This window comes from Sus scrofa, chromosome 15 (genome assembly GCF_000003025.6).
Source record: "Sus scrofa isolate TJ Tabasco breed Duroc chromosome 15, Sscrofa11.1, whole genome shotgun sequence".
NCBI lineage: Eukaryota > Metazoa > Chordata > Mammalia > Artiodactyla > Suidae > Sus > Sus scrofa.
The window spans coordinates 57,010,833-57,241,610 of record NC_010457.5 but is presented as its reverse complement, the minus strand read 5'-3'; the positions used below and the strand labels follow the sequence as shown (position 1 = coordinate 57,241,610).

General features: G+C 42.8%; 2 protein-coding genes across 2 annotated transcripts; both read right to left on the bottom strand.

Annotated features, from left to right (window-relative positions):
• On the bottom strand, positions 19,473-126,535 carry LOC102162293. Its single transcript, XM_021075743.1, has 2 exons — positions 125,645-126,535; positions 19,473-21,975 (listed from the first exon to the last, which is right to left on the bottom strand). Exons 1-2 carry the CDS (start codon positions 125,681-125,683, stop codon positions 19,492-19,494), a joined length of 2,523 nt encoding a protein of 840 aa, XP_020931402.1. The 5' UTR covers positions 125,684-126,535; the 3' UTR covers positions 19,473-19,491.
• On the bottom strand, positions 194,184-206,169 carry AMER3 (APC membrane recruitment protein 3). Its single transcript, XM_005672379.3, is given in 3 exon segments — positions 194,184-199,079; positions 199,081-201,395; positions 206,076-206,169. Coding segments are annotated over 2 exon segments (2,958 nt in total). The 5' UTR covers positions 201,378-201,395; positions 206,076-206,169; the 3' UTR covers positions 194,184-198,418.

Here is a 230,778-nt window from a genome sequence, read left to right as displayed (position 1 = left end):
TCAATACCAAAAAAAAAAAAAAACTCCAACAAAAAAATGGGCAGATCTAAACAGACAATTCTCCAAAGAAGACATACAGATGGCAAAAAAAAAAAAAACACATGAAAAGATGTTCAGCATCACTAATTATTAGAGAAATGCACATCAAAACTACTATGAGGTGCCATCTTACACCAGCCCAAATGGCCATCACCAAAAATTCTACAAACAAATGCTGGAGAGGGTGTGGAGAAAAGGGAACCCTCTTACACTATTGGTGGGAATGTAAACTGGTGCAACCACTATGGAAAATAGTATGGAGATAACTCAAAAAAAGAAAAATGAATTACCACATGATCCAGCAATCCCACTCCTGGGCATCTATCCAGAGAAAACCATGACTCGAAAAGATACACATACCCCAATGTTCATTGCAGCACTCTTTACAATAAGCAAGGCAAGGAAGCGACCTAAATGTCCACTGTCATAGGAGTAAAGAAGATGTGGTACATATACACAATAAAATGTCACTCAGCCATAAAAAGGAATGAAATAATGGCATTTGCAGCAACATGGGTGAACCTAGAAATTATCATGCTAAGTGATGTTAGTCAGATAGTGAGACATAAACATCACATGCTATCACTTATATGTGGAATCTAAAAAAAGGATACAATGAACTTTTTTGCCAAATGGAAACTGACTCACGGACTTTGAAAAACTTATGGTTACCAAAGGAGACAGGTTGTGGGGGGGGATGAACTGGGGGTTTGGGATGGCAATGTTATAAAATTTGGTTGTGATGATGGTTGTACAACTATAAATATAATAAAATTCATTGAATTACAAAAAGTTATATACAAGCTGAATAGCCTTGAGAATATGGATAAATTCCTAGAATCATACAACCTACCATGACTGAATCATGAAGAAATAGAAAATGTGAACAGACCAAATTACATCAACTCCCAACTCAAGAAAGCCCAGAACCAGATTGTCTCAATGGTGAATCCTACCAAACATTTAAAGAATTAATGTCAATTATTCTCAAACTCCAAAAAGTTGAAGAAGAGGGAACATTTCCAAATTTATTTTGTAGGGCCATCATTATCATGATACCAAAGCCAGGTAATGGCACTATAAGAAAACTACAAATCAATATGCCTGACAAATATAGATGCAAACTTTCTCAAAAATATTAGCAAACTGAATTCAACAACACATTATAAAGATCACTGAGATCAAGTAAGATTTACCCCAGAGATGCAAGGATGATTCAACATACACAAGTTAAATGCAACATACCAAATTAATAGGATGAAAGACAGAAGTCATATGATCATTTCAACAGCTGCAGAAAACATTTGGCAAAATATAACATTCTTTCATGATAAAAATTCTCAACAGGCTGGGTATAATAGGAACATACCTCAACATAATAAAGGCCATATATATCAAGTCCATAGCTAACATTATTCTCAATGGTGTAAAATTTCCTCTAAGATGAAAAACAAGACAAGGATACCCATTCTCACCATTCTTTTTGCTTGTTTTTTAGGGCTGCACATGTGGCATAAGGAAATTCCCAGACAATTTTTTTCAATTTATTTTTTTATTTTAAATGATTTTTTTCCATTATAGATGGTTTACAGTGTTCTATCAATTTTCTACTATATCAAGTCACAGTCTTGACCTAAGCTGCAGCTGTAGCAATACCAGACCCCCAACCCACTGTGCTGGGCTAGGAATCGAACCTGCATCCCAGCACTCCCAAGATGCTGCTAATCCTGTTGCGGCACAGTGGGAGCTCCTGTATATCTGTTTTTGTGCCAGTATCATACTGTCTTTATTATCATTATTATTTTTAATAGTTATTTCCACAATACAATTTTTTTCTACTGTACAGCATGGTGATCCAATTACACACACATGTACACCTTCTATTTTCGCACATTATCATGCTCCATCATGAGTGACCAGACATAGTTCCCAGTGCTACACAGCAGGATCTCATTGCTAATCCATTCCAAAGGCAAGAGTTTGTATCTCTTAACCCCAAGCTCCCCAACCACCCCATTCCCTCCCCCTTCCCCTTGGCAACCACAAGTCTATTCTCCAAGTCCATGATTTTCTTTTCTGTGGAAAGGTTCCTTTGTGCCATATATTAAAGTCCAGATATAAGTGATATCATATGGTATTTGTCTTTCTTTTTCTGGCTTATTTCACTCAGTATGAGAGTCTCTAGTTCCATCCATGTTGCTGCAAATGGCATTATTTTGTTCTTTAAAAAAAAAAAAAAGAAATACTACCCAGACAATTTTGAATTGAAAACTGTAACTGCTGGCCTATTCCACAGCCACAGTGAGGCAGGATCCAAGCCATGTCTTCGATCTACACTACAGCTGATGGCCACATCAGATCCTTAACCCACTGAGCAAGGCTAGGGATCAAACCTGCATCATCATGGATGCTAGTCAGGTTTGTTACTGCTGAGCCACAATGGGAACTCCACGTTCTCACCATTCTTATTCAACATAGTACTGAAAATCCTAGCTAGAGCAATTAAACAAAACAAAGAGATAAAAGTCATTCAAATTAGAAAGGAACATGTAACACTGTTGTGATTTGCAGATGATATGACTTTTTATATAGATATGACTTTTTATAAAGATTCAAGCAAAAACCTGTTGGAATCAATGGTCATGTCATTAAGCTGCAGGATATAAAATCAATATATAGACATCAGTTGCATTTCTATACGCTAATAATGAAACATTTAAAAAAGAACTTGAAACTACCCCATTCACAATATTGTCAAAAACAATAAAATATTTAGAAATAAACTTAACCAAGGAAGTGAAAGATCTGTAAAATGAAAACTATAAGGCAATGACAAAAGAAATCAAAGAAGATACAAAAAATGGAAAGATATCTCCTATAATGGATCAGAAGAATTAATTTTGTTACAATGTCCATACTACCTGCAGTCATCTACCTATATATTCAATGCAATCCCTTTCAAAATTCCAATCGTATATTGCATATAAACAGTAAAAAAATCTGCGTGGAACCACAAGAACATACCAGATAGCCAAAGCCACCCTGAGAAAGATGAACAATGCTGGAGAAATCACACTTCCTGATTTCAAACTATACTACAAAGCTATAACAAAAAAAAAAAAAAAAACCAAGGAGGGTTACTGGTATCAAAATAGACACAGAGACCAATACAACATAATAGAGAAGCCAGAAATAACCCCCACCATCCATATATGGTCAGCTAATATTCAAAAAGGCAGCCAAGAACATTCAATGGGTAAAGGATAGGCACTTCAACAAATGGCTTTGGATAATTACACAACATACAGAAAAATGAAATTATGAGTAGTATATTGCACTACTCATAAAATTAACTTGAAGTGGATTAACACATAAATGTAAGACTGAATATAGTAAGACTCCTAGAAAACAGAGAACAAGCTCCTTGACATTGGTCTTGGCAATGATTTTTGGTTATGACATTGAAAGCACAAGCAACCAAAGCAAAAATCAGCAAGTAGGACTATGTCAAATTAAAAAGCTTTTGCACAGAAAAAAAAATCAACTAAATGAAATTGCTATTCTTTTTTTTTTTTTTTTGGTCTTTTTGCCATTTCTTGGGCCACACCCACAGCACATGGAGATTCCCAGGCTAGGGGTCAAATTGGAGGTGCAGCTGTTGGCCTACACCATAACCACAGCAATGTGGGATCCAAGCTGTATCTGTGACCAACACCACAGCTCACAGCAACACTGGATCCTTAATCCACTGAGCAAAACCAGGGATTGAACCTGTGTCCTCGTGGATACCAGTTGGATTTGTTTCCACTGTGCCACAATGAGAACTCCTTTTTAAGATTTTTATTTTTGGAAAATATTTCTTAAAGTTTTTTTTTTCATACATACAAAGAACTCCACATCTATACCTCCCACGTACCTTTTTTAAGGAAGTTACAGGTATATATTTTTGAGCACAGTAAAGGAGTAAAGGCAGACATAGCATTGAAGAAACAGGAAATCAGAGAAGACATTTATGCAGAATTTCTGGGGAATAAGTCGTCTGAATTACAGCAGCAGGTCAGAGGGGTCCAGGAGGAAGGCCTCTAGGAGAAAGGAGAGACTTGATAGAATAATGACATCTTTGAATATTTGGAAGATGATCTGAGAGAGACTTAAATTTAAGGATAGATTTATAGAAAATCACACATGCGAAAATGCAACCATTATTAATTCCAAAACAAAGCAAAAGAAATTTCACTATAGTACACTACATGCCCATAATAACATAAACACTTGTTTCTGATTTAGCTATATTCTGGGAGACATGATATTAGGAGGATGGAAATGGAGAGGGGACAGACTTCAAGATGCTGACTCTTCATGACCACAACTGGAGGTTAACAGATAACATTTTAAATAATAGATCAAAATAGCAGTTTAAATTATTATTAAAATCTAGGAGGAGTTCCCATCGTGGCTCAGTGGTTGATGAATCCGACTAGGAACCATGAGGTTGCAGATTCGATCCCTGACCTTGCTCAGTGGATTGAGCATCCGGCGTTGCCGTGAGCTGTGGTGTAGGTTGCAGATGCGGCTCGGAAAAAAAAAAATCTAGGAGTTTCCTGGTGGCCTGGCAGTTAAAGAATCTAGCATTGTTACTGCTGTGGATTGGATCACTGCTGTGGCACAGGTTTGATCCCTGGCCTGGGAACTTGCCCCAGAAACAAACAAAAATAAATAAATTAATAACTATTAAAACTTCTTGATTGTTTCTGGGTGGGGGAGGGACAGGCCAGGTAGCTGCTGTTTTCAGAAGTCTTCTAATTCCTCACTACTCTGAGTCAGGGCTTGTGGGGGATCAGCAGTGTCACGTCACATGGGAGCTGGTTAAAAATGTAACCTTAGGTCCTATGTATACATCCAGTTAGAACCTGAATCCCAAAAGAGCCCAGGTGACCTATATATACTTTGAAGTTTGAGAAGCATCATCTTAGTACCTTTTTATTTCATAAGTGTGTGCATGCATAATTCTGATGATTTTTTAAAAGTAAAGGGTTAAAAAAACTCACCCTAAAAAACAGGGAGAATAAAGCATTCCCTGAAGCTTATCTACAAGGATGTTCAATATGGCTTTATCTGTGTGTTAAAAAGTTGTAAACAAAATAACAAATGCCAGAGAGGGTATAAGGAAAAGGGAACAAACCCTCCACACTGTTGGTGGGAATGTAAGTTGGTGCAGCCACTACAGAATACAGTATGGAGGTCCCTCAAAAAACTGAAAATAGAGTTGCCATATGATCCAGCAACCCTACTCCTGGGCGATATTTGGACAAAAATATGATTTGAAAAGACACATGCACCTCTATGTTCATAGCAACACTATTTACAGTAGTTAAGAAATGGAAACAATCTAAATGCCCATTGGTAGATGAATGGATAAAGAAAATGCAATGTGTATGTGTGTGTGTGTATATAAAACATGTTATAATATATATTATATATATATTTATACATACCATGGAGTATGAAAGCCACAAAAGAATGAAATAATGCCATTTAAAACAACATGGATGGACTCCAAGATTATCATACTAAATGAAATGTCAGAAAGAGAAAGACAAATACCAAATTATATCACTTATATGTGGAATCTAAAACATGGCACAAATGAACCTATCTACAGAACAGAAACAGACTCACAAATGGAGAACAGACTTGTGGTTGCCAAGGAGGATGGAGGAGGGAGTGGATGGACAGGGAGTTTGGGAGAGAATGAGATCAACAGGGAGTTTATATATAGAATGGATAACCAACAACATCCTATTGTATAGCACAGGACACTACATTCAATAACCTGGTAAATCATAACAGAAAAGAATATAAAAAGAATGTATCTTAAAAAGAATGTATATAACTTAACTTTGCTGTAGAATGGAAGTTAACGCAGCACTGTTAAGTCAACTATACTTCAATTAAAAAGTTGTCAACAACCTAACTATTCAAAATAGTAGAAAACTAGTTAAGAACTCTGATGCATGCATACAAATGAATATCGTGTGGCCATTAAACTAATGATATAAATGTTTTTCTCTAATTAAACTTTTAATTTTGATATAATTGGAGATTCCCATGTAGATGTTAGGAAATACTAGAGAGATCCTGTGTATTTTGTACTCAGATTCTCACAATGGTAACATCTTATAAAACTATAGTACAATATCATAACTAGGGTAAAGCATTGATACAATCCACAGATCTTTGATTTCCCTGTTTTCCTCACAGTTATTGGTATGCATACTTGTGTGTCTGTGTGTATGTGTGTGTGTATTTAGTTCTTTGTGGTTTTATCATGCATGCAGGTGTAAAAATCCACCACCACAGTCAAGATACAGAAACGGTGTCATCACTCCAGGATCCTTGGGTTGCCCTTTTATAACCTCATGCATCTCCTTCCCCTCTAACATCTGGCAATGGCTAATACAGTCTTTTTTTTTTTTTTTTTTTTTTTTAGTCATCCCATGGCATATGGAGTTCCTGGGTCAGGGATCAGAACCCAGCTGCAATTGTAAGCTATACTGCAGCTGTGGCAATGCGGGATCCTTTAACCCACTGTGCCAGGCTGGGGATCAAACCCTCATCCTGGCAGGCATGCAGCTGATCTGGTTGCACCACATCAGGAACTCTGCTAATATATTTTTTATCTCTATGTTTTTTATCTTAAGAATGTCATATGGATGCATTGCTATAGTATATAACGTTTGGAATTAGCTTCCCCACCCCCCACTCATTATAATTCTCTGGAGATCCATTGAAATTGTTGTATGTATCAATAGTTCACTATTAGTGGAATAAGAAACACTGCTATACTATATTACTTTTCCATGGGATGGATGTACTACATTTTGTTAACTATCCAACCCAGGAAACTGGGTTACTTCCAGTTTGGGACTATTATGAAGAAAGCTGTTATGAATACCTATGTATAGCTTTATGTGTAAACTAAGTTTCATTTCCCCGAGATAAATATACAACTGTACAATTGCTGGGTCATATTGTTTCATAAGAATCTGCCAGACCTTTTCCAAGTAGCTGTACCATTTTACTTTCCCAACAGAAATGTGCAAGATACCCAGTTTCTTCACTTCCTTACCAATATTTGGGGTTCTCATATATTTTTATTTTAATCCTTCTGATTGTTTTTAATTTCTTTTTCTACGATGGTGAATGATGTCAAACGTCTTTTCCTGTGCACAACTGCCTTCTGCATATTCTCTCTGGTGAAATGTCTTTTGCTTATTTTCTAATTGGATTATTTGCATTTTTACTGTTGACCCTTGAGAGTTCATTTACACTCTAGAACTACTTCTTTGTTGGCTATGTGCTTGGCAAACAATTTCTCCCAATGTGTAGTGTACTTTTTCATCCTCCTACCAGAATCTTCACAGAGCAAAGGTTGAGTCTGGTGAGGTCTGATTCATCATTCTTTCCCATTTCGGCTGTATTTTTGGTGTTGGGACTAAGAACTCTTTACCACCCCCTAGATCCCAAAAATTTTCTCCTTTTTTCATCTAAACATTTTATAGTGTTGTATTTTACATTCGAATGTGACTGATTAATTTTGAACTGTTTTTGAATGAAGTATGAAGTTTAGGTTGAGTTTTTTCTCCCATGGATGTCCAAATGCCTTAGCACTCTTTGTTGAAAAGACTATTGTTCCTCCACTGAACTGCTACCGCACCTAAACACCAGTTGAGTGTATCTGTGTGGGTCTGTTTCCCGGTTCTCTACTCTTTTCCCAGTGATCTATGTGTCTGTCCCTCCGCCCAATACTACAGTGTCTAGATTACTTATACAATAACATTTACTAGTACTAGGTGGATGGATTCCTCTTGCTTTTTTCTTCTTTTTTTCAAAGTTGTTTTAGCTATTCTAGGGCCTGTGCCTCTCCATATGAATTTTAGAATACACATAGACTTTTTTTTTTTTTTTTTTGTCTTTTTGTCTTTTTGCCATTTCTTGGGCCGCTCCCATGGCATATGGAGGTTCCCAGGCTAGGGGTCCAATTGGAGCTGTAGCCGCCGGCCTACGCCAGAGCCACAGCAACTCGGGATCAGAGCCGCATCTGCGACCTACACGACAGCTCACGGCAATGCCAGATCGTTAACCCACTGAGCAAGGGCAGGGACCGAACCCGCAACCTCATGGTTCCTAGTCGGATTCGTTAACAACTGCGCCACAATGGGAACTCCAAATACACACAGACTTTTAAAGGTTAGAAAATGTTCACAATGTTCTCTCCTAGTCCTCACTTAAATCTCTAAGTAGAAAGAACATCTTGGATCCTTGCATCCAAGTTAGAGAAGGGTACTGGTGGAGGTCAAGAAAACTACCCAGGGGGAGTTCTCATTGTGACTCAGTGGGTTATGAACCTGACTAGTATCCATGAGGACTCGGGTTTGATCCCTGACCTTGCCCAGTGGGTTAAGGATGTAGTGTTGCTATGAGTTGTCCTGTAGGTCACAGATGTGGCTGGGATCTGGCATTGCTGTGGCTGTGGCATAAGCAGGCAGCAGTGGCTCTGATTAGACCCCTAGCCTGGGAACTTCCACATCGCAGGTGCAACTGTAAAAAGAAAAAAAGAAAAAAAAAAAAAAAACTACCTAGCCTTCATTCCTAGAGTTGCTGCTCTACCCTAGCAAAGACCTAAGAGACTCCCAGTGCAACCCTTAGAGATAACTGAGTCCTGGTGTGGTTTTATTCCAAGGTTCAGAGTTAGTAAGCAACAGAGTGGGGAATAAGACATGCACAGGTGTTCTCAAAGTCTAGGGTTCCCTATTCTTCTCCACCCTCCTACAGTCATTTCTCTTCTTGCTCCCTCTTGACCTTGGTCCCCATCTAAGCCCCCTTAGCCAGGGATGCAAACCCATTTAAGTACAGTTAAGATTTTAAGTAAGGTGCTGGAATTTGCCTCCTTCTGGAACCATACGTTCTTTGCCCCTATAGCTGAAATTAAAAAGGCAAGAATCTCTTGACATCAACAGCATCTTTTATACCAAGGGTTTCCTCCTTCTGTTCTCCATCTTACAAACACACCCAGACTTGCCATGGTCTCCCAGGTGGAAGGCGACAACATGGCTAAATGATGGGGCTGCTGTCTGCAGGTGAGGTAATTCTTCCACGTCACTGAGAAGTGGCACTGGATCTGCCAGGGCCACATGAAAGCTTTAATGTTAGACTCCAAATTTCTAAGCCAAGACAGCCCCATCCCATTAACCTTTTCAATATTTCAATTACATTTCAATTTTCACAGTCTTTTTTTCTTCTTTTTGGCTGCATCTACAGCATAAGGAAGTTCCCAGGCCAGGGGTCGAATCCAAGCAACAGCTGCAACCTACACCATAGCTGCAGCAACACCAGATCCTTAATCCACTGAGCTGGGCCACAGATCAAACCCGTGCTGCCTCAGAGACAATGCCAGATCCTTGATTTGCTGTGCCACAGCAGGAACTCCCTCATAGTCTTTTTAATATCTGAAATAATCTTATTTGCTCAATTTTTACTTATTCTCACACACCTGTCCTTCCCTTGAGGACAGAAATCTTTATAGATTCTTCAATACTGAATCCACAGCACCTAGAATGTTGTCTGGTCCACAGCTGGTATTCAATAAGTATTTATCAAATTGAAGAAGAACAAGGTGAAAGGATGTGGTCAACTGGACAGCAGCAGTATACAGCTACAGTGATAAAGACTCTGAACTGGCCCAAGTATGGAAAGACAGGCCAATGGAACACCAAGACCAGTTTTAGGCATCTCATCTCAGAGATGTAAATGTGAAAAAACAAGTCCATGAAAGCTTTAAAAAAGGTAATTTCAGGGATTCCAGTCATGACCAGGTGGTAGAGAATAGATGGATGCACCTGAAAACACTGAAGTTAAGAACTTCTGTTCATCAGAAGATAAAACCAAAGAAGGAAAAAGACATGCCATAGAGTGGGACATGATAGTGGTGGCACATTTAACCAACAATTGGGATTGTATCCAGTATACATACAATCACTAAGAAAGAGGCAACCTCATTGACAAATGGACAAGAGACTAGGTCAGACACATCCTCAAAGAGAACAGCCAGATTGTCAAAAAGCACTTAAAGGATGCTTAGCCTCTTTATACATTGGGGAAATGCAAATTAGGGCCACAATGAGATACCTCTACCCACCTACTAGAATGGCTGAAATTGTTTGGCAATATCAAGCAGATGTTAATGAGAGTATGGGGCAAAGGAAACTCTTAAGGAGTGTAAATTGGTACAATCACGATGGAATGGTATTTGACAGTATCTAGTAAAGCTGAAGATATGCACCCCCACTGACCCAGCTATTTCATTCCTAGGAGGAGCATGCAACAAAAATGCATGTGCAGGTGTAGTAGGCACCTAGGCACAAACTATCCTAGCAACAACTAACTGATAACATTGTGACATGCTGATTCAAAGTCATTGTACATAACCTTTAAAATGAAGGAACTTTAGATGCACAGAACAAGATAAGCCTTAATGTAATTAGAGCAAATAGATGCATAAGGTTTAAAGAAATACATAAAGTTGTATTAACGTAAAGTTAAAAATAGGCAAAAATAAGCTACATTGTTTGGAGGTACAAAGTTAAGCAGTAAAATTATAATTAAGGCAAGGAAGTGAATACCATAGACACTGGCACAGTGGCTAGGCCTGGTTAGAAGGAAGGATGCTCAGAGCAGGAAGGGACCAGGCAGGGGTAGTAGTATGGTGTTTCTTGATTTGGGGGGAGGTTACTCAGTGTTTGTTTCTCAGCAATATATTATCTACCCAATTTACTCACAATGCTTTTCTGTATGACTGTATTTCTCAACTTAAAAGAGCTTTAGGAGCTCTCATTGTGGCACAGTGTGTTAAGAATCTGATTACAGCAGCTCTGGTAGCTGCAGAGGCATGGGTTTGATCCCTGATGCAATGGGTTAAAGGATCCATGTTGACACAGCTGGGGCATAAATCACAGCTTCAGCTCAGATTCAGTCCCTGGCCTATGAGCTTCATATGCCTTGGGTGTGGCCATTAAAAAAAAAAAAAGAGAGAGAGCTTTAAAGGGACAAATTGCAGGATGTGAAATAATAAAAAATTAAAACCTCTACAGATGGCATAATCATAACCATGTTAAACATATAAAATTTGTTTAGAGAATAGAATCTGGAAGAAAATTTAGCAAAATGTTAAGAACGGTTGTTTTGGAATAAAAGAACTCTTGCCCCTTACTGGGCCAACACTGGATTCCTTGCAAATTGCTCCTGCAATCACAGCCTCCTCTCCCAGGAGCAGCCACTAGATGGAGTCTTGCCTCTTGCTCTAAATTGAGTTTCAGTTCTTTACTGTCCAAGGCTTCTGATAGAGAGCAAACTATTCAGAACTTTTCTCCCTTTCCCACGTTCATGTACCTGCTGCTCTCTTGCCTTGGTACAGGTTCTGATGTGCAAGCATATGAGGATTTCCTTCTCCTCTGTAAGATTTGAAACAGAAAGGGGGACTGAACGAACATTTATCCAGCACCTGCTTCATGCCTGGCACTTTCCTGGGCCCTTGTAATCCCCTCACTGCTCCTTAAACACAGAAGGCTGTCCAGGTGTTAGCTGAGGCCCCACACCTGCTCCTCCCACAGGCAACAGCTCCCGTGGTAAACGGGATTGCTTCCCTAATTTCCTTTTCTGCTCTTTCATTGTTAGTGTATAGAAATGCCGTTGATTTCTGTGTATTGATTTTGTATCCTGCAACTTTGCCAAATTCGTGGATAAGCTCTAACAGTTTTCTGGCAGAGTCTTTAAGATTCTCTAGGTATAGTATCATGTCATTTGCAAACAGTGATAGTTTTACTTCTTCCTTTCCAATTTGGAGTCCTTTTATTTCTTTTACTTCTCTGATTGCTGTGGCTAGGACGTCCAGAACTATGTTGAAGAGTAGTGGTGAGAGCGGACATCCTTGTCTTGTTCCTGATCTCAGCGGGAATTCTTTCAGCTTTTCACCATTGAGAATGATGTTCGCTGTGGGTTTGTTGTATGTGGCCTTTATCATGTTGAGGTAGGTTCCCTCTATGCCCACTTTCTGAAGGGTTTTTATCAGAAATGGGTGTTGGATTTTGTCAAAGGCTTTTCCCACGTCTATTGAGAGGATCATATGGTTTTTATTCTTCAGTTTGTTAATGTGGTGTATCACACTGATGGATTGCGGATATTGAAGAACCCTTGCATCCCTGGGATAAATCCCACTTGATCATGATGTATACTCCTTTTAATGTATTGTTGGATGTGGTTTGCTAGTATTTGTTGAGGATATTTGCATCGATGTTCATGAGTGAAATTGGCCTGTAGTTTTCTTTTTGTGTGGTATCTTTGTTCGGTTTTGGTATCAGGGTGATGGTGGCCTCATGGAATGAGTTTGGGAGTATCCCTTCCTCTGCAATTTTTTGAAATGTTTCAGAAGGAGAGGTGTTAGCTTTTCTCTAAATGTTTGATAGAATTTGCCTGTGAAGCCATCTGGTCCTGGACTTTTGTTTGTTGGAAGTTTTTTAATCACAGTTTCAATTTCAGTTCTTGTGATGGGTCCATTCATCTTTTCTATTTCATCCTGGTTTAGTCTTGGAATAGTGTACCTTTCTAAGAATTTGTCCATTTCTTCTAGGTTTTCCATTTTATTGGCCTATAGTTGCATATAGCAGTCTCTTATGATCCTTTGTATTTCTGTGATGTCCACTGTTACTTCTCCTTTTTCATTTCTAATTTTATTGATTTGAGTCCTCTCTCTTTTTTGCTTGATAAGTCTCGCTAGGGGTTTATCAATTTTGTTGATCTTTTCAAAGAACCAGCTTTTCGTTTCATTGATCTTTTCTATGGTTTCCTTTGTTTCTATTTCATTGATTTCTGCACTGATCTTTATGATTTCTTTCCTTCTACTAACTTTAGGTCTTGTCTGTTCTTTTCTCTCAAGCTGCTTTAGATGTAAAGTTAGCTTGTTTATTTGAGTTTTTTCTGGTTTCCTGAGGTGGGCTTGTATTGCTATAAACTTTCCTCTTAGAACGGCTTTTTCTGCATCCCATAGGTTTTGGAGTGTCGTATCTTCGCTGTCCTTTGCTGCTAGGTATTTTTTAATTTCCTCTTTGATTTCTTCAGTGATCCATTGGTTGTTTAGTAGCATGTTGTTGGTCTCCATGTGTTTGTGTTTTTTGAAGTTTTTTTCTTGTTGTTGATTTCTAGTCCTATAGCATTGTGGTTGGAAAAGATGCTTGATATGATTTCAATTTTCTTAAAGTTACTGAGGTTGGATTTGTAGCCCAGGGTATGGTCAATCTTAGAGAATGTTCCATGTGCACTTGAGAAAAATGTGTATTCTGTTGCTTTTGGATGGAATGTCCTATACCTATCTATTACGTCCATCTGGTTTAATGCATCCTTCAGGGCCTGTGTTTCCTTATTGATTTTCTGTCTGGTTGATCTGTCCATTGCTGTTAGTGGGGTGTTAATGTCCCCCACTATGATTGTGTTATTATTGATTTATCCTTTTAAGGTTGTTAGCAGTTGCCTTATATATTGTGGTGAACCTGTGTTGGGTGCATAGATATTTAAAATTGTTATATCTTCTTCTTGGATTGATCCTTTGATCATTTTGTAATGTCCTTCTTTGTCCCTTAAAATATTCTTCATTTTAAAGTCTATTTTGTCTGGTATGAATATTGCTACTCCAGCTTTCTTTTGATCCCCTTTTGCATGAAATATTTTCTTCCATCCTCGCACTTTCAATTTGTATGTGCCCCTAGAAGTGAAGTGGGTCACTTGAAGACAGCATATGTATAGGTCTTGTTTTTGTATCCATTCAGCCAGTCTATGTCTTTTGGTTGGGGCGTTTAGTCCATTCACATTTAAGGTAATTATTGATATGTACATTCTTATTGCCATTGTATTAATTACTTTGGATTTGTTTTTGCTGCTCTTTTTTCTTTCCATCTTCTCTGGTTCTTTTCTGCCTATAGAAGTTCCTTTAGTATTTGTTGTAAGGCTGGTTTAGTGTTGCTGAATTCTCTCAGCTTTTGCTTATCTGAGAAGGTTTTGATTTCTCCTTCAAATCTGAATGAGAGCCTTGCTGGGTAGAGTAATCTTGGTTGGAGGTTTTTTCCTTTCATCACGTTTAAGTATATCATGCCACTCCCTTCTGGCCTGCAGAGTTTCTGCTGAAAAATCTGCCAATAGCCTTATCGGGGTTCCTTTGTATGTTATTTGTTTATTTCCCCTAGCTGCTTTCAAGATTTTCTCTTTGTCTTTAATTTTGGTTTGATTAATATGTGTCTCGGGGTGTTCCTCCTTGGGTTTATTTTATATGGTACTCATTGTGCTTCCTGGATTTGAGTGAGTGATTCCTTCCCCATGTGAGGGAAGTTTTCAGCTATTATGTCTTTGAATTTTTTTTTTGGTCCCCTTCTCTCTCTCTTCTCCTTCTGGCAGCCCTATAATACGGATGTTGGTGCATTTAACATTGTCCCACAGTTCTCTGAGACTCTCTCCATTTGTCTTCAATCTTTTTTCTCTTTTCTGTTCTATATCCGTAATTTCCACTAATCTGTCCTCCACCTTGCTTATTCGTTGTTCTGCCTCCTGTATTCTGCTGTTAGCTGCTTCTAGTGAATGTTTTATTTCATTTATTATATTTTGCATCTCTTCTTGTTTAAGTTTTATATCTTGTATCTCTTTGCTCAGTGTTTCCTGTAAGTTATCCATCTTTGCCTCCAGTTTATTTCCAATGTCTTGCATCATCTTCAGCATCCACAGTCTAAAGTCTTTTTCCTGGATGCTGAGAATCTCCTCATCACTTAGCTGATTTTCTGGAGTTTTCCCTTTCTCCCTCATCTGAGTTATAGTTCTCTATCTTTTCATTTTTATAGGTTTTTGGTGTGGTGACCTTTTTACAGATAATAGAGTTGTAGCCTCTCTTACTTCTGACGTCTGCCCCCCTTGTGGCTGAAGTTGGTATGGGGGGCTTGCTGTAGGCTTCCTGATGGGAGGGGCTAATGCCTGCCCACTGGTAGGTGGGGCTGATTCTAATCCCTCTGGTGGGTGGGGCTTAGTGTCTGGATGGGATTAGAGAGAGCTCTGTGCCTGAGGGGTCTTTAGGTAGCCTATTTCCTGAGGGGCAGGGCTGTGATCCCACATGGGTTGTTGTTTGCCCTGGGGCTTCTCAGCAGCTGACTGATGGGTGGGGCCAGATTTTCCCAAAATGGCCACCTCCAGAGAAAGGCAATCTGCTGAATATTCCCGAGAACTTTGCTTTCAATGTCCTTCCCTCACAACAAGCCACGTTCACCCGTTTTCCCAGGATGTCCTCCAAGAACTGCAGTCAGGCTTGACCCAGATTCCCATGGAGACTTTGCTCTGCCCTGGGACCCAGTGCACGTGAACATCTGTGTGTGCCTTTTAAGAATGGGTTCTCTGTTTCCCCCAGTCCTGTGGAGCTCCTGCACACAAGCCCCACTGGCCTTCAATGCCAGATGCTCCAGGGGCTCTTTCTCCCAGTGCCAGATCCCCACATGTGAGAGTTTGATGTGGGGCGCAGAACTCTCACTCCTGTAGGTGAGTCTCTGTGAACCAGTTAGCCTCCAGTCTATGGAGCTTCCCACCCAAGAGGTATTCATTGTTTATATAATGAAATCACCTCTCCTACCTCTTGATGTGTCCTCCTCTTTTTCTTCTGGAGTAGGATACCTTTTTTAAGTTTTTTGGTCCATTTGGGTGAAGTGTGCTCAGTCTTTAGTTGTGAATTTTGTTGTTTTTAGGAGCGAAGTTGAGCTCCAGTCCTTCTACTCTGCCATCTTAATCCCTGCCTCCATGTGAATTGCTAATAACCTTTTCTGAATACTTGATTTTACTCTGAGTTACTGACAATAATAATGTTCTGGAATTCCTGTTGTGGTTCACTTAGGTTAAGAACTGGACACAGTGTTCATGAGGATTCAGGTTTGATACTTGGCCTCACTCAGTGGGTTAAGGATCCAGCATTGCTGGAAGGTACCGTGTAGATCACAGATGCCACTCAGATATGGTGTTGCTGGTGTAGGCCGGCACCTGCAGCTCTGATTCAACTCCTAGCTGGGTAACTTCCATAAGCCACAGGTGCAGCCCTATAAAGAAAAAAAATGGTATTTATTTATTTATTCTTTTTACAGCTGCACCTGTGGCATATGGACATTCCCAGGCCAGGGGCTGAACTGGAGCTGCAGCTGCCAGCCTACACCACAGCCATGGCAATACTGGATCTGGGCTGTATCTGGCACCTGTGCTGCAGCTCACAGCAATGCCAGATCCTTGACCCACTGATCAAGGTCAGGGATCAAATCCACATCCTCACAGAGATAACGTTGGGTCCTTAACCTGCTGAGCCACAATAGGAACTCTATGTCTCTTATTAAGTCAAGTTCTCTATGTATTTCAGGTAGTCAAAAATTAAAAGGAGCAATAAGTATCTAAGTTGGAGAAATGTCAGGCAGTGGGCACGGCTATATGTCAATGGCCACAATCATTTCAGAAAGTAATTTGAAATCTATTCAAAGTAAAACCGCATGTACCCTTTGACTGTACAATCCTTTTACATCCTGAAGAAATCAAAGCATCATTACCTCTAGACATCTGATCAAGGATGCCCTTGTAGCATTACTTACCATGGCCCCAAACCAGAAGTTACCTCAATATTAACCAACAGAAGAATAGTTAACTAAATACAGTATAGCTATACTATGAAATAGCATGTGACTTTCAACTAGAGAACGATGTATATAAACCCCCTGGAAGACTGTGTTTGCTATATTACCAAACAAAGTTACACAGCAATATGTGTAGATGATTCTACTGTGTAACCCTCTCTTCCCAAAACTTCCCTTTATAATCCCATGTCTGTGTGAAGATAATGCAGATGATATACAACAGACTGCTGACATGATTTCCTTCTGTGGAGTGGGACTGGAAGCTTTTGAAGGGAAACTGTTACCTTTTCTCTTCTACATCTGTGTTGACTTTTTTTTCCTTTACTACTAAAAATTCTAAAAAATAAGTAACACAAAGGGAAAAAATCCTCAAAAATTAATGTTTCACCCCTACGTGTGGTCCCTGTGCTTAGCTGGCTGTTGTTTGTGGAAGGAGCAGGTGGGGGGAGGTGGGGATGGGGGTCTTCAGCAAACACCTGGGCAGCCTGCACGCACTTGGCAAGTAATTTTAAATGGCCTGGGAAAGGGCCAGGCAAGAAGCAGGTGCTGGAGAAATGTTCGTTCCTATTCCTCCTTCTCTTTGAGTCTTACAGAAGGAGAGAGGAGGACTCGTGTTCTTACACTGAGCACAGGGGAAATGCTATGCTCTGAAAGTGAAACCCAGGGAGCACCTGGGTGGCTGCACCTGCTGCAGAGAGGGCCGGCCCAATGGTTAAAGGGTGGGGCTTGCCAGGACCCCAGAGGCTACTCGCGCAGAGTGGCAGGTGGGAGGGCTACTCTTGGCCCTGCTAACACTGAACTTGAGGTCCTTCCACACCAGCACTGTGCCAGGCATGCAGGAGACACACCTGTCTAAAGAAGCAAAGGGGCGAGGGCACATGGATGCAGGAATGAATGGGGAAAAGGCAGGTTTGCTTTCACAATTGCAATACTATTCTTTCTGGGATTTCCAAAAAGCTCCCTCCTTCTGAGGGCAACTGGACTTGTAAGAAATCCCAAGCTTATATACCTTTTCTGGTGCCTGACCCAGCACTGTGACCTACCCCCCAAAAAGATGATTTTGTTTTACTAGGAATTTCAGAAGCACCAATCATCACACTCATACTAAAACAAGTTTCAGCTGGATCAGATTTAGATGGAAAAAATAAACCCATAAGCATACTAGAAAACAACATGGGGAAATTTTTTTAAATTTTACAGCCTGCATCAACTTCCTGATACAAAATGGGCAAAGACTATGAACAGGAGTTGATACAAATAGGAATTCAGAGGGCTTGAATTCTACAGGAAAAAGAGAGACCAAACAAATTTACAATGAAATGCCAATTACCACTTGTTGGTTTGGCAAATTCCAAGAAACTGGTCACGCTGTGTTGATTCCAGCGGGGCCCTCAGGAGTGTAACTGGGAGGTAAACTGGCCTTCCTACCCTTCCTCTCCTCTCACTCAGGACAACGTCCTGAATGGTCCTTTCCTTTTCTTGCCTTAAATGGTAAATAAACAGGTTGGTATGAGTCATAGATAACTCACCTCATTCCCAAGCAGGTCCCTGAGCGAGGGTGAGGGTGCTGTGCTCAGGCCACAGGGATGCTGGCCTCTTTTCCCCCTCTCTTCCTTCTGCTCATCCTGGTCTAGCGCCTGCAGAGAAAGCAGGAGGCTTGTCCGGGCCTTGGAGGTCTTGGGGCTTCCAGGGGCCTCAGAGCTGCTATCCATATGGCTGTAGCTTCCCAGAGAAACCACTGAGATGGCCCTGCCCCTGCCAGGGTAGTGGAAATCCACCTGCTGGGCACCAGGCCGGGGACTCTGGGGTTTGGGGCTCAGGGGCTTACAGGGCACTCCTTGGCTTCCATAGACCAGGCAATAAGCAGAGCTGAAGGGAAGCGTGTGGCTGATCCCAACCTGATGCTTCCCAGAGCTGGTGGGTGACAAACGCCAAGACTTTTCTGGAAAGACACCTGAAGGCAGGTATTTATCACTTTCCTGGGGGCTCGTACATTAGATGGTTGGTTCACTTTTCCTCCTGCTATCTGGAGAGGCCAAATTGCTGGATGACAAAGGCGTGGGGGGATGTGGGGGTGTCCAGTGATCTCTAAAAACGTAGCTCTCTTTGTCCTCCATCTGCTCCTCAAGTTGACCATTGGTCCCTGGTGTGGAATGTCTGGGGGGATTCAAGAGTTCTGGCCCTGGAACCAGACTCACTAAGGAAGATCTTTTGGGGCCTTCCGTATCCCTGCTTTTCAGAAACGGGCGCCAGGAACTCTGGCGCAGCCTGCTCTTTTCCTTCTGGTCCTTGAAGGAAGCTGGAGAACATTCACTAGTGTTCCCTTTTTCTAAAACTCTCGACTCAAAAAAATTAGTAAAGGTCTTATGAGCTGAGGCCAACCTTGCCCGGAGCCTTTTCTCTGGGGTTCTGAGTCTCTTGGCGCCGCAGCTTTCTGAAGACTGTCTTCCGCCACCGAGGTCCCCACGCATCTCCTCACTGCCCTCTTCCATTGGCCCTGCGGCCCCTCGGCCTAGGCCCTCCCGGGTCTCGCGAGAGGCGCTCACGTGCGCTCGGCGTGACATCTCTTCCTGGCCTAATGTGCTCTGCACGCTGGCTTTGGGGGGACGACCATCAGCACACAGCTCCTCGAGGCCGGGAGAACCCCCGGGGTGGACCCCTTCAGGGCTCTTGGAGCCGCAGGGCTTGCTTTTCCGTAAGGGGGTCACCTTGGGAAATGCCAGGAGCTTACTGGGCTCCCGTGAAGCCTGGCCGAACCGGCGGGACTGTCCGGAGAGCCGGAGCGCTCGGGTGTGGGCGGGGGCTTGGGAGCCTGGCCATATCTCGGCGCTGCCTTCTTCTGTTCGCACCCCTCGCCTGACCTCAGGGCTCGGTGTCTCTTTGCTCCTTGCCAAGTGAAGGCCCCTAGCCTCAGGCGCTGTAGCAGCTTCCTCCCTGGGCTCTCGGATTCTGGAGCTCTGGCTCTCCCCAGGGGGTTCTCTTTTGTAGGCGCCCCTGTGCTCAGCACGCCCCCAGCGCGCTCCTGGGAACAGGGCTCTTTCCGGCCCGGGGGCCTGTTTTCTGAAGCAGCTTGGGGGATCAGTACTATCCCAGACTGTACGGCTTGGGCCACCTGCTGAAGATCCCCGGGGTCACCCTGTGGTCTGCGGCCTGCCAGCAGTTCACACTCATTGCCACTAGTTTTCGGTTTCCCAGCCCCGGGAAACGGGGGGGTGGCTCCAGCACTTCGGGGAGACCCTGGTGTTTCCTCCAGAAACTCACAGAACTGGGTTTCTGGAAGAGGACTCACTTTCCTCCTGGTGGCCTGCAGCCCTTTCTTCTCAACCGCTATAATGAGCGCACCCTCGGAAGATGCTTTGGGCTCTAACTGGAGGCCCTCTGCAAAGGGTAGGGCACCACCCTCGAGCCCCTGGTCACACTCCCCATCCCCACAGCTGCAGTGAGACATGGTGGTTGCTGCGATTCCTGAAAAATCCTGAAAGGCATTTTTCCTGAAGTTGGGGTCTGGAACCATCACGCCTTCTGCTGCCTTGGAAGTCTGTGTTGCATTTGATTTCAGAGTGGTCTCTGGAGTGTCTGACCCATTGCTCACTCCAGCGCAAACCCTCCAGTCTCTGTTCCACACCGGTGACCTGCTACTGCTGGGGTGATGTGGGAACTGGGCCCTAGCAGGTGACTTTCTCTTCTCACTGAGGACATACTTTGATGTGTAATTACTGGTTTGGTTTCCTGCCTCAACAGAAATGTCCTGAAGCTGCTTCTGTTTATCACTCACATTGTCAGCATTTGGTGCCAGGCCAGCGCCTTGGGGTTCCTCTGGTCTGCTTTCTGGGCTGTGTCCTGACTTGCACTCTGCCAGCACCGGTACCTCCTCTGCGTGGAGGCTCACCAGCTCCTCAGTGAGGCATGAAGAGACTGGGCAGGACCCAGAATCCAGTCCTAACTGGTTTTCCAGCCAGAGAGGTTTAGAGGGTGTGTCCTCAGAGGCCCTTTTCCAGCTAAGAGCACTGGGTTTGTATTGATCCTCCAAAGGAGGAGTCTTCCTTTGGGAAGTAGGGAGCAAACCAGAAAGTTGGGTGGAAATGGGGTGAAGAGGGTTGTGTGTTCTGAGAGCTCCTTCTGCTTCTGTCCCTTCCTTCGCATGGGTTCCAACCTTTGCCAAGTTTGGCCCCAGAGGATCTTCAGGGTATCTTAATGGAAACTCTGCTATGGAATGGGCCCTCTGCAATGTCCTCCTGTGCCAACTGCGGAGCCTTGGGCATGCTGTGCCTTTGTTATCAATATTTTCTGGGGTGCTATGGCAAAGCTTGGCCTGTAGGGGGCAAGATGTCCCTAAAGGAAGCTGGCAGGGGCCATCAAAACCCAGCTGGGAGCAGAGCAAGCCTGTGTTCACTGCAGGACCTGGAGGCCTCCCCTTCCCTGTCCTGGCTTGCAGAGGAGCTGTGCTGTCCAGTGGGCCTCTGAGAGGCAGCTGGGGTCCCCTGTCCCTGTTGTGGATATGCGGCCAGCTCCAGCCCTGTTCACAGCACCGGAGAAGGAAGGGCCAGACCACCGGGACGCCCAGATAACTCTCAGATCTGGATTTCTGAAGAGAAAAAACAGGGGACCTCCTGAGGTCTTGTATGGTCCCCACCTTCGCTGGCAGGAGGCCGTAGCTGCTGGTGGCCCCCTGCAAGGAGCCCTTTGCAGGATGAGCAGCCCTGGCCCAAAGTGACTCTTGCTCTGGGCTGGCCACGTCCTCCCAGAGGTGCAAGGCCCTCACTTCTCCAGCAACTGCGGCAAAGACTTCGAACCCACTTTCGTAAAACTCCTCCTTTAAGTCAGGGCACAGATCTAGTTCTTCCTTTGGGTCAAGCCCAGGGATACCTGTGGAAGGCTGCTTCTGAGGGCATCCAGTTGCTAGAATGTCAGGGCATCCTCGGAATGCTCCTCTGCCCTTGGAGGTCCCACCTGGAGGGAGGCAGATTCCCCTGAGGAGGTCACCAGGCAGGGACTCTATGTCAGAAGCACTTTCAAAGGAGTCCGTTTTTGTGTCTGATTGACTTTCACTCTGGTGGGACACTGTCTCAAAATCATCGTAGTCTGTTGCCTGGCTCCATCCCGGTTCCTCTGGTTTGGTGGGAGAAGATGAGCGCTGATTGTCTTCAGTCTCACCTTCACTTGACAGGTGTGCACTTGGCTCTGGAGTCTGGAAGGGCAAGAAGAGGGGAGTCAGAGAAGAGGCTGAGGACACCTGCTCACCTGTACCACACCTGCACACATATGCACCGCACCTGCTTTTGTCAGAAGGAGGGAGGTTCAGAAATGTCTCATTAGTTCCCCAAGTTCCCTTAGGGAAAAAGAGCTAAATATGAGGAGCTACCTTTTATTAACACTGAAAAGAAGTGATGGAGCCAAACCCAAACAGTAAGGAGAAAATGAGGCAGCCCATTAAAAATCAGTATCGGTGGAATGAACAGACGCAGTTTAAGTAGGTATAAAATGTTGTGTGAGTCACTGTGAGAAGCATATCTCTGCCTAATAGTTTCACCAAGAAAGAACAAATGAATACATGTTTGCTTTGTGTTCTTTTTGTTCAGTTGGATTAAAGTCAAGTCTCTTATGCTTAGAAGTGTTTCTAAGTTAGGTTTGCTGCAGCTTAAAAAACAAAACAAAAACAAAAACACACACAGAAAAAACAAAACCCAACTGGAAAACCACACACACAAGAATTACTGAAATTTCAAACATATTTTGAGATTACAAATCCCCAAGATACCTTTGCTAACAGGAAGAAGAGTAGAGAACTGTGCAAGTATGTTCAGTTTCCTTCTTTCATTACACATTTCTCAACTTTTTGTAATATAATTTATATGCATCCATTTAAAGTGTACAGATCTGTGCATTTTGACAAATGTGTACACCCATGTAACTACCACCATGATACAAATCCTGAGTATTTCCTTTTCTCGAGTCCCTGCCCCTCCCCAGCTGCTCCTCATCTGCTCCCTCCATCCCACCTGTGACCCATTTCTGCCACATAGTTTACCTTTTCTAGTTTTGAGGTAGGAGGTAAGTGGGCCCCTAGGTGAGAACAGCTGGGACTTTTTAGGCCAAATAAATTGGGCCTTGCTTTTCTTCGACATGTCAAGGAAAAAGCTAATTGCAGGAGGTGACCTCTGCTGGAGTAGAAAGATAAGATGACCACTTCAATACTCCTGGGGTCAAGGAGACCTCCCCAATTACACATGTGCAGTAAAACTGCTAGGGGTCAAAAAGGGAGGAGATTGCCAGTCCATAATAAGTCCTGATACCATCCCAGCACCCTTTGCTCCGGAATCCATCTTTGCCAAAAGATGCGCATGAATATCGGGAAGGATCCTGTGTCCAGCCAGGTGTGAGAAATAAAACAAGATAATTGGCTAAAGGTAAACAAAGACTCAGAAGGACTGTCTTATATAAGCAATTTAAATCACCCCTCTGGCACACTCCTTACTCAGGGGTATCCCCACACTGTACCTTTGAGTGTGTGTATTACTGCCTTGCTGCTGTCTTAAACTGCTTCTCTGTGTGCTCTCCTATATGTACTGTGACTCTATCAATAAACTTTATACCTGCTTTCACAGTCACTGCCTGTTTGAAACATTCTTACTTTCAACAGGGGGCAGAACTGGTCTAGTGGTTAGGATTCTGGTTTTCACCCAGGCCGCCCATGTTCAATTCCTGAGCAGAGAATTAAGATCTTGCTTCAAGCCATTACTCTGCCTCTCCAAGATCTGTTTCAGATGACCAGAATATGCAGTACATACTCTTTGGAGCCTGGCTTCCTTCTCTCAGCGCTATACTTTAGAGATTCACCTGCTTATCCTGCTTGTAGCATATATTATACATACAACACCCTGAACGTTGTGATGATGCTGCATCCAACATTCAGTTATCAAGCTCTCCAAGGATTTCCCAAGCCAGGAGTAGGACACACATTTGGCCCCTCTTCTAGCTAAGCCTCCTTCACATAAATTTTGTACAGACGCCATTCATTCAACCAGCCCTTCCCAAGCATGTTTTCCAAGAACTTGTCATTAGAGGTTTCTCAAAATAATAGTGTTTTTAATCTTGAGAGGAGGGAAGCAAACACCAAAGCGTGTGATGTGTGAGGATTCTGAGGTACAAGATAGATTTAAAAAAATCAGGAATAATATTGATACCATAGTTTAAAATATCTTGCAAAGCAAAAAGAAGTTGGGAATATGAAAGGAAACACAAAAAATGAAACCATTTGGAAAGGAGGACTGTCTGGTGGCTACGGGATATCCAAGAGGAGAGGGGAATTACAGAAGCCAGGGTTTCCCCTGAGTCCACTGCTCTGGTGGCCCAACTCCCAGCGGTAGGCACCCCACTATAGAACAGGACAATAGGGCAGGTGCCAGGACAATAGTTTCTGGCCTGCTGACTTGGCATGGCATGGCAAGCTGAGCAGGTCTGGGTGTGGATATGCCTTGGCAAGCACAGAGGACTGTGTGATGGCAAGTCTGTGCTGTCAGGGACAGAGAAGGAATGCGATGCAGGGAGGGTCAGCTACAGGCTCCTGCTCACTAATGCCTGCCTTTGAGATCACCGCTGTCCCCTCAACCTGCTGACCTGTCATAAAACTGGGAATTGACCTCCTGTTGGTAGAGCATTTCAGCAGTCCTGTCAACATTGTCAGAGCTAGATATTATCTCACACAGACTCACATGGCATCAATATTCACATGCTTCAGGCCCAAAGAACCCCAAATTCCCAAATTCCAAATGACCAGTGATCTGAACACAGAGTACTCCAAGATGCCAGGTCTCATTCCTATCCCCACACCCTGCATCATAACTTAGGACACTGCCAGTAAATGGACTGTACTTCCTGGCTGTTTTTTTTTTTTTTTTGTCTATTTTTTTTATTTTAGGATTTTAATTTTTTCCATTATAGTTGATTTACGGTGTTCTGTCAATTTCTACTGTACAGCAAAGTGACCCAGTCATTCATATATATATTCTTTTTCTCACATTATCTGACGTCATGTTCCATCATGAGTGACTGGATATAGTTTCCTGTCCTATACAGCAGGATCTCATTGCTTATCCACTCCAAATGCAATAGTTTGTATCTCTTAAGCCCAGTCTCCCAGTCCATCCCATTCCCTCTCCCTCCCTCTTGGCAACTACAAGTGTGTTTTCCAAGTCCATGAATTTTTTTCTGTGGAAAGTTTCATTTGCGCCCATATATTAGATTCCAGATATAAGTGATATCATATGGTATTTGTCTTTCTTTCTGACTTACTTCACTTTTAGTATGAGAGTCTCTAGTTCCATCCATGTTGCTGCAAATGGCATTATTTTGTTCTTTTATATGGCTGAGTAGGATTCCATCGTGTATATATACCACATCTACTTCATTCATTCATCTGTAGATGGACATTTAGGTTGTTTCCATTTCTTGGCTATTGTGAATAGTGCTGCAATGAACATATGGGTGCGTGTATCTTTTTCAAGGAAAGTTTTGTCCAGTTATATGCCCAAGAGTGGGATTGCTGGGTCATATACTAGTTTTATATTTAGTTTTCTGAAGACCTCCATACTCTTTTCCCTAGTGGTTGTCTGGCTGGGTTTTAAGGAGGGTCAAGCCTTGCTTTGACCTCCAGGTATTCTTATAACTGAGCAAAACCCTGTGGGGCCTTCCCAGAGCAGCCCTTCTCCCATATCCTCTGCTTTAGCTCCTCTCTGAAGTATCACATGTATCTTGTTGGAGGTTAATAGGAACTTCTTGACCTGACTTCTGTGGACAGCTACAAGAAGAAAAGATTTCTGCCCCAAGAAGTTTTCAACAATCAACCAGCCTTTCCCTCACCGTTTTTTTTTTTTTTTTTTCCTCTTTTTCTTTTTTTCTTTTTTTTCTTTTTAGGGCCACACCTACGACATATGCAGGTTCCCAGACTATGGGTCCAATTGGAGCTGTAGCTGTTGGCCTACACCACAGCTCAGCAATGCTGGATCCTTAACCCACTGAGTGAGGCCAGGTGAGACCTGTGTCCTTCCTCATGGTTACTAGTCAGATTCATTTCTGCTGAGCCATGACACGAATTCCTCCCTCAGCTTCTTTTAAAAATGCTTTGCAATTTTGGTTCGGGGAATTTGGGATATTTTGGAGGCACAAGGCACATGTCTCCTTGCATAGCCCTGCAGAAAACCTTTCTTTGCTCCAAACTCTGATGTTTCGGTTTGTTTGGCCTCACAGTGCATTGTGCACGTGGACTTGCACTAACATTCTGGCAAGAGGTCTCACTCTGTCTCAATGAACATAAAAAGCCTCTTTTTTGGGGTGGGGGTACACTCTAAACGCTTCCAGATTACAAAATTTGTATAGTCTATACAAGAGCACTGGAATACCAGCTTTAATATTCCTACAAGTATATAAATGCTGAAATATGGAGAGAACATTTTTAAAAAAAAGCTTTGGATTTAGTTGAATATTAGATTCTAAATCTCATGAAGAAGGTTTTCTTTAGAAGATTTTTGTTTTTGTTTTTTTTCCACTAAGTCGATTCAGGAGTAAATCTCAAATACATAATTTCTCAGTACAAATCCATGTAGTTTCAGGGTTATCCCAAAGGCATGGCCTGGAGTTCAACTCTAGAGGCAAAAGTATTCTTTTTGCTGAACCTCAGAGTTTTTTTCCAGGGCTTAGCAGTGGATCAAATTTGATTTTTTTTTTTTTTTTAAAGCAGAAATTCTCCCTTTTCTTTTGTCATAGGCCCGGCACTTCCTAATTGTCTTCCTTCTGCAACTTTATGAGGCCTCAAACACCAGGGCAAAGTGGACTTTTTCCTGTAAGAGACAGAGAGCTGCATGCAGTGGGTGTTTGCCCAGATGAGGGAACTGGTGACAGTACCCTAGGGAGATGAGAATGGTGTTGACCTCACCCCCATCCCTCCTGACTTTCACTTCTTCCCTCACCTGCTGCCCCTGGCAACAAACCTGCCTCCATTAGAATTCCTTCCACCACCACCCCACCTCTGCCCCACTCCGTGCCCCATTTTCTTCCCTTTTAAAACTCTTCAAGGTACAGTTGACATTTTTATCTCCACACTTCCTTATTTCCTAGTCTCTATCTCTCTCTCTTTTTTTAAGGGTTAGTGCCACACCTGGGCCATATGGACGTTCCCAGGTTAGGGGTGGAATTGGAGCTGCAGCTGCTGCTCTACATCAGTCATGGCAACCTGGAATCCCAGCTGTCTCTGTGACCTATGCTGCAGCTTTCAGCAACGCTGGATCCTTAACCCACTGAGCAAGGCCAGATATTGTACCCACATTCTCACAGATACTGTTGGGTTCTTAACCTGCTGAGCCACAACAGGAACTCCCTCCCATTCAGTCTTTAAAAAATATTAGTATTTGATGATAAGACATCCCTTCTAAACACTAGTTCAGTGGCAAGCCATTTGTTTCAATAGGTGGTTTTTGCATTATCTGGCAATTCTATTTTTTTCTAATTTGCATTATGATCTGCTCTCTGACCCATCATTTATTTAGAAGTCTGTTTTGGTTATCTTTTTGTTATCTTTTTGCTTCTGATTTTTATTTAATTATATTGTAACCAGAGTGTGTGGTCTGTGTGATATTGATTCTTTGCAATTCGTTGAAACTGGCTTTATAGCACAATACAAGCACCTACCTGTTGGAAATGTGGCTACTCTAGTTAAATTCATTTCACATGTAATCTGCCTTAACCAATCAGAGTTCTTTTGATTGTTGCTACAAAAGACGTGCATATCCTCCAAGTGGCAAAAAGCCTAAACAATAAGATGTTTGCCTGGTTGTTCTGCAGAAACTTGAAGTCAGCTGCATCTAGTTCATGCTGACCTGGTTATGACTGGATGGGACCCCCGACTCTTCAACTGGACCTGTGCGAGTATCCTGCTCAGTGAACTTTTGAACTTGCAGAGGCAGGCAACTTAGTTAACACACAGAACAGCAAGGGTTACACCTTGTTCCAGTCACCTTTTTCCGTGCTTTATTCTTTACTACTAAATACCCCAGGCCCCTGGCTTTCCCCAGGGATTTGAGATTTATTCTCCCATCTTCATGCCTGGCTGGCTTGGGAATGAATGAATAAACGCTCTCCTGCTGCAAACCTGGTGTCTCAGCAGTTCTGACTTGCTGTGAGATGGTTCGGTAACAGTGTGTCATAAATGTTCGGTGGGTGTTTGAAAAGATAGCCTATTCTCTAATGGTTCATTCAGGATTTAATAAGTGCTCATTGAGCTTGTTAAGAATTAAATCCTTGCCAAGTCCTCAGTAATTTGACTAGTGTTTCATCAATTAAGAGATGTGGAAATTACCCAATGTAGGGTTGCATTTGTCAATTTCCTCTTTTAATTTTGTCCTTTTTCCTCTTACCTATTTCAGTGTTATGTTCCTAGGGGCATAAACAAATTTTGCCTCTTTTTTTATTACTTACTATTTTTTATGCAGTAACTCTCTTTATTCCTTATAAAGGTTTTTACTTTAAATACTGTCTTCCTTAATATTAATAAACCCACACCAACTTTCTTTGGGTTAGTATTTGCCTAGTATGTGTTTTTCCATTCCTTAGTTTTAGTCTTTCTATGTTCCTTAGGTGTGTTTTTCATACCTTACATATAGCTTGGGTTGGTAACACAGCAGGGTCCTGTGGGGCTCCTGGACACACAAGCCTTTCTGTGTCCTCCATCTCTTGTTTTTAGGGAATAAGCCTCAGCTTCCATGACCTTCCTTAAGTTCCAAAGGGCAGCTGCTAACCAGGGAAGGAAGGGGATGCAGAGACCAGGGAGGAGAAGTCAAGAGTGCAGCCTTGGGGCAGGGTCCTGGTTCCTCCTCAAGGAATATACATAACAATATCTTTGAGCCTTTCTGCAGAACTAAAACCCCCAACAAATGGAAGAACTACTTGATGAAGCTTTCTTCATTCCTGGGAAGGAGGAGGACCACCAGAACCAGTCTTGGAGCCACTATACACCAGCTTTGAGAAACAACACAAACTTGCCTCTACCCTGATTCTTATCTATGGTCCTATTTCCCACTCCCCAAACTATAAAATCACCTAATCTCTCCCAAGGGGAGCACAGTCTTTAAGGCATTAGCCTGCTGTGGCCCCCTTTGCCTGGCAAAGCAATAAAGCTATCTTTTTCTCCTTCACCAAAAACTCGGTTTCTGTGTTGCTATTCAGCAACAGTGGACAGAGGCCGAGTTTCGGCAGCAGGTTTTCAAGGTCCAATATTTCAATCACTTAACCAGAGAGTTTAACCAGTGGGCATTTATTTGGGTTTTAAGAACTCAAATTTTGGCACTTTCCATCAGCCTCTACATGGAGTGAAACATGAGCCACTGCAGCTGCTGACCAGAAGCACTCTGAAAGGAGCTCAGGATGGAGACCAGGAGTGAGGCACTCTTTGCTCCCGGAAAACTGGTAGAACTGGTGTTCAGATAGTTAGATATTTTAAAAGACTTTATGAACCCAATTCTTGCAGCTCCTCATATCTAGAAAAACAATAAAACCCTACAATAATGATTGATGTCTCTGACTGGTAGTAACCTTCACAAGATCAGCAACAAACTTCCATGAAATGTTCACATGGCTGCATGCACCTTCACCTTTTTGACTTATAATTCCCCTTTTCCTCTTTGGGGCAGCATTTCAGAACTGTCTGAAATACTGGCTCCTGGGCTGTAGTTAGTAGACAAAACAAAAGATGTCATGGTCATCTGTGAGTGCAGTCACTCCCAAGGGTGGGCAAGTGAGCCCTGAGGAATCTCAGGAAAGAAACAAAGACTGACCCCTGCTGAGGTGCTTTTCAAAGGTGTGACTCCAGTAAGCCCAGACTTTTACATCTTCCCATAGAAACTGGTTTTCTGTAAATCTTCTCTAAATGTGGTTATCTATAATCCTTTGTTTCTACTACCTTCACTTTGTCATGAAACTGAAACATATATCCTAGCTTTCCCCCTTTGCCTCCTCAGAGTAGTTTCTTGGGGCTACCTGAGATGCTGTCTCTTGGGCCTAAGTCCTAATTTCACCTCAAATAAAACTTAGCTCTCAACTTTCATGTTGTAATTTTTTAATTACAAAACTTCCTCCCACCCCCTCCCCGCTCCAGGAATTTCCTTTTTTTAAAAATGTGAGCCCAACAATGGTTTAAGAGTGTATGTTTAAAGGAATGTTACACTTTATTTCTATGTGTTTTTGCTGCAGGAAGCATGTTGGGAAATAACCTAGTCTGCAATATGGTAGAATCAGAAATTCCCTTCTCTCTGCTCACCAAGGTCTGGCTGTCTCTCTACTCACCCAATGAAATCAGTCTGGCAGAGGCCCTCCAGTGACCTCTGCATCACCAAATCCAAAACTCTGGTCTGTCTGCCTCCCTTCTTTTCTCACCTCTTCCTTCCCCGCCTTTCACTATTTTTCCTAAACCTTTACTGGGGTATAATTGACATAAATTGCACGTATTTCAAGTGTCCAATTAAATTAATTTATGAAACTATGACCACGATCTAGATAATGAGCTTTTCTCTTGCTTCTAGAAGTTCCTTCTTGCTTCTCTGTAATCCTTCACTTTCATCCTGCCTCCATCCCCAGGCAATATTTAGCTGCTTTCTGCTACTATAGAATAATTGGCATTTTCTAGAATTCCATATAAATGGAATCATACAGTATGTATTTTCTGTCTGCCTTTTTTTCACTCAGCACAATTATTCTGAGATTCATCTATGCTGCATGTGTCGTCTTATTGCTGAGTAGTGTTCTGTTGTATAGATACACCAGTAGGTGTTTATCCACTCGCCTGCTGAGGCACTTTTGAGTTGTTCCTAGTTTTCAGCTTTTCAAATAAAGCTGTACGAGTCTGTACAGATGTGTGCTTTCACTTCTCTTGAGTCAGTCCTGAGGACTGGAATGACTGGGCCACATGATAGGGGTATATGTCTAACTTCTTAAGAAGCTGCATACTGTTCTCCACTCCCTTTTACACCACCCCCAGCAGTGAATGAGAGTCCAGCTCCACATCCTCACCCACATCTGTGATGGTCACTTTTGTTCATTTAAGCCATCCTAGTGGGTGTGAAGCAGTATTTCGCAGTGGTCTTAATCTGCATTTTCCTAATGACATATGATGTTGAGCATCTTTTCATACAGCTTCTCCAATCTGTACATCTTCTGTGAAGTGTTAGTTCAGATTTTTTGCCCATTAAAAGAAATTGGATTGTGTTCCTATGGAACTGCAAGACTGTATATCCAGATATAAGCCTTTCATTGGATATACGTCTTGCAGACAGTTTCTTTCAGTCTGCAGCTTGCCTTTTTATTAACAATATATTTTTTTAAGCAAAACATTTTAATTTTTTTTCTTTTTCTTTTTTGGCCATACCTGCAGCACTGTGGAAGTTCCTGGGCTAGGGATCAAATCAGGACCACAGCAATGACCGAAGCCACAGCAGTGACAATACTTGATCCTTAAACTACTGAGCCACCAGGAAACTCCCAAAAGGTTTTAATTTTGATGAAGGCTACCAATTTATTGATTGCTTTTTCCAGATCATGGTTTTTGTGTGTGTGTGTGTGTGTGTCAAATTTTAAAACCTTTGCAAGTTGAGGAGTTCCCATTGTGGCGCAGCAGAAACGAATCTGACTAGGAATCACGAGGTTGTGGTTCGATCTCTGGCCTTACTCAGTGGGTTAAGGATCCGACGTTACCGTGGGCTGTGGTGTAGGTCACAGATGTAGCCCAGATCTGGCTTTGCTGTGGCTGTGGTGTAGGCCGGCAGCTGTAGCTCCAAATAGACCCCTAGCCTGTGAACCTTCACGGGCCGCAGATGTGGCCCTAAAAAGCAAAAACAACAACAACAAAAAACAAAACTTTGCAAGTTGAATTTTAAAAACTTTGCAACCAAAAGTCACTAACTTTTTTTTGAATTGTTTCTTCTAGACTGTGTTAGACATAATAATGCCTCTCTTTACCAAAAGATGCCCATGTCCTAATTCCTGGAGCCTGTGACTATTACCTGCTAAGACAAGAGGGACTTGGCAGGTGTGATTATGTTAAAAATCTTGAGGAGATTTTCCTGGATTATCTGGGTAGGCCCAGTGTAATCATAAGAGTCCTTATAAGAGAAAAACCAAGGCAGGAGAGTCAGAGAAGATATGATCCTGGAAGCAGAAATCAGAGTGATTGAAGGAGGGGCCACAAACCAAGGAATGTGTGCAGTCTCCAGGAGCTCGAAGAAGCAAGTACACAGATTCTCCCCTTAGAAATTAGATCTTAAATGCTATCACAACAAGAAAGAATGAAAATCTGTCTCCTAGAGCCTCCATAAGGGAGCACAGCCCTGCTGACAACTTGATTTTAGCCCATGTGAGAGTTTCCAGCAACATAGCACAGAGCATGAGGACTGTGTGACACCTTCCAGACTGTCATGTGGATAAGACACATTGCAGAGAAAGGCCCTGGGCTTCTCCATGGGCAGAAGGTGGGGCACAGGCCTGTTTTCCTCACTTGCCTTAGTCTACACATCTGTCAAGGGCTTCACAACACCAAGTGTGCTTATCTTTCTAGATTTTTGGGAAGATGAAAATTCTAAACATACTCCTACACTCTATAATATCAACTGCCTCAGGTTAAACATAGAGACTAGCCACCCTATTCTGTCATTTGCTGCACACCGGTCTGGTCACAAACACCCGGGACAGAAATGATGTCATACATCTTTACCTCCCATAGTATCTAGCAGAGGACCTGGTACAGAGTGACCACAAAGAGAATATTGGAGGAATGTAGAACAATGCGAGCTTACCACTGCAACCATGATTATTACAGCTCTGTGTCTGTGATCATATAAGCATTTTATATCCATAGGACATTTTCTCAAATATAATATTCAAAGGTAGTACATGCACATTTTCAACTGATTGTGTTCACTAGAACTGTGATGCAAGTTTTTATGGTTCTGGCATTTCCAATTTGTGAGAATATTTTAAGACAGAGATGACATGTTTTATGTTTTCTTTTTGTTTGTTGGTTGGTTTTTGGTTTTTTGGCTGCGCCTGTGGCGTGTGAAAGTTCCTGGGCCAGGGACTGAACCCGTGCCATAATAGTGTCCCAAGCCACAGTAGTGACAATGACAGATCTTTAACTTACTGTGCCACAAGGGAACTCTCATGAGTTTGGTGGGATTCTTTTGGTCTTTTTAGGGCCACACCCACATATGGAGTCATACGGAGGTTCCTAGGCAAGGGGTCAAATCGGAGCTGTGGCTGCTGGCCTACACCACAGCCACAGCAACATGGGATCTGAAGTAGGCCACCAGGGAACTCCTACAATGCTCTCTTATCACTTAGCACATTGTGTTGCAAGCAGCCCTCATCACTGCCCCCAAACACACACATACACATATCAAACAGGACATGTGCATATGTAACTAAAAATTGAGAGGAGGGTTAGGAAGGGAGAAAGCCTGGGAGCAATGAGAGATTAGAGAAGAGCTCTCCAGGAGGTGATTAAGCAGAGGCATGAAGGCTGAGCAGGGCCAGCCCTAGGAAAGGTGGGGGAGGAGAGCATTCCAGATTGAGGACAGGCCTGTGTGAAGACCCTGTGGTCCAGAGACCTTGGCTCAAGGGAACCCAAAGAGTGGGTCCTTGGGACCTTATGGTGAGGGGAAGAGGAGGCAAAGGCCAGTACTGTGAGACTGGAAGGTGGGGTGAGGAGCTGGGTTTTATTCTGAGTTCAAAGAGGAAACCAAAACAGAATTTGAAACAGGGAGTAATGTGATGGGAGGTAGCTTTAAAGTCACCATGGCCGCTGTGAGGCCAGTCAGAAAACTACCATGGTTGTTCACTTTTCTTCTCTATTGCATTTTGGTATCTAACCGCCAGGCACCTACCAAAGCCACTATATTATCCGGCTTCCTGCTTTCAGGTGGGTCCCCAAGCCCTTGTCCCATTGAGTGCCCCAAGCTGTGAATTAGATCAGCTGAGAAATTAGCCTAGCATCCCTCCCCCGTGGGAAGTGGGCCTTTAACTACAGTTTTAAGAGGTAAAAAATGATTGACTATCCTTGTGATGGGAATTTGAAGTTGTGCCAAATTCCCAGCACAAATAAGGTCCTCTTTCTGCACCTCAGTATCCTCATTTGTAAATGAAGCCATGTGAGGAGATTAGCATTTTAAAAACTCCATTCCTTTTTTTTTTTTTTTTTAGGGCCGCAACCATGGCATACGGAGATTCCCAGGCTAGGGGTCCAATTGGAGCTACAGCTGCCAACCTACACCACAGCCACAGCAACACAGGATCTGAGCTGTATCTCCAAGCTGCACCACAGCTCACAGCAACGCCAGATCCTTAACCCCCTGAGTGAGGCCAGGGATCGAACCCACAATCTCATGGCTCCTAGGCCATACCCAGGCTAAGGGTCTAATTGGAGCTGCAGCCAATGGCCTGTGCTACAGCCATGGCAACACTAGATCCGAGGCAGGTCTTCGACCTGTACCACAGCTCAGGGCAACACTGTATCCTTAACCCACTGAGCAAGGCCAGGGATCAAACCCTCAACCTAATGGTTCCTAGTTACATTTGTTTCTGCTAGGCCACGATGGGAACTCCTAAAAACTCCATTCTGATTGCAGTGTCTGCCCTGATAGGAAAGTGAGCTCCACTCTTATAATGAAAATACCAAATTAGCTTCACATTCATAACTTTTTTGGAGCTAGCAGAGCGCTGAGGTTGCAGAGAAAATTACCCAAAATATGAGGATAGATAGGCATCTGCAGGGAGAGAGGAAACCCAAATTTCCAGGCCAGTATCAAATGATCAAATAGGCCTAATTGGAGTCTTAGAAGGAGAAGAGAGCTAGAATGGGGCAGAATAAATATCTGAAGCAGTAAGTCCAATAATTTTCCCATATTAGTGACAGGTATCAAACCACAGATCCATACAGCTCAAAAAACATAAATACAGAAGAACAAAAGCTCACACTTAGGCCTACCATATTCAAACTTCTGGAAACAAAAGACGAAGAGAAAATCTTGAAAGCAGCTAGAATAAAAAGAAACAATGCCCAGAGAAAACCAACAGTAAGAATTAGAGCAGAAATCTTATCAGAAACCAGTCAAGCCAGGAGACAATGGAGTGAGGTCTTTAAGAAGCTGAAAGAAACATATATAGCAAATATAAAGAGTTATATTCTTTTATTTTTATTTTTATTTTTATTTTTATTTTTTTGTCTTTTTTAGGGCTGCACCCTAGGCATATGGAAATTCCCAGGCTAGGGTTCGAATCAGAGCTACAGCTGCCTGTCTACGCCATAGCCACAGCAATGGAGGATCCAAACCGTGTCTGCGACCTACACTATAGCTCACTGGCAATGCCAGATCCTTAACCCGTTGAGCAAGGTCAGAGATGGAACCCATGCCCTCACGGATACTAGTTGGGTCAGTTACTGCTGAGCCACGACAGGAACTCCCAAGTCCACCTTTAAATTTAAGATTTAAATAAGGTCTAGAATTTGTTCCTGAGTTTTCTTTTTAACTCCCAAATATTCTGGACTAGGAATCAGAGAGAACAGTAACTTGGAACCATCAACAGGCAGAAAGATAGGAAGGAAAGAACGGAGGGAGGTGGGAAGCAGGAAGGAAGAATGAAGGAAGAGAAAGAAGAAAAGCTTGCTCTCTGTTTCATCTGTGTGCCGAACTTTAACTCACAGCAGTGACTGAGTGATGACATGGAGGAGCTTATGCCACTGAGAAGATTTAGATTGCATATGGCTTCTAATAGAAAGAGGCATGCCGTGTCACAGAAGGCCACATGGGGAAGCATCAGTGTTGGTCAGGAGGCAGAAGGAGCAAGTGGGAAAGCCTAGGCTAGAACTTTTATTGGGTTTTCTGAGAGAAAGACAAGACAGGACAAGGTAAATGGCTTAGGATTGGCAACTCTGAATAATTACAGCAGGCTCTGGGGTAGGTGCTGGCCCTGAGGTGATTGAGGGCAGGGGGAATATTGGCTCAGTGTATGAGAGTCTGATAAGGAAGTGGTTCAGAGCATGGGCTCCAGATCTTAGAGAAGGCATAAACAACTTGGTCATTAGTTTGGTCCTATAATTAATGGATTTCAAATAGAAAAATCCAGAATCTAAGAAAACAGAGACCACTCTCTTTCCAAAGTTCCAGGAAGGGAAAGTCCGGTAGGGTTTTAGCAAGAAGATCTATCCTCAGTGGCAGGAGTGGCCTGACCTGTCTGCAGTAGTAGCCATAACAGATCCTGGATAGTCCAAGCCATGACCTCCCACCCCTCAACTATTAGCAAGAGCAGGCTAATCTGCCAACAGCAGAACCCAGTCAAGCCAAACCACTCCCTGCAACACATCTGCCAGGAGCAGGTGCACCCTCTGACTGCACAGGTGGTGTCAACAGTCTTGGTGTCTTCTGGTCCTCTACCCAGCCATAGAAAGCAACACAGCACTGATGTTTCCCAATCCTCTACCCAAAGGCAGAGAACCTCCCAGACCCCATGGCTTTGGCCCTTCCCAGTGGCAGAAAGTGGCCCAGATAGGCACTTCTCTCCACCAATGGCAATGGCAGAGACAGTGTGGGGAGCTCAACAGCAGTGGGTAGTCGGAGAACAGCTAGGGGAAGTGCTCTTAGTTCCAGGGTTGGGATTCACGCACCCACCTAACAATACCAGGAAGACCAGGAAAGCCATTTCTGGACCCTCAGACAGCATCAACAGGGATCAAAGGAGAGCTCGAGCAAAATAATAAAGCAAATCAGAATTGCAAAATCTCAGAAAACTAAATTGTCATTGGAATTGCAGCCAATAAAATAGGCCAGACCTACATACTAAACCTAAATAGGGCAAACTCTTGCTAAAAGAGAATATTTAAATAGGATTAAGACTCTCCTAACAAAATATCCAGAATGCCTACAATACAATAGAAAATCATTTGTCACACTAACTTATATGAGAAATCACAAATAGAGTGGGAAAAAACATTAAGTTGATGCAAATACTGAGAAGAATCAGAACAATTTGACAAAGATTTTGAAGCATCCACCATAAAGCTGCTTTTACAAATAATTATAAATACACTTGAAACACATTAAAAACTATAAAACCTCAAAAAAAGTTTTTAAAAAGGAACAAAATGGAAATCAGAGGATTGAAAAGTATCCTAACTGAAATAAAACTGAATAGATGGGTTAAACAGCAGAATGAAAAGAACAGGGATAGAATCAGGAAACTTGAGGACAAGTCAATAGAATTCTGAACAACAGAAAAAATAAAAAAAATTATCATAGCCTCAGGGACATTTGTGTCATTAAAGTCTTGGAAGGAGAGGAGAAAGAGGAAGAAGAGAAAGAATTTTTAAACAAATAATGGCTGAAGAGTTCTCAAATTTGACAAGAGATAAACTATAGATTAAAGAAGCTGAATGAATCATAGGAAAAATCCAAAGAAACCCAAGGCAAAATACATCATAATTAAGCCTCAGAAAACTGAAACCAAGGGAAAAAAATCTTAAAACAACCAGAGAGAAATGAAGCATTACATACAAAGGAACACATATTTGAATGACGGCCTTTTCTCATCTGAAGCCATGGAGACCAGAAGAAAGTGATGCATTTTTCAAATGCTGTTAAAAGATCATTCAACTGCAGTGTGGAGTAAAGGGAATCCTCCTATGCTGTTGGAGGGAATGTAAGTTGGTGCAGTCAGTAAGGAACACAGTATGGAGGTTCCTCTAAAAACTAAAAATAGAATTACCATACGATCCAGCAATCCCACTCCTGGGCATCTATCCAGAGAAAACTATGACTCAAAAGACACTTGTACCCCAATATTCATTGCAGCACTCTTTACAATAAGCAAGACAAGGAAGCGACCTAAATGTCCATCTACAGAGGAATAGATAAAGAAGATGTGGTACATATACACAATAGAATATTACTCAACCATAACAAGAAATGAAATAATGGCATTTGCAGCAACATGGATGAGCCTAGAAATTATCATGCTAAGTGATGTTAGTCAGTGAGTCACAGACATCATATGCTATCACTTATATGTGGAATCTAAAAAAAGGATATAATGAACTTTGCAGAAAGGAAACTGAATCATAGAGTTTGAAAAACTCATGGTTACCAAAGGAGATAGATTGTGGGGGGAGGGATGAACTGGGGGTTTGGCATGGAAATGTTTGAGATATTATATTTTAAGAGACAGGTGTATAAATGGAAATAGAGTTTCAATACTCCATTAGAAATGGAGTTTCTAGTCTATACAGTATGCAGTTATTAGTTAACTTGTTTATATTGTAATACTTAGGTTAGAAGTAAAAAGATGGAAAAAGACATATCTGCTAATATTAACTTAAAAAAAGCAGGGTGGTTATATTACTATCAGGGAAATTAAACTTCAGAGGAAAAAAAATCTACCAGAGGCAAAGAATGAAGTTCAATAATGATAAAATAATAAATCCAACAAGAAGATCTTAACAATCTTAGATGTGCATGCAAGAAAGAATAGAGCTTCAAGCTACATGAAAGAAAAACAAAGCTCAAAAAAGAAATAGAGGAGTTCCCTTCATGGCTCAGTGGAAATGAATCTGACTAGCATCCATGAGGATGCAGGTTTAATCTCTGGCCTCACTCAGTGGGTTAAGGATCTGGCCTTGCTGTGAGCTGTGGTGTAGCTCACAGACATGGCTCAGATCTGGCATTGCTGTGGCTGTGGCATAGGCCAGCAGCTACAGCCCTGATTTGACCCCTAGCCTGAGAACCTCCATATGCCACAAGTGGGGCCCTAAAAAGCAAAGAAAAAAAAAGAAAAAAAATGAAATAGAAAAATTCATAGTTATAGTTGGAGATGACAAAACTCACTATCAGCAACTGATAAAACTACTAGGTAGAAAATTAACAAAGATGTACAATAACTGAGCAACACAAGCAGTCAACTAGATCAAATTGACATTTATAGAACCCTCTTCCCAATGCAGTAGAATACACAATCTTTTTAAATACAGAACATTCACCAGGACAGGAACTTCACCTGAGTTACAAAACATAACTCCACAAATTTGAAACAACTGATATCATAGAGTATGTTCTCTACCCATATTAGAATCAATTGGAAACCAATAACAAAAAATAAGAAAGTGCACTATCAGTTGGAAATTAAACAACACATTTCCATGGGTTGAAGAGGAAGTCCAAGGTAAATTTAAAAAATACCCAGTATCAGGACTTGCTTCAGCAGGATATTTACTGAAATTGGAACAATACAGAGAAAACTAGCATGGCCTATGGTTATGCACAAGGATGACATGCAAATTTGTGAAGCATTCTATATTTTTAAACAGACAAATAAAAGAGATAAAAGATATATAAATTGGAAGAAAAGAGGTAAAATTGTCAATATATGCATGACATGTATTTCTATACAGAAATAGAAACCCTAAGAAAACCCTAAGAACTCCACACAAAAACTACTCAAATTGATAAACGAATTCAGCAAAGTAGCAGAATACAAGACTAACATTCAGAAATCTGTTGCATTTATGTACACTGACAATGAAATATTAGAAAAGGAATATAAAAAATACATTTTAAAATTTCATCCCCAAATTAAATACCTAGGAGTAAATCTGACTATGGAGGTAAAAGACTTATATGCTAAGAACTATAAAACACTAATCGAGGAAATTAAAGAAGATTCAAAGAAATGAAAAGATATCATGTACTCCTGGATCTGAAGAATTAATATTATTAAAATGGCCATACTACCCAAAGCAATCGACAGATTTAATGTGATCCCTATCAAATTAGCCATGACATTTTTTCACAGAACTAGAACAAACAATCCAAAAATTTATATGGAACCATAAAAGACTGAGAATTGCCAAAGCAATCCCGAGGGCAAAAAAACAAGCAGGAGGCAAAATTCTCCCAGAATTCAGACCATATTACAAAGTTACCATAATCAAGACAGTGTGGTACTGGTACAAAAACAAACATACAGACAAATGGAACAGAATAGATCGCCCCAAAATAAACCCAGACACCTAAAGTCAATTAGTCTTTGCAAAATGAGGCAAGAATATAAAATGGGAAAAAGACAGTCTGTTCAGCAAGTGGTGCTAGCAAAACTGGACAGCTGCATGTAAATCAATGAAATGAGATCACACCCTCATGCCATGCACAAAAATAAACTCAAAATGGCTTAAAGACTTAAACATAAGCAAGATACCACAAAACTCCTAGAATAGAACATAGGCAAAACATTATCTGACATCAACTGTAAAAATGTTCTCTTAGGTCAGTCTCCCAAGGCAATAGAAATAAGAACAAAAATAATGGGACCTAATCAAATTTACAAGCTTCTGTACAGCAAAGGAAATAATAAAAAGAAAAACCAAAAAGATGATCTATGGAAAATAGTTTCAAGCAATGCAACCAAAAAGGTCTTAATTTCCAAAATATACAAACAACTTATACAACTCAACAACAAAAAACCAACAACCCAATGGAAAAATGGGCAAAAGACCTGAATAGACATTTCTCCAAAGAAGACATACAGATGGCCTGCATACACATGAAAAAAATGCTCAAATCACTAATTATTAGAGAAATGCAAATCAAAACTACAATGAGGTACCACTTCATACCAATCAGAATGGCCATCATTAATAAGTCTACAAACAACAAATGCTGGAGAAAAGGGAATCCTACACTATTGATGGGAATGTAAATTGGTACAACCATTATGGAAACAGTATAAATGTTCCTTGGAAAACTAAATATATTTACTTCACTTACTCTGGTTGCATCCATGCTGCTGCAAATTGCATTATTTCATTCTTTGTTATTACTGAGTAGTATTCCATTGTGTATGTGTAGCATGATCTAACAATACCACTCCTGAACATATATCCAGATAAAACTATAATTCAAAAAGATCCATACAGCCATAAGTTCATAGCAGTACTATTCACAATAGCATTCACAAGACATGGAAACAACCTAAATGTCCATCAACAGATGGTTGGATAAGATGTGGTATATATACAGAATGGAATACTACTCAGACATAACAAAGAATGGAATAATGCCATTTGCAGCAATATGGATGCAACTAGAGATTCTCATACTAAGTGAATTAAGTCAAAAAGAGAAAGACAAATGCCATATGATATCACTCATATGTGGAATCTAAAATATGGCACAAGTGAACCTATCTACAGAACAGAAACAAACTTATGGACATAGAGAATGGACTTGTGGTTGCCAAAGGGAAGTGGGGAGGAAGTGGGTTGAACTGGGAGTTTGGGGTTAGTAGATGCAAACTATTACATTTAGAATGTATGGGCAATGAGGTCCTAATATACAGCACAGGGAACTGAGTCCAGTCTCAGGATATAGTATGATGGGGAATGATATGAAAAAGAGTGTGTGTGTATATATATATAACAGGATCACTTTGCTGTATAACAGAAATTGGCAGAACATTGTAAATCAGCTATATTTTAAAAAGATACATGCACCCCTATGTTCATTGCAGCACTGTTCACAATATCCAAGACATGGAAGCAACTTAAATGTTCATCGTCAGATGAATGGATTAAGAAGATCTGGTACACATACACAATGGAATACTACTCGGTAATAACAAAGAATGAAATAATGCCATTTGCAGCAGCATGGATGCAACTAGAGTAAGTGAAGTAAATCAGAAAAAGAAGCGCAAATACCATATGAGATCACTTGTATGTTGAATATAAAATATGTAGATAAATGAACCTATTTACAAAACAGAAATAGACTCACAGACATGGAGAACAGACTTGTTGCCAAGGGGGAGGGGGAAGGGAGTGGGATGGACTGGTAGGTTAGGGTTAGTAGATATAAACTGTTACATTTAGAATGATAAGCAATGAGGTCCTTCTGTATAGCACAGGGAATTATATCTAATCTCTTGAGATAAACCATGATGGAAAATAACATAAGAAAAGCAATGTATATATATGTGTGTATTTGTATATATATATGCGTGTGTGTGTATACACACTGGGTCACTTTGCTGTATAGAAGAAATTGGGACGACATTGTAAATCAGCTATACTTTAATAGAAGCTGTAAGAAATACACAGAACTGAATGAAAATACAGCATATGAAAAGCTAAGGCAGTGCTGAGAGGGAAATTTGTAGCACTAGATTCTTACATTAGGAAGAGGAAAATTCTTAAATCTATAAGATCCCACCTTAAGAAAGTAGGAAAAATAAAAGCAAAATAAATCCAAAACAAGCAAAAGGAAATTCTTTTTCTTTTTTGTCTTTTTTGCCATTTCTTGGGCCACTCCCACAGCATATGGAGGTTCCCAGGCTAGGGGTCGAATCGGAGCTGTAGCTGCTGGCCTACACCAGAGCCACAGCAACGCAGGATCCGAGCCTCATCTGCAACCTACACCACAGCTCATGGCAATGCCGGATCCTTAACCCACTGAGCAAGGCCAGGGATTGAACCTGCAACCTCATGGTTCCTAGTCGGATTCGTTAACCAGTGAGCCACGATGGGAACTCCAGGAAATAATTTTTTAAAATGGAATTCAATAAAATTAAAAATAGGACAAAATGGAGAAATTCAACAAAAAAAGTTTAAAAAAAATCAATTGTTAATCTTCTAGCAAGAACAACAAAAATAAGAGAGAAGACCTACACAAAAAACCAAATTCCAGAATTAAACAAGAGCTATCATGGCACATCCTGCAATTATTAAAGGGATAATAAGAAACTATTCAAATGTAAGGCTCATAAATTCAATAACATGACAAATGGACCATATGTGTTTTTTCCTCAAAAAACCCACAAACTACCAAAACTCAACCAAGAACAGATTAAACTGAATAATCCCATAATCATTAAGGCAACTAAATTTTTATTACACGCCTTCTGGTAAAGGTCTTCATGCCCAGATAGTTTCACTGCAGAATTATACTTAGCATTTCAAGAAGAATTAGCACCAATTTTATTCAGTGTCTTGCAGAAAAAGGAATAGAAAGGAACTTCCCAACTTACTTTATGAGACCATATTAATACTAACCTAGACAAAGAAAGTACAAAAATGAGCTCCCATAGTGGCTCAATGGTAACAAACCCGAATAGGATTCATGAATACGTGGGTTTGATCCCTGATCTTGCTCAGTGGATTAAGGATCCGGTGTTGCCATGAGCTGTGGTGTAGGTCACAAATGTGGTCAGGATCCCCTGTTGCTGTGGCTGTGGTGTGGGGATGGCAACAACAGCTCCGATTCAACCCCTAGCCTAGGAACTTCCATATGCCATGGGTGTGGCCCTAAAAAGACAATAAATAAATAAATAAATAAATAAAGTAAAATAAAATACCAAAAGAAAAACTATAGACTACTATGGACTAGTATCTCTCCTGAACTTAGATGCAGAAATCCTCAACAAAATATTAGCAACTAGAGTTCAGCATTATATAAAAAGAGTCATCCATCCTGATCAGGAAGGATTTATTCCAGGTATCCAAGGCTGTGTCAACATTTGAAAAGAAATCAATATATACCAACATATCAACAGGCTAAGAAAAAAAAAATATATATAGAACCGCATTAATGGATGGAGAAAAATAATGTGATAAAATCCAACATCCATTCATGATAAAAAAACTCTGAGCAGTTAGGAAGAGCAGAGAACTACTTCAACTTGATAAAGAGCATTATGATGACTAATTTTATGTGTCACCCTGACTGAGTTAAAAAATTCTTGGATATCTGGTAAAACATTCTTTCTTGGTTTGTCTGTGAGGGTATGTCTGGAAGAGATTAGCATTCGATTCAACAGACTGAATAAAGAGGATCCACCCTCACAATGTGAGCAGGCACCATCAAATCTGCTGAGGCTTGAATAGCAGTAAAAAAGGGATGGACAACCAGTTCCCTCTTTTGAGCTGAGCTGTCCATCTTCTTCTGCCCTGGACGACTGAGCTCCTAGTTCTCAGGCCTTTGGACTCTGGAGTTTATACCATTGGCTCCCCTTATTCTCAGGCCTTTGGCCTCGGACTGAATTACACCATTGAAAGGCTTTCCCGAAACTCCAATTTGCAGACAACAGACTGTGAGAGTTCTCAGTCTCCATAATGCTGTGAGCCAATTCCTATAGTATATCTCCCCTTATATAGATCTCTATACATCCTATTGGTTCTATTTCTCTGGAGAACCCTAATACAATCATCTATGAAAAACTTATGGATAATGTCATATTTAATAGTGAAAGACTGAATGTGTTACCTCTAAGATTGGGTGCAAGGCAAAAACATCCACTCTTACAACTCCTATTCAACAGTACCAGAAGTTCTAGCCAATTTTACCTCCCCTCAACATACACACATACAAACAGGGAGAAGAAATAAAGGAATACAGATTGGAGAGGAAGAAATAAAACTGTCCTTTTTGTGAATGGCTTGATCATCTCCTAGAAAATCTACAGAACATTCCTATAAGAAAAAAGTTCAGCAAAGTGGCAGCATACAATATCACCCTCCAAATCAATTACATTTCTATACATCAACAGTGAACTGGTACAAATTGAAATTAGAAACAGTGTTATTTGCAATTACTCCAAAGAAAATGAACTACTTAAGTATAAACTTAACAAAATATATACAGTATACATATGCTAAAAACTATGAAATCCTAATGAAAGGCATCAGAGAAGACCTGACTAAATGAAGAGGCATAATATGTTCACGGATTAGAAGACTAAATAAAACAAAAATGTAATTTCTCCCCAAATTGATTTATTGGTTTAATATCGGTCCTATCAAAATCATAGCAAAACTTTTTTAGACATAGAAAAAATTAGTCTAAAATGTATACGGAAATGCACAGGACCTAGAATCGCCTTTTAAAAAGTCCTAAGAAAGAATGAGGTGGAAGGAGTAAGCCTATACTTAAGGCTCACTACAGTGCTACAGTAATCAAGAGCATGTGGTATGCAGTAAAATACTCATAGATCAATGGGACAAAAGAGGTAAACCAGAAATAGACTCACACAAATATGCCTGACTGTTTTTTGTTTTTGTTTTTTTGACAAATGAAAGCTGATTTTTATTTTATCATCAGCAGCCATTCTTTAAACATGAGTATGTAATACTCTGTGTACATGTCACAGTTTTTTTTAACATTAGTTAATAAAGGTTAAACACACAACATACATCCTTACAAAAAAAGTCAAAATGAAAACAAAACTTTATTTTTATTTTTAATTTTTTTTTTTTGCTTTTTAGTGCTGCACCTAAGGTGCAGTAAGTAAGTTCCCAGACTAGGAGTCAAATCAGATCTGCAGCTGCTTGCCCACGCCACAGCCATGGCAATGTGGGATCTGAGCTGCATCTGCAACCTATACCACAACTCACAGCAATGCTGGATCCATAACCCACTGAGCAAGGCCAGGGATTGAACACAAGTTGACATGGATACTAGTTTGGTTTATTACCCCAAGCCACAATGGGAACTCCGAAAACTTAAAACTTTAAACAAAACCCTTACTAATTAAAAAAAAAGTTTGTGTTGGGTACCATTTGTACAACACAGTTAAATTTTTTTTTTTTTTTTTTTTTTTTTGTCATTTCTTGGGCCGCTCCCACGGCATATGGAGGTTCCCAGGCTAGGGGTCGAATCGGAGCTGTAGCCACCGGCCTATGCCAGAGCCATAGCAACGTGGGATCCAAGCCACGTCTGCAACACCACAGCTCACCGCAACGCCAGATCGTTAACCCACTGAGCAAAGGCAGGGACCGAACCCGCAACCTCATGGTTCCTAGTCGGATTCGTTAACCACTGCGCCACAACGGGAACTCCAACACAGTTAATTTAAACATTTTCATTTTGGCTACACATGAAAAAAGGAGCCATAGAGAATAAAGTCATTGAGGATTTTTATATAGCAGAATAGGCAGTTTTGCCATGTAGAGAGAAGCAATATTAAATATTAGTTTTCATAAAAATCCACATTTTAAGAATATCTAGTTCAAGTCACAGAATATTTCTCGGTCGAGACCCCAATGCGAGGCATAATTAGTTGCCTCAGATGGCATGTTTGAAAGGATGAGATGCTTTCAGAGTATAACTTTACTAATTTTGGCACAAAAAGAAGTCTTAAGAACATGATTAAAAAAGAGGGGAGAGGGAGTTCCCTGTCGTGGTTCAGTGGTAACAAGCCTGACTAGTATCCATGAAGACTCGGGTTGGATCCCTGGCCTTGCTCAGTGGGTTAACGATCTGGCATTGCTGTGAGCTGTGGTGTAGGTCAAAGATTCATCTCAGATCCTGCATTGCTGTGGCTGTGGTGTAGGCCAGTAGCTGAAGCTCCAATTTGACTCTTAGCCTGGGAACTTCCATATGCCGAAGGTGTGGCCCTAAAAAAGACAAAAATAAATAAATAAATAAATAAATAAATAAAAGGTAAGAGAAACAGAGGAAAGAACTACAAAGCAAGCATAAATGAGCTAGTAATTGCAGTCACTAAAAACTGTGCATTGTCAGTCACTGCAGAATAGTTGTCTGTCCACAGCAGGTGCTTCTCCCAGAACTGTGATTGTAGCATGGATTTAATCCACTTGGAGGTAGTCTCATCGTTCGAATGTTTGGTTATGTACCTGTGAGCATTCTACACTATTGGAAGGCTGGTCCTTAAGAATTTGGATACAACATTTCATATAAATTTTTGAAGTTTTGGCAAACAATCCCCACGAAGGATGCGGTCATAGAGTATTATGACACCCATCATTACCCTCCAGCAGAATGACACTGTCTCTTCATTTGTAAATCTGCTTCTGTATTCCAGTGTTTCAAGCACGACTCTGCACACACTATGCCCAACTTTTTTTTTTAATTGGGCAAATATAAAAAAAGCCATTTAAGGGAAGAATAACAGTTTTTTTTTGTCATTATTTTAGGACTGCACCCGCAGCATATGGAGGTTCCCAGGCCAAGGGTTGAATGGGAGCTGCAGCTGCTGGTCTGCACCACAGCCACATCAATGCCAAATCTGAGCTGCATCTGTGACCTGCACCATAGCTCATGGCAACGCTGGATCATTAACCCACTGAGTGAGACCAGGGATTGAACCTTCGTCCTCATGTATGCCAGTCAGATCTGTTTCCGCCAAGCCATGTTGGGAACTCATTTTTTTTTTTCAATAAATGATCCTGGAATTTGACTCCATAGGCCAAAGCGCCACAAAACAACAACAACAAAAAAGGACCTAAACTTCACACCCCAGAGAAAAATGAACTAAAAACGAATCACGTACTAAATGTAAAATGTAAAGACTTTAGAAAAATACTCTTAGGAAAAAGTAGGAGAAAATCTTTGGGCTCTAATAATACTAAGCAAATAGTTCTTAGCAAATAGTTATAAGCCTTATCCATAAAAAAGGAAAACAGATGAATTGGATTTCTCAACAATGAAAACTTTTTGCTCTGCGGGAGACTGCTAAATGAATGAAAGACAAACTACAGATGGAGAGAAGATATTTGCAAATCACAGTATAACAAAAGACTAGTATTTAGAACATGTAGAACACTCAAAACTCAATAGCACAAAAACAATTCAGTTAGAAAATGAGATGCATTGACATGTAATTGAAGATGCTATCAGATGGGAAATAAGCTTGAAACGAACCTATCAGAACAGCTAAAATAAAAAGCTGTGACATCACATGCTGGTGAGAGGGCAGAGAAACTGGGTCACTTCTACATTGTTGGTGGGAATGTAAAATGGTACAGCCACTGGGGAAGATGGGTTGGCATCTATGTTTATAACACTACACAAGCAACCAACAAATGACCTAGCAATTATGGTTACTTAAAAACCTAAACAGGAGTTCCCATTGTGGCTCAGTGGGTTAAGAACCCAACTAGTATCCATGAGGATGTGGATTCAATCTTTGACCTCATTCTTTGGGTTAAGAACCCAGTGTTGCTGTAAGCTGCAGCGTAGGTCACAGATGTGGCTCAGATTTGGTGTTGCTGTGGCTATGGTGTAGGCCAGCAGCTGGAGCTCCAATTCAGCCCCTAGCCTAGAAACTTCCTTATGCCACAGGTACAGCCCTAAAAAGAAAAAAAATAAATTAATTAAAAAACAAAATGCTACATACTAATATTAATAGCAGAATTGAAAAAAATTAAATTTAATTTAAAAAATAGAATTATTTGTAATAACCCCAAAATGGAAGTAACCTAAATGTCCTTCAGAGGGTGAACCATTAAATAAATTGTGGTACATCCACAATGTGGAATACTGCTCAGCAGTAAAAAGAATGGACTATTAATGTATGCAGTAAGTTGGGTAAATCTCCAAAGAATTTCTCTGAATGAAAAAGCCAATCCAGAAATGTGATATGGTACAGGAAGCTATTAGTAAAATATTCTTGCAGTGATAAAATCATACAAATAAAAGAACAGAGCAGTGGTTGCTAATGGTTAAGGACCAGAAGAGAGGATGCTGGAGAGATGTACGTGTGGTTATATGGCAGCATGTAAAAATCTTTTGGTGATGGAAATACTCTGTGTTTTCCCTGTGGTAGTGGGTACACTGATCTACATATGATAAAACAGCAGAGAACAAAATACACACAAAAGAAATAAGTATAGGTAACTTTGGGGACATTTGCTCCAGATCAGTAGAATGGATTGATGTCAATATCCTGGATGTAATATTTTACTGTAGGTTTGTAAGATATTATTATTGACAGAAATTGGGTAAAATTTCTGTGGGATCTTTTTATTATTTCTTACAACTGCTTATGAATCTACAGTTATCTCAAAATAAGTAGTTAAAATTTTAAGTTACATAAATTTACGCTTATATTAGTATGACACAAATGAACCTATCTATAGAGTAGAAACAGACTCACGGGTATGTATATATATGACTGGGTCATTTTGCTGTATTGCAAAAAATTGGCAGGCCATTGTAAATATACTATATTTTAATAAAAATATGTAATAAAAAAGATACATTTACCCCAACATTCGTAATAGTCCTATTTACAACAGTGAGGAAATAGAAGTAATCTAAATGTCCACTGACAGTGAATGGGTAAAGATGACGTGGTAGATATGCTCAATGGAATATTACTCAGGCAGAAAAAGAATGAAAAATGCCATTTGCAGCAAAGCATGGGTGGACCTAGAGATTGTCATACTAAATAGGCCAGACAGAACAGAATCAGACTCACAGACATAGAGAACAGTGGTTTCCAAGAGGGAGGGGGAGGGAGTGGGATGGACTGGGAGTTTGGGGTTGGTAGATGCAAACTTTGGAGTGGATAAGCAATGAGACCCTGCTGTGTAGCACAGGAAACTATCCAGTCTCTTGTGATGGAACATGAAGGAGGATAATGTGAGAAAAAGAATATATATATAAAATTGGGTCACTTTGTTGTATAGCAGAAATTGAAAAAACATTTTAAATTAACTATAATTCATATAAAAATAAAAAAATAAAGTATGAAAAAAAGCAAAGGTAATGAATATTCAAAACTCAAATAAATAGAGAAAGAAAATGTTGAGAAATGCACAGCCCCACTGTGAACTAAAAGTGTGCAAGCAGAGATGGCCCTCTCTACTAGCTTACACCAGTAGTTTTTCAGACCCTGAGCCCAGGCTGTGGGGCTATGATGACACTACAAGTTGTCTTTGTCTCTTACAAAGTCTCTTTGGCAATGTGTGAAAAGAATGATTAACATTTTTTGGACATCTGGAATTTGATTCAAATTCCTGGTCCATCATTTCTGGCTGAAGGATCCTGAGAAATGGTGTACCCTTTTCGCCCTACTTTCCTCATCTCTAGTTACAGAGATGGTTACTCACAGGCCTGATGTGTAGATTTAACAAGCTCGTGTGTAAGAATCTAGTACAGTTTCTGAGAACCAGAAGGCACTCAGTTACATGTTACAGTCCTTTCACAAAAGGAAAAAAAAATCCTATAGAGTACCACACCCAGATGGTCTTAAAGAAACATTCTACCAAACATTCAAGGAACAGATATATTCTAGTCTCACCAAAGAATTGAAAAAATCAGCATCTTCCTCGGCTCCTTAATGAAGATGGTACTCATTTAACCTCTGAAAACACATTTTCAAATTAGAAAAAAGACAAAGATGGGTGCTATGATGCTTTCAATATTGTACTAAAGATCCTATCCTGAACAAAAGACAGAAAGAAGCAATAAAATATATAAGAGTTACAAAAGAAGAAATGAAATTATCATCATTTATATATAATTTCTGGGATAAATTCCAAAGGTATCTTTAGGTAATTTATAAGCATTAATACAATCCATATTATCTACTATATTTCTATAATCTATCAAAGAATGGTTAGAAATTATAATTTAAAAAGACAATTTTTTTTGGTCTTTTTGTATTTTTAGGGCCACACCCGAGGCACATGGAGGTTCTCAGGTTAGGGGTCCAATCGGAGCCATAGCCGCTGGCCTATGCCAGAGCCACAGCAATGTGGAATCCAAGCCAGGTCTTTGACCTACACCATGGCTCACGGCAATGTTGGATCCTTAACCCATTGAGCAAGGCCAGATATCGAACCCACATCCTCATGGATGCTAGTCAGGTTCATTAACCACTGAGCCACAATGGGAACTCCTAAGAAGACATTATTTAATAAAAGCAACAAAAAACATACCTCAGTACCTAAGAATATATGTAAAAGTATATGCAAGACCTTCATGGAGAAAAAAATTTAAACTTTAAATGTGAAATTTCAATTTCAACTTAAAACTTTATTGAAAGATGTTAAAGAATTTCTGGTTCTGTTCAAGATAGAGCAGACCCCTTTCTCCCACATCCTTCCCTTTAAACCAAAAAACTGTAGACACAATGCAACAAATAAATACAAGAAGTCTCTGAGAAGTGGGAAGGGTGGCTATTTAGGAGACTCTGGACTCAAGGAAGGATGTGAATCTATTGGTTTCCTTACTTCCTCCCACATATCAGAGAACCTCCAGCTCTGAATCAACAACAGACTCTAAGAAAAACCTGTTTCTTCCAGTCAAAGGTCCAGGGAAAGGGCAGCCTCCTATCAGGACACCTTTATGGCAGTACCTGTCCTGCTCCTGCCAAAGAGCAGCCAGAACTACTTTCTCCCAAATGAGGGCTTCAGTAGGGCTGATTGTCCAGGAAGCAGAGATACCCTCACCTGGGGAGACACTCCCTGGTGGGCACTATCAGTGTTCCCCCTGGGAAGGAGACTTCCTGCTCAGTGGAAGCAGGTGGAACTCTGATTGCTTTGCTAGTAGAGTGCCAGCACGATATGGTAAGGACCTGAAACTTGACCCCGACCAGCAGCAATCAGACCCCACCAGCATGCTTCACCACCACCTTCCTCCACCAGCCCACAGCCAAGCCTCTACCCCACCCCAGCATCAGTGAGGTGGAATGGGTGGTGAAAGGCAGACTCAGGGGCCAGCCCCTCCCTGCCTCCCCATCCCATCTCTCCCCTGGTTTCATCACTGCCCAACTGGAAGCCAAGTTCCACCCCTCCCTGAAGCAACAAAGTGGTATGAGTCAGCCCTCTGCTTCCTCTTCATTTCCAGGCAAGGAGGCAATGCCAGCCAGTGCTCCATTTTCAATGGTGTGCTGTTGTCAAGGCCCAGTGGGAAGTTGAACATACACACCCATCCTGCCCTAGCAGAACACCTCACCTGAGGACTTGCCTGCTAAAAAAAGAAGATTAAGTAGGATCCATTTAGGTATTAAAATATAATACCTAAAATGTCTTGGATACAACTGAATATTACTGGTCATACCAAGAACCAGAAAATCTCAACAAGAATGAGAAAAGACAACAAACAGATACTGACAACAAGATGAATCAGATGTTAATTATTTGACGAGTTTTTTTTTTTTTTTTTCTTTTTAGGGCTCCACCCATGGCATATGAAGATTCCCAGGCTAGGGGTCTAATTGGAAATACAGCTGCTGGCCTACATCATAGCCACAGCAATACCAGATCCAAGCCACATCTGTGACCTACACCATAGATCACAACAACGCCAGAACAAGGCCAGGGATTGAACCGGCAACCTCATGGTTCCTAGTCGGATTCGTTTACACTGTGCCATGACAGGAACTCCTTGACAAGGATTTTAAAGCAGCCATCATAAAAATGCTTCCATAAGCAATTTTGAATTTTCTTAAAACTAATGAAAAGTAGAAAACCTCAGCCATAGAAAAAAATAGATAAAAAAGAACCAAGTAAAATTTATAGAACTGTAAAATACAATAACAAACAAAAACTCTTCCAGATGGGCTTAGTGTAGAGTGGATATCACACAGGATAGAATCAATAAACTTGAGGATGGATCAACACAATTTTCCCAATCAGAGCAATAGAAAGAAAACAGAGGTAGTTAAGAGTATTAACAGTCTCAGGGACTATGGTATCATACTAAAAGGGTATCACTAGAGTCTCACATGGGAAGGAGAGAGAGCATGGGACTGAAAAATTACTCAAAGAAATAATGGCTGATAATTTCTCAAACTTGGCAAAAGGCATAAACATACAGAGTCAGGAAGCTGAGCAAACTTCAAGTAGGATAAACAGAAAGAATTCTATACCAAGTCACTGCATAACTTTAGAAACTTACAGACACTAAAGACAAAGAAAAAAAGTCCTGAAGGCAGCTAGAGAGAAATGACACTTTTTACAGCAACCACACAAACTGAATGACAGTGAATTTCTCATCTAAATCTATGGAGGAAGAATTCCCATTGTGGTGCAGTGTGAACAAATCCGACTAGTATCCATGAGGATGTGGGTTTGATCCCTGGCCTCCCTCAGTGGGTCAGGGATCCAGCATTGCTGTTGCCATGAGCTGTGGTGTAGGTTGCAGACGAGACTTGGACCCCGCATTGCTGTTGCTGTGGCATAGCCAGGCAGCTCTGATTTGACCCCTAGCCTGGGAACTTCCATATGCTGTGGGTGTAGCCCTAAAAAGAAAATATATATATATGTATAATTAAAAAAATAAAATTATGGAGGAGAGAAGTAGGTATTTTTTCAAGTGCTGAAAGAAAAATACCTGTCAACTAAGAATTCTATATCCAGTGAAAATATCTTTCAAGAATGAATAGGGAAGTTCCCATTTCAGTGTAGCAGAAATGAATTAGTAATCATGAGGTTGAGGGTTCAATCCCTGGCTTCACTCAGTGGGTTAAGGATCCAGGGTTGCTGTGAGCTGTGGCGTAGATCGAAGTTGTGGCTCAGATCTGATGTTGCTGTGGCTGTGTGGCTTAGGCCAGCAGCTGTAGCTCTGATTCAACCTCTAGCCTGGGAACCTCCATATGCCATGGGTGTGGCCCTAAAAAAAAGAAAAAAAAAAAAAAGAATGAAGAGGAAATAGGGACACTAGAGAAGACTCATATAAATGGAGAGATATGATATGCTTATGAGTTTTAACACTTTGGCCATGCCCAGAGGGCCTAGAGCACTGATTCATGCTTTTCAATGTGATGAATTAAAAATGCTGTGAGCCAACTAACCATCCTGTGAATGGCAGGATTCCAGAATATCACCCTTCAGCAATGTCTGATCCTTATATTGGAAGACTATTCTTGTTTGGGGTATCTATAAAATTCACTGTGTCTTTATGAAGGCTTTAAAAAAAGTCAGTCTTTTCTACAGAGCCCAGACCAGTTTATATACATACAAGGAGACTCACATGTTCTCTTTATCCTTTGAACATATATAAAAATTATACCACTATAATTTTTACCACAATTTAGGCTATATACCACTATATAGCCTAAATTATACATCATTGTAGGGTATTATTTTTGGTTATATTGTTAATGACCTTTAATGGTTAATTCATTTATTGTACATACCCTGTAACCATAAATTCTTTGCTAAGAGGGTCTATTTCTAGTTCATTGTTTTAATCCTGAATACACTGTGACTGGCAAATAGAAGGCACTAAAAAACAAATCTTCATGAGTGAACAGATTATTATTCTTTTCCAAATTTTAAGTTATATATATAGTATTACTTAAAAACATCTATGCCTAGGAAATGCTTGTTTGGTTGATTAAAAAAAGCACCTACGAGATACTCAGTGGCCTAAGGATAGTGAATTTGATTTCATTCCACATTTCAATTCTAATTCACTACTAATGGCTGCCGGAAATACAAGGTTCAGAAGGATTTTGGAATTCCCATTTTGGCTCAGTGGTACGAACTCCACTAGGATTCATGAAGACACGGGTCTGATTCCTGGCCTTGCTCAGTGGGTTAAGGATCTTGCATTGCCGTGAGCTGTGGTATAGGTTGCAAACACCGCTTGGATCCCAAGTTACTGCGGCTGTGGTGTAGGCCAGCAGCTGTAGCTCCAATTTGACCCCTAGCCTGGGAACTCCCACATGCCACTGGTGTGGCTCTAAAAAGACCAAAAAAAAAAAAAGAAAAAAAAAAAAAAGAAGGATTCTAGACCCTCCAGGAAAAATCAGTGCCATGTTCATTCAGAAAGCATGAGGGGAATCATCTCTCCTTTACTCCAGCCTTTAATTAAAATACGCACCTAGGGGAAAAATACACTGCTTACGTGGATTACACTGAAAATTCCTTGAAATATGTTTTTACTGTACCAAAAATAGTGGGAAGAACAGGAATGTTGGGGTCCACAGGCTTAGGTGCTCATGGCTGCTTTGCAATTTTCCTGTTTTCCTCGATCTCGCCCCTGATCTCCATACACTACTTAGACCTTCTCTCTGCCCAGTTCTCCTGCTCCACCACCTTTCCTCATCAATTCCAGATGATGACTTTACTACTTCCTTTGCAGAGACTACGAATTTGTCATTCAGGAATACTACTTTCAAACTCCCATCTCTGATACTTCACATTTTCCTGAAGTTTCATTCACCCCCACTTCTTCTTCCTGGTACAGTTTCATCCCATTCCCTGCTTCTGTCTATGGTCCAGATCACACTGCCTCCTGCTTACCTAGGCCTTCTAACTCCAACAATTATCCTGTCTTTTCTGTATGTTCACCATTCTACTGGCTCTTTCTCAATAGCACTTAAACTTAATCTTTGTTTTCTCATTTAACATAAAACCTTCCTTGGAGTTCCCACTGTGGTGCAGTGGATTAAGAATCCAACTGCAGTGGCTCTGGTCACTGAAGAGGTGTGGGTTTAATCCTCAGCTGGAGTAGTGGCTTAAAGGAACTGGCATTGCCACAGCTGAGCCCAGATTCAATCCCTGGCCTGGGAACTTCCATGTGTTACAGGTGCAGCCATAAAAAATAAAATAAAACAAAGTAAAAAAAGTAAAGTAAAATAAAATAAACCCTCTTTCCAGCTTTCTTGACCTTGATGCCCCCAACTACCACCCTTACCTCACTTTAGTCTTTATATATATATAAAGACTAAAGTGAGGTATATATATATATTTTTTTACGGCCACACCCATGGCATATGGAAGTTCCCCGGCTAGGGGCTGAATTGGAGCTGCAGCTGGCGTCCTATGCCACAGCTACAGCAACGCCAGATCTAAGCCACCTCTGTGACCCACACCATAGCTCTTGGTAACGCCTGATCCCTAACCCACTGAGAAAGGCCAGGGATTGAACACACATCCTCACAGATACTAGTCAGATTCGTAACCTGCTGAGCCACAATGGGAACTCCAACATCTCCACTTTTCAAGCCATTAGCATCTCACTTGAGTGGCCAGAACAGCCTCCTCATTAGTCTGCCACCTCCTCCCTAGATAAAACCTCTCCATTCCCATAGCGCCATCAGACAATCTCTTTCTAAAATGAAGATCTCAGCATCCTGACGCTCTGCTGAGAATCTCGGGGGCTCTCTCATCGGTATTTCCGCTGCCCCTCATCTATCTGGCTCCCTGAAGTGAATTCTACAGGGCAACAGTAATGAACCCCTGCACCACAGACACATATGCTATTCTCTCTGCCTGGGGCCTTCCCCTCTCCCTGTTAAATCTCACTCATCAGAGTTCCCGCTGTGGTGCAGCAGGTTAAGAAACTGACTGCAGTGGCTCAGATAGCAGTATGGGTTGATCTGCAGCCAGGTGCAGTGGGTTAAAGGATACGGCATTGCCACACCTGCGAAGTAGGTTGCAGCTGCAGCTTGGATTCAACCCCTGGCCTGAGAACTTCCCTATGCCTCAATATAGCCATAAAAAAAAAAAAAAATTCCACCCATCATTCCAGGCTCAACTTAGATAGCTGATAGATTCCAGGGACTTGTCCCACCTTCATTTAGAGGGAACTTCCGAGTCTTGCACCACACTGGGTGCTACTTTTCTTGCAGCCTTCACTAGACTGCATTATAACTGCCTGTTGTCAATTCTGATTCCCTCATTAGAGGTGAAGCAGTGTGGCAGACAGTTCTGGCTCCCGGGATTATGCTTGTGAATACGCTCTGTTACGGGACACAAAGGATTCTACAGACATAATTAAGATTACTAATCAGTTGCCATTAAGATAAAGAGATGATCCGGGAAGGTCCAACGCAATCACATGCTTAAAAGGAGAAGAGGGAGGCAGTGACTTTGTGGCTGAAGTCACAGACATTTCAAAAGTGACAAAGCACTGGCAGTTCCCTTTCTGGCTCTAAGCAGGAGGGAGCTACATGCAAGAAATGAAGCTGTGTAGAGAATCTTATGAATTCAGACTGTGTGTAGGAGGTATATGTGCATGTTGAGAGTGGTGGGGGATTCCCTTGGAGTCCCCTCCCCCTGAACCCAGGGCACACTGCAGCCTAGCAGTCAAACACAGAGCCCATCAGTCCTGTTGTCTGTACACCACCCCCCACCCTCCAGGAGTGGACCACAGAACCCTCCCCTAGTTTCCACTCTGGTTTAGTCTAGAGAAAGGAACAGAGTCAGCCTGTGGCTTCTCATCTGCCTGTCATTCTTCTGTCTCTCGCATCTGCTACCTTCCTCTCAGGATGTGTCCTGGCCTTGAAAGGTTTGTTCCCTCAGTGTTCTTACCCACCGGGCCTAAGAATCCAGCCTCCTCCCCTTCAAGTATCAACTCAACAGTCTCATCAGTGCTGCCACCTCGTGAAGCTCTCCCAGACCAAATCCATAATCATGCTTCCTTCCTTCATTTTCCAATTTATTCATTCACCATCTTTTTTGTTTTTTTCCTTTTGGCTACACCCATGGCATGTGGAAGTTCCTGGGTCAGGGAGCGAACCTGTGCCATGGCAGTGACACCAGATCCTTAACCTGTTAGGTCACAAGGGAACTCCCCATTCACCATCTTGATTTGAGTCTCTACTTCGTGCCTGGCTCTGAGCTTGGCACTCGGTATGTGTAGACAAAGGGTGTACAAGCACCTTCTCTGGGGCTCCCTGACCTGAGAAGGTATCTAACATCTTTCACCCTGGACCATACCTGTGGAAGGCCCCTCCCCGGCCTCTGGGAAGGGCTGAAATCATGTAAGTGCACAGCATAGCACCCTGTTGCCCAGGGCCTGGCTACATCTAGGTGTTACCTTCAACTCAGGACAGTACAGATCTATCCATGTTCCTGGCCCAGCTAGGGCTCTCCCCTGTGGACATCACAATAACATTTTTATGTCCATGGCACAGGGAAAAGTGTGGGTGGAATGAAACAGCTATCCTATGAAAAAAAGAAAATGTATTTTTTCCTATTTGGATATTTAAATATTTAACATTTAAATATTTAATTTTAGCATGCACATGCAAAATCCTCTATTCTGTCTGGACACATATTTCTTCTGGCACATTGACCATACAGTTAATAGAGTGGTTCATTTAATTGCTTAAACCTAAAAAAACCAAACACAGCTAAAACAAGTCTGGCGTACCTGACGGTTTGCAATCTGTGCATTCACAATCTCACCTGATTTTCACAATTACTCTGTGTAATTATTACCACCCCCGTATTTTGAATCAGTAGCGGCAGTGTTTCAGAAAAATGAAAAGATTTTGTTGTCAGAAAGAGCCATCACTTAGCTAAGGCAAGGTCAGTGTTCTTCCTGCTGCTCTATATGGACTGTCTCCTTCTGAACCTGCACACCCACATGGGAAAGCAAGCTCTTGGGTGTCAAGGGGTTCTATGCTCCCAGATTGTAGCCAGCTAGCCTAAGCTGCTGCAAATCACTTATATAAACACTGCTTGTCCTTTGTTTCACAGGAGGCAAAGGGCACCCATTTCCTGAGTGTGCTAGTGGTTAAAAAAACACCACCATGTTCAATGACAGACAGGAAGTTCACTGCCACAGAAATGTCTGTCTCCTGGTGGCATTTATGGGGTTCACTGTGGGTGCCTGGTGCTTGCATCCCTCCTTTTACTGAAATCCCATAGACCCTTGAACAACATGAGTTTTAACTGCACAGGTCTACTTAAACATGATTCTTCTCTGCTAAATACATACTATGATTGGTTGAATCCATGGATGTGGTACCTAGGATGGAAGGATGAGATTTTCAACTGCCTGGAGTGTCAGTGCCCCAACCCCTGTAGGGTCGACTATGTATTCCTCTTTCTTTCTCTAGCCTGGTGATAAGGACCAACAGACTAACAATAATTTAGTACCTTCTACATGCCAGGCATCTTACCCACCCCTTGGAAGATGGCTGTCACTATTCATTCCCATGCAGACTTAAATTCTACTGAATCAGTAGAGAGGCCCTGGCGTGACCAGTGTAGACCCAGAAGTTAGCTGAGGACTTTGTTGAATAAGGACACTGGTAGATGCAGACAATTTTCATGAGGGCCACGCCTAAGTCCCCTCTAACCCCCTGGCCTGGGTTCTGTTTCCAAATGTGCCTTCATTGGATAAGTGATACTTGCTTCTAAAATATCATTAGTATGGACTTTCTGTCATGGCTCAGTGGTAACGGACTAGGATCCATGGGGACACGGGTTAGATCCCTGGTCTTAATCACTGGGTTAAGGATCTGGTGTTGCCATGAGCTGTGGTATAGGTCACTGATGTGGCTCAGATCTGCCATTGCTGTGGCTGTGGTGTAGGCTGGCAGCTACAGCTCTGATTCAACCCCTAGCCTGGGAACTTCCATATGCCTGGGGTATGGCCCTAAAAAAAAAAATATATATATATATATATAAAATATAATATAATTAGTAATGGTTAATTTAATGTTTCACCTTGACAGGGCTAAGGGATGCCCAGAGAGCTTGTGAAACATTATTTCTAGATGCGTCTGCAAGGTTGTCTCTGGAAAAGACTAGCATTTGAGCAGGTAAACCAAGGAAAGAAGACTGGCACCACCTGTGTAGACAGACAGCATCCAATGTGCTAAGGGCCTGGATGCAACCAAAAAGGGAAGGAAGGGCAGACTCACTCTCTGCTCGAGCTGAGACCTCCGCCTTCTCCTGCCTTTGGGTACTGGCATTCCTGGTTCTCAGGTTTTGCACTCAGACTGGGATTTACACTGTCAGCCCCTGATTCTTAGGCCTGGTTCTCCAACTTGCAGGTGGCAGATGGTGGGCCTTGTCAGCCTCCATAACCACATGAGCCTATTCTTACAATAAATCTCCACATATCCTATTGGTTCTGTTTCTCTGGAGAATCGTGGCTAATAAAATTAATATGGTAAAAAATGTGAAAATGGCCAGTCCAGTAGAGGTAGCTTAACCGAGGGGAAAAGCTAAATCCAAGCTCTGATGCGTATTTGCTATGGGTCAGTTAATCATCCTCTCAGGGCCTCCTATTTATCATCTGCAAAATGAGATGGTCATTCTCATCTCATCCTGTTAGGAGGACTAAGTTAGGTACCAGGAAGATAGTGTGTGCTCACTGAACAGTAATTTTCTTCCCATGTAACACATGTAGCCCACACACTGTGGGCACTGCACAGTTAAATACTGTAATGGTTGTGAACCATCATTGCCAGGAGAAGAGTTTCCGCTTGGACCCCAACAAACAGGAAGCTCTTCCCATCAACTCCACATAAAGATTCTCCCATTCACCAGCATGGATGGCTCTGTGCAACACAAGTGATCATAGGACAAAGCCGTTACATGTATCCCAGTAAAAGATAACAAAAGGTCACTTACTAACATTGATATGAGGTATCACATTTGTTATAGTGCCTTAGGTTAAAAAAATTGAAAAGATTATATAAAAACCAAACTCAGAGTTCCCTTTGTGGCACAGTTGTTAACAAATCTGACTAGGAACCATGAAGTTGCATGTTCGATCCCTGGCCTTGCTCAGTGGGTTAAGGATCCGGCGTTGCTGTGGCTCCAATTAGACCCCTAGCCTGGGAACCTCCATATGCCACAGGAGCAGCCCTAGAACAGGCAAAAAGACAAAAAAAAAAAAAAAAAAAAAAGACAAAAAAAAACCCAAACCCTAAAATTCAATCTAAAAAGATCAGTAGTCTTTTTAATAAATGGTACTAGAAATATAACGATATGCCAAAATGCAAAATAGACATATAACTCTACCTTATATCATATACAAAATTAACTCAAAATAGATCATACACCTAAGCATTAGAGCTAAACCAAAAATTCTTAGAAATAAATGTAAGAAAATCTTTCTCATCTTGAATTAAGCCAATAAGATGCAAAATACTTGAAAGACACACAAAAAGGTGAAAACTGGACTTCATCCACACTTAATTTTGCTGTTTAAAAGTCACTGTTAAGGAGGAGTTCCCTTTGTGGCACAGTGGTTAATGAATCTGACTAGGAACCATGAGGTAGCAGGTTCGATCCCTGGCCTTAGTTCAGTGGGTTAAGGATCCGATGTTGCCGTGAGCTGTGGTGAAGGTCGAAAATGTGGCTCGGATGTGGCATTGCTGTGGCTCTGGTGTAGGCCAGTGGCTACAGCTCCGATTAGACCCCTAGCCTGGGAACCTCTATATGCCACGGGAGCGGCCCTAGAAATGGCAAAAAGACAAAAAAAAAAAAAAAAAAAGTCACTGTTAAGGAAATGGAAAGGTAAGCCAGAGACTGGAAGACAATACTTGAAAAGTATACATCTGAGAAGGAATTGTATCCAGACCATACAAGGACCTCTTACAGCTCTGTAATAAGGCAAACAACCCAATAAAAACATGGGCAAAAAGTCTGGGCAGGCATTCACAGATGGAAGATGAGCACATGAAATGATGCAGCATCATCAGTCATCAGGGAAATGTAAATTAAAGCTACAGTGAGATACCACTTTACACCCACAGGCATGGCTAAAATCCAAAAAATTAGTAATCAAGTGAGGGGCAGGTATGGAGCTCTTCACATGCTGCTGGTGGGAATGTAAAATGGCACAGCCTTTGGAGGAGAGTTTGTCAGTTTCTTTCTTTCTTTTTTCTTTTTATCCCTTTTTTTTTTTGGCTGTGTCCACAGAACAAGGAAATTCCCTAGCCAGGGATCAAACCCAAGCCATAGCAGCAACCTGAGCCACAGCAGTGACAATGCCAAGTCCCCAACTGCGAGGCCATCAGGGAACCCCTGGCAGTTTCTTATAAAGGTAAACAACACTTACTGTACTAGCAATTTTACTCTCAGGTTTTTCAAAAAAAAAAAAAAAAAAAAAAAAAAAAAGAAGAAGAAGAAAAAAGGAAACATGTCCACACAAAGATTTGTGAGCAAATGGTCATAACAGAAGTATTCATAGCAGCCAAACTGGCAACAGCTCAGATGTCCATGGGCTGTGCGTGCAAACAATAGTGACACCCCGTGGAACACGAACTCAGCCAGGACCAGGGAACAGGCTTCCTATACTTGATGCATGGCAGAACCTCAGAAGCTGCCTATTAAGTGGATGAAGTCAGACACCAGAGACTCCACATGCCACCATTTCATTTATGGGAAACTCTAGAATAAAGGGACACCTGGAGCAACAGGAGGAGAGATGGGGATTCACCAGGAAGGGCAGAGGGGAGCTTTGTTGGGGAGTAGAACAGTTCTATATGTTGATTATTATAATGACAGTTATGCAAGGGAACACATCTGTCACAACTCACAGAACTGTACACTTACAAGTGGTGAATTCTGTCTGTATACTATACCCCAATAAAGCTAATTTAAAAATAACCATGTTATCATCTCTAGGAAACTCTCCAGGAAAAGAACCACAGAAGAAGCAGCTGGAGGGGAAAGGGTAACTTGAACAACTGCATGCATGGGAGCTGAGTTTCCTCTGCCCATAGGCCTGTGAACTGGCCAACCTGGTGCCCGGAGGGAGGCCACACCGTAAGCCACAGGACCAGGCGCAGAGGACGTGTCAAAACCCAGACCAGGTAAATTGTTAGAGATTCTTACCACCTCTTCCCCTAGACTAGAAAGGCAATAGATACTTCATCATGTGAACAAAGAGCTAATAATGCAGAGGATATGAAATGGCAAGAAAATCCTCTCTCCCTTTCGCCCTTCCCCCACCCCCCTCCCATGGGTGGCCTCAAGTGGGCGGGCCACGCCCCTCATCTACGTCTCCCTGACCCTTCCCAGTTGTCCCAGTGGAAAAAGACACACTCTTTAGTGAGAGAGGACTGAAAGTGACTCCTGGATCGAGTTTAAAGCCCCAGGCTTCAGAGCTCATTCAACAGGCTTTTTTATCTTCATAAAACCTCAAACCCAGTGTTCTCCAGGGACCATATCTAGAGTGAAGGGGGCCTTCCTACTGTGGTTGTAGAAGTCAAGTGACAGTTCTGGGTGAGCAATTGGTGAGACCAAGAGCCCGAATAAGCATGTGGGTAAAGATCATTACTAGAATTGCTGTGTTTCTCTTCAAGTTGAGTTTAGCTCAATAAATAGCTTTTACAGAAAATAACCGTATACATTGCCAATTGACACATATGTCCACGGTCTGTAACACAGCCCCAGGTTTAAATTCAGAAACTATATCCACTGATCAGAGGTGCCCTTAGAAGGTCTATGCAAGCCCTGCCATGGCCCAAGGGGACTGGGGTTGACACATCTCCCTCCGACCAAGCAGGGCAAGCCTGGCCCCAGAGTCCTGAGAATAGAAACAGGACCATGGAAATTCCCTAAATTTACTCTCCCATTCAGATCTCATCAGAAAGGACCCTCCCAGACATGCAAGGAGCCTCTTCTCTTAGGAGTGCTTGTGGCTCTTCTCACCTGTGAGGTCCAGCAGTCCAGGAGAGCGAGTCAAGCAAAGCGTGGCCTCCTCCGGCGGAGCGCCTTCTCCAGAGAACAGAGGAACATGCCCGGACTGGGGAGGGAGGGCGGCCTGAGAAGACTAGAAAGAGCCTCTGGGTGTTTGCAGCAGCAGCACGTGCTTCCCTAGGCCTGTTCTGGTTGGGCTGAATCACCAGGTGGGGCCACAACCCCTGTAGCACAGTCTTCCCTCCACCCCCCAGTTCCACCCTCCTTTCCTCTGTGTGGGACTGAGGCGAGGCTGTCTCCCCACCCATCCCAGGCTGCAGGCTGCATTGGCTGATGGGCAGACTGAGCCTTGCAGCTCAAGTCAACCTCCAGTTCCTAAGGCCATGCTTGTTCCCCATGCTGCTCCAGCCCTAGGAGCAGCCAGAAGGAAGTCTGAAAGGGTCGAGGTTGGCACAACAAGCATTATTAGAAAACAGTGCTGAAGAGTTTGTCATCGGTGAATTTACTCACTCTCCAGAATTCAATGATTTATTCAAACATTCGTTTGTTGGGCCCTCGCTCTGTGCCAGCTTCTCTGCTGGGGAAGAAAGATATAAAGATAAAAGGCTCTATTCTGATGCCCAGGGAGGTCAGCTGAGATGAAGCAAATAAGTAGAAAATGACAAGGCCATGTGATGAGTATGAGGAGAGATGAATATATAAGTTTAAGTGAGACCTCACAGGTAAGCCCAGGGAAGGTGGGAAGGACTTTTTTTTTTTTTTTTTTTTTTGTCTTTTTGCCATTTTCTTGGGCCACTCCCACAGCATATGGAGGTTCCCAGGCTAGGGGTTGAATCAGAACTGTAGCCGCCGGCCTATGCCAGAGCCACAGCAACACGGGATCCAAGCAGCGTCTGCAACCCACACCACAGCTCATGGCAACGCCAGATCCTTAACCCACTGAGCAAGGCCAGGGATTGAACCCTCAACCTCATGGTTCCTAGTCAGATTCGCTAACCACTGAGCCATGACGGGAACTCTAAGGGAAGGGCTTTCTTGAGGAAGATGCTTAGAAGTCCACTGGGTAGAAATAGGAAGGCACAACAGAGGGGATATTTGGTATTAAAGATGTACTTGCAAGAAAAAACATTGTGAAGTTCCAAGTAATTTAGCACAGTTGGAATGTTTCCTGGGAATGATTACAAAGATATGATAATAAGGCTCACCAGTTTGGCAGGAACCAGGCTGCAAAGAATCATGCATGTTTTGCTCAGGGCTCTGGCCTTCACCTGCAAGCCACTACCTTTAAATAGCAAAGTAAACTGATGTATTTGTGAGTGAGAAGATCCACTCTGGTAGCAGTGTAGGGAATGGGCATGCAAGGTGAGGATGAGAGGAGGGTCAGTGGTGCCTGTGCATGGACCTCAGAGGCCAGGCCCTGACTGCAGAGGACTTCCTGAAGGAGGTGGACTTGAGTGGGCTGTGGATGCAGGCAGGCTCTGCACAGGCCATAAATGGAAGAGGAGGCTAGAAGTCCAGGAGATCAGAACCTGTGCACAGATGTGCATGGTGGGGTCGGTGTCTGTGTGTCGCTCATGGAAGTTGATGGAGAGCTAACCTGGGCTGGAATGGGATTCATCCTGGCTCTGGTCCTCAGCCTACCACAGTGAACTTGCCTGCCATTGGGAAAAATTTCGAGGTAGCAAGCCTCAATTCTTTCCTGAAAGGAATGGTGTAGAAGTCGTAGTCAATAAACATTATTTTGTATTTGGAGAGCAGACTTGGTGAAACCTAGAAAAATGATTCGCTCAAAAATATGTAACTAACAGTAGAGGGCAAAGCTGGTATTAAAGGATAGCTCTTCATTAATCTGTGGCTCTTTCTATTATATCTCAATTCCATTGACCCCTGTGACCTAATGACCCACTCCTCCCACACCTGTCTGGGGTGAGATACCAAGGCAGTGTCCAGTGCATTCTTGCTGGATGACTGAAGGCTAACTGGTTGTGCTGTCTCCTGTCATAGTACATTGGAGCCACTGACCAGGCCACCCATACCACCCTTCTCTCAGAAATGCTTTCCCAGTAATGGGGTTGGCCAGGCCTCCCCTGTAATAGTTACCATCACATCCTGGTGAGACAGTTCATAGGCCCCCTCCTTCCCCTGCCATCCCACCAGCATGGCCCTAGGTTGTCATTGAAATCAGCAGGTGTACATGAAGCCCACCAGAAACAGAGCAAAATCCAGGTGATGACACAGCAAGAAGGTGGTCATCGGCAAGCTGGGAAGACAGTTCTCACCAGAAACCAACCCTGATGGCACCCTGATCTTTGCCTTCTGGCTTCCAGAACTGTAAGAAAATAAACTTCTGTTATTTGACCCACCCAGTCTTGGATATTTTGTTGTAAGGCAGTCCTCAACAACTAATACAGGCTACAATGGTAGAGATGAGTTGTTGTGAAATAGATCATATGGTAGCAAAGTCTAAAGTATTTATTATCTGTCCCATCATAGAACCCCTGTCAACTCCTGATCTAGATGTTTATACAGATACTGATAAATACTAAACAGGGAAATACCACTTACATGAGTTTGTTTTACTTGTATTGCTATTTTAGTCATTTCCTTTTTTTTTTTTTTTTTTTTTTTTGTCTTTTTGCCTTTTCTTGACTGCTCCCATGGCATATGGAGGTTCCCAGGCTAGGGGTTGAATTGGAGCTGTAGCCACTGGCCTATACCAGAGCCACAGCAATGTGGGATCCGAGCCTTGTCTGAAACCTACACCACAGCTCAATGCCAGATCGTTAACGCACTAAGCAAGGCCAGGGATTGAACTCACAACCTCATGGTTCCTAGTCAGTTTTGTTAACCACTGTGCCACGATGAGAACTCCTATTTTAGTCATTTCTTAATTCATTCCTACAAGTATATCTGCATCCCAGCTATGTACCCAGAACACTGAATCATGCAATCACCAAATGTTTACTGAATGTTATTCTAGGCACTAATCACAGGGATGTATGTGACACAGTCCTTGTTCACAGTGAGTCATGGAGACATAAGTCTTATATCCATGAAACTTTATTACATTATCAATGGGCTTGCCTCTTTTTTATATGTTGAGGGAGGCTCTGTCAGAGGCAGTCTTTCTATAGATCCTCAGCAGGTATCAAATCCCAAACTTCTCTTTGGCTCAGAGGAATTTCCCTGGGTGTCAGCTTCTAGCTGAAAGTAGATGGTAGAAAAGGAACTAAGAGATTTTGAGACAAGCATCTTGGTGTTCTTATCTCTGTGATAGATATAATGATATCTCATAGGATGGTCCTGAAGAATAAAAGAGACAAAAAAGCAAAGTGGCAGAAATAAAAACAACAATGTTTACTATGTTTAAAGAAACATAAGGCAAGTTTAAGTAGATACAGGGAACAGGAAACTAGAAATTAACTCTTAGAAATTAAAACTCTTTGAAATTAAAACTATAGTAAAGAATTAAAAGCAACAGATGGCTTTAACAGAAAATTAGATACAGCTAAAGATAAAATTAGTGAATCAGAGAATAGGTCAAAGGAAATTTAGAGAAATGTAGCACAGAGGGACAAAATGATGGAAATTATGAAAGAGAGGTTAAGAGACATGAAGTATAATGTGAGAAGTTATAACATAACTTTCATCCAGAGTTCCAAAAGGAGGAATCAACAGTAACAATAATAGTAGGGCACTTTAACACCCCACTTACATTAATGGACAGATCATCTAGAGAGAATATCAATAAGGAAACACAGGCCTCAAATAACACATTAGATGAAGTGGCCTTAATTGACATTTATAGAGCATTCCACCCCAAAGCAGAAAAATACATACACATTCTTTTAAAGTGTACATGAAACATTCTCCAGGATAGATTATATGCTAGGCCACAAAACAAGCCTCAGTAAATTTAAGAAAATTAAAATAATTTCAAGCAACTTTTTTGACCACAGTGATATGTGACTAGAAATCAACTACAAGAAAAATACTACAAAAAACACGAACACATAAAAGTTAAGCAATATGCTACTAAACAACCAATGGATCACTAAAGAAATCAAAGAAAAAATTTAAAAATACTTAGAGAAAAATGAAAATCAAAACATGATGATCTAAAACCTGTGAGGTGCAGCAAAAGCAGTTCTAAGAGTTAAGTTTAGAGCAATACAAGCTTACCTCAGGAAAGAAACAAACAAAAATCTCAAATAAGCTACCTAACTTTATACCTAAAGCAACTAGAGAAAGAAGAACAAACAAAACTCAAAGTTAGTAGAAGAAATCAGAAAGATCAGAGCAGAAATTAGAGACTAAAAAAAAGTAGAAAAGATCAAAGAAACTAAAAGTCGATTCTTTGAAATCTAAGCTTTTAGTTAGACATAGCAAGTAAAAAAAGGGACAGGATCCAAATCAATAAAATCAGAAATGGAAAAAACAGTAACTGTTGACATTGCGGAAATACAGAGGATTATAAAAGACTACTACAAGCAACTATATGCCAATAAAATGGCCAACCTAGAAAAAACGGACAAATTCTTAGAAAGGGATAATTTCCTAAGAAGAGAGAAAATATGAAGAGACCAATTAACAGTACAGAAATTGAATCAGTAATTTAAAACTCCCAGCAAGTAGAAGTCTATGATCAGATGGCTTCATAGGTGAATTCTACCCAACATTTAGAAAAGAGTTAATGCCTATCTTTCTGAAACTATTACCAAAAAATTGCAGAGGAAGGAACATTTCCAAACTCATTCTATGAGGCCATCATCACCCTGATATCAAAGTCAGAAAAAAAATCAAAAAAAAGAAAATTATATGATGATTATAGATGCAAAAAACCCTCAACAAAGTACAAGCAAAGCAAATCCATTAAAAATCCAAATACATTGAAAAGACCATACACCATGATCAAGTGGGATTTATCCCAGGGATGCAAGGATTTTTCAATATCCACAAATCAATCATTAACAAATTGAAGAATAAAAACTATATGATTATTTCAATAGATTTACAAAAAGCTTTTGATAAAATTCAGTATCTACTTATGATAAAAAAAAACTCTCCAGAAAATGGGCATAGAGGAAACATACCTCAACATAAGAAAGGCCATATATGACAAATCCACAGCTAACGTCATAACCAAAGGAGAAAAGGTGAAAACATTTCCACTAAGATTAGAAGCAAGACAAGGATGCCCATTCTTGCCACTTCTTCAACATAGTTTTGGAAGTCCTAGACACAGCACTCAGATTAAAACAAACAAACAAACAAAAGGAATCCAAATTGGAAAAGAAGTGAAACTGTCACTTTTGGCAGAAAAAAAATGACACTATACATAGAATACCCTAAAGGTGTTATCAGAAAACTACTAGAGCTCATTAATGCATTTGGTAAACTTTTAGAATATAAAATTAATTCACAGAAATATCTTGTATTAATATACACTAACCACAAAAAAAGTTAGAAAGAGAAGTTAAGGAATCAGTCCTATTTACCATTGCATCAAAAATAATAAAATACCTACAGATAAATCTACTTGAGGCAAAAGACTAGTACTCTAAAAACTATAAGACACTGATGAAAGAAGTCAAAGATAACACAAACAGATGGAAAGAAATACTGTATTATTGGATTGGAAAAATTGGTACTGTTAAAATAATCATACCACTTAAGGCAACCTAAAGATTCAATGCAATGTCTATCCAACTACCACTGGCATTTTTCACAGAACTGGAACAAAAATAATTTAAATATGTATGGAAACATAAAAGACCCTGAGTAGTCAAAACAATCATGATAAAGAAGAATAGAGCCAGAGGAATCAAGCTCCCTGACTTCAGACTATACTACAAAGCTACAGTAATCAAAGCAGTATGGTACTGGCACAAAAAAAGAGCCACATAGATCAATGGAACAGGATAGAAGGCACAGAAATAAACACACATACTTATGCTTAATTAATATACCACGAAGGAGGCAAGAATATACAAGGGAGAAAAGACAGTCTCTTCAAAAACAGTGCTGGGAAAACTGGACAGCTACATGTAGAAGAATGAAATTAGAACATTCTCTAACACCATACACAAAACTAAACTCAGCATGGAGTTCCCGTCATGGTGCAGTGGAAACAAATCCGACTAGAAACCATGAGGTTGTGGGCTTGATCCCTGGCCTCACTCAGTGGGTTAAGGATCTGGCGTTGCTATAAACTGTGGTGTAGGTTGCAGATGCGTCTCGGATCTGGTGTTGCTGTGGCTGTGGCATAGGCCGGCAGTTGTAGCTCTGATTGGACCCCTAGCCTCGTAACTTCCATTGCCATGGGTGCAGTACCCCCTGCAAAAAAAAAAAAAAAAAAAAAAAAAAGAAAAGAAAAGAAAAAATAAACTCAGTGTGGATTACTTAAATGTAAGATTGGATATGGTAAAATTCCTAGAAGAAATCATAGGCAGAATACTCTTTGACAAAATTTGCAGCAATATTTTTTTTGGATCCATCTCCTAGAGTAATGGAAACAAAAAAAGAAATAAACAAATGGGACCTAATTAAACTTAAAAATCTTTTGCACAGAAAAGGAAACTATAAACAAAATGAAAATGCAACCTATGGAATGGGAGGAAATACCTATACACAATGTAACTAAAAAAGGATTAATTTCCAAAATATCTCATGCACTCAGTAATAACAACAACAACAAAAATGAACAACTCAATCAAAAAATGTGAAGAATACCTAAGTAGATATTTCTCCAATGAAGACACACAGATGACCACTAGGCACATGAAAAGATGCTCAAGATGACAATTACAGAAATGCAAATCAATACTACAGTGAGGTATCATTTTACACTTGTCGGAATAGCTATCATCAAAAAGTCTACCAATAATAAATGCTGGAGAGGGTGTGGAGAAAAGGGAACCCTCCTACACTCTTGACGGGAATATAAATTTGTGCTGCCATTATGGAGAACAGTATAAAGTTTCCTTAATAAACTAAAAATAGAGTTACCATATAATCCAGAAATCCTACTCCTGGGCATACATCCAGAGAAAACTCTAATTCAAAAGGATACATGCACTCCAATGTTCATAACAGTACTATTTATAATAGCCAAGATTCGGAGGCACCTGAATGTCCACTGAATGATGAATGAATAAAGAAGATGAATGAATAAAGAAGAGGTGATATATATGTAAAATAGATTATTTACTCAGCCATTAAAAAATGAAATAATGCCATTTGTAGCAACATGGATGGACCTAGAGATTATCATACTAAGTGAAGTAAGTTAGACAGAGATAGACAAATATCATATTTCACTTATATGTGGAAACTAAAAATGACACAAATGAACTTATTTATGAAACAGACCCACAGACATAAGAAATAAATCTATGGTTACCAAATGGGAAAAAGCAGAGGGGTGATAAATTAGGAATTCAGGATTAACATATTCATACTACTATTTATGAAATAACAAAGTCCTACTGCATAGCAGGAAGTATATTCAATATCTTTTTTTTTTTTTTTTAGGGCTGTTGCCATGGCACATGGAAGTTCTCAGGCTAGGGGTCAAATTGGAGCTATAGCTGCAGGCCTATACCACAGCCACAGGCAGTGCTAGATCCAAGCTGTGTCTGCGACCTACACCATAGCTCATGGCAATGCCAGATCCTTAACCCACTGAGCAAGGCCAGGGCTCAAACCTGCATCTTTATGGAACCTTGTTGGGTTCATTAATTGCTGAGCTGTGATGGGAACTCCTCATTATCTTGTAAATCTGTAATGCAAAAGAATCTGAAAAAGAATATATATGTATAACAGAATCACTTTGCTACCTGAAACACTGTAGATCAACTATACCTTAATTTAAAAAGAAAAAAATAATTACAGTTTAAGAAAAAAACACTGAGAAGATTCACTCCTAGTAGACTCCTATTAAGGAAAGTCTAAAGAATGAATTTCAGGCAGGGAGTAATTCTAGTTGAAAGAAAGAAGAGCCAAGAAGGTAGTAAATAAATGGGTAAATAAAAATGCAAATGCATTGTATAAAATAACAAGAACAGTATCTAATAGTGTCAAAAATGAAAACACAGAAATAAAATACAGGAAAATAAAGAATATATATGTGTGTGTGTGTGTGTCTGGGTCTCTTTGCTGTACTGTAGAAAACTGATAGAACACTGTAAACCAGGTATAAAGGAAAAAATAAAAATCATTTTAAAAAAAGAAATAAAATACAGGAAAATAATATCAAAGAAGTCAGTAAAGGTAAAATATTCAAGATCATTGTATTACCCCTGAGGAAGAAAAAGAAATTGATTCACTTTAATTTCATTAAGTTAAATATGCATATTATAATTCTTGGACAAATGCTAAAAGATTGAAGATAATGTATATCTTCTAAAGAGAGTAGAGAAAAATATATAATAATTACAAAATTCACAAGACTTTAAATGTGTACATTCTCTGATCCAATGCACTTAAGCTGGAATTCAATAACAAAGGCTTATCTCCATACATTTAGAAAGTAAGTAACAATTTACAATAACTCCTGGATTGGAGAAAGAATATCAAGAGAAATTAGATAACATTTTGAACTGGATGAATTAGAAAATACCACAGACAAAAACTCATGTGATGCAGCCAAAGCATTACTTAGGGGGACAATTTGTAGCCTTAAATCCTACAAAAGAAAGTTTGAACACTAATAAAGTATCTTTTTTCAGAAGTTAGAAGATGGATAAAAAGATAAGGCAAACTTAAGTGTGGGAAAGACTATAACAAAGCTAAGAGCAACAATTAATAAAATAGAAAACTAGTATATAACAGTAAGGGCAAGCAAAGAAATAAGCTGTACAAACCTATTTCTCTTCTTTCCAGCCTCACAGCTCAATAGTATTTCCCAGCTCTGCCTGAATGGTTGTGGCCTTGTGACTAGTTCTGGTTAGTGGAATGTGAACAAAAGTGACACACACCCTTCTCAGCCCCTGCCCAGTAACTCTCCATGGATGGTCCTACATCCTCTTTCCCAGCGTGACAGAGGCAAGCAAAGCAACCCTGGAAAGCATGTCACGAAGATGGCAGAGCCAAGTATGGAAAAGGCCTGGGTTCCTGAATTATCACTTAGAGAAGAACCACTGCCAGTTAGAAACGTCTATTTAGAGCAATAAACTGTAATATTATATTTTTTGACTTCTTGTTGTTGCAGAAACCAGGAATACCTTAGGTAATACATTCACAAACCACTCTAAAGACTTGTCAAGGAAAAGCAAAGGCACGCATAACAAATATGGGGAATGAAAAAGAAGGTGTCATCACACATGTTTCAGACATTAATGATATTAACAAGAAGCTTTATGAACAAAAGCAGATTAATTTTAACAGATGAAATGGACAAATTCTCAGAAAAATATAATTTAACAAGACAACACTCAATATTGTGAAGATATCAATTGATATCTTGATAAAATGAAAAACCCAATCACAATAGATGAGGGAGCAGCTTACAGAGGCTTCTGGAGTACTGGCAAGGCCCTAGCTCTTGGCCCATGGTGATCACATGGGTGTCTTCTTCATAATTACATTTTTAAAACTTTCACATCTTACACAGTTTGGGATATCTCAAATTACACAATAAAAAAAGAAAATGGGAGTTCCTGTTATGGCTCGGCAGGTTACAAACCCAACTAGGATCCATGAGGATGTGGGTTCGGACCCTGGCCTTACTCAGTGGCTTAAAGATCTGATGTTGCTGTGAGCTGTGGTGTAGGTCATAGACACAGCTTGGATCCAGCGTTGCTGTGGCTGTGGTGTAGGCTGGCAGCTGCAGCTCTGATTCAGCCCCTAGCCTGCAAACTTCTATATGCTGCAGGTGCAGCCCTAAAAAGAAAAGAAAAGTGTGTGTGTGTGTGTGTGTGTGTGTGTGTGTGTGTGTGTAGTAGGACCATACCAAGTTCAAAAAATTAAAGTTCCTCTGTCCTTTTTTCAACTTTCTATCACTGTAGGTGATGTAATTCTAAACTTCCCATGAACCTCGGATAAGCCTGCCCCTCACAGTAGACCAGGTGCAGAGGTAAACACCACAGTACATTCCCAGAGGTTCAGTCTAAAAATACCCCAAGCTCAGAGCTGCTCCAGTGAAGAGGCTGAGCCTGTGATGAGGTGCATAACAAGGGCAGAGCGGACATAGTTAAGCTGATTTCTCTCCTAGAGTGCTGTGAGGTCATTGATTTTGTCCTCATGTTACTGGTGAGGAAACTGAGGGGACCTGGGAGAGGCAAAGACTTTTCCTGTTTAGGACAGATCCTGGGGACAGTCCTCAGCCTGCAGTCAGATGCTGTTCTATGGGAGGCAGCAGGGCTTGGGTTCAAGGGCGTCACAGCCACTTCCTGCTGGTCCTGGAAAAAGAGTAACACAAGTCCTAGTCCATCGACAATATTTCTCAAATTCCTCTGCCACCTGGGGCACTTTAAGACACTCTGTTATCTCTATAAATACATTCCTTTTTCCAACTGACAGGTCAGAACAGATACTGGTACCTGCTTTTCAGTCCTCAAAGAATAAAAAATCATGCCAGACACCACATAGTAGGTGCACCATCAATGATCTCATCTAATGCTTTTAATCATAATCACAGCTTCTGACATAGTATAATCATGCCCCTTTTACAAAAGAATAGACTGAGGCATAGTGAATCTGAGTAACTCATGTGATATTCTGTATCTAGTAAGTGGCAAAATTAGTAATCTGATAACTGCAATCTGGTTCCAGAATCTGTACTCTTTAACCATTAAACTAAATTAAATTGAGTTTCTGAATGCTCTTCTGTCTAATCATATGCCACTACTTCTACCTCTAAATGCTCAGCTCATTTCCTGTCTCCTTCAAGTCCTTCTAAACCAGGTGGTAAAACCATTACATCTTTTTTAGAACTCCCACACAGAATTTCCTTTTTGCCACCACAATGTAACATAACATTGTTTTGTATCAATAAGAGGAGAAATAATGAGGATGATGATGGTGATGATAACAGTTAACACCTGTTGTGCACTTAATATGAGCTCTCCATTATTCTATGAACTTTTCAGGAATCAACTCATTTAATTCTCACAAGTACCCAGAAACATACGTTATTATTTCATATTTATATATGAGGAGAACAAGGCTCAGAAGGCTAAGCAATTTACCTGAAGCCACCTAGCTTCTGAGAGAAGCAAGTCTGCCTACAGATCTGATTTCCTCTTAGAAAACCATCCTGCCTGCTGCCATCAAACACATCATGGAGAGAGCCCCAAACACCTGCAGTCATTTGACACAGCTTTTGCCTGCCCTGCTCCCTGCCTGCATGGGCACATGTGGGCCCTGCCACCAGCTCTGTAACCAGGTCAGGGCCAGAAGGGTCTGAATTTGCCTCTGGTATCCTCAGGTCTGAACAACCAAGTCAACATCCATGCAGAAAATTTAGAAAAATGTTGTAAATAAGAGAATACAGTATTTTCAGTGAAGAGAGAAGGAAAAGAGGCACTTGAGAAATCCATATATCCCTTTCTTTTTTTTTTTTTTTTTTTTTTTTTTTTTTTGGCCATGCCCACGGCATGTGGAAGTTCCCAGGTCAGGGATTGAACTCTCACCATAGCAGCTACTGGAGCCATAGCAGTGACAACGCCACATCCTTAACCCGCTGCCCCACCAGGAAACTCCCCATACTCCCTTGAGTTAATGTTATTTCCCCCCCCAAAAAAAATGTGCTTGATGGTACAATGATTGCCTAACACACTACTCCAGCCTTCCAGAGAAATGGAAAGCTCTAGCGTCCTGAAGACATAAGGTTGTCTTCATCATTCAGGGAGCTCCCTGCTACCATGAATGTGCTCAGTGTCAGCAGGAAAGGAGAAGGCCACTTAGAAAACACAGGGAGCTCCCCCAGTCCCATAAGCTTCCTCCTTAAGCCCTGTCTGAGGAGATGACATGATTTGTACTTTATCACAGTTCAACAATTACTTAACTGGCTGCCTTTTATGTGCCAGGCACTGATAACACAAAGATGAATGAGATTTCTAGAATTTCAATCAATCAACTCTGAAATCTCATGCACATCTTATAGGGAAGACAGATATGCAACAGGTAATTCTATTATTTTTATTTTTTGCTTTTTAGGGCTGCACCTGCGGCATATGGAAGTTCCCAGGCTAGGGTTTGAATCAGAGCTGCAGTTGCCGGCCTATGCCATAGCCACAGCAGCATGGGATCTGAGCCACATCTGCAACCTACACCACAGCTCACTCAACACCAGATCCTTAACCCACTTAACGAGGCTAGGGATTAAACCCGAATCCTCATGGACACTATGTTGAGTTCTTAACCTGCTGAGTCACAGTGAAAACTCCCCTAGTCCTCTTTCATATTTCTAATTCAAGGTATTGCCTTTTACTGTGAGTTAGCTCCTTCAGTCGTGTTGACATTTGTTGCTGTAAAGGACCCCTAAAATCTGGGAAGGCAGGAATAGTTTTTCAGGCAGGTTAATGTGGGTGCAGATCCCAGTTCCACAACGTTTCACCATTAGTTGAGAACCTTGGAAAATTACTTCCAAGGTTTCTGAGGCAATGGAGGGTTGTGCTGAAGAGCACAAGCTGTGGGATCAGGCCAACTTAGATTCAAATTCCAGATGTGCCATCAGCTGTGACCTTGAGCAAGTTAGTTATGTCTCAGTTTTCTCATTTGCCGAAAGGTTGCACAGGGAATTCTGAGGAATAAATGAGCTAATTCGATTGAGCTAGTATTTAAAGCCCAAGAAGTTCTGCACACAGTGTGTGCTCAATAACTTACCTGACAGGCTGTGAGGATTAGATGAATTGCTGTATTCAAGTAACAGACTCTGGGGAAATGCTATTTATTCAGCATTGCTATTCAGCATTGCTCAACATACCTCCATGCCTTTGTCTGAGCTGGACCTCCTACCTGAAAACTCCTACTTGGCCTCATCCGGGCATCTTCTAATGACTAGTTTAAAAGCTGCTTTCTCTTTTATGTGTTTCCAAGATTCCCAAAAGGTTGCCACGCACCTATTTGTACTCCCAGAGCAACGTTTATGTTTCCACTCATACGTTATAGTTATTACAGCCTGTGACCTGCCTCAGCATGAGCACCATGTTTTATTTCTTTTTATATCATTAGCCCCATGTAGATTTCCTGGCATATACTAAATTCTATTCAATCCAACTGACATACAAAGGAATGAAAATACTATTGAGAGAGGAAACCCACCATGGGCCCTGAGTATCCCTGCACATACTTACTGGTTAAGCCATAATATTCATTTCCTAGGGTTGTGTTTGCAGTGAGAAGCTATAAGCAATGAAGTAATGTCTCCTTCCAGGACAAAGAGCAGGCTTGCTATGAAGGAAATGATCGTCCAAGCTCCATGTCCCTCAGCTATGACACAAATCTGCTGCTTGCCTACCAGCCACTTGGGCCCTCTGTGTTGACCGCATAGCACTTGGGTGGGGGGAGGTGAGCAAGAAGAGCTGGCGCAGACATGATGCTGTTGCTGCTCGCTTAGCCATGAATAATAAAGCCCTTTGTCTCTGACTCAAGAATCTCATGTCTTCTTCCAGCATCCGTGAAAGACTAACAGACTAATTTATTATCTCAGAGGTCAGCAAACTATGGCCCTGTGCCAAATCTAGCACATGATCTATTTCTGTTCAGCCTGAACACAAAAATTTTTTAAATATTTTTAAAGTTTTTTTTTCTTTTAAAGGATTGTGAATATGTGACGGAGACTTTATATTGCCCCAAGTCCTAAAATATTTATGATCTCACTCTTAAAAGAAAATATTTGCTACCCCCTATATCATGTTATAAGTAGGGTAAACTTAAATCTGGATTTTTTGCCAGTTCTAATTCTTTGATTAATTTTTTTAGAACAAGAATGTCATATTTTTCTCCTCAGGTCCTCAAAGCAACAAGCACAAAGCTGACACTCAGACAAGACTCAACCAAAACCAACATGCCCTTTTACAAAGACTTAGTGCCTGGCATTCTTTCAGGACCTGGGGATATGGAGGTAAGAAAAAGAATCGAAATATCTAACCCCACAGAACTGATATTCTAATGAGATGGATGGGCAATAAACAAATGAATAGCTCTTAGGTACTGGTAAGTGCTATGGAGAAAATAAAAAAGAGAAAAGGATATGAGGTATTCCAAAGTTTAGTGGAGTGGGATGGGGAGAGCTGGCTACTACTTTACACCAGGTATTCAGGGAAGGCCCCTCTAAGAAGGTGGCATGATTAAGTAGGTACAACTTCTTTCTGGGATCTATAATCATATATAAACCAAACACCTTGGGGAAATGAAATTAAAAGCACATTCCACATCTACTTTCCAGCTCATGGATTTCTGAACTAAGTACCTATTTAAGCTGGGCCCCATCCAATCTTCCCTGGAAGCCTGAGGTCAATAATTTTGTGCAAGTTTGAGCCTACACATTTTTTTGCAATATAACCTCACCAGAAAGTGCATCCTTATAATCCTACTTAAGTAGTAAAAGCCCCTAAATTAGGAATCACTGTACTTAGACTCTAATTTCTTTTTTCCACCAAATACATACTAATTCCCTGTCCCAACAAACATAAGTGATACATTCACCCATATCTAGAAATGACTGATAAAATGCATACATACATAAGAACCATTGAACTTTTACTTTGGTAGAAAGAATGCTGACCCTGAAAGAACACAGGCTTTGGAATTGTTCAAAGTTGGGTCCAAGTCCTTCCTTCACCCCTTGTTGCTAGGCAATAGACCTCCAGAAAGTTACATTAACTCTCTTAGACTTAGTTTCCACATCTATAAAGGGGGACTAATAATACCCATCTCTTAAAAAAGATAACAGAAGCAAGGCAGTAAGCACACAGACCACCATGCAGTAAATGCCCAATAAGGGTTGGTATCTTAATTGTCAGGTAGTACATGAATCCTTCATCTACTCAATAGGTATTCACTTATTGCTCCTATTTCTTGCCAGGCAGTGTCAACTGAAGGGCATCCTCCAACCAGTAAGACTGTCTGTGCCCTCAAGGAGACTGCAGAGTGGTAAGAGCACAAAGTAAATAGGTGGTGATGATACACCAGTGGAATAAGAGTACATCAGGAAAGGCTTCCTAATATTAAAAGCTGAGCTAAGTCTTAAGGTAAAGTTCTTAGCCAAAGAAAAAATAGACATTTCAGACAGAGGTAATACATTATGAAAAAGGGCGGAAGAAAATGTAGTTTGAAGCTAAAAAATGGAAGTTACAGGGAAAGGGGACAGTGCTAAGAGAGAACTAGCAGATCCAAATGGCTTTGATTATCATGCTAAGGCATCTGGATCCTAATATCTGGATTACAGCATCTAGATTACAACAAGGAAAGAAGCTCCAGCTTCCATGTGGGGATTTCAATTAGAGTGGGGAAAAATTGGAGACAAGAAAATGAGTTAGAAGGCTGCCCAGAAGTAGATTTTGGAGTTGGGAGGTTGAGATTGACCTACTTGTGGAATATTTTAGTAAAAGTACCCAGGAAGCCAAGAGATAGAAGGGTGAAATCTGGGTTAGAGACTGATTTGGGATCCATTAATATGTAGATAAAGCTATGTGAATGAGATAATCTGGGCTTTGTGTCCAGAGTAAGAATAGAAGAGGATTTATGGAGGAACCCAAAGAGATAAGATGAAGAGGGAAAGCAGAATCCAAGAAGGAAATAGTATAAACGGGGCATTAGCAACAATGAGAATCAGAGAATTTTTGATTTTCTAGTCACATTCCAGAGGAGTGACATCAGCAAAGTAGCAGACTAGAAAGTTCTTGAGCTTTTGTTCTCCCACACAAAAAAAAAGTATTAAAGAAAACCCAACAAAAACCAGAAGTTGTCTGAGCCAACTTTGAAGGAGCTCTGGAAAATAATCAAGAGTTTGCAACAATCAGAAATTTCCTAATCAAGAAAAATCCATCTTTGAAACTGTAGGAAAGTTTTGTGGTGTTTTTACTCACTCTTGCCCCATTCCCAATGTAGTGTAGTGGTGCTCTTGGTCTTGAGAAGCTGAAGCCCAGTTCCTTCACTTTAACTGGAGGGAGCAGAATAGATCTTACTTGCAGATTATAGTCTGTTCTAACCTGTCTAGGGGATACCTGAAGGATTGACTTTTTCATCTCTGTCTTGCATAACTCAGAATGCAAGTGGAAAAAGTGGCAGGCAAAGCTATTAAATACTGTAAGTGGAATACAAACTCAACGATGTCTGATACACTTGACCATCTGAGGCCTGGAGGAGAAAATGGGGAGGGGGCCTTGGGAAATGAGGAAGTTCAAAAGCAACTGCACATACTGGGGAGTTTAGAAAGCCATACATGCCTGGGCAAGATACATGCACAGAAATGGCCTTAGAAGACTTTAAACTTTTACCTGGTGTTAATCCATAGGCTTAGAACAAGTCTAGCTTATTAATGAAGGAATGCACAAGCACAGCGCTGCTCTGTAAAGACTATAACAGGTGGTTCTTTCTTTTTTTGTTTTTGTTTTTGTTTTAGATGGTTTTGTTTGTCTAATCAGCTCTTGGTATTCAAGGAAATCTCTGTCAAAACATTAAATGAACATGAGCTAAAAGAACAGAGACTTCAGTGAGCACACACATGCAGACATGGCTTTCAAAGTAGTTTGGAAAAGACTCAAAACAATGGGACTAAAACTTTCACCACCACCATCACCAATAATAATAGAAAACTATGTGTTAAGGCAGAAATCTGATTTACAGAATTACTACTTAATAATAACCAAATGCTCAATTTTGATAAAATCAGAGGCTTATATAGAAACTAGAAAACACAGTTCATTCAAAGGAACAAAATGAATCAAAATAAATTATCCCCAAGGAAGCCCAGACATCAATATTACTAGAAAAGACTTTAAGACAATAGTTTTAAATATATCTAAGAGATAAGGGAAAACATAGAACAAGAACTAAAGGAAATCAGGAAAACAACATATGAACAAAATGAGAACATCAATAAAGAACAGAAATTGCAAAACGCAACTAAACAAAATTCTGAAGCTGAAATGTACAATAATTGAAATGAAGATTCACTAGAGGAGTTCAACATCAGAGTTCATCAGGCAGAAGAGTGAGTCAGTGAACATAAAGATAGGACATTTGAAATCATTGATTTTTAAGGGCACCGAGAAATAAAATGAAGTAAAGTGAACAAAGCCTAACGAATTTGTGGGACACCATCAAGTGGGTTGAAACACATATTTTGGGAGTCCCAGAAAAAGAATGCAGTGAGAAGGGGGTAGAAAAATCATTTGAAGAAATAATGGCTGAAAACTTCTCAAAATTGATGAAATATTTGAATATATATATATCTGAAAAGCTCAGTGAACCCCAAGTATTATTTGACTCAAAGAGAGTTTATATACTTAAAGAGATCCACAGCAAGATGCATTATAATCAAACTATTGAAAGACAAAGACAAAGAGGACTACTGAAAGCATTAAGGGAGAAGTGATTTATCATGTAAAAGAGATTGCCTGTAAGATTATCAGCCATTTTTAGTCAGAGATTTTGGACAAGAAGCAGTGATATGATATATTTAAATTTCTAAAAGGAATATACTGTAAACCAGTAATTCTGTGTATGGCAAAACTGTCCTTAAAAAATGAGTGAGAAATTGGAGTTCCTGTCGTGGCTCAGTGGTTAACAAATCTGACTAGGAACCATGAGGTTGTGGGTTCGATCCCTGGCCTCACTCAGTGGGTTAAGGATCCAACATTGCCATGAGCTGTGGTGTAGATTGCAGACGTGGCTTGGATCTGGCATTGCTCTGGCTCTGGCACAGGCTGGTGTTTACAGCTCCGATTAGACCCCTAGCCTGGGAACCTCCACATGCTGTGGGAGCAGCCCTAGAAAAGTCAAAAAGACAAAAAAAAAAAAAGAGTGAGAAGTTAAGGCATTTCCATATAAATAAAAGATGAGGGATTCAATACTTCTAGATCTACAGAAAGGGAGTTCTTTTTTTTAATTTAAAATATTTTTAAATCTTTAAAAATTATTGTTGATTTAAAATATTGTCTAATTTCTGTTGAACAGCAAAGTTACTTAGTTACATACACATATACATTCTTTTTGTATTAAAGTATAGTTGATTTACAATGCTGTGCCAATTTGTGCTGTACAGCAAAGTGACTCAGTCATATATATATTTTTTCTTTTTTATATTCTTTTCCATCATGGTCTATCTGAGGAGATTGGATACAGTTCCCTGTATTACACAGCAGGATATTATTGTCTATCCATTAAAAATGTAACAGTTTGCATCTACTACACCCAAATTCCCAGTACATCCCTCTCCCTCCTCTTTGACAACCACAAATCTGTCCTTTATGTCTTAGTCTATTTCTGTTTTGTAGACAGATTCATTTGTGCCATATTTTAATATTTCACATATAAGTGGTATCATATGCTATTTGTCTTTTTCTTTCTGACTTTCTTCACTTACTATGATAATCTCTAGTTGCATTCATGTTGCTGTGAATGACATTATTTCATTCTTTTTTATAGCTGAGTAATATTCCATTGTATATTTGTACCACATCTTCGTAATCCATTCATCTTTCATTGGACATTTAGGTTGTTTCTAAATCTTGGCTACTGTGAATAATGCTGCAATGAACATAGGGGTGCATTTATCCCTTTGAATTGTTGTTTTGTCCAGGTATATGCTCAGGAGTGGGATTGCTGGATCATATGGTAATTATATTTTTAGTTTTCTGCAGAAACTCTATACTGTTTTCCATAGTGGTTTCACTAACTTATATTCCCATCAACAGTGTAGGAGGGTTCCTTCCAGCATTCACTATTTGTAGGATTTTAATGATGGCCATTCTGACCAGTGTGAGGAAGGTACTTCATTGCAGTTTTGATTTGCACTTCTCTAATAACTGATAATATTGAACATCTTTTCATATGCTTATTGGCCATCTGTAGGTCTTCTTTGGAGAAATGTCTGCTTAGATTTTCTGTCCATTTTTCAATTGTGTTGTTTGTTTTTTTGTTGTTGTTGAGTTGAGTGAGTTGCTTGTATATTTTGGAGATTAAGCCATTATTGGTCCTATCATTTGCAAATCTTATCTCTCATTCTATAGGCAGTCTGTGTGTGTGTGTGTGTGTGTGTGTGTGTGTTTGTTTATGGTTTTCTTTGATATGCAAAAGCTTGTAAGTTTGGTTAAGTCCCACTTGTTTATTTTTTGTTTTTATTTCTATTGCTTTGCGAGACCTAGAAAAACACTGGTACGTTTATTTTAGAGAATGTTTCCCCTATGCTGTTTTCTAGGAGTTTAATGGTGACTTGTCTTACATTTAAGTCTTTAAGCCACTTTGATTTTATTTCTGTGCACATTGTGAGGATATGTTCTAACTTTGTTGATTTATTTATTTTTATTTTGCTTTTTAGGGCCATACATGCAGCATATAGAAGTTCCCAGGCTAGGGGTTGAATTTGAGCTGCACCTGCTGGCCTAAGCCACTGCCATAGCAGTCCAGGATCCAAGTGGCATCTGTGACCTACACCACAGCTCATGACAATGCCAGATCCTTAACCCACTGAATTGAACCTGCATCTTCATGGACACTAGTGGGGTTCATAACTTACTGAGCCATAGTCAGAACTCCATAACTTCATTTACTTAAATGCAATTGTCCAACTTTCCCAGCTCCAGTTGCTGAAGAGATTCTTTTTCTCATGTTATATTCTTGTTTCCTTTGTCAAAGATTAATTGACCATAACTGTGTGGGTTTATTTCTGGATTATTTTGTTCCATTAATCCATATGTCTGTTTTGGTACCAATACCACATTGTTTTGATTGCTATAGCTTTGTATTATTATCTGAATTCCGGGAGAGTTATGCCTCCTGCTTTGTTTTTTTCCCTTCAGGATTTCTTTGGCAATTCTGGGTCTTTTATTGTTCCATATAATTTTGAGGATTATTTGTTCTAGTTCTGTGAAAAATATCATGGGTAATATGACAGGGATCACATTAAATCTGTAGATTGCTTTGGGTAGTATGGCCATTTTAACAATATTAATTCTTCCAATCCAAAAGCATGGGATATCTTCCACTTCTTTGCATCCTCTTTAATTTTATTATTAATGTTTTATAGTTCTCAGCATGTTAGTCTTTCATTTCCTTGGTCAGACTTATTCCTAGGTTTTTTTGGATGCGATTTTAAAAGGTTTTGTTTTTTATATTCCCTTCCTGATATTTCATTGTTAGTATACAAAAATGCAACTGATTTCTGAAAGTTAATTGTTGTATCCTGTTACTTTGCTGAATTCACTTATCAGATCAAGCCATTTTTGTGTGGAGTTCTTAGGGTTTTCTACATGTAGTATCATGTCATCTGCATATAGTAGCAGTTTACCTCTTCCAGAAAGGGAGCGATTTAGGTTAAAGTGAGAGAACTAAACACTAACTCCAAGTCGTACATAGCCAAATACATAGCAAATGTACCACAGGCATATGTAACAGCAGTATTATTGTAATCCTGGTTTGTAACTTGAATTTTAATTTTCTATAGGATTTAAAAGAAAAAGCATATAAATAATTATAAATCTGTTATTGGGCACACAATGTGTAAATATGTAATTTTTAAAATCAGAATATAAAGAGATCAGATTAAGCACTAGTGGAGTCAATACAAGTTAGCAATAACTTGGATATTATCTGTAGTCTCCATTTTACTATACAGAAAATCCATAGACTAGCCATAAACGGAAAGCAGAAGGGAATAAAAATATGTCACTATTCAAGACACTAATTCAAATATGTCACAACATCAGATACTTAATCTGCTATGCCACAGTGGGAACTCCCATAAGTTTGTTTTCTATGCCTGTAAGTATGTTTTTGTATTGTAAATATGTTCATCTGTACTGTTTTTTAAATTCCACATATAAATGATACCATATTCTTTTCTCTGACTGGCTTTCTTCACTTAGTATGATAATCACTGGTCCATCCATGTTGCTGCAAATGGTAATATTTTATTCTTTTTTTTTACTGACCAATATTCCATTGTATATACCACATCTTTATCTATTCATCTGTTGGTGGACACTTAGGTTGCTTTCATGTACTGGCTGTTGTAAACAGTGCTGCTATGTCTATTGGGGTGCATGTATCTTTTTGAATTAGAGTTTTCATCTTTTCCAGATATATGTCCAGGAGTGGTATTGCTGGATCATATAGTAACTTTATTTTTAGTTTTTAAAGGAGTCACCATACTGTTTTCTATAGTGGCTACCACAATTTACACCTCTACCAACAGTGTAGGAAGGTTCCCTTTTCTTCATGCCCTCTCAAGCATTTACTGTTTGTAGACTTTTTGATGATGGCCATTCTGGTGGGTGTGAGGTGATACCTTATTGCAGTTTTGATTTGCATCTCTGTAATAATTAGTGATGTCGAGAATTTTTTTTTCTTGTGCCTGTTGGTCAATAGTGTGTCTTCTTTGGAGAAATGTGTATTTAGGTCTTCTGCCCATTTTTTGATTAATACCAATCTTTTTCAAACATTCAAAAATACTGACGAGGAGGGAATAGTTCCCAACTCATTCTATGAAGGCTTTATTACCTTGACACCCAAACCAGACAAGAAAAATCAGATAAATACCCCTTATGAATGGTGATGCAAAAACCTTCAATAAAATACTAGCCAACTGAATTCAGCAGAATATTAAAAAGGCTATGTATCATGACCAAATAAGATTATTCTCAGAATGTAATAATGATTCAACAAGTGAAAATGGATTTAGTAACTAGAATTAAAGAGGAAAAAAACACATGATCATCTCAACAAATGCAGAAAATGTATTTGACAAAATTCAGTATTGTTTCTTAATAAAACATACTCTCAATAACCTGAAATAGAAGGAAACTTCCTCAATATGACACAGGCCATATATGAAAAATCTATAGGTAACATCATACTCAGTGGTCAAAGACTGAAAGCTTCCCCTACCCCCACTGCCCAATTAAGAACAAAACAAAGATTCCCACTTTCTACACTTCTACACTTCGATTCAACATAGTCATAGAAGTACTCGCAAGAGCAAACAGTTAAGAAGAATTAAATAAAAGGCATCCAAAATGAAGGAGAAATAAAATTATCTTTGTTATTGGATAACATGAGCTTATATTCAAACACACAAAAATAGATGCCACATAACACACCCATCCACACACCCACACACACACACACACACAGAGAGAGAGAGAGGGAAAATTGTCAAAGTTAATAAATGAATTGGCAAGTCATAAAAAAAAGCCAGTTTTGTAGGATACAAAATCAACATACTAAATTCAGTTACATTTCTATATAATAACAATGAAAAATCCAAAAGGAAATTGAAGCATTTATATTTATAACAGCAAGAAAAAGAATAAAATAGTTAAGAATAAACTTAACCAAGAGTGTGAAAGACCTATATACTGAAAACTAGATAATATTGCTGAAAGAGATTAAAGAAGACAGCAATAAATGAAAATACATTTCATATTCATAGATTTGAAAACTCAATACTGTTTAAGATGACAATGCTACCTAAAATTATCTACAGATTCAATGCAATCTCTATCAAGATCCCATCGCATGTGTTTATAAGAAAAAAAAAAAGCCCATCTTAAAATTCATATGGGACATCAAGAAACTTCAAGTAGCCAAAACAATCTTGGAAAAGAAAAAAGGTGGTGGTCTCACATTTCCTGATTTCAAAACTTATAACAAATCTATGGTAATCAAAACAGTCTGGTACAGGCATAGATATAGACATATAGACCAAAGGGATGGAACAGAGAGCCCAGAATAAACTCTCACATTTTATGATCAAATGATTTTTGACAGGATTGCCAATAAAGGACAGTATATTCAATAAATGATTTGGGGAAACAGAATATTCACATGCAAAAGAATGAAGCTGGACCCTCACTTACACCACATACAAAAATTAATTCAAAATAGGTCAAATGTAGGAGGTAAAAAGATACAAAAATTTTAAAAGAATTCATAGGAGGGAATCTGCATGATATTGGATTTGGCAATGGTTTCTTGTATATGACACCAACAGCACAGGTAACAAATCAAAATTAAACACATTTTGCATCACAGAACATTATTGACAGAGTGAAAAAGCACCTATAGGAACTGGAGAAAATATTTGCAAATCATGTAGCTCACAAAGGATTAATTTCCAGAACGCATGAAGAACTTGTACAATTCAACAACAAAATCTGCAAACCAACTTAAAAATGGGCAAAAAACTTGAACAGACATTCTCTAAAAAGTTATACATATGGCCAAAAAGCACCTTGAAAAAGGTTCAATCCCACCAGCCATTAGGGAAAGGCAAATAAAAACCACAATGATGTACTACTTCACATCCAATAGAATGGCTATTTTTAAAAATGGAAAATAATGACTGGTGGTAAGTATGTAGCAAAATTTGAACATTTGTGCATTGCTAGTGGAAATATAAAATAATGCAGCTGCTATGGACAACAATACGACTGTTACTAAGAAAATTAAACATAGAATTACCATATCAGCCAGCAATTTCACTTCTGGGTATATGCGTGAAAGAACTGAAAGTAGGGATTCAAACAGATATTTGTACACCAATATTCACAGCAGCATTATTCACAACATCCAAGAAGAAGAAACTCAAGTTTCCATCAATGGATAAGCAAAATCTGGTATACTCAGCCTTAAAAAGGAAGAAAATCCTGGAATTCCTGTTGTGGCTTAGAGGGTTAAGAACCCAACTAGTATCCATGAGGATGCAGGTTTGATCCCTGCCCTCACTCAGTGGGTTAAGGATCCAGCATTGCCTCAAGCTGCAGAATAGGTCACAGAAGTGGCTCTGCTCTGGTATTGCTGTAGCTATGGTGTAGGCTGGCACCTGCAGTTCCCATTCAACCCCTAGCCCGGGAACTTCCATACGCCTTGGGTGTGGTCTTAAAAAGACAAGAAAGAAAGAGAGAAAGAGAGAAAGAAAGAAAGAAAGAAACAAAGAGACAAAGAAAGAAAGAAAGGGAAAGAAAGAAAAAGAAAAAGGAAAGAAATTCTGATATGTTACAACATGGATGAACTTAAAGCTATTAATCTCTGTGAAATAAGCCAGTCAGAATAGGGCATATACTGTATGATTCCACTTTTATAGGATACAAAGAATAGCCAATTTCATAGAGACAGAAATAGAATTGTTGTTGTCAAAGGCTTGGAGGAGAGGGAAACGGGGAGTTATTATTTAATCAATACTGTTTCAGACTGGGAAGATGAAAAATGTTTGGAGATAGATAATAGTGAGTTGGACAACAATGTGAGTGCATGTAATGCTGCTGAATTGTATGCTGTTAATGGTTCAAATGGGAAGTTTTCTGATATGTATATTTTATCAACTGAAAAAAAGAAAGACTAGTAAAGACATGGGGACAGTATACCATACTAACATTAATCAAAAGAAAAATAAACTAGCTATCTTAATTTCAGACAAATTTGACTAAAGAGCTAAGAAAATGTATCAGAGATATAGAGGACTTACACAATGATAAAGAGGTAAATTCTCCAAGAAGACATAATAATCATTAAAGTTTATGCACCTAAAAACAATCAAAATAAATGAGGCAAAAACTGATAGAAGGACAAGAAGAAGGATAAATTCATTTTTATATAGAGAGAACAAACATAAAATAAAAATAAAATGGAAGACTTAGCCCTACCATATAAATATTTAAATTAAATGTAAATGGTTTAAACATAGCAATGAAAACAGAGAGGTTGGCAAAATGGATTAAAACATGACCCAGATACATGCTGTCTACAAGACATTCTCTCCAAACGTAACTATATAGGTGAGACTGAAAATGGACAAATGAGAAAAGATAAATCATGCAAGTATTGGTAAAAAATAAATTAAAAGAGCTATATTATAATTGGATAAATTAGGCTTGAGTAAGAAAATGAACAGAGACAGAAAGGAACATCAGATAATGATTACAGAGCCAGTTCCCCAAGATGATATAGCAATCCTAAATACATATGCACAAATAATAAATGAAGCCAAAACTGATTGAACTAAAAGGAGTAGATAGATCTGCAATATAGTTGAAGAGTTCAAAACCCCTCTGTGAACAACTGATAGGACAAATAGATGGAAAATCAATAAGGAGAGGGAAGAGCCCAACACCACCGCCAACAGGATTTAATATAAATTTACACTCCACTCAATAGCTGCAGTTCTTTTTAAGAATCCACAAATTATTTTATCTACAAAACAGAAATGGACTCACAGATATAGAGAACAGACTTGTGGCTGCCAAGTGGGAGCAGGGAAGGAGTGGGATTGATGGGGACTTTGGGTTAGTAGATGCAAACTATTACATCTAGAATGGATAAACAATGATGTCCTACTGTATAGCACAGGAGGTATATCCAGTTTTTTTAGTATGGAACAATATTAAGGACTACTAGGACAACATCAAGTGTACTAACATTTGCATTCTGGGGGCGTCATAAGGAGAGAAAGGAGTAGAAAATATATTTGATGAAATTATGGATGAAAAACTTCCCAAGGCTGAAGAAGGAAACAGATATCCAGGTGCAAGAAGCACAGAGAGTACCAAATAAGATGAATGCAAAGAGACTGACACCAAGACATAACTAAAATGGCAAAATTTGAAAGAGAGAATTCTAGAAGCAGCAAGAGAAAAGTGAGAGTCACATTCAAGGAACCCCATAAGGTTATCAATTGATTTCTTTTCTTTTCTTTTCTTTTCTTTTCTTTTCTTCTTTCTTTTCTTCTCTTCTCTTCTCTTCTCTTCTCTTTTCTTTCTTCCTTCCTTCCTTCCTTCCTTCCTTCCTTCCTTTCTTTCTTTCTTTCTCTTTTTTTTCTTTTCTTTCTTTTCTTTTTTTTTTTTTTGCTTTTTAGAGCTGCACCTGTGGCATATGGAGGTTCCCAGGGTAGGGGTTTAATCAGAGCTACAGCTGCCAGCCTATGCCACAGTCACAGCAACTTGGGATCTGAGCCATGTCTGTGACCTACACCACAGCCAAGGCAATACCAGATCCTTAACCCACTGAGCAAGGCCAGGGATCAAACCCAAAACCTCATGGCTCCTAGTCAGATTTGTTTCTGCTGTGCTACAGTGGGAACTCCTATCAACTGATTTCTCTTCAGAAACTTTGCAGGCCCTGAGGGAGCAGCACGATATATTTAAAGTGCCAAAAGTTAAAAACTTATAATGTAGGATTTTCTACCCAACAAGGATATGATTCAGAATTGAAGGAGAAATAAAGAGCTTCTCAGACAAGCAAAATCTAGAAGAGTTAATCAATATTAGATTGATATCACAAGACATGTTTAAGGGTCTTCTTTAAGTGAAAAAGAAAAGGCTACAACAATAAAGAATAAATTATAGGAGGGAGAAAATCCCATTCATAAAGGCAAATATGTGGTAAAGGTTGGTACCAAAACCAGACAAAGACACTACCAAAAAAAAATTATAGGCTAATATCTCTGATGACTATACATGCAAAAGTCCTCAATAAAATATTAGCAAACAGAATTCACCATTCCAAAAAAAGGATCATACCCCATGATCAAGTGAGATTTATTCCAGGAATGCAAGGAAGTTTCAATATTTGAAAAGCAATCAATGTGATATACCACATTAACAAAACAAAGGATAAAAATCACATGATCACTCAATAGAGGCAGAAAAAGCATTTGGAAAAATTCAACATCCATTCATGATAAAAACTCTCATCAAAGTTGGTATAGAGGGAACATATCTTAACATAATCATGGCCATTTATGACAAAATCACAGCTAAATCATATTCAACAGTGAAAAGCTGAAAGTTTTCCCTCTAAAATCAAGGATAAGACAAGGATGCCAACTCTTGCCACTTCACATTTAACATAGCATTGGAAGTCCTAACCACAACAATAAGCCAAGAAAAAAAATACATTTATTTTTTTCCAAAGTGAGCCATTTGGAAGAAGAAGTAAATTAGAAGGGAAGCCATTTAGAAGGGAAGAAATAAAACTGTCACTATTGACAGATTACATATTATATATAAAAAACCTTAAAGTCATCATCAAAAAACTATTAGAACTAATAAATGAATTCAGTAAAGTCACAGGATGCAATATTAATATACAGAAATATGTTACCTTACACTAAAAATAAACTATCATAAAGCTAGAAAACAGTCCCATTTACAATTGCATCAAAAAGAATAAAATACCTAGGAATAAACTTAACCATGGAGGTGAAAGACCTATACTCTGAAAACCAGAAGACACTGATGAAAGAAAGTGAAGACGATACAATAAATGGAAAGATATGTGATGTTCACGAACTGGAATAATTAATATTGTTAAAATGGCCATACTACCCAAAGCAATCTAAAAATTTAATGGAATCCTTATCACAATACCCACGATATTTTTGACAGAACTAGAATAAATAACTCTAAAATTTACATGGAACCACAAAAGATCCTGATGAGTCAATGCAATTTTGAGGAAAAAAGAACAAGACTGGAGGTATCACACTCCCTGATTTCAGAGTATACTAATAAGATATGGTAATCAAAATAGTATGGTACTGGCAGAAAAATAGAAACATTGATCAATGGAATAGAGTACTGAGCCCCAAAATAAACCCAAACACCTATGGTTAATTAATCTACAACAATGGAGGCAAAAATATTCACTGAGGAAGACAGTCTCTTCAATTAGTGGTGCTGGGAAAACTGGACAGCTGCATGTGAAAGAATGAAATGAGAACACTTTCTCACACTTCCTACCAAAATAAACTCAAAATGGATTAAAGACCTAAATGTAAAACTGGAAACCATAAAACTCCTAGAAGAAAACATAGGCAGAACACTCTGTGATATAAATGGCAGCAGTATTTTTTTTGGATCTATCTCCTCAAGCAAAGGAAAAAAAAAAAGCTCAAAAATAAACAAATGGAACCTAATTGAACTTAAAAACTTTTGCACGCCAAAGAAAACCATCAACAAAACAAACAGAAAACCTACTAAATGGGAGAAGATATTTGCAAATGATACGACAGACAAGGGGTTAATACATAAAATATAAAAACAACTCATACAATTCAACATCAAAAAACCAAACAACTTGATTAAAAAATGGGCAGAAGATTTGAATAGACATTTGTCCAAAGAAGACATACAGATGGGCAATAGACACATGAAAAGATGCTCCACATCTCTAATCACCAGGGAAATGCAAATCAAAGCCACAATGACATATCACTTCACACCTGTTAGAATAGCTATTATCAAAAAGACCACAAATAACAAATGTTGATGAGGATCTGGAGAAAAGGGCACCCTAGTATACTGCTTGTGGTAATGTAAATTGGTGCAGCCACTATGGAAAACAGCAAGTAGCTTCCTCAAAAAACTAAAAATAGAACTACCATATGATCCAGTAATTTCCATTCCTAAAAAAGGAAAACACAAATAAAACATATATGCACTCCAATGTTTATAGCAGCATTATTTATAGTAGCCAAGATATGGAAGCCATATAAGTGTCCATCAACAGATAAATGGATAAAGAAGATGGTGGTATGTTCATACAATGGAATGTTACTTGGCCCTAAAAAAGAATGAAATTTGCCATTTGTGACAACATGAATGGACCTGAAGCGTATTATGCTTAGTGAAGTATATCAGACAGAGAAAGACAAATAATGTGTCATCACCTATACATGAAATCTAAAAAATAAAACAAATGAAAGAATATAACAAACAGGAATAGACTCATAGATACACAGAACAAATTAGGGGTTACCAGTGGGGAGAGGAATGGGGGGAGGAACAGGTTAGATATGGGGGGTTAAGAGGGACAAACTACTATGTATAAAATAAATAAGCTACAAGTATATATTGCACAGCACAAGGAATATAGCCATTATTGTACGGTAACTTTAAACGGAGTATAATCTATAAAAATATGGTATCATCGTAAACTAATATAACATTGCAAATACTTCAAAAAAAAAAAAAAAAAAAAGGAGTTAACTTTTCTACCCAGGATACTGAATGCATATAGTGAAAACCCTGAGGAAGACATCACCCAGTCTGTGGTTCAGAACTAGGCCCACAGGAGGATAGTAGGGACCATGAGAACCAGAGTTGCTATAGCAGATGAGATGAGTGCATTCAACCCCTTGGAAGCAGAAAGCAGAATTACTGAGGGAATCGGGGAAAGAGCCAAAAGCAGTGAAATTGAATTCTGGAAAGCTCTCTAAAGTTCTTTCTTACTCTTGGACAATAAAGATGCTATTCCACAAACACCTGAATTCCGTAAGAAGAGCTAAAGAACAGAAAGGGAATGTAAGTTCCTCTAACACTCATTTCTGAAAACCCACCACTAAATACAAAATGCTATATACAATGTCTAGAATTTGATTAGGAAATTGAGTAAGAATGTTAATGAATACATTAAACTTCACTGGACACTATTCATACATAAATAGAGATATTCAACATTTATAAAACACCTACTATGTGAGAGGAATGGTCCAAGATATTCACTCTAGTATTTCCTCAATATGCTCACCAGGCTTAAGATATAGTAAATTTGATATCACGCATCAGTAGAAGAGAAAGATAATTTTGGACTGAATTGTATATTTTTTGAACCATAGTATGGGATATTCAAACAATAAAACATTTAGTGAGAGAAGCCAATTCAGATAATGAGTATTCTAGCTAGCCTTAGGTAAGGTGTCATTTTAAATAATAAATAGAATGTGAATGAGGAAACAAAAAGATGCGATTTGTAGCTGAAGCCACAGCAAGATGGAAATTTACAGCAGAAAAAGAAAGTCTTGATCTATAATCTAAGTTCCATCTCAAAAGCCTAGTTAAAGAAGAGCCAAAAAAAAAAAAATCAAAACAAAAAGAAGAAAGTAAGCAATAAAGCTCAGAAATCAGTGAAGTGGAAAAGAAAAACAATGGAGAAAAATCAATGGGAAAAAAGACCTAGGTCCTTAAAAAGATCAATAAAATTGACATGGCTCTAGTAAGTCTGACAGAGAGAAGACACAAATGATCAATGTCAGGAATGAAGCAGGAGATATCACTACAGATCCTGCAGACATCAAAAGGGTAATAGAAGAGTACTACAAATAATTTTATACACACAAATTTGACAACTTAGATGAAAAGGACTCTTCCATCAAAACGCAAAGAACCACATAACCCAGCAATTGAACTTCTGGGCACTTATCGAAGAGAAATCAAAATTTATGTTTACACAAAAACCTGTACTTGAATATTCATAGCAACTTTATTCAAATAGCTCAAATTCAGAACAGCTCAGTGTTCATAATATATCAAAACTGGAAATGGCCCAGACATCCTTCAGCAAGTGAACAGTTAGACCCTCGGAACATCCATACTGTGGAATTGCAGCCATAAAAAAGAACATGCTGTTGATGTACACACAACTTGGATGAGTCTCCAGAGAATTAGGCTGAGTGAAAAAAATTCCAAACCCAAAGTGTTACATACTTTATGAATCCATTTAAATGACAAAATTATAGAAATGGAGAACAGATTAGTGGTTGGTAGTGGTTAAAAATGAGGGGACGTGGAAGTGGCTATAAAAAAGCAACATAAGGGAGTTCACTTAATGGCACAGTGGAAACGAATCCGACTAGGAACCATGAGGTTGTGGGTTCGATCCCTGGCCTTGCTCAGTGGGTTAAGGATCCCGTGCTGCCGTGAGCTCGGATCTGGCATTGCTGTGGCTGTGGCGTAGGCTGGCAGCAACAGCTCCGATTAGACCCCTAGCCTGGGAACTTCCATATGCCTCGGGTGCGGCCCTAAAAGGACAAAAGACAAAAAAAAATAAAATAAAAAAGCAACATAAGAGACTTTGGTGGTGACGGCAATGTCATATATTTTGACGGTACCAAAGGCAGTATTCTGGTTGTGATCTTGTGTTCTAGTTTTGCAAGATGCTACCACTGGGGAAACTGGAGGAAAGATACATGGTAGTTCTCTGTATTATTCCTTATAACTGAATGTGAAGCTATAATTATTTCAAAACAGTTTTACTATTAAAAAAAAAATCCTGTTCTTTCTCACTAGCTAATCTGAATCCTCAGAGTTCCCTTTAAGTAAGTTGGAGCAAATTTTGTCTCTCTTTGCCTGCTAGGTAAGAAAAGGCACAGCCAGGAAGAAGCAAACTGTGCCGAGGACCACATCAGAGTGTGACTTGGAGTTCCCTTGTCATGCAGTGTGTTATGGATCTGGCATTGTCACTGCAGCAGCTTGGGTTGCTGCTGTGGCCTGGGTTAAAAAAAAGAGAGAGAGAGAAGCTTGACTTGGGGATAGAGGGTACATGTCAGTTTTAGCGCCTACCTCTGAGCTTGAGGGCACTCAGCACAACTCTTCCCACCTACCCATTCACCACAAAGGGAGAATACTAAAAGACAAACGTTTGTATTCCACCTCGAGGTGTGCTTCCTGAAGTTGGAGAGAGCAGAATGGAACAGACCTGGTATGCCTGAATGGGCCTGAGCTGCTGGCTTTACAGATGGGGAGATTGCCCCACTCTGGGCTGGGAACTTGCTGGGGTCAGGCAGTTAGCTATCGGCTAATGTATAAAAGGACAACATCCAGAACTGATGTGTGCTGCCAGAGATGCAAGGAAGTCTAAAATAGAGGCAAACAAGGAGTTCCCCATTGTGGCGCAGCGGAAACAAATCCAACTAGGAACGATGAGGTTGCGGATTCCATCCCTGGCCTCGATCAGTGGGTTAAGGATCTGGCCTTGCCCTGACCTGTGGTGTAGGTCTCAGACGTAGCTCAGATCCTACGTTGCTGTGGCTGTGGTGTAGGCCGGCAGCTGTAGCTCCAGTTTGACCCTTAGCCTGGGAACTTCCATATGCCATGGGTGCAGGCCTAAAAAGCATAAATAAATAAATAAATAAATAAATAAATAAATAAATAAGGCAAACAAAAAGTTCTCTCTTATTCATGTGGAGAGCCAATTTCAAAATAACCTCCTCTTGCTTTCATCTTTTTTTTTTTCTTTTTAGGGCCACACCCGGGGTTGAATTGGAGCTGCAGCCGCCGGCCTACAACACAGCCAAAGCAACGCTGGATCTTTAACCCACTGAGCAAGGCGAGGGATTGAACCCGTCCTCATGGATACTAGTTGGATTCCTTCTGCTGAGCCACAAGGGAACTCCCTTGCTTTCATCTCTTAAGGAAAGCCCCAGCGGCAATCTGTTACCACCAGGGGGCACCAAGGAGTCTAAGAGACCTGTCATTTCATTAGAGCTGCTTGGATCAAACCAGGTGGTCCAGACAACAAGGAAGTTTCTTCTGGAAATTCAAGGCAGCAGAACCTGCAGATTCAACCCCTAAGAAGTGATCTTATGCCCCCACTTCCATCCCCTCACACCCATTCTCCAGTGTTTCTCTATATGGTTTCTTTTTTCTTTTCTGCTTTTTAGGGCCATATCCACAACATATGGAAGTTCCCAGACTAGGGTTTTAATTGGAGCTGCAGCTGCTGGCCTAAGCCACAGTCACAACTGTGTGGGATCCGAGCCACATCTGTAACCTATACCACAGCTCACCGCAACGCTGGATCCTTAACCCACTGATGGAGGTCAGGGATGGAACTTGTGTCCTTATGGATATTAGTCAGGTTCGTTACCACTGAGCCACAACAGGAACTCCCATATGGTTTCTGATATCCACCATTTAGGATGCATTTCTTTGATCAAAAAAGGCAGCTGGTATCTAAAAAGAGAACTATATCTGGAATCAGATATATGTGTTAGTTCTGCCATCAGACACTAAGTAAAAACTGACCGGTGTTGATCTCCAAGTCTTATTTTCTCCTTTCATAAGATGGCAGTGATGATGATAATATTTATTGAACCCTTACCATACCCCAGTCTCAGGACAGCCTCATGAGGTAGATATATCCCCATTTTAGAGATAATAAAAGTGGACAAACAGAAAATCATGAAGCTTGGTCACAGTCACACCAGCTAGGGCTTGGTGAGTTGGGATTCAAACTCAGGCAGTTTGGCAGGAAGCCTGTGAGCATACCTTCCCCTGAAGTTGAAGAAAGGCAGCCAAGGAAAAATTAGTGTCCACAGCGAGCCCTGTCTCAGGTAGCCTGAGTTCTGTAACCTCTAGGGCCTTGAAAAGTGTGCTCCACAAGCCAGCACTGCACAGGTGCACCAGTGCCTGCGATGAATGTGCAGGCCACTGCAGGCCTGGTGCCCCTAGCTGCTGGGACCCCATCTTCCCCCTCCTCCCACATACATACACAGCTGCCCTGCAGCCCTGCAAGACACTGGTGCTCGAGGTTCACACGTGTGGCTTTGAGGTCCTGACCCATTCTTTCTCCTCTCCTCCTTTGTATTGTCCCGCAACCCCCTAATCCCAAAACAACAGGGAAATTCTTCCTCCCACGAGGAGCTGGCAGGAGGACTGCCTCCTTTCTGAGTGACTCCATTAGAAACACCATTAAGAGCCTTGCAGATGTCGGACAAAAGAACTTGCCAGCAGGAAGATTTGCAATTGTACCAGTGGTCACAGCGAAGGACACACACACAATCAGTATGATTCAGCTCAAAGCAGGAGGCTGGGAGAAAAGCTGGGAAACAGGAGGAGCCAAGGGGTCTGGAGCTGTGGGTTGAGACCTGGAGCAGGGGGCGGCAGGGGCTGCTGTAGGACTGAAGTGCCTGTGGGTGCAGAGGATGTTGGTGACAGGTTTTCTTTCTTTTTTTTTTAATTTTAAAAATTTTTATTAAAGCATGGTTGATTTCAATGTTATGCCAATTTCTGCTGCAGAGCAGGTTTTCTAAGACAATCTCAAGCTTACATTTTCCGCCACTGTCCATCACCCACTCCCAGTTTTAGTACAAAAACCGTGATTATCATCTAGGTGGGTCCCAGCTTGGAGTAGCCTGGATGCGCCTGGTGCAAAGCAAGTGACTCTCCACACACAATGTCTGAGGTTTCTGCCTAAAGCTTGAGCTCTGTGTTTTGAGAGCTAGCAGGGCAAAAGCTAAGCCCCTTTACCAACAAAGTGAACAACTTGAAATAGGACTGAATCATTTTTAGAAAGCTAAGCCTACTTCCTGCAGAGGGAGGGACTAGCTGTCTGCTTCCTGCCTGGGGCACTGCCTTCTCTTGACTAAACAGCAGCCTCGAGTGGCACCACTGCCCCACCTTACAGACACGCACCTTGTGCTCTGCCAGGGTGAGTACTCACCTAAGGTGACAGAGCTGACAGGATCGTAAATCACACTTCACCAGCCCCTACATCCACTCTCTTTGGTGGGTCTTTGATGGGGAAGAATTGGTATCAAAATGGGAAGACAAGGTCTCTCCATTTTTCTTGCTCCATGGTGGCAGAACTATAAGGGAGTGAGTCAAAGCGTTTGGATTTTTTATTAACAAGGAGTGGAAGGGCTTTCCCAGGATCTGAGGGAGTGAACTGAATTTCCCAGGTTGCAGGGATGAAGCATCTCCTGCAGTGGAGCCACAGGATTTAGACAACATCAAATAATGAGACCTCCCAGTCAGATACTGTTGGAAAATGCTATAAATTTAAATTAAAAAAAAATTCCTATAGGAATTTCAGCTGTGGCACAGTGGGTTAAGAACCCTAAGCAATGGCTTGGTCATTGCAGAGGTGCAGGTTCGATCCCTAGCCTGGCACAGTGGGTTAAATGATCTGGCATTGCCACAGCTGTGGGGTAGTCTGCAGCTGTGGCTCAGATTCAGTCCCTGGCGAGAGAACTTCCACATGCCTTGGGTGTGGCCATAAGAAAAAAAATTCATACAGACCTCTCAGAACATTTGTACTTTAGTGGGCAGGGTTACAGGGAATGGATGCAGAAAAATAGGGACAATTCAAACAGGAAGTATTGCTCTTTCTCGAGGAAGGGGCAGGGCCAGAGAGCCCCTTCCCTGTTTCCTCGCTGGGATAGTGTCCTGCCTGTGCTCTGTCTGGCTGGACCAGTCACCAGGCCCTGCTCTATGTCCTTCACGCCCACTTTTGCTTTTCTGTCTCAACATGCCCCCATCCCTACTTCTGAAACATACACCCTCCTGGCTACCCAGTTCTACCAGAAGTCTTACCCCATTCCCAGGGGCCAAGTCAAGGCTCTACTCTCCCTTCTGGTCCTGTCCTGGCACGTTTTGCCAACATTCTCCTGCCCCCTTCTCTTATCTCCTTCTCCTTCCTCTGGGCTGGGGAAGAAGCCACAAGAGAGGAAAAAACAGCCACATACACAGAGGACACGGTCTCCAGGCTCTGGTCTCCCCAATGGCCATGTCTTTTTACAAGGCCTTCATAAGGAAATGACAACAGAGATGGAAATCACTCTTAGAGGCCGGGGGACTTCTGCCTTTGAGCCTCTGCAGTGAGTATGCCCAGAAAGGCAGATAATAGAGCTTTTCAGCTGCTGCCAGGGCAAGCTGAGAGCAAAACGGGTCCTGTTTGCCCCAAATGGTTCCAGTGAGGGGGCCTCACTCAGCCCCTTACATGTGTGCAGGCAGCTAACAGCCAAGAAACAACTTAGTTCCCAGCGGAGCCTCTGATCCCCAAGGTTGACAAGCAGCAACACAAAACCATTCTCTACCCTTTTCTTCCAGGATTTGACTTGATAAGAAGTGGCCGTTCCCTAGGAGAGGAAGGGCTCTGAACCCAAAGGCATCAACTCCCTGTTCTGCTGTGGCTGCTGGAGCAGGACAGACCCTCCTGGCGCTCCCCCTGCCTCTGTGGCTTCTTCCCACAGCCCTGCTTCTCCCTCACTGTAAAGGTCACCGTTCCCGTAGGCGGCTTCTGTGCTCTTTCTGATTCTATACACAGCCCCTGAGTCATCTCGGCCTCCTGGGCTTCCAGTGCTGCCTGTGTGTTCAGCACCACCAAATAGCCATCACCCGCCTTGCTCTGCAGACTCAAGGCCTCATGCTACTGGACCCGCTGCTTATCTCATCCATGCTCTGAAGCCAGGTTCCAAATCAAACTGGGAATCTCTCTCTGCCCCCTCCTGAACTCCCTATTCACCAGTCATCACACCATCACCCAACCGGTGAGGACTGAAACACTGAGTCCCCCTGGACTTCTTCTCTCACTTATCTCATATCCTAGTAGGCTCCAAGTGCTAAAGATTATACCTCTGAACACTCCAGGTGAACCCTCTCCTCCATCCCATTGCCACCAATCCTGCTATATCTTCTTGTTACTGGCATATATTATTCCTGCATCTTCTCAACTATTTTGCAGGCCTCCAGCCCTAGTCTGCTGCTCTGTTACCAGACAGATTTTTCTACACCATAAATTAGGCAGTTTATCACATCGTCCCCTCCAATCAAAAATCTGTGAAATCTCTGTGTAGGCTGAATAAGAACCCCGTGATGTATATGTCCTAATTTCCAGAACCTGGGAATATTATCTTTTATGGCAAAAGGGACTGTGCCGACGTGATTAATTCAGGATATTGAGATGGGGAGAGGAGGCTGGATTATCCTGGTGAGCTTCATGTAACCCCCAGAGCACTTATCAAAGAAGTGAAGGAGGAGTCAGAGTTAGAAGAAAACCACATGATGCTGGAGGCAGAGAATGAAGTTATACATTTAAAGATGGAGCAGGCTCTAAGCCACGGATTCCAAGCAGCTACTAGAAGCTGAAAGAGGCAATGAAACAGAACCTCCCCTCAGAGCCTCCAGAAAAAACCAACCCTGGGGGACACCTTGACTTGGGCACACTGAATCTGACTTTGGGCTTTTGTCCTCCATAGTGGTAAGAGAATAAATTAAGCTCCTACATGTGTGGTAATTTATTACAGCAGCCATGGTAACTGATACACTCTCGATAAAATTTCCAACAGAATCCAAATGCTCCAGTATGATACAAAGTCCTACTGTCTGATCTGACCTCTGCCTCTCTTGCCTTTTCCTTTGCTTATTCTGCTGCACATAGTGCTCCAATTGTATAAAACCCTTTGCTTTTGTCCCCTAAAGACACCACACTCTTTCACACCTTTGTGCCACAGCTGGCCCTATCATCCAGAATGCCTTTTCCCCACGTTACACCTAGCCAAGAGACAGCATGACTTAATTCCCCCAGGAAAGCTTGCCTGCTCCCCCTTATCTGCCACTAAGGCTAATCCCCCAAATCTAGGCTAAGTGACCCTCTGCTATGTTTCCACACTACTCTGGCTTCCCTTTACTGTGGCCTTGTAAGAAATTCCTCAATTAAGAAAGAAATATCAGAGAGGTTCTGTTCCCAAGTAAGATAAAGTAAGCACACCCCACCCTGCCTCTCCCACGAAATGCAGCTATACAGCTCAGATGGAATGCATGGAACAGCTACTTGAGAACTCTTTAAATATTGTCTTTACAGCAGCAATTTGATAGGAGAGAAAGCCAGAATTTGAAACACCACTGAGGTGAGTTTCTCATTTTATTGCTGGCACCCCCTGCCCAACCTGGAAATAGGCACCAGTGCACAAACAGAAATCTCTGGGATAAGACTTTTAGACCTGGCTTGAGGAAGAAGAAAGGGACTTGCAACACTCAGAAGGGGTAAGGGGGAAATGTTTATTTTTCTTTTTTTCCACTCTCTTATGTTCTAAGGGAAGTTATCACTGAAATTAGAAATTATTTTGAACTGAAAAAAATGAAAACACAACACACAGTTGTGAAAATGGTCATCACTACTATTCTCATGGATGTTAAAAGGATACTAAAAGAATAATAGATTTGATATTTCAGGTGAAATGGACCAATTCCTTGGAAGACACAAGGATGAAGGATTTGTATTAAAATTTACACAAAGAGGAGATTGATCATCTGGACTAGGATTATGTCTATCAAAGATTGAATTAATAATTAATAATCTTTTAAAACAGAAAGCCGTAGGCTCAGCTGATTTCACTGACAAATTCTACTAAACATTTAAGGAACAAACAATACCATTCCTCCACCTTCTCATTCAGAAGACAGATTCAGAGGGAATACTTCCTAAATCATCCTATGAGGCCAGCATTTCCTTAACACAAAAATCAGAAAAAGACATTATGAGAAAGGAAAACTACAGAACAGTATCTCTCCTGAATATAGATATAAAAATCCTCAACAAAACATGAGCAAATTGAATCTGACAATGTATTAATAAATATTATACACCACAACCAAGTGAGGATTTATTCCAGGTATGTAAGGCTGGTTCACCATTTAAAAATCAATGAATGCAATCCATCCATCAACAGATTAAAGAAAAATCACATGGTTATATCAATAGCTTCAGAAATAGCGTTTGACAAAATCCAACACCCAATCCTGATAAAAACTCTCAGCAAAGTAGGAAGAGAAGGAAATTACCCCACTTGATAAAAAGCATCTACACAAGATGTACAGCTAGTGTCATACTTAATGTGAGAAGCTAGATCCTTTCCTCCCTAAGATTGGGAACAAGTTAAGAACGTTACTCTCACACTCCTATCAACATTGTACTATGAGTCCTAGCTAATGCAATAAGACAAGAAAAAGAAATAAAAAGTAAACAGATTGAAAAGCATGAGGTACATCTGTTTGCTCACAGGTAACATGATTGTCCCATGTAGAAAATTCTAAGAAATCTATAGAAAATGCTCCTAGGACTAATAAGTGATTTCAGCAAGGTAACAAGATACAAGTTCAATACACAAAAGTCCGTTGTCATGATCATTAACAAAAAGACAAAAAATAACAAATTTGGCAAAGATGTAGAAAAATTGGAACCCTCGTGCATTATTGGGAATGTAAAGTGGACAGCCACTGTGGAAAACAGTAGCTTCTCAAAAAATTAAAAATAGAATCACCATGTGATTCAGCAATCACACTTCTAAGAAAGAATAGGAAAAAAAATGAAAATTGTATTGAAAGCAGGGACTTGACTATATATTTGTACACTGATAGAAGCATTATTCACAATAGCCAAAAAAGTGTAAACAAACCAAATGTCCACCAGCAGGTGAATGGATAAACAAAACATGACATACACATACAATGGAATATTATTCAGCCTTGAAAAAGAATGAATTTTTGATACAGGCTATGAGCCTTGAAGACATTATTCTAAGTGAAATAGCACTGTTTGTGTTTTTCCATACACAAAAGTACAAACACTAGGATTCCACTTATGAGGTAACAAGAATAGTCAGATTCACAGACAGAATTAGTATAGTGGATACTATAAAGAGGGAGGAGAGTGGAATGAGGAATTATTGTTTAGTGGATTCAGAGTTTCAGTATAGGATGAAGAAAAGTTCTGGAGATGGATAGCGGTGATGGTTGTACAAAAATATGTATGTATTTAATGCTACCAAACTGTACAATTAAGTAAGGTTAAAATAGGAGTTCCTGTGGTGGTGCAATGGGTTAATGATCCAGCTGGTCTCTATGGAAGCATGGGTTCAATCCCTGGCCTTGCACAGTGAGTTAAGGATCTGGCATTCCTGCAGCTGTGGCAGAGGTCACAGCTTGAAGCTCTGGCTCAGGTTCATTTCCTGGCCTGGGAACTTCCATACGCTGTGGTTGCAGCCAAAAAGAAAAAAAAAGGTTAAAATGGCAAATTTTATGTTTGCGTACTTTCCCATAATAAAAATCAATTATTGTTCTATATATTAGCAATGAATAATTGGAAACAATTAAATTTTTAAAATGCCACTTTCAATAGCTCCAAAAATTAAATACTTAGATATAGATCCTAAATATTTCCAGGATCTTAATGCTGAAAATGACAACACACTGATGAATGAAATTAAAGGCACCTAAATAAATGGAGATATATACCGTGTTCATGGATTAGAAGACTCAATGTAGCAAAGATATCAAATCCCCCAAAGTGACCTCCACATTTAATGCAACAGCAATCAATATTCCAGCAGGGATCTTTTGTAGATATAGACAAGTAGATTCTAAAATTTGTATAGAAAGGCAAAAGAACTATAATGGCCCAAACAATATGGAAAACAAAGAATAAGGAAAGAATCACATAAAACCTTACTATAAAGCAAGACTAATCAAAACAGTGTGGTATCAGCAAAGGGAGTCCAGAAACAGAACTGCGCAAATATGGCGAATTCATTTTTGACCAAGTTGCCAAAGATAAGAATATGGAATGGAACTGGAACAGACAGACATCCTCATGCAACATCTACCCACCAAAAAATCCCCCCAAACAAAATTACAACAGATATTGAACTAAACTCCATACTCAAACAAAAATAAACTCAAACTGGATCATAAATCTAAACATCAAGGGTAAAATTATAATACACTTAGGAGAGAACATAGAAGAATTAGCTGAGCTTAGGCAGAATCCTTAGATATGACACTGGGCATTGTTCATAAGAGTAAATATTGATAAGCTGGATTTATTCAAAATGTGAGACTTTGGCTTTGTGAGAAACACAGTTCAGGGAATAAGACAAAAAGATATAGACTAAGAGAAAATATTTACAAGTCACGTTGGCAGCAACAAACTTGTGTCCGGGATATAGTTGAGAAAAGAGACAACTCAACTAAAAATGGGCAAAAGATTTAAACACACATTTCATCGACGAAGATACATGGATGGAGAATAGGTACATAAAAAGATATCAAAGTCACTAGCCATGAGGGACATGCAAGTTAAAACCACAATCAGAATGATTAAAATAATTTCTTTTGGAAGTTTCCATTGTGGCTCATGATAGTTCCATTTACCAAATATCCACTATGTCCCAGCCTGGGACTAGGTCCTTACCATAGCTTATGCCATTTAATCTCTCAGCAGTCCTGAGGGAAATGATAACACTGAACGATCAAGGGGAGGTAAGTCAAATGCAGTCCATTGGAAGTTCCTAGCCCGACTAGTATCAATGAGGATGCAAGTTTGATGCCTGGCTTTGCTCAGTGGGTAAAGGATCCAGCATTGCCATGAACTGCCGTGTAGATTGCAGACATGGCTAGGATCCTGCATGGCTGTGGCTATGGCTGTGGCCAACAGCTGTAGCTCCAATTTGACCCCTAGCCAGTGAATTTCCATATGCCGCAAGTACGGCCCTAAAAAAGCAAAAATAAAGTTTCTCCTGCTGCAGTAATAAATTGCCACAAATTTAGGGCTTAAAAAAACACAAATATACTATCTTACAGTTCTGTAGGTTAGAATTCTAACACAGGTCTTGTTGGACTAAACTCAAGGTGCCAGCAGGACTGTGTTCCCTCCTGGAGGCTCTAGAGAAGAGTGTTTCTTGGCCTTTTCCAGCTTCTAGGGGCCACCTTGCTTCCATTTGTCACATCTCCATTTCAGACTCTGACTCCTTTGCCTCTATTTATCAGGACCCTTGTGATTATAATGGGTCCACCTGGATCATCCACTGTAATCTCCCCATTTTAGGGTCAGATGATTAGCAATCTTAATTCTATCCACAAAGTTCCTCTTGCCTTGTAACATAACATGGAAGTAGCACCAGGGGAATGAAGTTCAAAAATTCTATTGGCTAAGAGTTTCAACTGTGGTGCAATGGGATTGGCAGCCTCTGGGGAGCGCTGGGACACAGGTTCCATTCCCTACCTGGCACAGTGGGTTAGGGATCCAGCATTGCCACAGATGTGGCATAGGTCGAGTCTGTGGCTGGGATCTGATTCTTGGCCAAGGAAGTCCATATGCCATGGGGCAGCCAAAAAATAAAATAAAATAAAAAAATCCTGCTGGCTACAGTTTTCTTTTAAAGTGAATGTGTGACCTCACAATCAGAGATATACCCTAGAGAAATGAAAAATGGTATTCATATGAAAACCTACACAATTCCATAACCTCCATTATGTGGCCCTACTTTCCTGCCTCCTTAAGTTTCAGCTGCCCTCCTACTTTCTCTCCTGCCCGGCTTCTCCTTGAAAACACTGGTTCATTCAGTAAAGAGTCACTCGTAGTCACTGCACTTCAGTGTTTCGGGAGTTAACAGGCCCCTTCTTGGATGGTAGGTCTGAGCTTCATCAGCCAGACCCTGCAGCAGTCCCAGTTCTTATTCTGCTCTCAGAAGTTTTCCCTGTTCAGGTCGCTGGAACTCAGGTGACAGGATTTTGACCTGTGATGGAATGTAGCTGCCATGAGAGCTAATGCCACTTTGGGACACTTTTACTGCACACACTGTACAGAAGATGAGGCCACATCCCACGCTCCCTGGCAGGTCAGACCACATGAGACCTTTTTCCAGTGAATGGACTAACAAACTGGATCACAGAATGGTGATCAAGATGGGATGAATCTCAAAATCATGCTATTTGATGAACAACTGAGCACCTGCTTAGCCTAAGGGGAAAAGAGATGACTTAAGGCAGAAAAATAGATCTTTGCTATTAAATAGATCTTTAATTTCCCATGGGTGAGAAATTAAATATGTTCTGTTCTTAGAGGAGAGAAAGGAAATCAACACAGGATGGCATTGCAGGTGGTCATGAATAAAGGATTTATCTCTTAATAAATCCAAGATCTTGATTGTAGGCAGATCACTTAATACCAAAGGGCCAGAATTTTTCATCTAGAAAGTAATGATGATCATAAGGAGGAGGATAGTGATACTACTTAGCTCATGTAAGAAGAATTCCTTGAGTTACTATTGCTAAGACTCCACACAATTCTGACAATAATAATGGCATTATAAATGGTAAGATGATATTGCCAACATGAGAAAGATTTCCATTTATTTAGTATGAGGAATGACTTTTCAGTGATTGGAGCTGGCCAATAGCTTGTGGGCAACCTGTAAAGGCATGTGATGAGGCTGCATAGGGAAGGAGTACTTGAAAACAAAGAAGCCACAATTCTTTACATCCACAGTTCTCTCAATCTTCCCCACCTATTCAAAGCCTACTTATCTTTAAAGGCCCAACGCAAATGGCTTCCTCTCATGAGATGCCTGTATTCTTTGAAATTTTACATTGTGGTTGTGAATTTCATAATCAAACCCTTGCTTTAATAACAAACTCCTCTTGTGAAGACAAGGAAGACAACTTCTGTATCTTACAGCATCATATGACCTTTGTGTATGACAGAGATGTTCAATCTCTGAACTCTGGTTGGGAGTTCTTTTTTTTTTTCTTTTCTTTTCTTTTCTTTTTAGGGCCTCACCTGTAGCATATGGAAGTTCCCAGGCTAGGAGCTGAATCAGAGTTGCAGTCGCAGGCTGCACCACAGCCACAGCAATGCCAGGTCCAAGCTGCATCTTTGACCTATGCCATGCCGGCACTTAACCCACTGAACCAGGCCAGGGACTGAAACTGAATCCTCATGGACACTAAGTCGGGTTCTTAACCTGCTGAACCACAATGGGAACTCCTGGTTAAGGATCTGGCATTGTCACTGCAGTGGCTTGGGTGGCTGCTGTGCCACAGGTTCAATCCCTAGCTCAGGAACTTCCACATGACATGGGCATGACAAAAGAAAGATAGATGAAAGAAAGAGAGAGAGAGAGAGGGAGGGAGGGAGGGAGGAAGAAAGAAAAGAAAGAAAGAAAGAAAGAAAGAAAGAAAGAAAGAAAGAAAGAAAGAAAGAAAGAAAGAAAGAAAGAAAGAAAGAAAAAGAAAGAAAGAAAGAAAGAAAGAAAGAAAGAAAGAAAGAAAGAAAGAAAGAAAGAAAGAAAGAAAGAAAGAAAGAAAGAAAGAAAGAAATACTGGTTAGTTACTAGTTCCAGAATACAACGGCATTTCACATCTTTGCCATCAAAGGGAAGGTGCCACCACTTAATTAATTCAGCTGCCACCACTCACTCCCTTTTTCAAAAAAGGTTTCTTGAGGTCTAATTTATATACCATACAAATTACCCATTTAAAGTAGACAATTGAATGCTTTCAAATAAGTCAGACAATTGTTCAAACACCACTACAATCTACTTTTAGAATATTCATAGAAAAAAAATTGTATGGGGGAAATAATTAAAAAATAATAATTTAAAGATCTACAGCTGCATACATATGGACATAAATATTTAAGTTGATAGAAATTGTTCAGCAAATAGCTATTTCGCTATATTTCCTATGACTCTCATAAATCTCCATAAAGAAACTGTTCCTCCCTCCCAACTAATATTTTTTTCAAAATTTCTCCACATGGACCGCTGAAATATTTTTCCTTTCATGTAGTAAATTCATATGGTGAGAGTTTTGTTTTTTGTTTTTTTGTTTTTGGTCTTTTTGCCTTTTCTAGGGCCGCTCCTGTGGCATATGAAGGTTCCCAGGCTAGGAGTCTAATCAGAGCAGCAGCTAGCAGCCCACGCCAGAGCCACAGCATAGCAGGATCCGAGCCTGTCTGCAACCTACACCACAGCCCATGGCAACACTGGATCCTTAACCCACTGAGCAAGGCCAAGGATCGAACCCGCAACCTCATGGTTCCTAGTCGGATTCGTTAACCGCTGCGCCATGGCGGGAACTCCTGGTGAGAATTTCTAATAAAATTGCGACTTGAAATCATGAAAAAAAAAAAGTATTTTTGTCCTCCCCCCAAAGAAATCCCATACCCTCACCCAACTCAAGGCAACCTCTAGACCACTTTTTTTCCTCTGTGGATTCACCTATTCTGGTATTTTCTATATATGGAATCAAACATCAAGTTGTCCTTTGAGACTGGCTCCTGTCACTATGCATAATTATCTGAGATTCATCTGTGTTTTATTTGTCAATAACATTCTTTTGCTGAGCACTAACCCACTCTATGGATATGCCATGAGTCATTTATCCTATCAACTGCTGATAAACTTTGAGTCATTCACAATTTTGGACTACTATAAATGAAGTTGCTTTGATTATTCATGTACAAGTCTTAGTGTGGACGTGTGTTTCCATTTCTCTTAAATGCACAGGAGTGGGGTTGTTGGGTCATGTGGTAACTCTATGTTTAACATTTTGAGGAACTGCCAAACTGTTTTCCAAAGTGGCTGCTCCATTTCACAGTCCTACCAGGAGAGAGTGAGGGCTCCAACTTGTTTATATTCTTACCAACACTTGTTTTTGTCTATATATATATATAGTTTGGTTTTTTTTTTGGTCTTTTTGCCTTTTCTAGGGCCACTCCCGTGGCACACGGAGGTTCCCAGGCCAGGGGTCTAATCGGAGATACAGCTGCTGGTCTACGCCACAGCCACAGCAACGCCAGATCCGAGCCGTGTCTGTCTATATTTTTCATTGCAGTCATGCTAGTGGGTTAGCATGGTATCTCACTGTGGTACCTTATTGTGATTTTGATTTGCATTTTCCTAAAGCCTAGTGAGGTTGAGCAAATTTCACCGTGTATATTGGACACATATATAACATCTTTGGAGAAATGTCTATTTAAATATTTTACCTACTTTTAAAAATTTATTTATTTATTTATTTATTTAATGTATTTATTTATCTTTTTAAGGCCGCAGCAAGGTAAGGCAAAGCTGGGACTAGGATGCAGGTATTCTAGCACCAGTCTGGCTCTTTCCGCTCTTCAAGGCTGACCTCACTGTGTTTTAGCTATTGTGGTGTGTCCTCTATTCACCTGACCCACACCAATTCCCCACTTGTTGGAATGTTGCCAAGGCTTGTGTAGCCTGCACACAACAGTGGACCCAAATGAAGGTGCTCCTCACACACCCGCCCCTCAAGTTCAGCCCCACGCATGTTGAGGAGAGGTAGTCTCCCACGCAGAGACTTGAGACAACCCAGGATAAATGGAGAATCTGCTCTTCCTGAAAGTTGAGGCTCACAGACACCAAGTTCAGCCCACACCTGTCTTGGCACCTTTGTCCTGGACCATGTTTCTCTCAAAGTATCCAGTGAAATAGGTGAGAATAAAGACTGACCTCTGTTCTTTGTGGAATGCCATGTGATGGCAGATTGGGAAGGAAAAGTACCAGCATCACATGCCACCTTGTAGCTCAGTCCAAACAACAAGCCTCTGAAATAGGCACCTTTTTATAGATGAGAAGCCTGAATTAGGTGAAGTGATGTGTCTGGAGCTGCCCATTTATACCATGGAGCTCTTGCTACTCAAATCTGCTTCCCTCTCCCACCTGTGTTTCTGAATTTTCTGCCATCACAGGTTCATTATCAGCCATATGCCCCTTAGCTGTGAGCTACTGTGTGGGATTCCTTCCAAGAGACCCCAGCCTGGGCCTTGGGATGGGTGTTGGGAGATAGGGAGTCCCTTGTGGCGCCCCGTGAATGTGTCTCATGGGAAAAGCCAGGCCGGGGAACCCAAGGAACAAGACACGTGTGGCTCCTGCCAGATGAACCGTGATGGGAGGTCCCTGACCTGGGAGTGTCAGGCTTCCAGAAGGAGGTGGCTTCTTCCCTGAAACCAGAGAAGCTTCCTGGCCTGTGCTGGCAGCAGACTCATGATCCCCAGGAGAGAGAAGTTTGTTCTGAGCCCAGGAAAGCAACTGGACCTTTGGATACTGTCCTCTTAGCTGCCCTTGCATTGCCCCCTTCCCACCAAGCCCTTTCTGTCCTGCTCATAGACTCTGAGAAGGACAAGTGCCTGCCACTTGGAGGAGGGGGTGCCCTCCTGGGCTCCCCAGCCCTCGTCTTGGGTCTCAGCACACCCACAGCTGATGTCACCCCCAGGCCTTCCACTGCCCTTGGGAAACACCAAGGCTCAGCCCCCCCAGCCCTACCCTGTATCCACACTCCTTGTTCCTAGTTCCCATGCACATCTGGGCGTCTCCTAGCACACAGTGACTTTGCCTCTGCTTGTGTTGCACCGCCTTGTTCACAGGCTCCCCCAGCACACTCCTCAGTCTCCCTCAGGTACCAGGAATCCTTACAGGTGCACAGGACCCCACGCTAGTGCTTCCCATACTCCTGGCTCCTCCCAGGCAGGGCTGAGAGCTTCCTCTCCTGGGCTCCCTGAACCCACTCTCTTCCTATCAAATCCCTGACTGTGAAGGTGAAAATTGCTGCTGTTGTCCTTTTTGCTGTGGCGGGCCTACTTGTCTCGACTATTAGACTCTAGGCTCAGGAGAGCATGGAGTATAATGGAGTGAGCATGTCAGCCCTGCTAGGACTCCAGCCCCAGCATGGGGCAGCTGCTTAGCAAACCCTTAAACAAAAACCATCTCCTGGATTTCCCACTGTGGCACAGTGGGTTAAGAATCTGACTGCAGCAGCTCAGGTCGCTGTGGAGCTACAGGTTCAATCCCCAGCCCAGCACAGTGGGTTAAAGGATCTGGTGATTCCGCAACTACAGCATAGGTTGCAGCTGTGGCTCGGATTCAATCCTTGACCTAGGAACTTCCATATGCCACAGTGTGGCCATTAAAAAAAAAAAAAAAGGAAGAAGAAAAAGAAAGAAAGGGAACACACACGCCCCCATCTCTCCCATTATATTTGTCTTTCTGGATATAAAAATAACATCTGTGATAACAAAATAGTGACACAGAGGTTGGTCCCCATGTGTCCCATGACCTATATACATTATTTCATCCTAAAATGAGGCAGGTGTTCTTTTTTCCTGCAGATATTCTTACTGAAGCTTGGAACAGCTACCTGCTACTAAGTGGTGGCATTTGAATTTGTAAAGGTCTTTCTGTCACCACATCTCTAGGCGCCCAAAGGACAACTCACAGCATCTCACGTGAGTCTTAGGAGATCCTTGGAGACAGGCAGAACAAGTCTTATTGTTCCGACGTTTCCTATGGGTCATGTCTGTGGGGGCCCTGAGAGGGTGGGTGACTTCAGGTCACAGATGAGTGGGTGACGGCGTCAGTCAGGTTGCAGTAGCTGTGTGTCCATGGTGGGAATGGTGGGGATGGCTCTCCAACCTGCTTCCCTGCAACACCCCCGCCCCCCATTCTCTTGAGCCAAAGGCAGCTTGGCAGCCCCTCCAAGCCCTGGAAGCAGCTCATTCCCAGCAGGATGGGCCAGTCTGCCCTCCTCACCTGCAGAGAAGGTGCCCCCAAGCTGAAGGAGCTGCTCCCAGGTCCTGGCTGGAGTGCATCCCTATATACAGTTCTGAGTCCACAGTTCTCTCCCCGGAGAAGCATGGCCTTCCTTTACCCAAGAAGAAACAACTGCCTGAGAAGCACTGCTCAGCTTACTAAGGTGAACCAGAGCTGGCTCCAGGGCCTTCACAGGTTCTCCTCCCAACAGCAAAGTGATGAGCCACAGACCAGCTCAGCCCGCTCGCCAGGGACTGGCAGCTGATGCCTGTTACCATCTACAGACGCGTCCTGACTTGTGTCCTCTCTGTCCTGCGTTTCCCAGGTCACGTGTGCCTCCCCCCACCCCGCAAGGCCACCCAATGGAAGAAGGGCACGTGCTGACTTCTGCTCATGGAGACTGTCCCATTGCAGCCTCTCAGGGTACTGGTCCTTCTCTACCTGCAAACACCTCCTCCAGTCACACATCACACAAAGAGGAAGAACTTCACCTTCCCCTGCCTCTTCTGCAGCCCTTCATGGGGGCCTCAACGATGGTTGCTCCAGTTTTGCAGCAGAACAGATCTACTCAGAGGGGTGGGAGGAACCACTCATGGTGGGATGTGGCTGTGGCAGCCTCAGAAGGGCCTGAACCTGGGGGTCTGGGGCTGCTGTGCAGGCTCATGGGGGGCCTGGGGCACATCAGCCTACGCAGGGAGAAGGCTTCTCCCTCTGAATACAGAACATCATCACAAAGGGCTTCACTAGAAAGCCTAGAATCCTGGAAGCCACCCAGCATGGCCAAAAAATGGGGGTATTGATGTTGGGTCTTGTTCTACCTCCACACCTTTGCTCATCATCTCCAGAGAGTCTGAGTTGATTCATCTACAAAGGGAGGCCACTGTTATGAGGGATGCCTGCCTGCTGCCATTGCGCCCTCTGCTAGAAGCACTGTCATTCCTACAGTCTGTCCCTTCTGCCCACTGGCCATGGCTTTGTCTTCAGCCCCGCTGTGTTAGGGGCTGCAGCTGAACCAGAGGGAGGGAGGTGTTCAGCCAGTTTGGAGGATCTGGACTTGGAGATCCAATCAAGAGCCATCCAGTTCTGGTAGTGGGTCATGGGGGCCCCAGGACCAGCCTCGCTAGAGGACAGTGGAGCCAGCTCCCAGAGAAAAGCAGTCCTTTAATGACTATCACTGGCCATGTCAGCAGGTCTCTGGCCAACACACAGGAGTCACCAGAAGTACCTGCTCTCTGAGGTGTCTTGAGAGGTGACTCTGCCTACATAAAAAGGGACACAGAGGACAGTCTGCCAAAATGACCGCTGCCCTGTCCATCAGGCATAAAATCGTGCTGACCACACCCACTTCTAGGAAGATGTGACTTGGGTGGGTCTGGTTGGAATCTTTCCTTCTTCCCTGGGAGGCTGGTCCCTCAGGCTGGTGTGTCATGCTAAGGATGCCCTGGGAGTGGGGGTTTCTTCAGGAAGTCATCTGCCTCCTTGGCTGAGCTGGGACCAGGGCCTCCAAGGAGACACACACACCATGTTTCCTGATCACATGGGAGGTTTACAACTCTCCTATTTCCTCAGTGCACAAATACAACCAAGTTAATGATAGCTTTTGAAAGGGAAGAGAAAATTACTTTTAAATGTACACATCAATTATGAATGCATCTTGATTTAAAAAGCTGCTTTTTTGAAAGGTATATCTTAAGCTTAGATACATGTGGGAAAGGTAGACTGCCGAAGTGCCTCCCCAGAGCGATTTGAGGTGAGCCTCCTTCAGGTTCAGGCAAAAAGGGGGCTCAGCCAGCCATTTGGGGTGGCCCCAGGAACAGTTTGGCTGCTGTAGCCTGACCCAACAGCTCAGGCCTGGAGCCCCAGTCAGAGCTGCCTCAATGAACAGCAAAGGGGGTGACTCTCCAAATAGGGCACCAAAAATTTTCACGCACTCATCTCCCTGCCTCTCTCTGTGCTTCTCTGACATCACAATGAACACTCAACTGCTGTCCCCTGCACCCTCCTGGTGTTCTTTAGGGGCAGCTCTACCAGGAAGGCACTGGAGCTGTTTTAGAGAGAAAGAAACTTTCTCTGAGCGCTGGCACTGCTAACGGACACTGAAGGGGCCCTGTGAAAGGTGCAGATCGGAAGGGAGGGGCAGGGGGTGCTTCTGGGCTGAGGCAGTGGACCCAGAGGTGGAAGTGGGGTCAGTAGAGCCTCAGCAGCCCTCTCCTCCCCTGTCACGTGGAGACCGGCACCCTTGAGCCTGGGGTGTACACAGGCAAGCAGCACCTCCCTTCCCTCTGCTCTCCCTTGACAACAGCTTTCTTCCCTGGCATTGGCGGGAGTTGAGGGTCAGAGGTGTTCAGGGCCCGCTCGGCTTCTGTCCTCCAGGCAGCATCCCTGGGCACCAAGACGCTCAGCCAGTGCACAGTTGACTGTGAGCCCCTCCCCTTCAGGGCTCACCTCTCTCCTTGATGCCTGACCCCCCCAGACCCCCAACCCCTCAAGGCCCCTTTCTATGGCCCCACCTGGGCTCATCCCTATAAGTAGGATCTGACACTCAGTCCCACTAACACAGACAACCCACCCATTCCCTAGTATTCAGGTCTCAGGGATGAGGGGCAAAGGGCCATGTTACCAGTCCCCTCACTGAGCCATGCACACAACCGCCACCTCACTCAAAGTTCTGTGCTGGGCACTTAGAGAGAGGGAAACAGAAACAATGATTCATGGCCTGGGTCCTTAGGAGCTCACAATCCAGAGCAGGGCTCTTAACCTGCTGTCCACAGGCCTGGCGGGGATTGCAAGCAGAAGAGGCCTGCACGCTAAAGTGGGTGTGTGGCCAGTATGAGGTCACAGCTTCCACTGAATGCACAGGTCGGTGCTCAAGAGAGTTCAGAACGAGATAAGGGGGCATGAGGCTTCTCGGGTTCTATCTCGCTCATGGCTTAGTCTCTCCAGCACAAGGCCTGGGGTGAAACAGGACTTGGTAAATCTTGCAGTTGGAATAAATCAACTGCACTTCTGGGATCAAATCAGAACCCTAGGCCACAGTGCAGGAGGTTTTAGATTTGATCCAAGTCTGGGGGGAGTGGCTGCCACCTCCCAGGGGTGGCTTCAAAGGGCCATCCTGAGACAGGGGTGGGGGTGGGGTGTCAGGGCAGTACATTTGTCCTGGAGAGAGCTCCTGCCTCATGCAAACCCCATCACACTGCAGATACAGCCCTTCTCCTGACTCACAAACTGGCACCCTCAGTGCTCCTCCCAGCTGCCCCTGGTGTCCTACCTCCAGGCTTCCTTCTCCTTTTGCACCAAGGAGCTCCTGCCCCCTCATGGCCTCTCCCACACCTGTGGTCTCCTCTCGGCCAGTCAGCCACGGCCAGAGGTGATCTGCCACGTGTGTCCCTGTCCAGAGGCTCAGCTCCCACCTGACCCAAGACTGTAGCCAAGGGAGGACCAGTGGTCTGGGTGACAATTGTGAGGGGAGATGGAGCTGGGCAAGGGGCTGCAGCTCCGGGGGCAGGGCCACTTCCGCTGTCCTTTCAGAGCTGCCCTCCCATCCCTCTGGTGGCCTCCTCCTTGTCTTAGTCATCACCCTTTGGGCAAAGGCTGCATCTTCCCTGAGCCCCAGGGTTTTCCCTGGTGATCCCACTCCTTACATTTTATAAACTCCAGAACCACAGAGAGAGAAGGGCCTGGGGCAGCCTCTGGAGGGGACAGAATCTCAAATGTGCCCATTCCTCAGGGTCTAGTCTCCTGAGGGGCCTCACTGTTAAGACTGGAGGTCCCTAGGTCATGAAGTTTACAAATGTGAGCTCGCTGACTCACAGTCTGACAGAGGTACCATTATTACCCCCATTTTACAGGGAAACTGAGGGCTTAGATGACTGAACTACACCCCATTCACCATTAGGATTTGGGGTCCCTCCAAGTCCACCTCGGTGATGGAAACCTCTGTCTTACAGGGTCTCCCACATCTCCCTGTGGCTTTTCCTGGTTGAGCAATTCAGACTCCAAGTGAAAAGCTGGTGTTCTGAGCCTCAGCCTTCCCCCACACACACCAGGTCAGCATGGCCCAGGCAGGAGCAACATGCTGACAGCCTGCAGCATTGAGCAAGGCTGGCTTCCTGGGTGGGAGGGGAGAGCCTGCATCCCAGGCTGGGCGGAAGTAGGGTGGGGGTGGGAGGCTGGGGGAGGGGCTTGGAGCACCAGCTCTGCTGGACTCAGCAGGGCTCTGTAACGGCCCACAATATCATCCCAGAATCACTCCAAGGCTTTCCCTAGTACCTGCCTGGGTCCCCTCTGGAGAGCTGAATCACTGGGGCAGGAGGGGACTTGGCATGTATCTGTGGGTAAAACCCCCTGTGGGGGGGTGGGGGTATGAGGTGTGGGGGGGTGGGCAGTGGATATGACCCAACTCACTTCCAATGAGCAAGAAGGACAACAGTGGCCATGCCATGCAGGAGCCAGCCTGGCATCACAGTGGAGCCTGGCATCCTCCTCTGGAACATGAACAATGTCACGGCATGTTACCATCAGGTGAGGCACTCTGGGGTGCTGATAGAGCCTCCGTGTTCACACCTGGGCACAGATGGAACACACCGTCCAGGTCACAGAGAGCAAACAGCCCATGCTGGCTGCTCTCGACAACACTGCTGCCTCACCAACCCCAGGTTGAGCCTCAGCCCAGTGGTTCCTCCTCCTGGATAAGAGTTAGTAAGTTGCCCAATCACAGACTTGATCCTGCTTCCTAACAGCATCCCTGCTTCCTTAAATCTCCCCAGACCCACTTTACCAGGCCAACTCTGGCAGCAAGTCATTTCTGGCACCACCTCACAGAGCTTCAGGGAGATGCTGTCCCGCCCAGGAGTCCAGTGCCTCTTGGGGTGGAGGCACTGATGATCAAGGCCCCACGTCTCTTACAGGACAAACCAGAAATGACACAGCATTGGCATGCTTGTTCGAAGGATACCTCCAGTGACGAAGCCAGATTGACCTTGTCTCTATCCTAGACGGGGCCATCTGCCACCCCATAGTCATTGTTGTCTCTGTGCCTGTGGTACCCTGGGAAGGGGGTGAAGAAAACGAGGGGATTTCAAGGAGGGAGGAGTGTTTTGAGAGGCTCTGGCCAAGAGATGAGGCCGGTTTCGCCAGGGAGGGACCCCAGTTCTATGGAGGTAGAATTGACATGTAGTAAACTACACACATTGGAGGTAGGATTTGAGGGTGTCTGATGAGCAGAGACACTGCAAAACTATCACTATCACCAGACAAGACAATGAATGTTCCCACCAGCTCACAGCCCTCTGCCATCCCACTCTCTGGCCCCCACCTGTCCTGCATCCTGCTTTCTCCGTCACTAAAGACCCATCAGTATTGTCTGGAATTTTAGATAAAGGCAACCATGCATCATTCTGGCTGCTGTCATTCAGCCAAATTCTCAGGAGAGTTATCCTGGCTGGGGCACGTACCCACGGTCCCCTCCTCTCTCGCAGAGTGGGATTCCATGCCCCGGATGCACCTCCATCCCCTTGTTCCCACTTTCTCACAAGCCTCCACCCTCACATGAGGAAAAATGCCTTCCAGGACTTTGGCTTCTCTCGGGGCTGAACCAACCATTCTGGAAGAGGCCCACAGTCTGCATTCTTCTGTGAAAACACACCTCGTACCAGTACCAGGAGCTGCACCAGCAGCATTGACCTGAACAGCACCTTGACATGGCCCCATTGTAGGAGATGGTTTCTACTCAACTCCACTGCACACAAGGAAAAAAATATTTGTTTGGAGGAAGAAAGAAACAGACAGGGAAGGAAAAACAGCCAAGATGAGTAAGAATTGCTGGGTGCTTGCTCGGGCGCTGGGTAGTTTCTATGTTTCCCATGCCTTTATTATCATTTAACTTTCACAACAGCCCTGGGAGCAGGGCGTTCAAATGAAGGTGCCTGGGAGCACTGAGCCCATGGGACAGCTGGTCCATACTGCCACCCCCCAACCCCCCGCCGGCCCACCACCAGTGCTAGGGGCCCCAAGAGGAGGGGCAGCACCACATGTCGTGGCTTCCTGGCCCAGGCTCTGCTCCAAGGTCACTTCTCAAGCCCAGGCAATCTTCATGTCATTGGCAAAAGGCTTCCAGGAGAGACAGTCGCCTGTTTGGTACACACATTACATGGTGAACACCCAAGGCACTTGGATCTGCCTGGGGGGACAGGGTCTACAAAGGACCACTGTTGGGATTCAAACATGGTCATGTCCAGTCGGCAGGGGCTGTGTCCCCTGGGCAAGGGGGCACATTACCCCTTGGCTACAATAGGGCGGTATGAAGGTCAGAAGGCAACTTGTGATCTGGCCTCGGCTTCTCTTTAATCCAGAGAAGCCCCGAGAATGGCCCTGTCCCTGTGGGCAGGTCTGCAGAGCAGTGCTTCGCAGCTCAGCTGTGCCCCGGAATCACCTGTGAGCCTAGGATCCAGAGTCCAGGCCCCAGGCCTGGATTCTGACCATGAAGTCTGTGTACCTGGTGATCCTGATGTGCAGCTGTCCTGAGAGCAGCAGCCTTGAGTCCCAGGTGTGCAAGGTCCTGGCTGGCGAGGAGGCAGTCCATTCACCCATCACTGTTCTTTACTTAACCAGATGCCACTGAGCACAGCTCTGTCTAGGTATGGGATGTCACACTCCTATCTGCAGTGCTCAGGCGTCTAGGCAGGAGGAGCTCCCTGGAGATGCCGGAGGAGGAGGTCCCTCTTCTGCTCTCCTCCCCAACCCCACATCAGCTCCACCGATGAGAATAGGGGCATGAGAAAGAGAAAAGGATTTCTCTGTTTATCCTGTTTCTTGTTTGTGCCTATTGGTTCACACTATGGTCGATTTTTACCTTATGTAATATATGATTCACAAAAGCAAAACTGTATTTATATATGCTATGAAATAATAATGAATCTACCTCCATTATCAAGTAGGGTGAGTTTCGAATGAGCACATTTGTTAATTACCAAGTTTTATGGAAGCAGTGTTTTCATTCTGCTGTGGGATTTTCATGTGATGTATGTGTGGTATGAAATAGCTTGTTTTTGTGTTACTGTCTGTGGCATGTCATGTGTGAGAGTAAATGGAAAAGCTGGGAACTTTGGGGGAAAGGAAACTATAATGTGTAGTCATGGAATCATCTAAGAACAGTAAGAAATAGAAATATACAGTAAGTTGATCCATAATAAAGGTTCTTTTTTTTCTTTTTACAACTGCACCTGCGCAATACCAAAGTTCCCAGGTCAAATTGGAGCTGAAGTTGCTGGTCTATGCCACAGCCACAGTAATGCCAGAGCCAAGCCGCATCTGCAACCACAATGCAGCACATGGCAGTGCTGGATCCTTAACCCACTAAGCAGGGCCAGGGATCGAACCTGTGTCCTCATGTATACTAGTTGGGTTTGTTACTGCTGAGCCACAATGGGAACTCCCATAAAGGTACTTTTGCGGGGATTTTTTGTGTTTTTTTTGGGGGGGTGTAAAGGGGAAAAAGATAGCTTTATTGCTTTGCCAGGCAAAGGGGGCCACAGCAGGCTAATATCTTAAAGACTGTGCCATCATAAAGGTACTTTTGAAGGCACATGTGTGTGGAGGAGTGAGAGGTAGTTATAGTTCAGCATGCCATGACTGGGTTGCAAAGACAGCACAGAGAAGGGGTCCAAAGAGGGAGAGAAGGAGGCATCAAGGAAGACTTCCTGGAGGAGGTGGTGTGGTGTGGAGGCACCCTGTGGCAGGGCAGCCTCCCAACCCCCTGACCTGTGGCCCATGAGTCACCAGATGAAGGGCAGCAGGGCCTCACAGGCAGCACAACCCCCACCCAGCTCACACTTGGTACCCAGGAGGGTCTAGGAGCCAGGCAATAAACCTCACATTCTTACAACTGTCCAGGAGGAGACTGCCCACTTCAGAGATGAGGAAACCATGAAAGGACTCCTGAAAGACAGAGCACTTCTCAGGGGCGAGAGCACAGCGACACTGCCTAGTTGTGCCTGGCTGGTGGCTGATGGAGGGCAGAAGCCAACAAAACAACTGGGGCCGGCAAGCCCTATATGTATCAAGAATGAATTAAAACCCAGCACCCCCTGAAGCTATAAAAAGTGGCTGGAGTCTCATGCTGGTCCTGATAAGACCACTGTCACTTCACTGTGTGGGGAGGGGAAGGACAGAGGTGGGGAGCCAGGGCCCCTGGAGCCCAGAGAACTGGACTGAGCTTGGCTCAAGCCTGAAGAGAAGGTTGTGGAAATGCACAGGTCTAGAACCATCAGCCCTGGCTGGACTGCTCAGGCTCCCTGGACGAGGGGCTCCCTCTGATCTGGCCAAGGTTTTGTTCCCACTGGTTAATCCATTTCCATGCTAGCTATGTTCCAAACCCAGGCCTGCCCTCTCAGAGCCTTCATCCCAGAGGGAGAGAGCAGGACTCAAAATTCTGAGTGGCTGGATGGAGAGGACCTGGTGAGGTCAAGGTTGTTCCCTGAGTTGGCAGAGAGAGGGAGGGTCTGGAGCGAAAGCACAGGTGGCTGCTGGCCTCTGGCCATAGCTGAGGCTTGTGAAGGACAGTGCAGGAGAGAAAGCCCCAGAGCAAAGAGGAAGCACTTGGCCAAAACTGGCAGGATCCAGGGCACTGGGGAAATAGCAGCCTTGGGGAGGTACTGAGGGCCTTTTGGCAGGAAGCTGATTCCCACAGCTGCTCTGTCCCACCCACCCTGCCATCTCTTCTCTCTGTCAACACAAGGGACCAGCTTCCTTAGGACTCAAGGGAACCCCCCACCCCCCGCCATGACCTCCCATACGGAAGGGTCTCTGTGGTCTTAGGTGCCTGCTGTGACCTTTACCCAGAAAAGCCGGACCATGTGGGTGACCCTCTAGCAAATGCCCCTGGGGACTGGGGTACACACCCCTCACCCCAAAGCTGAGAGGTTGAGTCCTGGTAAGACTTTTCTTGGGGTATTTGCTGATTTCCTGTTCAGCATCTGAACATCGGTCCTGACTGGGGGGAAGTGGTGGTAGGGGGGGTCCCAGGACAATGGCTGGGCCCCACCCATCTTGGAAACAGAAAAGGGGGTGATTTCCTGCCTTCCCACTCTCCAAAGGGTACTCAGCTCAGCTCCAGCCAGGACCAGGGATCTTGAGAACAGACCCAAACACCTGCAGGAGGAAGGCAAGGTATTCTCAGAGAGGAACCGTAGGGCTTCTCCTGCTCCTCCAGAGGTGTCCTCAGCAGCTGGCCTGTTGAGCAGGACCAGCTGTGCCCCACCCCCTCTCAATCCCTGCCCAAGCCGGGTTATGGGAGCTACCCCACACCCTGCCAAAACAGTTCTTTTCTCTCCCACTTAACTGGAGTCTGTTTTGGACTTTTGCAACCAAGCGCCTTCACTAATAAGGACATTAGTACTAGGGTGATTATAGGTAACACACCCTTAAAAAAAGTGGGAGGAAGTACTAGGGTAATAATAGGTAACAGACCCTTAAAGAAAGGGGGAAGAAAGGGGGAGAAACCGAAGTTTCTTCTTTGGTTAATCCACCAAACCAAGGCCAAAGGCATTGAAAACACATTGGACATTAAGTTGTGGAACAATGGCACCTCATTGCATGCATGGCAAAGTCCTAATTAAATCAGCTCTGGCCAAGGGTCTACCAGGGACTTTAGGGAGGAAAGTGACTTTGCTACAAAACCTGAGGGAAAGCATGAAAGTCTCAAGTGCTATGGGGTGAACATGTTGCTTGTAACTACCTCGGCCAGATGAAAGAGGGCATAAAAACCTCAAATCCCTGAATTCCCAGAACTCTGACTGTATGGAAAGCATTTTTTCTATTTTGTAGCCCCAGGCCTGAGATTTCCCTGAACCAAGAGCAGTCTGATTCCATCAGTCTGTGGACTGGTAAATTATATAAAGCTAGCTAGCTGAATGCACTGCACTTCTGCTCCTTGAATGAAAGTCAGACCATCATTTAGAGAAGACTGGGATCCCTGGCCTTAGGAATGGGCATTGCTTAGGGGACTCACCCCCCCACCTCCAGCCTTGGCTCCCCTCTCTGGCTGATTCAAGAGCCCGTGATCGCCTTGCCCTGTAAAGTGTGGCCAGTCCTCCTCATGCTCACCCCTGCCCCCTTCCCTGCTTGCAGAACAAAAAGCAGAGTCAGATCTCAGCCTAGCCATGGGAACCAATTACCAACTCAAACTATGGAGGAAAAGGTTCAGGTTTCAGAAGAGTATTACTTGGCTAACACATAGTGACCAAAACCTGGGGAAACAAGTGAGAATGGATTGGGAGAGCATCTGACCATGGGGGGAAGATCGTCATTGTGGGTCAGGATGACTGTGTTGACATAGGATGCAGGCACCCATTCTGGAGGCAGCCAGCTCTCTCCAGCAGCCAGGGTGTGCTCCAGCTGCTGGTTGACTAAAACCTCAGCTGGATATTGGCTCTCCACAAAAATGAAATGGAAAAGGCAGAAATCCCTTGAAGGAATCTAAATATCTGAAGGAATAGAGCGTCGGAGCAGGTTTATCAAGAGAACTTGTTCACCACCTGCCTCACTGCATCTCCTGTAGAGCCCAAAAGCAGACCCTACCCCCCAAGTCACAGAGAAATATTTTGGCAAGGAGAATGTCAATGTCTTAGAGAATTGCCATAAATGCTGTTCTCTATCCGTTGGAGATGCTGATGAGAAATGCTACTTTTGGTGGCAGATGGGATGGTGGGAGCTGGCATGACAGAGGATGAGAAGCAGCATTTAAGTGCCAGAAGCCAAAATGAATGTGCTGATACCACGGCTCTTCAGCATCAACTAATCAATCATGGGGCTTCCAGGACTGAAATGGGTCAGTAATACCAATGGAGTCTTACTGGATTTGTGTAATATTGAAAAAAAGGCTAAAAAAATTTTTAACGAGGTCTGAGAAACAGAAGTCTCTTAATATGCTGAAAACGGAGACTGGCAGATAGTAGGTGTTCAATAAATATTCATTGATTAAACTCCACTGCCCTTTGCCTAACTCCCAGGCTCAAGTCAAGAGACCCAGCACTCCTTCAGTGAAGGGGGGCTGGTACCTATAATAACACCCTAAGAAAAGAGTACCACAAATCTTGTGAAGTCTCTTGCAGAGAAACACCTAGACTTTCCGAAGTTCATGAACACTGTCCTTAAGTGAACTCGAATTCCTGGTGGCTCAGAATGTCACCACGGCCTACCACCCACAGAGAGGGCCTATGAGAGGTAGGGCAGTTGTCAGATCATAAATGGAGCCTTGCCGAGCATCCAGCTCATCAAAGCCCACTGGAATCCTACATCTTTCCTATAGAGATTTCCTCAGCTCTGAGGTGTTCAGCTGGCAAAGACATGCTCAATCTCTGGTAAAAACCCTACCCTGGGAGTTTCCGTCATGGCACAGTGGAAATGAATCCAACTAGGAACCATGAGGTTGTGGGTTTGATCCCTGGCCTCACTCAGTGGGTTCAGGATCCAGCGTTGCTGTGAGCTGTGGTGTAGGTCACAGATGCGGCTTGGACCTAGTATTGCTGTGGCTGTGGCTGTGGCTGTGGCGTAGGCTGGTGGCTACAGCTCTGATTAGACCCCTAGCCTGGGAACCTCCATATGCTGCAGGTACGGGCCTAAAAGGACAAAAAGACAACAACTAAACAAAATAAAACAAAAACAACCCTACCCTGGCTCCTTCACCCATGGTGTGCAGATTTTGTGGTAAGAAAGGCTAATGGGGAGCCCCTGGGACACCCCCTCCTCTCCAAACTAGGGAATCGCAAGCATAATTTAACTACCAGTCAAGAGTGAACATCCTATTGCAGCCCTATTCAACTTCCTGGCTTGGCTTGTTCAGAAGATATGGGGCTTTGAAGAATGCCAGGGTACAGTTTTAGGTTCAACTGTGTGGATTCTCCTGTGCTGTTCTCCAAGGGAGCTCCTTAAATGGAACAAATCTGTTACAGTTCTTGTTCACCGACTTGGTGGAAAGTGTGTGTGTGTTTCCTGTCTCAACATTCAGGGATCAGCAGAAGTCGGTGGCTTTCCCCACCAGAGGCAAAGCAGCCTAGCTCCACCACCCTATTTCAGGGCTCTGCTGACAGTCTGTGCCCTCATTTAGTGAGCAGAGACCTTGATCTTTCCACCCCCAAAGGACCTCAGGCTGGTCTGCAACACCATTCTGACAAGAACAGCAAGTAGAGAGGTACCCTGTTGTGTACTGGAATATGGGGCATAACGTCCATGAAAATAGAGGGATCTTCCACTTCAGTGAAAGTTCCAGGCAGGCAACAGTGGTGCTCAGTTAAGGTTCCAGGCAGGCAACAGTGGCGCCCAGTTGTTTGGAACATTTGGGGATGGCCCTTTGAAAGAGAAAGACATGTTGCTGGGCTTTGGCCCCCTATCACCAAGAATGTCACACAGTGCTGGGTGGGTGTCTGGACTTTTGAAGCAACCTATATCCTCCTTGAGTGTGCAGCTCCAGCTCATTTGCTGGGTGATCCCAGAGGCCAGGAGCAGACTCTATGCTCTACTTGCACCGCCAAGGTCTCTGTCACAAGGCTGTCATGCCCCCTGGTTGCCACAGTGCCCAAGAGTGCCTAGAGCAGAGCAAGTCCCAACAGAAGTTTCAGGGGGGCCTGGGGCTCAAGGGACTGTTTTGCTTCTGGGCCTTGGTAGGGACTGTGTCTCTGTTCTCAGAGTCTCAGTGATCTGCGTTTCCTAGGATGGAGCAGCATCCTTGACCAAGCAAGCAAGCAACCACAGTAGGCACCCGTGGCTAAGCAGTCAGTACAGGCCCAGTCTCAGAGGGGTCAGGAACTGGTTCCTTCCACCTCCCACTCCTGTGGCTTCACAGGGCATTCCTTATGACCAAGGTCTGAAGGAACAGCAGGTGTGAATGGCCTTTACAGTGGCTCTGCAAGATATACCTGCACAGCCAGAAGTGGTCTGATGTGGCATTCAGAGCCCCTCCCTAGGGCAGCTGTGCAGGGCAGCAGAAAGGGCCATCCTCTGGGAGGCCCATCTGTTCATCCACATGCTACTCATGGAGAGGGCCCTGCGGTGTCTCAGGACCTCCAAGGACCCTAGGGTAGGGACCAGGGACAAAGAGGGCTAGAAAGGCCTCTGGGGACAGGCTGGGAATGTGAGGAGAGTGGGTGCTGTGGGCAAACCCTGGCAAGCACCCACCCACCACCCTGAGGAGGTTCCCAGTCAGCGGGTGGGGCAAGGTGGTTACCTTGGGATGTCCAGCAACTTCTTCTCCAACCATACCTCCCTGTTCCTTGAGCTCCTGATTTTGCCCAGCAGACTTTCCCTTACTTGGGTGACCTGCTGCCACTGCTATGGATGGGGAAGGTCCTGGGCTCACAGTTCTATAAACACATGTATGTTTTGTAATAAGATCCTTGCAATCACATTGGAAAGTGTGCAATTACTGCCCACATTTTTCAAACGGGAAAACAAAGACCACAGTGGTTAAGTGAGTGTCCCAAGACTGCAGAACTTGTCATAATGGAATCAGAATGCGAAGAAAGGAGGGGTTGGTGTGTTTGGAGCCACGTCTCTGACACCTGCCAGGTTTCCGTGATCTTCAAAGGCATCACTAATATAAGTTCCTGAAAGGCTCCTGTCTCCCCCTCCCTATGTTTGTATGCAGGTAATTATCCCTGCGGGGGTAAGCTGATTCACAGGCTGCTCTTCCAGACCGGCTGAGCAACAGGTTGAGGGCAGGGCTCCTGCAAGTCCAGCCCTCGGTCATCTGGCTTCTTGCCACTTTCCCCAGAGCTCTCAGAGTCAGAGAACTCTAGCTGGACCCTTCAGTCTGCACTCTAGGAGAAGTGGCCTCGTGGCCAAGTAGAGCAGCTCCTCCCACCATGGACAGCCCCACTGTCTGGCTGGCCCCAGGCACAGCTGCCCACTGCTAGGCCTGCCACTCTGGCAACACTTTCCAGTCTCTGTTTTTTCATGCAGTTGGTCCCAAGCAGAGCCAACCCCACCCTGCCTCCCACCACCTTCCCAGGTTGCTCACCTGGGCAGGTGGAGCTTGGCAATCGGCAGAGGGCTACCCGTTGGACAGTACCCTGGAGCCTACTGCTCACCATGGGGTATCCATTGGGGAAGGGGAGGTAGAAGCGTCCCCATGGAAGCAGGTCCCAAGGCCATTAGTGAGTAGTCCTGGAATTTAGGAGGGGAGAAGCGCACGCACTTCTTAACACTTCCTGTATGGTACCCTCATCCTGGGTAATAACAATATCAATCACTTCCTGGGCACGTACTGGGGCTGGCACAAGCCATCTTTCCCAGAACCGATTGTCTGCACCGAGGGGCCGAGCCCGCCATGCGCCCCGCGTGCAGAGGGTGAGCAGGTACGGAGGAGCCAGGCACTGGACGGTAGCCCTCGCTGAGGCTGACCCGGGGTTGCCGTCCAACCCACCCCCAACGGGCACTACTCCTTCCCCTCGGTCCGGGCGGCCACGCTCCCAGCCTCCCGGTTGGCACTTCGGAAAGTTAGGGGCGGCAGGGTGAGTACGGGGTGCCCTCCCTCAGCGGGTGCCCAACGGTCAGACCAGGGCACGGTGGCGCGCGCCGGCTCTGCTTCTTGCGCACGGCCAGACGCCGCCCAGGGCCAACTGCGGGTCCCCGGACGCTGCCTCTCACCTTAAAGAAGCTCCTGAGGAAGTGCACGACGCTGAGCATGGTGGTCGTCGGCCCGCAGCACCAAGAACCGCGCAGCGAGCCGGTCTCCCGGAACGACGCCGCGCGCCCCGCCCCGGCCGCCCAGACGCCCCGCCTCCCCGCGCCCGGCCGCTTGGGCACCAGAGAGCCACCCGCGCGACCCGAGACTCAGGACACTCGCCGGAGCCGTCTGCGGAATCGGCCCAGGACGTAGGGAGCCCCTTCTCCGGCGCCCAGCGGAGTTCCTTGGCAGACCCGGAGCCGAGGAGTGTTTTCTAAGAAAAAACGCGCCCCGCAAATCTGCACAAACCCGCGGACGGGACCTACGCGGCTCGCGCCTCCACAGCCTTCCGGGTCTGCCGGGTCCCCAGTCCCCGCAACTCCACGTCTCTGCTGCTCCGGGGGAGGAGCGGCCTCTCCTGCCAGAGAGCTTTGCTATTCAACTTTTGAGATCTTAAGCGTTTGCCCAGCATTCTCAGTTGCAGGTTGAAGAAACTGAACCCCAGAGACTCTCAGCAACGTGTATGTGCTCACGCACCTGGTGAGAGGCAAATGTGGACTGGAGATCTTAGAACAGTATGCTGAGTCCAGAACCCACTCTCGCTCCCCTCCCTATCTTTTCAGGTGTGGTCCTGCAGGTAGAATGTGAGTGGAGAATCGTCCCTCAAGTAGCGGGTAGAGGAGAGCTGTCTTCTGCTAAGGAGCAGGGAGAGGTCCTGGCCATTTTCTTTATGAGGTTTAAGGAAATAAGACCTGCCCAGGAGATGCAGTCCCACTGGCCACGAGGACCCCGGGATTTATATGGACTGATAAAAATGTGTTAATTTTAATTTCTTTTAAAATCAAAAGAAAAAACCTAAGTAGAAAAATAGTAATAAAAATCCAGCCTGGATTATATTTTTATTTATACACATATAGTTGTGAAAATAATTTCAAATATATATTTAAATATAATATATATTTATGTGCAGAGGGCCCCATGAAGGACAAGGGCTTATGGGTGACATACTGCAGTCCTGCTCTAAGTCCACTGCTTCTGGTATGGGGAGTCTCATGGCTGCTTAGCATCTGCCCTGACTGGCTTTGCCTGCCCCTGCCCACGCCTGCCCCCTCACCCACTTCCTGGCCCCCTCGAATACTATTCCTAGTCAGCAGCACTGTTTTTCCCCCACATCCAACCTTTCTCTGCTTCTCCCAGGACCTCAGAGCAGCCAGGTCAGGGCAGAAAGTCTGGGAGGTAAATGCCTAGAGTTTGTGGGGTCTGGGAGTATAGGAAGCAGCTTTGAGATCATCCGAAGGTCTTGCTTGCCCATCCCCCACTCTCCATTTCTCAGGCTCCCTGGGCCTTGGGAAAAGCATGTCCCTGAGGCCCTGGTGATGGGAGGAAAGGCACTGAGTAATCTTGGTCTTCCCCCTCTAAGCCCTTTTCTCCATCCCTTCCTTCCTTCCTTTCTTCCCCCTCCCCCTTCTTTTTTTTTTTTTTTTTTTTAATTTTATTGCAGTATAGTTGACCTTACAATGTTGTGTTAGTTTCAGGTGTGTAGTAAAGTGAATCTAAGACCTTTTCGTTAACCTGGGAGAGGGAGACCTGCCTGATGGAGAAGTTAAACCTTAGAGGTGCTCAGCAAATATTCATTCCTTCTTCTTTTAAGCCTTTAAAGTGCTAAAGCCCCTGGGGGTGTCCAGTGAAAATACACAGACCCCCCTGACCACAGAGTCCACAGTCCCACCTTATCTGACCAGTAGAGGAGGCCCTGGATGCTAAGTTCTCAGATTTGAGCTGGCATCAGAACCCCCTGGTGGACGTATTGGAGCACAGGCTGCTGGGCTCACCTCAGAGTTTCTGGATAGTAGGTCTAGGGTGGAGCCTGGGCATTTGATTTTTTTCTTTTCTTTTTCTTTTTGGGGTTGCACCTGCAGCACATGGAAGTTCCTGGGCCAGCGGTAGAATGGGAGCTGCAGCTGCCAGCCCACACCAAGGCCACAGCAATGCCAGATTTGAGCCACATCTGCAACCACAGCTTGCGGAAACTTCAGAACCTTAACCCACTGAGCAAGGCCAGGGATCAAATCTAAATCCTCACGGAGACCTTGTCTGGTTCTTAACCCGCTGAACCACAAAGGGAACTCCAGCATTTGCATTTTAACAAGTTCCCAAGTGACATTGCTGTTGCTGGTCCTGGGACCACATTCAGGGGATTCCTGGTTCAGGAAGTGGGGCCTGATGGAGCTTCATAGTTTAGCAGAGGAGCAGACCCCAGGTCAGAGAATAACCATCATGATAGTTCCATTTACCAAACACCCACTATGTCCCAGCCCTGGACTTGGTGCTTCCCATGGCTTATGCCATTTAATCTCTCAGCAGTCCTGGGGGAAATGATAACATTGAATGACCAAGGGGAAATAAGTCAAATGTTGTCTTAGGTCTGAGTTTTCCTCTGGAAAATGATTTTTGGAGTGCTTGACTGCATTGTAGAGTTAAAGGGTATCCCCTTTCTTTTGTTATTAAAAGATAAAAAGGAAGAAGATGAGTGATTGCAAAAGGTTAGAAGCAAGAGAGGAATGAACAGGTGGTACATAGGATTTCTACAAGGGTGAAAATACCCTGTATGATGCTGTAATGGTGGGTATGTGTTATGATGCTTTAGTCCAAACCATAGAATGTACACCACCAAGAGTGAACCCTAATTAATGGAAATTAAGGACTTCGGGTGATCATCACGTGTCAGTGTAGTTTCATCAGTTATGATAATTGTGTCACAGTGGTGGGGATATTGATAATGGGGGAGGCTACACCTGTGTGGGGGCAGGGACATATGGGAAATCTCTGTACCTTCTCAATTTTATCGTGAACCTAAAACTGCTCTAAAAATAGGGTTTTTGTTTGTTTGTTTGTTTTAAGGCAGGCCTATCAGATCTGCAGAAGGATTTGCACAACATGTTTTTTTTGGTTGTTTTTCTTTTTAGGGCCACACCTGCAGCATATGGAAGTTCCCATGCTAGGGATTGAATCAGAGCTGCAGCTGACGGCCCACGCCACAGCCACAGCAATGCTGGATCTTTATAACCCACTGAGCGAGGCCAGGGAACCAACCTGCATCCTCATGGATACTAGTTGGGTTCATAACCCACTGAACCACAACAGAAATTCCCACACACAACAGGTTTCTAATCCACCAAGTTAACTGTGTTTAAATTGTATGATCTCAATTTCAGGTCTGTCACATACTGCAGTTAAGTAGGTTCAGCAATTTGGGGGTGAATTGAGTGGTCAGAAAGAAATTTGCACCAGGTGCCAAGAGGCGCTGGAGTGGAGGAAGAGAGACAGACAGATGGGGGTGACCCTGTGCTTCCCTCACTGGTGTCCTGCCTCACTTGATTTACTCCTCTGTCCTAGGTCCCCAGGTGCACATAGAGAGGGATCTACACCCCAGCCAGGGTCTGGGTCACAAGGGACAGAAACAGTCCCCTCTGGCTAGTCTAGAGGGGTTTAAGGAGGAGTATGGAGTAGGTCACAAACCTATAGGCAGGTGGGAGGGTGCTGACTTGGGGCACAGGTGGAAATCAGGAGCGGTAGCTGCAGCAGACATGCTCAAAACTCTGCAGGACAAACTGGCCATTTGGAGAGGCCAATGCTGGTGCCTAAATGCCCTTCCTGAATGTGCTGCAGCTCCAAACACTTGTAATTTGATCCTAGCCTCTGGGCTGCCCGCCCGCCCCAACAAGCCCCAGATCTATGGGCCTCCATCAGCTACCAAGATGTAAAGTCTAGGATTACCTGCATCTCCCATTATGTGCCTGCTCTGCAGAGCTGAGGATGGAGAGGGAATGTGCCTGCATCTTCCTTGGGAGGAAGCCGGCACTGCTGCCACCAAATGGGGGACACATTCTGGACATATTGGAAATAGAATTTGAGAGCTCTCCAGGCTGGAGAGTGGGTGAGAACAAATGATACCATTCTTTGGGCTGAATTGCAACCAAATGGTTCTTGATGTAAGGACAGGTCTGCAGAAAGCCACCTCAGCCAGCCAGGGAGGTGCAACCACTGTGGCTCATACACAGGCAGATGGGGCAATGTTGGTGTCCCCTCTTGGCTGGTCTGGGCAGCAGTGTCAAGGAGAGGGACTTTCGTGCCCCCACCACCTTGGCTTTCTCATGCCCAACTCTGTGAGTCAGGTTTTCCTGGGGACTTGGACAGCATGAAATCAGGGACTTTGAGACTGAATCGGGATCCTGAAATGGAGGTGTGTGGGGTGGGCAGAAAGGCATTAGGAGAGGCCCTTGGGAGAGCCCACTCCAGCTTCCCCTGGGGCCGTCAGGAGAAGAAAGCAGGTGCATTCTGCTCAGTGCTTACAGCCAGGATGGATGCCGATATCGGAACTTGCCAACAATAGCCAACAGAGAACAGCTGGCCAAGAAGACAGAGCAAAGCAGAGGCTGACACGCCTAGGAGGAACTTAACAAAGCACCTGGGAGAGTCCCTGAGTTTCCACAGTTCCAGGAGGACTGTTTGTGCATCAGGGAGGCGATGGGGGTCCAGAGGCTGAGCCCCTACAAAGGATTATCCTGTCCTCACCATTCCCATCCCTTTCTGCCTTTCCCTGGGTGCAGGTGCCACAGGTGCAGGATGAGGGGCTCTAGGCAGCTCCCATACCTGATCTCACCAGGTGAGTGGGCATCACCCCAGTCGGAGATGGGAGACAGCTTTTCCGCAACCCTGGGCACTCCAGCATCCTGCCCTGCCTCCCTCCTTGCCCCTCAGCTTGCTTCCTGCTTCAGCTGGCTGGTCTTCTTTTCATTGCTATCACTCCAAGGCCCCTGTGTCTCCACCCCTCCCATCTGTCCCCTGCCAGGCGCATGCAGACTCACTTCCTGAGTGTCTGCACTGAGTGGAGGCCTGGGAGAGCAGTGAAAAACAACCACCAGTGGAAGGTGGGCACCCTCCTTGGCAGCCAAGAGGACACTTACTCAGAGTAGGCTGATGAGCATGCAGGCAGGAGATTTACCTGCACTTCTGTTTTACCACTTGAGGAAAGCCAGATTCTGAGATGTAAAGCACCTTTGTGATGGCCCCAGGGAAGCAGAAGGTGGGGTCTGGCCCTCAGGAGCATCAAGCACATCTGGAACCTGATGGTCAGGGACAGATGCTCCCAGAGTGGAGTATGGGGTACGACCAGAGCCTGAGTGGCCAAGCAGAGCAGAAGTGAGCCCTGGGGCTGAGGTGTCAGAGAAGCCGCACAGAAGGAACCTTGAAAGGGGCTGGGGATTCATCCAGGAAGAGCTCCCAGGCTGGGCTGGGGTGTCCACACTGTTCCCTGAGGGCAGCAGAGCTGGGAGGAACATTCCATAAGAATTCCCTTGAGGGTGTTGGTCTCTGAGGAAGTGGCCTCTTTGAGCCTATTTGCTTGGGCTGACAGCTGCTTGGGACACACAGCCTGCAAGGGGCTCAGAGGCATAGGGATTGAGGGCCAGACAGAGCCTGGGCTGGGAGGACAGCCTGCTGAGATGCAGGGGCCATAGACCTCATGCAAGCCCTCTGGAGGGTGGGGGTTGTGCTGCCTGTGAGGCCCCGCCCGCCCTTCATCTGGTGACTCAGGGGCCACAGGTCAGGGGGTTGGGAGGTGCCCCCTTGCTCATAGCCTGCCCTGCCCCAGGTTCCTCCACGCAATACTACCTCACGCAATACTACCTCCTCCAGGAAGTCTTCCTTGATGCCTCCTTCTCTCCTCTTTAGACCCCTTCTCTGTGTTGTCTTTGCAACTCATTTGAGCCCAAAGAGGAGAGCCCAGGACTCTCTCCAGAGTCCCCATCATGGACCACATTCCTGGAAGGATGGCTGGGAGTGGGTCCTGCCCGAGCCTGGCGCCAGCTGATCTCCTTCTGCCCTTGTCTGAGGATGCAGGCTGACACCAGTCCACCCTGGACACTGGGGACCTGTTTTGACCATGACAACCCCATGGAGTCCTGCAATGCCCTCCTGTGTAGTCCTGTCCCCCCACCACATCTCCACTTGGGGATGGGCTGCTCTGCATAAGGACTGTAGAGACTCCAGGCGGGGGTGAAGGTAGAAGCCCTGGAGTCCAGGAGCCCAGCTCTGTGGCCACTGTGCACTTGAGCAGCTCACCCCAGCTCGAGTGCCTCAGTGTTTGCACCCCTGGAATGGGGGCAATGGTAGCACCACGTCTCAAGCCTGCTGCCCTCACAACTTTGACGTTCGGTCACGATTGCTCCAGCAATCCCCTTGGCCCTAAATTTGGTGGGGGGATAATGGGTTTTATTGGCCCTTGTCGGAGAATGACCCACTCCTTCCCAGGTAGCTGTGAGGGGTGTGAGTGTGGCTGGACGGCAACACAGATTCTGCCCCAGTCTTGGGGAGGCACCTGTGAGTATGGCCGCCGAGAGCTCTAACCCAGGCTGCAGAAGCCGCCACAGGGGGCTCAGGTCTCCATTTACTGTCTCATTTTGCAGTTCGTAGTTATTTCAGATCAACGTAATAAAATGAATGTTATTCCAGAAATATTTACAGATGACCTGGTACATGCAGGCATGATTCAGGCATTGGGAAGTGTTTGCTTTTCCACTGTGAGAGGATCCTTGGAAACAAATCGTCAAATGGAAAAGTACAGATTGGATTAAGTGCCATTGAGGTAAAATGTGCAGAGGTGAGGGAGGGAAGAATGATTGAGGGGGCGGGCCAGGAAAACCCTCTGAACCCTGGCAGAGAAGCCAGTCACATGGAGGCCCAGGGAGAGGGGTCCATGCAAAGGACCTGGGGTCCCAACACGTTTGGTGGGGGAGACGGGAAGAAGCCCAGGCAACTGTACATCAAGGAGCAGAGAGGAAAGTGGTAGGAGGGGAGATGGGAGCCTGGGTGTGGGGACAGAGTCAGAAGGCCCTGGAAGCCACAAGGAGGGGCATGGACTGTTCTAAGGGCAGTGGGGAGCTACTGAGTTGGGCACAGAAGGGATCGGAACTTTGCAAACACCTTGGGGACTTTGAGGGGGTGGAGGGGAGATGGCCAAGGGTCAGAGTAGGGCTGAGGCAGTGGGGTGTCTGGGAGGGGTGAGACTGAAGTGCGCTTTGCAATTATATCCCACAGTAAGTGTGTTCAACGGGGTGCAGGCTTTAGGAGTGGGAGGAAAGGGATCTTTTTGCCTGATTCAGTAGAGGGGTGAAAGTGTTATTCAGGGACAAGGGAAGGTGCTATTTGGGTGGGGTGGGAGACAAGGATTCAGTTTTACTTTTGTTGTCCCCAACGGCAAAATTTTGTTCTTTTTTATGGATGAGTGGTATTGATCATGGACCCAGGGACAGACTTGAGTTTTTCGGGGGGAGCGGGAGGGAGCGGGATGGACTGGGAGTTCAGGGTTGGTAGATGCAAACTATTGCATTTGGAGTGGATAGGCAATGAGATCCTGCTGTATAGCACAGGAAACTATCCAATCACTTGTTATGGAACAGGATGGAGGATAATGTGAGAAAAAGAATGTATACATATATAAATGTATGAATGACTGGGTCACTGCTGTGCAGCAGAAATTGGAGAACATTGTAAATCAACTATAATAATAATAAAAACCAAGGATTCAGTTTTGAATGTGTCAAGTCTGGGGAACCCTTCCAAGGGACACAGAAGGCCGGAGAGCAAAGTGCCAGCTGGGGGCAGGTAGAGCATCACAGAGCAGGGATCAAGTGGGCAGGCGTGGCTGTGTGGAAGGCCTGTGGGGCAGGTGTCCTGTGAGCACTCATCACCTGTGTCCAGGCCTGAACCCAGGGAACAGAGATGGGCCTCGTGCACTCCAGGTCCCATCTTGGCTGATCGGCCACAGGTGTGTACCCAGTCCTCTCACCTTCCCTGGTGCTCAGTCCTGGGGGTGCCTCACCCCTGGCCTTGTGCTCTCTGCTTGTGGAAAGTCCCTGCCCCCCACATTCCCTGACTACCGGCTGCCTTGTGTCACAGCAAGCCCTTTCCCCGGGCTCACCTCTGAGGGAGAAGGGCCCTTCTGATGTGGTCCACAGGGTCCCCTGTGCCTCCCTGAGTGCAGAGGGATTGAGACACAGGCACACTGAGCTGAGGGCCCCCAGAACAGGTCCCCTGTGAGCAAGGGCCCTGGCAGATGCTGACATCAGTCAGAGAGCATGGGAAGCAGAATTCTTTGCTCCCAGAATTAGCAGTCTTATCTTGAGCAAGGCCCTAACCCTGCCACCTGAGAAGGCCTTAGGGCTGACAGGTCCTCAGAAACTCTGTTTAAGCAGAGCAGGTCCTCCGTGGCAAAGGGAAGGTGTCCAGTCAGAGAAACACACGAAGCTTATTCTCAAGTTGGCCTTTCCCCTTGTAGATAATGCACAAGGCCCTCAACCTGCCAGTGGCTCATGGCACAGAGGTCTGGAGCAGCAGCACCCCACTGCCAGGCAGGCCTCTCTGAGGATCTGCCTGACTGCTAGATGGACAGAGCTGTGGGCAGCTGCTCCTGCCCTCAGAGGGCTCCAGGTGAGCAGGAGAGGCAAGCACTGTGTAAGCCTAGGCCAGCTTCCTGGAGGAGGCAACTTGCCTGCACAGACACATGCAATGTGCACCTTTCCCCAGGGCCCTGGCCTGCAGGTGCATTTGGCATTTCCTGAGATACACCAACCCTGCTCCAGCCAAAGTCTGAAAAAGGTTACAGAGCTCCCATTGTGGCTCAGTGGGTTAAGAACCTGATGTAGTCTCCAGGAGGATGCAGGTTTGATCCCTGGCCTCTCTCAGTGGGTTAAGGACCCGGTGTTGCCAATAGCTGCAGCAAAATTTGCAGATGTGGCTCCTATCCTGTGTTGCTGTGGCTGTGGCATAAACCAGAAGTTGTAGATCAGATTCCACCCCTAGCCTGGGAACTTCCATATGCTGCAGGTGCAGCTGTACAAAAAGAGAAGGTTGTTGTTGTTCCAAATAAAGACTCTTCAGGCTCATCCTTCCCTTTTTCTTCCTTTGCATTACTCTTTTTTCTCTTTCACTTTATAACAAAACCTACATGTGGTATTGGCCAGGGACTCTATAAACACTTTTCCAGTCATGAGTCATGACCTCAGGGAGTTACAGAGAGGCTCACTGGGGGTGTTAAATGCTTAGGGAGAGAAGAGTGAGGGCTGTTTGTTCATGCACTGAGTTGGTCATACTATTGCCGAATCCTCCACTTCTCTGGTCTTAAAATCACCGCTGCCCTTGGTGAGGACAGTCAGCCTTCTGGGGCTGGTGTGTGCAGCTGATGCAGGAGGCCCGTGCAACTTCTGAGTACCACTTTTCTCAGCTCAGGGTCACAGCTGATTTTAGCAGGGAAAGGACAACAACTGGGGGTGGATGGATGAGGTACGTGAGAAGGACCCTCAGAAGGCATGTCTGGGAACTTGCCTTTGAACCAAGGTCTACATGTGACAGAGTGGTGACTTCAGGATTCTGAGGCAGACCCTGGTTGTGGATGTTCTGTGGTGGAGTTTCCTCAAGAGTGGGCCCCCTGGGTGCAGGGATGAGCTGGCTATACTGGATGCTGGGTTGGAAGTAGCCTGGGGTCCTGCTGGGGGCACAGGCTCGGGGTCCTGCCATAACAGGCTGTGTGGCTTGAGATGATTTACTTCACTTCTCTGTGTCTCCATTTCCTCATCTGCAAAACAGGGGTAGGTATTGCACCTGTCCTAGGACTTCTGTGAATGTGTGTGGGAGGCATCAGCACAAACCTTGCGCTTCAGGTGAGCTAAGTGCATTTACTGAACTGGGAGCCCCCTCCCAGCTCCTGGCCAGGGGAGTGGGTGTTGATGAAAGAAGGAAGGACAGATTTGGTTTTTATACCCACCTGTTAGTCCTGATCACCTTTGGGGCCAGGCTATTCCCTTTGAATGCCTTTGCATGTTTTAATTCATTTTATTATTGCTTTAATGATAAATGACAGTAATGAGGAGAAATGGGATATTTGTGTGCAACCAGGCCCAATCCTGAGCCACTCAGTTTGCTGGGCCTGGCCTCCCCACACTTTCCTCCCCACCCTTTCCTCCCCACCCCCAACTTCCCTGTCTGCCCCCAGAAACCGGAGAGGTGAAAATAAAAGATGGCATTAAGCCTCTTGGCATTAAGCCCGCTTTGGAATGCTTACTGCCTCTTGCTGCTGAGGCCTGTGTCACTGTGCAAAGCAGGGCCCGTCAGTCCCTCTGTGTATCAGCTAGGTCTGTGTGTGTTATGGAATTGTAAGTTACCACCACTGCATGGTGCAAGGCTTGAGGAAGGAGTGCCATGTGCATCGGTGGTCATACACCCTGGCACATAATGCAGGTTGTGGCTCAAAGGGGATGACAGTTTGGAGCAACTCCTGGGGGACGTCATGGGGAGGGGATTGAGCTGGGCTCTAGAGGCCTTGAAGGCTGGAAGGTGGAGCAAGCACAGGGCAGAGTGATGGCAACAGAGGAAGTGACCCAGGGCCCTGGGAGAGACCAGGGAACATGTCAGATTCCCACTTCACAGGAGGGGACCCAGAGCAGCAGGAGTAGGGGCAGCAAGCAGGGCCACTGTGGCCTGGGAGCTAACTCAGGGCTGAATGGGGCCAGCAGGGGGGCTGGGCTGGGCAGAGGAGGGGATGGAGGAGTTGGGCCGGAAGGCGCCGGTCTCCGGGGTGACGCCACTGCTGCCTGGACTCAAAGAGAGAGTCCAGAATGGGCTTTTGTGTGCAGCCAGTGGGGGAGGGGGTTGTTCCCAGGCCTGATGGGGAGAGAGGGTTGGAGGGAGGAGAGGATGCAGGAGAGAAAGAGTCCATGAAACATGATGAAGATGCCCACCTCATACCCTCACCAGGCAACAAGTGGCTTTTATTCCAGGCCCACAAGGATGGGGGCTACATGCTCTGAATAGGGGCCTGGCCAGGGGCTCTGGGCCTGAGAGAAGCACCCTATTCAGGGCAGAGAAGGCTCAGCCTGTGCCAGTCAGAGGTGGAGCAGGGCTGTGGCCATGTTTGTAGGCCTACAGCCTCATTTCTGTGACAGCACCTTCCACCTCCTCCAAGAGGACTCCCAGGGTGAGTTGGGGGAGATTAAGTCAGAGCCAGGAGCCCAAGTTCTTTGAGCTGCAGCCTTACCTCCCAGCGGGGGTTTGAGCAGATGTGAGCTCTGTCTTCCATCTCAGGAGCAGGCCCTGAGGGAAGCATTAGTCAAGTGGGAGTGACCCCTGGTCATGACAGGCAGATAGTATAGGACCCTGTCCTTCTCTGAAGAGGACTGTGCAGCTGGGGAGCAAATGTCCTGCACTCTGCTGCACTGTGTGGTTGTCCCCAGTCCTGCCTTCCTATGGGCCAGACCAAGAAGCTGATCATAGGCTGAATACCTCCATGCAAACAGCCCACCTACCCTGCAGGTCACTTTGGGGACCATGGGCAGGGTATGAGTGGGGCAGGTTCAGGAGACAGGGTGAGCCCTCAGCACTGCTCACTGCCCATACACACTCCTACTACACGGTGTGCCCCCAACACTCTGCCTCAGTCATTCCTTGTGTCCCAGGCCACTGGTGGAACAGACCTGGGTCCCTGTGCCTTGTAGCCAGGTCAAGGCTTTTCTTAGCAAGAGGGCGCACAGGAAAAATATCGTCTCATAATTCAGGCTGCACCTGGCTGCCCGCCACTGTGATTATGCGCTTGTGTGAGCTGGCTTTATAGAGGTGCAGCGTGTGTGTGTGTGTGGGTGGGTGTGGGTGTGGGTGTGTGTGGGTGGGTGAATCATTCCTGCTTACACTTGAGATGAGAGCTCAGGAGGAAGAAAAAAGATTGAATGTGGGCCCACCACCCCGACTCACCATCAGGGGAGGCTTGTGACAGTCTTGGTGACTCATCCTCCCGTGCAAAGCTGGAAGCTGCAGTGACATTTCAAAGGTTCTGCCCAGTGTGCATTTGGGTCTTTGTGAACTGGCTCTTGTACACAGAAAATACAATTTTCAAAAAACGAAAGCTGTTTAGCAGAAGTTTATGCTGTGTTTGCAGGAACCTTTGGATTTCAGATGAAGAAATGATACAGGTGGTCATGCCCTGAGCATTTTAGGATGTTCTCTCTGTGTGGGTGTGTGCTATCCCCCAGTGGTCCGTCCATGTCCACAGAGTCTAACAGCCACTCTCCCCAGCACCCAGACCCACACCCAGCTGGCAGTTCACCTGCATCAGTAGCCCATTTCACAGATGAGGAAACAGAGGCTCAGAAGTCCCAATTTCCCCAAGTCATCCCCTCCAATGTGGGAGTGGCAGACTTAAGATGCAATCCCAGGGCTGGCTGACTTTCTGCTATGTGAAGAGGGGATGGGTGTTATGTCCTGAGCCTACTGGGCTCATGAGTGGGGTCCCTGGGGTGCAGCCAAATCACAGGGCCATGGTGGGGCCCCAGTGTACATGGGGGTGTTGTGGGGGCAGCTGATGCTGAGCTGCCAAAATAAAGGCCTAGGGCAGGTCCCCTTACCTCTGCCCTCCTGGGAAAGCCTGTCAGACAGAGCAGGGGGGTGGCAGGGCTGAGGCCATGGTGTATGCTTTCAACCCTAAGTCTCCTGTGGTTCCAGCCTCTGTGGGTGTAAGGTTTCTCCCCCTGGGACCTGGAGGTAGTCTCAGAAGGTCCCTCAGAGGCAGGAGGGCCTGAATGAGTCCATGAGGGAATGGACATAAAACAGGGCCCCTGGGTGCTCGGCTTAGTCACCACCCAACATCGTGCCCTGGCAGTCGTCCAAGGAGGCCGGCTGGTCAGCTAGGTCCACACAGCCAGGGAGCATGAGGCAGGCAGACGCCACACAGCCCTTAAGCGTGCTGTGTGCAGACCCACAGGTGGCTGTCTCCTGGAGGGAGGTGACAGCAGGGGCTGTGACCTGCAGCTGTACCCAGATGGCCACAAAGGATTTTTCCCAGGTCCCTCAACTGCCAGACCCCAACTTCTGGGCATGATGGTGCTCCAGAGCTCCATGTCAGTGGGCAGCTTCCTTAACCTTCCTCACCTCCCTCTGCCCCACCCATCCCTCACCACAGCAGCCGCCACCAGGTTTTGGAGGGTGGCCCTGAAACCAGGTGTAAACCTACATGGTCCTGTGGTTGGGTTTCTCAGGTTCCAGGTTCAGCACTACGTTTTGGCCCTAGCCAGGTGGCCCCTGGTGCCCTACAGAGAAAAATCCTTCTATGGCCCCTGTTCTCACACACTCACAATACTTCTGACACCATGTGGGCAAGTGTTCATACGTCAAGCAAGTCTGCAGCACCAGCTGGTGTCCACCGCTTCACCCAGTCTGACACTACCTACCTAACATTCTGTCCCACCATGGAGTAGCCACTCCCCCAAGATTGCCCCTCCCACTTCAGAGGACTGTCACAAGGCCAAGTTGTTCCCATCTCTGCTGACCAACTGGCTATGGATCCAGGTTCCCACAGCTTCCTCCTTGGGTTTGATAATTTTCTAGAGTGGCTTGCAGAACTCAGGGAATACTTGCTGCATTGATCACTTTATCGTAATGGATGTGATAAAGGATACAGATGAAGAGCCAGATGGAGTGGTACCTGGGCCAGATGCGGAAGTGGCATCCGCTTCCTGCCATCTCTCAGTAGCTCCATGCCACCAACATGCAAGCTTTTTGAGTCCACATGTGGAGGATTTTTATGGGGGCATGAATGAACATTTACTCCATTTCCAGCCCCTCTGCCCTCTCTGGAGAGTAGGGGGTGAGTCTCAAAGTTCCAAGCTTCCAATCATGGCTCAGTTTTCCAGGTGACCAGCCCTGTCTAGGAGCCCACCCAGTCACCTCATTAGAACAGAAATCTCTCCTATCACCCAGGAAATTCCAAGGAGTTTAGGAACTCTGTGTCAGATGCTCCATGGTTCAAGAAATTACAGAGGTCTTAGGAGCTCTGTGTCAGGAAGCTGACATTTTCTGTTATTTCAGGAGGGTTGCCCTCCACCCTTACTCCAGGAGTGGGCATCCCACGTGGACCTGGCTGCTCTTGCCCACCATTGTCCCAGCCCCTCCAACTGACTGGGAGGCAGATACCCTGGTCTCTCTCTCTTTTTTGTCCCTTTTTACTTAATTTTATTGAAGTATAGTTGATTTACAATGTTGTATTAATTCCTGCAGTACAGCAAAATGGTTCAGCCATACATATATGCATATCCATTCTCATACAGCTTATCACAGAACATTGGGTAGATTTCCCTGTGCTATACAGAGCTGGCTCTCTTTTGCCACATCACACATCAGTCAAGATGCAGAAGAGGTTGAGGTGGGCGTGGCCTGGTCAGCTGATCTGCCCCACACAAATGGTCTTGACCCTGAGCCACTGCAGCCTCCTCCACAGGCTTCAGCCTACAGATGGGGCTCCCCCGTCCTACTGCAGTCTGGTGTGCGGTTCAGGAGCACAGGGCTTGATTCACCTCCTGAGCTGAGCTCTCTTCTCAGGAGCTGCCAAGGTGGCCAAGGCACTTCCTCCCAGGTGCCAAGGCTGGCCCTGCAGGTGGAGTGGGGCAACCGCCTGGGGTAGGAGCTGGCTGCTTCGGCTTGAAGATTCCTGGGAGCTGAGAGGAACCAAGCTTTCAGATTGTGGTTAAAAGTTGGTGGTTCCTGGGGAGAGAAGAGATGAGTGAGAAAAGAGGGGGAGGAGCTCTGGGGAGCGTGGCTCAAGTTCTGGCTTTGGCAAATGGAGATGGGGTGAACCAGATGGGCTTGGAGAGACCCAGGTCTGGGGGATCCAGGTTGGGGTGAAGAGACATGGACATGCACCCACCTGTGTGTGCTGGCCACTGACCTCTGGGTACCACAGCCTTCAGGGTGAGCAGACTGCAAGAGCCGTCTGTGTTCCGATGGTCACAGGAGACATTTAGAGTGAGATTTTGGGATATGCAACAAAGCACCTCTTTTCACAATCAGGAGTTGGGTGCAGGGCGCTCCCTGCTGGCTCACCAGGTTGAAGCCTTCCAGCCCCTGCTGGACCCTCCCTTATCTTGGTCTGGAAACTCTTCTGTCCCTGGGGAGAAGGGCACCAGTTTTGCCCATAGGATGCCAGTCATCCACATTGCAGTTTGGTTTCCAACTTGTCCCGGAAATGCCAGGGGGTTCTTACCCTCCTTGCTTTCCCCCTTCTCACCCATTTCCTCCTTATCCACTGACTTCAGGCCTCCACCCCAGGGGCTCAGACAAGAATGTTACAAATGCTGATCACCCAGTTCCAGGACCAGGTAGGATCACACACCTAAAATAAAGTCCTGATTGTATGTTACCCCAAGTGGTTCTCCTCACTCTGCTTGGGTAACTTCCTACCCCATCCCCACAAAGCCCCATCAGACTCCAACACACCTGGAAATCCTAGCCCTTAAATGAGTGTCTGCCTGATGGATCCCAGCTCTGGCACATAGTTGCTGTGTGACCTGGAGCAAGTTGCTAACTCTCTCTGTACTTCAATTCTTGTACCCATGAAATAGGGATAATGGTGTTGCCGAAACTCAGCCTCTATCTGCCACTGTCAAGTAGAAACGTGGAGACGGAGTTTTGGGTGAAGGAGAAAAAGATGGCATTATTGCTTTGCCAGGCAAAGGGGGCCACAGTAGGCTAATGCCTTAAAGATTGTGCCCCCAGTGGGAGAGATTAGGAGGTGGTTTTATAATTTGGGGAGTGGAAAATAGGGCCATGGATAAGGATCAGGGTTGAAGCAAGTTTGCATTGTTCCACAAAGCTGGTGTTTAGTGGTCCAGGACTGGTTCTGGTGGTCCTCATTCTTCCTGGAATGAAGAAAACTTCATCAAGTAGTTCTTCTATCTGTTGGGAGTTTTAGTTGTGCAGAAAGGCTCAAAGATATTGTTATGTATATTCCTTGAGGAGGACCAGGACCCTGCCCCAAGGCTGCACTATTGTCTCTGGACTGCTCCTCCCTGGTCTCTGCATCCCCTCCCTTCTCTGATTAGCAACTACCCTTTGGACTGTAGGGAAGATCATGGAAACTGAGGCTTATTCCCTCAAAACAAGGGATGGAGGACACAGAAAGGCTTGTGTGCCCAGGAGCCCCACAGGGCCCTGCTCAGTTACAATAGTAACATCTCCCTTACAGGGCTGTTGCGAGGACTAAAATGGACAATGGCTTTAAAGAATAAATTCCATGTGTTAGCTGTACTTCACTTTCACCTAATTCAACAGTCTTTCCCTAATTCCCCAGGAGCACCTGGAATTGGTAGCTAACCCCAGGTTGAAAAGCCTGTGTGAAGGAGCCTCTGCCCCTGGTGCCTGCTGTCTCTGGGAGGCCTCCTTTTCTGACACACAGAGGCAAATGCTCCCTCAGCTGCTGGAAAACTTGAGCTGAAGCTCCAGGCTAAAAGGACTTTGTTTAAGGGCTCTGGGAGAAAATTTGTCATCATAAGTGGTGGCCCCAGGCCAGGTTCCTTTCCTTCTAAGGAAAGTTGGCGTCCAGCTAGAGGGTATTTTCTTTTACTGTCAGTACAGTCTGTTCATTCTGCAGCTATTGGGTAGAACATTGTTTTTTCCACATTGGGCATGCTTTTCTGTGAGGACACAGGGCTGCCAGCGGCTGAGCAGTGGGGGAAAGTGCCATGATGACTTTACTTCCCTAGTCTAGCTGTGAATAGAAGGTTTTCTGAACATCTCATGTGACTGAAGGTGTTCCTTGCAGAAAGCGTCCAGCAGCAGCCCGAGGTGCTGGATGAGGATCCGCCCAGGTTGTCGTCACCCAGCTGCACAACAGAGGAAATGAATGGCCCGGGCGCTGCTCTGCCCAGACCTGCTAGGTGACTGCAGGCCCTCCAGCCAGGCAGTTCCGGCAGGAGCAGGTGTCAGGAAGTACCCAGGTCACCTGACTCTGTGCTCCTCAGCCCCCAGACCTTCACACAAGCTCTGGTCTGCATCTGCCATGGTGGCCGTGAGCTGTCACATTCCCCAGTCCCACATATGCAGGAACTGGTAAGACTCAGGGTGGCAGGTGGAAAGAGATGGAGCCACGTGGCTGCCTCCTTGCCCTGGACCCTGCTTAATCCTGAGTTCCTCTGTGGTCTTGCCGTTAATCCAGTTCAGGGATCTTCCACTTACTTTCTGCTTGGCATGGATGCCTATTTCACGGGCTGCCCTAGCACAAGAGTCTCCACCTTGGGCTGGCCTGGGTGCTTCTGGGGGGTGACAGAGGAGTGCCAGGGTTGTCCCTAGGCCCTGACCACCAGGCATCTCAGCCCCTGGCCCTGACCTCAAACCCTCCCACCCCTGAAAGAACCCAGTGGAGCCATATAGCCCTGAGCTGGAGTTCCAGCTCCCCACTTAGCATTTACTGCATCTTCAAATGGGGACAGCACATCAGTCACAGAGATTTGGAAAGGCAGTGTAGAGCATGGGCTTTGATTCATTCAACCCCTATGTGACCTCTGGGCAGTGGGAGGGACTGGATGTTGAATTAATCGCCAGTGGCCAATGACTTAACCAATTGCGCCTAGGTAATGAAGCTTCCAAAAAAAACAAACCACAAAAGTATGAGTTCAGAGAATTTCCGGGTCAGTGAACATGAGGAGGAGCTGGGGGCTGGTGTGCCCAGAGAGAGGGCGGACATGCCTCCATCCTTCCCACCTGCATCCTGCCTGTTCCTGAGCCATACCCTTTTCTAATAAACTGGTGTTCTAGTGAGTATTGTTCCCCTGAATTCTGTGAGCCACCCTAGCAAATTACTGACTGGATGAGAGCGCCTTGGAAACTTCTGATTTAGAGCTGTTTGGTCAGAAGCACAGGTGACATCCTGGACTTGCAACTGGGGTCTCTAGGAGGGGTAGGAGGGGGAATAGTCTTGTGGAACTAAGCCCTTTGCCTGTGGAGTCTGCATCAATGGCAGGTAGAGAGTGTCAGGGTCAAGTCTAATTGTAGACACCCCCTGGAGTCACAGAAAATTGCTTGGTGTGTGGAGAACCCTGCACGTTGGGTGACAGAGTGGAGTGTTGGCTGTGAGCAGAGGGCAGAGGAGCTGCAGGGCTCTTCCTGTTCACTGCTCATGGGTGGGCCTGCAGCTGGTGCCCCAGGGGCATTCATTCCTTCCTTGCACAAAACTGGCTCTAGTGATCTCCACAAAGGAAGCCCATGACACTTTCTATTTTTTCTTTAATTTATTTTATTTTTGAATTTTTTTGGCTACTCCACAGCATATGGAGTTCCCAGGCTAGGGATCAGATCTGAGCCGCAGTTTCAACCTACCACAGCTGCAGCAATGCTGGATCCTTAACCCACTATGCTGGGCTGGGGATTGAACCTGCATCCCAGAGCTCCAGAGGCGCTGCTGATCCCATGGCATCACAGCGGTGGGAACTCCAATAGCTTCTATTAAGTCTCTTTCTTAAGGCTTTTTCTAGCCAAGATTCTGTGTGTCTGTGAGGCAGGCTGCTGCATGGTATAGCACAGAGATGGACTTCCATGGAGCAGGGAGTCACCAAAAATGTCTACAGAATAATGGGAACATTCACATCAATGGATTCTGATTCTGAGTGTGAGGTTCAACCCCTAGCCCTGTTGTCCTGGAGAAATCCCAAACCAGGCAAACAGCATATAATAGGTGGGAGAAAGGCCTTGACTTTCCTTTGACTTCAGGTTTTTAAGTGCTGGCTGGGGAGGGGCAGGCAGGAGCTGAGATGATGGGGCTGTGAGCCCTCAGGGAGTCCATGCAAGCTCATGTGTATTTATTTCCCTGAGCCCTGGGTCAAACTGTGGAATCTTCCAGCCTTCTTGCAGGGAATGGAGGGCAGGGTCTAGAAGCAGCATTGTTCTGGCATTGATAGAGCACTGTAAAGGCAGCGGCAACCCTGGAGGCCCATCACAGGAGGAGGCAGCAGAGCCCAGCCAGGAGTAGATCAAGGAATGGAACCAGGGCCATGCCCATAGCCCTCCCACCAGCAAATTCTTCTGATGATGAGCTGGGAGGCTCCTGGTCCTGCTTTGTAGGGCAGGTGATCTCCTGTCTGGTCTTAACAAAGTGTCTCTGACCTCTGCACACCACAAAAGATGGGGTTTCTTATATTCCTGCCCCAAACCCCTATATAATATAAGATCTGTATACCCTCTGCCGTCTTACTTTCAACTTTGGAAACCTTGGGTTAGGGTTTAAATGTGTCTCTTATAAATAGCATATAGTGGTCTTCTATAAAAAAAAACTAGTGTTACAGTTTGTGTCATTTTGGTCTTTTAACTGGAATATTTAATCTGTTTAATATAGTAAATTAGATTCTTTCTTCTGTTACATATTGTTGAATTTTTTTTAGTTGTTACCCTAAAAATGATAACATACCTTTTAGAATCATCAAAACCTAATGTTAACTGATGACTTTACTTCCTCCTAAATAACGCAAAGATCTTAAAAGTTGTAACTCCATTTACTCCCCTGCCAACAATATGCTGTTGTTGTCATGCATGTTAATTCTTCAGTGTTTTAAATGTCTCAGACAGTACTTTTTTTGTTTTATACAGTTCATATTCATTTAGATGCACACACGCCCTTCCCACTGCCCTTCATTCTTTTCTGGATCTCTCTCTGGGATGGTTTTCTTTCTGCCAAAAAGTAATTTCTGAATTTCCAATACTGTGTGCCTGCTAGTGGAGAATTTTTACTTTTGTGTGTCTGACAATGTCTTTATTTCACTTTCATTCTTTCAAATTTTAAAAAAATTTAAAAATTTTTGGCCATGCCCACGGCATGCCAAAGTTCCCCAGGCCAGGGATCAAACCCATGCCACAGCAGTGACAATGCCAGATCCTTAACACATTAAGCCACCAGGGAACTGCTCACTTTCATTCTTAAAAAAAATGCTTTTCAGTCATACAATTTTAAGTTCATTCCTTCAGTGCATTAAAGTTATTATGCCACTGGCTTGCATGTTCATTACCGTTGCTGAGAAATCTGTCACTTTAGTTTTTTTTTTTTTTTTTTGTCTTTTTGCCTTTTCTAGGGCTGCACCCACGGCATATGGAGGTTCCCAGGTTAGGGGTCGAATCGGAGCTGTAGCCACCGGCCTACACCAGAGCCATAGCAACGCGGGATCCCAGCCGCATCTGCGACCTACACCACAGCTCACGGCAACACCAGATCCTTAACCCACTGAGCAAGGCCAGGGAGCGAACCTGCAACCTCATGGTTCCTAGTCAGATTTGTTAACCACTGAGCCACGATGGCAACTCCAAGAGATCTATCACTTTAATTCTTGAAGATCATTTGTGTATTTTTTTTTTTTTTGCTTTCTTTTAATGTTCGTACTTTGTCTTGATTTTCTGAGGTTTCACTATGTGTCTGGATATTAGTTTCTTTTTATTTATCCTTCTTCATACTCATTAAGCTGCCTGAGTATGAGGATTCATATAGTTCATGCATTTTGGAAAATTATCAGTCTTTATCTCTTCAGATATACCCAAATAATAGATTCTGTCCCATTGTTTTCCTCCTTTCCTTCGGCTATTCCAATTAAATGCCTATCCTACCCTCTCATTATATCATCTTCTGTAATTTCCATTTTCTTATCTCTCTGTACATTAGTTTGGGAATTTTTTTTTTTTGTCTCTTTTTCATCTGTATCTTAAATCTCTTCTCTCAGAGCAATTTAATTTTCAGCTGTCTTTTCTGCTCCTGGTTCATCTTGGGCACTTCAGATGAGAGAGAGTTGAGTCATTCACACAGAGTACAGGGTACACAGATTACTGGCAGTATGAAGAACCTTCCCTTATTTTGTTTTATTTTTGTTTGTTTGTTTGTTTATTTATGTCTGCACTTTTGGCATATGGAAGTTGGCAGGCTAGGGGTCAGATAGGACCTACACCTGCCACCTATGCCACAGCCACAGCAAAATCCTGGATTTAAGCTACTTGTGCAACCTACACTCACAGCTTGAGGCAAGGCCAGATCCTTAACCCACTGAGTGAGGCCAGGGATTGAACCTGCATCCTCACAGACACTATGTCAGGTTCTTAACCTGCTGAGCCACAAAGGGAATTCCATATTTTAGTTACTTTAAATTATTAAAAATTATTTTATCTGAAGTTATTTTGTTATTTCCTCCCTTTTTCCTGAATACTTATTCTCCTTCCGTCAGCTCTTAGGCGATGAATGACATATATTTAAAATATGTTCTTTTTGGAATTCCCACTGTGGTGAGAGGGGATTGGGAGCACTGGGATGCAAGTTCAATCCCCAGCCCAGCACAGTAGGTTAAGGATCAGGGTAGCTGCAGCTGTGGCTTAGGTCACGACTGTGGCTTAGATCTGATCCCTGGCCTGGGAACTTCATATGCTGCGGGTGGTCAAAAAAGAATGAAAAGAATTCTCTTTAGGAACCTAGTAAAGTTTTGTAGATTTACAAAAAGAGATTTGGTGAGGGGGAGAGAGATTCAGTGCTCTAACGGACTAATTTCTGTCCTGTTTCTCAGTCATTTGCCATACACATTTGAAGATATTGTCTATTCCGCATCATATTTATTTATTTTCCTTATAGTATTTCCATATAATTTTCCAATAAATAGAATAAATATTTCATTTCCTTTTTCTATATATCTAAAATTTTTTGTTTATTCCACAGTATTTTTGTGTACTTTTTTTTTTTTTGTCTTTCTGGGGTCACATCTGCAGCATATGGAGGTTTCCAGGCTAGGGGTTGAATCAGAGCTGCAGCTGCCAGCCTACACCATGGCCACAGCAATGCAGGATTCAAGGCGCATCTGTGACCTACACCAAAGCTCATGGCAATGCTGGATCCTTAACCCACTGAGTGAGGCCAGGGATCCAACCCGCATCCTCATGGATACTAGTCGAGTTTGTTAACTGCAGAGCCATGACAGGAAATCCCTGTATACATATTTTATATTTTGATGTTTATTCCATATATTTTAACCTTCACTCCTACATAAAGAGGTGCAGGTAAAGGAAAGATCAGTTTTGTTTTTCTCCACATAAGAGGTGAGAGAGTGAGTCCTAAATATCCAGGGGGAAGAATGTTCCAGGCAGAGGGATAGAGCAGTAGCTGGTTTCAGGGGTTCTGGCTCTGCCTGGCCCAGCCAGCTTGCCTGGTGTGCAGTGAGCTGTAGGTATGGTATAAAATGTCAGAGAAGCAGTTGCGACAGATGATATAAGAGATTATAGTTACTGCAAGGCCTTTGGTCTTTACCCTGAGTGAGACAGAAAAACACTAGAAGGGTTTCAAAAGGCGCAGTGACATGATTTACATAGATACACAACATATATATATATTTTTTAAAAAAGGGTACGATTTAGTCTTTTTAGTATATTCACCATATTGTGCAGCCACCACCACTATCTAATTTTCAGCACTCCCCAAAGAAACACTTTCCCCTCCTCTCCCCAGCTCCTGGTAAAGACTAGTCTATCTGTCTCTGGATTTGCCAATTCTGGTTTTTCACATAAGTGGAATGATGTAATACATGGTCTTTTGTGACTGGTTTTCCCCTCAGATAATGTTTTCAAAGTTCTCCCATGTTATGCGTATATCAAAACTTGCTTCATTCCTTTTTTTTTTAAGATTTTAATTTTTTTCTATTATAGTTGATTTACAATGTTGTGTCAATTTCTGCTCTTCAGCAAAGTGACCCAGTCATACATATATACATTCTTTTTCTCACATTATCCTCCCTCTCGTGCCATCAGAAGTGACAAGATACAGTTGCCTATGCTATACAGCAGGATCTCACTTATCCACTCATTCCTTCTTATTGCTGAGTAACATTTGGCTTGTTTCCATCCTTCAGCAATTCTGATTAATGCTGCTGTGAACATTTGTGTACAAATTTCTGCGCAAACATTTTTTATTTCTCTTAGGTATGTCCCCTGGAGTAAAATAGCTGGCCATATGGTGGGTGGGTTTTGATTTTTTTTTCCCACTATTTAGGGCCGCACTCATAGCATATGGAGGTTCCCAGGATAGGGGTTGAATTGGAGCTGCAGCTGCTGGCCTACACCACAGCCACAGCAACGTGGGATCTGAGCCACGTTTGTGACCTGTACCACTGCTTGCGGCAACGCTGGATGCTTAATTCCCTGAGTGAGGCCAGGGATTGAACCTTTGTCCTCAAGGATACTAGTCGGGTTCATTTTGACTGAGCCATGACAGGAACGCCTTTTGTGTGTGTGTTGACTATTTTGGGGAACTGCCCAACTTCTTCTCCAGGCCTGATCCACAGAGAGCAGATTTGTTCTGAATCAGTTTACGGTGGGCTACAAACTTCAGGAGAGCCCCCAAGCTAGGTAGTGGGGATGAGGGACAAGGTAAGGGCCTGGAAGAAGGGTTGTCAGAGTAAAGCCACAGGGGCAAAACAAAACTGAGAGCTGGGAGACTCCAGGGAGAAACATGTTCCAAAATCTTTCAGAAAATGGCTAGGAATTTTGGGTTATGATTTTAATCCACCATTCTCCATCTTTCTTTTTTTTTTTTTTTTTTTTTTTTTTTTGCCATTTCTAGGGCCGCTCCCACGGCATATGGATGTTCCCAGGCTAGGGGTCGAATTGGAGCTGTAGCTGCTGGCCTACGCCAGAGACACAGCCAACTTGGGATCTGAGCCGCATCTGCAACCTACACCACAGCTCACGGGCAACGCTGGATCCTTAACCCACTGAGCAAGGCCAGGGATCGAACCTGCAACCTCATTCTCATGGAAGAATCTTCCTGCATCACCATCACCCAGCAGTGCCTAGAATTCTGCAATTTTAGATGTGTTAATACATTGACCTTGGGGACTTGAGGTCTTTAAGAAATTAATGGGTGTGGAAAGTTCTGGAGCAGAGAGATCTGGGTTCATGTCTAGATTTCCCACTTACTCACTGTGTGAGTCAGTCACTTAGGCTCTCTTGATGCGTAAAAGGAGGTCATGATTTTTTCTTGTTGTGAGTATTAAGTGAGCAACATAGGTGAAGCATCTGTCAAGGTGTTTAGCATGGGTAGGTGCTTGATTAATAGGTATTCCTGTCCCATTAGACTTTGGGGCCCCTGAGAAAGCTGACCTCAGTTCTTGGTTGTAAATCACCTGTTGGTATGGGCAAAGCAGGCAAAGACAGTGCCATGGCAGAGGAGGAGGGGGTTGCAAATTTCTCTATTCCAATTCTTGCTAAAGGGAGCTTGTTCTCTTCTAAGTAGACTCTGGACGACATAGAGAATTTAAGAGACTTTTTGTTTGTTCATTCACTTATTCATTTTTCAAACTAGCCAACAATATGGAATGCCTATGTCATGCCAGATGCTGCACTAAGTTTGGGAGCCCCAGGGACCATTGGGTCTCACACAGCAGTTTCTGCATCCAAAACACACATGCAGATGCATCTTCTACAGCATTTTCAAATAGTGTGGGTTTTACTGATATTTTATAAGGAAACAGTAGATTTTACTATATATCAAAAGAAAAATTTGACCAGCACTTTAATAGATTCCACTCTCTCTGGCACTTGCCATACTACCCCCAGCTCTTCCCTCTCTTCTCAGCCCCCTCCTTCCACCTCCTCCCCATTCCAATGGCATCCATTTCTTGGCTTTTACAATTTATACCCTACCCCTTTTAAAAAGCTTTAGTGAGATATAAGTAACATACCATACAATTCACCTTTTAAAGTGTACAAGTCAATGATTTTTTTTTTTTTTTCTGTTTAGAGCTGCACCCGGCATATGGAGGTTCCCAGGCTAGGGGTCAAATCAGAGCTACAGCTGCCAGCCTAGATCACAGTTCATGGCAATGCCAGATCCTTAGCCCACTGAGTGAGGCCAGGGATTGAACCCGCAACCTCATGGTTCCTAGTCGGATTCATTTCCGCTGTGCCACGACAGGAACTCCCAAGTCAATGATTTTTAGTGTATTCACAGAGGTGTGTAGCTGTCACCATAATCTAATTTTACAGCGTGTTCTCCCCTGCCCCAAATTCCACACTCTTTAGCAATCCCTCCAAATGCCATCCCCACCCCTTCTGCCCAAAGAAACCACCAGTCCACTTTCTATCTCTGTGGATTTGCCTATTTTGGATATTTCATGTAAATGAAACAAACAGTATGTGGTCTTCAAAAAAATTTTAGTTGTGGTTAACCCCCCCAAAAAAACTGCCATCTTAACTACTTTTAAGGGTACAGTTAGTGTTAACTATGTTCGTATTATCATGCAGCAAATTTCTAGACATTTTCATCTTGCAAAACTGAAACTCATTGAACAGCAATTCTTCATTTTCTCTCCTCCCAGCTCCTGGCCACCACCATTCTACTTTCTTTGAGTTTAATTACTCTAGGGATCTCATATAAGTGGATTCACACAGTATTTATCTTTTTGTGCCTGGATTATTCCACTCAGCGTAGTGTTCTCAAAGGTAATCCATATTGTTGTGTGTGTGACAAAATTCCCTTCTTTTTAAAGGTTGATCTATCTATCTATCTATCTATCTATCTATCTATCTATCTATCTATCTATCTGTCTGTCTATCTATCTATCTATCTATCTATCATCTATCTATCTACTACCTATCTTTTACATTTTATTTATCTGTCAGTGGACATTGAGTTTCTTCTGCCTCTGGGCTATTCTGACTAATGCTATGCAATAAGCATGGGTGTGCAAATTTCTCTTAGAAAGCCTGCTTTCAATTCTTTTGGATACAAACTCTAAAGTGTGATTGCTGGATCATTTGATTATTCTATTTAAATTTTTTTGAACTTTCATATGGCTTTCCACAGTGGCTGCACCATTTGCATTCTCACCAACGGGTGTGCAAAGGTTCAATTTCTCTTTACCAAATTCTTGCTATCTCCTTTTTCAAAATAGTAGTCATGGATGTGAGATGATACCTTGTTGTGGTTTTGATAGGGATAGAGCAGGCACAGGTAGTTGTAGAAATCCCAAAAAAGGATCATAGATAGAGAGGGAAACCTGGGGGACATTGGGAGATCACTGTAAGTTAATAATTGCTCAAGAAAGCCATCAGAATAAGGCAGGCTTGCTTGACTAGTGGAGGTGCAAGTCTTTGTGTTGGAAGTAGGATGAGGCCTGCATTCAGATTCAGACCAAGGGCAGGATTTGGGGACTGCCCTTCTGCTGATTTGAATACACACCTGACTGGATACTAAGGAGGATATGCTAAGAGGAAGGGCGGTCTTTTCCTACTACCACTCCCCAAGGTAAATAAAACTGTAGCCTACTGATGGGGGTGGGGGCAGAGCCTCCTTTCCTGCCCACTTGCATCTCTCACAAGCGTTATATCTTAGTCAATCTATTTCTTGCCTACCATTTTGTATCTCACTGAATTCCTTCTGCATGGATGCATAAAGAACCTGAACCTCAGTAAATCCAGACACCAGGTGAGTGATTCTAAATTAAAAATCTGGATTCAAGTCCAAGTCTGGGTTTAGACTGATTTCGAGTCCTGACACATGGCTTCAAATCCCAGTCTGGGTTCAGGCTAGGTTCAGGCCATTAGTGCTGTCAGTTTCAGTTGGATTTGCATTTCCCTAATGATTATGTGTCAACAACTTTTTGTACACCTGTTGGCCATTTGTATATCTCTTTTGGAAAAATGTAGGTTCTGTTCCTCTATCCATGTTTTTTTTTTTTTTTTTTTTGTCTTTTTAGGGCCACACCTGCTGTATGGAGGTTCCCAGGCTGGGGTCAAATCAGAGCTATAGCTGCCAGCCTACACCACAGCCATAGCAATGCCAGATCCAAGCCACATGTGAACTGAAGTTTGGCACTTGCCAGGACTCTCTACATGGATTAAATCATGAGCCACTGCAGCTGCCAACCTGCAGCAACCTCTGAGTGGAGCTTAGGGTGAAAATCAGGAGTGAGGCACTCTGTGCTCTGGGAAAACTGGAAGGACAGATCTTCAGATCGTCAAATATTTTTAGAGGATTTTATGTGCCCAATTTTTGCAACTCCTCATATCTAGAAAAATGCTAAAATCCTTCATGGTGAGGTCTGCTCCTTGTGATCTTTAGGAGATCAGCAACAAACTTCTGTAAAATGTGTGAATGGCTGCATGCACCTCCCCTTCATCTTTATTATATTCTGATATCCCTCCTTTCCCCTTTGGGGCGGTATTTCAGAGCTATTTCACCTGGTCTGTAGTTATGGATAAAACAAAGAATGTCGAGGTCATCTGTGAATGCAGTCAACTCCAAGGGTGAGAGCCAGTGAGTCCTGCAGGTGGTAAAAACTCAGGATATTGGCCCTGATAGCTGAGGTGCTTATCAAAGGAATGGTTTCAGTGATCCCAGGCCTCTTTTGTTCCTGCTATCTGCCCTTTGTTGCAAAAACTACTGTATATCCTAGCTTCCCCCTCACCTCCTTGGAGTGGATTCTCAGGGCTACCTAAGATGCTGTCTCCCAGGCTTACGTCTTAATTTTGATCCAAATAAAATTTAACTCTCAACTTCCAGGTTGTGCATTTCTTTTAAGCCGACATGCATCTGAGACCTACACCACAGCTCATGGCAACTCTTGATCCTTGACCCACTGAGTGAGGCCAGGGATTGAACCTGCATCCTCATGGATACTAGTCAGATTTGTTTCCTAAGCACCACAATGGAAACTTCCTCCTCCATTTTTTTTTTTTTTTTTTTTTTTTTGTCTTTTTGCCTTTTCTAGGGCTGCTCCTGTGGCATATGGAGGTGCCCAGGCTAGGGTCCAATCGGAGCTATAGCCGCCAGCCTACGCCAGAGACACAGCAACACGGGATCCAAGCTGCATCTGCAGCCTACAGCACAGATCACAGCAACACCAGATCCTTAACCCACTGAGCAAGGCCAGGGATTGAACACGCAACCTCATGGTTCCTAGTTGGAGTCGTTAACCACTGAGCCACAATGGGAAGTCCCCCTCCCCCATTTTTAAAACAGATTTTTTGGGTTTTTTTTTGCTATTGTGTTGTATGGTTTTATATACATATAAACATTATATATATTTATTTATTATATATCTATCATGTATATGATTTGGAAAGGTTTTCTCCCATTTGCAGATTCCCCAGTCACTCTGTTGATTGTTTTCTTTCATGCAAAGAAGTTTTGAAAGTTTAATGTACTTCTTTTTATTTTTTTTGTTTGGGTGTGTCATTGGATTTTGGTGTCATATCCTAGAAATCATTACCAAGTCTAATGTCATAAAAATTTCTCCCTATGTTTTCTATATTTTACAATTTAAGGTCTTATGTTTAAGTATTTAATCCATTTTTAGTTAATTTTTTATGTAGTATAAAGGTATTCTTTTGTGGATGGATATCCCATTGTCTCATCACCATTTATTGAAGAGATTTTTCCTTCCAGTGGTCCTAGCATCCTTGTCAAAATCACTTGACCATATATGTGATGATTTATTTCTAGGCTCTTTATTTCTGGATATTCCAGTACCACACTGTTTTGATTACTGCAGCTTTATAACATGTTTTCGAAATCAGGAAGCAGAAGGCCTCCACATTTATTCTTTTTTAAAGTCTGTTTTGGCTTTTGTGGCCCCCTTGAGGTTCCATATGAATTTTAGTATTTTTTTTCTACTTGTTAAAAAAATGCCACTGAGACTTTGAAGGGGATTACATTGTATTTGTAGATCACTTTGGGTAGTATGGATAATTTAACAATATTAATTCTTCCAATCCATGAACAAATGAGGTCTTTCCATTGAGTCTTCTATAATTTCTTTTGTCGTTTTTAGTGTACGAATTTTTCACCTCCTTGATTAAGTTCATTCCTAATCATTTTATTCTTTTGTAGATGGGACTGTTTTCTTAATTTCCTTTTTAGATTATTCATTATTACTATTCTGTAACATTGCAACTGATTTTTTGGAGTATTTATTTTGTAGCCTACAACTTTGCTGATCTTATTTATTAGTTCTAACAGTTTGTGTTTGTGTGTGTCTTTGGGCATGTTTAATTTACAGGGTTTTCTACATGGAAGAATATCTCATTTGCAAATAGAGATATTTTGGTTTCTTCCTTTCCAAATCAGGTGCCTTTTATTTCTTTTTCTTGCCTACCTGCTCTGGCCAGGAATTCTAGTACCTTACTTAATAGAAATGGTAAGAATGGGCATCCTTGCCTTGTTCCTTAGAGGGAAAGCTTTCCATTTTTCACTACTGAGTATGATTTCAGTTACAAGCTCTGCAGATATGGCCTTTATTGCATTGAGGTAGTTTCCTTCTATTCCTAGTTTTTGAGTCTTTTTTATCAAAGAGTGTGTTGAGATTTGTCAAGTACTTCTCTATTGAGATGACCACTTTTTTTTGTTTGTTTTTCATTATGTTAATATACTGTGTTACATTGATTGATTTATTTTCATATCTAAAGAACCATCCTTGCACCAAAAAATAAATTTTAATTGGTCATCTTATATAATCCATTAAAGGTACTGTTGAATTAAGTTTGCTAGTATTTTGTTGAGGATTTTTGCATCTATGATCATCAGGGTTACTGTTTTGTAGTTTTCTTGTAGTATCTTTGTCTAGTTTTGATATCAAGGAATGTTGAACTTACAGGATGAGTTTGGAAGTATTCTCTTTTCTTAACTTTTTGGAAGAGTTTGAGGAGGATTGGTGTTAATTTTTTAAAAAAATGTTTGGTAAAATTCTCCAGTGAAGCTACCTGTTCCTGGGATTTTCTTTGATGGGAGATTTTTCATTACTGATTCAATCTTTTTACTAGTTATAGGTATGTTCAGATATTCTACTTCTTTGTGCTTTAGTCTTTGTAGGTTATATGTTTCTAGGAATATGTTACTTTCTTCTAAATTGTCAAATTTTTGGTGTAGAGTTGTCCATAGTAATTTCTTACATTCCTTCTTATTTCTTTGGTATCACTTGTAATGTTCACTGTTCATCTTTTGATTTTAGTTACTTGAGACTTCTTTTGCCTTTGGTTAATTTAACTAACAGTTTGTCAATTTCGTTGATCTAAAAAAACTATTAGTTTTATTGATTTTTTCTATTGTTTTTCTTTTCTCTATTTCATTTATTTCTACTTTAATCTTTATTATTTCCTGTCTTCTTCTATCTTTGGGTTTGTTTTTTTCCTTCTTTTTCCATTTCTTTGAGGTGTAAAGTTAGGTTGTAGAGTTGAAATCTTTCTTCTTAATCTGTTTACCTTGATAGACTTTCCTCTTGGTATTGCTTTCACTGTAGCCCTATAAGTTTTGGTATGTTATTATTTTTTTTTCATTTGTCTCAAGATAGTCTCTAATTTTTCTTGTAATTTTCTTCTTTGCCTGATTGATTTTTTAAAAATGTGTTGTTTAATTTCCACATATTTGTGAATTTTCCATGTTTTCTTTCAGCTACTGATTTCTAGTTTCATTGCATTGTTGTCAGAAAAGATACTTGGTATGATTTCAATCTTCTTAAATTAATATTTGTTTTGTGGCCTAACATGTGGCTATCTTGGATAAACTTTCCAAGGATGCTTGAGAAGAACGTGTATTCTGCTTTTGTTAAGTAGACTCCTCTGTATGTGTCTGTTAGGTCCATTGTTTTATAATGTTGATCATGCCCTCTCTTTACTTATTGATTTTTTTCCTTATAGTTTTTGTATCTATCATTGAAAGTGGAGATAGAATCTTTTTACTATTATTGTGTGGCTATTTCTCCCTTCAATTCTCGCAATATTTGCTACATATATTTGGGAGCTCTCATGTTTGGTGCCTGTATAGTTATAATGACCCTTTTGTCATTATATAATTTCCTTCTTTGTCTCTTGTGACAATTCTGACTTAAAATCTATTTTGCTGATATAAGTATGGTCTCCCCTCTCTCTTTTGTTTATTGTTTGCATGGAATATTTTTTCCATCTTTTCCCTTTCAGTCTGGATACATCCTTAGACCTAAAGTAAGTGAGTTTCTTTTAGGCAGCACATAGTTGGATCTTTTTTTGAAAAATCCATTCTACCCATTATATCTTTTTATTGGGGAGTTTAACCCATCTGGATTTAAATTAATTAGTGTTAAGGAAGGACTCACTGTTGCCATTTTGTTAATCATTTTATGTATGTCTTATAGCTACTTGGTATCTCATTTTCTCTCTTGACACTTTGCTTTGTGTTTCATTGATTTGTTTTTTGCAGTGATGTGCTTTGATTCCTTTTTAATTTCCTTTTGTGTATCATCCATAAGTATTTTCTTTGTGGTTACCATGGAGATTATATAGACTACCTTGAAGTTGTAATAATCTATTTTAAGTTGACAACGATTTAACTTCAATCACATACAAAATCTCTGCTCCTTCACATTTCTCCCCCCAACTATATGTTATTAACATCACAATGAAATATTTTCTCATCACTAGTTCCAATGTGTCTGTGTGTGTATGTGTGGGGGGGGGTTCTTCCTCACACCATCACCAAGAAATTCTTCATTTTGCAACCAGTTACAATATGTGTGTGTTGGAGGCAGAGGACAGTTTCCATACCAACAGTGACAGCAAATCTTGGACACTGACTGGGTATCCTACAATTCAACTCAATTCTAATACTATTTACTTAGAGATAGCATCAGATCCCACAGGTTAAGGGCTTAATCACACAGACTGCTTCCTGCCCCACTTAAGATGCCAGTTGCGGGAGTTCCCATTGTTGTGCAGTGGAAGCAAACATGACTAGTATCCATGAGGATCCATGAGGATGCAAGTTTGATCCCCTGGCCTTGATCAGTGGATTAAGGATCAGGCATTGCCATGAGCTGTGGTATAGGTTGCAGATGTGGCTCTGATCTGGTGTTGCTGTGGCTGTGGTGTAGGACAGCAGCTGTAGCTCCAACTCAACACTTAGCCTGGGAACTCCCATATGCTGAGTGTGGCCTTGAAAAAAAAGTTTCCAGTTTTAAGCCTAGGTTATTACCTATGCTTCTGACCCACTGGCTCTAGATTGGAGGTTTGACAACCCCCTGCTTCCAGTTTGATTAATTTATAGAGTGGCTCACATAGCTCAGATAAACATTTACTTACGATCACCAGTTTATTGTAAAAGGATATAACTCAAGAACAGCTCTAAGGAAGGGATGCACAAGGCAAGCTATGTGGAATGGGCATGGACTCTCTGAGCATGCCACTCTTCCCATGGAACTCTTCTTTCCATGTGTTGTTCATCAGCCTGGAAGCTCTCCAAACCCCATCCCTTTGGAGCTTTACGGAAGCTTCAATACATGTATACGATTAATTAAATCATTGGACATTGGTGATTGATTCAACCTCCAGTGCCCCTCCCCTCTCCCCTCTCATAGGTCAGGGATTTGGAGCTGAAAGTTCCAACCCTCTAATCACTGGTTGGTTCTCCTGGCAACCAGCCCCCATGCTTACTTAGGTGTGGTCCAAAAATCACCTCATTAACATAACAAGAGACATCTTTTTCTCTTTCATCACAGTAAATTCTAGGGGTTTTAGGAACTCTGTGCCTGGACTGGTGACTAAGACCAAATATATATTTCTTATTAGAAATTACAATATCAGGGAGTTCCCATCCTGGCACAGTGGAAACGAATCCGACTAGGAACAATGAGGTTGCGGGTTCGATCCCTGGCCTCACTCAGTGGGTCAAGGATCTGGCATTGCTGTGAGCTGTGGTGGAGGTCGCAGACATGGCTCAGATCTGGTATTGCTGTGGCTCTGGTGTAGGCCAGTAGCTACAGCTCCGATTAGACATCTAGCCTGGGAACCTCCATATGCCACGCACCTCCAGGTGCGGCCCTAAAAGGACAAAAAGACAAAAAAAAAAAAAAAAAAAAAAGAAAGAAAGAAAGAAATTACAATATCACACTCAAATTACATTTTCATAGTATATGTCTATTAACATAGATTTATAGTTATTTTTTCTCTCAAATTCTATACCAGAATTAAAAGTGATTATACACCAACATTACAGTACTACAGGACTATATGTTTTTCTGTACATTTTTCATTACCAGAGGGCTTTCATATTCTTGTCTAACAGGCTTTCCATTTCAACTTGACGGAATTTTATCAGCATTTCTTTTAGGGCAGTTCTAATGGTGATGAACTCACTCGGCTTTTGTTTATTAGGAAAATCTCAAGTTCTCCTTCATTTGCTGGATCCCACTGTACTTTGCAAATATTTTATTTCATTCTTCTAGCTGTCTTTTCACTTTCTTCATGGTATCTTTTGAAGCATGAAAGCTTTTAGTTTTGATTTAATCTGATTTATCTTTTTTTTTTTTTTTGGTCACTTGCTTTTGGTGTTATATCTAAGAAGCCATTGCCTAACTCAAGGTCACAAAGTTTTCTTCTAAGATCACTACAGTTTTAGCCCTTATATTTAATTAGGTCTATGATTCATTTGGAGTTAATTTTTATATAAGGTATAGGGAGGGGGTTAACTTATTCTTTTTCATGTAGGTACTAGATGTCATAGCACTTTGGTTGGAAAGGCTATCCTTTCCCTATTGAATTGCCCTGGTACTCTTGGTAATCAATTGACCATAAATGTAAGGTGATTTAACTCTAGATTTTCTACTCAATTTTCTATTCAATTCCATATATATATGGAATTGAATAAAAATATATGGAATATATATATATATATATATGGAACACTCAGAGTCAAATAGCTCACATGCTTCATAGAGGGGAGGAGAGAGTCCAGAAAAGAACTCAGTCCTCTGTGCCTTCCCTGAGGCTCTTAGGCCTCCCTCCAACATGTCCCTTGGAGGGAACTATGTGGGAGCTGTCCCCCTGTCCCCACCCCTCCCTCGTCCTCCTCCCCTCCCCCCATATATATATGTAAATGACAGCAGTATCATTATTACTGTAGTTTTGTATTAAGTTTTGCAATTGGGATGTGTGAATCCTCCAACTTTATTCTTTTTCAAGATCATTTTGGATATTCTGGACCCCCTTTTCTTTTTGGAAGATCTTATGAAAAATTGGTATTAATTCTCCTCTAAATATTTGATGGACTTCATCAGTGAAGCCACCTCAGCCAGGGCTTTTCTTTGCATTAAGTTTAAAAATTATTAATACAATGTTATAGGCCCATTTAAAATTTCTATTTCTTCTTGAGTTTGTTTTGGTAATCTTTTTCTTTCTAGAAACTTGTTCCTTTTATTAGAAATTTCTCATTCATTGACTTCCCCACCCCAGAGAGCTGCTTGAGGTAGAGACTGGTACTTGGCCGTCAAGCCCTCAGAAACAAGGCAGAGCTGTATGGGGAGGTATGCAGTCCCTGGCTCAAATGCCACTCCCTCTCACTGTGGTCATTGTGGTCTCTGTAGATTTTGTTAATAAATAGTCTTCAATTTATTTTAAGCCCTTCCATCAGTTTCCAGAGACTGAGTGATTGTCTTGGCTAATTCTGACTAGCTTAAATAATCATCTTGTTTCTTTGAGGGAGCAATTTCCTGAGCTCTTCTCACTTTCATTCTGTAAATCCCCCTCCTTTTTTAATGTAAAACAATTTATCCCTTTTAGAGTTTCCAGTTTGCATGACAACTTATTACCCACCCCAGCAATACAAATGGCTTTTTGTAACTCTGGCCTTCTTGGGGGTACAAGTAAGAAGAAAAATTTCAAGTAACAAATTGTTTTTCCTGTCACATGCATGACCCTGGTACGTATATCTCCCTATATAAAGCTTTATCTGACTTTTGCATTACTGCCTTAGCATGCATTCCTTGGGCTGGAATTACTAAATCACAGGTTTATAAACTGTGGCTCAGGGAAAGTAAGTAACTTCCCCAAGTAGTCTAGATCTAAAACTCACACATTCTGGGGGGAGTCAGAGAAACCTGGGTTCAAAATCAAATTTTAGTGGACCTGTGGTAGGCATGTCAGTTAGCTGTCTGAACATCAATCTCTGCAGATGCAAAATGGAATTAGCACAATATTCTGTGAAATCTTGAGGACTAAATGAAATTACGCACGTAGACTGAAAGGCCAGTGTCAGTGGTTGCTTCCCAGCAGTGCTGTGTAAATTCTGGGTGTTGACGATGATCAGGTGGTGATGGTCCTGAGTCCAACACACATGTCCTTCTTTTTTTTTAATTTTTTAATTTTTTTTTTATTCAAGTATGGTTGATTTACAATGTTGTGCCAGTTTCTACTATAGAGCAAAGTGACCCAGTCATATATATAACACATTCTTTTTCTTGTATAACTAAGAATTTGGAGGGTTTTACATTTGCTTTTTTTTTTTTTTTTTTTTGCCTTTCTGCCTTTTTCTAGAACCTCCGAGGCATATGGAGGTTCCCAGGCAAGGGGTCTAATAGGAGCTGCAGCTGCTGGCCTATGCCAGAGCCACAGCAATGCAGGATCCGAGCTTCATCTACAACCTACACCACAGCTCATGGCAATGCCAGATCCTTAATCCACTGAGCAAGGCCAGGGATCAAACCCGCAACCTCATGGTTCCTAGTCAGATTCATTAACCACTGAGCCACGATGGAAACTCCTATATTTGCTTTTCAAAAATGGCAAACCAGGACAAAAGTCCTTTTCCCTGTGAGTTTTAGTTCTAGGCCACCAGGGCTGTGATGGGTGAGAGCTGCTCCATAGGAAGCAGGTGTGGGAACAACTGCACAGTGTGGACACTATGTATGCTTGCCCACTTGGTGATGAGGAACCCATGACCATCATTTTCCTGGGCCCCTCACTCTCCCTGCACTACACCATGACCCCAAGGCCCAACCAGGCCATATTGTGAGAGTATGTTGTGCTGCATTGTCCCCAGCATGTGCAGACCCTGTAGGCAGGTCTTCTGGAGGCTTCACTCTTCTGTATCGTGTTCATCTAAGCACCATCTCTCTGCCCTGCATTACAAAGGCCGTGTGCAGCATCCCACATGGGGTCCTCAGTTACAGACTGAGGGACATTGAAGGCAAAACTCTCTGGAATATTCAGCAGCTGCCTTTCTCTGGAGGTGGCCATTTTGGGAAAATCCGGCCCCACTTGTCAGTCAGTGCTGAGAAGCCCCAGGGCAAACAACAATCCAGGTGGGATCACAGCCCCACCCCTCAGTAAACAGGCTGCCTAAAGACCCCTCAGGCACAGAGCTGTCTCTAATCCCATCCAGACACTAAGCCCCACCCACTAGAGGGATTAGAATCAGCTCCACCTACCAGTGGGCAGGCATCAGCCCCTCCCATCAGGAAGCCTACAGCAAGCCCCCACATGACTTCAGCCACAAGGGGGGCAGACATCAGAAGTAAGAGAGGCTACAACTCTATTATCTGTAAAAAGGTCACCACACCAAAAAACCTTTAAAAATGAAAAAACAGAGAACTATAACTCAGATGAGGGAGAAAGGAAAAAACAGAAAATCAGCTAAGTGATGAGGAGATTCTCAGCATCCAGGAAAAAGACTTTAGACTGTGGATGCTGAAGATATCCAAGACATTGGAAATAAACTGGAGGCAAAGATGGATAACTTACAGGAAACACTGAGCAAAGAGATACAAGATATAAAACTTAAGCAAGAAGAGATGCAAAATACAATAACTGAAATAAAAAATTCACTAGAAGCAGCTAACAGCAGAATACAGGAGGCAGAAGAACGAGTAAGCAAGGTGGAGGACAGATTAGTGGAAATTATGGATGCAGAACAGAAAAGAGAAACAAGGAACTTCTATAGGCAGAAAAGAAAAGACAGCAACAGGAAACAAAAATTCCACAAATGACAAGACTCACCAGTAAAGGTATATATACAGTAAAGATACGAAATCATCCATGCACAATTATACCACCAAAATCAGAAATTATGAGAGGAGGTGGGTACAAATGCAGGACACTGGAGATGAACTTCCAATTAAGAGAACAACAACTTAAAACAATCTCGTATACATACAGACTCTTATATCAAAACTTCAGAATAACTGCAAACCAAAAATCTACAATGGATACACAAACAAGGAATCTCTGGAGAAGAAATATATCTCATAGTAAATAAGTGCATAATCCACCATGAAGGGGGTCATTTGACATCATTCTTGGAATGCCGAAGTCTTCTTACATCTGATTCTGATTTCCTCTCCATCAAAGAATTTATGATAATTATAATTAAATAATACAACTGTATGATTAAATAATATAGGTCTACAATTGTATTATTAATAACCATTTCTCTCCATGGTAAAATGTGAAGTCTATAATGTCTTGTTTATCACATTACCTAGAATGGTGTGATGCCTTTATTGAAGAATCAATGAGATGTAACAAATTGTGAGGACATATTGATATAGTTACACAATATAGTTGATATTGATAAAATGCTTACCAACTTAAGCATTTTACATTTTACTTATTTTCAGAGAGTATACTATTTTGTTACTCTTACCAGTTATTCTTTTTATTATGCTATATAAAATATTTAATGGTATATAAGGCTTTCTTCTTTATAAATTTTAGTTGCATAATACACACAATTTTAATATAATGCTAATTTTTAAAGAAAATTGAAATGTAATAGACAATACTAAATAGTAAAGATGAAAGCCATACAAAATGGGATAAAGTATAGAATAAATTTCCTATTTGTCTCAGCATATTTTCCATTCCACTTCTCCAAAGGGAGTGGCTTAATATGTTTCTTAAGATCCATGATATAATAATCTGTGTGAATGTAACTGTGTTTAAATATATGTATTTTATTTCATAAAAAAAAATTAAAGAACAGGAATTCTTCCTAAATCATGCAAACCAATCACTAGATATTATTGAACATGAAAAGAAAATTGTATACAGTGATGAATATATTTGCTTTGGAATTGGTTAACTAGCTAGTTACCTAAAATTATAAAAGAGCCATGAAGATACAGCTGAAGGGTAAGATTTAGAATGTTCTTTAATTACTGTATGATAGATAGTTTCTTACTACTATGCAATCAGAATTGTCAATTCAAACTGTTTCCAATGTGAATTCTACCAAGATTTCTTAATTAGTTTCTAACAAGATTTGCTTCATTAATGGAGTTTTTATTATTGTTTTAAATAAAATAATTATGGGGAAAAAAAAGAAAACTATTATCATAAAAGTTGGGGAAATCAAGCATGCAAGGAAGTGAAGTCTAGTTTAAATGGAAATAAGAATGTGTGTCCTGTTGTCCTGCCAAATCTCCTGCCCTCACCAGCACAGACCAAGCTAAGAAAGGAGCTGTGCTTTCATGTCCTTCAAGAGTTGATCCAGCCAGGCTAGTGCAGGTGAGGGAGGAGTTACAAATGGGGAACGAGGTGAGGGGGAAAAGCCTCAGCTCTTCTGTAGAGCAGATGTAGATGGTCTTTCTCTCCTGGCTGTCCTATGTCATTTCTCAGAGTGACTTTGCCACAAGGCCAGAAGTGAGCGGTAAGTGAGAGGATATCTGTGGTCTTCTTTGAAGATGTAGAGGGACTGTCCCTCTGCACATTTCCTAAGCTGGATTCCACATTTTCTGGTTGATGTCTGTCTTTTCCTCAGCTCCTAGCTTTGCTATGATGGCAGAGGCACATCACCTGGAAGAAGCCTGCCTTCTTAGTCAGGGTCCTTTGGAGCAACTCATACCTGATACCTTGAGGGTCAGTGTCATTTGGCTTTGGGAAAACTCACACATCTTTGCCACTCTACATTTTCTGCACATACAGCTTCTTCTCTGCCTGACAATGCCAGCCTCCAGCCCTTCTCTCCTCTCTTCCTGGCTTCTCCAGGGAGTCATGTCCACATCGCTCAGATCTAGAATGCTTTCCATTTCTTTCAGGAATGCTGTGTGTCTGTTCTTGCAGCAGAAATGGGCTAGTGGGTGCTATAGCTCAGGATACTTCTTCCCAGTCCTGGAAGCCCATCTTCTACTGACAGGTCCCCTGCCAAATTTGTGCTTGGGGGTAAGGCCTGGAGTTGGGCATGGGGCTAATGGCAGGATCCCAGAAATGCGTGGTTAGCACCTTTCTTTGGAGCACGTGTGCTCTCAGTCAAAACTTAGGCAAAGTCCTGTTCCATGTTGTCACACTGTTTTGGAGATGTAGAAATGAGATTCAGCTCATCGTTTTTTAAAGTGGGAAGTGCACAGTCTTTTGCAGGTGCAGCGTGAGAGAGTGGTTGTCTCAAAGCTTCTCATTCCTGTGACCCCATTACAGAAGGCAGTGTGGGTGGCCTTCTTCTTCTTCTATCCCAAGAAGATCCCTGAGGAGGAAGGAGGTGTGTCTTAACACTTCCAGTACTAGGGTGCTGGAGCTGGTGGCCAGGGTGTATTTGGCTCCAACACATCCTTCTGGGACACTTGGAGTTGTGGTAGTATCAGCTGGAGTAGGCGAAGGGTGGCCTTGACCACAGCAAGACACCCCTTCCCTATTTTCTATCTGTGTTGCTATGGAGCCATTATTAAAAAATTAAGTCTGACCAACCACTGTCATAGCCCTGCTCTGTGCCCAGGTCACTTGGTCCATGTAGACAACTCTATCCCTCAGTGACACCCCAACCAGATGACCCCTCCTGTCTGCACCAACTTTCCCAATCTCATGAACATGCACACACAGTTGTAGGGTGGAGATACTATGTTTTGTACATGGATTCTAGAATTGCTGGTTTCTATGACTATCGGCTTGGCTGAGTTACTCCCAGAAGGGGCTGTTGCAAGCACACAGCTTCCAGAAGGCAGTAGAACATATATATATATCTCTTCTATTCAGTAAGGTATCCCCATCTCTTGAGTCAAAATGGAAGGGGAAGAAAAATCACCCGGAGATAGTGACAAAGGGCCTCAACAGGCCTCCACCCCACATTGGTAACAATCCCTCCTCTATCAAATGTTAGATGAGGTCTCCTTTCACTTCTACTGGCCCACATCTCCCTCTTGGGGCTTTAAAAGGAATAGCATGTAGTCTCCCATAGTGTTGCCTGTTTTCTTGATGCTCCTGACAGAGGGAGGCTTAAGGAACTGGACTGTGCAGGATTCAGCCTACACGTGTGTCCCCCTCTGGTGGGAGAAGCAGCCTGTTTCCCTGACGTCCTAACCATGACTCAGGCTCAGGAGTCACCTGCCTGCTGGGGAGACACCCAGGGCTCCTCCTGTGGGCTTTTTGATCTCACTGAGGACTGGAATTTGCTTTCCAGGTGGTGGGGAGGGCAGGGCAAGCAGGCACGAGACTGTGTGTATGAATTGGTTTTAAGGTTTTTACAAACAAGGCAAAAAAACCACAAATCATATAACAACTCAACAACATCACCAAAAATCAGTAATAGAACAAGACGGCCCACTGACAGGAGAAACTAGTAGGTGTATATAGAGTGTAAAATGAAGTTGCACTAATCAATAAGAAAAGTATAGGAGAATGGGTAAAAGGCATGAAAAGGCATTTCACAAAAGAGCAAGTGCACATGGCCCAGAAACCCATGAAAAGATGCTTTGCCTCATGAGTCATTGGTCAATCTCATTAGAGAAGTGTCAAGTGAAATTACAGTGAAATATTATTTTATACTCACCAGATAGCCCAAGATGAAAGTTTCTGGACGTGTGGAAAGTCCTGTTCTCTGTTGGAGGCAGAGTCCCTAACTGCTGAGAGGAAAACCACTTGGCAGATGGAGTGCGGTGGAGGTTGCGCTCCTTGCACCCAGCACTTCCGTCCAATGAATGGAAAGGTGGGAATAGGGCCTTTATCAGCTGATGGGAACCATCATGAGCCACAAACCTAGTTAAGTGGGTCAAGGTCAGCGTTTAGAAATGAAACAGAATAGAGCACACCGAGGGAGTTAGAGCAGGCATTTTTTTCATAGAACTCTTGGAAAACTAGATATGTACAGTTATAATATAAAATCAGTTTTCCTCCACAGGTCACATAAGACAGTTTGAAAGCCTCTTTCCTGAAGGAGCTGTTATCTGTGCTTCAAGAGATACAGCCAAGTGTTATTGCAGCATTTGGAAGAGCCAAAGGATTATCGGCCAATGAGAGACCCAAAAACAATGGACTGTGGCCTATTCTAACAGTGGGATATCAACAGAGAGAGGGAATATGTGCACTGAACAGTGTGGACAGAGACTTAAAGCTGAATAAGTAAAGCAGGTTGATGGGATTTTCTACAGAATGATGCCACATAGGCAAAAGATAAAAACTGCAAGCCACAAAGACTGTATGTAGTTTATTCATCTGTCTTGAGAAAAAATGTGAAGGGATGCATGGGACCAAAAACAAATACCAAATTCAGGAAAGTGGTTAGTTCTAGGTGGGAGGAGGTGGAGGCAATTGGGGAGCAGTATATGGGAGCAGTTTTATTTTTAAGCTAGTGTGTGGGCACATGGCTATCTATTCTGTGGTTTTTATATGCTTTGGTGTCTTTAAAATAGACCTTAATAAAAAAAAATTCTCTTTAAAAATCCTATCTCGTCGGACTTTATTGGTTTTTCACACTGAGGCGTGCACAGTTGCTCATCCCCTCCACCCTGGAGAGGTTTCAGGAAATATGCACATCCCACCCCCTCGAGAACACATGCAGGAGATCTTCTGCTGAGGAGGAGACAATGGGACCCTCCCGCCTCGCTGCCTGCCCCGCCTCGCTGCCTGCCCCGCCTCGCTGCCTGCCTACATCCCCAGATGCCTGTCTCTGCACTGAGCTCCTGTGACTTTTTTTGGCCACACCCTCAGCATGTGGAAATTCCCAGGTCAGGGATGGAACTCATGCTATAGCAATAACAGGAGCTATAGCAGTGACAGCACTGGATCTTTAACCCACTGAGACAGGCCAAGGATCGAACTTGAATTCTCACAGAGCAAACATCAGTTCCTCAGCCTACTGAACCATAATGGGAACTCCCTCCTTGTGACTTCTCATCCCCACCTGCCATGCCTGCCCCATCTCCAAGTTTCCTGAGCTGCCTTCCTGGTACCTGATTCCAGTGCCCTTATCCTCACCCTTCAGGAACTTCTCCAGAAGAGTGTCACTGCTGGTGCCCTTCTGGGCATTCAGGACCCTGTGTGCTCTCTGACATTGAATCACTTTTTGCCTTGTATATCGCTGTCCATGTGGTGGCCTTCCACCTGCCTGAGCCCCCGTGGCAGGGGCTGTCTCCAAGTTATTTGCTATATCATCAGCTCCTGGCACAGACGAGGTACTTAGAATACACCAGAAGGTGAAGGAATGGAATTAAAATATTCTTTAAAAAATCAGACAATTACTTGTGTTCTTCACATTGCAGCATGAATGAGTTCCTATCTCTTGGCTTGGGCTTGAGAGTAAAATGATAAATGATATGGTAGAGGACACAGGTAGCTGACACTCCCCTACTCCCTGAAAAACTGGTGAGTTAAAAGGGCAGGATGCACTCACAGACAACATGGATTCCAGCATCCAACCTATGTCTGGCCTGCATCATGGAGCCCCAGTGATAATAGTGGAAGTGCATTTCTTCTCTACTCCTTTCTTTTACATTTTGGATCTTGGAGAATCATTTAATATTTTGCTTCCATTCCTTAAAAATTAGCTGCCCAGGAATTCCCGCTGTGGTATAGTGGGTTAATGATCCAGCTTGTCTCTGCGGAGGTGCTGGTTCCATCCCTGGCCCAGCACAGTGGATTAAGGATCCAGTGTTACTGAAGCTGTGGCATAGGTCAAAATTCCTGCTCAGATTTGATCCCTGGCCCAGGAACCTCCATACGCCATGAGGGCAGCTAAAAAAGGAGAAAAAAAAAAAAAAAAAAAAAAGCTGTCCAGCTTCAAAAAGAAGAGACTACCTAAAGATAAATTCAACAAAGGAAGTGCAAGACTTGTTCACTGACAACTACAAAACTGTCGGGAGACATGTTTCTACAATATCTTCTTAGCCTCTCTGTTTCTATTTTCTATGCTAAAAACTCCATCTTGTCCTGCTTTACTTTACCCCATATTCCTGCTTGAAAAACAGTCACAGTACTTGTAAATAACTTAAGCTTAAGAACAAAAACCAAAAGACGTAAGTTATTCATGTGGTCAGCTGAATGAGGACATAATGCGTTGGTCTAGGCATGCCGAACCTGTGCAGATAGGCACACCGTTTGCATAGCGTGATATGTCCTCTTAAGAATAAGAGGAAGATGAGCCTCATGGCCCTCATGAAAAGATGTTTGATATCACTAGTTCTCGGGAAAATGCAAATCAAAGCTACAAAGAGATACCATTTCATACCCACTAGAATTGGTCCAGTAACAAGTGCCAGCAAGGATGTGGAGATCATTAGTACATACATCATTAGTGGGAATGTACAATGGTACAGCTATTTTGGAACATGATTTGTCAGTTCCTTAAAATATTAAACAGAGAGTTGCCATATGGTCTAGAAATTCCACTCCTAGGTATAAAACTAAGAAAAATGAAGACATACATCAAAACCAAAAAAAAAAAAAAAGAGGAAAAAGAAAAAAAAAACCCCAAAACCAACCCTGTACATGAATATTTATAGCAACTATTCAAAATAGTCAGAAAGTGAAACTGAGAGGTCTGACTGTGGCACAGTGCATTAAGAATCTAGCCACAGTAGCCCAGGTAGCTGTAGAGGCAAATGTTTGATCCCTAGCCTGGTGTTTAAAGGATCTGTTGTTGCTACAGCTGGCATTCCCTGGCCTGGGAACTTCCATATGCCGTGAGTGTGGCCTTTTAAAAAAAAAGGAGGGAGTTCCCATTGTGGCTCAGTGGTTAACGAATCCAACTAGGAACCATGAGGTTGTGGGTTTGATCCCTGGCCTCTCTCAGTGGGTTAAGGATCTGGCATTGCCATGAGCTGTAGTGTAGGCTGCAGATACAGCTCAGATCCCGTGTTGCTGTGGCTCTGGCGTAGGCTGGTGGCTACAGCTCTGATTAGATCCCTAGCCTGGGAACCTCCATATGCTGTGGGTGTGGCCCTAGAAAAGACAAAAACAGACAAAAATAAATAAAAATAAAAAAGTGAAAACTATTAACGTCCATTAATTTTGAATGGATAAATAAAATGTGGCATGTCCTTTGAGTAGATTATTATTCAGTCATAAAAAGGAATAAAATGCCAACACATGCAACACAATAGATGAACCTTGAAACCATTATGCTAACTGATTAAAGTTTGTCACAAAAGACCATATGTTGTATAATTCTATTTATATGAGATATCCAGAATAGGAAAAGCTATAGAGAAAGAAAATATATTGGTGGTTGCCAGGGACTAGGGAGAAGAGAAGATGGGAAGTGATTGCTAGCAAATATTGGGTTTCTTCAGAGAGAATCAAAAAGGTCTAAAATTAGAGCAATCGATGAGGTGAAGGTTGTACAATTCCATGAACATATTAAAAACCATGGATTTGTCCATTTTAAAAGGGTAAATTTTATAGCTTATAAATCATATTTCAATAAAGTTTTTATAAACATAATTAGTTTCCCTTGCAGCAGCCAAAGGTCTGTGGGGCAGGTGTAGGTGTTCCACAAGGCCAGACCAGTGCTGTGTTACATCCTGCTGAGCCAGACACCCTCCCTGGGCAGCCCACAGGTCATAGAGACATTCCTTACCAACCGGGCCTATTTGCCTTTACTTTACAACCCCATTTAAGTAAACAGGCTCATGTGGTTGATGGTGGTTGGTGGTGGCTTCTAAAGAGTGAAAGCAGCAATTCACAGACAATCGCAGCCTGGGAAATTCCCCAGTAGGAGCCCTTGCCTTGATTAATGGTCAGAGCCCATTTTCCTAGAACCTGATTTCTTGTGGGACCAAACAGGGGCCGACCCACTGTTGTTGGGTGACCAGCTGACATATTCCTCAGCTGGAGGAAGGGTCAGGTTTTGAAGCATGTGTCTGATCTGGGTCACTCTATCTTCCTGGGCAATAACCTCCATTCCCTTGTAGGGGTGTTGTTGAAAGCAAATTCTGTGCCGGACAGACAGATGGTGCTCAACACAAGAGGTGGTGGTAGTTATTCATAGCCCAGAGTTTCAATTAAAACACACCTCCTTTGTCTTCTCAATCTTTACTTATTTTTTTTAATTTTATTGGAATATAGTTAACTTAGAAATTTGTGTTAGGTTATAGCAAAGAATTGGTTATACATATATCTGTTCCTTTTCAGATTCTTTCCCCATAGAGGTTATTAAACAGTATTGAGTAGATTACCCTGTGCTATGCAATAGGTCCTTGTTACTACCTATTTTATATATAGTAGTGTGCATATGTTAATCCCAACCTCCTAATTTATCCATCCCACCCTAGTTTCCCCTTTGATAACCATAAATTTGGTTTCAAAATCTTTGACTCTCTGTTTTGTAAGTTCCTTTGTATCATTTCTGTTCAATTTCACATATTAGTGATCCCATATGACATTTGTCTTTTCTGTCTGACTTACTTCACTTAGTATGATAATTTCTAGGTCTATCCATGCTCAATCTTAACTCTTTTAAGTTCCATCTTTTCTGCTTTCAGATCAAGTACATTGCGGGGAGGAAACTGGAGAAAGTTGACCCAGTTCCACAGCTTCAGGGGAGTGCTTGGCCCAGTGAAAGAACTGTGATGTCTTTTGCTTTTGCACTCTGTTTGGAAAGTGCCTAACTTAGAATCTTAGGAGCCCTCTTCCTTCCCCCAGCACCAGCTCCTTTCCACTTTGTTTCTGTCTCATGCTTGATCATTTGCCGCTGGACTCTGACTCTTTATATGGCTGTGGGTATTACAGTGATCAGTCTTGATTAATCAAGTTTGGGCAGCACCCCCAAAAGCTCAAGGGACCTGTGAAGGACAGATGGAACTAACAGGATGAATTACTTCCTAAATCTTCTGCCCTATCTCCCCAGCCTCAAGTTCCCACCAGAGCTGACATTATCCTGCAGACTGAGGATGGCAGGAATTGGCGGAGACCTCTTAGAGTAGCTTGGTGCTCCAAGAATGCTGTTGAAACTTATCCTTATCTCATTGATGGTGGAAGAGCTGTGTAAGTAACATGCCAGGAATTTTCCCTGATTGCACAAGGGTCTTTAAGTGGTACTCAAAAAACTCAGGTTTGATTTCTCTAACAACATCCCTCTACCCATCTACTCATCAATTCACCCACCTGGACATCCACCCCGACATTCAACATTAATTTCCCAGGCATAGCAGCTTGGTACCAAATGCCAGGAACATTGCCAGAAATCAGAGGACATTTTGTCTCTTTCCTAGGGAGCTCACAAGACAACACATAATAATTATGTGAAGCAGAACATAACAAGCTACAAACAAAATGCTACTGGAACCACAGCTGGAGGGGGGTTGGGTTGGGAGGAACCAGGTAAGCTTAGTGAAGAGAAGGTTTCTGATGGATGAGAAATGGTGTGGGGCTGGTATTAATGTGGTGAGTGGAGATGCTTGAGGGAGAGTATGGCTGGGCCAGGTGAGCTGACAGGATGGGGTTTGTTCAGTATTCCTGACCAGGAACTTCTGTGTGGCAAATGTTGTGGTGAATACTTGTATATACACAATCTCACTTAAAAAACAGGAGTTAGGACTTCATCCTCTAGGTCAAAAGTGAGTAAGCCTTTTCTGTAAAGAACCAAAGAGTAAATACTTTAGGCTTTTCAGGCCAAATGAACTCTGTCACAAATGTGATCTCTGTTGTGGTAACTTGAAAGCAGCCATGGATAGTATGACAATGAACGAGCATACCTGTGTCCAAAAAAACTTTAAGCTTGAATTTTATATAATTTCACATATCATGAAAGTTTCTTTTTTTAAAAAACAATTAAAAAGTATAAAAACCAAGTGATGTCACCAAAATGGTGATGTAGGAGACTCCAGTTACTGTGCCCCCTCAAAGACTGACCATTAGATAGCTATGTAACATAAACAGCTCTAGGAAGTCTCCGAAGTCCACTGCAAAATCTTTAGCAAAAACCTGGAAGGAAATCTGAGAATAACCACAAAAGAAGAGAAAGAAGACAGCCTCATTTGAATCATTCCATCCCATAAATCAGCATGGGGGATGCAGGCTCAGAGCCAAGAGGGAACTTCATCACTAGAAAGAGTTCCTACGTCCGGAAAAGGAAGAGAGGAGTGAGCATCAGCTTTCCTAGCCTTTCGGAGTGCCACAGGAAGGTCCTACTTTGGTTTCCCCCACCCAGACCAGCAAAGGTGAAATGTATAGAGATAGCTAAGAACAAGGAAGAAAATCATGGGCTACCAATAGCAGCCATGCTGTGGGAGAAATAGTAGTTCACAGCGACTTGCTCTGCAGACAAACCAGCACTTTCTTCCACAGAAGAAACAAAAAGCCAGGACAGCTGTGAAGGGCCTCCTGCAGATTTCACCAGTGTCTGGCTCATAGATATTTGTATTTGTTGACACCTAAGTCTGTCTCTGCTTCCTCCTCCTTCCACCCTCAGAACCTGAGAACTACAACAGCAGATAGCCAAAGACTCCATAAGTGCAAGGCTTTAGCCTGCGCTGTTGCAGATGACCCCACCACTGTGTGTTCAGGGCTAACTGTTCTGGCTATATACCTGCATGCTCCCAGCCCAACTCCCATCACTGGCATCTACGGCCATGTACGTGCCCTGGGGGGACACTGTGCAGCCACAAGAGAGTACACTGAAAGCCAGGGACCCTGCAGCTTCCAGTGAGCCCATAGTTGGCCCTAGCCCTTTCTCCCTTCTCTGTTCCTCACCAATGCATATGTCTGCATCCAGCCCCTAACACTGCACAGGTACCTGCACCTGGTTCTTGGAGTTGAGTGTGTGTACATTACAGGCTCCATCCACCACTGCTGCTGCCTGGAGCTGGAGATGGCCCTAAAAGCCGTTGAAACTACTATGGACCTCCTGCAGTGCTTGCCAAGGACCATATACTGTTGATGCTCTAGACTCCAGTGGCCTGAGTGAAAGAGAGGTCACAAAACCCTGGACTCAAGTGCCATCATATGCCCCCACACTTGGCACCCTGTACCACTAGATCAGGGTCACAATATGCTCCAGTATGCCACTACCTACAGATAAAAGCCTACCCTTATGAAGCTAGTCCATAAAGTATAGAAGAGATGAATGCTTCTTCTTACACACAGACACCTACAAAAATCTAACAAAGAATCAAAGAAACATGACTCCAGCAAAGGAACACAGTAAGCCTCCAGTAACTGGCACTGAAGAAACAGAGACCCAAAAATTGCCCAACAAAGAATACAAAATACTGTTCTAAAGATGTTCAGAGAGGAGTTCCCATCATGGCGAAGTGGAAACAAATCTGACTAGCATCCATGGGGACACAGGTTCGATCCCTGGCTTCACTCAGTGGGGTAAGGATACGGCATTGCTGTGAGCTGTGGTGTAGGTCGCAGATGCTGCTTGGATCCCGTGTTGCTATGGCTGTGGCATAGGCCACCAGCTACAGCTCCAATTTGACCCCTAGCCTGGGAACCTACATATGCTGCAGATGAGGCCCTAAAAAGACAAAAAAAAAAAAAAAAAAAAAGATGCTCAGAGAGATACAAGACAAACAGATAAACAATTTAATGATGTCAGGAAAACAATGTTAGAACAAAATGAGAACTTAAACAAAGAGAGAAAACACTGAAAAGAGCTAAATGGATATTATGGAGCTGAAGAATACAATGACTGAACTGAAGAATTCAGTAGAGAGTTTCAACAGCAACTAGACCAAGCACGAGAAGGAATCAGAGAGCTAGAAGGAAGATTAATTGAAATCACCTAATCAGAGGAGTGAAAAGAAAAAAGGATGAAAATCTTATGGGACTTAATGGGGCACCATTAAAAGAAATAATTATGCATTGCTGGAGTCCCAGAAAGAGAAGAGAGGGAGAAAGGGATAGAAAGCTTATTTAAAGAAATAAAGCCTGAGGAGTTTCCATTGTGGCTCAGTAGGTTAAGAACCAACATAGTGTGTGTGAGGATGTGGTTCAATCACTGGCCTTGTTCAGTGGGTAAATGATCTGGCATTGCTGCAAGCTGTGACATAGATTGCAGATGTGGTTCAGATCTTGTGTTGCTGTGGCTGTGGCTAGCAGCTCCAGCTCCCATTTGACCCCTAACCCAGGAATTCCACATGCCACAGTTGATGCTATAAAAAGAAAAAAAGAAGAAAGAAAGTCAGAATTTCCCAAGTCTACAGAGAGATTTTGATATCCAAGTTCGTGAAGCTAATAGATCAAACACAAATTTCAATCCAAAACAATCTTCTCCAAGACATATTAGAATAAAACTATCTAAAATGGGTGACCAAATTTAAAAGCTACAAGAGAAAAAAAAATGTCTCATACAAGAGAACTCTGTAAGGCTACTAGTGGATTCCTCAGCAGAGACCGTGCAGGCCAGAAAATAATGGGATGATATAGTCAGAAGACAGACAGAAAGAAAGTGCCAATCAAGAATACAAACCCCAGAAAAGTTGTCTTCAGAAATAAAAGTCTGATGAAGACCTTTCCTAACAAACAAAAGTTGAGAGAGTTCATCACCACTAGACCTCTCTTACAAGAAGTCCTAAAAAACGTCTATAAACTAAAACAAAAGGATGATAATTATTAATATGAACACATATGAAAATACACAACACATTGGTAAAGGTAAGCATATAGTCAGATTCAGGATACTCTAATACTGTAATATGGTAGTCTGTAAGTTACTTAACTCTAGTATGAAGGTTAACAAAACCAATAAAAATAAAGTTACAATAATTTTTATGGATACATAATATAAAAAAGAGGTAAATTTAACATCAAAAACATAAAAGGGGGAATAAAAGAGTAGTTTTTGTATATGATAGAAGTCAAATGGTTAGCATAAAATATACTGTTATATCTATGTTTTGTGTAAGTCTCATAGTAACCACAAAGCAAAAACCTACTGTAGATTCACAAAAGATAAAAAGAAGAGAATCATAGCATATCACACAAAAATCAACAATTTACAAAGGAAGGCAGCCAGAAAGGAAGAAAGGTACAAAATAGCCAGAAAACAATGAATACAATGGCATTTATAAGTCCCTACCTGTTAATAATTACTCTAAATGTAGATGAATTGAATTCTCCAATCAAAAAGCATATGGTAGTTGAATGGATAGCTGGATAAACACGTGCAGAAAGAATGGACTCCTATCTTACACTACTCACAAAATTTATAAGCTAAATGCATTAAAGACTTAAATAAGGTGGCTCAGCAGAAACGAATCTAACTAGCATCCACGAGGATGCAGGATTGATCCCTGTCCATGCCCAGTGGGTTAAGGATCCGGTGGTGTAGGTCACAGACATGGTTTGGATCTGGTGTTGCTGTGGCTGTGGTGTAGGCTGGCAGCTACACCTCCAGTTTAACCCCTAGCCAGGGAACCTCCTCATGCAGAGGGTACAGCCCTTAAAAAGAAAAACAAAAAACCAAAAAAACCAAAAAACAAAAACAAAAAAAACCCAAAAAAACAAAAAACCAAGACTTAAATGAAAGATCTGAAACATAAAACTCTTAGAAAAAAAATACAGGGAAAAAGCTTCTTGATAATGTTCATGGCACAGATCATTTTGGATATAACACCAAAAGCACTAGTAACAAAAGCAAAAAAAAGTAAGTGGGACTTTTATCAAACTAAAAATCTTCTACACAGTGAAAGAAACAATTAACAAAATGAAGGAAAGTTATGTAATAGGAGAAAATATTTGCAAATCATATATATTTTAAGGGATTAATATTCAAAATATGTGAAGTCACACAGCTTAATAGCAAAAAAAAAAATCCAATTTTAAAATGAGTGAAAACTCGAATAGGTATTTTTTCAAAGAAGATCTCTAAATAGCCAACAGGTACATGAAAAAGTGCTCAACATCTCTAAGCTTCAGGGAAATGCAGATCAAAACCACAGTGAGATAACAACTCACAACTATTAGAACAGCTATAATTTAAAAAGAAGAGAAAACAAGGGTTGGCAAGGATGTGGAGAAAAGGGAACAATTGTGCACCATTGGTGGGAATGTAAATTGGTAGAGCTTCTATGGAAAACAATATGGAGGTTCCTTAAAACATTAAAAATAGAACTACCACATGATCCAGAAATCCCACTTCTGTGTATATATCCAAAGGAAATAAAAACAGGGTCTTGCAGAGATATCTGTACTCCACATACATTGCCGCCTTATTCACAACAGCCAAGATTCAGAAAAAACCTAAGTGTCTATCTATGATGAGTGATATATATGTGCAATGGATAATGATGTGACATATATATGTGCAATGGAATATTATTCAGCACTGAGAAAGAAGGAAATCTTGCCATTTGTGATAATGTAGGTGAACTTGAGGGCATTAAGCTAGATGAAATGTCAGACATAGAAAGACACTGTATGCTATCATTCAAATGTGGAATCTAAAAAAAATCGAATTCCTAGATCAGAGAGCAGAATGGTGGGTATGTGGGACTAGGGGTCGGAGAAATGGGGAGATGTCAGTCAAAGGTCACGAAGTTCTAGTTATAAAATAACTAGAATGTGCAGGAATATAATGGGCAGGAATGTGATTACAGTTAATAATACTGTATGATATATTTCAAAGTTGCTAAAAGACTAGATCTTAAAGGTTTTCACCACAAAAAATAAATGGTAATTATGTGGTGTGATGGAAGTATTAATTAACTCTATATGTGATAGTAATTTTGCAATAAATTTGTATCAAATCAACATACTCTTCTCAAAATTATACAACATTATATGTCAATTGTATCTCAATAAACCTGGAAAAATTATCAGCCATTTGTGGGCCTGGGAAACAGTCTCTCCTGAGTTTGTTAAATCAAGAGCTATCTGGGTCCTCCTGCTTAAAGCTCTGATCAGGGGAGTTCCCGTCGTGGCACAGCGGTTAACGAATCCGACTAGGAACCATGAGGTTGTGGGTTCGGTCCCTGCCCTTGCTCAGTGGGTTAACGATCCGGCGTTGCCGTGAGCTGTGGTGTAGGTTGCAGACGCGGCTCGGATACTGCGTTGCTGTGGCTCTGGCGTAGGCCAGTGGCTACAGCTCCGATTAGACCCCTAGCCTGGGAACCTCCATATGCCGCGGGAGCGGCCCAAAGAAATAGCAAAAAGACAAAAAAAAAAAAAAAAAGCTCTGATCAGGAGGTCCAGGTGAGACTGAGACATCTTGGTTCCTAATCAGCTCCCTAAGAATTCTAGTACTAGCATTCAAAATCGCCACTTGGGAGTTCCCGTTGTGGCACAGCTGGTTAAGAACCCAACTAGTTTCCATGAGGATGTGGGTTCAATCCCTGGCCTTGCTCAGTGGGTTAAGTGTCTGGCAACAAGCTACAGCATAGGTTGCAGATGCACCTTGGATCTGGCATTGCTGTGGCTGTGGTGTAGGCCTAGGCTCCAGCTCCAATTCTACCCTTAGCCTGAAAAATTCCATATGCTACAGGTGTGGTCCTAAAAAGAGAGGGAAAAAACCCACCACTCTAGTGGTGGGAGAGAGTGATGGAACATTTCTATTCAAGAGTTTCTATTTAGGAGAGTGATATTGTTGAGAAAATCTCCCCGACTGAAGAAAGTATGGAGTGTGGACAGAAGGAGGCTGAACCAGAGGCAGGAAGTTTTGTTAGAGGGCTGCAACCAGGGTCCAGGGACAACACAAAAGTCTTGATGCACAGCCTTGCTGGAAAGATCAACAGAGGCAGGGGTGCAGTGGAAAAGAAATGTCTGGGGGGCATCAATGAGCTGATAGGACTTGTCTGGATATAAAAACCTAGATTAATAGGGAAGGTCTAGAATGATTTGTTGGATTGGGAAGATGGAAAGAGTTGAAAGAGCAGGTTTGAAGTGAAGATGCTGAACTCAGGTTGGAATGTTTGGGACATGGAGGTACTGTGGGATAGCCTGTGATCAGAGGTCTTGAGCGCTGTGATGAAAAGTTGAGCTTGACTCCAGGGGTTATTGGATCCATTGAAAATTCTTGATCTAGAAGAACGACATGGAGAATTGAGGAGAGTTTGAGGAAGGTTACATTGGTGTGAAGATGGCACTGCAGATCTGGGACATATGAGAGAGGTCAAACACTTAGTAGGTGATGGTGCTTGTTCAGGTGGGAGGTGATACTGGCTCAAGCTAGAGGGGGGCAGCTAAGTGCTATCTCTAAGGAGGAGTATTAGCAGAATTTGTGAGCTCCTTCTGATGAACAAAATGTACTCACAAATTCAATTGGATTACAAATCCACAGATTCACACTTGAGCTATTCTGAAATATAGGCCACTATGTGCCCGGCCAGGACAGGGCAGCCACGTGGTAGAATGCCCTCTGGTTCCATTTTGTATCTCCTGGAAGATGGCAGAGAGACTGTGTTTATTTTCTAGCATATTAAATACTTTGATTTTTGCACATCCATCCTATTTTTTAAACAGAAGTATAGTTGATTTACAATGTTATATTAGTTTCAGATATACAACTATTATTTGATATTTTTATAGGTTACATTTAAAATTATTGCAAAATAATACTTTATTTATTTAAATTATAAAATAATGTTATTTATTTTATGCCTAGTGGTTTGCACCTCTTAATCCACTTCCCCTATCTTGCCCTTCCCTCACCCCTCTCCCCACAGGTAACCACTAGTTTGTTCTGTGTATCTATGAATCTGTTTCTGTTTTGCTATATTCATTCATTCATTTTATTTTCTAGATTCCACATACAAGTGAAAACATATAGTACTTATTTTTCTCTGTCTACTAAACTTCACTAGGGAGTTCCCATCGTGGCGCAGTGGAAACGAATCCGACCAGGAACCTTGGGGTTGCGGGTTCGATCCCCAGGCTCTCTCAGAGGGCTAAGGATCCAGCGTTGCCATGAGCTCTGATGTAGGTCGAGGACACCTCAGATCTGGTGTTGCTGTGGCTGTGGTGTAGGCCGGCGGCTACAGCTTGGATTAGACCCCTAGCCTGGGAACCTCCATATGCCGTGGGTGCGGCCCTAAAAAAAAAAAGACAAAAGACAAAAAAATAATAATAATAAAAAAAAGTTAACTTCATTAAACATAATACCCTCCAGGCCCATTAATGTTGCAAATAGAAAAAAATGTCATTCTTTTTTAAATGGCTGAATTATATTCCATTGTTTATATATGCCGCAACTTCTTTATCCATTAATCATTATCCATGGACACTTTCATGACTCTCATATCTTGACTATCATAAATAATGCAGCTATGAACATTGGGATGTATGTATCTTTTCGAATTAGTGTTTTCATCTTCTTTGGATACATACCCCAAAGTGGAATTGCTAGATATAATAGTTCAATTTTTAATTTTTTGAGGAATCTCCTTACTGTTTTCCACAGTGGCTCTACCAACTTACACCCCCACCAATAGGAAACTAGCATTCCCTTTTCTCTATGTGCTCACCAACATTTGTTATTTGTGGTCATTTTGATGATAGCCATTCTGACAGGTGTGATGTGACAGCTTTGATTAGCATTTCTCTGATTATTAGGGATGTTGATTATTTTTTCATGTGTCTGTTGGCCATCTGTATGTCTTTGAGCAAATGCCTATTACGGTCTTCTGTCCATTTTTTTAATCAGTTGTTTGGATTTTGGGGGATTTTTTTGCTATGGCGTATGGAAATTCCCAGGCTGGGGGTTGAATCAGAACTGCAACTGCCAGCCAACACCACAGCCACAGCAATGCAGGATCTGAGCTGCATCTGTGATCTACATCACAGCTCATGGCTATGCTAAACCCTTAACCCACTGAGTGAGGCCAAGGATCAAACCCTAATCCTCATGGATACTAGTCGAATTTGTTTTCTGCTCCACAATGGGAACTCCTTGGATTTTTTTTTTTATACTGAGTTGTATGAATTATTTATATAATTTGGATACTAATTCCTTATCAGCCATATCATTTGCAAATATCTCCTCCACTGTGTCCATGACTGGACTGGCCCACATGTCATGTTAGTTCTTCATGCTCAGGGGCCACATTCACCCTTTTCCCCCATGACTGGCCATTAGGGGACAAGCCGGAGGGTAGGAAACCACTCCTGAACTGCTTTTTTAATGAGATGAATAAAATGTCAACATGGTGTAGGTTTTTGTGTAAGATTGGGTTGGTGGAAACCATCTAAATTGTTTGGAACCAAGTCTGATTAACCAAGTCTTATTACCTAAGATAGTGATCAAGCTGGATGGAGCTATTAAAATACTGGAGAAATAGAAAATGTAAGCTCAAAATACTGTCATTCTGCCTTGGTTAAAATTGTAATTAAAACCACAGGTCACAATAATATTTAAAGAGCAAAACTGAGAAAATAAAGAGAAAAGATTGATAACTTAAGTGCTTTGGGAATGCCGCTGTTGTAGTCAACTCAGTCTGCTATAATAAAGTAAGTACCAAAGTAAGTAATCACTGTGTTGCTTAAACAACAGGATTTATTTCTCATGATCAAGGTGTCATCAGGTTTGCCTTCTCCTGTGGCTTCCTTCTCTCTTTGGCTTACAGTCAGTCGCCTTTTGACTGTGTTCTCACCTGTCCTCTGTGTACACACCTGTCCTGTGTCTCCTTATAAGGACAGCAGTCATGTTGCACTAGAGTTCGGTCTAAGCCTCATTTTACCTTATTTATCTTTTTAAAGGTGCTATCTCCAAATACAGTTGTAACTGGCTTTAGGGCTTAAACATAAGAACTTTAGGGGACACTATTTAACTGACAACACCAACCCTTTGAAAAAAGAATAAGAGAAAGCTTGGGAAACACTTTCTAGTTACTGCAGAGGCACAATGGATAAAAAGCTTATCCATTAAATATTTTATTTTATTATTTTATCTTATTTAACAAACTCATGAGTACTTATAAGTCAGGCACTGTTTCAAGAAATTTACAAATATTCATAGTGTGAAGGACCTGTTTAAGGTGAATTTTAATGTTTTTTTTTTCCATTTTGTCATCATAAAGTTGATACACCATCCTATAACCTATAACTTGTATTCTTGAGACCCTCTATGATTGTTATAGGAAACTGTATTTCTCAGAATGTTTGCTATAGAAAATTGCATCATCTCACGCCAAGTTATAAACCATGTTTGTTTGGGAAATTGGATTTGCTTACCAACTTATTATAATTAACCCATTATCACCACACTGTTCTTGTTATAATTTCCTTCTCTAAATATAAATTGTGTAAATACGTTTCCTTGCTAGGCGTTTCTCCCCTGCTTTTTTTAAGTAAGAATAAATCAGGGTTTGAAGCAAATTCATTTTGAACATGCAACCCTCCCCAGCCCATTCTCCATCAGGCAGAGAGACACACACATGGCAATACAAAAGCAAATGCGTGTGTGAGCCTTAGAGGGGTGATGTTTTAGAACTGAGCATTCCTTCTGACGATTCTCCACCAGGGACCTCCAAGCCCCTAGGTTCCTGGTTCCTCTCATCCCTTTCTGCCACCTGTGTCTCCCCCATGGCAACCCCCACATCCTTCATGGCTCTAGCCTGGGCCCCTCTGGCTCTGCCCAAGGCCCTGAACACCTGCCTGTTCCAACCTTCACCTTCACCATGGCCTCCGACTCCACCTTCCTCCCAGGCTTATTTCTGCCTGACATCAGCCCTATCTGGCTTTGCTTCTATCCTCTCTGCCTTATGGACCCTTGACTGGGAGGGTCCTTACCTGCCTTCTGTGCCACCTTGACTTAAAGCCACCTGAGGGACATTGTCCAGGACGAATCAGTGAGAGGCACTGCTGGAGTCCCTCTATTCTCCCCAGTGGTCCCAGATTCTTAATTTCCTCACATGTCTCTTCTATAGCTAGTTTGCCTTAGAGTGCATATGAGAGGGCAATAAAAAAACAAAACAAAACAAAACAAAAACAGGACTGTAGAAGAAGGTTCTACCAAGGAAGTGGAATGGAAAACTAAGTTCAAGGAGCAAAGAAACAATGTAAATGAAAGAAGATCATCCTCTTAAAAAGAAATCATATGATCACAGATATAAAAAACAATCTTACAGTTACCAAAGGGGAGGATGGGGAGGGATAAATTAGGAGTTTGGGAAAAAATATACAAAATATATTTTGTATATAATATGGATAACCAATAAGGACCAACTATATAGCACAGGGAACTATATTCAATATCTTCTAATAACCTATAATGGCAGAGAATATAAAAAAAGAACATATATTTGTGTATATATATTAATACATGTATATCTGAATCACTTTGCTGTACACCTGAAACTAACACAATATTGTAAATCAACTATTTCAGTAAAATTTTTTAAAAATAAAGAACATTAAGGAGTTCCCACTGTGGCACAGTAGGTTAAGAATCTGAGTGCGGGAGTTCCTGTTGTAGCACAGCAGAAATGAATCTGACCAGGAACCATGAGGTTGTGGGTTCGATTCCCTGCCTCACTCAGTGGGTTAAGGATCCTGCATTGATGTGGCTGTGGTGTAGGCCGGCAGCTGTAGCTCTGATTGGACCCCTAGCTTGGGAACGTCCGTATGCCAAGTGTGGGGCCCTAAAAAGCAAAAAAGCAAAAAAAAAAAAAAAAAAAAAAAAAAGAATATGAATGTAGCAGCTTGGTTTGCTGCAAAGGCGAGGGTTTGATCTCTGGCCAGATAGAGTATCTGGAATTGCTGCAGCTTCAGCATAGATCGCAGGTGTGGCTTGGATTCAATCCCTGGCCCAGGAACTTTCATATGCCATGGATGTGGCCATAAAAAAATAAATAAAATAAATTTTTTAAAGGTAAAAAAAATTGCTTGATAGTCACCAAAGTGCTGTGGTGCTTAGATTCCAATGAATAAATTTGAAAGCTTGATATACAATTTTTATATTAAAAGATCAAGTTTTAGCATATGCTGGGAATTATATCTATTTAAATATACCTGAGGTAAAAGAATTTAGGGCCTCTGCTTAAAAGCATTTGGGGTAGGTAGATAGATTTTCAAAAAACTGAGCCAAATTTTGAAGATGGATCGCCTGCTGAACAACGATGCTCAGTCAAGTGCTGTGCCAACAGCAGGTGCCCCACTCCTGTGAAGTGATGGAAGCAGAGCTCGGTGGCACCTTGCCCAAGTCCCTGATTTATGACACTGAGAGGAAAAGCCAGTCTGTGGATGGCCTTCTGTCAAGCCCCCAGTCTTTGTAACAACTACCTGAAGTAGGCAGTTTATCAGCCACAGATTGTAAAAGGAGAACCAGTCTTTAGCCCTTTCTTCCCAAGCTCTCTGTTCAGTCAGAAGTGAGGTGCCAGCTAGCTGCCAATGTCCGGCCAGATCTCGCTGACTGTGAGGCACATGAGTGCCACCAACCAGCAAGCCTGTAAACACCCATCAATCCACCCACCAGTTTTCAATGCCACTATTGTGGGCCAAATGGTGTCCCCCAAGTCATATGTTGAAATTCTGACTTCTCCCAGTGTGACAGTTTTTAGAGATAGAGAGTTTAAAGATGTTATTGAGTTAAAATGAGGCTCTTTGTGTGGGTGCTAATCCAATCTGACTGGTTTCCTTATAAGAAGAAGACATTAGGACACAGAGGAAAACGATAGGGACACACATGCACAGAAAGATGACAATGTGAGGACATGATGAGAAGGTGGCCAGGTGCAAGGAAAGAGGCCTCAGCAGCAACCAACCTGCTGGCACTCTGATCTCAGACTTCCAGTCTACAGATCTATAAGCAAATACATTCCTGGTGTTTAAGCTGCTCAGTCTGTAGTACTTTGTTATGACTGTCCAAGCTGACTGAGACAGCCACCCAGAGTTTGTCCAAGAAGCACAGTGAAGCCACAGGAAGTAAAAAATTTCTCTTAGAAGGAGGAAAGGAAAGAGAGGGAGAGGGAGGGAGAGAGAGAGGAAGGAAAGAGTGAAAGAGACAGAAAGAAAGCTCCTTTGGCAATAAGTGTGTCAAATTTTGAGCTGACTGTCATCATTTGTAGAAAAAATAGATTACTCTTGGCTGACCTAAATGGCACAGATGGCAATGTAGGAGGTCTGCCTCTATACTGGGCATGCTGGCAAGTGCAGCTGAGATACTGTCCACATTTTTCTAGCTGTCTGTCTGCCTTTGCCATCAAAATGTTTCCTCATTTAATATGTCATTTGTCTACAATAGAACTTGGGTATTTGTAATTAGGAGTGGTGAGCAGTACCAGCAGATTTACTCTCTGTTGCCACTTATGGGGAGGCGGTGGTGGCACAGGTGCTAGCTTTTAAAACAAACACTTAAATATGTTTTTTATTGTAGAAGTTTAAGATTTACAGAAAAGTTGCAAAAAAATGGCAAAAAGAGTATGGAGAGTTTCCATATATGCTTCACACCATTTTCCTGATGTTAACATCTTACATTACTAAGGTACATTTGTCACAACTAATTAACCAAGAAGGAAACATCTTTAATAATCAAACATTATGCTTTATCCAGATTTCCTGAGATTTTCCTTAATGTCCCTTTTCTGTTCCAGAACCATCCAAGAAGCCACATCCATTTAGTTGGCCTGTCTCCTTAGCCTCTTTTGGACTATTGTAGTTTATCAAACTTTTCCTGTTTTGCTGATCTTGACAGGTGTTTGAAGAGTATCCCTCAGTTTAGGCCGATCTGACATTTTCTTGTGTTAGACTGGGTTTGTGGGCTTTGGGAGGGAGATCACAGAGCATCAGTAGCATTCACCACCTCCCATCAAGGGAGCATGCTTCCAACAGGGCTGCTTTTGGAATGCCTGGCTGAGATAAATACTTGCCAGGTTTGTCTACTATAAAGTTACATTTTTTTTTTTTGGAAGTTCCCATTGTGGCTCAGCGGTAACAAGCCTGACTAATATCCATGCAGATGCGGGTTTGATCCCTGGCCTCACTCAGTGGGTTAAAGGATCTTGTGTCGCTGTGAACTGTGGTGTAGATTGCAGATGCGGCTTGGATCCTGAGTTGCTTTGGCTGTGGCAAAGGCGGACAGCTGCAGCTCCAATTTGACCCCTAGCCAGGGAACTTCCATATGCCACAGGTGTTGCCCTAAGAAGCAAGCAAGCAAGCAAGCAAGTTACTTTTTATCTTCTTTCCAAACTTGACTCTGGAAGCAAGTCCTAAGCACAGTGCACACGTCTTTGGGATACAACACAGCACTGCCTCATTTGTTCTGTGGTTCAACCTGCTCCAGCTTAAGCCACTGGGAGTGCTTTCAGTGTTCTCCCGTGTCCTGAGAAACTCCATACTTATGTGTGCGTGTGGGTGTGTAAACACTTTCTTACTTTCTGATGCTCAGACTCTGTGTATTCTCTCCCGAGACTTTGAATTAACCATTTCTCCAAAGAGGAAAGTTTCCTTTTACTAATGAATAGTATTAGAAACTGAGATCTGGGGGTGGGTGTGCTTATTGATCCTGGGCTGTCATTGCTTCTGGGTCCTCTGTCTCTGGACAGAAAGGAAATACATGTATGTGTACTGACCCATGTATATACACATATCTCCAATTACTTTTACGTTTATCCATCAGTACCTACATTAAGCTAAACACACCTTCACCTGATGTCTCTGACTCTAATCCTTTCCCACATGTTTCATGTTAGGCTTTTTTTCTTATAACCTTAACTCCGTCTATAACCTCAGCTCCAACGGTGAGAACATGACTCCCACCATCTGCCAGCTCCTGTTCCTTTACTGGTTCACTCCCAGTAACAGAAGGGATAACTCCCATGTGCAGAAGGTTCTGGGTTGTTAACCTGTGCCCCCATGGGAACATAGTTTGTAAGATTACTATTCTTTTCAATTTGTCTTAACAAATGTATTTCATTGCCCAGGTGTAGTCTGTTTTTGTGAATGTTCCATGCGTGTTTGAGAAAAATATGTGTTCTGCTATTTGATGGGGTGTTCTATAATGTCACTTAGATCAACTTGATTAATAGTACACTTCAGGTCTTTTATATCCTTGCTGATTTTCTATCAGTTACTTAAAAGGAAGTGTTGAAGTCTCCAACTCTGGCATTTTAGTTCTGTCAGCTTTTTCTTCACATATTTTTATTCTCTACTGTCATGTGCATGTGATGAGAATTGTTGTGTCTTCTTGGAGAATTAATTACCGTATAATTACAAGCCGCCCGCCATCAAAATTAATAGTTGCTCAAGTCCCTTAGATACAGTGGCCTACTATAGTAGTAGGCTGTCCATATCCATGGGTTTTGCATCCACAGTTTCAACCAACCACAGATCAAATTTGTTGAATCTGTAGATGTAGAACCCACTCATGTGGAGGACCTACTGTAATAGTAATGTGTATAAGGGACTTGAGCATCCTTGAATTTTGGTATCCACTGTGTGTGTGTATATGCGTGTGTGTGTGTGTGGTGGGGTGGTCCAGGAACAGATCCCCATGGATACTGAGGGATGGCTATATAGTGGTCCTTTTATCTCTGATAATCTTCCTTGTTCTAAAATTAGCTTGCCTGAAAGGAATAAGCTACTCTCACTTTCTCTTCATTACTGATAGTATGATATATCTTTCTCCCTACTTTTACTTCTGTGGTATAGATGGCATTATATTTAAAGTGAGTTTCTTATAGGCAGCATGCATGTGGGTCTTTTTTGTTTTGTATCCAATCTCATGATCTCATTCTTTTTTTGTTTTTATTTTATAAGTTTTATTGAAATGTAGTTGATTTACAATGTTGTGATAATTTCTGTTGTACAAAAAAGTGATTCAGTTGTACACATACACAATCCATTCTTTTTCAGATTCTTTTCCCATACAGATCATCACAGAATATCGGGTAGAGTTCCCTGTGCTAAGAGCAGTTCCATGTTGGCCAATGATTCCATATACTTCAGTGTGCATGTGCTAATCCCAAACTCCCAGTCCATCCCCCCTGCCCACCACCTGTCCCCTTTGGTAAACATAATTTTGTTTTCAAAGTATATTCCAAAGTATACAAACAACTCATACAACTCAACAGCAAAAAACAAACAACCCAATTGAAAAATGGGCAGAAGACCTGAATAGACATTTCTCCAAAGAATACATACAGAGGGCCAACAGGCACATGAAAAAATGCTCAACATCATTAAGTATTAGAGAAATGCAAAACAAAACTGTAGTGAGGTACCACCTCACACCAGTCAGAATGGCCATCATTAAGTCAACAAATATCAAATGCTGGAGAGGGTGTGCAGAAAAGGGAACCTTCCTACTCTGTTGGTGGGAATGTAAATTGGTACAACCACTATGGAAAACAATATGGAGGTGCCTCAGTAACTAAATATAGAACTACCATATGACCCAGCAATCCCACTTCTGGGCATATATCCAGACAAATCTTTCATTGAAAAAATATATGCTCCCCTACGTTCATAGCAGCATTATTCACAATAGCCAAGACATGGAAAAAAACTAAATTTCCATCGACAGATGAATGGATTAAGAAGATGTAGTATGTATATGCAATGGAATACTGCTCAGCCATAAAAAAGAACAAAATAATGCCATTTTCAGCAACATGGATGGAACTAGAGATTCTCATACTGAGTGAAGTAAGTCGGAAAGAGAGACAAATACTATATGATATCACATATCTGGAATCTAATATATGGCACAAATGAATCTACATACAGGAAAAAACCAAACTCATGGACATGGAGAACAGACTTGTGGTTGCAAAGGGGAACGTGGAGGGAGTGGGAATGATCTGGGAGTTGAGGTTAGTAGATGCAAACCATTGCATTTGGAGTGGGTAAGCAATGAGATCCTGCTGTATAGCACAAGGAACTATATATAGCCACTTGTGGTGGAGGATAATATGAGAAAAAGAATATGTATATATATGTATGACTGGGTCACTTTGCTGTCGGAAGAAATTGACATAACATTGAAAATCAGCTATAAATAAAAAAACCCCAAAATCTATGAGAGTCTTTCTGTTCTGCAAATAAGTTGATTTGTATCATTTTCTAAGATTCCACATACAAATAATATGATGTTTATCTTTCTCATACTTCACTTAGCGTAATAATCTCTAGGTCCATCCATGTTGCTGCAAATGCCATTATTTCATCCTTCTTATGGTTAAGTAATATTCCATTGTATATATGTACCACATTTTCTTTATCCATTCCTCTGTCAATTTAGGTTGCCTCCATGTCTTGGCTATTGTGAATAGTGCTGCTATGAACATTGGAGTGTATGTGTCTTTTCAAATTATGGTTTTCTCTGGAAATATGCCCAGGAGTGGGATTGTTGGATCATGTTGTTCTATTTTTAGTTTTTTTTTAATTTAATTTTTAGTTTTAGTTTTTGAAGGAAACTCCCATACTGTTTTCCATAGTGGTTGTACCAATTTACATTCCCACCAACAGAGTAGGAAGATTCCCTTTTCTCCACACCCTCTCCAGCATTTATTGTTTGTTTTTATTGTTTATTGTTTTTTTTTTTTTTTTTTTTTTTTTGTCTTTTTGCCTGATCTAGGGCCACTCCTGTGGCGTGTAGAATTTCTCAGGCTAGGGGTTGAATTGGAGTTGTAGCCACCAGCCTACACCAGAGCCACAGCAACGCGGGATCCGAGCCACATCTGCAACCTACACCACAGCTCATGGCAACGCTGGATCCTTAACCCATTGAGCAAGGCCAGGGATCGAACCTGCAACCTCATGGTTCCTAGTTGGATTCGTTAACCACTGTGCCACGACGGGAACTCCCTGTTTGTAGAATTTTTGATGATAGCCATTCTGTGAAGTGATACATGACTGTAGCTTAGATTTGCATTTCTCTAATAATTAGAAATGTTGAGAACCTTTTCATGTGCCTGTTGGCTCTCTGTATGTCTTCTTTGGAGAATGTCTATTTAGATCTTCTGCCAATTTTTTGATTGGGTTGTTTGTTTTTGGATGTAGAGGTGCATGCACTGTTTTTATATTTTGGAGATTAATCCCTTGTCAGTTACTTCATTTGCAAATATTTTCTCCCATTCTCTGGGTTGTCTTTTTGTTTCATTTATAGTTTCCTTTGCTCTGCAAAAACTTTTAAGTTTAATTAGATCCACTTGTTTATTTTTGTTTTTATTGTCATTACTCTAGGAAGTAGATCTGAGAAGATATTGCTGTGGTTTATGTTAAAGACTATTTAGCCTATGTTTTCCTCCAAGAGTTTTATAGTATCCAGTCTTGTATTTAGGTCTTTAATCCATTTTGAGTTTATTTTTGCTGTATGGTGTTAGAGAGTGTTATAATTTATTCTTTCATATTTAGCTGTCCAGTTTTCCCAACAACAGTTATTGAAAGGACTGTCTTTTCTCCGTTGTATATTCTTGCCTCCTTCGTCATAGATTAGTTGACTATAGGTGCTTGGGTTTATTTCTGGGTTTTCTATACTATTCCACTGATCTCTATTTTGTTTTTCGTGCCAGTACCATACTGTTTTGATGACTGTTGCTTTGTAGTATAGTCTGAAGTGAGGGAGTCTTATTTCTCAAGCTCCATTTTTTTCCCTCAGGATGATTTTAGCCGTTCAGGGTCTTTGTGTTTCAATTTGAATTAAAATTATTTTTTGTTCTAGTTTTGTGAAAAATACCACTGGTCCTTCTCTGCCATTTTGTCTGAATTATGATCTCATTCTTTTATCTGGTGTTCACATGTAAAGAGGTTTTTGACACAGTAAAATCTACCATTTTTGTTAAGTGTATATATCCATTGCATTTATTCTTTGTAGCATCTCCCCCGCCGACTTTTTCTGCCTTCTCTAGTTTTAAGTATATGATTTCATTTCATCTCCATCTTAACATATCATTCATACTTATTTTTTAAAATTTTCTAGTTCTTGACTTAGAGTTTATAACATGTATTTAAAAGTAAATCTAAGACCATCTTCAGATTACATTAACTGCTTCATGTGGATTGCAACCACTTCATAATAGTTTGCTCAGTTCTTTCCTCCCATGCTTTTTGACATTGATGTTATTCATGTGATTCATTCACATGTCATAAATACCCAAAACATTGTTATTAATATTGCTTTAAGTAAATATTTTATATCCATTAAGAATAAGAAAAATAATATAATTTATTTCCTTCATTATTCCTTTTCTGATGCTCTGTCTTTATGTAGATCCAAGTGTTTGACCTGTATTAATTTCCTTCTGTCTAACAAACTTAACATTCCATTCATTGTTTCTAGTGAGAAATTCACTGTAAGTCTTATTCTTGATCCTCTGTAGCTAAAGTGTCCACTTTCTATCACCTTTGGTTTTCTTCAAATTTTTCTCTTTTTTTTTTAGTTTTCCCATTTTTTTTTTTTTTTTCTGTTTTGGAAGTTCCCAGGTTAGGGGTTGAATTGGAGCTATAGCTGCTGGCTTACACCACAGCCACATCCACAGCAATGCAGATCCAAGCTGCATCTGCAGTCTACATCACAGCTTACAGCAATGCCAGATCCTTAACCCACTGAGCAAGGGCAGGTATTGAACCCACATCCTCATGGATCCTAGTCGGGTTCATTAACCACTGAGCCATGAAGGAAACTCCCAGTTTCCCCAATCTGAATATATCGAGTTTGTGTGTGTGTGTGTGTGTGTGTGTGTGTGTGTGTGTGTATTTGCTATGTTTCCTGTTTGAAATTCTCTGAACTTCTCAGATCTGTGGATTAGTGTCTGTCAATAATTTGGAAAATTATCAACCATGACTTCTTTGATACTTTTATGCCCTATTCTTTCTACTCCTTCTGGTATTTTATTACATGTATGTTATACCTTTTGATATAGGTATAGTCTCATAGTATTAGATGTTCTATTCAGGGTTTTGTTCCAATTAATTTTCTCTTTGTGTTTCAGATTGGGAACTTCTAATTATTTATATTCAAACTCACGGAACTTTTATTTTGCTTTCTTTTTTAAAATTGTGATAAAATATACTTAACATAAAGTTTACCATTTTAGCCATTTTTTTGTGTGCAATCAAGTGGCATCAAGTACATTCACAATTGTCATCAAACCATTGCATTATATATTTCCAGAACTTTTTCATCATTTCAAACATGAACTGCCTCCATTAAAAAAATAATCCCGTTATGCCTCCCCACATCCCTACCAACTTCTGGTAACCTCTACTCTACTTTCTGTCTTTTTGAAGTTACCTGCTTTTGGTACCACATACAAGTGGATTTACACAATATTTGTTCTTTTGTGTTTGCAACATGTCACTTTGCATAATGTTTTCAAAATTCATCTATGTTATAGCTCTTATAAAAATTGCTTCTTAAGGTTTAATAATATTCTATTGTATGTCTATATTACATTTTGTCAGTCAGTTCACATGTTGATGAGCACTTGGGTTGTTTTTACCTTTTGACTCTTGTAAATAATGCTGCTTTGAACAATGTGTGTCACGAGACATGTTTCTACAATATTTTCTTAGGCTCTTTGCTGAAAACTCCATCTGGTCCTGCTTTACTTTACCCCATCTTCCTGCTTGAAAAAGTCACAGTGATGGTAAATGACTTAAGCTTAAGCACAAAGACCTAAATGCATAAGTTATTCATAGGGTCAGCTGAATGAGGACATAATGCATTGGTCTAGGCACACCTTTGCACAAGCATGATATGTCCTCTAAAGAATAAGAGAAAGAGGAACCTCATGGCCCCAAGTGGTTTATGTTAGCAGAGTATGCATTAGCAAAGAGAACCTAGGTGCAAACCTAGGCACTCTGGGTTGCCGCAGATAGGCATGCCATTTTTGGAAGCACAGTGAGGATTCTCTGAAATGCTATGCATAGATAGCTAACACCAAGCTTCCTCAAATGCTAATGATTGTTAAATGCCTAAAGGTCAGAGTAAAAGCTTAACCATCTACCAGCTCTGTGACTTTTAAAATAATAAAAAAAATTATAAAATAATAAAAAAAACCCTATATCCTGCACCTATAGCCCCCTCCTCACTTGATGTAATCCTAAAGCGCACAATAAAAGCAGTGTGGTTTCTTGAGGAGGCACTTTTGGTCCCTGAGACCTTGAGTGCCCCGGTTCCCACTTTTACTTAAGATAAATATCTCTGTGTCTTGTTGTATGTTAACTTTTTTCCTTAAGTTTCACAGTACCCGTTCTTCAGCCCCATCCTGCTGAGCTCGTCTCAGCAAATGTGTACAAATATCTGTTTGAGTCTCTGCTTTCACTTCCTTTGGTTATATATGTAGGAGTGGAATTATTGGATTGTATGATATTTCTATACTTTATTTTTTAAGAAACTGCTAAACTGTTTTTCACCATAGCTAAATCATTTTACATTCCAGCAATGCACAAGTGTTCCAATTTCTCCACATCATGCCAACACTTGTTATTTTCCTTTTTAATATATATGTGTGTGTATCATAGCCACCCCAATGGTGTGAAGTGGTATCTCACAGTGGTTTTGATTTACATCTTTTCACGTACTTATCAGTCATTTGTATATTTTTTTGGAGAAATGGCTATTCAAGTCTTTTTCCCCTTTTAAAAATTGAGTTGTCCTTTTGTTGAGTTTTAGGAATTCTTAATTCCAAATATTAATTCTTTATCAAACATATGATTTGTTAATATTTTCTCCCATCCTATAGGGTGTCTTTTCACTTTCTTTTTTTTCTTATGCTCATACCCATGGCATATGGAAGTTCCCGGGCCAGGGACTGAATCTGAGGCACAGCTGTGACCTATGCTGCAGTACTGGCAAGAGTAGATTCTTTAATACACTGCACTGGGCTGTGGAACAAACCTGCACATCCGTAGTGACACTAGCCACTGTACTTGGATTCTTAACCCACTGTGTCATGGCAGGAACTCCTGTCTTTTCACTCCTGTGAGTGTTCTTTGATACACTAAAGTGCTGAATTTTGATGAAGTCCAAATTATCTATTTTTCTATTGTTTGCTGTGTTTTTGATGTTATATCTAAGAAATCATGACCAAATCCAACATTATAAAGATTTTCCCCTATGTTTTCTTCTGAGATATTTACAACTTTAGTTCTTACGTTTAGGTCTTTGATCTATTTTAAATTAATTTTTCTATTTGGTATAAGGTAAGGATCCAACTTCATACTTTGCATGTGCCATCAAATTTCCCAGCACCATTGGGGAAAGAGATGTTCCTTTCTCCCTCAAATAGTTTTGAGACTCTTATCAAAGGACCAAACATGTAAGGGTTTATTTCTGGGCTGTCTGTTATATTCCATTGTACTATATGTCTGTCCTTATTCCAGTAGCACCCTGTTCTGTTTAGCTTTGTACTAAGTTTTCAAATTAGGAAGTGTGAGATCTCCAAATTTGTTCTTTTTCAGGATTATTTTAGCTATTTTGGATCTTTGAGATGCTATGTGAATTTCAGGATAGGTTTTTCTATTCCTGCAAAAGGGACTCTATTAGGATTTTCATAGGGATTGCAATGAATCTCTAGGTTGCTTTAGGTCATATTGTCATTTTAGCAATATTAAATCTTCCAGTCCATGAACATGAGTTGTCTTTATACTTATTTATGTCCAAAAATTTTTTTCAGCATTATTTTAAATGTACTATAGTTTTGCCTCCTTTGTTCAATTTATTCCTAAGTGGTTTTTTTTTTTTTTAATGCTATGAAATTGTTTTATTAATTTCCTTTTTGGATTTTTCATTGCTAATGTATAGAAATTCAACTGATTTTTTTTGTATCTTTCAGTTTGGCTGAATTAATTTATTAGCTCTAGCAATTTTCTTGGTCTTTAGAATTTTTTATTTAAATTTTTTTTAATAAATAAAAATCATGTTTTCAGTGAGCAGAAATAGTTCTACTTTTCCAACTTGTATATACTTTCTTTTTCTTGCTTAATTTCTCTGGCTAAAAAATTCTAAATACTGTGTTAAATAGATGGGCCAAAGTGGGCTTCTTTGTCCTATTTCTGATTTTGGGGGAAAGTTTCAGTCTTTTACCATTGAGGGTACTATTAGCCGTGAGTTTTAATAAATCTTTTATTGTGTTCAGGAGATTTACTTCTATTCCTAGTTTACTGAGGTGTTTTTTTGTTTGTTTGTTTGTTTGTTTTTTGTTTTCCTGCATCTCAGCATGTGGAAATTCCAGGGCCAGGGACTGAACCCATGCCACACCACTGATATGAGCCACAGTAGTGATAAAGCCAGGTCCTTTAACCACTAGATCACCAGGGAACTCCAATTGTGTTTTTTACGTTTTGTTTTGTTTTGTTGTTTGTTTTTTGTTTGTTTGTTTTTAGAATGTAATACTTTATTCACTACAAGGATGGAGGGGGAGGTGAGCACGTTTCCAGGGACCCTGGTAGGGGATATTCCCTGCCTCTCAGTTCCAGGGCAGCCAGGCCTGCCCTTCCACCCTATCCCAGACACCAGGTACAGAGTGGAGAGGAGTTGTCCAGGTTAATGCAGCCCCTGGTCTGCATCCCAGTGTGCCCCTCCCTGGCCTGATGGTCATACCCCATGGCGACAAGAATGGCACCTCACGGGCCCTCACAGTCTGAACAGTGCTTGGTGGCAGTGGTGGTGGTAGTGCCAGGTGGGAGCTTGAAGTCCCAGCCACAGCCAGCGCAGATGTAAAGATGTGGCACGTGCACGCAGGGGTGGTGGATGAAGTGCCAGCTGAGGCAGAGCCTTTTTTTTTTTTTTTAAATCATGAAAGGGTGTTGGATTTTTTCAGGTGCTTTTTCTGCATTAGTTGAGATGATCATGTTTGTTTGTTTGTTTTCCTTATCTTATTAATGGCATATATTACATAGTTTTTTTGTGTGTGTGTATTGAATCATCTTTGCACTTCAGGAATAAAACTCACTTGGTCTTGGTGTGGAATCCTTTTACTATTCTGCTGAATTCAGTTTGCTAGCATTTTATTGAGAACTTTTGTATCTATATATTCAAAAAAATATTGGTGTATAGTTCTGTGACCTCAATTCTCTGATAGGTCAAGAAAAGTCATTGATTTTCAGCTTATCCTCATTTTTCTATTGTAAGGATGGGAATGACCACTTCCAAGGCCTTATACTTAATAACAAAAGAACCCTTTCTCCACTCCCAAAGTTGGAGCTGTATGTTTGTATAAGCATGAAGATCAGGCCACTAATATCAGGGCCTTAAGATGATCGGGTGAGGACATGGAAGCAAGATGCACTGTTCATTTAAAAAATGTGTTGTTTCCTTCTTAAGCTAAGTTTTACTTCTATAGTTTGTTTTTTTCTTTTTTCAGGCTGTATCTGTGGCATGTAGAAGTTTTCTGGCCAGGGACTGAATTCACCCCACACCAGCAACCTGAGCCACTGCAGTGACAATGCTGGATCCTTAACCCGCTGCATCACAAGGGAACTCTTCATTGTTTATAGTTTTGAAGAGGACTTTCATAGAGAACATATAGGAGAAAAGGAGTGAGAACAGCATTTTGTTTTTGTTTTTGTTTTGTCTTTTTTGTCCTTTTTAGTGCTGCACCTGAAGCATGGTTTGAAAAGGGAAACAAAGGGAGCAACTTGAATATCCACCAACAGGGGAGTGCTTCAGTTACTTGCCACCTACAGAAGACTGCTGCATAGCTGTTCAAGAAAATGGAGAACCTGCACGATGCTGGTGCCTGCTAAGCCTAAGGAAGTTGCCTGTGATGTTCAATAAGAAAACATTCAAGTCTGTGTGTGTTTATTTCATGGGCACAGAAAGGGGAAGAGGACACATCTAGTGCTGGAGAAGGACAGGGAGGAGGAGTGTGCACTTGGCATTGTTTGGATTGGCTGAAGTGAGTGGTTATTAATTTTGAATCTAAACAACAGGGGGTAAGGGAGGAATTGGAGGAGATTCATTTTTCATTGTTTTCTCTTCTGGATCAGCTGTGAGCTGGAGACAACTGGACCTGCTTCTCAGGATTTTACCTCACATGGCAAAAACCTCCTTGAACCTCTACAGCCACGTGGGAATGAAAGAGTTGAAAATGCCCCAAGCAGGCCTCTTTCATATCCACCACTGAGTTAGGCACCTGTCCCAGGAGCAGGTCCATGAAGTTCCCCTCTTCCTCCCTTCCTCCAAGGACCCCAAGGATGTCCTTGAAGCCTGTGGAGCCCAGTCAGACTGGCATTGCCTGGATCCCTCTTGCTGGGGGGCGGGGGGCGGGCTGAGGGGTGGGGTGCAGAAGGGGAGATGGGCTGAGGGGATTCTGAATCACTGGATACAAGAGGATGTTCACAGGGCCTCCTTCACACTCCCAGAAAGGCACCTAGCCCACCAGTGCTGGGACCCCTGCCCAGACTGCCGAGTGAGAATCTCAGTGGCTCCAGGATTGCCTAAGAAACTCCCCACATTGAGAACCACCTGGGAAACAGTTTCTCCCACATGGACATGGCCCCAGGTTCTTGTTTCTGCTGCCCTGATGCTGTGTCACCTGCAACCTGCCCCACTATGGCCTCTGAGTCCTGGGTCCTCTCTGACCCGGCCCTCCTGACCTGGACCACCTTAGTTCCTGCCCTTTCCATTCATGGCTGGTTCTTCCACATCTACACAAGTCACCATGTCACATCAAGGACATCTCCATCAGAACTTCTGCCTGAAACCCAACCCTGCTGCTCTCCGGACACAATGCCCACAGGCAACAAGAAATCAGAAAAACATGCACAACCTTTCGATATTTCATTTTTGCAGCAGTATTTACTGAGCACTTGCTGTGCTTGGGAGTAGTACAAAGTGACAGGGAGATGCGCACCTGGCATCCAGAGGTCCCCAGACATCTATACCCTCAAAGAAGGGAAGAGTGGAGGCTTTGAGAGAGGCGTTCACAGTGGGAGCCTGCTGCAAGCTGGGCCCCAGGAGCTTGGGGCAGGGGGCTCCAATATCATCAGCCTCACACACAGGCTGAGTGTGTGTTGTGCAGGCCACCTCTGCAACCTGGCCTCAATTTCCATGTCAGAAACCGGGAAAGCAGCTGCATTTGGTTGCTTCAGGGATGCAACGAACTAGTCCATGCGTCACCCGCTCAGGCCAAAGCCCAGCATCACTGTTGTGACCACGTGTGGCAGTGTGGAGAAAAAGGGTCAAGTTGGCTTCCCAGGAAGGCCACCTCTGACCTTCCTCGTGTCTTATCTTGATGGGCCTGGTCAGGAATTTTGCTGGGATCTTTTCAGCCTCCCAGGGAGCTTGTATCTTGTGCACAGTAGGCTCCAGGGAGCAGTTGTTAATGAGGGTCTTGGAGCATGGTCTAGCCTGAAATGAAGCCTCAGACCAGCCTCCAGCATGTGGGCCCCTTGTCCAACTGCATCCTTCCACCTGAAACTCATCACTGGGCCCACCCCCTGTCTCCACCTGACTCCTCATCACAGCAGGGCAGCAGAGGGAGGATCTAATTGTAGGTGACCCTGGAAAGAATAGGGAACCCTGGCAGGCAGCCCACTGCTGGCCCACTGCCCCAAGGCTGGTTGGACAGACACCTGCTCTTACTGAGGTGCATGCCACCTTTCCCTCCACGATTCTGAGTCTGCCGTTGTGTTGTTGTGGCTTTCAACAAGTTGGGGAACAGAAGCTCAGAGAACGGCAGTGTGGGGAATCAGCCAGCTTCATCCCCAAAGGCCTCTTGCCACCCTACGGCTCGGTTAGAGAGCACAAGTTGGGGGAACTCATTGTATGAATGCTTTGTGATGGAGAACTCACCAACTCATCGATCAGGGTCTGCAGGGTCTGGCACAGGAACGCATGGCAACTGCTGGTTCAAGGCTCTTGCTGAGACCACTGGTCCTGCTTCTGATTCCCTCAGGAAAGCCCTTTGGGCCCTGTAGGTTGTTGCTGCTCACCCTGGGCTGGAGTGCAGGCTGGGGTGGGGTGAGCTGGCACTCCTGAACTCATCTGCATCCCTCCCCCACCCTCCCTCTTCCACTTTCAGGCTCCACCAGAGCCTGGACCCCACCCTCACTCACATTTATTACTCTTAACCCTTGGGCAGACTTATCTGCACTATATGTACCCTTTACAATATATACTGTTTCCTTCCCATCAGTTTCAAGCCCAAGTTCCTCCCTCTGTATGATGAGTGACCAGATGTGGCTGCTTCACATCTGGGTTGAGACCATTTTTTTGGGGGGGAAATAGGTGAGGCACATTTTGAGAGCGCTGGCAGCTTTGCAGCTGTCCTTGGCCTTGGGGTACTCAGGCCCTGTTCTGTCTGAGCTGGTGGGTTTAGGCATAGATGCCCCCACTTTATAATGCCCCACCCCACATGCCTGAATCCCGCCACCCCTCCCCCAATCATAGTCCTCACTTCAGGGACAAAGGGTGGGGATTTGAGTCTTAGGTTCTCCCGAATGTTACCACGAAGACACAAGTCTGTTTCAAAGGCAGGGCTCAGCCATGCCAGCCCAGGAGCCCCCATTTCTGGCCAGTTGCAGTGGAGGCCCTCATGGTCCAGGACGGTGCAGAGGCTTTCTGGGGCACTTGCAGGGGTGGGGCCCCTTCGGCTGACTGTTGGAAGCGAGGGCCAGAATTCCTGGCAGGTGATCCCAGAGCTCAGCCAGGCAGGGAGTGCCGAGGGGGACTACAAGTCCAGTTGGCCCCTGGGTGCAGCCTTCTCTATAACCTTTGAGCTGAGCTGCAGGGGCCGGTCCTCCACAGAACCACAGGCCTGGGCATCACTCCACCCTGAGCTGGCTCAGGTCCAGAATGTGGCCTGGGCAACTCTGGTCCTCTGAGCTGGCCAGGGAGGACAGGCCACCAATGACAGCCATGTTAGGGAAGCCGTTAGGCTGTTTCTATTACAGAATGTCCGGGCCCCTGGCCTGAGGCTGCCCACAGAGCCCACTGCTCATGCTCTGCCTTGGGGGCTGGCAGTCTGGGTGGATCTGCAGAGCTGCCACCTGGGCCACGCAGTCTGACAGGGTGAGTTCTGAATCCAAGGTGCTTTCCCCAAGACCTGGCCTCCATGCTCCTTGGAAACAGCCCAGGTTCCCAGGCAGCCTGGGCTCCTGACAGCCCAGCCAGGCAGAGGGGTTTGGGACCTTGTTTTTGCTGGACATGTTTGTTGCCTCGGAGGCCGCAGACCCCACAGAGGAGAATGAGCCTTCAGGGCAGCCTTGTGTCCCTTCTTCCCCAGAGACCTGCACACACTCTTGAGAGGGGTCCCTGGATAGAGAGCTGGGCCTCTGCTTGGCCTCCGCTAGGACCCCACTCACTCCGGCATGCGGGCTCTTAATACCTGAACATGCCCACAGCTCCTGCCTGCTGGGTGCTGAGCTCGCAGAGGTCCTACCTGCCTCTAAGGCCTGGGGCTCCCTGTCCTCCATCTTCACTGGACCAAGGCCCACCTTCCCAGAGCCAGCTCCCGGTTTCTCCACCAGTCCTTCTGGGGGGCTTATAGGTTCCCCAGGGACCGAGGCAGGTGAGGCGCGGCGCTCTGGGCCCCGGCGCAGCCAGTTGACGATGCCCATGGTGATGGCCAGCTCGGTGTCACAGAGCTTTAGCAGGCACTCCTTGCCCCGCCAGGAGCTCTGCAAGAAGCCCTGGCTGAGCAGGTCTGGGCCTGGCGCAGGGGCCAGGTTCTCCTCTGCACCCACATGGAAGCTGCACATGGACAGTGGGGCCCCTAGGGCGGGCCCTGACAGGCTCTCAGACATGCATAGATCGTCATCCAGGCTCGGGCCCCCGGGGCCCTCAGAAGGGTCATAGAAGAGCTCGTAGAGGGCGTCTCCGCTGTAGCTGTCTCGGGGGAAGGTGGCTGCAGGTGTGCCAGGGCTGGGGGCCTCCTTCTTGTCTTCCTCGAGGCCTGGTGAGAAGGAGTCATAGTAGCCCTCATCACTCGTGGACACGGATTCTGGCCGCTCACTCTTGGGGGTTCCCGTGTCTATGGAGCTGGCTTTGGAGCCGCTGTGGGGGTACAAGGGGAGCTCAGCAAGCCCAGCGGCACTGGGCCTGGGCTGGTCTGTGTCTGACCCTGGGGGGCCCCCCAGCCAGGGGCCTAGCAGGGCACGCTGCTGCTGCCTCACCGAGTGATTCACATGGTCCCAGAACTTGGCGAAGCCAGACAGCTCGTTCCGGGCAGGTGATGCCAGCTGCTCCACGCTGCCCTGGAAGGGACCCCTGGAAGCCTTGCTGTCAGGGGCCTGCGATGCCCGGGCTGGGCTTTCCAGGCCCTCATTCAGCTCCAGGGATGGCACAGAGCTCTCATCTGCAAAGATCTCCCCACAGCCCGTGAGCGAGTCGAAGCTCTTAAGGGAAGCCACATCCTCACACAGGGCCCTGCAGAGGTCGAAGGGGGAGTCAGGCAGGAGCTCGCTGTCAGACAGGTCCTGACCCAGGCTGTCCAGCCCTGGCCCCTCGCCCAAGAGGAAGAAGGCTTTGCCTTGCTGCCCTCCAGCCTCTGACGGGCCCTCAGGGGAGGACAGGCCCTTCCCCTTGGCCTCCAGTGAGGCCAAGTTCTCTGTCTTGTTTCTGCGGATGTGGAATAGGTTCCGAAAGCACTTCTTGGGGCGTTTCAGGGAAATCCTCTTCCTTGGGATGCTCTTGGCCACAGCTGGTACAAAAGGCATCTGGGGCACGAAGTGGCGGTAGTCAATCATGCGCTGGCTGCTGGGGGGCCCAGGGAAGCTCGCGCTGCCCACCAGCTGCCCTGTAGCTGTGGGGGCAGCCCTGTGAGCCCCAGGGATACTGTCGTGAGTCTTGCTGTTCCGCATCAGTTTGAAGGCAGCCCCACAGGGAGCTATAGGCCCCCCGTCGGCATCTGGCTGGGCACCCCTGTCGGAGCATCTGTCGTATCCTTGGGCACTGGGACTGACTTGGGGACCCCTCTCACTGTGGGGCCACTGCTGCCCTCCCCGTGAGACTGACCAGGATCCTGCATCCTCCCTGGCCAGTGCAGTGGCTGCAGACTCTGGGGGTTTCTGATGGGAAATCTGCAGGCTGGATTTGATAAAGGTCTTTCCTCTTTTCAGCTCCATGCTGCAGGGCCCCTGCTGCTGTGGACAAAAGCAGGAGGGACTCAGTACCCAAGATGGAAGCCCGTGGCCCTAGAAGATCTGCAACTGCCACCCCCTCCCCCGCCCCATATTCTCACAGCTGAGCCTGGATCCTCTCTAGAGGCAGAGGGGAGGGAGATGGGAACTGCCCCACCGGCATTCTGCTCCAGCTTTTGTAGCCAGCTGATACCCAAAGAAATTAAGTCACCTGCCTAAAGGAACACAGTAGGAGCCAAAATGAGAGCAGTCTGGAGTCTGGTGCTCCTGCAGTTATGACCCTGCTAGTCCCTCAAGTGTCCTCTCAAAGCTTACATGGGCAAGTCAGACTCCCATTTCCAGGCCGGACACACTGCCAATAGGACCATATCCTTAGGAGGAGTATTACAGCCCTTCTGAGTGGATGAAGCAGAGGAGTCAATAACAAACAGTTGCTGCCTTCATTTAAGAGACAAAGCTGAAAGGAAACCCAAGCCTGCTTCCTGGTGTGGTTGGCCATCAGTGGGAGGGGAAGATACATGCTGCTTTTGTTTGAGGAAACAAGACTCAGTCTATACTGAGGTCAGCAGGCGAGGCACAGCCAAGCACCTCAGGATTCACGCAGAGCTGGAGCAGGGAGAAGAGAGAGAGAGAGCATCGTGGCAGAAGGCAAAAGAGAGGAGACAAGCCTGAGGCCAGGAATAGGCAGATGGATCAGACACAGCACAGCCTGAGCTATTCCTGACCCAATGACATTACTACCTGGAGCGCCATCCAGCGGAGGTTTCTGATGCCCAGTCTTAGGTCAATGGGGAAGGGTGCTGGAATCGCTTATTGATGCCTGCCCTGGGTGAGGGAGTGGGATGGTGGTAAGAGTGTTAACAACTTGAGCATCACTGCACAGCTGGGGAGGATGGCCTTACCCTGAGTCAATGAAGAGCTGTGGAAGTCTTCTGAGTGAGTAGGTGGAGGCAGTGGCATAATGAAGGTGGTGGGCTGAGACCATCCATCTAACGTCTGAGTGGAGGATGCACTAAAATCAGGAGAGAGGCTCTGAGCAGAGAGGACTCACCAGGGGCAGCTAAAATGGGCTGAGTATGTGGAGATAAGATCTAGATGAAGACTACAGTTATAAGCATGCAAAAGAGGAGGAAGTCATAGGGTTTTTCAAAGGAGGATACAACAGGATTCAGCAATTGTATAAAGAAAGAGAAACAGGAGTTCCCTCTGTGGCTCAGCAGTAACGAATCCAACTAGTATACATGAGGATGCAGGTTCAATCTCTGGCCCTGCTCAGTGGGTTAAGGATCCTGATCCAGCATTGCCATCAGCTGTGGTGTAGGTCGCAGACATGGCTCTGATCTGGTATTGCTGTGGCATAGACCAACAGCTGCAGCTCTGATTCAACCCCTAGCCTGGGAACTTCCATATGCCACTGGTGTGGACCCCTCAAAAAAAGCAAAAGAAAGAGAAGCAGGTCAGAAGTCATAAACACTGAGGCCTAGATTCATGCCATGAGGGCAACCATAAAAGTAGGAAAAGTTAAGCAGGTGGGGAGGATGAGAGGTGAGCGAAGGCAAGGAAGGGGCCTGTGCTAAGTGCTTTGATGGAGAGAAGCAAGGGTCTAGTTTTAAACATGTTGCCTTTGGGGTGAGTTTGGAGACCACAAGAGCACATCAAAGGCAGGCAGTGCTGAAGAGCACCCCCATGAGATCCTGGCTCAATGGTCCTCACAGATGCCAGCTTCAAGGCTCCGTCTATCCCACGGTCTCGACCTCTTCTTGCCAGTGAGGCACCTGCTGGTTGATCCTCTGGCACTCTGGCCAGGAACAGATTAGAGAAGAGCTGGTTTCACTGGTTCTCCATAAGGAGTGCTCCACAGCCTGCGGGGAGGAATGGAACGGATGTGCAGGCACGTGGGTCTACCAGCCTGTGTGCTTTTCATACCCAGTCTCCTCCAGAGAGTCTCAGAAATGCTTCAACATGAGGTCCCAGATGTGAGTAGAGGGGCTGCCTCCTGGCCCAGCTGGTAACATTAAAGCCAAATGTCACTGGCCTCCACCCTACTCCCACCTGTGGGCAATGCTTCCTTCCCTGCAGAGGGACACCTGGGACTTTTGGCCTGAGGCTAGGAGGAGGAGCAAGCACCATGCTGGGGAAAGCCACAGGGCTCAGGCTTGGCTTTGGCTGCAACCCAGCTCTTGGTGACAGCATCCTAGACTGTGTGTCCATCCCTCAAGCTGCCTTTCTGCCTCCTGCCAGACGGCATGTGCCCAAGCCTTTCCCACCCTGCACCTGCAGACCCCATTTCCACTCTCCACAATCCTTTGTAGCCTAGATAAGGCCTCCCCCAGCTGTGACGGGTTTCCAGGATCTAGAGTCAGAGGATCTGGATATGAGTCTTGGTCCCATGTACCTAACCAGGCAGAGTACTTGTCCTATAACCTTATAAGGGACATACTACTATAACCCCCATGTGACAAAGGAGAAATTAAGGTTCAGAAAATTCAATGGATTGGCCCAGGCCACACAGGTGGTAAGTGACAGAGCCGGAATTTGAACTCAAGCCCATATGATTCTAAACCTGTGTTCTTAACTGTCATAGACATTCTGGGAACCAACAGCTCAATCTTCCCCTCATAGGAAATCTAAAAAGCAAAGAATAAATGTGTTTTTGTGAGAAATTTTGGAAATCATAATGAAAATGAAGATTAAAAGCAAGAGTATAGTTCATAAAAATTTAGAAAAATTGTAATTGAAGGTAATATAATTTCTACGGCAAGGAATTTTGGAGATATTCACTATGAGATTTCTATTGCACTTATTCTTTTCTATGTTTTAGAAATATCTTTTTATTATCATATTCTGGGAAATAACTTCAACCAAATGTAATAAAGATTATTTTACTGTGTGCAGAATTCTGTAACTACAGGAACTAGGATGGCCTATTTGATATTGATTTCTATAAATAAAACTATTTGTTTCTTAATTCTTGGAGTAGTTACTGACTTAAAATTGTGAACAATTGAAAATTTCACCTTACTTTGAAGTTGGAAAAATGGTACCCCAAAATAGCTGCCATTGTATAGATGGCTAGACCCAGTGTCACTATATTGCTGGTCCTGTCCCCCCTGAGTTCATTTAGCACTTTGTACATTGATAGGACAATAAGCCCTGAGGTCCAGAACAATGAACCAGAGACTTGCAAAATACTGGCGCAATCAGGTGAAATCCATTGTGTGTTCAGTCCATTCAGTTTCCATGTTAAAATATTTTACCAGATCCTGACTCATGGAAAATGTAGGGTCCATATGTGACATGACTGAAAATTCCCTGAGTGGTCGGAGGACCCACTGCCCAACTAGTGTCAGGCTGAGCAGTTGTCTTTCATGATGATTTTCAGGAGCACAGTGGGACTAATCTGGATAGCCAGGTGCTGGCTGTGTCATTTCCTGAGGGCTGAGGCCATATATGCCCAGGTTCTCAGCTGCAAAAATGCACACTCTGCTTTGTAACCCTGCCATAAACATCCCTTTAGTGGAGACTGAGAGATACTCTCCCATCATTTGCCACCCATCAAGAGCGAGTGACATGGGTCACTTTTCCATTTTAACAGATCACTATTTGTGGGCGAGAATGTAAAGTAGGAGCGAGAGCAGTCACAAGAGGGCAGGTTAGGAGCCAGAAGAGGGTCCAATGGAAAGAAGTATCTACAGAGACTTCCCACATGTAAAAACCTTTCCTCTCAGCATCTTACACAGAGCTTGCATATGCATACAGACTTACCGCAAGTTGAGCAAATGAAGTAATTCCACTTGCTGCTTTTCTATATGAAGACTAACTTTAAGTCAACCGCTGAGAATTTTCTTTTCCCTTTGGTAAGGTAATTCTGTGCTTGTGTTTCCTTTTTAAACATGAAAATGACTGGATATTTCATGGATAAACCCTGGAGCTACATATATGCAACAGAAACAGTTTGGAAATATAAAAATTTTGACAAATAGTTTTGGTATTTACCCTGCCTTCCCCTGCCCCACCCTGATATCCAGGAAAATCACAAACATCAAATAGAAAAGGGTGAGTGGTAATAAGAGAGCAGGAGCTTCTGAGGGGAGCCCCGCCCAGGGATATCCTGGACATTGGGGTGGAGAGGCTATGTATGGGGCAATAGTTATTTCTGTAACAGGCTGCCTTGTCTAGGCCAAGACCTTCTGGATGAATGGAGTGAAGGCCATTGTGGGGAGGGACAGCCTCTGTGTTCTGGGGTGGGTGTGGGTGTGGGTGTGTGGAATGAAGCAGAAATAGAATCTGCAGTGAGAACATCACCAATTCACCCAACCCCCACGTTGGGGAGACAAAGGGACGTTTGGGGAGCCAAGGTCCCAGTCCACTTTCTCTAAGGTAGTCTCTGGGCGTTCCTCGCCTGCCCCAGTGGAGAGAAGATGGGTCTCCAGTCTTATCTGTCCTTTCCCAGCCCCCACATCCACGGGGAGAGGGCTCCCCCCTTCCCTAGTCCAGACCTTTTCAGGTCTGGGTCATCGCCTCCAGATCCTGCACCATCTGAACAGGGCACCGCGGAGTGGACAGAGTGGAGACCCCGGTTCCTCCACTCAGCCCGTCCATTGCGCGAAAAACGCCCCCAAATTCTCAAATTACTCCCTTCCCCCGCTCCAAGCCCATATCCTCAGGGCTTCGGCTACTTACCGCTGGGGCCCGGAGTGTCGCAAGACGCCGCCTCGGCTGGGCCAGGAACCGCGCCCGAGCCCGGGCCGCGCGCTCAGCACCACGGTCAGCTCCCGGCGCCGCGCGCCCCCGCCGGCTGGGGGGCGGCCGAGGGCCCGCGCCCTCCTTTCCCTGCAGCTGGGACTGCGCGGCCGCGGCAGGAGGCGGGCCCGCGAGAGTTAAGCCGCGGGAGGGCGACATGGCCGGGGCGGAGCCCGGCCGGGAGCCAGTCCGCCGCGGAGGCGCCCCCGCGCAGTAGTGGGCGAGGTGACGCGCGCGGGGCTGTGTGGGGGCTGCTCTGGCAGTCCTGTCGCCTAGGTGCGTCGCCGCCGCCGCCGCCGCCGCCGCCGCCCGGACCTCGCTTGGTCTCGCTTTGTTCGTGTTTATTCCGGTATCTGTCTCCGTGCCTCTCTGCTTCCCCGCGGGTCTGTGGTTTTGCATCCCTCAGGCCCAGCCTTTCGTGCACCCCAGACTGACAGACGGCGGGTCGTCTCCCCTTGCCCCCCGGAACGCCTTCTCCCGCCACTGACCGTACTCTTTAGAGCGCTCAGGTGTCGGTGCACCAACCCCCGCAGCTCTCAGCGCAGGGGCACGTTTAACTCCAACTCTCTCGTAAGGGCCCAGTCACGAGTCCTACCCAGGATACGAAGCGGGCTTGCAAGAAGGGATTGGCCAATCTTGAGATGCAGAACAGAGTTCCAGAACCTTCCCTGCCGAGTGCCTTTCTTGGGTTTCGGATTATATCGTTAATGGGAAGGAATGAGGCGCTTCCCTTTTAGCTGCTCACAGTGTGGGGTCTGCTGGTGCCGTGGCCTGCCGCAGTCTTTGGGGAGGAGCAGGAATGTTGTGGGTACTGTCTTCCTGCTGAGCTGAGGACAGGGGGGCCTGCATGCTGGGAGCAGGAATCGGGTGTGGATTAAGCAATTTCAGGATGGTTCAGGGAGAAGTGCCAGGAGCTTGGGGGAAGGGTGGAGCACAGGGCTGGTGGGGCTGGGTGGGAGTGGTGGTGAGGGGGCTGATCCTAAGCTGCACAGGTAAGTGCAGGCAGGGAGCGCTGGAAAGAAGAACGAAGAGGTCTCCCAGTCCAGGCTTGGGCTGAGGCCCCAAACAGGTCAGGGCTCCAGCGGATGACGAAGGCCATTCCTTTCTTTTACCCTGGTGGTGTAAATTTCCGTTCCCATGTCCAGAAAATCCCTGGATACAAGACATCTTCCTTGGTCTGGACTGGCTTTGTAGCAGCCTTCTTTATCATCAGTTACCTTTAGATGGCCCTATCTCCGTCACCCCGTTCAGGAGGCTCCACCATAAGCCCCTCCTCTGGCGAGGATTTCCCACCACCTTTAGGTGAGCCCACTTTCTTGCATCTTGTGGAGTTGAACCGGTTTTCTACTAGGTGATTGATTTACCATGACCCAGGTGTCCCCCTTTCCTGTATGTTGATGGTATAGCCCTGACCTTTCCTGACAGTTTCTGGCCATCAGAGTTCCTTGAATTAATTTTCCAATTAATAGGTAGAAACAAAGGCGGATCATTGCCACATAACCCTGAATCAAGTGTACCCCCCACCCAAGACTCCACAGCCTTCTCCAGTTAATAAGCATTAGCCTCTCCTATTATAGTGTCCTTTCTTCCACATTGCAAGGACTTTTTATATTTCTTCTAAAACTTTCCCTTTTTGATGGTAGTTACAGGTTCATCTTCTTCCAGTGAGTGATAGATAATTGGCCTAGTCAACACTCAACTTGTTACCCTTTGGTGGGTGAGAGCTATTCTAAGCCATCTACTTCATCCTTTTAGAGAGTTTAAGAAACATCCTTACTTTGTGATACAAAAAAACAAAAATGGAGTTCCCACTGTGGTGCAGTGGGTTAATGATCTGCCTTGTCTCTGTGGAGCTGTGGGTTAGATCCCCTACCCTGGGCAGTGGGTTAAGGATCCAGCATTGCTGCAGCTGTGCCATAGGTCACGGCTCTGGCTTGGATTCCATCCAGGGAACTTCCATATGCCTCTGGGGTAATTGAAAACTATAAAACTAAAATCAACAAACTGTTTCTATATATAACATACCAATATACAATAATAAAGTATATAATTATATATTACATTATATAGTAAAACATTTATATATAAATTGTATATAATTATACATAATGTATATGAAATATAAACTATATATATAATTTTTATAAAATATATATAATTTTTCCCCCAGACATGGGTCCTTGGAGAGGTTAGAAAGATCTTTTACACCAAGATTTCCCAGTTTAATATCACTAAATGACTTTTTTAATGTTTAATATTCACTTTATGTTATTTTTATAATACACTGATTTAGTTTTCTCATCTGCATTTTCAGGCTGTTGCTGTAGCCTTTTCTTTCCCTGCATGAACCCTTAGGGTTTTCTGACCTAGGCTCCCAGGTCACTTGATGGACTGGAGGGATGCTGCTGTAAACATTAGTGTACAAATACCTGTTCATATTTTAGCTTTCATTTCTTTTGGGTATAGACTTAGAAGTGGAATTGTTGATCATATGGTAATTCTATCTTTAACTTTTTGAGGAACCAACATACTTGTTTTCACAGTGGTGGCACCAGTTTACATTACCACCAGCAATGTGCAAAGGCTCCAGTTTCTCCACATCCTTGCCACATCTTTGTGCTTTTCTGTTTTTTTGTTTTGTTTTGTTTTTTACTTTAATAGCCATCCTAATTGGTGTGAATTAGTTTCTCCTTGCAGTTTTGATTTGCATTTCCCTGATTAGTGATGTTAAGGATTTTTTTCCTGTGATTATTGACCATTTGTATATCTTCTTTGGAGAAATGTCTATTTATGTTCTTTATTGAGTTTTAAATTGGATTGTCTTTTTTTTCCAGCCGTACTAAGATGTTATTAACATACATATGTAAGATTAAGGTATAGAGCCTGATGATTTGATACAGAAATATATGGCAACATATTTTCCACAGTAAGGTTAGTTAGTTAACACCTTAATCCCCTTACAATATTACCATTGGGGGGGGTGGAGTGATAACATTTAAGACTTATTGGCTCAGCAGGTTAAGGATCTGGTGTTGTTGCTGCGGTGGTTTCAGTTGCTGCTGTGGTACAGATTCGATCCTTGGCCAGGAACTTCCACATGCCACAGGCATGGACCAAAAAAAAAAAAAATAAAATAAAAAAGATTTACTCTCTTAACAAATGTCAAGTATGTAATACAGTGTTGTCAATTATAGTAGGCATGCTATACATTAGATCTCCAGAACTCATCTTATAGTTGCAAGTTTGTATCCTTTGACCAATATCTCCCCATTTCCCCCATCCTCTGGCAACCACCCTTCCACACTGTTTCTATGAATTCATTCTTTAAGAGTCTGCATGTAAGTGACATCATATGATATATGTCATTCCCTGTCTGGCTAATTTCACTATCATAAAGCCCTTAAGATAAATCCATATTGTTACAAAAGGCAGGATTTCCTTCTTTTTATGGCTGAATAATATTTGTGTGTGTGTGTGCATTTTTCTTTATCTCCATTCATGCATCCATGTCTCGGCTATTGTCAGTAATGCTTCAATGAACATGGGGGTACAGATATCTCTTCAAGATAGTGATTTCATTTCATTTGGATATGTACTCGGAAGTAGGATTGCTGGATCATATGGAAATTCTATTTTTAATTTTTTGAGGATCCTTCATACTGTGGTGGCTGCACCAATTTACATTCCTATCAATATTGCCAAGGGTTCCCTTTTCTCTACATTCTTGCCAACACTTTGTTGTCTCTGGTATTTATAATAATAGCCATTCTAACAGTTTTAAGATGACGTCTCATTGTGGTTTTAATTTGCATTTCCATGATGATTAGCAATGTTGAACACCTTTTCATGTTTCTTGGCCATTTGTAATGCCCTGTGTCTATTCAGATTCTCTACTCATTTTATAATCATATTGCTGTTGTTTTGCTATTGAGTTGTATGAATTTCTTATATATTTTGGATATCAGCCCATTATCAGATAGATGGTTCGTGAATATTTTCTCCCATTCCAAGGCTGGCTTTCACATTTTGTTGACTATTTCTTTTTGGAACAAAAGCTTCGCTTGTTGATTTTTACTTTTATTTCTTGTGCTTTTGTTACCAAACTGAACTTGGGTCTGTTTGCCTGACTTGCAGCAAAGCCAGTCAACTGATATTTGGTTGTGATGAAGGTAGGTACAGTGTTTATTGCAGGGCCAAGCAAAAATGGACGCTCATACTCAAAAGACCCAATCTCCCTGATGGCTTTCAATGAAGGTTTTGTTTGTTTGTTTTTAGGCGTCACCCACAGCATATGGCAAGTTCCTGGGCTAGGGTTCAAATCAGAGCTGTAGCCACCGGTCTACACCGCAGCCACAGCAATGCCAGATCCTTAACCCACTGAGCAAGGCCAGGGATCAAACCCACATCTTCATGGATACTGGTCGGGTTCATTTCTGCTGAGCCCAGCAGGAACCCCCTGGGGAAGGGTTTTTAAAGGCAACATTACAGGTGAAGTTTGTAGGGTGTATGATTAACTGGTAGACATTCTTCTGATTGGTTGATGGAGGGGTAATAGGGTGGTATTCTGGGAATTAACTTTATCATCCTTCTGGTTCCAACCTTTCTGGGGTCTATGTGCTTGTGCAACATGCAGTTAATTTCTCCCATCTGATAGGGGTTTTTTTTTTTTTGGTCTTTTTGCTATTTCTTTGGGCCGCTTCTGCGGCATATGGAGGTTCCCAGGCTAGGGGTCTAATCGGAGCTGTAGCCACTGGCCTACGCCAGAGCCACAGCAACTCGGGATCCGAGCCGCGTCTGCAACCTACACCACAGCTCACGGCAACGCCGGATCGTTAACCCACTGAGCAAGGGCAGGGACCGAACCCGCAACCTCATGGTTCCTAGTCGGATTCGTTAACCACTGCGCCACGACGGGAACTCCCTGATAGGGGTTTTAATACCTGCAAAACAACTGAAGAGTATGACTTGGGGTATTTTCTATAGCCTTTGAAGAGTAACTGAAGGCCTTTGACTTTGTTTTATGGGTAAACTATTATTATTTTCTCTTGCTTGACTGCTTTCCTTTGTTGCTGCATTTCCTCACTTTTCTGATTACCTTTGTTCTTTGGAAATTAGGGGAAGTCTAGGAGGCTAAAGCTTTTATAAAAACAAAAGGCAGGGGACATGGTGTGGAGGGAAGCCTTTCTCTGGAGAGGCTCCATAGGGTCCTGCTCAGTTTCACTTTCAGAGTCATACCTAAAAAATAATTGCCAAGACTAATGCTGAGAAGCTTTTCCTCTCTGATTTATTCTAGGAGTTTTACCATTTGGGGTCTAACACAAGTATTTAATCCATTTTGGTTAATTTTTATGAGAGGTCTAAGATAGGGTTCCTTTTTCTGCATATGAATATCCAGTTTTCCTAATAACATCCATTCCCCACTGAGTAGTCTTGGCTCTCTTGTCAAATATTAGTTAACCATATATGTGTGGTTTATTTCTGGGCTCTTGATTTTGTTCCATTAGTCTACATGTATGTTTTTGTGCCAGTACCATACTGTTTTGATTACTATCAGTTTGTAATAAAATTTGAGATCAGAAAATATGATACCTCCAGTTTTGTTCTTCTTTGTCAATATTTCAACTATTTGGAGTCTTTCATGACCCTTTGGAATTTTAGGATTGAATAGATTCTTCTTCTCTTTTTCCTTTTTTGCTTTTTATGGCCAGATATGTGGCATATGGAAGTTCCCAGGCTAGGGGTCAAATCAGAGTCATAGCCATCAGCCTATGCCACAGTCACAGCAACATGGGATGGCAACATAGGATCCTAGTTTTGTCTGTGACCTACACCATAGCTCATGGCAGTTCTGGATCCTTAACCCACTGAGCAAGGCCAGGGATTGAACCTGCATCCTCATGGACACTAGTCAGGTTCATTACCACTTAGCCACAGTGGAAATTCCAGGATTGATTTTTCTAGTTCTGTTTGAAAAATGCTATTGGAATTTCGATAGAAATTTCATTGAATTTATAGATTTAATAGTATGAACATCTTAATATTCATTCTTCCTCCATGACATTGCATATTTTTCCATTTATTCCTGTCTTCTTTGGTTTCTCTCATCAATGTCTTATAGTTTTCAGCATATAGCTAATTCACTTCCTTGGTTTATTTCTTTATAAATATTTTATTTTATAATACTGCAAATAGATTCTCTTTCTTTTTTAGACACTTTGTTACTACTATATAGAAACTCAACTGGTTTTTGGGGTTTTTTTTAAGTCTCACTTTATTATTTTATTTTATTTGTCTTTTTGCCTTTTTCTAGGCCCACTCCCATGGCACATGGAGTTCCCAGGCTAGGGGTCTAATCGGAGCTGTAGCCACCAGCACACACCAGAGCCACAGCAACGTGGGATCGAGCCACGTCTGCGACCTACACCACAGCTCATGGCAATGTCAGGTCCTTAACCCACTGAGCAAGGCCAGGGATCAAACCTGCAACCTCATGGTTCCTAGTCGGATTCGTTAACCACTGCGCCACGACGGGAACTCCTCAACTGGTTTTTGCATGTTGATTTTGTATCCTTCAACTTAATTTATTTGTTCTAATAGTTTTTTGATAGAGTCTTTAGGTTTTCTAAATATGAGATCATATCATCTGGAAACAAATATGGTTTTACTTCTTCCTCTCTAACATGGGTGTCTTTTATTTCTTTTTCTCACCTACTTGCTCTACCTAGAATTTTCAGTACTATGTTGAATAGGAGTAGGGAGAATGGTCACCCTTGTGTAGTTCCTGATCTTAGTGGGAAAGCTTTCCAATTTTTACTGCTGAGTATGATGTTGGCTGAGTGCTTGTCATATATGGCATGGCTTTTATCATTTTAGGTATGTTCCTTCTATACTCATTTGGTAATCATTTTTTATATTGAAAGAATGTTGGATTGTGTAAAATGCTTTTTCTGCATCTATTGAGATGATCATATATTTTTATCTTTCATTCTATTAATGTGGTGTATCACATTTATTGATTTGCATCTGCTGAACCATATTTGCATCCCAGAAATAAATTCCACTTGATCATGCTGTATGATCCTTCAATGTGTTGTTTAATTCAGTTTCCTAGTATTTTGTGAAAATTTTTACATGTATATTCAGGAGGAATATTGGTCTATAATTTTCTTTTCCTACAGTGTTTTTATCTGGCTTTGGTATCGTAATGCTGGCTTGGTAAAATGTTTGAAAATGTTCCCTGATCTTCAGTATTTTGGAAGATTTTGATAATGAATGTTGTTCTTATTTAATTGTTTGGTAGAATTCACCAGTGAAACCATTTTGTCCTGGGCTTTTGTCTTTTGGATTATTATTAATTTTTTTTGTCTTTTTTTTTGCCTTTTTTTGGGGGGTGGGTGGGGCTGCATTCGTAGCATATGGAGGTTCCCAGGTTAGGAATCCAACAGCTGGGTCCTACAGTAGCGGGTCCTATAGCTGCTGGCCTAGCCACAGCCATAGCAACACAGGAGCCGAGCTACGTCTGCAATCTACACCACAGCTCATGGCAATGCCAGATCCTTAATTTACTGAACCAGGGATCGGACCTGCAACCTCATGGTTCCTAGTTGGATTTGTTTCCTCTGCACCACGATGGGAACTCCTGGATTATTTTTGATTACTGATTCATTCAGTCTTCTTACTCATTATTGGTCTGTCCAAATTTTTTATTTCTTCATGATTCAGTTTTGGTAGGTGGTATGTTTCTGGAAATATAGCCATCTATTCTAGGTTACCAAATTTATTGGCATATTATTGTTCATTGTATTTTCTCATGATCTTCTATTTCCCCTCTTGCATTTCTTATTTTATTTATTTGACTCTTCTTTTTTTCTTAGTAGTATAGCTAAAAGTTTGTCAAATTTTGGTGATTTTTAAAAAATTAAACAATCCTTATATTAAAAAAAAAAAAATACCCCGAAAGACAACCTACAGAATGGGAGAAAATAATTGCAAACAATGCAACCCACGAGGGCTTACTCTGCCAAATATACAAACAACACATACAACTCAACAACAAAGAAACCCAACCAATCCAACTGAAAAACAGGCAGAAGACCTAGACATTTCTCCAAAGAAGACATACTGTTGGCCAGTAGGCATATGAAAAAATGCTCAACATCACTAATTATTAGGGAAACACAAATCAAAACTACAGTGAGGTACCACTTCACACTGGACAGAATGGCCATCATTAACAAGTCAACAAATAACAAATGCTGGAGAGGGTGTGGAGAAAATGGTACCTTCCTTCACTGTTGGTGGGAATGTAAATTGCTACAACCACTGTGGAACACAGTATGGAGCTACCTCAGAAAGCTAAATGTAGAACTACCATATGATCCAGCAATCCCACTCCTGGCATATATCCATGCAAAACTACAATTCAAAAAGATACATGTACTGACATGTTCATAGCAGCACTATTCATAATAGACAAGCTGTGGAAACATCCTAAATGTGCATCAGTAGATTAATGGATTAAGAAGATGTGGTACATATATACCATGGAATATTACTCAGCCATAAAAGAATGAAATAAATGGCATTTGCAGCAACATGAATGGACATAGAGGTTCTCATACTAAGTGAAGTAAGTCAGAAAAAGAAAGACAAATACCATCTGATATCATTTATATGTGGAATCTAAAATATGGCACAAATGAACTTATCTACAAAACAGAAAAAAGACTCACAGACCTAGAGAAAAGACTTGTGGTTGCCAAGGAAGAGGAAGAGGGAGTGAGATGGGCAGGAAGTTTGGGGTTAGTAGATACAAACTCTTACATTTAGAATGGACAAGCAATGAGGTCCTGCTCTATAGCACAAGGAACTATATCCAGTCTCTTGGGATAGACCATGATAGAAGACAATATAAGAAAAGGAATTGTATATACATATGACTGGGTCACTATGCTATACAGGAGAAATTGGCACAACATTGTAAATCAACTATATTTTAGTAAAAAAAATCATCTAAAAAACAATTCTTAGTTTTGTTAATATTTTCTTTTGATTGGGAGGTCTCTATTTTATTTATTTCTGCTTTGGTATTTTTTAATTACCTTCTTTTGCTAATTTTGGCCTTTGTCCTTCTTTTTCTAGTTCTTGAGGGGTAAATTTAGGTCATTAGAGATTTTTCCTTTTTTATTATTTTTTTTATTTTAAAGATTTTAATTTTTTTCCATTATAGCTGGTTTAAAGTGTTCTAGAAATTTTCTACTGACAGCAAAGTAATGCAGTCACATGTACATATATACATTATTATTTTATAAATTTCAATGATTTTTAGATTTTTCTTTTTTTCTTTTTCTTTTTAATAGTGTCATTTATCACTATAAACTTTCCTCTTAGAACTGCTTTTGCTGCATCCCATAAGTTTTGGTATGCTGCATTTCCATTTTGTTTGTTTTAAGACATTTTTAAACTTCTCTTTTGATTTCAGTTTTGACTCTAGTTGTTCAGAAATGTGTTATTTAATTTTGAGTTTCATATAATTGTGATTATAATTGGTATGATTTCAGTTTTTTAACTGAGTGAGACTTCCATATGATATATCCTGGAGAATTTTTCACCCATTTCCCCTTTTAGATCTGTTAGTATTTGCTTCATATATTTAGGCACTCCAGTGTTGGGTGTGCATGTGTTTATGGTTAATTGATCTCTCTGATGAATTGGCCCCTTTATCATTATATAATGACCTTCTTTGTCTCTTGTTACAGTTTTGACATAGTGATTATTTTCTCTGATGAAAGAAAAATTTCCTGGCCTGCCCAGAAAAATAATTACCAGGATCGTTTTCTCAATCATTATCATTCATTGTACTTTAAATCAAATGAGTTTGTTCTTCCTCTTCCTTCTTTTCAACAGTGGTTAGTGAATGAATAAAACACACCCCTGTGAAGTCTGTTCATCCTCTCCTCAAACCCAACTACAGTCCACTGAAGGAAGTGGCAGACCCCTTCCCCAAATAACCAGAGTCCTAGTGGCTGAGCAGACATATGGTCCTTGGCGATATACTCAACATGACCGTTTTCCTCACAAGAAATCACTGAGAGGGCACTTCTTCCTGTGGTTGCTGTTCAAGGGCATGGGCTGGACTCATGCAGAGCTAGGTACCATGTATTTGGAGTGAGTGTCATAGACAAGCCATGACCACATGGTGTGGTAGGGATGGAGGATTTCCTTAGGACAAGGCCTGGTCAGATGGCGAAGGGTAAAAAATATCACTATATCACTCTGTCCTTTTTGGCTTCTTCCAGAAATAGGCTCTTAGAATGTATGTACTGACAGTTTTTTTTGGGATGTGATTCCAGGAAGCACTGATGGTAAGTGGGGCCGAGAGGTGTAATAAAGTGTATGATGTGCTATCAAGCCATTTGTAGGGGTCTGGCCTTCATTCAGGAACACGCCTCAGAGCTACCTGCACCCAGGGAAGGAACTGGAGTACATACTTAGTATCCAGAGGCAATAGGTGTTGGTGCTCCTGGCTTGTCCTGGGCATGTACTGAGGATGCTCTAAGCCCAGAAAAAGACCTTAGCAGAGACACCTAATAAATTTAAATAAGTTGCTAATAAACTTAATAATTTGCTAGTCTGCCCATCTTCTGAACAATCTGTCATAAGTTATTTGTTGATTATTTTTAAGTGGTCAGTTTTCTTTCTGTTACTTATAAGCTCCCTGGTGATACATATGTACTTGCCATTGCCATTTTGTTGATTGTTTTCCGGTTTTTCTCCCTTCTTTTCTTCTTCCTTTGTGGTTTGATAGTTTTCTTTAGTATTATTTTTGGGTTCCTTTCTCTTTGTTTTTGTGCCTCTATTGTAAGTTTTTGATTTGTGGTTACCATGAGATTCATGTATGTTGACCTATAAATAGTTCTACTTGCTTTATAAACAAATAGTCATTTTGTCTCTAACTTTTGCCATTTTAAAATATGATATGACTTGGTGGGTCTATTTGGGTTTAACTTATTTGGAACCCTCTGTGCTTCCTGGATTCGACTGTCTGTTTCTTTCTTTAGTTTCAGGAAGTTTTCAACCATAATTTCATCAAATAAATTTTCTGCTCCTTTCTCTTCTTCTTCTTCTGGAACCCCTATACTTTGAATATTAACAGGCTTTTTTTTTAAAATTTATTTTCCCACTGTACAGCAAGGGGGTCAGGTTATCCTTACATGTATACATTACAATTACAGTTTTTCCCCCACCCTTTCTTCTGTTGCAACATGAGTATCTAGACATAGTTCTCAATGCTATTCAGCAGGATCTCCTTGTAAATCTATTCTAAGTTGTGTCTGATAAGCCCAAGTTCCCAATCCCTCCCACTCCCTCCCCCTCCCATCAGGCAACCACAAGTCTCTTCTCCAAGTCCATGATTTTCTTTTCTGAGGAGATGTTCATTTGTGCTGGATATTAGATTCCAGTTATAAGTGATATCATATGGTATTTGTCTTTGTCTTTCTGGCTCATTTCACTCAGTATGAGATTCTCTAGTTCCATCCATGTTGCTGCAAATGGCATTATGTCACCCTTTTGTGTTGCCCCCAGAGTTCTCTTAAACTGTTCTCATTTTAAAATATTGTTTTCTTTTTGATGTTCTGATTGGGTGATTTCCACTAATCTGTCTTCCAGGTCACTCGTGTGTTCCTCTGTTTCACCTAATCTGATTTTTTTTTCTTTCTTTTTATGGCCACTTGCAGGATATGGAAGTTCCCAGGCCAGGGGTTGAATTAGAGCTGCAGCTGAGGCCTATGCTATAGCCACAGCAAAGCCACAGCTGAGCTGCGTCGCTGCATCTCCTAACTATGCTGCAGCTTGCAGCAATGCTGGATCCTCAACCTGCTGAGAGAGGCCAGGAATTGAACTTGCATTCTCACAGAGACTATGATGGGTCCTTAACCCACTGAGCCATAATGGCAACTCCCTAATCTGCTTTCAATTCGCTTTAGTATATTTTTCATTTTAGTTATTGTATTCTTCAGCTTTGAATCATTTCTTTCTTAGAGGAAAAGTGGGAACATGCCAACATTTTAGAATTTGAGATTTTACAAATGGTTCTGTGCAGAAAATGACTGTTAGGCCATCTGGCTGAAGTTTAGGGGATGGATCACAGAGATAACTGGTTAGAGTTGCTTCCATTTCCTCTGCTGCAGGATGGGGGAGACAATAACACTTAACATACAGGGTCATCCTGTGAATGAAGTAAAGCCATATATGTACCGAATTTTGCTTGCAGTAATTGTTCAGTGAGGGTCTAGTGTTATTGTTAATTACCTCCACAGAAACCTGTGTGTGTGTGTCATTGTCTTCATTTGAGAGATGAAGAAATTGAAACCCAGAGTTGAATGACTAGTCTAGAGTAATGAATTCTTAGCAGAGAAGAATCTAGAACTCAAATCTACCACTGTACCTCAAACCTATGTGTTTCCACTCCCCAAGAATCAGTCAGGCTGCTTGTAGGCAAGTGAGGACAACCTAGGTTGCTCCTGCATGACTTAGATACTGGCTACTTAGGCTGGGCCACTGGCCAGATTTGTAACTAGATTTGCAGACTTTAGGGGAAATCCTTTTTTCCCCATGTACCCAGACTAAGCTGCCCACCATGATGAGAAATTTTTCCAACACTACATTGTTCAAGAGAAGGAAGAGGCAGAGAGTGTGCACTCTGGGTAAATCTAGCCTTGCTCCAGCAAAGACACATCCAAATATTTTTGAATATTAGGAATGATATCTTTTCTATCATTTTTACTTTGTTAAAACAATATTCACATTATAATTTTGTAAGCATTATTTATTGATGAACCCCATAGTGTGCTATGATTGTTTCCATCCTTGTATAACTTTTCAATTTTCCTGGAATTAATCATTACTTTTTTTTGGTCTATTTTTCCATATTACTCGTAACCTCTTCAATGAATATGTAAACAATATATCTGTATATTTTCCACATGGTCAAATGCATTCCTAGTCTATTAATAGCTTTTCTTTTTTCTTTTTGGATATCTTTTCTCTGGTACTCCCTCTTCTGCTCCTGTGGGTCCTTGCTTTGCCTTAGGTCTGCTGCTCAACACTTGCACTAGTTTCTTTTAAATATTATCTAGAAAATTCCCTTAGCTTCTCACCTGCATTGTATCAGTTTTCTCTTTCTTGGCTAGTTCACAGATTTTGCTGGAATCTGTACTCTAATAGATTCTAAGAGGTACATTTTTGAGATTTTGACTGTCTAAAACAATTCTGTTCCACTCTTAGATTTGACTAATAGTTTGAGTTCTAAATTCTAGGATGGAAATAATTTTCCTGTAGAATTATAAAGGCGTTACTTATTTTTCTTCAGTTTTCAAATCCTTTGTCACCTGTTTATTTTGTTTCTTTCTAGAAGCTTTTAGCATTTTTCTTGTGGTTTTGTTCTCATTTATTGTGCTCTGGGTTCTTTTTTTTATTTTTTTGTTATCATTATTTTTTAATAGTTATTTCCCCAACACAATTTTTTTTCTACTTTACAACATGGAGACCCAGTTACACATACATGTACACATTGTATTTTCACACATTATCATGCTCCATCATAAGTGACTAGACAGAGTTCCCAGTGCTACACAGCAGGATCTCATTGCTTATCCATTCCAAGGGCAATAGTTTGTATCTGTTAACCCCAAGCTTCCCAACCACCCCGCTCCCTCTCCCTCCCCCCTTGGCAACCACAAGTCTATTCTCTAAGTCCATGATTTTCTTTTCTGTGGAGATGTTCATTTGTGCCATATATTAGATTCCAGATATAAGTGATATCATATGGTATTTGTCTTTCTCTTTCTGATGTATTTCACTCAGTATGAGAGTCTCTTGTTCTATCCATGTTGCTGCAAATGGCATTATGTCATTCTTTTTTATGGCTGAGTAGTATTCCATTGTGTATATATACCACCTCTTCCGAATCCAATCATCTGTCAATGGACATTTGGGTTGTTTCCATGTCTTGGATATTGTGAATAGAGCTGCAGTGATTATGTGGGTGCATGTGTCTTTTCTAAGGAAAGTTTTGTCCAGTTATATGCCCAAGAGTAGGATTGCTGAGTGATATGGTAGTTCTATGTATAGATTTCTAAGGTATCCACATACTAGTCTCCATAGTGGTTGTACCAGCTTACATTCCCACCATCAGTGCAGGGGAGTTCTCTTTTCTCCACACCCCCTCCAGCACTTGTTATTTGTGGACTTATTAATGATGGCCATTCTGACTGGTGTGAGGTGGTATCTCATGGTAGTTTTGATTTGCATTTCTCTAATAATTAGGGATGTTGAGCATTTTTTCATATGCTTGTTGGCCATCTGTACATCATCCTGTAGAATGGTATTCAGGTCTTTTGCCCATTTTTCCACTGGATTGTTAGCTTTTTTGCTGTTGAGTTGTATAAGTTGCTTGAATATTCTAGAGATTAAGCCCTTGTCCATTGCATCATTTGAAACTATTTTCTCCCATTCCGTAAGTTGTCTTTTTGTTTTCTTTTTGACTTCCTTTGCCGTGCAAAAGCTCTTCAGTTTGATTAGGTCTTATTTTTGCTCTTATTTCTGTTGCTTTGGAAGACTGAGCTGAGAAAATATTCATGATGTTGATGTCAGAGAGTATTTTGCTTATGTTCGCTTCCAGGAGTTTGATGGTGTCTTGTCTTATACTTAAGTCTTTCAGCCATTTTGAGTTTATTTTTGTGCATGGTGTGAGGGTGTGTTCTAGTTTCATTGCTTTGCATGCAGCTGTCCAGTTTTTCCAGCAATGCTTGCTGAATAGACTGTCTTTTTCCCATTTTATGTTCTTGCCTCCCTTGTCAAAGATTAATTGACCATAGGTGTCAGGGTTTATTTCCGGGTTCTCTATTCTGTTCCATTGGTCTGTCTGTCTGTTTTGGTACCAGTACCACACTGTTTTGATGACTGTGGCTTTGTAGTATTTCTTGAAGTCTGGGAGAGTTATGCCCCATGCTTGGTTTTTGTTCTCAGGATTGCTTTGGCAATTCTGGGTCTTTTGAGGTTCCATATAAATTTTTGGATTGTCTGTTCTAGTTCTGTGAAAAATGCCATGGGTAATTTGATAGGGATTGCATTGAATCTGTAGATTGCTTTGGGTAGTATGGCCATTTTTACAATATTGATTTTCCCAATCCAGGAACATGGAATATCTTTCCACTTCTTTACATTTTCTTTAATTTTCTTGATTAATGTTTTATAGTGCTCAGCATATAAGTCCTTTACCTCCTCAGTCAGGTGTATTCCCAGGTATTTGATTTTTTGGGGTACAATTTTAAAAGGTATCATATTTTTGTATTCCTTTTGTAATATTTCATTTTTTGTACACAAAAATGTGACTGATTTCTAAATGTTACTTTGCTGAATTTGTTGATCAGTTCAAGTAGTTTTTGGGTTGAGTGCTTAGGGTTTTTTATGTACAGTATCATGTCATCTGCATACAGTGACAGTTTTATCTCTTCTCTTCCTATATGGATGCCTTTAATTTCTTTTGTTTGTCTAATTGCTGTGGCTAGGACTTCCAAAACTATGTTGAATAACAGTGGTGAGGTGGACATCCTTGTCTTGTTCCATATTTTAGTGGAAAGGCTTTCAGTTTTTCTCCATTGAGTATTATCTTTGCTGTGGGTTTGTCATAAATGGATTTATGTTAAGGAATATTCCCTCTATACCCACTTTGGTAAGAGTTTTTATCATAAATGGATGTTGGACTTTGTCAAGTGCTTTTTCTGCATCTCTTGAGATGATCATGTGGTTGCTGACTTTTTTGTTGTGGTTGTTAATGTGGTGTATGACGTTGATTGATTTGTGTAAGTTGAACCATCCTTGTGAACCTGGGATGAATCCTACCTGGTCGTGGTGTATGATCTTTTTTATATGTTGTTGTATTCGGTTGGCTAAAATTTTGTTGAGAACTTTTGCATCTATATTCATCAAAGATATTGGCCGATAGTTTTCTTTTTTGGTGGTATCTTTGTCTGGTTTTGGAATTAGGGTGATGGTGGTGTCATAGAATGTCTTTGGGAGTGTTTCTTCTTCTTCAACCTTTTGAAAAAATTTAAGTTGGATGGGTGTAAGTTCCTCTTTGTATGTTTGGTAGAATTCACCTGTGAAGCCATGTGGTCCTGGACTTTTATTTGTAGGGAGCGTTTTTATGACGTATTCAATTTAATTTCTAGTGACCGGTCTGTTCAGTTGATCTATTTCTTCTTGATTCAGTTTTGGCAGGCTGTAAGTTTCTAGAAAGTTGTCCATTCCTTCTAGGTTGTCAAATTTGTTGGCATATAATTGTTCATAGTATTGTCTATGTTTTTTTCTATTTCTGTAGTATCTGTTGTGACTTCTCCTTTTTCATTTCTGATTTTGTTTATTTGGGTTTTTTCTCTCCTCTTCTTGGTGAGTCTAGCCAGAGGTTTGTCAATTTTGTTTACCTTTTCAAAGAACCAGCTCTTGGTTTGATTGATTTCTTCATTTGTTTTTTTAATCTCTATTTTATCAATTTCCTCTTTGATCTTTATGATTTCCTTCCTTCTGCTGACTTTAGGTTTTGTTTGTTCTTCTTTTTCTAATTCATTTAGGTATTGAGTTAAATTGTCGATTTGAGATTTTTCTTCTTTTTCGAAGAAGGCCTGTATTGCTATGAATTTTCCTCCGAGTACTGCTTTTGCGCCATCCTATAGATTTTAAGTAGATGTGTCTTCATTATCATTTTTCTCAAGGTATTTTTTAATTTCCCTCTTGATTTCCTCATTGACCTATTGGTTTTTTAGTAGCATGTTGTTTAGTCTCCATGTAGTAAGTTTTTCTTCACTTTTTTTCCTGTGATTGATTTCTAGGTTTATGCCACTGTGGTCAGAGGAGATACTTGAAATAATTTCTATACTTTTAAATTTGTTGAGGTTAGCTTTGTGCCCCAGTATGTGATCAATTCTTGAGAATGTTCCATGTGCACTTGAGAAGAATATATATTCTGATTTTTTTGGATGTATGTCCTGAAAATGTCAATTAAGTCTAACTTTTCTATTGTGTCCTTTAGGATCTCTGTTCCCTTATTGATTTTCTGTCTAGAGGATATGTCCATTGTTATGAGTGGGGTGTTCAAGTCTCCTACTATGATTGTATTCCTATCGATTTCTCCTTTTATGTCTGTTAGTATTTGTTGTAGGTATCTTGGTGCTCCTATATTAGGGGCATATGTATTGATGATTGTAATATCTTCTTCTTGAATGGATTCTTTTACCATTAAATAGTGTCTTTCTTTGTCTTTCTTTATGGCCTTCATTTTAAAGTCTATTTTATCTGATGTGAGTATTGCAACTACTGCTTTCCTGTCTTGTCCATTGGCATGAAATATCTTTTCCCATCCCCTCACTTTCAATCTATATGTGTCCTTTCCTCTAAGGTGAGTTTCTTGTAGGCAGCAGATTGAAGGTTTTTTCTTTTTTATCCAATCTGCCACTCTATGTCTTTTGATTGGAGCATTCAGTCCATTGACATTTAAGGTGATTATTGATCGATATGTATTTATTGCCATTTTAAACCTTGTTTTCCAGTTGATTCTATGTTTCTCTTTTCTTCTTTTCTTTTTTGGGTTGGATGGTTTCCATTTATTCTATGCTTGAGTACTTTTCTTTTCAGTTTTTGTGAATGTAATGTTTGGTTTTGATTTGTGGTTTCCTTGTATTTTAAGCACATTAGACCCTTCCTATATCTGCTTGCTTTTGCCTGATAGTCATAAAGACTCAGACACATCATTAAAATAAAAAAAAATCTATATTTTCTTACTTTCCTTCCCCACACTGTATGATATCAATGTCTTTTTTTGGTTTTGTTTTGTTTAACATCTTCATGTTTAGATCTGTATGCTGGCTTATTTAAGTGATTGCTTTCCAGTTGTGATTTCCTCCATCCTAATTCTTCTTTTTCTCTCTCTCCTTTTTTTAATTTAGAGAAGCTCTTTCAGTATTTCTTTTAGAATGAGTTTAGTATTGCTGTACTCTTTTAGCTTTTGTTGGAGAAATTCTTTATTTCCCCTTCTAATTTAAATGATATTCTTGCTGGATAGAGTATTCTAGGTTGCAAAGCTTTTCCTTTCAGTGCTTTAAATATATCTTGCCACTCCCTCTGGCCTGTAGTGTTTCTGTAGAGAAATCAGCTGATAGCCTTATGGGGGTTCCCTTATAAGTGACACTTTGCTTTTCTCTTGCTGCCTTTAGGATCCTCTCTTTATCATTAACTTTTGCCATTTTTATTATAATATGTCTTGGTGTGGGCCTGTTTCGGTTCAGCTTGTTTGGGGCCCTCTGTACTTCCTGTATCTTGATATCAGTATGCTTTAGATTTTGGAAGTTTTCAGCCATAATTTTGTCAAATATATTTTCAATCCTCTTTCCTTCTTCTTTTCCTTCTGGAATTCCTATTATGCATAGAATGGCCTGCTTTATATTATCCCATAGATCTCTTATATTGCTTTCATGTTTTTTCATTTGGTTTTCTGTCTGCTGTCCTGATTGGGTGATTTCCATTATTTTATCTTCCACATCACTAATTCGTTCCTCTGCATTATTCATTCTGCTCTTTATTGCCTTAAGCTCAGTTTGTATCTCTGCAAATGAATTTTCTAGTTTTTCTTGTCTCCTCCTTATATTTTCTAGTTCCTTTATAAAGAAATCTGCATTACTATTAATATCCTCTCTTAATTCCTTCCGTATTTCTAATACCTCCCTTTTGAACTCGATGTCTGTTGGACTGCAGAGATCTGTTTCATTGTTGTCTGCTTTAGGTGAATTCTCCTGTTCCTTTAACTGGGAATGGTTTCTGTGCTTCTTCATCTTGCTTGTGTTTTTCTTTTTCTGTGAGTTCAGGGAAGTCAAACTTTAGTCTTGTAAGGCTACCTCTATGCAAAATACCCATTTGTATTTTTTGGGGGGCTACTATTTATTTTTGTTGTGGGAGTTTGAAGATTTGCTGTCTCTTTCTTCGGTGTGAGCAGGCCATTGTTCCCAGGATGCTTGGTGTGTTTTCAGGGAGCAGGAGGCAATGGATAGGGCCAGCAGTCAGTGCCTGGTCTTTGGGCTCTCAATAGCAGCAAGGACCTGCAGGAAGGTGGCACAGGCTACTCCTAGTTGCAGGGCCCTGGGAAGTGGTAATAAGCTCTAGGCAGATCTTCAAGGTGACCAGAGCATTTGGGGGTAGCAACAGCAGGGTGCGTGAGTTCCCAGGGGAGTGAGAGCAACAACAGCTTGTGTTTGATTGCAATGCCCTCCTCTGAGGTGACTGGAAGTGCAGGTGGTGCCTGTTCAGGTTCCCCTGTTGGGAGCAGACCATGACCATCTCTAGAGTCAGTGATAACTGTGGTATTTGCCCCCACCACCTGTAGACCATGCATGAAGTAACCCATCCCACTTAGCCCACCTATGAGGTTGTTCTAAAGGGTGCTCCTAGTTGCAGGATGCTGAGAAGTGACCGAGAACAGGCATGTGGGTACTGCCTGGAATGTTTGGCAGTGGCAACATAAGGGCGGGTGTGTTCCTAGGGGTTCAAGGACACCAACAGGTGGTGTTTGGTCACAGCGCCCTCCTGTGGTGCCTTTAGGTGAATGGGGCTGCAAGTGATTTTCATTCTGGTATCTCCAGTGGCAGTGGGCCACGCCCACCTCTGGAATCAGGGATAACTGCTGAGGTGTGCCCCTGCCATCTGCAGACCACACATGAAGCACCCTGTCCCACTTAGCCCATTCAGGAGGTGCTGCACCAGTTGCTCCTAGTTGTAGGGTCTTGGGAAGGGACAGTGACCAAGTGTCTCTGGGTCACCCAGAGCGTTTGGCAGTGGCAGCTACAGGGTGGGTCTGTTCCCAGGGGAGTAAGAGCAACAGCGTATGGTGCTTGGTTGCAATGCCCTGTTTTTTTCTTTTTTGGCAATCCCTGAGGTGACCGGGGTCGCTGGTGGAGCCCACTCACAGGCCTCCAGTGGTGGCAAGCCACACCTCCCTTTGGCCTCTGAGACAGCCACTGCACTCTGTCCCTGCCACCTGTGGATCGTGCAAGAGGCATCACGTTGCACTTAGCCCCCTTATGCCCTTAGCCCACACAGTAAGTGCCTGGCCACCAGCAGCCTGCACAAGAAGTGCCTAATCTCCCTTAAACAAGCAAGAGACTTCTTCCGCCCACCCGTAGTCTCTGCAGAGCCACCCACCCTCTAAGTATGTGGGCATGTGCACACTCCGGTGCAGGGAGTTTCCTATGGCAGACCGCCCCTCCTTCTCTCCCCTCCCCAACAATGGCGCCTTGCCTCTCCTGCGGGTCCAGATCTTCTCCCGGGTTCCCTCTGCCAGTGGTGTTCCCTCCTTAGTCCGTGGTGCACTGCTCCTTAGCCCCTCATGCCATCCCCAGTTCTTTCCCTGGAACTGACCTTAGGAGCCTGAGTCTCAGTGCCCAGCCCCTGCCCAAGTGTCTCAGGCTGTGGTATCCAGGCAGATGGTTCAGATGATCTGTGTGGCTCTCACTCTGCTTTGCTGTTCTCAGTCCAGATGCTGCGCTTTTCTCAGCAACTTTGAGGTCCTGCCGACTCAGCTGATCTTTCTTCAGTTAGGTGGCTTCCAAGGAGGTAGGTTCTTTTTCTCCTTCACAGCTCCCTTTCGGGAATGCTAGTCCCGTCCTGATTCCTTTTCTCTCTCTTTTTTTCTTTTGTTCTACCCAGTTATGTCAAGAGTTTCTTGCCCTTTTTGAAGGTTTAAGTTCTTGTGCCAGCATTCAGTTGATGATCTGTGCGGGTAGTTTTACATGTAGATGTGGTTTTTTGATGTGTTTGTGGGAAAAGATGTGCACGACCTCTTACTCCTCTGCCATCTTGCTCCCTCTCCACTCTGGGTTCTTTAAATGTGGAATCTGAATCTTGAGAAATTTTCTTATTTTTAAAAAAATGTATTTATTAATGTTTATGTACTTTTATTTTTATTAATTAAATTTATCTTTTTAGGGTATAGTTGATTTACAGTATTGAGTCAATTTCTGCTGTACAACATAGTGACCCAGATACACACACACACACACACACACACACACACACACACACACATACACACATTATACACATTCTTTTTCCATTATGGTCTATCCCAAGAGACTAGATATAGACATTTTCTTGAATTAAAAAATAATTCCATTCCAGAGTTCCATTGTGTCTCTGTGGAAATGAATCTGAATAGCATCCACAAGGACGCAGGTTCAATCCCTGACCTTGCTCAGTGAGCTGAGGATGTGGCGTTGCTGTGAGCTGTGGTGTAGGCTAGCAGCTACAACTCTGATTTGACCCCTAGCCTGGGAACCTCCATATGCTGTGGGTGTGGCCCTTAAAAAAAAAAGACAAAAAAAAAATCCATTCCTTTTCTCTCTTTCTCGAGCTCCTAGGATTTATAAGTTGGACTTCCTAAATTGACAGGCAGGGGCCGCTGGTATGGTGTTCCTTGGCTCTGCACCACCCCAGCCTGTCTCTAGATTTTCATTCTAATCCCTAAAATGTGATGTTGGACCACCCAAGCTCTGAGGCGCCTCCCAGCTCTAATGTTCTGAGAATTAACATGAGACATCAGAAGTGGCAGGGAATGGACTCTGTCCAGGTAAATATTCTGTTATTTTCAATCTCAATCCTGGCCTTGAGAGTCAAAACAGCCCTTTTAATTAACTCTGTTCAATAGATTCTGTGAGAGCAAATAACTTTTTTTCAAATGTCCTCTGATCCCATCCAACTTTAGATCCTCTGGAATATCCCAGAGGCCCTCTTATCACTCTTCCTTTGTTTGATCAAGGTTGCAATCCATCTGCTGCCCCATAGAGCCCTGGTAATAAGTATAGTCCTGGACTGGTTTTTGGGAAAGAGTACGGAGCTCTCTGAGGACACAACCCCTAGAGCAAGCCAAGGAAGTCATTCTTTCTGCTTTCTCTGGTGACTTCTGAAGACAGACCTTTTCCAGGGAAGTAGTCTGTAGCCCTGCCAACTGTGGAGGTGGATAGGAGCCCTGTCCTGTGGTGAGAGTCAGCAGGTGATGGCATGTGCAGGCTCTATTCCCTTTGGGGTTGCTTGCTGCAGCCAGGCTTCCTTTCTGCCACAATATTTGCCTCTGGTTTGCCAGGTTGAGGTCTTGCTACAATCATGGCTTTGGGAACTTTGTTTTCTGCAGGCTTCCAGCCATGTGCCCAGAGAGGACACACTCAGAACTGATTCTGGCATGTAGAGAAGGACCCGTGTGATCACTGCATTGACGTTTTTCCCAGTATAGGGGCTCATGGCCCCTTCCACGGATATCAGTCTAGTGTTGGAGACAAACTCAACTCCCAAGAGGTAGAGTAAGGGGTCATTCATTGATTACCTTGTGGGCATCCTTAAGAACTGGCTTCCAGGGTCAGGGAATTTCCTAGAGGAGGTTTAAAAAGATCTGTGGAGCCCAGGGTTGGAGCACTGTACAGAGTAGAGTACTGTAGACAGGGAGATGGCTTAAGCAAAAGCACACGGGGACAAGATGGGACCTGGCATTTTAGCTGGGAACACACAGTGTGGCCTCTCTCCTGGAGTGTTTCTTCTGGCATGTAAATAGTCAGAGCCAGGAGTTTTTATCAGTGCATGCAATTACATTTTCAGGGACTGAATTTGATCCTCCTCAGCTGTTTTTATTCATGAGATCAAACATTTGGATATTTAGAACGCAATATTTAAAAAGGTAAATCATGATATCAAAAATATAAAAGGAGGGAGTAAAAGAGTGAAGCTTTGATAGTGATTGAAGTTTAGTTGCTCTCAGCTTAAAATGAACTTTTAAAAATCTGTGCTATGTCTTATGTAAGCTTCATATTAAAAGCTTATGAGTAAGGCTCATAAGCAAAAACCTGGTGTAGATTCTCAGAAGATAAAGAAAGTGAAACAGGATCCCACCAGGGAAAATCACTGTTTACAAATACAGTCAGAAACAGAAGGAAAGAAACAATAGAAATACAAAGCAATCAGAAGGCAATGAATAAGAGGATATTAGAGAGAAGATGATGGTGAAATAGGAGGATGCTGAGCTCACCTCCTTCCACAAACACATCAAAAATGCATCTACATGTAGAGTAATTCTCTCTGAAAACAACCTGAACACTGACAGAAAGGCTCTTCTACAACCAAAACTATAAAGAAAGATCCACATGGAGTTGGAAAGAGAAGTGAGAAAGAGAGAGAGCCAGAAAGAATGGAGACTGGAACCCACTGTTACTACTGAGGGAAAGGGTATTGTTGAGGTGACATGGTCAAGAACAGGGAGCAAAACTGGAGGGATCAGTATCACCTTCCCATTCATGCCCTCCAGTCTCTCTCTAGTGACCTTTTCTTACAGAACTTAAGAGGAGACTAGTAGGCAAAGGACAATGAGGTTTGAGACTCCCAAACCCAGCATCACAGAAAAGTGTAAATCTTGAGCTTTTGCTGATAAATGCTGGCTTAATAGCCTGTGTGCCTTAAATTTTATAAGTATTCCTGCACTTTCTGCTTGGTTCTGTTTTTCTGCTGCTCATGTGCTAGTACCACATTCTTTTACATTTTTACAGGGCTAGTGCCCTCTCATCACTCTTCTTTTTGAGACTATCTCCGGTTATTTTGTTCACTAACATTTTCATAAGAGCAATATTGTGGTAAGTATTGATTAGAATTATGTTGAATTTATAAACTTCTAGGGAGAATTAATTATTCAGTCTATAATGTAACATCTTCAGGGCAGGGTTTTCTTTTGCTATTGTTTAAGCCCATAATTTATAATGCCTTCATTTGCTGGTACTAAATTCTGCATAAGTCCATGTTCTTAGTCACAAGCAACAGAATGCTTCTTTGGCTGGTTTACCCAGAGAAAAAATGCACTGCAAGTTGCTGGGTAGGTCTCAGAATCACCAATAGGCCTGCATAACCAGGCACGGAGGCCATGTAGCCATAACCCAGCCTAAACTATAGCACCATGCTGCTATGGGCGAGGAAGGGCATGTGGCTTTCTTGTCCAGGAAGTTGAGATTGGAGCCAAATGCTTTTCCTTCCTCTGCTTCTGTCATCACTGGATCCTGATTCAAGGTTTGGGGTGTGGACATCTCTCTGAGAAAGCCTAAGTCATGTCACAACCCAAGAAGAACCAGCTATAAGGAAAGGAAAACAGTATTTGGATGTTCCTGCTTCCTAAAACATATCAAGAGAGCTCAGAGCTCTGTCTCCTGGCATCCAGAGATGGCTTTAATTGAAATCATAAATGAAAGAGATGTGTCCCATTGCCCAGGACTTTCCTGTCATTGGTGGACAAGTTAGGATACACAGTCACCTCTAGACCAATAATAGTTGCCAGGATATACTTTTGCTCTTGGCCAGGACCAGAGAGGAGCATGCCTGAGAGTCAAGTTCAGTGCTATCATACAGATAGAAACTAACTCTTGGCCTTCTAAAACCAGATTACATGGTCAAGAGCTGGAAGCCAAAGTCTAGCTCTTCAGTAAATAGTCAGGTGAACTTAAGTGCATTCCTTCCCTTCTCTAAATCTTTACTTTCTCATATTCAAAGGGAGTTGGGAAGGTGGGAGGGC

Excerpts from the sequence above, each read along its gene's own strand:
- LOC102162293 (XM_021075743.1), bottom strand. The coding sequence starts at position 125,683 with ATGCTCAGCGTCGTGCACTTCCTCAGGAGCTTCTTTAAG. Across the intron at positions 21,976-125,644 it reads TCCTCAGGAGCTTCTTTAAG|ACTCCAGAGCCAAGTGCACA; the intron begins GTGAGAGGCAGC and ends TTGCCCTTCCAG.